The sequence below is a fragment of the Schistocerca americana genome, chromosome 9 (assembly GCF_021461395.2).
Source record: "Schistocerca americana isolate TAMUIC-IGC-003095 chromosome 9, iqSchAmer2.1, whole genome shotgun sequence".
NCBI lineage: Eukaryota > Metazoa > Arthropoda > Insecta > Orthoptera > Acrididae > Schistocerca > Schistocerca americana.
The window spans coordinates 195,407,171-195,695,528 of NC_060127.1; the positions used below are offsets into that span (position 1 = coordinate 195,407,171).

The following is a 288,358-nucleotide window of genomic DNA, read 5'->3' on the forward strand; positions in this document are numbered from 1 at the left end:
CCATGCAGCTTCCTGTGCCCTCATTGGTCAGAAGCCAAGGAACCTGCGGGGTGGCATGGAAATTTCCAGTGCATGGCCTGGTGACCATTGCATAGATGGCGTTACTTCATAAGTGCACAAGAGAAGTGCATGATTGAGACGATTGCTGACTTGCTGTTGCCAGACCGTGGGATGAGAAAATTACAGGTAGCCGACACTGCCAGCTGAGGCTTGGCCATAATGAGAAAAATAACGTTACCTCTTGAAAGAGGATACAAAGTAAAATAAAGTCCCCTGCTATCGGGCAACTATCTGGCTCATCCTTACGGAAGGTTTTAGATTGGTTATAAGATGGTAAGGCAGAGATTTTGGAGCCAGATTTTAAATTGCAAGACACTGACAGGGGCAATTTGGACTCTGGCCACAGTTTACTGGTTAAAACTGAAAAAATAGCAAAAAAGTGGGAAATTAAGGAAAAGGGCCTGGATAAGTTGATAGAACCAGAGGTTGTTGAAAGTTTCAGAGGGAGCATTAGGCAATGGTTGACTAGAACATGGGAAAGGAATACAGAAGAAGATGAATGGGTAACTTTAAGAGGTGAAATAGTGAAGGAAGCGGGGATCAAATAGGTAAAAATACATGGCCTAAAAATACATACCCTCCAATAATATAGGAGATACTGAATTTAAGTGATGAAAGGAGAAAATGCAAAAATTCAGCAAATTAGACAGGTGAAAGGAAACACAAACATCTAAAAAAATGAGATTGATAGGAAGTGCAATACTGCTAGGCAGAAATAGTTAAAGGACAAATGTAAGAATTTAGGAACATGTTTCACCAGGGGAAAGAGAGATACCACCCACAGAAAAATTAAAGGTCTTTGGAGGAAAGAGAGGCTGCTCAGATACACGGTGTACCACTCGAAACAGGCCCCACAAATATGTGCAGTAATTCCGCTGAAATTGCATCATGTAATTTGTGATGTTTGATGTGGCAACACTGTACTCTGCAACATCATTTGATGCAACAGTGTGTTTTCGCACATAGCTGTAGCTGGAGTTCAGTGTTCAGTGTTTAGTGACTATGTATCACCATGCTCTTGAAGAGCACATGTTTCTTGTGAAACGATATTGGGTTACTGGTTCCACTGCAACACATCAGCAAATATTGGTTGAACAGTTTGGTGATCAGCATATACCATCTAAATGCTGAATACAAAAGTTAGTGAACAAGATGGAGAGCAATGGAATTGTGCTGAATCTTCACGGTGATGTAATGCTGCCATTATCGAAAGAAAAAATGACTAATGTGAAACAACAATTGTTGGCCTCTCCTGCAAAATCTGTTCAACGTTTATCTCAGGAATTTGGAATGCAGAGCACATGTCACAGAGCTGCTACGAAAGCCAGCATGTATCCATACAGATTTACAGTTATTCAGGAACTGAACATTAATGACAAAGAAAAACACATTATATTTTACCATCATTCAGAAGCCAAGAATATTGTAGTACACAAGGTTCAGTAATGAGACATGGATTCACCTCTCTGATTATGTAAACTCTCAGAATACACATTCATAGTGAAATAAAAATCCACATGCACTGGGATGGCTCTGCATGCCACATGTCTCAAGTGACTGTGGTTGAGGTCAAATCATTTTTCCCTGGCAGAGTGATTTCGAAAGGACTGTGACCCCTAAGGCACCTATTTGAGCAGCACCTCATGTTTTCTTCTGGGGTGGCCTAAAAGGCAAGGTCTACAGGACAACACAGCACAGCTTGGAAGACCTAAGAGAGAACATCATCTGTGAAATCCAGGCAGTGACACCAGAGGTTGTGGCAACAACATTCAAGAATCTGTAGTGTCGTGTTCAACTGTGTTTACAAGTTGAGGACAGTCACTTCCAGTACCTTTTTGTGATTCACCTTTATTTTGCCATGTACAAGTTATGGCATGTTCATTTCATTTCTTTCCTAATTTTTATGCAAAGTCTTTAAATGCAATTTAAGCAAATGTGGGGCCTCTTTCAAGTGGGCACCCTTTATAAAACCAGTCCTAAGCAGAGAAGGGAAAACCAAAAGGTGGAAGATGTACTTGAAGTCAATACTATAGAAGATCAAGAGGACATAGATGATGATGAGATGAAGATATGATACTGCAAGAAGAATTTAAGTGAGCAATGAAAGACCTACGTTGAAACAATGCCCTGGGAATATATGACATTCTGTCAGGAGTAGTAGCCCAGATAGCCCTGGCAGAGCTAACCATGACAAAACTCTTCCATTTGGTGTGCAAGATGAATGAGACAGATGAAATACTCCAGACTTAAAGAAAAATGAAATAATTTCAATTCCAAAGAAAGAAGGTGCTGACAGTTATGAATATTACTGCAATTTAATAAGTCATGGTAGCAAGATAGTAAAATGAACTCTTTACAGAAGAATGGAAAACTGCTATAAGCTGATCTTGGGGAATATCAATTTAGATTTTGGGGAAACATAGGAACATGTGGGACAAGACTAATGCTGCAACTTATCTTAGGAGGTAGGTTAAGAAAAGGCAAACCTATGTTTACAGTATTCATAGATGTAGAGAAAGCTTTTGACAGTCTTGACTGGAAGACTGCCTTTGATTTTCTTAAGTTAGCAGGGTAAAATAAAGGGAGCAGAGTATATTTATAACTTGTACAGAAACCAGATGGCACTTATAAGAGTTAAGGGGCATGAAAGGGAAGCAATGGTTGAGAACTGAGTGAGACAGATCAGTAGTCTATCCCTGATGTTATTCAATTTGTACACTGAACAGCAATACTACAAACAAAAGAAAAATTTGAAGTAAGAATTAAAGTTCAGGGAGAAGAAATAAAAACTTTGAGGTTTATCTATGACATTTTAATTCTGTCAGAAGCAGTAAAGGAGTTGGAGGAACAGTTGGACAGAGTGGACAGTGTCTTGAAAGGAGGACATAAGATGAACTTGAACAGAAGCAAAACAAGCATAATGGAATGTAATTGAATTAAATCAGGTGATGCTGAGGGAATTAGATTAAGAAAGAAACACTTAAAGTAATAGATGACTTTTGTATTTGGGCATCAAAGCAACTGATGATGGCTGAAGTAGAGAGTACATAAAATACAGACAGGCAATGGCATAAAAGCATTTCTGAAGAAGAGAAATTTGTTAAGATCAGATATAGACCTAAGCATTAGGAAGTCTTTTCTGAAGGCATTTGTTTGGAGTGCTGCTATGTATGGAAGTGAAATGTTGACAATAAACAGCTTAGACAAGAAATGAATAGAAGATTTTGAAATATGGTGCTACAGAAAAATGCTGAAGGTTAGATGGGTAGATCGTGTAACTGATGAGGCAGCTTTGAATATAACTGGGGACACAAAAAATTTTTGGCACAACTTGACTAAAAGAAGAGATCATTTGACAGGACACATTCTGAGACATCAAGGAATCCCCAACTTAGTATTGGACGGAAGTGTGAAAGGCAAAAATCATGGAACAAGGTCACAAGATAAATAAAGTAAGCACATTCAGAAGGATCTAGGTTGCAGCAGGTATTCAGAGATGAAGAGGCTTGCACAGGATAGAGTAGCAGGGAGAGCTGCACAAAAACAGTCTTTAAGCTGAAGATCACAACAACAACATTCATACTATATATATACCAACATGAAGCTATTTAATGTTTGTGTTTTGTTATCAATTACGATGTTTACATGAGCTTGTCCATGGCAACACATTGCTCAGTGTCTAGATGAACTCTTGTCACCTGATGCCTGTGTGCAATCTGACCATCTGATATTCAGGTGAATGCTCTTCCAGTTTTCAGTATAACCAATGTATAGTTATTACTCCTTATGGGGTTGCAACTGCTCTTAACCTGATCTCATCATCTAGCATTACCAGCTCATTATATATGCTAGAACAAATATGTTTATATGATATTCACCCTGTACAACTAATGTCAAAAACATTATCATGCTACATTTTGTGCTCAGTTTAAGAGTGAGTGCAGTTCCATAGGGTGTAATAACTGTACATTGGTTATATGAAACTCTGAGTGATCAGATTGCACAATCTCTTCATCATCTGCAGAACTAGTTGGCATATAAACTTATACTGCTGTGGCAGGCGGGGGCTTCATACCTATCTTGGCTACTATAATGTATTTGCTTTACTCTTCATAGTAGCTTGCCTGCATTTGTATTTTGTTATTCATTATTAAACCTGTTGTTGTTGTTGTGGTCTTCAGTCCTGAGACTGGTTTGATGCAGCTCTCCATGCTACTCTATTCTGTGCAAGCTTCTTCATCTCCCAGTACCTACTGCAGCCTACATCCTTCTGAATCTGCTTAGTGTATTCATCTCTTGGTCTCCCTCTATGATTTTTACCCTACACGCTGCTCTCTAGTACTAAATTGGTGATCCCTTGATGCCTCAGAACATGTCCTACCAAACGATCCATTCTTCTAGTCAAGTTGTGCCACAAACTCCACTTCTCCCCAATTCTATTTAATTCTTCCTCATTAGTTATGTGATCTACCCATCTAATCTTCATCATTCTTCTGTAGCACCACACTTCGAAAGCTTCTATTCTCTTCTTGTCTAAACTATTTATCATCCATGTTTCACTTCCATACATGGCTACACTCCATACAATCAGTTTCAGAAACAACTTCCTGACACTTAAATCTATACTCAATGTTAACAAATTTCTCTTCTTCAGAAACGCTTTCCTTGCCATTGTCAGTCTACATTTTATATCCTCTCTACTCCGACCATCATCAGTTATTTTGCTCCCCAAATAGCAAAACTCCTTTACTACTTTAAGTGTGTCATTTCCTAATCTAATTCCCTCAGCATCACCTGACTTAATTAGACTACATTCCACTATCCTTGTTTTGCTTTTGTTGATGTTCATCTTATATCCTCCTTTCAAGACACTGTCCATTCTGTTCAACTGCTCTTCCAAGTCCTTTGCTGTCTCTGACAGAATTACCATGTCATCGGCGAACCTCAAAGTTTTTATTTCTTGTCCATGGATTGTAATACCTACTCCAAATTTTTCTTTTGTTTCCTTTACTGCTTGCTCAATATTCAGATTGAATAGCATCAGGGAGAGGCTACAACCCTGTCTCACTCCCTTCCCAACCACTGCTTCCCTTTCATGTCCCTCGACTCTTATAACTGCCATCTGCTTTCTGTACAAATTGTAAATAGCTTTTCACTCCCTGTATTTTACCCCTGCCGCTTTCAGAATTTGAAAGAGAGTATTCCAGTCAACATTGTCAAAAGCTTTCTCTGAGTCCACAAATGCTAGAAATGTAGGTTTGCCTTTCCTTAATCTTTCTTCTAAGATAAGTTGTAGGGGCAGTTATTGCCTCACGTGTTCCAACATTTCTATGGAATCCAAACTGATCTTCCCCGAGGTCAGCTTCTACCAGTTTTTCCATTTGTCTGTAAAGAATTCGCATTAGTATTTTGCAGCTGTGCCTTATTAAACTGATAGTTCGGTAATTTTCACATCTGTCAACACCTACTTTCTTTGGGATTGGAATTATTATATTCTTCTTGCAGTCTGAGGCTATTTCGCCTGTCTCATACATCTTGCTCACCAGATGGTAGAGTTTTGTCAGGACTGGCTCTCCCAAGGCTGTCAGTAGTTCTAAAGGAATGTCGTCTACTCCCGGGGCCTAGTTTCGACTTAGGTCTTTCAGTTCTTTGTCAAACTCTTCACGCAGTATCATATCTCCCATTTCATCTTCATCTACCTCCTCTTCCATTACCATAATATTGTCCTCAAGAACATTGCCCCTTTATAGACCCTCTATATAATCTTTCCACCTTTCTGCTTTCCCTTCTTTGCTTAGAAATGGGTTTCCATCTGAGCTCTTGTTTCGACTTAGGTCTTTCAGTTCTTTGTCAAACTCTTCACGCAGTATCATATCTCCCATTTCATCTTCATCTACCTCCTCTTCCATTACCATAATATTGTCCTCAAGAACATTGCCCCTTTATAGACCCTCTATATACTCTTTCCACCTTTCTGCTTTCCCTTCTTTGCTTAGAAATGGGTTTCCATCTGAGCTCTTGTTTCGACTTAGGTCTTTCAGTTCCTTGTCAAACTCTTCACGCAGTATCATATCTCCCATTTCATCTTCATCTACCTCCTCTTCCATTACCATAATATTGTCCTCAAGAACATTGCCCCTTTATAGACCCTCTATATACTCTTTCCACCTTTCTGCTTTCCCTTCTTTGCTTAGAAATGGGTTTCCATCTGAGCTCTTGATATTCATGCAAGTGGTTCTCTTTTCTCCAAAGGTCTCTTTAATTTTCCTGTAGGCAGTATCTATCTTACCCCTCCTGAGATAAGCCTCTACATCCTTACATTTGTCCTATTCCTGAATAATTTTGTGTTTGTAACCCTGTATTTTTCAGCTGAACAGAAGTCCTGTTCCCCCTGCCACCAAACTTCACTAGTTCCCACTATATCTACCTTCAAACCATCCATTTCCCTCTTTAAATTTTCTAGCCTACCTGTGCTTTTAAGAGGTCTAACATTCCATGCCTTGATCCATAGAAAACAACTTTTGTTTCTCCTGAAGACATACTTCTCAGCAGTCCCCACCAGAGATCCAAATGAGGGAATATTTAATCTCTGGAGTGTTTTACCTAAAAGGATGCCATCATCATTTAACCACACAGTATAGCTGCATGCAAGCCTGCAACTACTGAAAAGGCTGCTGCCTCTCTTGGGGAATCACACATTTGTCTGGACTCTCAACAGATCCCCTCTGTTATGGCTGCACCTGCATTATGGCTATCTGTACTGCTGAGACATGCAAGCCACCCCATTGATGGGAAGGTCCATATTTCATGTGGGGAGACTTTGAATGTATTCTTGATGAAATATCATATCTTGCCTATACATACTGAGCTATTCCTAGTGTATTAAAATCTACCTACATATAATACCATTAGCTGTACATAGAGAGCTTTCAAGTAGTTATAGGTTGGCATATTGTTTGTGATTTTGTAAAAAAGAAACATTTGGTGAAGAATTATTAAGAATTCCTTTCAGAGCTGTTAGTGGTAGCAGTCATGTGCGCATGAGGTGTGCTTTCATGTGCGAATGTATGAGGGTTGGAACATTAATAGTGGCAACTGTTTATTTACAGCTCGTACAAAATAGATACACGTTTCAAAATTTTACTCACCTTCAAAGAAGTCACCAGCATTGTGTATAACCTGTTGCCAGTGATGTGGAAGTCGTACGATACTGTTAGCAGTGACATTTGTGTTGGAAGATCGAGTGGCGCAGCCTATTGCCCAACAAATTTGTAGCATTTCTGAAGCGAATGCCGTGAAGTATTTCCTTCAGTTTAGAAATTGAGTTCAACTCATGAGAGCTTAAGTCAGGGAAGTGCAGTATGTGATATAGCACTTAGCAGCCCCATCAGTCAAACAAATCAGTAACAGCTTGCACCGTACGAGCTTGAGCATTGTCCTGCAAAATGATGGTAAGGTCCAGCAGAAAGTGTCATCACTTCTGTCGCTAAGCTGGTCATAGGTTGTGTACAGAGACAGAAGTGATGACACTTTCTGCAAGACCTGAGCATCATTTTGTAGGAGAATGCTCAAGCTTGTACGGTGCAAGCTGTTACTAATTTGTTTGACTGATGCGGCTGCTAAGAGCTATACCACCTACTAACCTACTGCTCTCCTCTGACTTAAGCCCTCGTGACTCCAACTCGATTTCTAAACCGAAGGAAACACACTGTTACATGATAAATCAGTCTAATCTAAAAGCCGTAAATTCAACTAAATACCTAGGTATTACAGTTACAAACAACTTAAATTGGAAGGAACATGTAGAAAATGTTGAGGCGAAGGCTAACCAGAGACTGTGTTTTATTGGTAGGACACTTAGAAAATGTAACAGACTTACTAAGAAGACTGCTTACACTATGCTTGTCTGTCCTCTTTTAGAATACTGCTGCACATTGTGGGATCCTTACCAGATGGGACTGATGGAGTACATCGAAAAAGTTCAAAGAAAAGCAGCACGTATTGTATTATCGTGAAGTATGGGAGAGAGTGTCACTGAAATGATACAGGATTTGGGCTGGTCATCATTAAAAGAAAGGCGTTTTTTGTTGCAACAGAATCTTCTCACGAAATTCCCATCACCAACTTTTGTTTCCGAATGTGAAAATACACTCCTGGAAATGGAAAAAAGAACACATTGACACCGGTGTGTCAGACCCATCATACTTGCTCCGGACACTGCGAGAGGGCTGTACAAGCAATGATCACACGCACGGCACAGCGGACACACCAGGAACCGCGGTGTTGGCCGTCGAATGGCGCTAGCTGCGCAGCATTTGTGCACCGCCGCCGTCAGTGTCAGCCAGTTTGCCGTGGCATACGGAGCTCCATCGCAGTCTTTAACACTGGTAGCATGCCGCAACAGCGTGGACGTGAACCGTATGTGCAGTTGACGGACTTTGAGCGAGGGCGTATAGTGGGCATGCGGGAGGCCGGGTGGACGTACCGCCGAATTGCTCAACACGTGGGGCGTGAGGTCTCCACAGTACATCGATGTTGTCGCCAGTGGTTGGCGGAAGGTGCACGTGCCCGTCGACCTGGGACCGGACCGCAGCGATGCACGGATGCACGCCAAGACCGTAGGATCCTACGCAGTGCCGTAGGGGACCGCACCGCCACTTCCCAGCAAATTAGGGACACTGTTGCTCCTGGGGTATCGGCGAGGACCATTCGCAACCGTCTCCATGAAGCTGGGCTACGGTCCCGCACACCGTTAGGCCGTCTTCCGCTCATGCCCCAACATCGTGCAGCCTGCCTCCAGTGGTGTCGCGACAGGCGTGAATGGAGGGACGATTGGAGACGAGTCGTCTTCAGCGATGAGAGTCGCTTCTGCCTTGGTGCCAATGATGGTCGTATGCGTGTTTGGCGCCGTGCAGGTGAGCGCCACAATCAGGACTGCATACGACCGAGGCACACAGGGCCAACACCCGGCATCATGGTGTGGGGAGCGATCTCCTACACTGGCCGTACATCACTGGTGATCGTCGAGGGGACACTGAATAGTGCTTGGTACATCCAAACCGTCATCGAATCCATCGTTCTACCATTCCTAGACCGGCAAGGGAACTTGCTGTTCCAACAGGACAATGCACGTCCGCATGTATCCCGTGCCACCCAACGTGCTCTAGAAGGTGTAAGTCAACTACCCTGGCCAGCAAGATCTCCGGATCTGTCCCCCATTGAGTATGTTTGGGACTGGATGAAGCGTCGTCTCACGCGGTCTGCACGTCCATCACGAACGCTGGTCCAACTGAGGCGCCAGGTGGAAATGGCATGGCAAGCCGTTCCACAGGACTACATCCAGCATCTCTACGATCGTCTCCATGGGAGAATAGCAGCCTGCATTGCTGCGAAAGGTGGATATACACTGTACTAGTGGCGACATTGTGCATGCTCTGTTGCCTGTGTCTATGTGCCTGTGGTTCTGTCAGTGTGATCATGTGATGTATCTGACCCCAGGAATGTGTCAATAAAGTTTCCCCTTCCTGGGACAATGAATTCACGGTGTTCTTATTTCAATTTCCAGGAGTGTATTTTGTTGACACCAACCTACATAGGGAGGAACGATCACCGCGATAAAATAAGGGAAATCAGAGCTGGTACGGAAAGATATAGGTGTTCATTCTTTCTGTGTACTATATGAGATTGGAATAATAGAGAATTGTGAAGGTGGTTTAATGAACCCTCTGCCAGGCACTTAAATGTGATTTGCAGTGTATCCATGTTGATGTAGATGTACTTTTGGTCCCATGTTTTCACAGATCTGAAGATGGTAACAGGGAACTGCTAAACCAATAATCTATATGAATAAATGATTTTAGAGATATTTGCAGTTGACAATTTATAATTTATTCAGTGTTCACTTACACATCAGTTCACTGACATGACTTGTGCCATGACAGTGGTGGAGGGTCACATGACTGCCTGGTAGCAGCTCTACACCCTGTATTCATACAAAACTGATACATTTTCTGAATTATATTTTTATTGTAAAATGATCCCACCCCTTTCTACAAAGGATCAGACATCTGCCTAGCTCTGGAAGACATTGTTGGTGTTGCTAATGGCACTACAACACAACAACAAGCAAAACTGTTGTGACATTGAGGCATGTGAGATAACCAGCTGCTCACCCCTCCATCACTTTAGCTGACCTGCGCAGTGACACATAAACTCAGGTTGTGTTCTGCCCCATACTTCCTTGTTGCTGCTGTTGTTCACCAATGTGCAAAGTCTTTTCTGAAGATTTGAAAGGAGTAAGATTACAATAAACTTTTTATTTTACTTATCTTTCCTTGTAGAGTTGGCTCCATTTTTTCCAGTGCAGGGGTCTGATTCTTGCATTGATCTAAATAATTATGAAGATTGTCACTGTAGAATTTTTGTTTTTACATTAATTTATTTTGTCTCACTTTAATGTATCACACAGTCTTTAGAATTTTCACATTAACAAAGCCAGAATTACATTGTTCACCCAAAATAAATACATCCCATCATATCAGAGGCATGCTTACTACTACTTCAGTCTGCAGTAATAACAATATTCGAAGTGGTTTGCAATTTTTCTTGTTGTTGTTGTTGTTGTTGTGGTCTTCAGCCCTGAGACTGGTTTGATGCAGCTCTCCATGCCAATCTATCCTGTGCAAGCTTTTTCATCTCCCAGTACCTACTGCAACCTACATCCTTCTGAATCTGCTTAGTGTATTCATCTCTTGGTCTCCCTCTACGATTTTTACCCTCCACGCTGCCCTCCAATACTAAATTGGTGATCCCTTGATGCCTCAGAACATGTCCTACCAACCGATCCCTTCTTCTGGTCAAGTTGTGCCACAAACTTCTCTTCTCCCCAATCCTATTCAAAACTTCCTCATTAGTTATGTGATCTACCCATCTAATCTTCAGCATTCTTCTGTAGCACCACATTTCGAAAGCTTCTATTCTCTTCTTGTCCAAACTATTTATCGTCCATGTTTCACTTCCATACATGGCTACACTCCATACGAATACTTTCAGAAATGACTTCCTGACACTTAAATCTATACTCGATGTTAACAAATTTCTCTTCTTCAGAAACGCTTTCCTTGCCATTGCCAGCCTACATTTTATATCCTCTCTACTTCGACCATCATCAGTTATTTTGCTCCCCAAATAGCAAAACTCCTTTACTACTTTAAGTGCCTCATTTCCTAATCTAATTCCCTCAGCATCACCCGACTTAATTAGACTACATTCCATTATCCTTGTTTTGCTTTTGTTGATGTTCATCTTATATCCTCCTTTCAAGACACTGTCCATTCCATTCAACTGCTCTTCCAAGTCCTTTGCTGTCTCTGAGAGAATTACAATGTCATCAGCGAACCTCAAAGTTTTTATTTCTTCTCCATGGATTTTAATACCTACTCCGAATTTTTCTTTTGTTTCCTTTACTGCTTGCTCAATATACAGATTGAACAACATCGGGGAGAGGCTACAACCCTGTCTTACTCCCTTCCCAACCACTGCTTCCCTTTCATGTCCCTCGACTCTTATAACTGCCATCTGGTTTCTGTACAAATTGTAAATAGCCTTTCGCTCCCTGTATTTTACCCCTGCCACCTTTAGAATTTGAAAGAGAGTATTCCAGTCAACATTGTCAAAAACTTTCTCTAAGTCTACAAATGCTAGAAACGTAGGTTTGCCTTTCCTTAATCTTTCTTCTAAGATAAGTCGTAAGGTCAGTATTGCCTCACGTGTTCCAGTGTTTCTACGGAATCCAAACTGATCTTCCCCGAGGTTGGCTTCTACTAGTTTTTCCATTCGTCTGTAAAGAATTCGTGTTAGTATTTTGCAGCTGTGACTTATTAAACTGATAGTTCGGTAATTTTCACATCTGTCAACACCTGCTTTCTTTGGGATTGGAATTATTATATTCTTCTTGAAGTCTGAGGGTATTTCGCCTGTTTCATACATCTTGCTCACCAGATGGTAGAGTTTTGTCAGGACTGGCTCTCCCACGGCCGTCAGTAGTTCCAATGGAATATTGTCTACTCCGGGGGCCTTGTTTCGACTCAGGTCTTTCAGTGCTCTGTCAAACTCTTCACGCAGTATCATATCTCCCATTTCATCTTCATCTACATCCTCTTCCATTTCCATAATATTGTCCTCAAGTACATCGCCCTTGTATAGACCCTCTATATACTCCTTCCACCTTTCTGCTTTCCCTTCTTTGCTTAGAACTGGGTTTCCATCTGAGCTCTTGATATTCATACAAGTCGTTCTCTTATCTCCAAAGGTCTCTTTAATTTTCCTGTAGGCGGTATCTATCTTACCCCTAGTGAGATAGACCTCTACATCCTTACATTTGTCCTCTAGCCATCCCTGCTTAGCCATTTTGCACTTCCTGTCGATCTCATTTTTGAGACGTTTGTATTCCTTTTTGCCTGTTTCACTTACTGCATTTTTATATTTTCTCCTTTCATCAATTAAATTCAATATTTCTTCTGTTACCCAAGGATTTCTACTAGCCCTCGTCTTTTTACCTACTTGATCCTCTGCTGCCTTCACTACTTCATCCCTCAAAGCTACCCATTCTTCTTCTACTGTATTTATTTCCCCCATTCCTGTCAATTGCTCCCTTATGCTCTCCCTGAATCTCTGTACAACCTCTGGTTCTTTTAGTTTATCCAGGTCCCATCTCCTTAAATTCCCACCTTTTTGCAGTTTCTTCAGTTTTAATCTACAGGTCATAACCAATAGATTGTGGTCAGAGTCCACATCTGCCCCTGGAAATGTCTTACAATTTAAAACCTGGTTCCTAAATCTCTGTCTTACCATTATATAATCTATCTGATACCTTTTAGTATCTCCAGGGTTCTTCCATGTATACAACCTTCTTTCATGATTCTTAAACCAAGTGTTAGTTATGATTATGTTGTGCTCTGTGCAAAATTCTACCAGGCGGCTTCCTCTTTCATTTCTGTCCCCCAATCCATATTCACCTACTATGTTTCCTTCTCTCCCTTTTCCTACACTCGAATTCCAGTCACCCATGACTATTAAATTTTCGTCTCCCTTCACAATCTGAATAATTTCTTTTATTTCATCATACATTTCTTCAATTTCTTCGTCATCTGCAGAGCTAGTTGGCATATAAACTTCTACTACTGTAGTAGGTGTGGGCTTCGTATCTATCTTGGCCACAATAATGCGTTCACTATGCTGTTTGTAGTAGTTTACCCGCATTCCTATTTTCCTATTCATTATTAAACCTACTCCTGCATTACCCCTATTTGATTTTGTGTTTATAACCCTGTAGTCCCCTGACCAGAAGTCTTGTTCCTCCTGCCACCGAACTTCACTAATTCCCACTATATCTAACTTCAACCTATCCATTTCCCTTTTTAAATTTTCTAACCTACCTGCCCGATTAAGGGATCTGACATTCCACGCTCCGATCCGTAGAACGCCAGTTTTCTTTCTCCTGATAACGACATCCTCTTGAGTAGTCCCCGCCCGGAGATCCGAATGGGGGACTATTTTACCTCCGGAATATTTTACCCGAGAGGACGCCATCATCATGTAATCATACAGTAAAGCTGCATGCCCTCGGGAAAAATTACGGCTGTAGTTTCCCCTTGCTTTCAGCCGTTCGCAGTACCAGCACAGCAAGGCCGTTTTGGTTATTGTTACAAGGCCAGATCAGTCAATCATCCAGACTGTTGCCCTTACAACTACTGAAAAGGCTGCTGCCCCTCTTCAGGAACCACACGTTTGTCTGGCCTCTCAACAGATACCCCTCCGTTGTGGTTGCACCTACGGTACGGCCATCTGTATCGCTGAGGCACGCAAGCCTCCCCACCAACGGCAAGGTCCATGGTTCATTTTTCTTGACAAATGAATTTCTATTAGTTTCAATTATTTTTCATAAATGAATCTAGAAATAAACATAATAAACAGTACTAGATTACATAATTAACAATAGAAATTTTAAGTGTGCCAAATAATTCATTATTTCAATTATTTCAAATGTTTCTAAAAAAATAATGTCAACTGTACATTCAGAGCCGATATGCATCGATTGTTAACTACTACTGTTGAGGAAAAGTAATGCTAGAGGAGGATGTCCCATTACAAGGTGCAGACAATAGTAAAATTGCAACAGTGCCTGCTTGCATTGTCCATTAAGCTCACAGAGTCTTAATGATCAATGTCTTGTAGAATAGCTGTAAAGTGATTTCTGGGAACTGTGCAAATGATGTTAGTTGTTTCCACATATATTACCACCTGAAACACTATAATGACCAGATTTAGCTGCACATGAAACGTTTTTACACATGTAGACATGTGCACTCTGCTAATTTACAGTACCACAGTGGCAAATACAATTATTGTCTCAAGTTACATTCTCTTTTAGATACTATATTTGCAGAACACAGTCATGGCAAACCATATGAACAGAGCTCAAACACAAGGCTTGACACTGTAACTGAGATGATTGAACATTAAGTACACAACATTATACCAGCCCGAAGGAAACCACATTCATCAGTTGAAATGGCTTAACATAGCCACTACTTCATACATCAAATAATCCACCCACATATGCTGATTTTATATACTTCACTGAATGGTTTTCATAGAAATGTTAAATGTGAACTTGATGAGTACTAGATAGTTGTATGAGCTTCAACATGGTAAATCATCAACTCTGTATAGAAGGAACAAAAAAGACAAAAATTGACTTTAAGGAAAACTCAGGCCAGCCACAGTTGCTCAGAATTTCACGTAGGTGTTGCGCAAGTGCTAGCTCGTCCCAGACCTTCTCAATTTAGGTGTTGCTCATTTACTCGGTTGATGAGGACTGTTTATTTTGGGGGTGGGAGTTCACCTTATAAAGACTGGAGTACGAATATTTTGTGATTTCAGATACTACATAATTATTTGAAGAATGGATAGGTTAGATTTTGCTACTTGGAACCAATTACAAGTATTAACAGTAATTTTGTTTATGAAATACGTGGTGGCCCAGGAAATTAGAAAAGTTTATGAAACCATTTTATACATACACATTGCGAAAACCATTCTGTAAATACAAGTGTGATATTGAAAGTTACACTAAATTATACAAAAATGTTAACTAATGGTTATATCAATTAGTGAAGGATGTCATCTTGGGTATAAAAATGAGGTTAACAAAAGTGCAGTGGTAAACATTGGAACCTAACAAGCCCAGAGGCAAAATCTGCAGTGGAAAATGTCGCTACTTCTGAAATTTAATCTCAGTTATTAAGCAAATTAATTAGTTCCACATAAACTGAAATATGTTACCAATATCAGCAATGTAAGAAAAGGCAGGTTCCTTCTTACCACAAAGAAGACATGTTAAGTTGCAGACAGCCTTTGGCCACAGCCTTCATCAGCATCAGCAAAAGAGAAACACACTGTTCATACAAACACGCAAACACACCTCATGCACATGGGACCACCATCTCCAGTGTCTTGGGCCTGAGGAGTTGGAGTTGGCTGCCATGTATGTGTGAGGTGTCCTTGCTTGTTTGTATGAATGGTGTGTGTTTCTCTTTTGCTGATGCTGATGAAGGCTGTGGCCAAAGGCTTTATGTAAGTGTCTTTTAATTGTGCCTGTCTGCAACTTAACATGTCTCCTTTATAGTAAGTAGTCATCTCTCTTTTCCTACATGGTTGATATTCTTACCTAGCATTTCCATTGTTTGATACATTACTGATAAGTTGAAATTCCAGTTTTTCTGGTAAATGAAGTCACTACATCCATAAATACATACTAGATCACATGAAAATAAAAAAGTCATACTATAGGGAAAAGTTCAGCTAGTGACAACTTTTGATTAACGGATTTTCCAGTAGAGCTAAATGCATCACTGGAATCAGCATATTGAAAATAAGGACTTGAATAATAGTTTTAAGTAGGGAAAAACCTAGTGTTTAATATGTGTATCACTTAGAAAATACACAAAAATGAAAAAAATAGTAAATAAAATAATTATTTGCAGAGGTGCAATAAGAGCAGATGTAGATTACAAGTTGCCCTCATGTTAGATTGTTGATCCTGCAGAAAATTATGAAGAATGCAGCTCCCATCCAGGCAAGAGTGGCCGAGTTTGTGCCAACTTCTTCTTCCTACTGAGACACGCAGTGGCAGTGTACCTGGTGTAAACAATTTTTCAGTCTTCATATTTTATTGAGCACTGAAGACTCATACAATGCACCACACAAACTATTTTACCTTCTTAATATAAAAATTGAATAATACTCTTTAGTCTTATTCTCTCTTAGCTTCAGATCAATTTCATCTTTATTGTGGTGGTCATGAATTTTTCTTCCGTATATCTGTTTCATGGAATTTTGATTACTTATTAACATTTTCTCAAGTTCATTTGTAGTAAAATCATTTTCACTTTATATTGTTGGCTGTTTCTTGCTTTCTTATTTCGTGAATACACAGGGTGGTCTATTTTTCTTGCATTCACATTTTCTATTTTTCTTCATGTCTCGTTTGCTTCAGTATATAATGCTGTAGATAGCAGAAGTAGGAACCAATTTCACCGCTGCCACATGTAAGGGCTCAATGGATTGGTTAAACCAGGTCCATTTTAGACCAATTTTGATTAATTAATTTCTTGTATATATTTCTTTCATATTTAGCTGTGCAGTTACTACTGTATTTCTGTGTTGGAGTCACTGTTAGTGACAATACTGTACCTCCGCAAATCTAGTTAGCTAATATTCAACTTGAAGATTATACGTTACCCTTGACTCTGATGGAATGGCAACAAGCTACACTTATCGGTGAGAATGTGATGTACACAGAAATGATGCTCAAGACAACAGATGAATTACTGAAAAATTAAATTAATTTGGAAAAGGCAATAATAGATGTTCACGATAGCATTTGTAGCATGGAACTCCACCCCTATTGCAATATTCCTCGGATATTTTTTGCTGAATCCATCCACCCTCCACTTGCACGGAGGCTAGTATTGTACAGCAATACCGTCAGATCATGAGAGCTTTTACAGAATGTTCAGTATGATTTCTGACCATTCTAGACACTAAGTACCATACACTCGTTATTAATTTCTGTGGTGTATAACTGACCATCCAAGTCACTCATTTTGTATAACTTTGAACTGTGACTGAATCACGCTTTCATTTTTCTGCCATTTCATCTGTATTTAACACATGTTGTTATGTAGTACTCTGGCAATCAAACATGTGCTGTATACAATAATCAATTTTTGAAAATATAATGTAATTTGATAGACAAAAAACTCTACTCACCAAGTGGCAGCGGCAGAAAATACATAAAAAGATACTGAATTTTGAAGCTTTCAGAGCCAGTAGTTCCTTCTTATGGCAGAAGGTTGTAGGAGAAGGAAGAGGGGTGAAGGAAAAAGAATGGTGAGATGAAGGAAATGGGGAGAATTTGGATAAGTCACTGAACACCAAAGACTTAGTGAAGGGGATGAGAAGGAAAGATTGATTGTTGAGGACTGCACCGGATGAGATTTGAAAACCTGAGAGCTTAAAGGTGGAAGATACGGTAATATGCAAAACAGAGATTGCAGATAAAACATCAAGCATGAGTTAATAAAAGCAGAAAGCTAAGTGCATTGTACGTGATTGAGGAGGGGAGGAGGAGTAAGGGGGAAATAGATGGGTAAGAAAATAGAAAATGTAGAAAACAAAAAGGAAATGAAGAAAGGAATAGTTACTGTGAAGAAATGCTGTGACTGAATATATAAACATAAATTAAGGCCAAGTGGATGATGAGAACCAAGAACATGTTGTAATGCCAGTTTCCACCAGTAGAGTTCTGAGAAATTGATGTTGGGGGAAAAGAATCCAGATGGCAAATGTGATGAAACAGGCACCAAGGACACAGCTGTTTTGTGATATGTTAAGAGAAAACTACCATTGTCTCTCAAGCTGAAAAAATTTGAGTCTTTGTAAATACAGGGTGATCAAAAAGGATCATCTGATTTAAAAAGTCTGAACTATTATGTTATTTGAGATATGTGTGTGAATAGTGCACTGTAGGAAAGAGCGAACTCTCGAGTTTTACATGGTTCCCACTAGGTAGCAGCAGTGTGCACCCACTTCAGTTCTAGTAAAAACAGTCTCGGGACAACAGAAAGTGTTTTGTGTCCTACATTTTGTGCAGTGAGTGTCACTTAATAACTGTTCAGCATGGCTTTCATACTAAGTATGGTGTGGATCCTCCTCTAGCACAGAGCATTAGATGATGGCATGTACAATTGCAAGAAACAGGTTATTTGTATAAACGCAAATCGCCAGGCTGTCCCCATGTCTGACATAGACACTGAATGCATCCGCCATATTTTCATAAAGAGTCCCCAGAAATCTGTTCGCCTTGCAGCTCGGCAGCTTAACATGCCCCTGATGTCCATCTGGCATGTGTTGCATTGATGTTTACACATGAAACTGTACAAAATTCAGCTACTGCAAGCTCTTTGTGAAGGTGACAAACAACAATCTGTGGTATTCTGTAATTTCATTCTTGGCAATATGGAGGACAACAGTTTTCTTCAACACTTAGTGTTTAGTGACGAGGCAACATTCAATTTAAATGGAAAGGTGAACCATCGTAATGTGAGAATATGGGGTATGGAACAACCACATGAAGTTGTACAACATGAGAAAGACTTTTCAAAATTTAACGTGTTTTGTGCAGTTTCACAGGAAAAGATGTATGGTCCATTTTTCTTTGCTGAGGACACTGTTGCAGGAAGCACTTATCTCAATATGCTTGACAACTTTCTTTTCCCACAGCTGGAGATTGATTTGACCTACTTCATTTACCAGCAGGATAGGGCACCACCACATTGGCATCTGGAAATGCAGGAATTTTTAAATCAAAGGATTACTGAGTGATGGATCAGTTGTACTGGACCAAATGATTCAGTCTTACATTACTGTCCTCCAAGGGCACCAGACCTGACTGTGATTATTTCTTGTGGGGCTTACAAAAGACTCTGTTTATATGCCTCCGTTACCAACAACATAGAATGGACTGAGACATCACGTAACAGCAGGTGTGAAGCTGTAGCTCAAGACATGCTCGCTGCAGTGTGGGAACAATTTGAATACTGCATTGACATATGCCGTACATCTCGAGATGGGCATATTGAACACCTATGAAAACAAACTTTTTGAGTTCCAAGTCCATCAAAAAACAAAATTGACTATGTACCTTTATTAGTTTCAGAAATATAGATGTGGCAAATCGGGTGATTCTTTCTGATGCATCTTGTATGTTCAAATAGTACTGAAGAGCTACAGAAAATGAACATCACACATGCCTATCCTGTTAAAACTGTGTGGTACAGCTTGCATAAATGACTTTTTCTTGCAAAATAAAAGCACCAAGCTGTTAAAAGTCATTGTTTTATTACTCTGCAGGTGATGAGCATTAAGTCAAAAATAGTTAGAAAGTAATAAAACAAAATACTTTACTAGCTTAGTTTGGTTATTTTACAAGAAAATGAAGCATGTCTGTGATTGTCATCATTGTTTCTGAGGGAAATATGATTGGACTATTTAGGGACAGTTTTATTACTGATGGCAGTTTTCTTCACAGGAATCAACTGTGCTCTTTGCCAGCAGCCTGATTGTTTGCATGTTATTTTTACCTAGGTGAGAAATGGTGAGTATACATGCTCCTCTGCTGTCAGTTTCTATCTATAATTTATTGAATGTGAGGAAAAAAAAAAGAATAGTTGTAGAGGACTTGCTTGCTCCAATTTCAAAATTTTTCTGACAAAAATCGAAAATGTTTTAGCCTTTGTTTACAAGAGAAAATACAGATAATATAATTTCATATATGAGTAGCAATGTTCTACTAGAACATTGACTGCCTGCTTAGCTGAGTGGTAACATGTTTGCCTACCATGCAGCGGGCCTGGGTTTGATTACCAGCCGGATTGGAGATTTTCTCTGCTCGTGGACTGGACATTGTGTTGTCCTCATCATCATCTCATCATCACCGACACGCAAGTCACCCAATGTGGCATCATTTAAAATAAGACTTGCACCTGGCAGCCAAACTCCCCTGGAGGGTTCATTTCATTAGAACACTGAATAATAAGAAAGAGAATTGACTTAAATTTGTAAATCTGCATCTACATCTGCCCTCTACAAACCTCTGTGAAATGCATGGCAGAGGGTATGTCCCACTGTATCAGTCATTACGGTTTTTTTCCCTGTTCCATTCACATATGGAGTGTTGGGGGGAATGATTGCTTAAATGCATCTCTGTAATTAGTCTAATCTTGTCCTCACAATCCCTAGGAGTGATATGTAGGGCGTGTAATGTATCCCCTGTCAAGTCCTATGTAGTGTGGGTCCCATAGACTCAAACAATATTGCAGGATGGGTCACAAGTTTTTTGTGTATAGCCACCTTTGTAGACTGATTGCATTTCCCTAGTATTCTAAGTGTGAATCGCAGTCTGCCAACTGCATGTCCTGGCAGAAATATCAGAATCAGAATCTTTCATTGCCATTGACCACATACAGTAGAATAGGCTTTCTCAATAATATCAAGTAATATCTTAATAACGTCAAGTCACAGCACACTTAAATTATTACAGTTAACATTTGCAGTTCATGTACAGATTAACTATCTTGTATACAGCTATAATTTAAATATTAATGTCAATATTGTTCATATCATACAGCTCTTTCATAGTATGTAATGGGTTTTTTGTCAGCCAGTCATACAATTTTGTTTTGAATTTTTTGAATGATGGGGATTGAGCAGTGAGAGGCCACTTGTTAAAAACTTTGAGGGCATTTACTTTAAGGGAATTTCCTGTTACAGTTAGCCTGTGCCTTGGAATGTCAATGTTGCCCTTATTTCTAGTGTCATGTTTGTGTACTGTTTCCGTAAAAACACATAGCTTAATGCTGTTCTTGACAGAGAGCACAGACTGATAGCTGTACACGTCCACAACTATAAGTAGAGTAAGTCTGATAAAAAGAGGGTGACCGTGCTCTTCAGGACCATCTTGCATAATATGCAGACAAATTTTTTTGGACTTTTAAAATATTGCTGATATGAGGAGAATGTGCCCATATGAGAAGGACACATGAGATGTGTGACTGAAAGAGACCAAAATAGGCCATGCAGAGATAGTTATTACTGACCATATCTCTCAGTTTCCATACAAGGTAGGACTCTCGTGAGATCTTTTGACAGACTTGACTGATGTTCTTCCCAATCAAGTTTTGTACCAACACGTATTCCTAAAAGTTTGACACATTAATTTTCTATCTCCTTAGTCAATCTTAACATAAGCTTTTGAGTTTTGTCTGGATTACAGACAAGTTTATTGCTGCAAGCCAGTTCAGTGCAGAGTCAAGAGTTTCTCGCAAGATCTTATTAAGGCTTGGGATGTCTTGACATGAAGAAAATAAAGTTGGATCATCAGCATAGTAGATTAGAAACTGTGATACACACTGGGGCAGGTCACTGATAACCACTATGGAAACGAAGGAGCCAAGGACCGAGGCCTGTGATATGCCTGTGCCAATTTCTACTAAGGGGGAATGTCTATTTATAATTGAGACAAACTGTCTCCTGTTGGTCAGGTAGGAAGAGATTACTGGCAATGCAGATTTCTGCAGGTGATAATACTCCAATTTTATTACCAATATGTTAAAAGGAATGCAACTGAAAGCTTTACTTAAATCACATAGTACAAGTGACACCATCTTCTTATCTTCAAAACAATTTCTAGAACAGCTGCAGTGGTATTTTTACCTGGCCAAAATCCATACTGATTGTTGCATGAATAGGCATGTTTTCCAAAGTAATTATTTAACTGAATGTAAATCAGTGATTCAAATATTTTTGAGAGTATTAGCACAATAGAAACTGGTCAATAGTTCTGGGGGAGTAGTTTACCACCTTTTGAGATTTTGAACGTATCCAGAAAAAACTCCATGCTCTAAACATTTATTAAAAATAAAACTTTGTGGCTCAGTTATCAAATCATATCTTCTTTTAACAACATAACTGGACATCTAGTAGGAGTCTATACTTTTGGAATTGGACTATTTGGAAACAGTTTTACAGATCTCATCAGGTATGGTTTTGTCTCAGAAAAATAAAGGTCCTTCAGGCAGTTGGGGACCAAGTAGATCCTTTGCAGAAGTATCTTAGGTCTTAATTTGATCTCCCAGTTCTCTGACTGACATGACAAAATAGTCATTCAGATCTCGTGGATCAAGCAGAGTTTTACAAAGCTGGTTGGAAGAATTATCTTATCTAATAACTTCTGATCCTGCACTGCACTTATTTGGAGTGCCTTCTATGTACCTTTCACATGCTGCTTTTTTGGCCTGTCAGAGCTTGTCTTTGTGATGCATTTTACCCCTAAGATATTCACTGTAAACTCTACTCCTCTCCTCCTCACCTCAATTATTCTCATTTTTGTGCATTCGTTTCAGTACAAGCATGTACCCTCTAATTTCCGCCTTTCTTTTAATACCTGTTGATTTTTGTGTTTTTACAAGTAGGTATACCTGGGGAACTAACTTTTATTAATGGGGAACATAAATACCATTAGTCTCTGTATTTTTTAAAGAGGTCATCAAAACCATTTTCAACTCCAGCTTTTCCTGTTTGACACACATATGTAGAGTCCCAGTTTGTGTTCTTTAACTTGTCAATAAACAACTTAATGAGCTCCTCTCTCTCACCTCTCACCCATGGCACATTAGATTTATTTTAATAAGTTGGATGCAAAGGATCATCAACTGCAAAGACTCCATTAGCGAGGCTAGTCACATATTCCTTTCTGTGTAAATTAACTATAATATTGCCTGCACAGGCATCATTAGGATTATGAGATGTGTTTGTGCAATGCAGGTTTAAGGATCATAAAATATTTAATAATGTCGTAGAGTCTTGTTACTTTGAGTCTCCCATTTCATTTATTATATTTTTTATGTTTAAGGAGTTTCATAACCATTGAGTCAGACTGTTCAAAAAATACATTTATAACTTCATTTGGAGACCTATACAGGTTAACACCCCCCACCCGCCCCCTACCTCCCATGAATTATGGACCTTGCCGTTGATGAGGAGGCTTGCTTGTCTCAGCAATACAGATAGCTGTACCATAGGTGCAACCACAACGGCGGGGTCTCTGTTGTGAGGCCAGATAAATGTGTGGTTCCTGAAGAGGGGCAGCAGCCTTTTCAGTAGATGCAGGAGCAACAGTCTCTATGATTCACCAACCTGGCCTTGTAACATCAACCAAAGCAGCCTTGCTGTACTGGCACTCTGAATGGCTGGAAGAAGGGAAAACAACAGCTGTAATTTTCCCAAGGTCATGCAGCTTTACTGCATGGTAAAATGATGATGGAATCCTCTTGGGTAAAATATTCCGGAGGTAAAATAGTCTCCCATTCAGATCTCTGGGTGGGGACTACCTGGGAGGACATCATTATCAGTAGAAACAAAACTGGTGTTCTATGGATCTGAGCGTGAATGTCAGATCCCTTAATCGGACAGGTAGGGTAGAAAATCTAAAAAGGGAAATTGATAGGATAAAGTTAGATATAGTGGGAATGAGTGAAGTTTGGTGGCAGGAGGAACAAGACTTCTGGTCAGGTGAATACTGGGTTATAAATACAAAATCAAATATGGGTAATGCAGGAGAAGGTTTAGTAATGGATAAAAAACAGGAATATAGATAAGCTACTATGAACAGTATAGTAAATGCATTATTGTAGTCACACCTACCACAGTAGTACAAGTTTATATGCCAACTGGCTCCACAGATGATGAAGAGATAGAAGAAACGTATGATGCAATAAAAGGAATTGTTCATATAGTAAAGGGAGATGAAAATTAACTAATCATGGGGGACTGCAATTTGATAGTAGGAAAAGAAAAAGAAAGAAAAGCAGTAGGTGAGTATGGACTGGGGGAAGGATGAAAGAGGAAACCATCTGGTAAAATTTTGCACAGAGCATAATTTAATCATAACTGACACTTGCTTTAAGGATCGTGAAAGTATGTTGTATATGTGAAAGAGGCCTGGAGACACTGGAAAGTTTCAGATACATTCTATAATGACAAAGATTTAGGAACCAGGTTTTAAATTGTAAGACATTTCCAGAAGCAGATTTGGACTCTGACTACAATTTGTTGCTTATGAATTGTAGATTAAAACTGAAGAAATTGCAAAGAGGTAAGAATTTAAGGAGATGGGGCCTGGATAGACTGAAATAACCAGAGATTGTAGAGAGTTTTAGACAGAGCATTAGGGAACAACTGACAACACGAGGGGACGGAAATACAGTAGAAGAAGAGTGGGCAGCTTCGAGAGGTGAAATAGTGAAGGCAGCAGACGATCAAGTAGGTAAAAAGATGAGGGCTAGTAGAAGTACTTGGTTAACACAAGAGATATTGAATATAATTGATGAAAGAAGAAAATATAAAAATGCAGTAAATGAAGCAGGCAAAAAATAATACAAATGTCTCAAAAATGAGATCAACATGAAGTGAAAAATGGCTAAGCAGGGATGGCTAGAGGATAAATGTAAGGATGTAGAAGCATATATCACTAGGGGTAAGATAGATACTGCCTACAGGAAAATTAAAGAGACCTTTGAAGAAAAGAGAACCACCTGTATGAATATCAAGAGCTTAGATGGAAACCCAGTTCTAAGCAAAGAAGGGAAAGCAGAAAGGTGGAAGGAGTATATAGAGAGTCTATACAAGTGTGATGTACTTGAGGACAGTATTATGGAAATGGAAGAGGACATAGAGGAAGATGGAATGGGAGATATGATACTGTGTGAAGAGTTTGACAGAGTACTGAAAGACCTAAGTCGAAACAAGGTCCTGGGAGTAGAAAACATTCCATTAGATATACTGATAGCCTTGGGAGAGCCAGCCCTGACAAAGCTCTATCATATGGTGAGCAATATGTATGAGACAGGTGAAATACCCTCAGACTTCAAGAAGAATATAATAATTCCAATCCCAAAGAAACTAGCTGTTGACAGATGTGAAAATTACCAAACTATCAGTTTAATAATTCACGGTTGCAAAATACTAAGATGAATTTATTACAGATGAATGGAAAAACTGGTAGAAGCCAGCCTTGGGGAAGATCAATTTGGATTCCACAGAAACGTTGGCACATGTGAGGCAATACTGACTCTACACCTTACCTTAGAAGACAGGTTAAGGAAAGGCAAACCTACATTTCTAGCATTTGTAGAGGTAGAGAAAGCTTTTGAAAATGTTGACTGGAATACTCTCTTTCAGATACTGAGGGTTTCAGGGATAAAATACAGGGAGCAAAAGGCTATTTACTATTTGTACAGAAATCAGATGGCAGTTATAAGAGTCGGGGGGATGAAAGGGAATCTTTGAGGTATGCCAGCAACATTCTAATTCTGTCAGAGACAGCAAAGGACCTTGAAGAGCAGTTGAATGGAATGGTCAGTGTCTTGAAAAGAGGATATAAGATGAACATCAATAAAAGCAAAATGAGGATAATGGAATGTAGTGAAATTAAATAAGGTGATGCTGAGTGAACTAGATTAGGAAATGAGACAAAGTAGTAATGAGTTTTGCTATTTGGAAAGCAAAATAACGGATTGCAGTTGAAGTAGAGAGGACATAAAATGTAGACTGCCAATGACAAGGAAAGCATTTCTGGAGAAGAGAAATTTGTTAACATTGAGTATAGATTTAAGTGTTAGGAAGTCGTTTCTGAAGTATTTGTATGGAGTGTAGCCATGTATGAAAGTAAAACATGGATGATGAGTAGTTTACACAAGAAGAGAATATAAGCTTTTGAAATGTAGTGCTATGGCAGAATGCTGAAGATTATATGGTAGATCACATAGCTAATGAGGAGGTACCAAGTAGAATTGGGGAGAAGATGAATTTGTGGAATAATTTGACTAGAGAAGGGATTGTTGGTAGGACGCATTCTGAGGCATCGAGGGATCACCAATTTATTACTGGAGGGTAAAAATCATGGAGGGAGGCCATAACATGACTACGCTAAGCAGATTCAGAATGGTGAAGGTTGCAGTAGTTACTCAGAGTTGAAGAGGCTTGCACAGGATAGAGTAGCATGGAGAGCTGCATCAAACCAGTCTCTGCACTGAAGACCATAACAACAACAGACTAACAATTATTACAATTTCTTCTGTTAGTCTTACACAACCAAATTCAGCATTTGTTTCTGAACAATATGGTATCACATCTAATTTTGAAAATTTTAGCCCATTCTTGATGTAAATCCCGGCATACCATTTTTTCCCTTTTTCCTACACATTATGTCAGCTACTACATATCCTTGAGGTATGGAGGGATCGAACTGTCACTTTCATTTTCTGTGAGCCAATGCACACACATCACATCTACATTCTTAATGCTACAAAAATGTTCCAATTCTAATAGTTTATTTCTAATACAACAGATATTGATCTGCAGCAACACAAATGTTTTATCACTGCTTTCTTTCTCAGTAATACAGTCACATGATATGTGTGAATTATTAGCACTGTAGCTGTATACATAGGTATAGATGGAATAATGCAGATAATAAGATTAAAACCATACAAGACATTCTCAAATGGTAGACAGAACAGCTAGTCATTGTACAAGATTCCATAGCAATTAAACTAAATGACAATATTGTGACTCGTAATTCAGAAGTTACAAGTTATTTTAATATTCTTTTTCTAAACATAGCAGCAAATATAGAATTTAATGATTCAGGTGAAGAAACAAGAGAATATACTAAAAACGCCATTCCACAAAACGTTAAGCAACTGGAAGTAGGTGAGACACCCTTTGCTGAGATTAATGCAATGATAAAAATTCTAAAACACAAAAGCCTTTGGGGGTGGGGATTGATGGTATTCCAAACAGAATTCTGAAAAGTTGTTCCAATGTAATAAATAAAGTCCTTAATGATGTATGCAATGCAACACTGGCACAGGTTAAAATATACAGTCGCTAAGCCACATTATATGAAAGGTGACAAGTCAGACATACAATTATCATCCAACTTCCTTACTGACATATTTTCCCAAAATATTTGAAAAGTAATGTACCCATGGGTAGTCACACACTTAAGAGGAAACAATTTATCTAGCTTATCAAAGTTTGGATCCCAGAACAGTTGCTAGACTGAGAATGCTATTTGTACATGTACTCATGAAAAAGCATAAGCTTAAAATAATAATATATTGCCTCTTGGTATTTTTTTGTGATTTCTCCTAGGCCTTTGATTGTGTAGATCATGATACTCTCTTAGAAAAACTCATGCTTTATGTAACTCATGGCTTTTCACACAACTAGTTTGAACCCTACTTGACAAACAGAATGCAAAATTTTGTGTGGAATGATTCAGACAATGTCAGAAAAGCAGAAAATTTTAGTGAGTGGAGCAAAATCACAAAAGGGAGTTCAACATGGTTCAATTCTGGGTCCCCTCCTGCTCATTGTATGTGTGTATGTCCTTCAATTTAACATTCAACAAAATATTTGGTACTTTTTGCAGATTATACTAGTGTTATAATTAATTCCTTAGAGAGAAAGCAGTAGAAGAGTTAGTAAATGACATTTTGTAAAGAATTGTTAAGTGGTTCCTTGAAAATGGACTCTCCCTAAATTTTGAAAAAGCACTCCATATGCAGTTCTCTACAACAAATAGAATCACATCAACAATTGATGTAGCACATGAGCAGCAGTCAGTAAGCAGGTTAGAATAGTCTTAATTCTTGGGTGTATATACTGGTGAGAACTTGAACTGGAAGAAGCATTCTACAGAGACTCTGAAACAGTTAAGTTCAGTTACTTTTGCTCTTTATATGACTGCTGGTCTTGGAAACAAATGTATTAACCTCCTGATATATTTTGCATACTACCACTCAATAATTTTGTACAGAACAATCACATAGAAAGAAAGTAATGATTGCACAAAAGCCAAGCAGCAAGGCATTTTGACTGTACTGCCACAAAAGCTATTTTCACTAATGAAATTCATCAGAAATAATCTGTCACAATTTGAGAATAACAGTGATGTACATACCTACATAGGGGGAAATAATCTTTATTACCCATTATTAAAACTGTCAGTGGCTCAGAGAGGAGTTCAGTGTGTAGCAATAAAAATTTTTGATCCATTTTTTATCCCATTAACATAAAAAATCTGACAGGTAGCAAAGCATGGTGTAAATATAACTTACAATCGTTTCTCTTCAACAACTCCTATTCCATTCATGAATTCCTAGTTAAAAACTAGTAGGAAAAGAATAGCAATAAAAATAATGCTTTCATAAATGTTAACACTAATCGTATACACATATCCTGTAAATTGACTTGTTCCACATCAGCTAGATGAAAGAATGATTCAAATGATCTATAGAACATGTACCTAAATAACCTGGTTTACCTGCAAATGAGACTATGTGATCCTTCCAGTTTCTGTTTCTACAAATTGTGATATCCTGTTATTTGTATGAATTGATTGATTTCAGTTGCAACTCATTGACATTATAAAAACAGGATGCTTCATTTCTTTTATTTTTTTTTACATATATGAATATTTAAAGCAGGTTATTAGTGTTTGCACCACTTTGAAATCTTGTCAAGATATGACTGAATATATCCTACAGTACTTCATACAGATAACTGCATCATCTGTGAGAAGTCTAAAGTAACGGTTAATATTGTCTGCGAGCTCATTAATATACAACATGGACAACAAGGATCCAACATAAATCCCTGTGACACACCTGAAGGTGGTTTATTAGGGGTAGGGGACCTAACAGTGAGGTAATCAGTCCCATCAGGTTAGGGAAGAATGGGGAAGGAAATCAGCTGTGCCCTTTCAAAGTAACCATCCTGGCATTTGCCTGAAGTGATTTAGGGAAATCACAGAAAGCCTAAATCAGGATGGCTGGATGTAGGTTTGAACCATTGTCCTCCCAAATGTGAGTCCAGTGTGTTAACCACTGCACCACCTCACTCAGTGATAATCAATGTTTTTGGAATCCATGCTGGTTGGCATGAAGGAGGTCATTCTGTCTGAGATTCTTCATTACATTTGAGCTCAGAATATGTTCTAAGATTCTATGGCAAATGGATATTGTGGATTATGAAGGGTAGTTTACTGGACCACTTCTGCTGTCATTCTCAAAGATGAGTGTGACCTGTGCTTTATTCTAACTACTGGGCACTGTTTTATCTTTTTTAGAGATCTATGGTAGTTCAATGAGAAACTAACTCATGAGCAAATTCGGTATAATCGGACAGGGCTTCCATCAGACCTGGAGCTTTCTTCAGTTTTAAAGATTCCAACTGTTTTTCTTTGTAAGGAAAAATTGAGGTTAGCATTTCTGTTTTGCTTTGCTACCTGCAGCTGCAGGTCCTGTCTCACTCATGAATGTCTGGTCACTAACTTTGGTACTGCTAACAGTGTTAACAGATGACAAGAATTTCTTTCAGTTTTGTAATAGATATTTTGACAGTAGAGGGCATCACACATTGCTCTCTTCATACCCAAATGTGTTTCATTCAGCATCTCTCTATCTGTAGCCCTCACGCAGCAGCCTGTTTCTTTAGAAGTTTCTTTACAGTGACTGTACACCAGGGGTGGTCCTTCCCATAATGTACTGCTTTACTGAATACTTAACTGACCAGTGCTTAGTCAATTATTCTTTTCAATTTGAGCTGCAGTTCATGTACATGCCCCTGTCCTGGGCTAAAAGTATCAAGTTCCCAATTGAGATATGACACTGTTACTTTTTTGTCTAGTTTACTGAACTAAATCTGTCTACTTGTTTTAGTTGCCCTTTGTATTTTGGCATTTACTATAGCTATGAATGCCTCATGGTCACTGACATCCTCAGAGCAGTCAGGTCTGTTTCTTGCCATTAGTGAGTGGTGTCCAAAACTATCTGTTCTACATAGTTTTCACAAAAGGCATTTAGAAATGTTTCACATGATGTCTTGGCTTGCCCTCCACTATGAAAATGGCAATTATTGCATTGACTGAAACTTTCTGGCAGATTAAAATTGTGTACTAGACTGAGACTCAAACTCAGGACTTCTGCCTTTCAGTGGCAAGTGCTCTACCAACTGAGCTACCCAAGTGCAATTCACAACCTCTCCTCACAGCTTTACTTCTGCCAGTACCTTATCTTCTACCTTCCAAACTTCACAGAAGTTCTCCTGTGTATTGTGGCTAAGCAATATCCTTTCTTTCAGGAGTTCTAGTCTCACAAGTTTTGCAGCAGAGCTTCTATGAAGCTTGGAAGTTAGGAGCTGATGTACTGGCAGAAGTAAAGCTATGAGGATGGGTCATGAATTGTGGTTGACTAGCTCAGTTAGTAGAGCACTTGCCCCTGTAAAAGGCAAAGATCCAGAGTTCGAGTCTTGGTCCAGCACACAGTTTTAATCTGCCAGGAAATCTCATTTTAGCATGCATTCCACTGCAGAGTGAAAATATCATTCTGGATCCCAACTGATTTTCAGAGAATTAAAGTTACCTCCAATGTTTACAGTATGATTGGGAAACTCACAAGTATGTTCTTGCTGCTTTGGATGACCAATAAAGAATGTAATGAATCACCAACAGGCCTTAAGATAACTGGGTACAGATTTTAACACTGCTAAAAATAAAAACCAACCTGAAAGCAGGATGTGTGTGTGTGTGTGTGTGTGTGTGTGTGTGTGTGTGTGTGTGTGAGAGAGAGAGAGAGAGAGAGAGAGAGAGAGAGAGAGAGAGAGAGAGATGAAAGCTGTCAGCTTTTTTTATGCAGCTGAATGATTGATAAAATTTGTGGAGATTATGACCATCAGGAAATTTATTAAAGAGATATTTGCATCTACACGTACTCTACAAGTTGCCTTATGTTGTGCGATGGAGGGCATTTTGTGCATCACTTTTTTCACAATTCCTTGTAAAATCTTGATCCACTTCCTGATCCAACAACTTTTTAAACATGATGGTGGTCTTTTTGTGTAAATGCCTTTGTACAAACTGAGCAACTGGATGCACATTTGTGAAGGGCCAGTTTCAAGTTTTCATTCAGGATGGTTCTTTACATACGGGCACAACCAATTCCTTTCCTAGCTTTCTTCAATGGCATGACAGCTTCATCACTAATAACATGTATCTTAAAAACTAACTTTCCTTTCTTGCAGATGTGTATCTGATCTCCTTTTGTTTTTCTTTGTCTTTCTTCATACACTGTGAATACACATTTATTTTCTGATGTACTTTTCTGCTTTCCCACTGTTTTGAAACTTAAAAGCATAATGAAGGTGATGGTAGTGCAATGACATAATGGAGAATGTGACACCTCAAACCAGAGCTCTGCCATTTTTTTCAGTTTGCAAACAACAGTACGTACTGCAGAGATTGGGCTGACAAGTAATTACTGACACCCAAATATCATCCCTTTTTTGTCAGACTTCATCTCATATCTGCAGGTAAAGATAGAAAAGCTGTCACCTGCAGGATCTTCAGTACTGCCATCTTCTGGGCAAGCCACTTAAACCGCATCATCAGGTATACTGAACTGGTAGTACCACTAATAATACTAGATGCACTGCCACCGATCTCAAAACAGTGATTTGTATTGTCATCATTGTCGTCGTCATTACTGTTACTATAATAAACCACTCTGATGGACAGGGATGTAGAATCAGTGTCTCAGATGAAATGTGGGCCTTCAAATGTCACAGCTAACAAATATATCATGTGGTGTTCATTACTGTCAGCATCACCTTGTCAAGTAATATACAGATGGCTGTCAGCCCACTCCAAACAGTCACATATTTGTATGAAGTTGTATTCAGCATATCTACATTTGTATCTCAGTATTGTCTTTTAACTAAATAGTGGAAACCTTTTTCTATGAACTTTTCTTTTGAATTTGCTATTTCCATGCTTCTTGTATTCCTAGATGGTGTCTACCTTCTCTTGGAGATTTGGTAAATTCTATAAAACATTGTTGAATACTCTGAAACTCCATTTGTTAGTTTCATGAGGTTACACTACTTTGGGGGGGGGGGGGGGTAATTTCAGAATCAGAGCACTACTTTCAGTGGGATTAGCCAATGCTGTAGAGTGTGTACAAGCATTTTCCTTCATTTCACCATGTGGAATGTGAATATCAAATATCTGGAAGTGATGTTACATGAAGAGATGTTGTGGATGCAGTTCTGGCTGTAGGTGCCAATACAAAACATATGCTGTAAGCTCTCTGCAGTATGTGAACTGATCATGCTGACAGTAATATTATTTGAGGTGTGCTAGTAAATTATAAACAGCCTTTCTATCAGAGTAATTAGTTCTCCAAATTATCATCATTATTCATGCAAATAGTGGTACAATCTTCCCACAAATGGTGGAGCCTGCTGAGGTGGGACGGCTTGCATGCCTCAACAATACAGGTAGCCACACAATGGAGAGCAGGTAGCTGTGAAGAGGGCAGACTAAGCTGTGGTTTCTGAAGAGGGCAGCAGCTTTTCAATAGGTGCAGGGACAATGTCATGGATGACTGATCTATCATTGTAACTGTACTGGTACTGTGTATGGCTGAAAGCTGGGGGACACTATGGCTGTTATTTTATCCCCAATGGAATGCAGCTCTACTGTATGTCTTAATGATAGTGGTGTTCTCTTCAGTAAAATATTCTGGAGATAAAATAGTCTCCAATTTGGACCTCTGGATCAGGACTACTAAGGAGGATGCCATCATTAGGAAACATTAAACTGGCATTCTACACATTGAAGCATGGCATGTTAAATCCCTTTTGTAGGTAGGCCACAATAGTCTCCAATTTGGACCTCTGGATCAGGACTACTAAGGAGGATGTCATCATTAGGAAACATTAAACTGGCATTCTACACATTGAAGCATGGCATGTTAAATCCCTTTTGTAGGTAGGTCACAAAGTTTGAAAAGGGAGATGTATTTGTTAAAGCTGGAAGTAATGAGAATTAATGAAGTGCACTGGCAGGAAGAACAGGACTTCAGGTCAGGTGAGTGCAGGGTTATTGACACAAAATCAAATAAGGGTAATGCAGGAGTAGGCCTAATGACAAATAAGACAATGAGGATGTGGGTAAGCTACACTGAACGGCATAGTGAATGCATTATCACAGTGAAGATAGCCATGAAGCCAACATCCACCACAGTAATAAAAGTTGATATGTCACCTTGCTCCACGGATGACAATGAAATTTAAAGAATGAGTGGTGGAATAAAGAAAATTATTCAGATAATTAAGGGAGATCAAAATTTAAATATGATAAGTGACTGGAATTCAGTAGTAGAAAAAGGAAGAGAAGGAAAATAGAAGGAGAACATGGATTTGGGGAGGGGGAATGAATGAGGAAGCTGCCTGGTAGAATTTTGCACAAAACATAATTTAATCATCACTAAAGCTTGGTATAAAAATCATGAAAGATGCGTGTATTCATGGAAAAGACTTGGGATCACGGTAAGATTTAAGATTGATTATATCACTGTAAGACATATATTTTCAAACCAAATTTTAAATTGTAAGACATATTTTGAGGGCAGATGTTTACTTTAATCATAATTTAGGATTTTGGTTATGACATGTACACAAAAACTGAAGAAATTACAAAGACAGAAAATTAAGGAGATGGGACCTTGATAAACTGAAGGAGCCAGAAGTTGTTCAGAGATTCGGTCAATGTAGGAGTGAAACAGGGGGAAGGGGCACTATAAGAGACAAGTGAGTATCTTTGAGAGGTAAAATAGAGAAGGCAGTAGAGGATCGTATAAATAAAAAGACCAGGCCCAGTAGAAATTTCTGGATAATACAGGAGGTACCGAATTGAATGAACAGAGGAGAAAAAATAAAATCTAGCAAATGAACCAAGCAAAAGAGAAAACAGATGTTTAAAAACTGAGATTGACAGAAGTTGCAAAATGACAAAGCAGAAATGGTTAAAAGACAAATGCACACTTAACTAAGAAAATTGTAGGTGCTATAATTTATTTTATTTTATTATTATTTATTTTATGGGCTTCATTGGACCACTGTAGTCAAAAATACAAAGTTCTAAACAAGTTGTTACACATGGATACAATTTGGTTCGACAATAACTTAATATATTTAGGTAATATAATTATTAGAGGCTATTCTTATATGAAAGGTGTTTTGCTCTTCTGTCTGCCCAATATTTCTTCATTCTTTCAGATATTTTCTTTCTTTCTTCATTTGAGACAACTCTTCCTGTACTCCTTTTATTGATTTTCATTTGTAGTCTGGTTTGCGGGTTTTGCAGTATTCTGGTTTTCTCTGTCTTGTTGTTTAGGTCATCTACTGTAATTTGAAGTTCTTTTATATCTTCCTTAATTTCTGTGATCCATTTAATGTTGCTCTTGCTATTCCACAATTTTTGTATTATTTTTTTACTAATTCTGTTTTCTGGAGTTCTCATCAGATGTCCAAAGAATGAGATGCGTTTCTTCCTGATTGTGCTCATGACTGGTTCTATTTTCTTATATACTGTTTCATTTGATGCTATTCTCCAATGTCCATTTATTTTATACTGTTTATTTATACATGTCCTAATTATTCTTCTTTCTATTTTTAGTATTCTGTCAATTTCTGCTGTATTAGTTGTTTTGAAGATAGTTTCAGCTGCATACGTTATTTCTGGTACATCATGTAAATGATATACAGGAAGATCATAAAATGAAATTAAAATGAAATAACTGTTTTATAGTGTTTTAATTTTGCGCCTATAGATAGGCTTTTTTTGTTGTATGTAGTTTTGGTAATGTAAGTTGCATAGTTCAGTTTTTTTATTCTATTTTGCCATGATGGCTTCTCATTTAGATTGTATGTTATTATTTCGCCTAAATATTTAAATTTATCAACAATTTTGATTTCCTGTTCTTCTATTGTAATTTTGTTTGCAAGTGGTGGATCAGTTAGCATAATCTCCGTTTTTTCAAATGATATTCTAAGGCCTACTTTCTCTGCTATTTCTTGTAGTGATTTCACTTGCCTGGCTTCTTGAACGGTGTTGGCTAGGAGAGCAAGATCATCAGCGAATCCCAAGCAGTTTAAGCTAATATCATCTTTTGCACTTCCAATTCTTATCCTCTTTGGATTGTCCTTGTACCATTCTCTCATTATGTATTCCAGTGCACAGTTGAAAAGTAATGGTGATAGGCAGTCACCTTGTCTTAAGCCTGTTTTTATGAGGAATGGTTCCGAAATTTCTCCTCTAAACTTCACTTTTGATTTGGTGTTAGTTAGAGTGAGTTGTATTATTTTAATTAGTTGTGGATGGAGTCCTAGAGTTCTTAAAATTTTTAATACTGAAGGTCTGTGGAGACAGTCATACGCCTTCTTAAAATCTACAAATGTTATTGCCAGAGGTTTGTTCCGTTTCTTGTAGTATGCCATAATCAATTTTAAACTAATTATCTGCTCTGCACAGCTTCTCCATGGTCTGAAACCTCCCTGATATTCCCCTAACTCCTGTTCTAATTGCTCCTTGATTCTTTCATATAGGATCTTGGATAGAATTTTATATGTGCAATGTAGGAGAGAGATTCCTCTGTAGTTTTCTGGGTTGCTCTTATCTCCCTTTTTGTGTAGTGGGTGGATGATAGCTGTGGTCCAGTTACCCAAATTTTTGTTAGAGCCATATGTAAGGAGGTCTTGACTGTGTCACTTGCATATTTCCACATTTCAACAAAAACCTGATCTTCTCCACATGCCTTATAATTTTTTTGTTCTTTAAGAATTTCTTCTACTTCTCGGAAAGTTGGAGGGTCTAGTTTGTTAGGTTTGGTTTTTATTGGGGTATTTATGTTGTAAGGGTTATGTTGATTTGTAAGGGTTCTTTGGGTTCCTCGCAATTCAGAAGTTTGTAAAATGCTTTTGCCATGATTTCTGCATTTTCCTTGTTACTGTGTGTCATTCTTCCATCTTCATCTTTCAGTATTAGTGTAGGGGTCTCATATTGTTGTAGTTGTTTCCGAAAGATTTTGTAGTAGTTCCTGGAGTTGGTTTTATGATAATTACCTTCTATAGACTTTATAGTATCTTTATGAAATCCTCTCTTGATTCTTCTAATATTTTGAGTGAATTTTTTTCTTTCATTTTTTAGGTTGATGGCATTTTCTTCAGTTTTATGTGTTTGAAACTTTAACCATGCTTGGTGTCTATCTTCATGGAATTTGTCACATTCTGATGTCCACCATGCATGTTTCCTTCGTGGGTTGAAGGGAGCTAGATTCTCTGCTTCTTTTTTTAAGATTAGGCACTAGTTGTTCTAGATCATCTGTTAATTTGATGGTTTGTGTTATTTGTTGGTACTTATTATTTTTAATTAGCTGATGTGGGTCAAACCTCCTTTTTATTTTATTAGTTTTTCCGGTCCTCTTCTTTAACGGTGTGAATTTGATTTTAATTTTAACCATATAATGGTCTGAGCCTGTGTCTACTCCTCTCAGTACTTTAACATTGTGGATCTCCTTATGAAAATTTTTGTCCATACAGACATGGTCTAGCTGCCACTCGCCCTTTCTCCAGTCTGGATGTTTCCATGTTTTAAGTTTACTTGGCTTCCTCTTAAAGTATGTTGATTTAGATATAAGGTTGTGTTCTCTGCAGAGTTCTACAAGTCTTTGACCATTTTTGTTTGTAAATTTATGTGGACTCCGTTTTCCAATTATATCTTTATATTTCCTTTCTTTTCCCAACTGAGCATTGAAATCTCCCAATAAGATTTTTACATTCTTTTTATTTACTCTGTTCACAGTTTGTTCTAGAAGGTCCCCAAAATTTATCTACCTCTTCCTTTGTTTTTGTTAGACAATTTTTTTCATTTGTTGGGGCATGAGCATTTATTATTGTATAGGTTTTGTTCATTGTTTCAAAGCTTAGAGTTGCAATTCTTGGTGATACTGCTTGGAAATCTGTTATTGAATCTATTATTTTTATGTTTACTAAAAACCCTGTTCCAAAATGAGGACATTGTTTCATTGCCCTCGGTCCTGGTTTCCCATTATAAATTCTGTATCCTTGTGATTCGAATGGGTCCTCTGTGGTGTTTCTCATTTCTTGGATCCCTGTTATTAAAATTTTTTGTTTATTTAGTTCATCTGTGAGCTCCTTGAGTTTTCCGGTCTGAAGTAGTGAGTTTATGTTGTGTGTTGCTATATAATTTATTTGCTCATGTTTAATCTTCTTTTTGTGTTTTAGTGTGCATTTGGATGGTTGCAAACACTCCGATTCGTTGCTGTCTTCTAGTTGACTACCCACCGAATCCGATGTAGCCTTTTCCTGGCTTTTTGAGCAGGACGGTGGAATTTTTTTCCTAAAAGACCTTTCCATTTTTGACTGTCGAATGTTGTCAACCTTAGTTGGAGCAAGCTCCGATTTACAACTATGGTTGTTAACCACAGAGGGTGTGTTTGGTCCATGAGAGCTATTTTATTTCACTCAAGTCCGCCAGTAAACCAGTGAGGACTTCCCTATCTGCCACCTGGGATGCGCCACGTAGGAGTATCACCTCTCCTCCTACTATGACAGCATAGTAGGTTCGTGGAGGTGCTATAAATAATAAAATTAAAGGGGGCTTTAGGTAGAAGAGAGGGGGCTGTGTGAATACCAACAGCTCAAATGGAAAACCAGTACTAATCAAAGAAGGGTAAGCTGAAAGTTGGAAGGAGTATATAGAGGGGCTATACAGTGGAGAAGAGCTTGAAGGCAAGGATGTAGATGAAGATGAGATGGGAGATACGGCACGGAAAGAAAAAAAATTGAATACAGGAAAGACCAAAGTAGAAACACGGCAACTGTAATAGGTGACTTACTGAGATCCTTGGAAGAACCATCCATGACAAAGGTGTTCTACCAGATGTACAAGATGTCTATGATAAGACTTCAGGAAGAACATAATAATTCCACTTATGAAAAAAGACAGAGCTGACCAATCTCTTTACTAAACCATGGTTGCTCAGTGAAAATCAATTTGGGTTCTGGAGAGATATAGGAAAATTTGTGGCAGTAATGACCTTACAACTTATCCCATTAGATATGTTGAAGAAAGGCAAACTTATATTTATAGCATTTTTATATTTAGTGTAATTTTTGATGGTGTTGAATGGACTACACTATTTGAAATGATGGAGGTAGCAAGGATAAAATACAGCTTGTACAGAAACTAGGGTGCAGTCGTAAGATTCAGTTGGCATGAAATGGGAGCAATGGTTGAGAAGAGAGTGAGGCAGGGTTGTAGCCTATCCCTGACATTACTTAATCTCTACACTGAGGAAGCTGTGAAGGAAATTAAAGCAAAATTTGGAAAGAAAGTTCAGGGAGAACAAAATAAGATCTTTGAGGTGTGCTGATGATATTGTAATTCTGTCGGAGACAGAAAATGACTTGGAAGAGGGGCTGAGTGGAATGGATAGTGTCTTCAAAGAAATTATAAGATGAACATTTGCAAAAGTAAAATAAGAGTAATGAAATATAGCCAAATAGCCTGATAAAATCAGGCAATGTCGAGGGAATCAGATTACCAAAAGAAACACTAAAAGTAGTAAATATGTGCTGGTATGTGGGCAGTAAAATAACTAATGAGGCCAGAGTTGCAATAGCAAGAAAAGCATTGCTGAAAAAGAGGGCTTTGTTAACATCTTGTATCAGTGTAAGTGTTAGAAAGTCTTATGAAGAGGGGAGGGAGGGAGGGAGGAGATTAGTGATTAATGTGCCATTGACAATGATGTGATTAGAGACAGAGGACAAGCTCAGATTAGGGAAGTATGGAGAAGGAAAGCAGCCACACCCTTTTGAAGGAACTATCCTAGTGTTTGCCTTAAGGAATTTAGGGAAATTAAGAAAAACCTAAATCAGGATGGCCAGATGTGGGTTTTAACTGTCGTTTTCCTGAATGTGAGTTCAGAGTGCAAATTATCTGGAGTTATTTGGTTATAGTGTAGCCATTTGTGGAAGTGAAACATGGTTGTAAGCAGTTCAGACAAGAAGAGAAGAGAAACATTTAAAATGTCATGCTACAGAAGAAGGTTGGAGGTTAGTTGGATAGGTAGAGTAACACATGTGAAAGTACTGAGCTCTGAACACATTGTTTCAGTTGTCAGTCAGTTGTCCCACTATTTTGCTGCACATGAATTGAAACATTGCCTACTAAAATTAGATTGAAACACCAATTTTTCCTGTATGTGTCTTTTACAAAATCTACATTGAAATCTCCATAAACTACTAACTATTTCTTCTTGTCTGGCGGATAGCTCAATACTGCATCTAGATTTCTTGTAATTGGCTGAAAATTTCCTAGATGGCGTTCTGTAGACTGTTACAATTATCAGAGAAGTATTCTGCAACAACAGCTCGCAAGCACATGCTTGTAGGTTCTGATCATCACAAAAACTAGTAGATGCACTAATAGTGTATTTGCTGAGGAAACCCTCGTTGGAAGTTCTACAGGTACTGATGTATCTGACAACTGGAAAACACTAGGCAGTATTCCGTTCCATGGACAGTATTAACAGCAGTAATTAAGAGCAACCACTCTTACAAAATATACTGCAGTATGTTGCACTAAACTGAGTATTCTGCATTACACAGTGCATTAGGGGTTATATGGTTTTTAGTTTCGGCTGGAAGATCAGTTTGAATTTTACTCTGTGTGACTTTAAATTTTCAGGTAAATGCCTGTAAACAGCACGAAGGTTTCTCAATAGATGAGTAGTCACATTTGAACAGAGTATTGTTGTATCATACTTCAGTTAGTGTTTCCACTTTGTTGGTCAGGTTGATAAGACTTCTGATGTCTGCAAGAAGGAGATGTGATCCCAACACAGCGCTGTCAGAACTGTATGACTGTGAATTATATTTCAGTGCTGGGTATTGAACTCCATGTGTCTAAGTTTACACTACGGCAAATGCTGGATTTGTGCCACGAACAGTTTTGTCATGTCAAGGATCTGGAGGAAATTATGATCAGGTATATACTTTACAAATATGGAGAACTATGACTAATTTTATATGCTTCTGCCATGAATTTATCACAGTTGTTGGTAAAAAAATTTAATTACAGAATACTAATTATGACAGATCTGTTACCTCTACTAAAATACGTAGTCAAGCCAGGATGGTTTTGAATTATGCTTTGCTCAAGTTACAAAGATCTGGAATGTCAGGTACTGACACAACAGTTTCCATAACATTTTTCATGCATTTTCAATTCTACTTCAGCCACAGTCCACATAAAAATGTTAGTGGTCGAAAGTTCAAAGTAAAGACTACAAATCTTTTATTCCCGCCAAGAAATTATCTTTTATGCATAGCATGCATTTGTGACCTCCCCTTTCTTCCTTTTCTTCTCTCTCTTCTCCTCTTCCTTCTTCACCGCTGTGTCTCAGGGTTTTCAACATAAAAAGGGAGGGAGAAAGGGGAATCACGATGGCGTAGTGTGTCACCCTTATCTCCGCTTTGAGAAGATTGATGACTGAAGCAGGAAAGGAAAATGGCAAGTGCACTCGTTTTGAAAAAAAAAAAAAAAAAAAAGGTAAATGGTAGTGTAGACTATAATGTCTATCGTTCTGCCAAACTGAAGGAACACGACACAGTTTGTAAAGTTTCAACTACGGATTAAGTTCATTGATCCCAAGGAGCTGAAACAAAACTCATCCGGTCCAAATGTCATTCGCAACGAGAGTAGTTAGTTTTATGGTGTGTGTGTAGTGGTCACTAATGACTGAAATGATCGTTCTGGTAATTCTATCACAATCTGTTTATGGGTTGCTAAGCAACGTATCAACTAGCTGACTATTCCGTGATTAATATCTGCCGTATTCAAACAGTAAATAAACTCACACTTCTTTTAAGCATCAAGAACACCTACTATCCCTTCCAATAATTCTTTGATAATGATTATTATGTTAATGTCAATAAATCACGGTCAGTGTCACTAAATCCTTCACGCAACAATAACGCGCGATAGCCTACTGCATATCTCAAACTTCGCGCCGATATTTCGAAGTCCGTGCACGATTTGTTTGTAACAAATTTTGGCCGTGGCTCCCTAGAATATTTTCTAAACCAACTCCGGGTTGTGAATTATCAGTTCTATGTCCATCCATAAAAATTGCAGAGGACCCGCACTCGATTACAACTTGTCCGCGGACTCGAGCAACTCAGAAGGTATCATCCTACTCAAAGAGAAAAAATATCAAGCATAACGCAGCATTTTGATCTGCTATGTCAATTCTCAAAGAGAAAAAAATATCATGCATAATGCAGCATTGTGATCTGCTCTGTTAAAACACATTTATATATATATCTCATAAGGACTCATTACCTATTAATCCTAAAACATATTGTACTTAATTAAATTCTTGACTCCATAAATAACTAATAAAATTTAGAAATGATTTACATGTATACTGTGTCAATCACTCAGCAAAGATTTCACAACAAAAAAATCTCGACTTGAGATGGCGTCATGGGTTACTTACCTGTTTTGGCTCTCCTACTGTCACATAACACAAGGTATATACGACTGTAATGGCAATCTGTACAAGATTATTTCTACGGACGATTACCCGTGTAATGCTACACTTTCCATGGGAGAACTGTAACGTACTCATTGTCAAATCCCAAACTACAGTGACCCTACAGTAACCTCGAACGTGTCGCATATTATAACACAAAATAACTTTTAAATACTTGAATAAAACTGAAAATACACAAATTTCCATTAGCAATGTATAACAGAATTAGGACTAAAAATATGTCGGTTTCTTTCTTCAGTATATGTTCTAGTACAAGCAATGGAAAATGAAGGAAAAGACCTTTTGGCTGAAATCTCAAGATGTATGACAGTCTTTATGTTGTGTCTATCTATTACTCATCATCTCTTCTATATGGTGAGTGGCAATCTTTCCATTTCATGATATTTTCTTCTAGTTCAGTTTGTGGTGACTGGCAGTACTGAACATGTAGTTATAATCTTTGACAAGAACTATTGTGTTTTATGATTTGATGATCTTGGAGTCAGCTCAGTATCATTGTATGGTGTTCATATTAATAAAGTGCCTCATTTTTGTATATGATTGTGTTTTAGTCATCTCCTCTGCGCAACAGTTCGCCATGAGAATCTGAACTGCCGCAAGTATCTTTAAATCTGAGTTCCCTAAGATTTGATGTGGCAGGATTCTAACTTACCTAAATTCATTTTTATGACAGTTGTCATCCTTCAGTCTTTTTCATGATATTTACACACACACACACACACACACACACACACACACACACAAACACTCACACACATATATGAGTAGTGTGAATCACCTAAAAGTTGCACCGCAAATGTTGCAGAAATAGAAACTGGTATTGATGTATGGTTTTCACAGAATGGATTGGTAGTCAGGGGTTTGTACTGTTTGCCAATCAACACTTAGAAAGTATATTTTTTTGTGCAAACGTACTCTTTTTAAATGGAATAATGCCTATTGGCATTAACAAAGCAAGGTAAATTATAGTGTCAGTGGTACTCATTTACAAGATATTGTATTTTGGAAAGTTTCCACACTGACACTTGGTACCTATGGTACCACAAACTAAGGACTAACACAAGCGCATACACTCGTTATGTGGATTTTACCAGTAATGAGAGCATCACGGGTTGTGTTCAAAATGACGACCGGCAGTGGCATTAAACTCTCCAGTCTGGTATGAAATGACTACTGCACATGTGCTACCATTCAGCATAACGTCCACTGATATGTCACTGCATATATCGGGTGTACTTGCTATGTCTTTGTAGGCAGTGTCTTTCAGCTATCTCCACTCTACAAGCATCAAATCCGCTCAAGGTACAGGTCCTCTGTATCCAGTCCAATGAGATAGAAACAATTTGTGAAGACATGGCCGTAGTACTTCGCGCACTATGGGCTGGAGAACCATCACGTTGGTGCCACAAGTTCCTCCTAGTATGCAGAGGAACATCTCCTAGCATCAACTGAAGATAGGAAGCTGCAATACTTGTGTGAGTTCAGGGGCATCTACCTGCTTCTACTCACATACAGTAGCTTGAGCCAAATCGGTGATTCCCATCCTATGCCCTCTCATAGGTAGATTTAAATTTGGAGTAGGTCTGTCTCTATCTGTCTCTCTAAATGGATACTCTGCAAATCACACTTAAGTGCCTCGTTAGAGGGTTCGTCGAACCACCTTCACAATAAATCTCTACTATTCCAGTCTCGAACAGCTCGCGAAATCATACCAGATTCAAAGAAGCGCAATCTCCAAACCTGGCGACAATCAACAGAAGCTCGAAACTTAGTGTGAGATGGTTTTAATAGTTTCCACTACGTAACCTTTTCTCGAAATGCGGTAGAGAACCCGAAAAGATTCTGGTTATGTATAGAGTGTGGCGGCGGAAAGGCGCGCTCAGAACCGTCGCTGCGTGATGCAGTGATAAAGTTATCGACGACAGCGTCACTATAGCAGAATTAGTAAACATGGCTTTCCATAATTACTTCTCCAAAGAAGATGCAGTAAGTTCTCCAAAATTCGAATCTACAACAGTTGCCAACGCGAATAAGTAGATACCATTCGTGTATTGATGCGATGTTGATCACTTAATAAGGAAAGTCGTCCAGGCCAGATTGTGTACCAGATAGGTTCTGTTAACGTCATGCTAGTGCAATAGCTCCGTTCTAGTCACAACTGATATCTGCTCGCTTGATGAAGCAACTGTGCCTAAAGATTGGAAACTTGGGCGTGTTGCGTCAATACACAAGGAAAAAAAATGTAACACTCTCAATTATAAACCCATATCACCGACAGCGATTTGTAATAGAAGTTTTGAACATACACTATCTACTGACACGTAACAGCACAGATTCAGAAAATATCATTCCTTTGGAACATAGCTGGCTCTTCATTCGCACAAATTAATGAGTGCTATCGACAGGGAATCTTACGTTGATTCCATATTTCTAGATTTCCAGAAAAACGGCTTCTAACCAGATTGCATGCCTATGCAGTATCACGTCACCTGTGCGACTGCATTCGTCGTTTCCTGCCGCGAAAGTCACAAGCCGTAGCAGCTGCATCTCGCTCTGTCCGAGGAAGTTTGCAGGCCTTCTGCTGTTCTCCGGCACTATACACGATTAAGCGAAAACCTATTACATTGTTTCTCGGTGATGCTGTCCAGATGATGCTGATCGTATATGAAAGTCAAGAGGACATTGAAACGAAGTCAGACAAAATATGTGGCAAGTGCCAGTTGATCCTGAACAATGAAATGTGTGAGGTCCTTTCACTTACACAATAAAACTCACAGACGTAAGGGCTGCCGATTCCACTAAAAACCTATGGATTACAATTACGAACAACTTAAACTGAAACAATCATATAGAAAATGTTACCTGTAAGGCGAACTAAAGAATCGTTTTGTTGGCAGACCTCTCAGAAGGTGCAAAGGATCGTCTGTAGGACTGCCTGCAACACTTCGCTCGTCCCTCTTCTTCTGGTGTAACGCAGAGCATCGATTATCCGCACTTCCATTAACCGAAACGTCGGTTAGCTGGAAGGCTTCCTGCCAGGAAATTTAAATTTGCGCGCCGTACACTCCCTATACAGTGCGTACGGCGAGAGAAGAGCTCTGACAATTGACGCAGCCTTGGCGCGCGTGCTTCCCGCAACCACGGCGGCCAATCAGATCGTGAGCTTTTGCTTACATTACCGTGGCAACGCCTCAGTGTTGCCGTAGTGCTGGGCGACGCTCCTGGCTCGCTGCCCGTGCTCGTCCAGTGTTGCCGGCGCGGACGACGCTCGGCGTGGGCGTGTTCGGCCAGGGGTTGCTCGCCCTCTGTAATACAAAAAACTGAGTAAAGGGATCAACGATCAACTTGAACGGATGTCTTATGGCGTCCGCCCAGACCAAACGCAACGAAGTAAACCGAACAAAAAAAAAAAAAAAAAAAAAAAAAAAAAAAAATACTGGCAACTGCGCTGCCAGCTGTCGGAGCTCTGCTCTTTCATTTAACATTTCTGCAGCTCTTTCGCTTCCCAAGCCAAAAATGAGCAATAACGTGCTTGACTCCGAGCCTAGTGTTGCCAAATCAGCTTTTCTTAGCTGGCAAATGAGTGATTTAGCTACCGTACGAAAGTATGGCTTCTTCACAATTATTTGGTGTTTTTTCTGGCTTTCAAAATTATTTGCATTGATCTAAGAGTTCAAAACAGGCAGTAATATCCCATGAAAGTGAATTATTAGAGTGAATTAAAAACTACGAAAAAGAAAACTAAACCTGTGTAGGTGTGTGTTACGGGCCCGTCAGAATTCACATACACAAGGACAAAAACGTATACAAAATATAAGCAGTTTGTAAGGGGTACGTAGGCCCTTATTATAACTTTGCACTCGGCACAGGTCGATAGCGAGAACAATCGATTGTGACGTGTTGCGAGAGCGAGTGTCGAGATGCGCCAGAGTGGTTGGCGGGAATGGTGTGTGTGTGGAGGCCATTATTGGAATACTGGGTTTTTAACCGAGAAGGGTGTCACCATCGCCGTGGTTAGACACCTAAATAATAAATGAATAGCGGGAAAGTGATGAAGTATCTTTTTAAAAGTGATCAGTGACATTACTAGTGCCGATATTTGGTTTCCCATCCACCGTGCCGGCCTAACCTTGGATTGCAGTGTTGGATGCAGTCATGGATTAGCGTGTGACGATAATGCAAAATGAAGAAAGCCTGTGCTGAGATTAGCCGTAATTAGATATGTATGACGAGGGCAGTGGCTGTCTCCTTTTTGTGTCTTGAGAAGAATATAAGTTCGTAATTACTAAAACTGTGTTGGTGTTACTTATTACCATACATTCAGTATTATAATATTGAACAGGACGAACTGGAAAGTAACAAATTCCGTAGCAGTCAATTCCGATTACCAGCCCCATTAGGTTCGCGGTCATGTTAATAATAAATATTGGACTGCTATTTGATCAGATCAGGTCGGGATAAAAACGGAGGTGTTACAAGTAGAGAGCATACCAGAATCGTCATTTCTGCATAGTAGATATCAGCAAAGTATTGCAACTTCATAATAATTGAGGAAGCTGTTGTAAGCAAGCCAGTCTTTGATTTACGCAGAATGAATCACAAGTCGAACATTTCACAGTTACAGTAAACAATGGACTAGCGACTGAAATAAGAAGAGGAAGAGTGAACTATTCAGTGTAGTGGTTTGCTAAGGTGTGAAACTGTATTGCACAGACGATTTGGATGAGGGAATACTAAATTTCTTATTTGCTTCGAGTGCATTTCACAAATCAAAGGGCTGCTTATTAGTGGTCCTTGGCTACATACATGGAACAAAAATGTGTAAACTGTAACATCTAAATCTAAGTTTACTGCCATTTTCAACTTGATCCACAAGCATCGTTCTTCAGTTTTTCTGTTATTTTAAGTTGGTTTGAAGCACTGAACAGCGCGTTTACATTTATTCGTGAGTCACACACGAAGGCTCCCACTTCGCTGACGAATGTTACAAACACTCCAAAACGAAATAAGCTAAATGTGTCCAGAAACAGATGCAAGGAAAAAGGTGAAATAAAGGAAAGTATATTACTGTGCAGTTTTATTTTTGTAGTTATCATACTGTGTAATAGTTCCTAAATAAGGAAGTCACTGGTTATTTTTAAATGCCAGAATACATAAAAACAAAATTTTACATCTAAAATGGCTACATAGCTTCTCAAGAGTTAGAGAGAAACAAGAATTAATTTGTATTTATTTTCTTAATTTGGAATCTGCTGTACATTACAGTAACGCAAACAATTAACTGCGAAAGTATAACATAATTCGATAATACAGAAGCAACTGACCTGTATTTTTCAAAGTTTAATATGGATGATATGCAACACTATACATCTTACTTCACACATTAATTTGCATCCATGAAACCTATGGAGGAAGTAATACTGCTTTTAAAGCGACTACCGTCTGGCTTTTTGAAATCTAGGCATGGAATTAGACATTCAAGGTGAAAAACGGTTGGCTGGTACTGAAGCAGCTCAACACTTTAAAGACTCTTTTAATAAATCGATTGATAAGGAGAGCTACAAAAAAATCGATGTCTACAATGCGAGCGAAACCAGTTTGCATTGGAAGCAAATGCCAACGAAATCCCTAGTTTCCAAGAAAGAAATGTCAGCACATGGTTATAAGGCAAGTAAATCTCGGATCACAGGTGTGGTACCTTTAAATGGAGATACAAAATGATGCGTTTATAGATTTTTTTATTTTTTTCCTCCGAATGTTCCTGCAGTCCTTCAGCTGGTGGATCAGGTGGTCACTGAAGGCTTCAAACTCGGGAAGTTACAATGAAATTAACTTGAACGACGCTGTGTACATGGCAGCTTCTGTGAAGGACAGTATCCTAGCGTAAGGTTGCAATAACTTACCTCTGCATGTGAAGACTCACTATTCAGTCAGTTTGCATCACAACTGGCTGGGCTCATTAAACAATCTGAATACTTTGACCTGGGAAATATTAAAGACTAGCTGGAAAGTAACGCCGATGACCCTGGTTATCAATTACTGACGGATGATGAAGTCATTGCTGGTGTCATCGACAACAAAGTCAACTTGCGACAACGATGAAGAGCCGAACGACAACCGTACAGAAAAGGAACCGTCCAGTGAGGAAGCTTTCCACTGCCTTGAGACGGCTGTTACGTGGTTTCAAAAATAAGAAGAGTATTATGTTCTCCGGTTACTGTCTTTAAGACGTGTGCGAGGTTTAGCAACAAAAAAACTTCTCATCTCTGAAGCGAAAGTCAATTTTGGGGTTCTTTTCTTAAGCCGTAGGATGGCTTTAATAGTAAATGGCTTCTTTACGTAAGGTTTGTACACGATTTTTGATACACATTAAATAGTTTAGAGAATAAGATAACAGAAGCTTTCGAAATGTGGTGCTACAGAAGAAAGCTAAAGATTAGGGGCAGATCACATAACTAATGAGGAGATACTGAACACCCCAATTGGGAAGAAGAGGAATTTGACTAGAAGATGGGATCGGTTGGTAGGACATGTTCTAAGACATCAAGGGATCACCAAGTTATTATTGGAGGTCAGCGTGGAGGATAAAAGTCGTAGAGGGAGATCAAGAGATGAATACACTAAGCAGATTCAGAAGGATGTAGCGTGCAGTAGGTACTTGAAAATGAAGAAGCTTGCACAGAATAGAGTAGCATGGAGGGCTGCATCAAACCAGTCTCTGGACTGAAGACCACAACAACAACAACAATATTGCTGTGTGGTTGGGATCCTTAGGACTGGCGGAGGACATCGAAAATGTTCAAAGAAGTGCAAGCTCCTTTTGTATGATCCTGAAACATAGGAAAGACTTTTTTTACAGAGTGGGATGGTGCAGTAGTTAGCACACTGGACTCGCATTAGGGAGTAGACGGTTCAAACGCGCGACCAGCCATCCTGATTTAGGATTCCCGTGATTTTCCTAACTTGCTTCAGGGAAATGCCGGTATGGTTCGTTTGACAGGACACGGCCGATTTCCTTCCGCATCCTTCCCCACTCCGAGATTGTATTCCACCTCTAATGACCTCGTCGCCGACTGATCTCCTGCACCTCCTCCAGGAAAGAGGTGGACGGGTATAACAAGTGAGTTATGCTGGCAATCCAAACTAGTTGGAGCTAAACTAGTTCAAGTAAGTTAGATCACCAACTTTCACCTCCGAATGGCAAAACATTTCATTGACGCGCGCCTACAAAGGGAGGAATGATCCTCGTGATAGAATGAAAGAAAGCAGAGCTCTCACGAATACGTTTAGGTGTTCATGATTCCCGCGCTGCTCGAGAACGATGGAGGAATAGTCTGAAAGTGATTCTACACACTCTCTGCCAAATACAGACGTGTCTGCCGCCATTTACTCAATGTCCCTCCAGGACATTATCGTGTTTGTTATATGACTTTGTGACTGCTGTAAAACATCGCTCTGACGTTTTCATAACTGTTATACATATCCTTGTTGCTGTGTTAAGTATATGAGTGGTGGAACAATTGTTGAAAGCGACCAGGCTCTCTGCGTACAGACGTTCACTACCTCATTGTCGCTATGCCTGTGATTGTTTAGCCTCTATCTTGACCAGCTGTCGTTTAGCGATATAATGTGTACTGTGTCGGCTGCTGGAGGAGTCAGCACGGACACCAACAAGGAATTCCTGTGCCTCCTACATGCAATTACATTACTCGCTATTACCACTCACAGAACGAAGGGTAAGAATCGTCTTCTTAATACACGGTACCGATGCTCTCGAAGGCTGTGACCGAACAGGGCCGACCAGCGATGGGTGCTGGTGAAGCCAGCGTTGACAGGGGGCGCTGAACCCGTCTTCCTGGAGGTGTGGCGCTGCCCGACCTTCCGATGACGCTTCAGGGCGCTTCGCTGGTCGGTGTGCTGTCGAAGCTGTATATAAATGTGTGTGTGTGTGTGTGTGTGCTGTCTTTTTTATTGTTGTTTCTACTACCTGATATAAGATTTACAATCTGGAATTGTTTACTAATATGGTGCTCTGCAGTATCTAGTTGATTAAAATGTATCGCAATAGTCCGATAGGCTATCGCGCCCCAGTGGTGGAGGCAGAGATATAGTCCAATACAGTAATCGTTAATGTGTTGAAATTCGTTGAATTAAACATAATGTAATAAAGTTCCTTGAGATGTAAAAGGTTCTACCCACAAATCAGAACGGATTTAGAAAGCCTTGCTCGTACTACACTCAGCTTACCATTATCTACGCGATGTCCCGTGAAATGCTTCAAATGGCTCTGAGCACTATGGGACTTAACATCTGAGGTCAGCAGTCCCCTAGAACTTAGAACTAATTAAACCTAACTAACCTAAGGACTTCACACACATCCATGCCCGAGGCAGGATTCGAACCTGCGACCGTAGTGATCGCGCGGTTGCAGACTGAAGCGCCTAGAACCGCTCGGCCACCAGCGGCCGGCGATGTCCCGTGAATCATGGATGAATGTGTACAGGCCGGTTCCATATTGCTAGATTTCTGCCAAACGTTTGACATGGTGCTCCACTGCACACTGTCATTGGAAGTCTGAGCATACGGAATAGGTTCCCAGATACGTACAATATGTGATCAAAAGTAACCGGACACCTCCAAAAACATACGTTTTTCATGTTAGGTGCATTGTGCTGGCATCTATTGCTAGGTAGTCTATATCAGTGACGTCAGTAGTCATTAGACAACGTGAGAGAGCAGAATGGGGCGCTCCGCGGAACTCATGGGCTTGGAATGGGGTCATGTGATTGGGTTGGGTGTCATTTGTGTCGTACGTCTGTATGTGAGATTTCCACACTCCTAAACATTCCTAGGTCCACTGTTTCCGATGTGATAGAGAAGTGGAAACGTGAAGGGACAAGTGCAGCACAAAAGCGTACAGGCCGACCTCGTCTGTTGACTGAGACGGCCGACAGTTGAAGCAGGTCATAATGTGTAACAGGCAGACATCTATCCAGACCATCACACAGGAATTACAAACTGTATCAGGATCCACTGCAAGTACTATGACAGTTAGGCAAGTACTATGTGAGAAAACTTGGATTTCATGGTCGAGCGGCTGCTCATAAGCCACTCACCACGCCAGTTAGTGTCAAACGACGCCTCACTTGGTGTAAGAAGCGTAAACATTGGACGTTTGAACATTGCAAAAATGTAGTGTATAGTGACCAATCAGGTCACACAATGTGGCGATTCGATGGCAGGGTGTGGGTATGGCGAATGCCTGGTGAACGTCATCTGCCAGCGTGTGTAGTGCCAACAGTAAAATTCGGAGGCTGTGGTGTTGTGGTGTGGTCGTCTTTTCCACGGAGGGGGCTTGCAACCGTTGTTGTTTTGCGTGGAACTATCACAGCACAGACCCACATTGATTTTGCTTCCCACTGTTGAAGAGCAATTCGGGGATGGCGGTTCCATCTTTCAACACGATCGAGTACTCGTTCATAATGCACGGCCTGTGGTGGAATGGTTACACAACAATAACATCCCTGTAATGGGCTGGCCTGCACAGACTCCTGACCTGAATCCTGAAGTACACCTTGGAGATGGTTTGGAACGCCGACTTCGTGCCAGGCCTCACCGACCGACATCGATACCTCTCCTCAGTACAGCACTCCGTGAACAATTGGCTGCCATTCACCAAGGAACCTTCCAGTATCTGATTGAACGTATGCCTGCGAGAGTGGAAGCTGTCATCAAGGGTAAGGGTGGGCCAACACGATACTGATTTCCAGCATTACCGATGGAGTACGCCACGAACTTCATCAACGGCGAATGGCCATTAGAGACAAGACTATCGCCGGGGATGTGTTGGAGGACTGCTGTTGTTCTCTGTAGATACAAAACATTTGATGGACGGGCTGAGAAGCAAACTGCAGTTGCTTCTGATGATGCTGTTCACATGGCAAAAATTTTAAAGGTGGTGAGAAAGGCAGAATTAGGCAGCCGGGATCTCACTTTCAGGAACAGTTTTTTTAAACAGGAGAATGTTCGCCTTTTTAGTGCTCCCAATAGGAGCAGTTTTCATGTGGTTCCCTTCTTTTCCCTACCACAGCAGCGCGTGTGACTCATACGGAAAAGACTTTATGGACCAGAGAAAATTTTGATATTTTTTTAAGTGAAACTAAAATAAAGCAAAACTAATTTTATACCTCAGACCAGACTGTATGAGCACAAAAATCTTGCATGTGCTTCAGTACTGCAACATGCGGTTTCTAGAACCGTTCTGATGTGTAAATGAGGCACTTTACAGCATATTTCTCAGTGCTACGTCACTTTATAAACTACTTTCCTGCCTCACACAGGATTTTACGTGCATATTTTACGTGTACGTGTAGAGTAACTTTAAACCTCTGTACCACGGAAACTGATAAAGACATCAAGAAAATTTCAACGTTGTTCGAGATCGGTATCTTACCATTATATCATAAAAATTACATCCAGTTCCTGTGCGTAGGGAGTGGCCGAGCGGTTCTAGACACTAGAGTCTGGAACCGCGCGACCGCTACGGTCGCGGGTTCGAATCCTGCCTCGGGCATGGATGTGTGTGATGTCCTTATGTTAGTTAGGTTTAAGTAGTTCTACGTTCTAGGGGACTGATGACATCAGCAGTTAAGTCCCATAGTGCTCAGAGCCATTTGAACCTGTGCGAAGCCGTCTTGGTCTATTACTCCATTGTTACGAAAAAATGGTAAAAAATCTTTTTTGCGGTTTTATAAGGAACCGCCCATGAACTGATGGTGCCCCCTTAAGGCCCACCGTGGACCACTTTAAATGCAAAAAGAACCACCCGATGTGTTCCATTTGCTTGAGCAGGAAGAAGTGTGCGATGTTGACACTTCGACCCTGTACTGATGGTTGATGACATTAAGACCATCGTTCTGTTGAGAATGCAAACGGTTCCTAGTCAAGAGCCACCCGAAACACTTGAGCCCATCTTCCTATCACCAACAGAACCCGTGGAAAGAGCTACGGAAGAATACTGTTTTTATGCGCGGCGTTTTGGAACGTATTAGGTAGCGCATGCTACCACATGCGTACCGACTGTATAGGAGGTAATTATTTTTATCAATTTTATATTGTCGTGCCTGAAGTTAAAGAACTTGGAAAACTAAGCACTTCTTGCCTTCTTTTGTTTATGCATGCGCCCTCAATTTGTTGTTTTTTGTTAATCAATCAACGCACTTGGTTTCGTGCTTATACAAACCCCAGTAAAATTGCTCTCCAACTGAGATTCTGCGCCACGGCACCCTCTGCCTTGCATTCCACAGAGGTCTAAACAATATAGACGCAGATGCGTAAGGATGAAATTTTAATCAACGTAGCCCAGTAGCGTGCAAATACTGAAGACGCAGTTCGTAGCGTTCGGCCCAGGCGTTCGTGGTGTAACATTATGCTTTTCAGACAGTGTAGCAGTAAAGGGTCTAGATAGACTGTGCAATCGCGTTAATGTGACCACATGTCTAAAACGGGAATAACCAGATTTTGCAGCTTGGACTGTTGCGAGACGTGCAGAAAGTGAGTCACTGTTGTCGTGGAGGGAAGCGACAGGGGTGTGGAGTACCGTGGCCAGCCGCGCCGGATTCCTCCGCTGAGGACGCGCTTCGTGGACAGCCCTGTCGAGGTGGTCCCGCAGGTTCTTGGCTGGGTCTAAATAGAGGGAGTCTGGTAGGCAGAGGGGTGCGGTAAACCGATCACGGTGCTCTTCCAATGAATCACGTGCACTGCGAGCCTTGTGACAAGTTGCATTGTCCTCGTGGTAGGTGCCATCGTGCCGAGGAGAAACAAACTGCACGCAAGTGTGAACATGCCCCCAAGAATAGGTGCGTACTTGTGTCGATGCACTGTGCCTTTCAGAATGACGAAATCAGCCAGGGAATGCCACGAAACTATTACCCAGACCATACCTGTTGCACGCTGTTTGACTCCAGACAATTCACGCAGTACACGCCAACGGCCGCCTGGACGATGGAGCATAAAACGTGATTCATCTGAGAAGGCCAGCTGTCGCCACTCGGCGGACGTGCGGATCCCAGCCCTCGTCGCCGGTGAACGGCAGCCAGCACGGACGCCCGGACCAGGTGCCTGCTGCAGGGGACCACACGCAGCAGCGGCACTTTGAAGAGACACTGTTTGTAGCCCCTAGGTGCGTCTAGGCAGTCATTTACTCAACAGCTGCACATCTGTTCGCGCGCACTCTTCTCCGCAGCCGGCCGAAGTGGCCGTGCGGTTAAAGGCGCTGCAGTCTGGAACCGCAAGACCGCTACGGTCGCAGGTTCGAATCCTGCCTCGGGCATGGATGTTTGTGATGTCCTTAGGTTAGTTAGGTTTAACTAGTTCTAAGTTCTAGGGGACTAATGACCTCAGCAGTTGAGTCCCATAGTGCTCAGAGCCATTTGAACCATTTTTTTCTTCTCCGCAGCCGTCGTTAAGCCGTCATCTGTGGGCCGTGGTGCACCACAACTGACTCGGCACCGGTTTCGGATGGCGCCATTTTGCCGTCCACGGTATACTTTAACCACGGTGGCACGCGAAAAGATTGCAAACCTACCCGTTTCGGAAATGCTTCCACCTTCAGCTCGAAAGCCAATCATTGTGCCCTTTTGATAATCAGCATTACGATAACGACTGCACTGTTTACACACTGAAGTCATGGGATAGCGGTATGAACGTAAACAGATGGCGGTAGTATCGCGTACACCGGGTATAGAAAGGCAGTGCATTGCCGGAGGTGTCATTCGTACTCAGGTGCTTCACGCGAAAAGCTTCCCGACGAGATTGTAGTCGCACGGTGGGAATTAGCAGATTTTTAACGCCGAATGGTAGTTGAAGATAGACGCATCGGACATTCCATTACGAAAATTGTTAAGGGACTCAATAGTCCGAAACCCACAGTACCGAGAATATCAGACTTCAGCCATTATTTCTCACCACGGACAACGGCGTGGCGGACGGCCTTCATTTAACGACCGTCGGCGTAGAGTTGTCACTGCTAACACAGATGCAATATTGCGCGGAATAACCTCAGAAATCAATGTAGGACGTACGGCGAAAGTATTCGTTACGGCAGTGCGGCGAAATGTGGCGTTAATGGCCTGTGGCCGCAGACGACTTGCTAACAGCACCACATCGCCTGCAACGAATTCTCTGGGCTTGTGCCCGTATCGGTCGGACCAAAGACGACTGGAAAACCGTCACCTGGGCAGACGAGCCCCGATTTCACTTCGTAAGAGCTGACTGTGGGGTGAGAGAGTGGCGCCCCCCACACCCCACGAAGCCGACTGACTATTTGCAGCCACTCAGGGGCTGACGTTCCCAAACATAGATGAAATTTTTATGGATGACACTGTGCCATGTTAGCATGATACAACTGTTCCCAATTGGTTTTAAGAACATTCTGGACAATTACAGCAAGTGATTTTGCCACCAAAATCCACCAACATGAATTCCATATTTACGCGACCTAATCGAGGGGTCAGTTCGTGCACAAAATCCAGCACCGGCAAGACTTTCGCGGTTATGCACAACTTGGCTCAATATTTCTGCTGTGTATTTTCAACATCTAGTGCAGACGCCGAGTTGCTGCACTACGCAACAGGAAGTCCGACACGATGTTGGGAAGTGTCCCGTGACTTTTGCCACCTCAGCGGAAGCAGATAAGCAGGCTACAGCGATGAATGAAAATTCGTACCAAGACCACGATTTTAACTTGTGTCTGCTACTCGCTAGGTAAAGGTTCAAATGGCTCTGAGCACTATGGGACTTAACATCTGAGGTCATCAGTCCCCTGGAACTTAGAACTAGTTAAACCTAACTAACCTAAGGACATCACACACATCCATGCCCGAGGCAGGATTCGAACCTGCGACCGTAGCAGTCGTGCGACTCCAGACTGAAGTGCCTAGAGCCGCTCGGCCACTCCGCTCGGCTACTCACTAGGTAGATGTGCTAACCACTATGCCACCCTGGTACAGTGACTTTGTGTAACTGCATGGACTACTCTAGAGAGGCTCCCTCCTTATTTCAAATTCCCCTGTTCGATTACAGCTGGTGACCCTCTGCAGAGCTATTCGAGTTTAGGGGGGGGGGGGGGGGGGGTACAGCAAGTGGGCAGAGAGGTGAGTGGGGTTCTGGATGAGGGAGAGAAGCGTGTGCTAGGGTAGTCCGTGCAATTACGCAAAGCCACTCTACCACGGTAGCGAAGCGGTTAACGTGTCTACCTAGTAATCAGGCGACCTGGGTTCGAATCCGGACCTCGATATATGTGTTTATTTGTCGCTTCAGTTGATGTTGGAGACTTGAAAAGGTCTCTGGAACCATATAGCTTCATTTGGCCGACTGCAATGTTTTTCGCGTTCCCCCGACGCACTTTGTGTACTCTCCACTGCTTGTGGTGCCATATGCCGTTTGCGAGTAGTCTCTGGACGCCGGTGGTCACGTTAATGTGACTGGACCGTGTGTCTAGTAGGGACGAACTTTATTCAGGAGGCACCGGCACGAGAAAGTCGCGGTACTTCGTGCAGCGGGCAGTTAGTCCTTTATGGTTTACGCTCGCGAGAGACGCGCAAATAGCCGAAGGCGTCGAGCTCAAGTTAACGAGGCAGGCGTGAGAGGTGCGAGGTCCCTGCTAACAGGCTCAGAGGCGCCGCGCTTTAGCACCGCCTGTCAGGCGCTCGTGAAATACCGGCTCTTCCGTGTAACGCAGACCGGCTCTCGCTTCGTAACGACTCCGGTCGACAGGGGCTCTGAAACGCCGGACAAACGTTACTCTGTGCAATATCAGTTATCACGGCTGCAGATGTGCTGCCGAACGGCGTGCGCAACTAACCGGTGCAAGTTTCTGTGGTATCGATAGCTACGATGCCACGGCGTAGGTACAAGTTGTTAGGTTGGCACTACGACACCGACACCGACGACAGCGGCCTCTAGCCGGCGCTGTGCAGCTCTACGAGCGCCGCTCCACATTCTACCCTTTTGATTCCGAGCCGACGACCGAGCACCTTAGCTTCTAGTTCTTAGTGAGCGAACTACTACATATCTTGCCTGCGTAACTTTTCTGAACTTTGATACATAAGGCTTCGCACCTACGTGCTCCTCAGTGCAAAGTTACGTCTATGTCTTTGACTAATATTCTCTATTAAATGCACTGTTACGTAAATAGTTGTAGCGAGAGATGTTTACCTCACCTGCTCCTACTCGCTTCCTACATTCGGCCTAGCCTTCAGTTTACAGAAGCAGACACACGCGCCAGCTACCATGCGGGATACAAAAGTTTCCAGTCCGTCTTACCGCTTCCACTCCTGGGTTGGGTTGATTCGGGGAGGGGTGGGGGGGTGGGGGGGGGGGGGGGGGAGACCAAACTGCGAGGTCACCGGTCTCATCGGATTAGGGAAGGGTGGGAAAGGAAATCGGCCGTACCTTTCAGAGGAACTATCCCGGCATTCGCCTGAAGCGATTTAGGGAAATCACAGAAAACCTAAACCAGGATGCCGGACGGGGGATTGAACCGTCGTCCTCCCAAATGCGAGTCCAATGTGCTAACTACTACGCCACCTTGCTTGGTGCAGTTGTAAGGATACGGATGTCGATAATGTACCTGAGAGATCGAATCCACCATTATTCTCTTGATCGAGTGGAATAATATCGATCCCGCGGGGATGTCCCGCACTTATAGCAAGGCGAGGGTTGGCGCCTTTCGACTTTCTGCGCTAGATTACTAGTTCTACTTCAGTTCTACTTTGCCGACTGTCTGCGCTAGATTACTAATCAGTTCTACTTTGTCGACAGTCTGCGCTAGATTACTAATCAGTTCTACTTTGCCGACTGCCTGCGCTAGATTAATAATCAGTTCTACTTTGCCGACTGTCTGCGCTAGATTACTAATCAGTTCTACATTGCCGACTGTCTGCGCTAGATTACTAATCAGTTCTTCTTTGCCGACTGTCTGCGCTAGATTACTAATCAGGTCTACTTTGCCGACTGCCTGCGCTAGATTAATAATCAGTTCTACTTTGCCGACTGTCTGCGCTAGATTACTAATCAGTTCTACGTTGCCGACTGTCTGCGCTAGATTACTAATCAGTTCTACTTTGCCGACTGTCTGCGCTAGATTACTAATCAGTTCTACTTTGCCGACTGTCTGCGCTAGATTACTAATCAGTTCTACTTACTTTGCCGACTGTCTGCGCTAGATTACTAATCAGTTCTACTTTGCCGACTGTCTGCGCTAGATTACTAATCAGTTCTACTTTGCTGACTGTCTGCGCTAGATTACTAATCAGTTCTACTTTGCCGACTGTCTGCGCTAGATTAATAATCAGTTCTACTTTGCCGACTGCCTGCGCTAGATTACTAATCAGTTCTACTTTGCTGACTGTCTGCGCTAGATTACTAATCAGTTCTACTTACTTTGCCGACTGTCTGCGCTAGATTACTAATCAGTTCTACTTTGCCGACTGTCTGCGCTAGATTACTAATCAGTTCTACTTACTTTGCCGACTGTCTGCGCTAGATTACTAATCAGTTCTACTTTGCCGACTGTCTGCGCTAGATTACTAATCAGTTCTACTTTGCTGACTGTCTGCGCTAGATTACTAATCAGTTCTACTTTGCCGACTGTCTGCGCTAGATTAATAATCAGTTCTACTTTGCCGACTGCCTGCGCTAGATTACTAATCAGTTCTACTTTGCCGACTGTCTGCGCTAGATTACTAATCAGTTCTACGTTGTCGACTGTCTGCGCTAGATTACTAATCAGTTCTTCTTTGCCGACTGTCTGCGCTAGATTACTAATCAGTTCTACTTTGCCGACTGCCTGCGCTAGATTAATAATCAGTTCTACTTTGCCGACTGTCTGCGCTAGATTACTAATCAGTTCTACATTGCCGACTGTCTGCGCTAGATTACTAATCAGTTCTTCTTTGCCGACTGTCTGCGCTAGATTACTAATCAGTTCTACTTTGTCGACTGTCTGCGCTAGATTACTAATCAGTTCTACTTTGCCGACTGTCTGCGCTAGATTACTAATCAGTTCTACTTTGCCGACTGTCTGCGCTAGATTACTAATCAGTTCTACGTTGCCGACTGTCTGCGCTAGATTACTAATCAGTTCTACTTTGCCGACTGTCTGCGCTAGATTACTAATCAGTTCTACTTTGCCGACTGTCTGCGCTAGATTACTAATCAGTTCTACTTACTTTGCCGACTGTCTGCGCTAGATTACTAATCAGTTCTACTTTGCCGACTGTCTGCGCTAGATTACTAATCAGTTCTACTTTGCTGACTGTCTGCGCTAGATTAATAATCAGTTCTACTTTGCCGACTGTCTGCGCTAGATTACTAATCAGTTCTACGTTGCCGACTGTCTGCGCTAGATTACTAATCAGTTCTACTTTGCCGACTGTCTGCGCTAGATTACTAATCAGTTCTACTTTGCCGACTGTCTGCGCTAGATTACTAATCAGTTCTACTTACTTTGCCGACTGTCTGCGCTAGATTACTAATCAGTTCTACTTTGCCGACTGTCTGCGCTAGATTACTAATCAGTTCTACTTTGCTGACTGTCTGCGCTAGATTACTAATCAGTTCTACTTTGCCGACTGTCTGCGCTAGATTAATAATCAGTTCTACTTTGCCGACTGCCTGCGCTAGATTACTAATCAGTTCTACTTTGCTGACTGTCTGCGCTAGATTACTAATCAGTTCTACTTACTTTGCCGACTGTCTGCGCTAGATTACTAATCAGTTCTACTTTGCCGACTGTCTGCGCTAGATTACTAATCAGTTCTACTTACTTTGCCGACTGTCTGCGCTAGATTACTAATCAGTTCTACTTTGCCGACTGTCTGCGCTAGATTACTAATCAGTTCTACTTTGCTGACTGTCTGCGCTAGATTACTAATCAGTTCTACTTTGCCGACTGTCTGCGCTAGATTAATAATCAGTTCTACTTTGCCGACTGCCTGCGCTAGATTACTAATCAGTTCTACTTTGCCGACTGTCTGCGCTAGATTACTAATCAGTTCTACGTTGTCGACTGTCTGCGCTAGATTACTAATCAGTTCTTCTTTGCCGACTGTCTGCGCTAGATTACTAATCAGTTCTACTTTGCCGACTGCCTGCGCTAGATTAATAATCAGTTCTACTTTGCCGACTGTCTGCGCTAGATTACTAATCAGTTCTACATTGCCGACTGTCTGCGCTAGATTACTAATCAGTTCTTCTTTGCCGACTGTCTGCGCTAGATTACTAATCAGTTCTACTTTGTCGACTGTCTGCGCTAGATTACTAATCAGTTCTACTTTGCCGACTGTCTGCGCTAGATTACTAATCAGTTCTACTTTGCCGACTGTCTGCGCTAGATTACTAATCAGTTCTACTTTGCCGACTGTCTGCGCTAGATTACTAATCAGTTCTCCTTTGCCGACTGTCTGCACTAGATTACTAATCAGTTCTACTTTGCCGACTGTCTGCGCTAGATTACTAATCAGTTCTACTTTGCCGACTGTCTGCACTAGATTACTAATCAGTTCTACTTTGCCCACTGTCTGCGCTAGATTACTAATCAGTTCTACTTTGCCGACTGTCTGCACTAGATTACTAATCAGTTCTACTTTGCCGACTGTCTACGCTAGATTACTAATCAGTTCTACTTTGCCCGCTATGGCAATCTCGTCGCTTGAGCGGGAGATATGACAAAATCGCGCATAAAATTGCATTTCTGGGAGAACAGGTTTAATTTCGTATATGATGCAAGTACAGCTGATGCAAAGGCGACCGTCAAATACCTGACATGAGTGAAAACCTCAAATATAACTTAGATAACAGAGTGAATGTGATTGTAGAAGGAATGTAATTAGACCTCATAGGGACATCGTTCATTCGCTTAAATAACAACACACTGATGGGAAGAAAATCGCAGCACCAAACAGGAGCTGTGCGATATAAGCAAAACTTGGTAGGCGTCTTTCAAAATCTGAAAAAATATGTCAATTACAGTTTCGCGTCAGTCGCATAAGAGTGGCGCTAGCAGCACTACTATAAGGATGTAAATCAGTTTTGCTTTAAATACATGTTGCAATGTTGGTATGCGTGAGTTACTTTTGAGTTGGTGTTAGTGAAGAATGCTTTTAAGGCGACAAAGGTGCCATCACGAACACCCCACTGAGTTTGAAAGAGGTGGTGCAATAGGCTGTGAGAAGCTGGATGTTCTTCTGCGATACTGCAGGAAAATTTGAGAGAAATGTGGCCACTGTGCATGAGTGCTGGCAGCGGTGGTCGCTTGAACGTTAAGGTCGCAAGAAGAATGAGCTGAGGAAGGCCACGTGGTGCTTTCGACAGGAAAGACCACCGTGCCGTGTTCGGCGTGTGGCTCCGGCGCGTCGTGCTGCTCTGCACCTGCAGCAGCAGTCTGAGCAGCGGTTGACACCAGAGTGGCCCAGTGAACTTTTACAAATCAGTTACTTCAAGGACAGCTCCGGGCCACATTCTCTTCTCATTCTTGGACAAAGTATTCCATGTTACTAGCTGAAATTTATTACAGAACTCAATTAGTCTTTTTTCTCTTTCATTCCTTGTCAAAAATGGTTCAAATGGCTCTGAGCACTATGCGACTTAACTTCTGAGGTCATCAGTCGCCTAGAACTTAGAATTAATTAAACCTAACTAACCTAAGGACATCACACACATCCATGCCCGAGGCAGGATACGAACCTGCGACCGTAGCGGTCGCACGGCGGCCGGCCATTCCTTGTCCCAAGCCTCTATTCTCCTGTAACCTATTGTTCTGCTCCTTCCTCTGCAACTGCATTCCAGTCCCCCATGCCTATTAGATTTTCATCTCCCTTTACGTACTGCATTACCCTTTCAATATCCTTATATGTCTGCAGCGGATAGGCACTTGGTGCAGGGAGTGGCAACTGACCCTTAACATAGACAAATGTAATGTATTGCGTGTACATAGAAAGAAGTATCCTTTATTGTATGATTATATGATAGTGGAACAAACACTGGTAGCAGTTGCTTCTGTAAAATATCTGGGAGTATGCGTACGGAACGATTTGAAGCGGAATGATCGTATAAAACTAATTGTCGCTAAGGCGGGTGCCAGGTTGAGATTCATTGGAAGAGTCCTTACGAAACGTAGTCCTTCAACAGAGGAGGTGGCTTACAAAACACTGGTTCGACCTATACTTGAGTATTGCTCATCAGCGTGGGATCCGTACCAGATCGGGTTGACAGAGGATATAGAGAAGATCCAAAGAAGAGCGGCGCGTTTCGTCACAGGGTTATTTGGTAAGCGTGACAGCGTTACGGAGATGTTTAGCAAACTCAAGTGGCAGACTCTGCAAGAGCGGCGCTCTGCATCGCGGTGTAGCTTGCTGTTCAGGTTCCGAGAGGGTGCGTTTCTGGATGAGGTATCGAATATATTGCTTCCACCTGCTTATACCTCCCGAGGAGATCACGATTGTAAAATTAAAGAGATTCGAGCGCGCACGGAGGCTTTTCGGCAGTCGTTCTTCCCGCGAGCCATATGCGACTGGAACAGGAAAGGGAGGTAATGACAGTGGCACGTAAAGTGCCCTCCGCCACACACCGTTGGGTGGCTTGCGGAGTATAAATGTAGATGTAGATGTAGATACTTTCTCTATCTCTTCCTCTTCAACTTGCGATGTCGGCATGTTTACGTGAACTATCGATATCGGTGGTGGTTTTTCTGTCGATTCTGATAAGGATAACCCTGTCACTGAACTGTTCACAGTAACATACTTTCTCCCCTACCTTCCTATTCATAATGAATCCTATTTCTGTTATAACATTTTCTGCTGCTGTTGATATCTAACCACAAACCCCTGTCTTCTTTCCATTTCACTTCACCGACGCCTACTATATATACATCGAGCCTTTGTATCTCCCTTTTCTAGCCCCTTCATGTTCAAATTTCTGACATTCCACGCCCCGACTCATAGAACGTTATCCTTTCGTTGGTTATTCAGTCTTTTTCTCATGGTCACCTCACCTTTGGCAGTTCCCTCCCTGACATCAGAAAGGGGGTCTATTCGGGAATCTTTTGTCAATGGATAGATCATCATCACACTTTTCAGCTACAGGCCACACGTCCTGGAGCAGTTTCCCACCCCAAGGACAAGAGAGTGACCCTAACCTCTGTCCGCTCCTCCGCCCTCTTTGACAAGGCCGTTGGCAGAATGAGGGAGACTTCTTACGCCGGAAGTCTTCGGCCGCCAGTGCTGATTATTAATCAAATTTAAGAGGTGGTGTGTTTTGATTACTAACTCTAGACCACGGGTGCCCCTCCTATGGGCTCAGGTTCTACTAGGTCGACGCCTAGAACTTTCGACAGCCAAAGTAGGTCAAAACAATTTTTTAACTGAAAGGAGGTGCGGTTTACACGCTCCCGTTTGGCGTTCTTACAACTGAACTATCTGATCCCACATATTCGGACACCCGCATTAATTCGCAATTGACCACTAAGTGTCACGATAGGATCCAGCAGTATAAAAGCAGACAGGATGAACGTCCTGTTGGCGGCAGAGAGGCAGTAACAGCAGAACGGCTCAGTGATCGCCTGAGTAACAGCCGCATTAAGGACACTCAACCCTCCTAAAACTGCCCACCTCGGCTCTTGGTGATTGCTTTGTGTGAGGTGGAAATTCGTAGGAACGATCAAGACCGGGCAGACCCCGTGTACTGACGGCACGGACCGGCGGGCGCAGCTCAGAGTGCCTGCAGAAACCGCGTGACGTCAGTGGGAAGAATGGATCGTGAGTACCAAAATGCTATCAGCAGTCCAGCTATTAAGTGACTATGCGTACGTAGTTTGTTTTGAGTCATCAGTCTTCTGACTGGTTTTGTGCGGCCCGCCACGAATTCCTCTCCTGAGCCCACCTCTTCATCACAGAGTAGTAATTCCAACCTACGTCGTCCTCAAGTATTTGCTGAATGTATTTCAACCGCTGTCTTCCTCTACAGTTTTACGTTTCTACCCTCTACAGCACCCTCTCGTACCATAGAAGTCAATCCCTGATGTCCTAACAGATGTCCTGCCATCCTGTCGCTTCTTCTTGTCGGTGGCTTCCACATATTCCTTTCCCTGCCGATTCTGCGGAGAACCTCCTCATTCCCTGCCTTATCGGTTCGCCTAATATTCAACATTCTTCTGTAGCACCACATCTCGAATGCTTCGATTCTCTTCTGTCCAGGTTTTCCCACAGAACATGTTTCACTACCATACGGTGGTGTGCTCCAAACAAACAGTCTCTGAAATTTCTTCCTCAAATTAAGGCCTACGCTTGATATCAGTAGACTTTTCTTGGCCAGGAATAGCCTTTTTGCCAGTGCTATTTTCCTTTTGATGTCCTCCTTGCTCCGTCCATCACGGATTATTTTGCTCTCTGTGGATCAGAATTTCTTAACTTCGTCTACTTCGTGATACCCAATTCTGCTGTTGAGTCTTTCGCTGTTATCATTTCTGCAACTTTACATTATTTTCGTCTTTTTGGATTTACTCTCAGTCCATATTCTATACTCCTTAGACTTTTCATTGCATTCAACACACCCTTCTTCCCTCTCACCGAGCATAGCAATGTCGTCAGTGAATTTTATCATTATTATCCTTTCACACCTTATTTTATTCCAACTGTTGAACTTTTCTGTTATTTCCGTCACTACTTCTTCGATGTACAGATCGAATAGTAGGGGCGAAACACTTCGTCCCTGTCCTGTTGTTCTTGTCGTTGTTGTTGTTGTCGTCTCCAATCCGAAGACTGGTTTGATGCAGCGCTCCGTATTACTCTGTATTGTGCAAGCCTTTTTATCTGCTAATTACTGCTGCAACCTACATCCTTCTGATTCTGGTTGCTGTTTTCATCTCTTCATCTTCCTCCATAATTTTTACCCCACACACTCCCCTCCAGTACTAAATTGGTGATTTCTCGATGGTTCAGAATGTGCCTATCAACCGAGCCGTTCGCCTAGTCAGGTTGCTCCTCAAATTTCTTTCCTTCCCACTTCCAGTCTGTACCTCCTCATTAGCTGCGTGATCTACCCACATTATCTTCAGCATTCTCCTGTTGCGCCATGTTTCAAAAGCGTCAATTCTTTTCTTCTTTAAACTATCCATGTTTCACTTTAATACATGGCTACACTCCGTACAAAAATTTTCAAAAAACATCTTCCTGACACTTAAATCACTACTCGATGCTAGCAAATTTCTCTTCTTCAAAAACGCTTTCCTTGTCATTGCCAATCTTCCTCTTATATCCTCTCTACTTCGACCATCATCAGTTAAAATGCTCCCCGGATAGCAAAACTCATCTACTACTTTAAGTGTCTCATTTCCTAATCCAGTTCCCTCAGCGTCACCTGATTTAATTACATTCCATTATCCTTGTTTTGCTTTTGTTGATGTTCATCTTATAATCCTCCTTTCAAGACACTGTCCATTCCGTTCAACTGTCCTTTCACGTCCTTCGCTGTCTCTGACAGAATTACAATGTCCTCGACAAACCTCAGAGATTTTATTTCGAATCTATGGGTTTTAATTCCTACTTCATATTTTTCTTTGGTTTCTTTACTGTTTGCTCAGTGTGCATGGGGGATAGGCTACATCCCTGCTTCACTTCATTCTCAACCACTGCTTCACTTTCATGCCACTAGACTCTGTGTCTGGTTTTTGAGCAAGTTGTAAACAGTCTTTCGCTCTCCTTATTTTACTCGTGCTACCTTTGGAATTTGAAAGAAAGTATTCCAGTCAACATTGCCAAAAGTTTTGTCTGATTTACAATTGCTGTAAAGGTAGGTTTTCCTTTCCTTAACCTGTCTTATAAGAGAAGTCGTTGCCAGTGTTGCCCCGCGTGTTCCTAAATTTCTCCTTAATCCAAACTGATCTTCCCAGAGGTCGGCTGCTATCAGATTTTCCATTCTTGTGTAAAGAGTTCCTGTTTGTATTTTGCTCACACTGCTTATTAAACTGATAGTTCGGTAATAATTACAATTCTCAGCATCTGATTTCTTTGGAACTGGGATTATTATATTCTTCTTGCAGTATGAGCGTATATCATCTGTCTCATACATCTTGTACACCAGATGGTAGAGTTTTGGCATGCCTTGTTCTCCCAAGACTATCAGCAGTTTTGACGGAACTTCGTCTACTCCCTGGGCCTTGTTTCGACTTAGGTCTCTCAGTACTCCGTCAAATTCTTTCGCAGTCGTATCTCCCATCTCGTCTTCATCTTCGTCTTCTTCTATTTCTGTAACATTTCCTTCAAAGCTACCTTCTGTACATCGTCTATATCCTCGTTCCACCTTTCAGCTTTGCCTTCTTTACTGAGGACTGGTTATCCATCTGAGATGTTGATATGCATACACCAGCGGCTTCTCTTTTCTCCAAAGGCCTCTATAATTTTCCCGTAGGAGGTATCTTTCCCCTAGTAACATATGTTTCTAAATCCCTACATATGTCAGCTGCCTACATTTGTACTGTAGCTATTCCTGCTTAGCCATTTTGTACTTCCTGTGAGTCTCATTTTTTAGGCGTTTGCATTCACTTTCGCCTATTTCACTTACTGCATTTTTAAATTTTCTCCTTTTAACAGTTAAATTCAATATCTCTTGTGTTACCCAAGGAGCCGGCCGAGGTGGCCGAGTGGTTCTAGGCGCTTCAGTCTGGAACCGCGCGACCACTACGGTCGCAGGTTCGAATCCTGCCTCGGGCATGGATGTGTGTGATGTCCTTAGGTTAGTTAGGTTTAAGTAGTTCTAAGTTCTAGGGGACTGATGACCTCAGATGTTAAGTCCCATAGTGCTCAGAGCCATTTGAACCATTTGTTACCCAAGGATTGCTACTGGTCCACGTCTTTTTGTCTTCTTGATCCTCTGCTGCCTTCACTACTTAATCTCTCAAAGCTATCCATTCATCTTCTACTGTATTCCTTTCCCGTGTTCTTGGTAATCTTTGCCTAATGCTCCCCCTGAAACTTTCAAAAACCTCAGCTTCTTTGAATTTACCCGAGCACCTTAAAAAAGTGTGACCACCATATCCGGAATTCAGAGGACTTGATAGGACGCCTGAAGACACGTAAGCGACAAGCGTCGGATATTTTGGTTAGCTTTGACTCTGTATCTCTATTTACGAAAGTGCCCCTGCGACACTCGTTAGAGCTTATCAGCAGCCAGGTTGAGAAAGGTATTGTGTCATTATTTAAACGTGTGCTTACCTCAACTTATTTTTTATTAAGTGACCAATATTTTGAATAAGTGGACGGTGTCGCCATAGTGGCCAACTATTTTATGGAAGACTTTGAGGAAAAAGCACTGCAGTCGGCAAGTCTCAAACCTTCCTCCTTCTGGCGGGTATATAGACGAAACATTTATGATGTGGCCCCACGGAATAGAGACATGACCTGTGTTTCTCCGGCGTCTGAACTCGATCCATCCCAACATACAGTTCACAGTAGAAGTGGAAAAAGATGGCATTTCACCATTCCTGGACGTCATAGTCAGAAGAAATCTGTTGGTAGACTGGGACGTAGTGTGTATCGCAAACCACCTCACACGGTGCTACATTTGCAGGCCACAAGTTGTCATCACCCGGCCCAACGTGGCAGTGTCTTACGTTCTGTGGTACACAGAGCGCGTGTGGTCTCAGGTGCCGACCGTCTGCCTGGTGAGCTACAGCACCTAAGAACGGTACTCCAACAGAATGACTGTTCTGATGGACAGATACACCACGCATTCCGTTCTAAGCAAATTCAAAGCAGGGATGTAAACGACGATGCAGAGGCACCCACTGCAACAGCGTTCTTGCCCTATTTCGGCGGCATGTCTTCAAGAATAGGAAGAATCCTCAAAAGGCACGATATCAAGTGTGGTTTTCGGCCACTAGCAAAATTGAGGACTTAATTATGCTCGATCGAAGACGACCTTGGGCTTAGGAAACGTGTATAAAATCCAGTGCCAATGTGGAAAATCGTATATTGGGCAGACGCGCCGAACCGTGCAAGAGCGTTGCGTCGAACACCATTGTCATACACGCCTGGGGCAACCTGATAAATCTGCAGTATCGGAGCATTGCGTGGACGCGGGACATCGTCTGTTTTACGAAAAGACCGAAATTTTATCCCCAGCGTCATCTTTCTGTGACTGTGTTGTTAAGGAGGCCATACATATTCGTATGACGGATAATCTTAGCAACGGGGTTGGAGGTTTTCAGCTAAGCGCCGCCTGGAATGCACTAGCTGCCATTGAATAAAAACAGGGAAAACAAGAACCTCCGATTCACCACGCGACGCAACGCACTGCTGAGGTTTAATTCAGCCTTTAACCAGAGGAGCGCTCGCGCGGATGGCCTTTCTGCGCCACCAGGAGCGCCGCTTTCCTCCAACTACGAGCGTCTTCCCGCGCACGTGTATTGGCTGCTCCCGGCATGATGCGTCACGCGATTATCATCAGTTGCGCTTTGCAGCAGTGACAGCAGCTTGCAAGCCCTACCTGTTTTTATTGCCCTATTATTGTGAGCTGACATCTTACTCAATCTGTGTTGTAGTTAACTGAAATTGTGTTTGCCAACAACCTACCTGTTTCAGGGGTTTACATGTCAATAAGCCAACGTCACCAACTCCCACTATATGTAACTTTAACCTATTCGTTTCCCTTTTTAAATTTTCTAAACTGTCTCCGTGAGCAATGGATCTAACATTCCATGCTCCGATCCGTAGAACAACAGTTTTATTTCTCCTGTTGACGACATGCTTCTGACAAGGGAACCTCCCCATCGCACCCCCCTCAGATTTAGTTATAATTTGGCACAGTGGATAGGCCTTGAAAAACTGAACACAGACGAATCGAGAAAACAGGAAGAAGTTGTGTGGAACTATGAAAAAATAAGCAAAATATACAAACTGAGTAGTCCATCGGCAACATAGGTAATATAAAGCAGGATGTAAGCGGACGGTCGCCGTGGTCCCGTGGTCAGTGTGAGCAGCTGCGGTGCGAGAGGTCCTCGGTTCAAGTCTTCACTCTAGCGAAAATTTTACTTTCTTTATTTTTGCAAAGTTGTGATCTGTCCGTTCGTTCATTGACGTCTCTGTTCACTGTAATAAGTTTAGTGTCTGTGTTTTGCGACCGCACCGCAAAACCGTGCGATTAGTAGAAGAATAGACGTGCCTCTGCAATGGGAACCGAAAACATTTGATCCAGTAAAACACGTCTTATATATTCCATACGACACTGGTGACGGCATGTGCGTCACATGACAGAAATACGTTGTGGACCCACCTAACTTGCACACTTGGCGAATGGGTAAAAAGATTCTTCTACCTTGCCCGCTTTAGGTTTTCTTGTGGATGTGATAATCACTCCCAAAAAAGTGATGAAAACATAAGAGTTTGTGACATAAAATGCAACAAATGAATGCAACAGTTTCACAGTCGCACAGTTTCCTCTGCGCTCTCTCAAAACATATGTTTTTAGCGTTTTCAAATTTTTCCGTGTGTAGACCTGTATATGTCCAAGGAAATCTGAACATGTCCTGGAATTTTGGAGAGCGAAGTTGATTATGTCTGAGTGCCTGAACTCTGATAATTGCCTGAAAATAAAAATTTTCAGTTGATGGAAGACTTGAACCAAGGACCTCTCGATCCGCAGCTGCTCACGCTAGCCACGGGACCACGGCGCTACTGAGCTCGCATTATTCAAAAAGTTTTATATCTCGCACGTGGACTACTCAGTTTGTATATTTTGATTATTTTTTCATAGTTACACACAACTTCTTCCTGTTTTCTCGACTGATCTGTGTTCAGTTTTTCAAGGTCTATCCACTGTGCTAACTTATAACCAAATCTGAGGTGGGTGCGATGGGGAGGTTCCCTTGTGAGTAGGATCCGCCCCGGATGGGGGACAAATTTACCTTTGGAATATTTTACTCATGAAGACGCCATCAGTTGCAGTTTCTTCTTGCTTTCAGCCGTTCGCAGTACCAGCACAGCAAGGCTGTTTAGGTTTGTGTTACAAGGGCAGATCAGTCAATCATCCAGACTGTTGATCCTGCAACGTCTGATAAGGCTGCTGCCCCTGTTCGGGAACCACGAAACCGTCTGGGTGCCCCTCTTCAGGAACCAATCAATTGTCTGTCCTCTCAACAGATACCCCTCCGTTGTGGTTGCGCCTATGGTAAGGCTATCTGTGTCCCTGAGGTACGCAAACCGCCGCACTAACGGCGAAGTCTAGAGTCTTACACTCTTTTTAATGGGAGCAGTTGATTCTGTTTAGATTCCTCTTGGTTGTTGTACATGTGGTGTATTAGTCGTGTTTCCCTATAGCTTACCTTTATTTTTCTCAGAATTTCGAACATCTTGCACCATTTTACGTTGTCTAACGGTTTTTGCAGATCAATAAATCTTGTGAACGTGTCTTGATTTTTCGTTAGTCTTGCTTCCATTATCAACCACAACGTCACAATTTCCTTTCCTGATCGCATCCTCAACTTTCCTTTCAATTCTTTTACGTTTTATTCTTGTTGCCAATTTGGATGTATGAGCTGTTAAGCTGATTGTACGATAATCCTCGCACTTGTCGACTCTCCCCATCTTCGGAATTGTGTGGATAATTTTTCCAAAAGTCTAATGATACATACATTCTACACACCAACACGAATAATCGTTTTGTTGCCACTCCCCCCCCCCCCCCCCCCCCTTATTTTAGAAATTCCGATGGAATGTTATCCGTCCCTTCTGCCTTGTTTGATCTTAAGTCTTCTAAAGATCTTTTAAACTCTGATTCTAATACTGTATCCCTTACCTCTTCAATGTCGACTTCACTTTCTTCTTCTACCAATGTAATCAGTGTACTGTTTCCACTTATCCGCTCTTTCATCTTAATTAACCAGTTGAATTCCCATTGCGCCCTTGCTTTTAATTTCTCCGAATGTTGTTTTGAATTTTCTATACGTTGATTCAGTCCTCCTGACAATCATTCCTTTTCGATTTGTTCACATTTTTCCTGCAGAAATTTCGCCATCACTTCGCCTCACTTTCGATTTATTTCTCTACATTATTTCTTTATTCCTCTGTTTTCCTGAACATTTTTATACTTCCTTCTTTCGTCGATGAACTGAAGTGTTTCTTGTGCAACCCACTGTTTCTTCGCAGTTAACTTCTTTGTACCTCTGTTTCCTTTTCACCTTCACAAACTGCCCATTTCACAGGTGTCCAATCCTCTTCAACTGAACTGCATACTGAACTATTCCTTATTCGGTATCTATAGCCTCAAAGAACTTGAACCGTCTGTTTTCATTTCTTAGTACTTCTGTGTCCTACTACTTAGCACACTGACTCTTCCAGATCAGCTTACTCTTCATCACCACTACAATATGATCTGGCTCTATATCTGCAGCTGTATACACCTTACAATTCAGTATCTGATTTCGGAATTTCTGCCTGACCATGATATAATCTACCTCGAATATTCTGGTATCTTCCGTTCCGACCTTTTCCAAGAACGATTCTTGAACTGAGTATTTGCTGTTATTATCTGAAACTTATTTCAGAACTCAATTAGTCTTTTCCCTTTCTCGGTCCTACAACCAAGCCCATATTCGGCCGTAACTCTTTCTTCTACTCCTCGTAAGCCACATGTTTCCGTAGCCAGTGCTGGGCGACTCTGGAGGTGGGTGAGTGGAAGCGTGTGATTTGCAGTTGCGGATCTCGCTGTACCCTGTGGCAGTAACAAGTGAGTGATCGGGTTTCTCCAAATGCCTGCCATCATGTGTAGTGCCGTAAGTGAAGTGCAGAGGAGGTCGTGTTACGTTACGGGAGCGGTTTTCGTGATTAGGATGTGGTTCGGAATGATACGAACACATTTTACAACACTGTGTACTCCGTACAGTAGAGGAACAGTTCGGAGGCCATGACTGACTTTACCAGCATGACAATGCACCGTGTCACAAGGCAGCATCTGTACGGCCATCGTTTGTGGACAGCAATATTGATGAAGTGGACCAACTTGCTCAGTCCCGGCCTGAACCCATCGAAACGCCTTTGGGTTGAGGTAGAGCGTCGACTTCATTCGAGACCCTTGGGACTAACATCAACCATCTCTGATCTCCGCTGTTGAGGACGAATGGGCTGCCATTATTCCGCAGACATTGAAACATTTCACTGAAAGGGTCTCGAAAGTTCAAACCACCAAAATATCAATGTCCGCCAACGAGTCCAAATACTTCTGATCTGATAGCGAACGCCTATACTGCACCTCCACCTCTGACGATATGTGTCGGCGGTGGGGGGGGGCTCTTGTGGCGCTACTCTCATTGTCTACCTTATCCGTTCCATTCACGAATGGCGCACGGAAAGAAAAACTCTCGGTAAACCTCCAGAAGAAATTCATTTTCTCTAGACACCTCATCGTGATCATAAAACGAGATGTTATCCAAACAGTGCACTAAGCACAGTGTAAAGGAACACAAAGAGAAATGTGAAACGAGAATCACCACCCAGGAAGAGAAAATTAAAATTTGGTTTGCCGCTAGTGACACGGCCGTGTCTAAGGCGACTGTCGGAGCATGAGAACCATCCGTGCCTCCAAGTGAAATCCGTAGCCGAATGAAAGCTGTCTACCGGTGACGACTGTATCGACATCAGTCATGCACGAGCACTGGCTTGTTCGTGCTCGTAATGAAGGGACCGGTGGTGCTAAGCTCAACGTGTGTGAGAGAGCTCGGAACGGACGACGGTATATGACAACCAACGAGACTCATCGGAATTGGATTGATGAAATCATCAGAGAAAGTTGTCAATCAGCAGAGACATATCTCTCAGGGACATGCAGCACATCACGATAGCGATTACAGCCCATCATTGCAGAACTACGGTACAGAAAACTTTGTGCGCGGTGGCTGCCTAGAATTAGGACTACTGATATTTTTAAAAATTTCGGGAATCCAATATATCGATATTTACAAAACATCAGTATCGGCTCTCGACATATCGAGGTACCGACGGAAGATATATCGACGTACCGGCCTATAAAAATATCGGCTGCACATTGTACGTATACTGCCGGTCTTAGAGCTGTATAATTAGATTTTCTGTACATCAACAAGCTAGCAAAAAATGGTTCAAATGGTTCCAAGCACTATGGAACTTAACATCTGAGGTCATCAGTCCCTTAGACTTAGAACTAGTTAAACCTAACCAACCCAAGGGCATCACGCACATTCATGTCCGAGGCAGAATTCGAGCCTGAGACAGTAGCAGCAGCGCGGTTCCGGGCTGAAGCGCCTAGAACCGCGCGGCCACAACGGCCGGCAACAAGCTAGCGGCCTGCTTATCCCCCTTAGAGCAACACCTGCAAGGAAGACGGTGCACGTTCACCCTCGCTGATAAGCACTTTCCTAACAACGTAACTGCATATACAGGCTGATAATTACTGAAACATAAATTGGTTAAAAACTACGGCGTATAGTCACTTTATTCTACATGTAAACGTCACTACAGATATTCGGAGTTAGGTTATGACTTGTTCAATACGCCTGCCATCCTCGCTATGATGTGGCGCAGACGAATGGCGAAATTCTGCATAACCCACTGAAGTGTCGGAACGTCGATGCTGTTGGTGACCTCTTGAATGTCTGTTTTCAGCTCAGCCGTGGTTTGGGGGTTGTTGCTGTACACCTCGTCTTCATCGTAGCCCCACAAAAAGGAGTAGCATGTGTGCTGGTGTAAGCTGTCGCCAGCAAACCGGTGGGCAAAGATAAAGCAAAGGTCGACAGTAGGAGCTGGAGCAAGCGGGCCCATCCAGTGCGACCTGGAAGCGAGGCCACTGCACTGCGTGTGTGACGTCTGCCTAAGAGTCATACAACTACGCTGCGAGTCGAGAGAGACTTGTAGCTGCAAGTGTATATTGGACTTTACGTTTATCAAATAACTCATTTATCTACAATAAAAAGAAATTCTAATACTTTAAATAATGTTTCCTTATTTTTTTACGATGAACTTGTTTTCCTAAAATCACCTTTAAACTTAAGTAATTTGAAGTTAAGTGAAATCATGAATTATCTGCATAAATATCTGTTTACCGAAATCAAGGAAAAGTTTGGGAATTCAATAAGCAGTGAATTAATATTTATGTTTACACAGTTACCGTATTTGTCTATTATCTAAAAGCACAAGAAAAGAAACAGAGCCAAATTTTCAGTCCATTTTTCTCATTCTCTTGAGGGTTGTACTACTATTTGTATTTACAATGTCATTGACCCTCTTTGTATAATTATTCAAAAGAATATTGACAGCAGCACCAAGTATATTGTCAATGATTTCATGTACAGAGTGATTTGCAGTGCAAGCAAACCCAACAAATATGTCATCAGGCAAGTTGCTATGACATACACAAAACAATACATTTCTTTGACACTTTTCCCGAAGAAATAACTCTTCTTTTTCTGTAAGCAGTTTCTGTGCAGTAACATATACACATGCTACACATGTTATAACATCCTGACTAGGATAGTAGAGACAACCTCTATTGGTCACAGTTGTTAAATGATTTCTGTCATCTTTCACATTCTCGTCATCTCCTGTTAGATACATTTTACAATAATCACATTTAAGTTTCTGAATGACTGCATATGAGCAGTAACCATTTATGTAGTGAAGTACAGGCCACACATCCTCATCTAATTCCTGTATATCAATATCTTCCACAACTACATTTAACCCTTCATTATATGTCACTTTTGGAAGGTCATTTATGTCTGTCTCATTAGATTAGATTAGATTTACTTTCATTCCAATTGATCCATAGTGAGGAGGTCCTCCAGGATGTAGAACATGTCAGAAAAACAACAATACATGACAAATATTTACAACTAAAACAAATAAGCTAATGTACCATTCCACAGGTCCCAAGTGGAATGATCTTCATTTTTTAACGAACACTATATGAAACAGTCATTTTACAAATACTAATGCACTGAATTTAAAATAAAAGAGTTTATTTATTTATTTATAAGGTAATAAACGTGTAATACAACTACTATAATACAGTGAACACATTACTGCACAGAAATGGTGCAGAAGTTAGATTGTTCACACACACACACACACACACACACACATTTACAATGAACACATTACTGCACTGAAATTGTGCATAAGTTATATTATATGGTTTTACTGAGAAATTCATCAATGGAGTAGAAGCAGCTGGCCACCAATAAATCTTCTCTTAAACATTGGTTGTTAAGCTTTTTATGGTTGCTGATAACTTATTGAAAATGTGTGTCCCTGAATAATGCACACCTTTTTGTACAAGACTAAGTGACTTTAAATCCTTGTGAAGATTATTCTTATTTCTAGTATTGATTCCATGAATTGAGCTGTTGGTTTGAAAAAGTGATATATTTTTAATGACAAATTTCATTAAGGAATAAATATATTGGGAAGCAGTAGTTAGTATCCCTAGTTCCCTAACAGGCTTCTGCAGGATGTTCTTGAGTTCACACCACATATAACTCTTACTACACGTTTTTGTCCCCTTAAAACTTTAGCTTGGCTTGATGAATTACCCCAAAAACTAATACCATGTGACATTATGGAATGAAGGTAAGCATAGTATGGTATATGAGCAGGGCTGCCGCTGGACTCGCACTGCCTGCTGCTAAGAAGGTGATTGTTTTTGCTGATATGACTTGCAATAACGACTGCGCGAAACGCCGCTATCTCGTTCGGGATGCTACGGCAGACACCCTCTAGAGCACCCCAAAGACTTCTTGAGCCCTCGGCTGTAATGGGTTTCAGGCTGTCAAAAGAACTATGGTGTGTGCATGCGCGCACGTTTTTATATTCATTTTTATATCCCCTATGTCTGACATAAATAGAGATTTGCTAAGATGTTTCAGCAGTTCTGTGGTGTGCTCCTCCCAGTTGAATTTGTTATCAAGCTGTAATCCCAAGAATTTAACGCTCTCCACTTCTTCTATCTGCTTGTCATCGTATGTTAGGCATATACTCGTGGGACACCCCTTACGAGTTCTGAACTGCATGTAATGTGTTTTTTCAAAGTTTAGTGACAAAGAATTGGCTAGGAACCAGTGATAAATGTCCACAAATATTTTATTAGCTGATCTTTCTACGACTACACTTGATTTGCTATTTATTCCATTGTTTGTATCATCAGCAAACAAAACAAACTTGGCATCTGGTAATGCTACTGATGAAAGGTCATTGATAAACGCAAGAAAAAATAATGGCCCCAAAAATGGAACCTTGTGAGGCCCCACATGTAATTAGTTCCCAGTTGGATGATGCCTGATAGCTTGATACATGTCTCTTTCCTAATAACACCCTTTGTTTCCTGCTAGAGATATAAGATTTGAACCATTTTCCAGCATTTCCTGTTACACTATAATATTCTAATTTATTTAAAGGGATATTGTGATTTACACAGTCAAATCCCTTTGACAGATCACTAAATATACCAGTAGCCTGCAATTTTTTGTCTAATGAATTAAGCACATTTTCGCTGTAAGTGTAGATAGCCTTCTCAATATCAGAGCCCTGTAGAAATCCAAACTGTGACTTTGACAGAATGTTATTTGAGATAAGATGGTTATAAAGCCGATTGTACATTCCTTTTTCTAAAAATTTTGAGAATGCTGGCAACAGTGAAATTGGACGAAAATTTTATGCTGTTTGTTTATCTCAAACAGTGGCTTAACTTCAGCATATTTCAACCATTCAGGAAATATTCCACTGATAAACGACTGGTTACACAGATAGCTTAATATCTTACTTAGCTCAGAATCACATTCTTTACTTAACTTTGTTGATATTTCATCATATCCACTAGCTGTTTTTAAAGATTTTATGATGGACATTATTTCTGCTGGGGTAGTGAGGGTCAAATTCATATTATGGAAGTTACTTGAAATGTCTGGTCTGAGGTATTCCATAGCAGCATCTACTGAACCTGACAACACCATCTTTTCAGTAACAGTTACAAAATGTTTGTTAAAAGGTTCTGCAACACTATACACATCTGTCACCAATGTATCATTTACTCTTTATCCTATTTGTTCCTCTTCATGTCTGGTTCTACTGCTCTCCTTCTTCACTATATCCCATATTGTCTTTATTTTGTTATCTAATCTGACTTTCTTTTCCTTGTAATATATTTGCTTTGTTGTCCATATTACAGTCTTTAATATTTTGCAGTATTTCTTGAAATGTGCTATAGCATCAATATTGGAACTGTTTCGGACTGACAGATACAGTTTTCTTTTTGTTTTACAAGATACCCCTATTCCTTAAGTAATCCATGGCTTCTTTGTAGACTTTGCTCTGACCTTGGTAAGTTTTGGGGGAAAAGAGTGTGCAGATAAGGTAAGCACTTTATTAGCAAAAGCGTTATATTTTTCATTCATGCCATGAGCGCTGTAAACATCAGTCCAGTGAATGTCTCTGAGTAGTGTCCTAAAATAATCAATTTTTGGCTTATTGATTATCCTCTTGAGCTCAGATTTAACAGATTTTATATCCTGTTCAGTATTAACATTTAACAAAAGGAACTGCATGTCATGGTCTGAGAGGCCATTGACTATTGGTTTTGTAATGTAATTTTGTTCATTGGACTTTTCTATAAAGATATTATCAATGGCTGTTTGTGAGCAATTACAGTGGGTATTAAGTTGAATGATGGTGTTACTAACTCAAATAAGTTTTTATTGGGAGACTCTTTAGGGAAATCTACATTGAAATCACCAGCAACCACTATTTCTTTGTTTTTGGTTGTTAAAAGGGCCAGTACAGCTTCAAGGTGGTTTACGAACAGATTAAAGTTACCTGCAGGTGCTTGACATACACTTAATATTATGAAAGATTTTTTGTGAAATTCTATTTCTGTTGCACATGCTTCCATATGCTGTTCTAGGCAAAATTTATGAATGTCTATGTTCTTAAATTTATGACAGTTCCTGGTGAATGTGGCAACTCCTTCTTTCTCCATTTCTGATCTACAAAAGCTAAACCCTGTAACACTTAAATGTTCTATACCAGTGGTCACATGATGTTCAGAGACGTAGATTATGTCAGCTGGGTTTGAAGACACTAATTCATCTATGCAGATAGTTAATTCATTAATTTTATTTCTCAGTCCTCGAACTTTTTGATGATTTTGAAGAAATTCATCCTTGGCAATTCCAACATCACACATTCTTTGGGACTTTAATATTAATGATACGTAGCTTTGTACCCTCAGTTTACTTTCTCTCTCAAAAATCTGTCTAATTGACACATGGTAAGTACCACCACTCATCTGACGAAATTTACGAAACTTGCTTTCCAGGTCACCAGTTTGAACCTTGCCTGTTAGAAAGTATTCCCTCTTTTTCTCATTGAGCCAATACTTAGCCAGATCCACCAAAGCAAGAGTGGTATGCCTAAGAGCTAAATGTGTTTGTCTGCTAAGACCAATTAAACACTGAGAATTTTCCTTTAGTAACCAATTTGCAAACTGATGTAGGAACTCTAGTATATGCTGAGAATTCCTGGTTATTGGCTCTTGAAACCTATTTAATAGCCTTTGACCTCTTAACAGTGTTTTTACATTAAAAAAATGGTTCAAATGGCTCTGAGCTCTATGGGACTTAACATCTGAGGTCATCAGTCCCCTAGAACTTAGAACTACTTAAACCTAACTAATCTAAGGACATCACACACTTCCATGCCCGAGGCAGGATTCGAACCTGCGACCATAGCAGTCGCGCGATTCCGGACTGAGCGCCTAGAACCGCTAGACCACCGCGACCGGCTGCGTTTTTACATTAACTGCATCCCACCACTTGCAAATGATCCCAATGAAAGTTGCAGTATCATTGCAGTATTCAAAATTGTGTTTAGACCCTAATTCCCTGAGAGCAATAGCTGTTGTATGGTCAAAAATATGGAGAGCAAGGTTTACATTCTGCCTTTGTATGATTGAGGGGTATAGTGATTTAAGACATAGCTTGTTTGCAAATTTCAATAATATTGCCTTTCAGGCAAATGAAGAGATTTCAAACTATTGAAAGACGCAAAACCACCATCCAGCTCATTATTAAAATCCGGAACCTCTGTAATCTCTTCTTTCTGATACAGCCAGTTGTTACATATGCATTTTAACAGGTGCACACTATCAAATAGAAAATAAAAAGACCTACTTCCAGCACCTGGAGAAGGGTGTCGGTATTTAATTTTAAGTTCGGGTGGATCACTGAAGTAAGATACAGCTTTCTTATTGATTGCATTATCATCAGATACAATACCAACAACTTCAAACCCTATGCTTTCTAACTTCAATAAAATATCTTTAAGGAAGGTGAAAAGAGCAGGGGCCTGCATGGCTTTGACCGGCAGAATATGAGCTACATCGCTGAACTGTGTATCCAAACTATGCACCATGAATATGCAGGCTCCAGATGCACATTCACTACTATTATAGGCCTGAGCAACTATGTTTCCCCCTTTGTAGTCCATTTGTGACTTTAAATGGATTTCATCCATCAAGAGGACAACTGTCCGGTCTTCTTCAGCTAAAAATTTCAGTTTCTCAGTTAAATATCTGCAGGAAATTGTTCAAGAGCAGGATTATTAGCAAATCCACCACATATTCTAGTCAGAGTAGCAGGGCTAGGCATAGTTATTATACCACTGCTTCTTAAAAACTTGTAACAGTGAGGAGAAATAGAATGAACTAATGACCACAAGACTAAAATATCCCTTGAATATCTTGCACTATTCTTCTTTCATTTTAGCAATTAAATCTGCTCTTTCATAAAGTTTATAATTTCATGTTTATCTGGAAACTTTTCAGATAAATTATTCAAAATAGCGGTTATGAAATCAATAATCTCATAAGTTTCCTGACCTTCTCTGTTGCTAAATTTTAATTTGACAATATTAAGAATATTAGTTAGCTGTGATGTGGTGCTTACAGTTACTAGAAACTTTGTGTTCCCTGTTTGACCTAGCTGTAAATCATTGACATGCACAATGAAAGTAAGGTTTGCGTTAATTGTAACATAACACAGAACTTTCAAAAATGGCACTTCACTAATTAAAAGAAAATACACACTGTGCAACTTTTTGACACAGGTCCACCCATTCAAATCACTACTGTTAATTTTATCACATAATTCCTTCAACGAAGAGAGTGATATTGCCTTCTTATGGTCTTCATGAGTAATCAAACTTTCTTTCAGCACAGATCTGACGATAGCATTTTTCTAACGCTGTCTTCGATCTTCAGGATGTTCTCCTTTCTTTAGACGTGGACGGTCAAGAGGCGCTGTAATTAATCTTCAAGTCTTAGCATCATATGCTGATGTAGTTCTTTCTATATCGTGTGCATGGAAATGCAGCTCACAAACCTGTTAAAAATGATGGATTACGTTATGTTAGTATGAGAAAAGTTTGACCTATGTGTGGTGTCACTGCCAGACACCACACTTGCTAGGTGGTAGCCTTTAAATCGGCCGCGGTCCGTTAGTATACGTCGGACCCGCGTGTCGCCACTGTCAGTGATTGCAGACCGAGCGCCGCCACACGGCAGGTCTAGTCTAGAGAAACTCCCTAGCACTCGCTCCAGTTGTACAGCCGACTTTGCTAGCGATGGTTCACTGCCTACTTACGTTCTCATTTGCCGAGACGATAGTTTAGCATAGCCTTCAGCTACGTCATTTGCTACGACCTAGCAAGGCGCCATATTCAGTTATTATTGATATTGTGAATCATGCACCGTCAAGAGCGACGTTCATCACTAATGGATTAAAGTTAAGTATTCCACCAGCTACGTCCATTTTTCTAAATTCTAATTTCCTTGTCCTGTCCCAGGCCTTACGCCAGCCTGCGTGAGATAAAACGCGTGCATTTCGGCCTCCTCTAGTAACACGGTGTTGGCTCTCCTGCCAACCGCAACACTATGTATACACGCTATGTTTATAAATTACAGTTAACACTCAGGCTAAACAGAACCATTTCATATGTTTATTTACTAAAGCTGCTACTTACCAGAGAGTGATCTGAAGGGGTAAAATTATCACGGTGAACAGCTCTTATCCATTCCCTCCTTGCATCTTCATCACGAGGGAAATGGAATGTACTGACTCTTTCCTGAACAGTATAACTGCCCTCTACAAGAAGGTATACAGCATCTAGTGGCATTTTGTATGTTGAAGTAGTATGAACAGTATTACACCAGCATTTCAATTCACAATCATGTAACGGCTACACAGGCTAAACAACCAAGACAGCACATGTGGCTTTGTGTTTGTTATGACCGGTAGTGCTTACGTCACGAGCGATTCCAGAGACAGTGTAGCGGCCTTGTTGCTAGGTGGCACTGGCCTATCACGGCAGAGAGACACCGACAAGCGACACTCCGCCAGCGCCCTCTCGACCGCATCAGAGGGCCTCACTGACTCACTCTTCCAACTGGCGCCAGTCATTCACTCGCAGAGCAGAGCGGGCTCAGTTCACGTAACAGTCTGTGGTAGTACCTGGCGACCAAGTTAGTGGCGATAGTGTGACTAGCACTGAGAATAAAGTTTATAATGGCAAGATTATCGATATCGGCTGCAAGAGGACTATTACTGTTGAGGTTGTACCATCTGGACTCTGTTCAGTAAATGTATTAATACAAGTCTGCATTTGTGTTTTACAAAGAGGATACCGGCCGCCCATAAATATATCCTCTCCCTTGCTTCCTTGATACAAGACTCTACAAGACGTGTTCAACTCCGGAGAATATGGCGGTAAACCGAGGTCTGTGCCAGTGGCCTCTGGGTACTCCAGAGACAGAATGCAGTCCCCAAAGTGCTCCTCCAGGATATCAAACGTTCTCCTGCCACTATGTTGTCGAACTCCGTCTTGCGTGAACCACATATCGTCAAAATCAAGGTCACTTTGGATAATGGGGATGAAATCATCTTTCATAACCTTCAGGTATCGTTCTGTAGTGACTGTGCCATCGAGGAATATCGCACCTATTATTCCGTGACTGGACACTGCACACCATACTGTCACCCGTGAGAGTGAAGAGACTTCTCGATCGAAAAATTCTTAGTCCTCCAAATGCGCCAATTTTACTCATTGACAACCCCATCCAAATGAAAGTGGACTTCATCGCTAAAGCAAACCATAGAAATTCCCATCATTACCCCTGGCAAACTATGCAGTTTGAACGTCCTAACGCAAACGATGTAGAAGTTATGACGATTTTATTTCATATAGTTTAATAATTGTGATCCTGTAAGTAGCACAACAAAAACTATCCGATGGGTTCGTCGTTCGGTTTCGTCACATATGGAATTTGTCGTGAACACTTCATGTCGACTTGCCTTTTTTTTCGTTTCTGCAAACGCCAGCGACCTAGCAGATACAGTGTCAAAATTGCGTGGTGGAGTGAAACGTTGCAGGTTCTGTTGGAAGCGCCGAACGCCGATTACGTTAGCATTTCGCCTCACACATCTCCGCACACCGCAATGACCAGTATTGTAATTAAGCTTTTTGTTCATCATTTCAGCAACTATTTTCGAAGAATGCGGATCTCAAGAGATGGAACACTAGTTGCATTAAAAATTGTTTTTCGAAACAGATGTTGTGCTATTTCTTCACATCAGAAATGTTGTTACTCCATTCACAACGTCACCTCCCGTGCAATCAGACCTTCTTCTTTGTGCCACCTGCACTTGCTTCACGCAGTCCAAGAGAAAGACTGGCTCAAGGTGATGAAAGTTGAAAACGTAGTAACACTTATTCACACAATGAAAGTAAAATGTCAGAAGAACAATTTAAAATATTTATCAAAAGTTGGATATAAAACAAAATAAAAATATCGGCACTCGATACTGCCATTTCGATATCGATATATCGGTTGAAAAATGTCAAAATACATATCCATATTATTTTAAAAAATTAACGATATATACGTACATCGATATTTTATCAACAGTATTACCTCGAATGCGCTCTCCTGACACGAAAAAGTGAAACGTCAACAATTTGTTTAGGATTTTGGGCGTTGTGGTGATGGGTTACTTTACAGCACTGCGATAGATGCTGTAAGCTAGGATCATCATTCTGACCGCGAGGACAAGAGAGCATCAATGTAGTTCTACCGTAGAGGACCATCGACGCCAAAAATGTTCGAGACGATGCCATCAGCAGGCAAAGTCACGGTCACAGTGTTCTGAGGTCTTCAACGTATGCTGCATTTGGAACGCATACCTAACGGCATGACCGTAAACTGTGCAAGGTACTAAGGGACCCCTCAGAAAACTAAAAGTACGAATTCGAATAGTGGGTCCAGACACGGAGCACCCTCTCGTCCAGCATCACAGCGCCAGGCCACACACAAGCTCTGCAGCTACTCGACGCGGATCATCCTCCATACAGCCCCGACTTGGCCTACTTGTACCCATCCCACGTCCGTCTGTTTCCTTAACTTTAAGAACACTTTTGAGACCTTCAGTTTGATAGTGATGAAGTGGTGCAAGCAGGGGTGAGGCTGTGGCACCGTCAGCAAAGCCACACATTCTCCAGTGTCAGTATCGATAAACTTGTCTCTCGTTGGGAGAAATGTGTTCGTTTGGAAGAAGGCTGGGCGCTGCTGCGTGAAGACGTCCGCAACTGCCGGCTGCACACGCAAGTCCGACAGGAATCGCCGAACCTTTAACGCCTTTTTTGAGGGACCGCACGGGGAAAGGTCGGCATTATAGGGCAGGTGCTCCAGTGAGTGTCCCCACTCGGGTTGCCCTGCCCTGTGCGTCGCCAGCATCTGCTGTGTGTTTACGTGCGTTGTCATCACGCAACAGCACTCGTTGGCCACGATGGTGGTTTGTGACAGACGTGCTGCCCTGTACGCATACTTAATTCTGCGATGTATATCTACTGCTGTTTGTCTTTCGGCAGCCGAGGAAACAATGACAGCACGTTACCCTGTTTGGACGCATTTGGTAATAACGTCGCTGTAGTTCAAGTTTCAGCGTTGCTCAGACGTACGTCGGAAACACACGAGTGCCACACTGAAACCTTGTCCACGTGTCAGTCCTTGTACACCCGTATCGGAGTCGCGCTACGTCGCAGTACGCCGCAGCAAATCCCTCAAACGGAAACTTTTTCACCGCCCCTTAATAATAATGCAGTGCAATGTTCGTAGCCTTCTCACTGCTAGTCTTCCGAGATTTGGGACCGCGGAAGTGTACATTCGCGTGCAGCGGGTGGAAGCGAAGACTGCGTAGTCTCGTGGCGTCTGCAGCGCTACCCGTGGGAGTGCGGCGGGCCCTGCAGGAGGCAGCGGGCCGCCTCAGAGCCGCGCCTTCTGCGGAGGTGTGGACGGTGCGTGGCGCGCCCTCTGCGGCCGGCGTACGCACCTCCGACACCCCTGGCAGTTTTACGGTTTTGCCATTTTAATCGTTCTGTTGGGAAGATAGTATTTTCAGGACGAACCTTCGGGTCTACAGCTGAGTAAGCACTATTTCTTGTGGGTTATCCCCTTGAGTCTTGCGCGTACCTTGCACACAACCACTGGATAAGTGACATGACTTGTACGAGTAGTGGCAGCGGTCATCCGCCATACCGATATCTCGGACGTAGCGTCACCGAGAACAACAGGTCTCCTGTTTAATTTGCGCAACGGGATCAATATTGTGTCCAACTGTCGTCCAGACCCAGCCTCTCACACGACATCACGACATCACCGATTCATACCATACGTGTATGTGGTTCTATTTACCTACTAATTCAAACACTCACTCTCTCAACGCTAGTATTCATGCTCTGAAATAATCTCATTCTTACCGAATGCCTAACAAGAAAAGTATACTTACGTATCTTGCATGCAAAGTTCTTCTGAAGAAAATTTAACCAAATGGAAATTAACCTGAAAATATTTATTTCGCTGCTATGGTCTCACCAAAATATTGAATTATCCATCTGTACTGTTTCTCCTCAACTTATTTTAATGCCGGTACCCGTGTTACTAGTGACCATGGCAACTTATTAATGCACCTTATCCCTGGATGTCATTTTGTATACGTTTATTTCTACTCACCACAATATTCTCCCTGACAAAGATAATTTTATTCTCTGGAGCGACAATGTGCAGTTCCCAGTGCAATGCGGCCCTCACGGAGTCTCTGGACAAATGCCTAATGAACTCACTCTTGTTGTTGTCGCAGAGTACAAGATCATAAGCTACACACGATATTACTTACCTACATTGACTTCACCACATCAATTTGCCTACTCAGGGAACTGGCATGGCTGCTGTCCGTGCTGAACTATCAAGCGCATTCTGAAGACAAAACTCATTTTTAATCTCGTTGTATCAAAATATTTGATTTACTGAACATGATATGGGAAATTAATTTCACGCACGCACGCACGCTGGCACACACACACACACACACACACACGCACACACACACACACACACACACACACACACACACACACACACACACACACACAATGGCTCAAATGGCTCTGACCATTATGGGACTTAACTGCTGAGGTCATCAGTCCCCTAGAACTTAGAACTACTTAAAGCTAACTAACCTAAGGACATCACACACAGTCATGCCCGAGGCAGGATTCGAACCTGCGACCGCAGCGGTCTCGCAGTTCCAGACTGTAGCGCCTAGAATCGCTCGGCCACTCCGGCCGGCACACACACACACACACACACACACACACACACACACACACACAAACACACACGCACACACACAGACAGACACACACACACACACACACACACACACACACACCAACCGTAAAGAAGTGACAAAACAGTGGAAATGAGGATAAATTGGGATAGGGTGTGCACATTCAAATCATAGAACGCACATTATCATTCTTTTCTACTTCCACCACCGGTAAGCAAGTAATAAATAAATATGGCATAAACTGCTGATGAATGGCGTCGCGTTGTTTTCAACCATGAACCGCGGTTCTGAACCTCCCCAGGTGACTACGATCGACGAATACGTCGGCTACCTGGGAAGAGGTCTCGAGCCCAGCAGCGTCATTCGTGGCGTCGTAGTGTGGGGAACGACCGGGTATAACCCCACGTCGTGGCTGGTGTTGATTGAGGGAACTGTGACAGCGCGGTGCTTGCCACGGACATCCTGCGTCCTCATGTCTTACCATCTCCTGCGAGACTATCACCGTGCTATTTTTCAGCAGGATAATGCACATCCACAAATGGCACGCGTCTGTGTGAACTGTCTGCATGATGTTGAGATACTCCCAGGGCCAGCAAGCTCAGCAAATCTGTCTCCGGCAGAACACGTGTGGGACCACCTCGGGTGTCGACTCCGTCCCAGTGCCGCTATCCGCGGAGTCAGCGACGAGTTGCAGCAGCCTGTCTCAAGCCGTCCTCACACGGGACGAGGCAGTAAACGCTGACGTCGACGCGGGCAGGACATTGGACCACACGGCAGGTAGAGCCGTCGGCACGCGTGACGAGCTGCTCAACGTGACCTGCCAGCGGCCACCGTCGGCTTTGTTTGACTCGCAGACCACAACAGTCTCTCTACGAAACCGAACCCATGTCAAGTAGTCGCGTTAGCTCTGTTGGCTGTTGTCGAAGAAGAGAGGGGGGGGGGGGGGGGGGGGGAAATCGCGGAAAGATGGTGACTCGTCGATGGCGTGGACAGCGAGCTGCTGGTACAGGAACACTGCCTACTGCTGCACGATGATGTCAGACACACACTAGTGCAAGTTATTCGTCAACTCAACTGAATCTTCATCCCTTTTTGGTTTTAAATTGAATATATTTAACCTATAGGGTCCAAGTCACTTTGTGTGTGCACAGTGGTGTAACCCTCCAGGAAGCAAAGAATGCACCCCCTTATCAATACAGAGAGATTGATATTTTCTCTTGTCCCAAGAAAATGTGAAGGCGTTTCTTGGCAAATATATATATGCATTATTGTTAATTTACAGAAATTTAAGACAGAACTAAACTAATTTACAGCTCAGAGTCAAAGGTGTTATGAAGGATTAAGAAACAGAAACACTCATTTAAATACAAAAACTCGTTATATTTTACAAAGTCTATTTCAAAATACACTGAGATGCTTGGAATACCTATATCAAATTTAACTTAACGCTGTTATTAAGCTCAGTTAATCTACTTAAATGCTACTTTCCTAGCTTTGATTTTCGCAAAATTATCAATTAATTTCTCTAAGATAAGTTTCACTACCTCTTCATGTTCAATCGATAAAATAGCTAAATTTGACAAACGTTCCTATCCCATGGATGATCTTAAATAATTCTTGATGAGCTTTATTTTACTGAAGCTTCGCTCACAAGAGGCCACCTTAACAGGAAGTGTTAGTAAATTCTATTTGGATATGCGGATATATATCTTCTAAAGAAAGCTCTTGAATCTTTTTAAGAATGTCAAGTGGTGTTGCTTTTTCAACATCATTAATGAGTTCTTTAGCTTGCATTCGAAAAGTTTCCAATTCTTGTGACAGCTCAACTACATATACATCATGTGAATATTTAATCCCAAAATCTGCAGCATGTTTAAGAAGAACATCAATTGGCTCTTTTTTTAGAGCTTCTCCCGTTAGAAAATAAAATTCTGAAGATATTGAAGCCATTGCCGCATGCCTCTTAGTGAGTTCTGCCAGGATTTGATCATAAACCAAATTTATTTCCCTCTGAAACTCCTGTTCTGAGTCGAGATAGTCATCATGCATTTGTTTGAATCAGAAAGACGTCGGCTTATGATCATCCGTCTTTTTTCAGCAAAATTATCATCGACACCGATTTCTTGCGCTTGCTTTGTTGCATAGTCGATTGCTGGACCAATACCTTCATCTCGGATTTGCTGAATCATATTTCACAATCCCTTTATCATTTTGCTAGCCTTGTCGACTGCAACAGTCTCTTTCTGAAGTGACTTGCTGATTTTATCAGTCGAGACCAGAATCCTTTCCGACAGATGCAAAAGACATTTGCTTGATGAGTCCTTGAGCCCCCACTGACGTTTCCAGGTTCCATTTGTCTTGGTTAATATCTGCCATTTCCTCCAAACTTGCATACAGTTCGTTCAGTGTTCTTTTTAAAGCTATGAGGGCTCTTCGTTTGGTTGACCACCTAGTGTCACAATGAACCTTCAACGTAATGTCGAAGTTACTCAACACAGTTTGCCACCTTCCTGAAGAGCCACTGAAGAAAGTAAATATCTTTTGAACTGTTCCAAAAAAAGTAATCATTAGAGGCGGAACAGCGGCAGCATGCGATCCGATAAGGTTTAAACTATGTACAGCACGTGGAAAAAACCGAGCACTATCATTTTGTTTGAGATTTTTAGCTTGCACACCGATATATTTTCCAGCCATATTGCTGCCATTATCATAAACCTGACCTATGCAATTATCAATACTTAGCCCATCTTCTTTAAGTTTTTTAAGAATGTCCACTGAAATGCCTTCACCTGTTTTTTCATTAGTGTTGATAAAGTCAATGAAACTTTCTTTAACTTGACACTTCCCATCTGACAAGTCAACAGATCTAATAACTTGGCTCATTTGCTCAATGTGAGCACTGTCTGGTGTGCAGTCAAAGATGATCGTAAAGTATTTTCCATTTTTTATTTGATTCAAGATTTTATGCCACATGTTACTTTCAATTAAAGTTATGAGCTCATTTTGGACTTTAGGGGAAAAATAACTGAGTGCCATTTTATTTGATTTAACGTATGTCGTATGCTCTGCTAGTTTAGGATGATAGTGACTTATTAGTTCTAATGTGCTTAAAAAAACTCCGCTACATGACTCGCCAATGATTTCTTTCTTTGCTGTTTCTCGAACCGGTGGATTATTCTTAGCATAAAATATGAATACGTCTATGACTACTTTCAGTATGTTCCTACACTTCTCTACCTCCTTCTGAATACTTTCTTGAATTTCATCAACTACAGGTTTCTTTTGTTTTAGTCGATTTTGCAAATCTTTCCACTGCATGCAACACAACCTGTGGCTGGACGATTGTGATTGTAAATGAGAGGGTGTAAGTGTTTCCAGTCACTGAAGCCTTTGTTAAAATTCTGAAAATGAATATGACTTTCCACGACGATCCCAAAGAGGAGACAGGGAAAACAAAATAGAGAATCTTCCGACTGGCTATAAAGTAACCATTGTCTCCACACATGTTCGCCATTTGTGAGATTTTTTGTAAAACCACTTGCCATCGAAACGTCCATCTCCATCCGACACGGGAAACTTGAAGGTAGATACGTCAACTATTTGAGGGCCACGTTCAACCAGCACAATTCGAATACTATCAGTAATCAATGGATAGCTAGGCCACTTTTTTGGATCATTAAAGACTATTTCACCTATTTCTGGTGAACAGTCTTCTTCTAGCGGAGGTAAATCATGACAACCAATGCTGATCCTTCCTCATCTAAAGAACTATGTGTGGAAGATTCGTACTCTTCGTAGTTGTTTTCTGAAACTGGTGGGGCTATATGATGGGAAGTTGATGGTTGTGGTTGGTTGTCATCATTTGTATGTGGATGTGTTTCCGTATCATCAGATTCAATATCGGCATTACTCTCATCTTGATCTGTTGCAGTGCTACACGTGTCCACCTCCTTGTTGGGTTTTAGCCTATTTTTCAAGTCTCCTGAAAGGAGAACTGCAGTTCTTTCCTTTTCTTTTCTTAGGTTTTCAAATGCACTTCCAGATAGTGTTTTGGGTCCCATCTCTTTGTTGCATGAAAGGAAATGTTTTAACCTCGAATGAAATATAAATTAAAATAAAATGACCCTATACACATAATAATAACAATAACATATGAATAATTTATAATGGGCCCCACACAAAAGAACTCTCTGGGCTCCAGTACCACCAATTGGCTCAAATACTCTCCCCAGGTCACGCCGAATCTAGACGAGATAATCAGACTTGTCATGTCGAAACTTGCCTTGATTTCTACCACTTGTAGTTGACGTCACTTAAACCCGCACGCCAAATTTCAACTGCTGAGACACAGTGGTAGTTACCTAAAAGAAATCACGAAAGCATTTATTTAGTGTGTTGGCGCTTACAAGGAAAGTCCGCTCCACACGTTACGATTTGTCTGCACAAATATCTGCGCAAATGTGTGTGCATGCAGAAGATCGCCGCAAATCAGATATTAGATTGTAGAGCATACCCAGGAGCCGATATAGACTCAGATCACAATTTAGTAATGATGAAGAGCAGGCTTAAGTTTAAGAGAACCGTCCGAAAGAACCAGTCGGAAATTAAATGGGATGAGAAAGCTCTGAGGAATGATGTGACGCGTTTGAAGGTCGCGAAGGCTGTTGATACTGCAGAGTAGGAAGTTCAAGTGAAGAAGAGTGGACATGTCTGAAAACAGCAATCACAGATGTTGGGATGATAAACATAGGAACAAGGAAGGTAAATACGAAGAAGCCATGGGTAACAGAGGAAATACTTCATCTGATCGACGAAAGAAGGAAGGAGACTGGCAACCTACCATCAGACTTTCGGAAAAATATCATGCACACAATACCGAAGATAGCAAATGCAGATAGATTTGAGAACTACCGGACAATTAGATTAACATCTCATGGATCGAAGATACTGACGAGAATAATACATATAAGAATGGAAAAGAAAATTGAGGGTCTGTTAAGCGACGATCAGTTTGGCTCTAAGGAAGGTAAAGGCACCGGACAGGCAGTCACGACGCTGCGACTGATAATGGACGCAAGGCTGAAGAAACATCAAGGGACTTTCATAGGATTTGTCTCGTCGACCTAGAAATTGCGTTCGACAACGTAAAATGGTGCGAGATGTCCGAAATTCTGAAAAGAACAGGAGTAAGCTATAGAGAAAGCTTATCCATCGACTCTTTCATTTGGTATGAATGTCAAATATCAAGGTGAAAAACGAAGGCAGGAAAACAATGTAGAAGTATATCAGAAATAACGTTGACAATAAATGCGTGACTTTTTAATATTTCTTTGAATTCAAACAAATTTTATTGGCCGAGAAACCACATTGCTTACACGACGTTGCTTTAGAGTAGACAATACTAACGATGTAAGAGCTAGAGAATTTGGAGTTAGCCTATTTGTTTCAAAAAAATTTCCCACAGAAAGATACAATATGTATCGAGAAACATATCGCAACCAGGTATGACTGAAACTGAAGTGCTCAGAGCTTGTCTTACGAATGCAAATTGACTAGTGCGGTATCGTCAGTTTTTGTGAACCTTGAATGCACAATGCACGCAGATCTGATGTTAAAAAGGGAATGAGCGTTAGAAGAACACTTTCAATCAAAGGTGAAAAATACTGAGGCGACTTTGCATTCAACGTCTGCTATTGACACTTTTTTACACAATAATGTCCGTTATTAATCTGGATGGTTCATTGTTACCTGTGTGAATGGACCTGAAACTTTGGTTCACGTCTGACAATACCAGCTTTACGTACTGAAAAAATTGTGAAGTGATCATCGATGTCTGGAGGAAGAAAAAAAAACGCTTTGAGAAATGCAGGAAAATTCTGTTGGATTTCATTAACCCGGAGAGTGTCAGTGGACTGCACGGAGGGACACTTCGTGCCTCATGTGGCAAAACAGCAGATAGTAGTCACTTTGATATTTATCGGATGTGGTGACATTTAGGATAAAACAACTGATTTCATCTTCAATACTTTTAAATCTTATGTGTAATTTTAACTGGTACGTCTGTTATAAACAACATGACAAACAGCCAAATCCCATTAGATAGCACATCAAATGTTACTGCAATAAACAATAAAGGTGCTACAGTTATCAGACACGAGTATGTTCATATTTATTAATTTTAGTAAATGAAATGTAGTTATGAGAAAGAAAAATTGTATGACTGGCATTGTAGATGAATGAGTTCATATTTTTTTTTGAATAATCAAAAATTAAATTCTGGTTTATGTTCTCGTTAACAACAAGACTGATAATTTTAGTATCTTCCCTTGGGACGCTTTTGGCAACACCTATGTCGATTGAAACTTATAGTGACATATACAAGGCTTTCTACAGATTTTGATATGTATATATTGTTATTATGTAGTTTTACTTGCTGCTACGAATTTCGAATAAAAAAATTGACTGCAAAAAAAAATCTAGTCCATAAATTAAGAAATAATACGTAAGAAGCGTCAAATCATAAATAGTACAATTCTACTACGAGAAAAATGGGGAATATGTTTAACTGCCTGATAAAACAAAATAAGAGTTTCATTCAAACATGAATGAATCGTAGCTGCTTATGGACCACGAACATGAGCGCAGGAAACATATTGCTATTACCGAACACATGACGCACCTTCCTTGATGTACGACGGAGCGCTTCCCCTTGCTACACAGCCACAAATGAACTGCAGGGCCGTTTAACTGTGGATGGAGCTTCGGCGAGCCTCACGGTCCACAGGATTAGTGTCGGCACCGAGGTCCTTCTGCGAATTGGCGACAGACAACACGGGGGTGCGTGTCCGGTCTGGGTTACTTCCGCTCGCCAGCTAACACAAACACCTACCACTACGAAGGAGGGTGGCGATTTTGAAACCTGATGCAAAGCCGACCACGATGGGGAGGTAGGCGAGCCGTTACAGCCAATGAACTTTTAAGTGCTAAATTATTTCTCAGTATGATGACCAGGTAATGCCGAAAGTGTACGTGGTGCGTTCAGCATGACTTGTTCTACGTCGCTCTCGTAAGGCCTCGTGCTTCAAAATCCTCACCCCCAAACGTTTGGGCAAGTCGTAATTGCCCTGACCTAGCGAGAGTACAATTAGGCCGAAGGGATCTATGTTCCTTCAAAACCTCAAATGTGCTAATAAATTGTCGACTCAGCGGAGATAAAAGAATAAGGTAAAAAGATTTGATATGGCAATTACCATACCAAAATTAATGAGACCAGTAATATTAACAACGAACCTTGTTTATACGCTACTTGCCATTAAAATTGCTACACCACGAAGATGACGTGCTACAGACGCGAAATTTAACCGACAGGAAGAAGATGCTGTGATATGCAAATGATTAGCTTTTCAGAGCATTCACACAAGGTAGGCGCCAGTGGCGGCACCTACAACGTGCTGACATGATGAAAGCTCCCAACTGATTTCTCATACACAAACAGCAGTTGACCGGCGTTGTATGGTGAAACGTTGTTGTGATGCCTCGTGTAAGGAGGAGAAATGCGTACCATCACGTTTCCGACTTTGATAAAGGTCGGATTGTAGCCAATAGCGATTTCGGTTTATCGTATGGCGACATTGCTACTCGTGTTGGTCGAGATCTAATGACTGTTAGCAGAATATGGAATCGGTGGGTTCAGGAGGGTAATACGGAACGCCGTGCTGGATACCAACGACCTCGTATCGGTAGCAGTCGAGATGACAGGCATCTTATCCGCATGGCTGTAACGGATCGTGCAGCCACGTCTCGATCACTGAGTCAACAGATGGGGACGTTTGCAAGGCAACAACCATCTGCACGAACAGTTCGACGACGTTTGCAGCAGCATGGACTATCAGCTCGAAGACCATGGCTGCGGTTACCCTTGACGCTGCATCACAGACAGGAGCGCTTGTGATGGTGTACTCAACGACGAACCTGGGTGCACGAATGGCAAAACGTCATTTTTTCGGATGAATCCAGATTCTGTTTACAGCATCGCGATGGTCGCATCCGTGTTTGGCGACATAGCGGTGAACGCACATTGGAACCAACCTCTTGTTAGCATTGACGGCACTTTGAACAGTGGACGTTACATTTCAGATGTGGCTCTACCCTTCATTCGATTCCTGCGAAACCCCTACATTTCAGCACGATAATGCACGACAGCATATTGCAGGTCCTGTACGGGTCTTTCGGGATACAGAAAATGTTCGACTGCTGCCTTGGCCAGCACGTTCTCCAGATCTCTCACCAACTGAAAACGTCTGGTCAATGACGGCCGAGCAACTGGCTCGTCACAATACGCCAGTCACTAATGAACTGCGGTGTCGTGTTGAAGCTGCATGGGAAGCTGTACCTGTACATGCCACCCAAGCTCTGTTTGACTCAATGCCGAGGCGTATCAAGGCCGTTATTACGGCCAGAGGTGGTTGTTCTGGATACTGATTTCTCAGGATCTATGCACCCAAAAATTGCTTGAAAATGTAATCACATGTCAGTTCTAGTATAATATATTTGTCCAATGAATACCCGTTTATCATCTGCATTTATTCCTGGTGTAGCACTTTTAATGGCCAATAGTATAGGTGTATGTGATAATTGTTATTAAATAGGTCTGGTATGACTTTCTGAGTACTTTGTTAAGGTAATATTTTGCAACTGTTGCCATAAGCTAATATAACAAGTAAATAATATTTACTTACCGTGAATATAGAGTATACGTTTACTTTCCCAATTAAACAAGAAATATGTAAACTGGATCTGACCACTATCGCACTTTATGCATTTGCAGGAAGATGAAGATGTCAAAACTGTTTTGCAAGGTTTTGTGCTCTCGTGCTCTGATAAAAAAGTTCATAAAGTAAGGAGGTTCATCTTGGGTAATATATATTAGCTGAGCACTGCCAAAAAATCAAGAATTAATTAGTAGTAGTAGTAGTAGTATTTTTCAAAAGTTTATCTAAAAAGATAATAGCGGCCGCGGCGCGCATTCTGTTTCGAGCACACTGAGCATCTAAGCCATAGTCTGCGTTTCTTGGACTGGTCACTTGGAGTGACATGACGAAAGTGCCTCCCAGTAAAGCGAAGAGGATTCTCGTCATCATAGAGTCTTCGTTTACTATCTCTTCTCCGTTCTGTAGCAAATTTTTCCACAACTTCTCGCACCAGAGTGGCGGCGGCGCAGCGTTATTTTTTGAGAGGGCGGCAGTCTTTGGAGCTTGCACCCCCCTTGCTGTTGCGCCCTTGGCGGGGGCCACTCCTGCCAACCCCTAGGTACACCTCTGTGTGTGCATGTTATCCATATTCTAGATGCTGTATTTATTGACTACCAACGTTCTGAAACAACTTACTTCGTCACATAGATTTCAAGATCGAAATTCATTTCGCAATTCTGTTTGAATGGAACAGGGGATTTCTTTCGAAGCTGCTCACCGTCATCCAAACAGATATTTAATGGCAAGACACAACTTGAGCCAGTACATAAATCCAGAGGTAGTTATATATTTTACAGAAAGTTTCATAATAGCAAAAATCTCCTGTGTGTAGCTCCTGTTGACTTTCAGACATAGACCGGCAGTCAAGATAAGATTTCTGGCCGGTAGGGAAATATTCCGGTCGTTGGCCTTCGCAACAAGAACAGAAGAAAATAAATTATTTGTAATGAACAACATCGACTTTTGGGATAATACTTGTATTAAATTAAAAGGAAGACCCAGAATATATTAGAAAAGGAAAGTGAAAGAAGTTTTTTTGGAAGAAGGTGGACACGAACCTGCTACTTTGCTTCACACAAATCAGGGCCCGCGACTGTCAACTGCGCTACGGGTTCGGCATCGTAATCTCATCTCCGTATATGATCTACAATCTGTCCAGACTGTATCTACAAATGTCATTGATATTTAGTAAGTACATTGTACCAGAAGGACGCGCATTTGATAGTTTATCATTGCGAAGTAGCCTTGAAACGGTATATCTTCGTAGCATACGAGTTAAAACACAAAAAACATGAATCATAGGAAGCCGTTACCTACCGAAGTATAGTTTCCTGTCATTTTATTGTAACAAAGCGTAGGTAAAACGAATCGTTTTCGAGAGATCCTCAATTTGCTGGTTCTCTGAAACAGATTACATACATACCAGATGCTCTGTGAGAAAGAAAACACATCAAACACGATGTTTTACGCCTACAACATGGCGACTCCTATGTGGTCGATATTACTGTCGACTGTTTGATGCAACAACTACGAAAATTACGTCAGATGTAGTTGTTTTTGTTTTTTAGCTGAGAATTCTGACATAAATATGGCGAGAGGTGGAAATGGACCCTGCAGAGGTCTCTGGTGCTGTGACTGCTGAAGATCAGAGGTCGTACAGCGAGATCGAAACTTCAGCGGGGAAAACCCGACAGAACTCCACAGTGCTTTAAGTAAAGTTTATGGCCAGTTTACAGCTAATTGTAGTACAGTTTCACTTTGGGTTAATCGCTTTCGTGGTGGTCGTGTGAGCATAAACGATTATCCAAAACACTGAAGACCAAAAAGTCAACAGACGAACGAAGTGAGAAACTTGCGTCAGGTTCTCCTGAAGATCGTAGTGCGACTTGTGAGATAGGCTCTGAAGCCGCTGCCCAACATCAGCACTCCGAATTCTAAGAAATGTGATGAAGAGAAAAATTTATGCGAGATGGGTCCCAAACTATTTGACTGCTGAAGGGAAGCAGAAACTCCTGGACATTGCAACCTCGCTCAAACACCGATTAGACCGTGAAGGTAAATGATTCTTGTGTCGAATTGTCGCTATTGGTGAAACGTAGATTAGAGACTTTGAACCGGAGCTGAAATCACAGTCCAGTAAGTGAAGACCTTCAGATTCTCCACTTCCAGAACAACAAAATTCCACGCGCTCAATCAAAGTTCAAGGAAATTACGGTTTCTGCTTATGATCACCAGTGAATCATCATGACACGTAGTGTGTCGTGTGGAACGAGCGTGTCGTCGGTGTACTGTCGTAACTTCGCGTAGAACCTGAGCAGAAAAATCCACAAGGCCCGATTAGTTGCTCGAGGACGTGCTATTCATTCTCCACAACAGTCACCCACATGTCGACACTGTTGTTGCCCAAAAGCTGCGCGAATGCGAATGGGCAGTGTTGCCGCATCCACCCTTAGCCCAGACTTCGACTTGTTTCCCGTTAACCGAGCCATTCGACAGATGAACAGAAGTGGTGTCCTGGGTAGAGTAACAGGGCTTCCGAGACGATGGGATTCAGTCACAGGGATTCAGGGAGACTGTACTGAAGGATAAATAAAAATATTCTTTTCTATCTATCTAACGGATTTTTCGATGTGAAAGTTAAGCGGTGGCCAGATGCCCTTCCTGCCGCCACCCCGTACCCCCCCCCCCTCCCCCCCTCCTTCCGGGACGGAACAAGGCTAGGCGCAAATTGAGACGCGTATAGCGCGTGTGGCGCGACGCAGCGCAGCGCGTGTTTTTGTAACATCACAGGTTCAAATGGGACCGCGCAAATTGCGACGCGACGCGACTGGGACGCGACACACGCTTTGCGCCAGGTCGCGCGGCGTTGTGGTTGCGGCACAGTTTCTCGCGCCGCGCGTCGCGCTTGCCTCGCTAGCACCGTGGGAAATTTGAGGCGGGGAGCCTAAAAGTAGCTCGGCCATATGCTCACATCGGAACGGCGCATATGAGCAGTGGTAATATTGCCCATACGATAAATTTTGCCTTACTGTGTACTGAATTTTATTGCCTTTGGGTAGTATTTCGTTTTTCGCCATTTAAACGCTCCAGCTTTCTTCGTTAGCGCGTTATACTTTTCTGTTACTTATATGTGCATAGTTTTGTTTTGTTTTTCTTCTGTCAAGAAAAATGTATACTTCAGTAACTGATGAGCCATTGGCCACTGGAACTGCACCATATTGCCTCCACGATGTTTTCAGATCGCAAGAAGGGACAGAGGGTAGTGAATAAGGAAGCAAGGAATATTATAAAATCATGTGATTAAGAATCAAGGCAGGAAAGTAAAGCAAGGTTATCTTCTCGCTGCCTAGTAAGCTAGCGTATCTGTACGATCTGTTACAAAAATCTAGAAAGGGATAATCTCCACAGGTGTGATCCCTTTGTGCATCTGGTAAAAGCGTCCAAAATCTGAAGTATAGAAGTTTCACTGTGATTACTCTGATATGGATGTAATAATGTAATACGACACACTGTACTACATGCATGTGAGCAACATATTTCCACTGCAAGCTAGAAACAGTCGAAAAACAGTCACAAATAACAATGTTTTAATTGGTTCGCCGTGATGAGAAAAAGCATTTCAATTATTGCATGGACATTATCAGCATTAATAAACTAATTATACAACAACAGGCTACACAAATGAAAAAAATGGTCGGTATTATTACGAAAGTAGGAATATCCTAAAATATTGTTATGATTAGATATAATTTGTTGAAATGTGCTGCTGAGAAAGGCAGATCTACTTTCATGACAATGTTTTTCGAACTCCATCTCACAAGGCACACTTGGCTAGCTTGTGCATTCCTGTCGCGCGCATTATCCTTCGCTGCTGACAATACACTCACCATTGTGTTGTGCGACAGATCAATTGTTTATGTTCCTCAGTAACAACTATTTTATTCGCGATCACGCATTGTCAGTTTGGCAAGTCCTGGGTGAGTAAACAGTATCTGGCATGTGCCTATCATTCCGCCTGAAGGAACGCTCGTCACTATTTTAATACTGCTCAGATCAAGAGAAGGAATAAATTCCTTTGGTAAGTTTCCATTCCAGTCGCTCAGTGTTAAAAATACGATGGGTTACGGGGATTCCACCAAAATTCCAATAGAATTGCCAATCTGTTTTTGTGTGAATTGTTAACTTTTTCTCATTCGAAGAAGCATCACCATTTATGAGTATAGGCCACATTTCTCTTGGTGACTGGTTTAATTGTATTTCCTTTGTCACAATGTAATTTGCCAAACTCATCTCACATCAGCTATTGAGACACAATTCCGAAACGGAGGGCCTCATTAAACAAGTAATTGGCAATCACAGAGCTCAATAGCTTACGAAAAACCTCGTAGTATCGGTTTTCAGTAACATAAAAGAAGAAATTTTATGTTTATTTTCATACTAGGAAGCTCTTGTTTCGCTAGCTGTCGATAACTCTTAAAAAATTACAGTCACTGGAGTGAAATAAATAAAAAAAGAAGTCTAAGTAGTGATATATCGCCGCAGATAAGAAAGTTCCGTGTGTTCAATAATTGGCAAAATACTCTCCTCCCTGTGTGCTACCATTCGCCAAACTTTCGTTTCGATGTCTCGAGCGGTTTAGGAGATATGAGAAATGTTGCGAGTATTTCATTCTCGTGGGCGTGAGATCGGAAGTGAGCGCGCTACGTGGGATCCATTTTCTCGAGATCGGAGGCAGATAGAGATCTCCTCCCAAGTCTAAACAAAAATTCAGCATGTTAGCTGAATTTCATACGCAGCAACATATGGTGTAACACGCACCAAACGCAAAATCATAGCGACCCCTAATTTTCGTTGCAAACTTTTTGAGTTTTGCGTAGTGTCTCACTAAAATGTGTACATCACAATAAGAATGGTCATTAGCGAGGTGATGGGCACTTCGTCACGAAGCTGACATATAAACGCTACAAGTAAGGCAAAAATCATATATTTTCAGAGAATAGTTTCTGTAAAGTCGTTTGAGAAAGATAAGAGGTTGCGCGCGCTTCGGTTCAGTCAGCGCAGAGCGTCGCCAGTCGGCGCGTGCGACGTACGGTGTACGCGTCGCAATATGCGCTGCACCCGCGCGACCCGTGCGGCACGTGCGTGTCGCGCTGTAGTCTAGTGTCACGTCACACGTGCTATGCGCTACTCAATTTGCGCCTAGCCCAAGTGTATCCCAGCTGTCTGCATCTAGTGTAGTCCATGGAAGAGTGTGAACACGTTAAGATGCCTGCGAGTCGTGTAACTGGGGTGGGACGTGGGGACCAGCCCGGAATTCACCTAGGGGATGTGGAAAACCGCCTGAAAACCACATCCAGGCTGGCTGGCACACCGGCCTGCGTCGTTAGTCCGCTGGGCGGATTCGATCAGGGGCCAGCGCGCCTACCCGAGTCCAGAAAGCAGAGCATTAGCGTTCCCGGCTAACCTGGCGGGTCACTGTAAACAAAAATATTCGTGTGCATTATTTATGTAATGTCCCGTGTATGTTCTGTTATGTCGCATCTCACTGGTCACGTTTTTCAGCACGAGGCACATTCCTCACTTCACGCTCCGCAGTGTGGTGGAATGAGGAAGTCGACGCTATGACGTCATTGGCAACTCGTCCACTTCCGTTTTCACTTCCCGTGAGGGGACGGCTGTAGTAGAGGGTACAACGACTTTCTGACACCCTTCCCAGCAGAATCAGTGTATTCAGTCTGGTCGATGGGCTACCATATTACACTCATAAGGAGGCTCACACCGTCAGGTTCTTTCTAAATTTGACTCGTTTTTATGATCACCGAAATACCACACATCCTCTCAACCTCTGAACTTTCATTTAGTTTCCTCCTACCCTTCTAGATGCTTCAGTTTTATACTTAACAGTAATTTGGCGTTTACATCTTTTCTGGATTTTTCATTTCGAATCATGATTCATTACAATCGAAACTGTTAGCTGAGAAATCCACCACTTGCAGCCAGTACATTTGTGAGTAAAAGAAAAGAAAAAGTGAACAGAATGAGTAAATAAACAACGATAGGGTGCGAGTGTCGCCTGTGAGGACGGCCCCGGAGGAGATCGTATGGCAGGAGCTTAATTAAGGCCAAGGCGGCAGGCGGCGATTACGTATGCATGAACAAAGGGGCCAGAGAGAGGGGGCGGAGGCAATCAGTCAGGGATCTCCAGACGTCAGCACAGGTGTCAAAGGGCGGAGATCATCACGAGGGGGGCGGGGGTGGTATTTCTGAAACAATCCAGCGTCTCTTAACTGCAAACTGCCTTTCCGCTGCTCACGTTTTAGACCAGGGTCCACTTGCCTCAAAACCTCGTAGATGATTAGTAAGTTACGTGCTCCATAATACAACATTTGAACGATTTCTGTACAAATAATATTGATAAAATTGGGTTCTTTAACACTTGCAGATTGAACAATAAGAACTCAGGTTTGCCTGTTATGGAGACAACTGTTACTATTTATGTCCAAACACATTTCTGCGTCCTAAAACGTTAAAATCTGTATATCATTATGTAATGAATTATTTTCGTGGTGCCTGTTATCCTCACGCCAATGCATTGTAGAAGCACAAACTGGAACGATAGAAACAGAATACATGCTTTTACTGACCGACGTGAGCAAGTTAAAACTTGTGGCGTCTTTCATCTACATCTACGTACATACTACGAAAGCCACTGTATGGTGCGTGGGAGAGGCTACACTGTACCGCTACCAGTAATTTCCATTACCGCTCCACTCGCAAGTAGAGCGAGGGAAAAACGACAAATCGCAATTTCCTACAGCAGTCCTGGCGGTACAAGCTACTTGACTCCCAAGAGAAGTTCCATACGGTGACTGTAGTCACGTTAGGCGCTCGGAGAGAGGTCGGCATGGAGTCTGTAGTGTTAAATTGCAACGCAAATACTGTGTTGCATAGTTAATGCGAGGGTGGGAGGCTTACAGTAAACTGGCAGCGATGCATCGGTAACAAGTGACTTGAATACCAGGAGAAGATCCATACGGCGACCGAAGTTGCGTTAGCTGCTTGGAGAGAAGTTATCACGGAACCGCCGGTATTCATACATGACACAATTTGTGTGTTGCGTCGTCAATATGAGGGGGCGAGGGTTATAGTAAACTGGCTGCTTTCCGTCGGTAACAGGATACTTGACTCCTAGGAGAAGTTTCATTCGGTGACCATGTCCGTGTTAGTCTCTTGTAGAGGAGTCGGCATGGGGCCTGTAGTATTCAATTGCGACGCAAACACTGTGTTGCATCGTTAATGTGGGGGCAGAGGGTTACAGTAATTTGCTCTGTGATGCATCGGAAATTAGCAATTTGACTCTCAGGAAAGTTCCATACGGTGACCGTAGCCACATTAGTCGCTTGGAGAGAAGTCGCCATGGGTCTATAGTATTCAAACGGACGCAATTTGTGTGGTGCATCCTCAGTGTGAGGGGGCGAGGGTTACAGTAAACTGGCAGTGGTGCATCGGAAACCAGATACTGGACTCCCAGGAGATGGTCCATGTGGTGACCGCAGTTGCGTTAGTCGCTTGAAGGGAAGCCGACATACAGCCTGTAGTATTCAATAGCGACTCAATTTGTGTGGTGCATTGTCACCGTGAATGTGCGATTATTACATATAACTGACAGTGGAGCATTTGAAACAAGCTACTTGACTCCCACGATATGTTAGCTGTTTGGAGAGACGTTTTCATGGAACCGGTAGTATGCAATCGCGACGCAATTTGTGTGTTGCATCGTCAGTATGAGGGGCCGAGGGTTACAGTCAACTGGCTATTTTCCATCGGAAACAAACTACTTTACTCCCAGGAGAAGTTCCATGTGGTGAGCGTAGCCACATTAGTCGCTGGCAGAAAAGTCGGCATGGATCCCGTGTTATTCAATCGCAACGGAATTTCTGTGTTGCATCCTCTATGTGAGGAGTTGAGGGTTAAAGAAAACTGGTTTTGATGCATCGGAAACAAAGTACTTGACTCCCAGGTGAAGTTCCCTACGCTAACCGTAGCCAGGTAGTCGCTTGCAGAAAAATCGGCACGAAGACTGTAGTATTCACTCACGACGCAATCTGTTTGTTGCATCGCGAATGTGAGGGTTCCAGGGCTACAGTGACCTTTTTGTGGTACATCAGAAACAAAATACTTGACTCCCAGGAGAAGTTCCAGACAGTGACGGTAGCTGCGTTAGTCACTTGGAGAGGAGTCGGCATGGGTCCTGTGGTATTCAATCGCGACGCAATTTGTGTGTTGCATCGTCAGTGTGACGGCGCGATGTTCATTGAAAACTGTCTGTGGTGCATCACAATGGATGCACCACAGACCGCGTTAGCTACTTGGAGAGAAGTTCTCATGGAACCGGTAGTATTCAAACGCAACGCAATTTGTGTTGCATCGTCAATGTGAGGGGACGAGGGTTAGAGTAAAGTTGATGTTTTCCCTCGGTAACAAGATACTTGACTCCCAGGGGAAGTTTCATACCGTGACCGTATCCGTGTTAGTCAGTTGGAGAGAAATCAGCATGGAGCACGAAGTACTGAATTGCGACTCAATTACTGTGTTGCATCGTTAATGTGGGGTGTGAGAGTTACAGTAATTTGGCTATGGTGCATCCGAAAAATGCTATTTTACTCCAAGGAAAGTTCCATATGGTGACCGTAGCCACGATAGACGCTTGGAGAGAAGTCGGCATATGCCTGTAGTATTGAAACGCGCTGCAATTTGTTTGGTGCATCCTCAATGTGAGGGGGCGAGGGGTACTGTAAACTGCATGTGGTGCATCGGAAACAAGCCTCTTGACACCTATAAGAAATTCCATAAGGTGAAGTAGCCGCATTAGCCGCTTGGAGATAATTCCACATGGAGCATGTAGTATTCAATTGCGACACAATATGTGTGTTGTATCCTCAATATGAGGGAACGAGGGTTACGGTAAACTGGCAGTGGTGCATCGGAAACCAGCAACTTGACTCCCAGGAGATGTTCCATACACTGACCGTAGCAGTGTTAGCTACTTGGAGAGAAGTTGTCATGGAACCGGTAGTATTCAATAGTGACGCAATTTGTGTGTTGTGTTTCATTAATATGAGGGGGAGAGCTTCACAGTAAACTGTCTGTTATCCTTAGCAAACAAGTTGCTCTATTCCCAGGAGAAGCACCATACGGTGACTATACTCGGGTTAGTCGCTTCGAGAGAAGTCAGCATGGATACTGTTTTATTCAATCGCGACGGCAATTGTGTGTTGCATCGTCTATGTGAGGGGTTGGTGCATCGGAATCACGCTACTTGACTGCCAGGAGAAGTTCCATACAGTGACCGTAGATACGATAATCGCTCAGAGAAGTCGGCGTGGAGCCTTAGTTTTCAATCGCCACGCAATATTTGTGTTACGTAGTCAAAGTAATTGTGCGAGAATTTCAGTAAATTATCAGTGGTTCATCGGAAACTAGTTTTGGACTCCCAGGGGAAGTTCCATACGGTGATAGCAGCCGTATTAGCTGTTTGGAGAGAAATTGTAATGGAACCGGTAATATTCAAATGCGACGCAGTGTGTGTGTTGGTTCGTCAATGAGAGGCTGCAACAACTACAGTAAGCTGGACGTGGTGTGTGCGAAACAAGCTACTCGACTCCCAGGAGAAGTTCATGCGGTTAATGTAGCCGCTTTAGTCGCTTAGAGAGAAGTCGGCGTGGATCTTGTCTTAATCAAACTTGACGCAATGTGACGGGTCAAGGTTAATTAAACACTCGCTGCGGTGCATTGGAAACAAGAAACATCATTCCCAGGTGAAGTTCCGTACAGTGACGGTAGCTGCGTTAGTCGCTTGGAGAAAAGTGGGCATGGATCCTCTGTTGTTGCATCCTCTAGGGGAGGCAATGAGGGCTACAGAAAACTGGCTGCGGTGCATCGGAAACAAGCTACCTGACTCCCAGGGGATGTTCCACACGGTGTCCCTTGCCGCAATAGCCGCTTGCAGAGAAGTCGGCTTGTAGTGTGTAGCAAATGGTTCAAATGGCTCTGAGCACTATGGGACTCAACATCTTAGGTCATAAGTCCCCTAGAACTTAGAACTACTTAAACCTAACTAACCTAAGGACATCACACACACCCATGTCCGAGGCAGGATTCGAACCTGCGACCGTAGCAGCCCCGCGGTTCCGGACTGCAGCGCCAGAACCGCACGGCCACCGCGGCCGGCGTAGTGTGTAGCATTCAATTAATCAATTGTGTGTTGCATTGCGAATGTGAGGGTTGAAGGGCTACAGTAACCTGGCAATGGTGCATCAGAAACCAGCTACTTGATTCCCAGAAGTTGTATACAGTGATCGTAGCCGCATTACTCATTTGGAGAGAAGGAGGCATGAAACCTGTGTTGTTGGATGGTGACGCAATTTGTCTGTTTCATCGTCAATTTGAGGGGGCAACGGTTACAGTAACCTGTCAATGTTAATTCTGAAATAAGCTACTTCATTCCCAGGAAAAATTCCTTATGGTGACTGTAAACACGTATGTCGTTTGGAGAGAAGTCAGCATGGAGCCTGTAGTGTTCATTCGGGAAGCAACTGGTGTGTTGCATCGTCAATATGAGGAGACCAGGGTTGCAGTAAACTGGCTCTTTTCCATCGGAAACAAACTACTTGACTCCCAGGAGAAGTTACATAGGATGGCCGTAGCCGCATTAGTCACTTGGAGATAAGTCGGCATGAAACCTGTGGTGTTCAATGGCGACGCAATTTGTGTGTTTCACCGTCAATTTGAGAGGGCAATGGTTACTGTAAACCGTCAGTGTTACTTCGGAAATAAGCTACTTCATTCCCAGGAAAAGTTCAATATGGTGACCTTGACCGTGTATGTCGCTTGGAGAGAAGTCGAAATGGAGCCTGTAGTATTACATCAGGAAGCAACTAGTCTTTTGCATCGTGAATATGAGGAGACTCGGGTTGCAGTAAACTGGCTGTTTTCTATCGGAAAAAAACTAATTGACTCTCACGAGAAGTTACTTAGGTTGACCGTACCCTCGTGAGTCGCTTGGAGCGAAGTCGGAATGAAACCTGTGGTGTTCAATGGCGACGGAATTTGTGTGTTTCATCGTCAATGTGAGGGGCAACTGAGCCGGGGTAAAAACTGCTGTTTTGAAGAGCGCGCCGTAGTGCGTAGTGTGAAGCAGTCGCCCTCCGTTTCTGGCGGTGGCGCCGCTGTGGCAGTCGCAGCTTTGGTGTCTCCTCTGGTGGGAAAGGGGAACGGTTGCCTGTTCACGTGCATTTAAGGGGCGCTATGAGCTCGCTAGGGGGTCCGCCCCAACGCTCCTATTCCCTTCGACTTCCTCTCCCACGTCGATCGTACCTTTTCCTCCTACGTGATCGCCGCCGACCTCAACATCCATAGTCGTTCCGCTGCCCAGTTACGGCGGTGGCATCGGTTCCTCTCCACCCTTCAAGGCGACCTCGTCCCCATCCCCCAGCATACCCGTCCCGAATCCAACTCCACTCCTGATGTTATCCTCTCCTCCCCCAACCTCCTTGGCCGCATAACGGTGGATGTCCTGGAACCTATTGGTAGCGACCATCTCCCTGTCCTCCTCACCATTTCAGACGGTCGTCGCCCTCGCCCCGATCCTCGTACTGATCCTCCCCCTAAGTATGTCCATGACTATTCCCGAGCCGACTGGAATGCCTACCGGGATACCCTTTCCACCCAGGTCGATAGCCACCCTCTCACCTACCACCACCCTGACGATGTCACCCATGCCGCCTCCTTTCTCCAGCAGACCTTGTCTGAGGCCGTGGAGGCCCACGTCCCTACTGTCGCCATCCACCCCCACCGTCCTACCTTACCCCCACAGGCCGTCCTCCTCCTCCGTGAATCCCGTCGTCTCTACCGTGCCTTCCTCCGCACGCGTGACCCGGACACACTACGACGCCACCGGCAACTCCAGCGACACATTCGTAATTTGCTCGCGGCTAAGACACGCCGGGACTGGCGACAGACATGCACCCGTTTAAATGCAACCCTACCAATCGACTCGTCCAAGTTCCGGTCGGCCTTCTGTCGCCTTACCGGAACTAAACCCTCCCCCTACTATCCTCTTCTCCACGATCATCACCCCTTCCCTGACACCCTTAGTAAGGCCAATCACTTTGCCTCCTACCTCTCCGATGTTTTCTCCATCCCCGATGATCCCCAGTTCGATTACTCCCTCTTCCCGGATATCCGCGATCGAACTGACACCTCTGTCCCTCCCCTCGCTCCTGGTTTCCAGTACTTGGACAACATTACACACACGGAACTCAATGCCCCTATCACTACCCAGGATCTCATTGATACCCTCCGCACCAAACGCAACACCGCTCCTGGTCACGATCGTGCCACCTACCGTCACCTTCGTGAAGCTCCTGTCTCTTTCCTCTCCACCCTGGCCAGGCTCTACAATGTAGTCCTGTCCACCGGTTACTACCCCGACCTATGGAAAACCTCCCGTATCCTCATGTTCCTTAAACCTGGCAAACCGCCGTCCGCCGTCTCCTCCTACCGTCCCATCAGCCTTACCTCGGTCTTCAGCAAGGTCCTAGAATCTATCCTCACCCGCCGCATCCACCAGCATCTCCGCCAGCACCGCCTCCTTCCCGTCACCCAGTGTGGCTTTCGGCCATCCTTCTCTTCCGACGATCTTCTCCTTCACCTCACTCATCTCCTTTCCGAACAGCTTAATTCCCGTCGCTCCGCAATCTTCCTCTCCCTTGACCTCGAACGCGCTTATGACCGTGTGTGGAATTCCGGTCTCCTCTTCAAGCTCCAAACCTTCGCCCTTCCCATTAACTACGTCCGTCTGATCGGCTCCTTTCTCTCCCGCCGTCCTTCCTATGTCACCATCCATAACACGGATTCCTACACCTTTTTCCCCTCCGCCGGTGTGCCCCAAGGCTCCGTCCTCTCCCCCCTCCTGTATCTTCTGTACACGGCGGACATGCCGCCGCCGTCACCCCTCGTCCACCTTCTCCAGTTTGCCGATGACACCGCCTTCCTTGCCCTTGCCCCCACCCTGCAACGCTCCCAACGCCTTCTCCAATCCCATCTTGACCGATTCACCGCTTGGTGTAACCAGTGGTTGCTCAAGGTCAATCCTTCGAAAACCCAGGCGATCATTGTAGGCAAAACCACCCCTTCCTTCCGCCTCCTTGATTTCTATCTCACCGTTTATGGCCGTCCCATCGCCCTCACTCCCACCCTTAAGTACCTTGGCGTCACCCTCGACCGTCGCCTCTCCTGGACTCCCCATCTCCGTATAATCCAAGCCAAGGCACGTTCCCGAATCCGTCTCCTCAAGCTCCTTTCCGGCCGTACGTGGGGTCTGGACCCTTACACAATCCTCCACACCTATAAATCCCTCATCCGCCCTATCCTTTGTTATGCCCACCCAGCCTGGATCTCCGCCCCCCCTACCTTTTATAAATCCCTCCAAATCCTTGAACACCATGCTCTCCGCCTCGCCTATCGCATCCGTCTCCCCTCCCCCACGCGGATCCTGTATGATCTCATCCCCTTCCCCCACCTCCTCCTTTTCCTTGAAAGGATATGGATCCTGTACACCTCCCGTAAACTCGATCCTCCTCACCCGCTCGTCTCCCCAATCCTCTCCCATCCCCGCCCGCTGCCGCGCCTGTATTCCCACGTCCCGCCGTGGTCTCCATCTCTCCACCCTCCTTACTCTCTCCCAAAGTGGCTTCCGCCAGCTCCCCCTCCCTGGTGATGTCCTCCTCCCCTTCATCTACCCCTCCTATCAACTTTGACCCTGCCCCACCACCCACTTTCCTTTAGGCGCCCTCCCTCCCTCCCTTCTCTTCCCTTCCCTCCCCTTCTCTTTCCTTTTCCCCCGTCCCCTCTCTCCACCACTCTTCCCCCCGGGCTTCCCCTCCCCCTTCCTCCCTCCTCCCCTTTCTCCCCTGCCCGTGGCATCTCTGCTCTCCCCTCTCCCACTCCCCTTCCTCCTCCTCCTCTCTTGGTCCCCGGACTCGCACACGCATAGTGAACATTCGCGCGCCGGAGATCATCGCCATCAGTGTCTAGTGTGTGCCGTCGTGTTTAGTGTTCAGTGTTCACCGTCACACTCCCTCGTTCACCAGTGCCATCGTCATCTTCAGTGTTTGTGCGTCGTCTCATCAGTTCGCAGTGTGGATTATCGACGAGTGTGAACGGCTCCGTGTTTGTCTCTATGTGTCTCCTGTTTTATTGCCCACATTCTGTAACTTATGTGTCTTCTCCTGTTTTTTCTGCTTGTATATTCTATGGCTGAAGAGCAGCGTAGTGTGCTGCTGACAGCCTGCCTGTTGTACAGGCTTTAAAATAACAATAAAGTAAAAAAAAAAAAAAAAACTCGCTAGGGGGAGTCTGGAGTCAGTCTGGGTCAGTCGCTCGTCCCGAGCTTGCTAGTCTGTCTCCCGTCCGCATTTGTCAGGCAGTTAGTGTCTGTCTGTCGTCCGGAGTGCTAGTATGTCTTTCGTTCGGATCAACCTTTAACGCCAGCAAAATGAGAGTCTTTTCACTCCGCCAGTAAGAGAACTCAGCGAGTGGTCGCCCGGTCGGGTCTTAGTTCCTGCATCTGAGTCTGCGCGTTAGGCCGCCTGTCTGCTCAAGTTTGCCCAGGCAATGGTCATTGGCGGTTGGATCGATCGGTTGGTCGGTCGCGCACTGGGACACAAGATGACTTGTCCGCCTTGAGAGTCGGCGCGTGTGAGGTCCCCACGTGAGTCCAGCAGGCCGCGCCGTATAGAAAGGGGTAGTGGCTTGGTGGTCGACACGAGAGCAACAGGAGTCAACCCACGACATCGGTCTGGCCGGTGCGAGCTGCGACGCCGTGAGACGGGAGATCGGCGCGCCTTCCTGCGTCCGTTGAAGCGGCTGGCAGCGGACGGTTCGGGAGAGCGATTTGGGGGTGCTGCGCCAGGTCTTCTCCAGAAATCGCAGTTTATTAGAAGGTAAGTGATTGGTGATATGTTATGTAATTTACTCTTGTTAAATTCTACTTGTTTTCTTGGTCAGTCTCTCGTCCCCAGCATGCTCGTCTGTCTCTCGTCCGCATTTGTTAGGCAGCTAGTGTCTGTCTGTCGTTCGGAGCTGCCTCTGTCATGTTTGTCGGATTTGGTGTGTTAACGAATTTATTGCTTGGAGTGTAATGGCCTAATGCCTGAAATATGTTTTGATCTTGCATCTTGAGAGGCGGTATCTGTATACTGTAGATAATCTTAAATCGTTTGGCCAACCTTGTAGAATTTCATATAAGACCGCATTTCATGGGCTTTTATTTAAATGATCATTTTAGTATATAAAGTTGCCACCCTTTCACCGTAAGACTTTCCTTAGAAGTTAAAATCAAGTTGCACCTTCGGTGGCAAAGTTAACATTTTAATTGTTAGTGTTTTGTATCATTTCCATCCTCTTACGGGGGTGCATAGTTTGTGTGCTTGTGTAGATTGTTAAAACTTTCACTTTAAAGTAATCTGGTGTGTTGCAGATTTGCACCAGTGTAGCCTTTCAGAGGCTGTTATGAGCGGACGTAACTACGGCCGTGTAGAAAGGGAACGGCAAGGTTCTATGCCCGAAAGCTCATACAGTCAAAACTTGTTTCTTTCTGCCTCTGGAGCCGGCCGAAGTGGCCGTGCGGTTCTGGGCGCTGCAGTCTGGAACCGAGCGACCGCTACGGTCGCAGGTTCGAATCCTGCCTCGGGCTTGGATGTGTGTTATGTCCTTACGTTAGTTAGGTTTAATTAGTTCTAAGTTATAGGTGACTGATGACCTCAGAAGTTAAGTCGCATAGTGCTCAGAGCCATTTGAACCATTTCTGCCTCTGAATAAATTGTAACTTTGAAATTTAGAGGGTGCTTTCTGATCATAATTTTGAATCTGTTTCTTTTAAAAAATGCTTTTAGGCACTATTAAAGTGAATAAAATTCCCATTTGTTAAAAGGAATTTGGTTATGATTTCATCAGTTACTCCTGACAACTACTTCCACGCTTACATAGTGTGATTAAATGTGTTAATGTTTTTGATGAATCACTAGCAAATAAAATAAATTCTTAAGAATATTCTTTGATAATAAATCACGATTCAGCAACGGTTACAGTAAACTGTCATTGTTACATCGGGAATAAGCTACTTCAATCCCAGGAAAAGTTCCATCTGTTGACCGTAACCGCATATGTCGCTTGGAGAGAAGTTGGTATGCAGCTTGTAGTGTTCATTCGGTAAGTAATTTGTGTGTTGCATCGTCAATATGAGGAGACCAGAGTTGGAGTAAACTGGCCCTTTTCTATCGGAAACAAACTACTTGACTCCCAGGAGAAGTTACATAGGGTGACGTAGCAACGTTAGCCGCTTGGAGACAAGTCGGATGAAACCTGTGGCGTTCAATGGCGACGGAATTTGTGTGTTTCTTCGTTAATGTGAGGGGGCAATGGTTACACCAAACTGTCAGTATTGCTTCGGAAATAATCTACTTCATTCCCAAGTAAAAGCTCCATATAGTGACCGTAACTGTGTATTTCGCTTAGTAGCAAGGGATACAGTAAATTGTCAGTGTTTCTTCGGAAATAAGCTACTACAGTCCCAAGGAAAACTTCCATATGGAGACAATAGCCACGTTGTCACTTGGAGAGGTGTCGGCTTGGAGCCTGTAGTATTCAATGGGGAAGCACTTTGTGTGTTGCATCGTTTATCTGAGGCGACGAGGGTTACAGTAAATTGGCTCTTTTTTATCGAAAACATACAACTTGCCTCACAGGAGTAGTTACTTAGGGTGACCGTAGCTTGGGGAAAAGTCGGCACTAAACCTGTGATATTCAGTGGCGACGCAATTTGTGTGTTTCATCGTGAATGTGAGGGGGCAGTGGTTATAGTAAACAGTAAGTGTTACTTCGGTTCAAAAATGGTTCAAATGGCTCTGAGCACTATGCGACTTAACTTCTGAGGTCATCAGTCGCCTAGAACTTAGAACTAATTAAACCTAACTAACCTAAGGACATCACACACATCCATACCCGAGGCAGGATTCGAACCTGCGACCGGAGCGGTCGCTCGGCTGTTACTTCGGAAATAGGCTGCTTTATTCCCCGGAAAAGTTCCATATGTTGACCGTAAACGCGTATGTAGCTTGGAGAGAAGTCGGCATTTAGAGTGTAGTATTCAATCGGAATTCAGTTTGTGTGTTGCATCGTCAGTATCAGGGGCAAGGGTGGAAGTACACCAGCTGTTTTGCATCGCAAAAAAGCTGCTTGACTAACAGGGGAAGTTCCACACAGTGACCGTAGCCACCTAGTCGCTTGGAGAGAGGTCGGGATGAAGTCTGTGGTACTGAATGGCGAAGTTTTTTTGCGATGGAGAACGTCCAGTCTACTATAGCCCTTGCCCCTCATACTGACGATGCAACACACAAAATGCGTCGCGACTCAATACCACAGGCTCACTGCCTAACTCTCTACAAGAGACTAACATGTCTACAGTCACCATATGGAACTTCTACTGACAGTAAAGTAGGTTTTCCGTGATGGAAGAAATTCCAGTCTACTGTAACCCTTGTCAATCATATTGACGATGAACAGACAAATTTGGTCGCGATTGAATACTACAGGCTGCATGCCAACTTCTATCCACCCGAATAACGCAGATATTATCACCGTATGGAAATTCGGCTGAGAGTCTAGTAGCTGGTTTCCGATACAAAAAAGCCAGTTAACTGTAACACTCGGCCGTGCATACTGACGACTGACCACACAAAAACGCGTCTGCGGTCACGATATGGAACTTCTCATGGGAGTCGAGTACCTTGTTGCCGATACAAAACGACCAGTTAGCTGTAACACTCGTCCGCGCATACTGACTATGCAGAAGACGAAATACGTCGTGATTCAGGGCCACAGGCTCCCTGCCGACCTCTCTACAAGGGACTAACGTGTCTAAGGTAACCGTATGGAACTTCTCCTGGAAGTCAGGTAGTTTCTTTGCGATGGAGAACGGCAAGTCTACTGTTACCCTCGCCCCTCATACTGACTATGCAACACAGAAATTGCGTCGCGATTCAGTACTACAGACTCACTGCCGACCTCTAAAAATGGTTCAAATGGCTCTGAGCACTATGGGACTCAACTGCTGTGGTCATCAGTCCCCTAGAACTTAGAACTACTTAAACCTAACTAACCTAAGGACAGCACACAACACCCAGCCATCACGAGGCAGAGAAAATCCCTGACCCCGCCGGGAATCGAAGCCGGGAACCCGGGCGTGGGAAGCGAGAACGCTACCGCACGACCACGAGATGCGGGCGCCGACCTCTCTACAAGAGACTAACTCGTCTAAGGTCATCGTATGGAACTTCTCCTGGGAGACCTTAAGCACGTTAGTCCCTTGTAGAGAGGTCGGCAGGTAGCCTGCGGCCCTGCTCACGACGTAGTTTGTCTATTGATCGTTAGTATGTGCGAACAAGTGTTACAGTTAACTAGCTGTTTTGTATCGGCAGCAAGGTACTTGACTTCCATGAGAAGTTCCATACCGTGACCGTAGACGAGTTAGTCGCTTGTAGAGAGGTCGGCAGGGAGCCTGTGGTACTCAATCGCGACGCAATTTGTGTGTTGCATCGTCAGTATGAGCGGACGGGTGTTACAGTTAACTGGCTGTTTTGTATAGGAAACAAACTACTAGTCTCCCAGCCAAATTTCCTTACGGTGATACTATCTGCGTTATTCGCATGGAGAGAATCTGGCATGCAGCCTGTAGTATTCAATCGCGACCCAGTTTGTTTGTGCATCGTCAATATGAGTGGGCAGGGTTACAGTAGACTGACCTTTTTTCCATCGCAGAAAACCTACTTTACTGTCAGTAGAAGTTCCATACCGTGACCATAGACGTGTTAGTCTCTTGTAGAGAGGTTGGCAGTGAGCCTGTGGTACCGAATCGCGACGCAATTTGTGTGTTGCATCGTCAGTATGAGGGCAAGGGTTACAGTAGACTTGCCGTTCTCCATCGCAAATAAACTACTTGACTGCCCGGAGAAGTTCCTTATGGTGACCTCAGACGCGTTAGTCTCTTGTAGAGAGGTTGGCAGTGAGTCTGTGGTACTGAATCGGGACGCAATTTTTGCGTCGCTTCGTCAATATGAACGGACGGGGGTTACAGTAACATGACTGTTTTCCATCGGAAACAAGCTACTAGAATCCGAGCAATAGTTCCAAATGGTGACAATAGCTGCGTCAGTCGCTTCGGGAGAGGTGGAGATGGAGCCTGAAGTATTCAATAACAACGGAATTTGTGTGTTATGGCGTCAGTATGAGGGGCAAGGGTTACAGTAGACTGACTTTTTTCCATACGGTGACCGTAGACGTGTTAGTCGCTTGTAGAGAGGTCGGCAGCTAGCCTGTGGTATTGAATGCGACTTAATTTATTTGTTGCATCGTCAATATGAGGCGCAAGGTTTAGAGTAGACTGGCTGTTTCCATCGCAAAAAGCCTACTTTTTTTTAAAAAAAATTCTCTATTTCAATAGCAATAATAAATCTACAACATAACCCACTTCTTTATATGGTTAGTGGGTCCTAATTTTTTAAACATCAAATGCAGCTAATTATAATTTGATTAATTTGTGAGCTACAGCTACAGCTGTAAGTAATGACAATGGGCAGCTAAATTCCTACTAGTATTGTCAGTATTTAGTGTATAATCTCTTAGCTAGAAACTCTACTGCCTGCAGCGTCACAGTTGTGTCAGAGATATACACAGACCTACTTTATTGTCTTGCCCTTCGAGCTAATCCCGATGGGCGTGCCCCTGACACTGGGCAGGTCAAGATGTTATTCGCTGCAGTTTCCTAATAACTAATTTCCTAATCTAAGTCCTACTAACCGGTTCTATCCTAAGTCAAATCCGGTGCTTTGTCTAGTTGGTGATATTGTTCCTCACTCCCCCTAGTTGTGTACGTGGCGGATTCCAGACTACGAGAATGTCGGTCTATCCACGCGCAGGCGGTATAGGAGTAGCGCGTGTATTCAGTATTTAGTAGTCTCAATTTTTTAATTAATTTGTCCCTCAGGGATTCCTTTAGCACTTTTCGTGATACCTCATCTGCTAGTTTACTGTGAGTTTGAAAAGTGTCTTGTCTTATTGGTTGGTATGTGTCACAGTCAGGTAATTGGTCACGTAATGTGGTAGAAACATCATTGAAAAGGGGGCACTCGTAGATCACATGATCAGTGGTACCCTCTGGTTCACCACATTCACACGTGGCTGTAGCTCTTTTCCCAAACCGACATAAGTATGTCGGGTATGGCCCATGTCCAGTGAGAAAATGAATCAGTCCTCTAGTGGGTTCAAAGTATCTCATTTTCAATCGTTCCCTAATGTTTGGAAGAAATTCAACTGTTCTACACCCTGTTTCATCCGCCTCCCATAGTTCTTGCCACAATTGTTCGCCCCTTTACCGAATCTCACCCTTATCCCTAGCCTCAGTTCCTAGTATCTCTTCTGTTTTCGTGACGTTCCCTTTCTCAACCCAGAACCGCGCAGCCTGCTCTCTAATTTTGATGTCCAGGGGGCAGAGCCCCATTATGACTAATAGGACTTCCCCTGGTGATGTTCTATAGGCCCCCACAGATCTCAGTATCATATTCCTCTGAACCCTTCTCACTGTCATGGCGGGCACAACCCTCGTGAGCCTGTGTGCTCAGACTCCCGAGCCGCAACCCACTATTGATGTTAAGATACTGTTATGGTATAATTTTATGAGATGAGGGGGAGATGAAATCTTTTGTGTCCGATGGAGATGTTTAGTGTTTGAAGGGCTTTCTGGGTCACGGTGGCAATGTGTTCCACCTTTCGCCAGTGATGATTCCAGAGGTACCGTGTTTCACGTCGCCGAAGAGCCGACGAGCGCTCGATTCGTACAGTAGGGTTTCTGATTAATTGTCCTTTTAATAACAGGTAAGTAGACTTACTTGGTGATACTTTTATTTTAGTGTTTTGGCACCATAGTTGCAGTTTGTTCAGGGCACTTTTCTATGACCTCGCGGCTACGGCCGCCGACCAACAGGAGGAGGTCATATGCATAGGCAGTCACCTCTAGCACCTCTTCACTTTGCTGTAAAGTATCTAATAGCGGCTCCATGTGGATGTACCAGAACAGAGGACCTAGCTCGGAACCCTGGGGGCAACCCTTAGTTATTGATTCTCCAATTCTCCCGCTAGGGGATGATAGCCAGACCTCCTGCTCCTCGCAATAGCGACCCTGGACACTCTTTCTCCCGCAAGCAGGAGGAGAGCAAAGGCCACCACAGGTTGTCGAAGACGGCACTGATGTCCACCATGATGCCCACTATGTACTTGGGCAGAGCCACAGACCTCATCCGTCACGGCGATTGCATCAGATGCCGATCGCCCAGGCCTGAAGCCGAACTGCCTGCTGCTCATCCCACACGGCACTCCGTGTGCGCCCAGTCTCTCAGCTAGTAGTTTTTCTAGTATCTTCCCGAGTATATCCAGCAAGCACATTGGTCTGTATGACTTCGTGTTTGTTGGGTCTTTATCTAGTCCTTTTCGAATGATTACAACGTTCGCTGTCTTCGATATCTAGGGAAATTTTTGTTGTCTCAGGCACTCATTGTACAAGTGAGTGAGTGGTGCAGTTAGCTGGGGAGCTAGTAATTGCACCACCTCGGGGCTACAATGCCGTCTGGCCCCGGAGCTTTACCACTCTTAAGTGATTTTATGTGGGCAGCCACCTCTTCCTCTGAGAAAGGGTAGACTGCCGTGTTATTATTATATTCATTAAGGTCATCAAGTCTTAGTTGTTGTTGCTGTTGTTCAGATTCCCCATCCGCGCTATCATCAGGCAGCAGGGACTGGAGGAGGGCCTCGGCAGTCTCCTGCCAGGATTCTGTCATCCTGTCCCCATGCCTGACTGTTGGTCCAACGCCAATTGGTTCTGGACGAAGCTCTCCCAGCTTCGTGTTCTGACGGCTTTCAGTTCCTTCTGGAACCTGAGTTTAGCCTCCTGATATTGCAGCAGCCATCTTTGCCGTTCCGGCCAGACGACACTGCGCTGGTAGTGCCTCCTCAACCTTCTGACAGACCGGCGCATATCCTCAAGTTCAGGCGACCATGGTGACGGAGAGGCTGCCATGGCCTTCCTCCTGGTTGGTACGGCTGCTTTCACTGCACTGGTTATTGCGCTCACCAGTTCCTCTGCTCTGTCATTTATGCCTATATCCAGGTTTGTCACCTTCTGGCAAGGCAGGGATGTCGCACTCCATCGCTAGGCGTTCCCAATCAGCCCTTTTGTAGTTGAATTGCGTTTCCCACCCCATGGCCCAATGAGACACTCTGTCTCCTATGGTGAATGTTATAAGATTGTGGTCGCTAGTGGTGGCATTTTCTTCGACCTTCCATTGTTGTATGATGCTAATTGCATTAGGTGTGGCTAAAGTTACGTCGATGTTTGTGCCTGTTCCTCCTCCCCCAGCGTAGGTTGGAGGGTTACCAGGCTTGTTTGCCACCACTAGTTGCGTGGCCATGATGAAGTCTTCGACTTTCTCCCCGTTTGTGTCCCTTGTACCGCCGTACCACAGGGGGGCTTTAGCATTGATATCTGCAGTAATTATCATTCTTCGTCCTTGCAATGCCGTCGTTACTATGGCCAGATGTTCAAGATGGGTTTCAATATTGTCACTGCACTGGACGTACATGAATCAATATTATTGCTCTGACGGGAGATAGCAGCTCCACGACATTGCGGTGACTATTCGTGTATTGCGATAATATCGTTGCTCTCAGGGCTTTATTTGTAATTATTAAATCCGCTTTCGGATTTTCCCCTCAGCTGATAACGTGCCAGGTCGCGGCTACAAATGCTATTTTTCCAGCTTGGGAGTACGGCTCCTGTAGGCAGAGCACATCCAGCCAACTATCCTCCACCTCCTTGTGCAGCTCTCGCATCACAAGTCGACTGTTACGTGTATTAGGTTGGCCGATGGTAAGTTTGGTCATTTAATGAAAATAAGTGTGTATATGGTCGTTTGGTCATATCTTGCTCCAGTCAAACGTAATGCGTCCATTTGCCAAAACAGATAGTTCGTAGATGTCATCGAGGTCGAATTTCTCTTCTCGTCTCTCAAAAACTTTTTTTAGTAAGTCCCGCAGGGCTCCGAAGTCGGTGGGGAGATTCACTGACTTGCGCTGTATCCTGTCTACAGCCTCCATTACCGAGAAGGTGACTTTTCTTCCGTTTTCGTGTTCCACACGAACCACATGTCGTAAGGCAGTGGCCCGGGTAGCCGCCTGCTCAAGTCTCGCCAGTTGCAGTGTGTGTTGAATGTTTGGGTATACCTGAACCGGGTCTACTGGCGGTAGCCTTACTACTGGGGTATCTTGAGAGCTCGTTATTGTGCTTTCTTGTACGGGCTTTTGTTCTTTGTGGTTACTTCCGTCTTTTAGGGTTTCCTCAGACACAGGATGCCCTTGCCGTTGCTGGTGTTTAATCAGCTTCGTTCCCCGGCTGAGGGAGGAGGGAGTTGTGACCACGAGGGTAGGCTCTGTTTGAATACTTTTGTCCATTTTTGGGAGGTCAGTTTGGACACCTTTATCAACTGTCTCAATTTTCGAGTCTCTCGAATGAGACTTTAAGAATTCTTTGAACCTGTTTGCCCTGATGGCATCCCTCCTCCTTTTGCTCGGGGATTTCTGCTTTGGCATCCTGTTCTGTTTGACATACTCAGCCATAGACTATTCTGAAAATCAATCTCTGTTCCAGCATACTGTATGTAGGGAAATTTCGTCCTGTGGCTCCACAAGATTTCTTTCCGCGCCTATTGCAAGGTATGCAGACACTTGCAGTTTTACAGTCTTTCTGGGTGTGACCATCTTCGCCGCACCTGAAGCACGCCGACCCCCTGGTGCAGTGCCTCAGAACGTGGTCCAAGTCTCCGCAGTTGTGGCAGCGAGGTACCACGAGATAGTCCCTGACATTTATGGCATGGAAGCCAGCATATAGTCTGCCCATTGTTATTATTTTCTTCCACATTAGTGCAGTGACCTCGGCAACATGGTGTACAACATCCCGATCCCGAGGCACCGTTTTGAATTTGAGCTTAAGAGTCTTTAAATTCATCATTATTCATTTGGTCAAAGTTCTGTTCTTTAATGGTTTCATACAGTTTCTCATTTGTCAGTGTTGTAGGAACGTCATATAGAATGACCAGTGGGTTCCTTTTTCTCGGCGGTTCGCACTTGACCATCGAGTCCAACTTAGGGTTGTTTAGAGGTTTTTCTTTGTCTTCCTCAGTGGCAACCTCTACGATCACCTAGTTCCTGCTGGGTTTGACTTTATTTATTTTAATTTTGTCCTTTACTGTCTCAATGGTTGTGGTCAACAATTCCTGTATCTTTTTTACACTTGTGTCTTGGCCAGCTAAAGCTCTAAGAAAGACCGCCGTGTCTGACCGCTTGATCACCTTGGCGATCGTTTCTTTCGTAGGTTGTGACTTGGGTGGCGCATGCGCGACCACTCCCACCCAGGTCTTGCTTGTTTGTCTTCTCTGGCATGGGGGGGGGGGGGAGGGGGGGAAAGGAAGGGAGCTCAACCACCGGCCTCGCCCCAAGGCTAAGGGAACTCTCGAGCTGCAGGGTTCAGCGCGCCGTTGCCAGCGCACTGGTCCCTGTCGGTGACTCCGTCATCGACGATTTCACCCGACGCTCCTCGGTAAGTGCACCCCGCAGTCTGGAGGGGCGGATGAACCTCTCGCCCTTCGCCGCCTACGTGCCCGAGCTTCCACCTCTCGGCCAAGGACCCACTCCTACTCAGGTGGTGGGCCGGTCACCCAGTCGTTCAGCGGTCTGGACCCAGCTGACCTGGCCCAGGCGATGTCACAACCTCCTGGGTTTGCCAGAACACGCCCCAGTTACCCAGGGGCGCGGCGAAGCACCCTTGCCGACTCGCGCCGCGATCCAACGCCGACAAACAAAGTCGCCGGCATGCAGAGCACCTGCTGGTCTGTGCCCTGCGAACAGAAAGGATGTTTGGTCCCTCGACACAGCTCCCTCTGTGCCACGCACCCTTCGCTTTCGCATCGGATTGGGTCGCAGTTCTCCCTTTTGTCGCAAGGCAGAAATGTCGGCCTTAACGTCTGGCACCGCGGGAAGGCGGAAAGAGCCACCTGGGAAGGAGAGGCCATGAGAAACGTGTGGTGTCACCGTCAGACACCACACTTGCTAGGTGGTAGCCTTTAAATCAGCCGCGGTCCGCTAGTATACGTCGGACCCGCGTGTCGCCACTATCAGTGATTGCAGACCGAGCGCCGCCACACGGCAGGTCTAGAGAGACGTCCTAGCACTCGCCCCAGTTGTACAGCCGACTTTGCTAGCGATGGTTCACTGACAAATTGCGCTCTCATTTGCCGAGACGATAGTTAGCATAGCCTTCAGCTACGTCATTTGCTATGATCTAGCAAGGCGCCATTATCATTTGCTATTTATCTTGTGATGCATGTACCGTCAGACCGATGTTCACCAATTATGGATTAAAGTTAAGTATTCCAACAGCTACGTACTTTATTTGCTAGACTCAAATCCTTTAACTGTTCCAGACCTCACGCCAGCCTGCGTGAGCTTAAACGCGTGCCTTTCGGCTACCTCCTAGTGGCTTGGCTGTCTTGCCAAGTCACAACAAAACGAATCACTTCCCCTTGTGAGGACTGCCGCGGCACGCCCGACTAGAAGCGATACGCCCCAGTGAGAGCCTAAATGCAATACGGCGCGCCGGCAACGGGGAGGGCCGCGCAGAACGCACAGTCAAGCGACCGACTTCACGCCAGTAAAACCTACTTTACTGTCAGAAGAAGTTCCATGCGGTGAACGTAGACGTGTTAATCTCTTGTAGAGAGGTCGGCAGGGAGCCTGTGCTACTGAATCGCGACGCAATTTGAGTGTTGCATCGTCAGTATGCGCGGAAGAGTACTCGCATCCGTCGGCCGTCGTAATTTAATTCATGATTTACTACAGAAATTAATATCGCCACGTAATGGCGTCGCTGGCTACATCGGCTGCTGCGATTGTTGCACTGTAAATTACTCGAATGCAAGTTAATTCAAGGAAGGCGGACATGAAATCGGGGTCACCTCTTACAAATTAAAAGTGCACAATAATATTAAATCAATTTATTTATTTATTTAACCTGATCAGATTAGGGCCATCAGGCCCTTTCTTACATCGGACTAGTGTTTCACACATGCAGCATTTCACACATCAGAGTTACATCATGACAATAGTTTAAATAAGAAAATTCGATTACTCTAGTGACAATATGAATAAAGAGTAATGACTAAGACTTAATAAAGTAAATTCTGGCAGTATTTTACAACAGGAGCTATACATACAAATTATGATAAAAGCAATAATAATAACAGTAAAAAAATCAAATAACAATGATAAATATGAGAAAAATTGGCAATAGTAATGAAGATATGTGCAGATGTACATTAATATCTTGGTGTGTAAAGTAGATGTTTACTAGTATAGTGAGTTTTGGGGGAGGGAGATTTAGGGAGGGGGAAAGAGGGAAGGAATGAGGTGAAGTACATTCATGTACAGAGGAAGGCATTACTGTTGGTTAAGCAGATACGTCATTAACTGTTTTTTGAAGCCAGACATGTTTTTAAGTTCTCTAACGTAACGAGGGAGGTTATTCCAGAGTCGGGTTCCCGCTACTGTAAAGGACTTCGAGAAGGTGACTGAGCGATGCAGTGGAGCAGAGAGGATTTTATTATGATGGGAACGTGTGTTATTGTCATCTTGTTCCGACATAAGCGTTAAGGATGAGGAGAAGTATGAGGGACAGTGTACATTTATAAGGCAGTAGATGAGACAGAGTGTATGGAAATCTCTGCGTTTGTCTCCACGCAGCCAGGACAATTTTGCATATGCTGGTGAAATGTGATCAAAAAGTCGAACTTCGCAGATGTATCGGACGCAGGCATTCATAACCAGTTCCAGACGCCACGAATTTTCCTGAGAGGCCTTCTAGGATAATATCGCTGTAGTCAATGATTGGGAGTATAAGCGTTTGTACTAATTTCTTTTTCAGATCGAAAGGGAAGAGTTTTTTATATTTTTGTAGGGCATGAAGGGATGTTGATGCTTTTTTGCACACTGCAGTTACGTGCTCTGTCCAATTTAGATTTTCATCTATTATTACTCCCAAACTCTTTGCTGAGGGAGAGAAATTAATATTTGTTCCATTTAGGATAAGGGATGGTACGGATTCCCGATGTTTTGGGCTAATGAGCTTTAGAGTGACCAACAAGTACCGCTTGGGTTTCAGATGGGTTTAGTTTTAGTCCTATGTCCTGTGCCCATTTTGACAGTGCATCGAAGTCAGTACTGAAATTTTCAATAGCTTTCTTAAGATTTCTTGGTTTCGGACTTAGATACAACTGAAGGTCATCAGCATACATATGATATTGCAATAGATCAGAACCGATGACACATCATTGACACACAGAGAGACGAGTATAGGACCTAATACTGAGCCTTGGGGAACGCCTGACACTACCTGCCGCCATTGTGATTTTATATTCCCGGACAGGACGCGTTGCTGACGAGACGTCATGTATGAGCGAAACCATTGCACTGCACTTGGTGAGAAATTTAGACCGCTAAGTTTGGCTAGTAAGATGTCGAAGTCGACAGTATCAAATGCTTTGCTGAAATCTAAGAAGCGAATGACAGTTGCTTCTTGTCTGTCCATGGCAAGTTTCAGGTCATCTGTCGCCTTTATCAGTGCGGATGTTGTGCTTCGATGTTTACGGAAACCTGATTGGTGTTCGTCTAGTAGGTTGTTAGTAGTTAGGTAGTTGGTGAGCTGGTCATGAACTATATATTCTAAGGCCTTTGATAGTGCAGGAAGAAGGCAGATGGGGCGGTAGTCAGAGGGTGCTGTGGCGATGTACTTTTTAGGCGTGGCTTAATTTGTCCCAGTTTCCAGGCCCCAGGGAAAACACTTGTGATTAATGAATCGTTGAAAATGTCTGTTATAGAGGGCAGTAGTTGATCAATAATAAGTTTTACCATCTGGATAGTGATGCCATCATGTCCAGTAGATGCTGATCTAATCCGCATTATGGCTTTCTTGACAGTATTGCAAGTGACGTGCTGTAGATAGAATTTTTCTTTGCTACAGTCGTTCATCCCTATGAAGTAAACAATGATTCTCTGTTTTTTTTTTGCGGTTCAATTGTGGTTGTAGGTAATGTGAAGAATCGGTTTAGTTCTTCAGCTCGGACCATGGGATTTTCCACAACTTTTATTTTGCCTAAACCGAGACTACGGAGATTTTTCCACAGGATAGCTGGTCTACATCTATTGTCAGCTAACGTACGGGCATGCCTGAGCTTAGCGATTCTCACTGCTTGACTGACTATGTTTCGTTTCTGCTTGTATACAGTATGATTTTCAGGTGTAGGGTGTATCTTGTATGCTCGATGTGCAGCGTCTCTGAGATTCATGAGCTGTTTTAGTTCATCAGTCAGCCAAGGTGCAGGTTTCCTTTTGACTTTTCTGGTCTTTATCTGCTTAATTAGTACAAATATGCTTACATTTGCCAGCACGCGCAACCAAGACAAGAGACGAAATTAGGACGACTATAAAATTAACAAAAGAGCGTATCTTGTCGTCTCTTTAGATCATTTAGTTGTATTTATATGCCCCCGAAACTTACACAGAGAAATTATTATAATACGGAGAAAAATATATGTTCGCCTGGGCGGCTAGTGTCCACTTATTATTTAAATTTTAAATGTCCTTTATAAATACTGTTTTTGAAGCCTTCTCTTATTATTTCACTGGGGACGCTACAGAGTGTTAGAGTTAACTGGCTGTTTTGTATCGGAAACAAGGTACTTGACTCCCAGGAGAAGTTCCATACCGTGCGTCGGTATGAGTGTACGAGTGTCACAGTAAACTACCTGTTTTCCATCGGAAAGAAGCTACACGACTCCCAGGAGAAACTGCATACGGTGACCGTAGCATCATTAGCCAAAAGGAGGGAGCCTGTGGTACTGAATGGCGACGCAATTTTCGTGTTGTATCGCAATTTGAAGGTGACAAGGGTTAAAGTAGACAGGATGTTTTCCATCGCAAAAAAGCTACTTGGCTCCTAGGAGACATTAATACGGTGTCGGTAGCAACTTTAGTCACTTGTAGGGAGGTCGGTAGCAAGCTTGTGGTACTGAATCGCGACGCAATTTGTGTGTTGCATCGACAATATGAGGGGACGAGAGTTACAGTAAACTGGCGGCTTTCCTTCGGAAACAAGCTCCTAGACTTCAAGCAAAAGTTCAATACGGTGACAGTTTCTGTGTTATTCGCTTGGAGAGAAGTCGGCATGGAGCCTGTAGTGTGTTGCATCGTCAATATGAGGGGAGGGCAGTTGCAGTAAACTGGCTGTTTTCCATCGGAATCAAGCTACTAGACACCCAGCAAAAATTCCATACAGGGACAGTATCTGCGTTATTCGCTTGGAGAGAGGTCGGCATGCAGGCTGTATATTCAATCGCAACGCAATTTGTGTGATGCATCGTCAATATGAGGGTATGAGGGTCACAGTAAACAAGCTGTTTTCCATCGGAAACAAGCTACTTGATACCCAGGAGAAACTCCATACAGTGAAAGTAGCTTCGTTAGACACTTGGAGAGGGGGCGGCATGTAGCCTGAAGTATTCAATCGCGATTCAGTTTGTATGTTGTATCGTCAAAATGAGGAGACGAGGGTTACAGTAACCTGGCTTCTTCCCATCGAAAACAAACTACTAGAATCCGAGCAAAAGTTCCATACGGTGACAGTAGCCGTGTTATTCGCTTGGAGAGAAGACAGGATGGAGCCTGTAGTATTCAATCGCGACGCAATTTGAGTGTTGCATCTTCAATATGAGGATACGAAGGCAAACTAGCTGTTTCCCAACGGAAACAAGCCACTTGACTCCTGGGAGAAACTCCATACGGTGACCGTAGCCTCGTAGGTAGCTTGGTGAGAGGTAGGCATGGATCCTGAAGTATTCAATCGCGACGCAAATTGTGTGTTGCATCGTCAATGTGAGAGGACGAGGATACAGTAATCTTGCTGTTTTCCACCGCAGTCAAGCTACCAGGCTCCCAGCAAAAGTTCCATACGGTTGTCGCTTGCAGAAAAGTCGGCATGGAGCCTGTGGTATACAAACCCGACGCAATTTGTGAGTTGCATCGCGAATATTAGATGACGAGGGTTACAAAAAACTGGCGGTTTTTCTTCGGACACTAGCTAGTAGACTCCCAGAAAAAGTTGTGTACGGTGACAGTGTCGGCGTTATTCGCTTGGAGAGAAGTCGGCATGGGGACTGTGGTATTGAATCACGACGCGATTTGTATGTTGGATCGTCAATATAAGGGGACGAGAGTTACAGTAATATGGCTGTTTTCCATCGGAAAGAAGCTACTAGTCCAAGCAAAACTTCCATACGGTGACAGTAGCTGCGTTAGTCGAGAGAGGTCTCCATGGAGCCTGAAGTATTCAATCACAACGCAATTTGTGTGTTGCATCGTCAATGTGAGGGGACGAAGGTTACAGTAAACTGGCTGCTTTCCATCGGAACCAGCTACTAGCCTCCCAGCAAAAGTTCCACACGGTGACGGTATATGCGTTATTTTCTAGGAGAGAAGTTGGCATAGAGTCGGTAGTATTAAATCGCGCCGCAATTTGTGTGTTACATCGTCATTATGAGGGGACGAGAGTAACAATAAACTGGCTGTTTTCCATCGGAAACAAGCTACTAGACTCCCGGCAATAGTTACATACGATGAGAGTATCTGCGTTATTCGTTGGAGAGAAATCGGCATGCAGTATATAGTATTCAATCGCGACGGAATTTGTGTGTTGCATCGTCAGTCTGAGGAGAAAGTGTTACAGTAGACTGGCTGTTTTCCATCGCTAATAAAGCTACTTGACTGGCAGGGGAAGTTCCATACCTTGACCGTAGCCACATTAATCGCTTTTAGAGAGGCAGGCAGCGAGCCTGTGGCACTGAATCACGACGCAATTAGTGTGTTGCATCGTTGATACGTTGGATCGTCAATATAAGGGGACGAGGGTTACAGTAATTTGGCTGTTTTCCTTCGGAACCAGCTACTAGACTCCCAGCAATAGTTACACACATGATGACGTAGAATCTTTCTCGAATGAAAAAAAATCTGTGTTCCTCAACAATTGAGGTTTGAGTTCTATGAGGGATGTAAAAACAAGATTGTGCTCGGTAATCGACGATGAATTTATCACTACCTGTCGGCAGGTTGTTGTGACGTAGTGCTCCTTGGCCCGAGGCAAGGCAAAGAGATTCAGACGGACGGCTGCGTAACAGTTTTCAGCTGATTACCCTGAGTGATGGCTCGCACGTATATGGGCAACTGTTGGAGGCCAGCTGGCAGTAACAGATGATCTCTCGATGCCATCCTGTTGAGTCGCATAAAACGCTAGCCTGTGGTCGACGCGCATAGGAAGCAGCGTCGTGACTGGCAACTTGCCGAGGATCGCTTTATTGTGCAACAACGTCCACTTTACGCTGCATTTCGATTTTACGCAAGGACAGCTGGCGTATCAGTCGAAGGACATAAGGAACTGAGTCGCTCTATTAGCAACACTTTTCTCAGGCAACATCCACATATGCCGCTGAATGTACCCACAGAAATACACCATTGTACGACCAGTAGTTCATCAGATATGACGCCGGAGAGTGAGAAGCGCGAAAAAAGGCCGCGTCATGCATGGCGTTTTGCACTCACTCTATCCGCAACACGTTTCACAGTCGGTGTCCACATGTGCCGCAGAGTGTGCTGCACAATTATGTCATTGTACCACACATAGTTCAGCAGATTCAACGCCATGAACATATATCTGTGTGAAAATGAAACTGCAGGGTGAAATTCTCTAGACATACCGGTGAAATAAGTGTAGAAATAAGCGTGAAATACGTTAAACACAGGGTTATTCACGAAGATATACGAATATTTTAATATGATATTCTAGAAGTAGAACTAAAGAAAAAAGTTCATATAAACATAGTTCCGCAAATAGTTACGGAGTTATGGCTAGTAGACGTTTTTGCCTGAAATTTAGCAACTTCGCTAATATGAAACCATCGCAAAACTGTACGAGGTTAAAGTAAAGCATGATTTCCATTTATTTTGTTGTTATTGGTCTGGTGAATCGAATAAAACATGTCCCAGACAAGTATCTGCAGTAGTTTCTCAGAACATCCAGAGAAACAAAGATTATTATACAAGTAAATTTCTTTACTTTCCATTAAGAATGTAGAAAGTTCGTCAGTGTTGGCAACCGATAGTGAGACAATTTTGAACATTTACTGTGAATGTATTGTGAAATTGTATGTACACTATACTACTTCCTTAACACTGAGCTTCGTTTTTTCCGGTGTAACATGAATTCACTTGTGCTATGTTATTAATAAAATTAGATTATCCGACACATTCATAGTTTCAGTTAACATTATTACCATCAACTTTCCAAAATTAAGTTCTCTACAACTTCTGATGAAAGTTTTGTGCAATTGTCTGGAATTTAAAAAGCAAATTGTGGCACGTAGTTAATAAATTAATAATTAAAAGTAATTAAATAATTTAAAATTTTAAGAAATGACTTCTTTGTTTCTCTGGATCTTGTGGGAAAATACTGCAGATACACGTCTGGGACATGTTTTATTAGTCACCACATCAACAACAACAAAATCGTGCTTTACTTTAACCTCATAAAGTTTTGAAATGGCTTCATATCAGCGAAGTTGCTACATTTCAGGAAAAACTTTTATTAACCGTAACTAAACATTTGCGAACCTATGTTTGTATGAACTTTTTTCTTTAGTTTTACTTGTACAATAACATATTAAAATATTTGCATATCTTAGTGAATAGCCCTGTATGTTTAAAATGTTACAATGTGCGAATATGAGCAAGTCCACAGATAAAAAGCTCACCATAGACACCTGGAACGATTTAAATCAAATTTGGTAGACATATTAGTTACAATCAGAAAAGATACTTTAGGGGTAAATATTGCCAGCCTCCTATTGGGGTGAGTGTGAGAAAATGAAGTGGCAGCACGAAAAGATGGACAGAAAGCGAAGGGAAAGGAGGATGGATGTAGGCACAGATAGGACATGGACTGAGATAAGGGGAGGGGGAAATAGAGAGAGGGGAGGGGAGGAGATGATTAGGGAAAAGAAAGAGAAGATGATGGACACAGACAAGGGGGAAGGAAGAGATGGGCAGACAGATGAGGGAGGAGGACACAAACAGATAGAGGAGAAGGACTAGAGCAAGGGATGGACAGAGAGACGGAGGGTGAACAGGGAGAGATGGAGAAGGAGACTAGCAAAGAGAGGGGAAGGAGGACACAGATAGAGGAGAACGACTAAATGGGCAGAGCAACGGATGGACAGAGAGACGGAGGATGAACAGAGAGAGATGGAGAAGGAGACTGGCAAAGAGAGGGGAAGGAGGAGATGGAATTAGAGGGGGGAGAGGAGGCGGTCAGGATGTGAAGGAGCAGATAGAAGGGGGAGCGGTAGATTGACAGAGAGAGGGGGGTGGAAGAGATGGACAGTGAGAGGGGCAGGAGGAGAGAGTTGGAGAGTGAGGCGTGAAGGAAGTGGACGGAGCAGGGGTTTGCGGAGATTGACAGAGGCAGGGAGGTTTGGAGGTGATGGACAGAGAGGATGGTTAGAGGGAGGAGGGAAGAGTGGAGTATAAAGGGAGAGGAAATGGGCAGAGAGATGGGGGAGGTGGGGGTGGATAGAGAGAGGGGGAAAGAGGAGACGGACAGAGAGTGGAGAACGAGGATATGGACAGAGAGAGGAGCAGGTGGATTAGTCGAAGACTGGAATAAATAAATGAATACCCAGAGAACGCCGGAGTTCTCAGCTGTAATAAGTACTAGGTAACTCGATTATTTGCGCCTTGCAGTTATGTAAACGGCTCTTGCCTAGTTGATGTGGTCTGTTCTCTGTGACAACTGAATATCTCTCAGAATTTACTGTTGAGACCCCAAATTAATTTCGACAAATATGTTTATTAAGCCAGAAGGTATTCCGCTGTTATAAAGAGGATCTGTCGTAATATGAATTTTCAATGATGAGATGACTATAATGTTAGAAGTAGATACCTTCAGTTACCTAGTTGTAATACTTCAGTAGTGTACAATATTGGGATATTTATGTGGTCCGCCGGCCGAAGTGGCCGTGCGGTTAAAGGCGCTGCAGTCTGGAACCGCAAGACCGCTACGGTCGCAGGTTCGAATCCTGCCTCGGGCATGGATGTTTGTGATGTCCTTAGGTTAGTTAGGTTTAACTAGTTCTAAGTTCTAGGGGACTAATGACCTCAGCAGTTGAGTCCCATAGTGCTCAGAGCCATTTGAACCATTTTTTTATGTGGTCCCTGCGTCAATAACACTCTCTACATTGTCAAAGACGTTATTTCCTCCATTCATCATGTGTTTATGCCGTAAAGAATGAAAAAAATCAGGTGCGTATGCTTGATTTCTAAATTCTCGTGTAGCGTTAGTTTGGTGGCTATGAGTTCCAGAGGGAGAAGAAGAGTGGAACTGTTCTACGGCATTTAGAGTTCGATGCTGGTATGTATTACAATATTCTTCTTAAGTACCTTGGTTTTGAAACACGTTGGATTCCTTTATGTCTCTCTTCTGTTTTCTGTATACACTAAATAATAACATTAAAAATAATCATTCTAGTTTTTTGATATGCTTGTTAAATTAAATAGTGAGGAATATTTTAATTATAAAATAGGCAATTTTATAAAACATGTAGCTGTCGTTCTGTAGGTAGCATTGATCCTTTGTATGTCCTGGACCAGAAGCAGCCACTTTACCTTCTGCTTTGCGTGCCTGTGATGACAATCTTAATTCAGATTCGTCATCTGATATCTCTCCTGCTATTTACGAGTACCAACCATCATACGAGTATGATGAACCAGATGAAGACCCTCAAAAGTAGGCGGGTGTTTCATTTTTAAGCATTTAAAGCCAGCTGATGCTAACAAAGTTAAACAGGAGTCCATGGAGAGAGCCCTTTAAATGATATAATTGGGAAGACTTGTAAGAAATTCTTTGAAGAATAAGCAACTCTAGGGAAAAACTGGAATATCCAGAACAATGGGGGAAAAGGTTTCCAACATAACACAGCAGTGGAAAGAATCCTACGTTTCATCCAGTGAAGTGCATGCTCCAGGAGCATGAAAGAGTCTTGTCGAGACAAATGTTCAAATGCGTGTGTCTTCTTGTGGGACCAAACTAGTGAGGTCATCGGTCAGTAGATTTACACACTAATTAAACTAACTTACGCTAAGAACAACATACATACCCATGCCCGAGGGAGGACTCGAACCTCCGGCGGTAGGGGCTGCGCAAACCGTAACAAGGCGCCTCAAACCGCTCGGCCACTGCGCGCTGCCCTTGTCGACACAGCTGCAGAAGGAAGTGTTATATAAAGGTAACACATTCATGGTGAGCATTTGTGAAAGGTATTATAGAGACTTAAGAGAGATAAAGGAACTTTATTCAAAGTAACACAGACGAGATCTTTAGAAAATGGAAATGAGGGTGTGACATCGTTGGCTGGGAAGCCCCTTCCGGGGAAGTTCGGCCCTCAAGAGCAAGTTTTTATTTCAGTCGACGCCACAGTAGGCGACTTGCGCGCCGGTGACGAGGATGAAATAATGACGACGACAACACAACACCCAGTCCCTAAGCGGAGAAAATCTCCAACACGGCCGGGAATCGAAACCGGACCCGCTTGCATGGGAGGCGTGCGCGTACCACCCGGCTAAAGAGGCGGACGAGATCTTTAGAAAGACTCGAATACTAGTGGATTGAAAAAGAAGTGTTTCATTCTTACCTCCTTCTTGCCAAAGAGAATGAATCCGAGTTTGTAAGAACATGTTTTTAATGTATTTGGATTCCTTAAGGTGGTGTGGATACAGCGATGAAGAAACTAACATTCGAAAACACTAGTGAAGAAGTGGATGGTGTGAGGAATTACCCTGAATGTTTTCCAGTTGTAGAATCGCACAACTGTCGCTCTAGTACGACATGAAATTCCTAACTTCTTAACATGATATCACACTCATGTACTTCCCGTACAAATCTGCGTGTACAAACTTCAAATCTCTGTACACATCCATCCGGCATCCAACAACAGGTAGAGTGATTTGATATCCCTCTGCAAGTCAGTGCTTTACTCAATACGATTGAAGTATCGCCCATGTTACATCCTACTACATCAGGGAGATGCAGAAGGATGTGAATCATCGTCTGCAGAGGCTATGAATGAGTTCTGACCATGTCAGCTGTTTTTTCAAATTTTGTGGTATGTAGAAGCGCATGAATAACAGTGTATATTCTGGAGATCTGACATTGTAATGTACACTCCTGGAAATGGAAAAAAGAACACATTGACACCGGTGTGTCAGACCCACCATACTTGCTCCGGACACTGCGAGAGGGCTGTACAAGCAATGATCACACGCACGGCACAGCGGACACACCAGGAACCGCGGTGTTGGCCGTCGAATGGCGCTAGCTGCGTAGCATTTGTGCACCGCCGCCATCAGTGTCAGCCAGTTTGCCGTGGCATACGGAGCTCCATCGCAGTCTTTAACACTGGTAGCATGCCGTGACAGCGTGGACGTGAACTGTATGTGCAGTTGACGGACTTTCAGCGAGGGCGTATAGTGGGCATGCGGGAGGCCGGGTGGACGTACCGCCGAATTGCTCAACACGTGGGGCGTGAGGTCTCCACAGTACATCGATGTTGTCGCCAGTGGTCGGCGGAAGGTGCACGTGCCCGTCGACCTGGGACCGGACCGCAACGACGCACGGATGCACGCCAAGACCGTAGGATCCTACGCAGTGCCGTAGGGGACCGCACCGCCACTTCCCAGCAAATTAGGGACACTGTTGCTCCTGGGGTATCGGCGAGGACCATTCGCAACCGTCTCCATGAAGCTGGGCTACGGTCCCGCACACCGTTAGGCCGTCTTCCGCTCACGCCCCAACATCGTGCAGCCCGCCTTCAGTGGTGTCGCGACAGGCGTGAATGGAGGGACGAATGGAGACGTGTCGTCTTCAGCGATGAGAGTCGCTTCTGCCTTGGTGCCAATGATGGTCGTATGCGTGTTTGGCGCCGTGCAGGTGAGCGCCACAATCAGGACTGCATACGACCGAGGCACACAGGGCCAACACCCGGCATCATGGTGTGGGGAGCGATCTCCTACACTGGCCGTACACCACTGGTGATCGTCGAGGGGACACTGAATAGTGCACGGTACATCCAAACCGTCATCGAACCCATCGTTCTACCATTCCTAGACCGGCAAGGGAACTTGCTGTTCCAACAGGACAATGCACGTCCGCATGTATCCCGTGCCACCCAACGTGCTCTAGAAGGTGTAAGTCTACTACCCTGGCCAGCAAGATCTCCGGATCTGTCCCCCATTGAGCATGTTTGGGACTGGATGAAGCGTCGTCTCACGCGGTCTGCACGTCCAGCACGAACGCTGGTCCAACTGAGGCGCCAGGTGGAAATGGCATGGCAAGCCGTTCCACAGGACTACATCCAGCGTCTCTACGATCGTCTCCATGGGAGAATAGCAGCCTGCATTGCTGCGAAAGGTGGATATACACTGTACTAGTGCCGACATTGTGCATGCTCTGTTGCCTGTGTCTATGTGCCTGTGGTTCTGTCAGTGTGATCATGTGATGTATCTGACCCCAGGAATGTGTCAATAAAGTTTCCCCTTCCTGGGACAATGAATTCACGGTGTTCTTATTTCAGTTTCCAGGAGTGTATTATAAAAACATTTCTTGCCTCGTTCAACATTACTATACATTTCTTTGCAAATAAATATGTTTATTATAGCACGTGTTTTATTTGGGAAATCATCAGCAGGTAACTCGTCATCTAGACCACTGCAACAAGTAGATATCTCCTTTTTTAGTGAAAAGAAATAAATTTTGAAAGGACCTTCAGCCTAAAAGTACTGACCTTTTCAAACTAAATGAGCACACCAGATCGAAAACCCGCTACTGCCTAGTGATTACCGACCAATTAGTATACTGCCTGTTGTTTCCAAAGCACTTGAATATATCGTTCATGATCAAATTACTGGACACCTGCATGAATTCAGCCTATATAACAAATTTCAATCCGGTTTCCCTAAACATCATAGCACAAACACTGCTCTAATTAATGTAACTGATGACCTGAAGTATGCCATCCACAGTCGAAAAGCAACAATATTGACGCTACTAGATTTCAGCAAAGCTTTTGATACTGTTAACTTTGGCATATTACTCAGAAAATTGCATCAGCTTAATTTCTCAGATAGTGCAATGAGATGGTTTGAAAGCTACTTAAAATACAGACAGCATTGTGTTGTCTGCGTAAATGAAAAATCTTCCTGGAAACATGTCTCCTCGGGAGTGCCACAAGGATCAGTCTTAAGACCACTTTCGTTTTCTTTATATGTCAACGATATTTCGTCGGTTCTGTCCTCTTGTAAATATCATTCCTATGCGGACGACCTCCAGCTCTACCTAAGCGTCAGACCTGAAGATATACACACTGCAATCGCTCAGATGAATGATGATCTGTCCTTAGTAGCGGCCGGACGCAGTGGCCGTGCGGTTCTGGGCGCTACAGTCTGGAGCCGAACGACTGCTCCGGTCGCAGGTTCGAATCCTGCCTCGGGCATGGATGTGTATGATGTCCTTAGGTTAGTTAGGTTTAAGTAGTTCTAAGTTCTAGGCGACTGATGACCTCAGAAGTTAAGTCGCATAGTGCTCAGAGCCTTTTGAACCTTAGTAGTGACATGGGCGAAAAACCTGGGGCTTAAACTAAATGTAAAAGACGCAAGTAATCTTAATAGCGCATCAGAGATTAATAAGTTCAGATTTCCGCGAACGACTGCCTCCTATTCTGCTCGACGGTATTCCAATGCCATATCAGAAAACAGTTAAGAACTTGGGTGTAACTTTGGATGAGCATCCCAACTGGGCGGAGAATACAGTCGCAGTGTGCTGGAAGACGTCCGCTTGTCTCGATGCTCTCAAAAAGGTTCGGAACGTATTTCAAATGAAATGACTCTGAGCACTATGGGACTCAACTGCTGAGGTCATTAGTCCCCTAGAACTTAGAACTAGTTAAACCCAAATAACCTAAGGACATCACAAACATCCATGCCCGAGGCAGGATTCGAACCTGCGACCGTAGCGGTCTTGCGGTTCCAGACTGCAGCGCCTTTAACCGCACGGAACGTATTTCCACAGGACTTAAAACGCCAGCTCGTGCAAGAACTCGTTCTACCGAACATCCACTATTGTGATATAATTCAACAAGGCACGAGTAGTGAAAACAACCGACGGCTAGAACTAACTATGAATGCTACATACGCCGATATGACCATGTTAGTGCTTCATACTCCCAGCTAGGGTGGCTGCGGCCGGACAAATTGCTTGACTACCACACTCTGTCTACTTCACCGACTCCTCGTCGCGCAAGCACCCCAGTATCTTGCATCAGAGATTAAACACCTTTCATGCCATCATAATCGAAAAACGAGGTCACTCTTACTTGGTATCCTAACTGTGCCCACTCACAAATCAAAAACTTTTGCAAACTCCTTCTCAGTTGCCGCTGTCTGCCTCTGGAACAAACTACCCATTACCTTGCGCAAAATTCAATCTCCTGCTGGTTTTAAGAAGAAGTTGAAGCATTTCCTACTATCGTCCTCATAAGGTTTTTCACAAAATTAATGTACAAGGCCAATCCTCTCCTCTGTCAAATAGCAAAACTAGTGTCTCCTATCTTGCTCCTTTCTCTTCTTCCTCTTCATCTACCTCTATTAACCACGCAATCTTCTTTTCCTTTATATTTCCTTAATTATGTTACATCATGTCTCTATGCTTCTCCTCCCTTCACCATCAGTCTCCCTTATACTCCCTGCTGCTAGCACTCCTATCTAAAATCTGTCTCTTCCATAATGTCTAACTATAACAGTACTTATCATCTACGAATATAAACTCTATATCTATGCATTTTCCAAGTGTGCCTTTGTAATTGTTTATTTCACTTTTTGTACTAGATGTAGTTTAACATGCATACTAAAACATATGAATGTAAAATAAGTAGAATGCCTGGTTAGATGTAAGAGAGGGCCTGATGGCCCTAATCTTGCCAGGTTAAATAAATCAATAATAAATAAATAATTAAATAGAGTGGTAAGATGCGATCATACAGGGCCCCCAGACAGGTCACGTGACGCTGTCGCTTCGAACGGAGGTTAAGTTGCAAAGCAGGTTTTTGTAGCCGAAAGAGTGAATAATAATACGGAGTATTGTAATCCTGAGTAAAAACAAGCTGCTTTCACAAACAAAATGTCTTGCATTAGTTATTCAGCGGTCCTCGTATTTAAAACACTTTGTGTACAGTGAAGGCTTGGGTCTGCGTTGTTATGTATGGGTGACAGGGAGGGGGTCACACCCGCTCCTCCGGAACAGCGCCGAGGCGGCCACCGAGCTTAACGTCCCCATCCGAAGGGGCGGATCGTCATCAGCAGAGCCAGTCGCTCTCACTTGATGAGAGGCTGCCGAGAGGTTTGGAATTTCACTCAGGAAGTTGGCCCAGGTCTGGTGATCGAGAACTTCTCACCACCACGTGCCCGCCATTCGCCAGCTAAATACTGCCAGTGAAAATTTTCATCCACCGCTAGGGTTCGAACCCGCTTAATTCCGAGTGTAGCGGCACTGCACAGGCATGCACCGGTAACATCGGCTACGGAGCAAGCTGTAAAGGAAATCAGGTGGAGATATGGGAAAGGAACTAAAGTTCACGGAGAAAGAAAATGAAAAGCTTTGAGGTTAGGCGATGATGAAATTCTGTCAGAGACGGCGAAGATCTTAACAGAGCGATTAACGGTCTTGAAGAAAGATTACAGGAGGAATATTGTCAAAAGTAAAACATGTGTAATTGAGTGTACTCGAATCAAGTGAAGCAATGCTGCTGGAATAAGGTTAGAGGACGTCAAAACTAGTAGCTGCCACGGTAATGTGAAGTTACGGAATTTAGACACCATTTTGTGAGAGAATACATACTGCCTTCGCTATTAGAAGGTACGACATGATTCCAGTCATCTGCTGACGTTCATGCATAAAACGGCCATCGCCAGTGCGAAATCTACGACTGACTCCTCAGACTATACGTCTTTGGCTAAATTCACCCGTTACTGCAGTTAAATTTCTACTGCATATCCGGCCGGTGTGGCCGAGCTGTTCTAAGCGCTTCAGTCTGGAACCGCGCGACCGCTACGGTCGCAGGTTCGAATCCTGCCTCGGGCACGGATGTGTGTGATGTCCTTAGGTTAGTTAGGTTTAATTAGTTCTAAGTTCTAGGGGACTGATGACCTCAGATGTTAAGTCCCATAGCGCACAGAGCCATTTGAACCATTTTTTGAGTTGGAACTCCGCCGGGACTAGCCACACAGTCCACGACTGCAGTGCCCTAGACCGCTCGGCTAATCTCACGCGGCAGTAAAGAAGAAACAACGTGAAGAATACAGAACGTAATCAGTACACATAACAGTAGACAGATGTCTTCGTTTTTTTTTCCCAACTTAACGGATTTCTGCACACATTCTGACAACTGGTTAATGTGCTCAGTATGGGGTGTGACTACCTTTGGTACAAAACAGGCCTGACAACGACGGTAGACGCTTGGAATGATGTCATCATTCTGATGTTGACGTAATAACGCCCATTTATGCCGCAGAGCTGCTCGAAAGTCTTGGGAAGTAGTTGGGAAGTAGTTGGTGGACGCTGAAGTGATGGAAACCGTCTCCGCTGTCCATCTCAGACATGCTCTATGGGATTCAAATCCGAAGAGCGAGCTGGCCCCGCCATGCGTGCAATATCTTTCGCTCCCAGAGAAACATCGACCACCCATGCTCTTTGAGGTCGAACACTATCGTCCATCAATACGACGTCTGGGTCCACAGCACTTCGCAACAGCCGCGCGCGAGATCCCAAGGTCTCCTCACGGTACGTGACAGCAGTCAAACCTTGCTGATTCACCAGTACAGTTTCACGGAGGGGTGTTCATGTTGGCAACTTAGTACCTACCCACACCGATGTCGGTCGCTCTTCACAATGTTTGGGTTCCGAAATAGTGTTCCACGTGTCCTCCAAATGCGGATCCGTGGAGAATCACTCTCCAGATCAAATCGGAATTCGGTGAAAAGAACACTGGCCCACTCCTCGACCGTCCGGCCGCCACGTCGGCGGCTCCACTTCTGTGAGGTAAACATATAGAAACCAACAGCACTGGTCACTCTTCCGCACGCCGTTTGCCTCGGTACAACGAGGTCACGGGGTGCTGCGAGGTCAGGTGCCAGTTGCCGTGCAGTACTGAGGCGGTACCGTCGTGCCCTAACAGCCAAATAACGGCCCATTCTTTCTGATGTCACACGTGGTCGGCCCTGCCTTGGTCTCCAGGATACAGTTTCGGTCTCTATAAACTGTCACCTCATCCGAGAAACAACAGAACGATTCACATTAAGCCATCGGGCCTCGTCAGTTTGCGACTCTTCCGCTTCCATTCTTCCTATGGCCTCCGGAGAGACTGTAGGGGTCCTATCTGTGCCATACTCCACCGTCCGAGACTGTGTACACAGTGATTGGGGGTGGCCTGCACGGTGGTGCGGGGTGGGGTGGCCTGCACGGTGGTGCGGGGTGGGGTGGCCTGCACGGTGGTGCGGGGTGGGGTGGCCTGCACGGTGGTGCGGGGTGGGGTGGCCTGCACGGTGGTGCGGGGTGGGGTGGCCTGCACGGTGGTGCGGGGTGGGGTGGCCTGCACGGTGGTGCGGGGTGGGGTGGCCTGCACGGTGGTGCGGGGTGGGGTGGCCTGCACGGTGGTGCGGGGTGGGGTGGCCTGCACGGTGGTGCGGGGTGGGGTGGCCTGCACGGTGGTGCGGGGTGGGGTGGCCTGCACGGTGGTGCGGGGTGGGGTGGCCTGCACGGTGGTGCGGGGTGGGGTGGCCTGCACGGTGGTGCGGGGTGGGGTGGCCTGCACGGTGGTGCGGGGTGGGGTGGCCTGCACGGTGGTGCGGGGTGGGGTGGCCTGCACGGTGGTGCGGGGTGGGGTGGCCTGCACGGTGGTGCGGGGTGGGGTGGCCTGCACGGTGGTGCGGGGTGGGGTGGCCTGCACGGTGGTGCGGGGTGGGGTGGCCTGCACGGTGGTGCGGGGTGGGGTGGCCTGCACGGTGGTGCGGGGTGGGGTGGCCTGCACGGTGGTGCGGGGTGGGGTGGCCTGCACGGTGGTGCGGGGTGGGGTGGCCTGCACGGTGGTGCGGGGTGGGGTGGCCTGCACGGTGGTGCGGGGTGGGGTGGCCTGCACGGTGGTGCGGGGTGGGGTGGCCTGCACGGTGGTGCGGGGTGGGGTGGCCTGCACGGTGGTGCGGGGTGGGGTGGCCTGCACGGTGGTGCGGGGTGGGGTGGCCTGCACGGTGGTGCGGGGTGGGGTGGCCTGCACGGTGGTGCGGGGTGGGGTGGCCTGCACGGTGGTGCGGGGTGGGGTGGCCTGCACGGTGGTGCGGGGTGGGGTGGCCTGCACGGTGGTGCGGGGTGGGGTGGCCTGCACGGTGGTGCGGGGTGGGGTGGCCTGCACGGTGGTGCGGGGTGGGGTGGCCTGCACGGTGGTGCGGGGTGGGGTGGCCTGCACGGTGGTGCGGGGTGGGGTGGCCTGCACGGTGGTGCGGGGTGGGGTGGCCTGCACGGTGGTGCGGGGTGGGGTGGCCTGCACGGTGGTGCGGGGTGGGGTGGCCTGCACGGTGGTGCGGGGTGGGGTGGCCTGCACGGTGGTGCGGGGTGGGGTGGCCTGCACGGTGGTGCGGGGTGGGGTGGCCTGCACGGTGGTGCGGGGTGGGGTGGCCTGCACGGTGGTGCGGGGTGGGGTGGCCTGCACGGTGGTGCGGGGTGGGGTGGCCTGCACGGTGGTGCGGGGTGGGGTGGCCTGCACGGTGGTGCGGGGTGGGGTGGCCTGCACGGTGGTGCGGGGTGGGGTGGCCTGCACGGTGGTGCGGGGTGGGGTGGCCTGCACGGTGGTGCGGGGTGGGGTGGCCTGCACGGTGGTGCGGGGCGGGGTGGCCTGCACGGTGGTGCGGGGCGGGGTGGCCTGCACGGTGGTGGGGGGCGGGGTGGCCGGCACGGTGGTGGGGGGCGGGGTGGCCGGCACGGAGGTGGGGGGCGGGGTGGCCCGCACGGCGGTGCGGGGGCGGGGTGGCCCGCACGGCGGTGCGGGGTGGGGTGGCCCTCACCACACAGTGTAGAGTGCTCCACAGAGTGTGTATGCAGATGCAGAGTAGGCCACAAATGCCTCTCTTGTGCCAACCGCTTTACCTCAGAGCAGCATTTTCAACCTGTATTCTTAAATATTTGCTCGATGTATCTCAATGTCTGTCTTCCTGTATAGTTCTTATCGTCTACACCTCCGTCTTGTACCATGGAAGTTATTTCGCGATGTCTTAACAGATACCCTACCATCTTGTCCCATCTTGTCAGAGTTTTCCATATATTCCTTTCCTCACCAAGTCTCCGAAGAACCTCCTGATTCCTTACCTTATCAGTCCACCTAATTTTCAACATTCGTCTGTAGCACCACATCTCAAATGTTTCGATTCTCTTCTGTTCTGGTTTTCCCACAGTCCATACAATGCTGTGCTCCAAATGTACATTCTCTGAAATTTCCTCCTCAAATTAAAGCCAATGTTGGACACCAGTAGACTTCTCTCGACCAGAAATGCCGTTTTGGCCGGCGCTAGTCTGCTTTTGACGTCCTGCTTGCCCCGTCTGTCATTGGTTATTCTGCAGCCTATGCAGCAGAATTCCTTAACTTCGTCTACTTGGTGACCATCAAACCTTAACTTAAGCATCTTGCTGTTCTCATTTCCGCTACTACTCATTACTTAAGTCTTTCTTCGATTTACTTTCAATCTATATTCTATACTCATTAGACTGTTCATTCCATTCAGCAGATCATGCAATTCTTCCTCACTTTCACTCAGGATAGCAATGTCATCAGCGAATCATTTCGCCTTGAATTTTAATGCAACTGCTGAACCTTTATTTCCATCATTGCTTCCTCGATGTTCAGATTGAACAGTAGGGGCGAAAGGCTACATCCTTGTCTTACAACATTTTTAGTCCGAGCATTTCGATCTTGGTATTATTATTCCGTATTGGGTCTTGTACATGTTGTATATTATCCGTTTCTCCCTGCAGCTTACCGCTATTTTCCTCAGAATTTCAAAAATATTGCACCATTTGACAGTGTCGTACGCTTTCTCCAGCTCGACAAATCCTATTAACGTGTCTTGATTTTTCTTTAGTCTTGCTTTCATTATCAACCAGAACGTTGGAACTGCCACTCTGGTGCCTTTAGCTTTCCTAAGGCCAAGCTGATTGTCGTCTAGCACATCCTCAGTTTTCTCTTCCATTCTTCTGTATACTATCCTTGTCAGTGACTTGGATGCATGAGTGTGAACCTGATTGTGCTATAATTTTCGCGCTTCTCACCTCTTGCTATCTTCGGAATGGTGTGGATGATGTTTTCTCGGAAATCAGATGGTATATCGCTAGTCTCATACATCCTAAACATCAACATGAATAGTTTTGTTGCCAGTTCCCCCAAGGATTTTAGAAATTGTAATGGAATGTTATCTATCCCTTCTACCTTATTTGATATTGAGTCTTCAAAAGCTCTGGAGACCCTATTTATTCCGTATCACATGGTATCGCGTCATGATGTAAAAATCTGTACTGGAGAAACCAGTTAGAGTCGCAAGACTACAGTACCCGTGGCCGAAACCTTGGTTTTTCGAGTACAGTTTCTGACATTCTGGCGGGGTACCACGTTCAGAAGACTTCCATGTCACTTGATACGCGATTTTCATCCCTGCCAAGCAGTATTTTCAGCTACTCTGCACCTGAGCGTTCCTGCACTCGCCCTGTTTACTACATATATTCCACCATATGCCTAACAACAGGCTGGGTCAGTAAAGATATCGTAGCTTGCGCTCTTAGTATTCACTGCAGTATTACTGAGAGCGCGAAACATAACCCTGAGAAGACTCGAAATATATATTTATGCATTTATTTCATCCGGAAATATTTGGGATTTCAGGCCTCTCTTACACTTAAACACACATCCGCAGTGGGGTCGACATTGCAATATGCATAGTACGTGACCAACATCTACACAAATTATAAAAAAGGATGTATGTACATATGTATGTATGTTCCACATCTCCTAAACTACTGGAATGCTTTCAAACAAACTTGGTGCACGTATCACTTAGTCTGGAGAGAGTCAGTGGTGCTAAGAACGACCCACCTGTCAAAGGGGTGGGCTAGGGGTGAAAAACCTGTGTAGCCTTCCACGTGGAAAGACCAGTAGTTCAGTTAAACAGTATTGGACAGTGAGAGCATTTAGAGAATTGCAACGAACTTCACACATCATTTCAAACCTTTACGAAATTTTTTCTCGCCGACAACCAACGTTTTCGCTACTCATGCAGTAAAACTGCCACATGAAGCGTGAAGTTTCGATTTATTATTTCTTCACTACTCACTGTATTCGTGACACGTTTTGCAGACGATGTTCACATATATCACTGAATCAGAAATATTACATCATTGAACGCAAGTAGTCCAGGAAATATTACGCCAAAAGCACTGAGATGGATGTGTAAGGTGACAGAATAAATGAAGATCAGATCCGTCCCTTACATGGGATCTTTACACACCGCAACGGGAATCTAAACATGACACGTAACTTACTTTGGTGGTTATGAGCAAATTTTCCTATCAGTATGTAATGCAAAAAGGGATGACACTCTATCGACGGTAATTAACACACTGTTACTATATGATGCATGTCTGTGGGCATAAGGTGCAACAAGCTGCGAGAGGCGCTTTAGTTTCGAATTCAGAGGGGCGAGAGCAGAGGCAAGGCTGGGCCGTGGGATACACAACGGAAATCAAAGAGGCGTCCTAAGCCATGTCAACGATCGACCAGGTGACTTAGATTATAATATGCACGCTGCTCCAGTCATGCGCATGTATATAGCCGTATTCTAAGACTAGGGATGAGTACAGGTTTTCTCGCATAACGAGAAACATAGGGACAGTTTATGCTGAAAAACTATACCTTCAATGAATGTTAATTTTTTTGTAAAACATTTATGAGCCGAGATAACATATAGGAAAATAGGTAACTAATTTCGATCGTTTCCCATCATGTTCAGTTCAGTTCAGGTAAGAGGACACTATTGTCAATGGGTGACATTGGGTAATAAAGATTTTACAAGAATCAGAATTTATTGAAATAATAGATCGCTGTTTCTCCAGTAAGACTTAGCCAACACTGATGGCTCATGCGACCCACAGGTGACTCATTGACATCTGCAGTATTATTATTACGCTTGTCAGGAGATCCCGCTTCTTTTGTGTCACACTGTGTTAGACCTAGTGTTATGAAAATCTTCTTCAAGCATTAGACGAAGTGGTTCGTTGAGACTTCTTGACGCATCCATCTTCTTTTGGGTGACGCATCCATCTTCTTTTGGATCTACCAATGTTTCTTGTTCCCTTACGGATGTATTGTACCAGTTATTTTGGAACACATTCATGCTCATTCTCTTTACATGTTATTTCCATTATTTTCTGTGTTCGTTACAAATGAAAAACACAATATTCTGTATGTTCTACAGGATTAATTTATTTAGTTAACCGGTTTTTCGCTTACAAGGCCATCATCAGCAGGCTAACGTGACTGTCATCGCGAAAAAAGTGATAATATTAGTTAACAACATTGGAAAAGATATTACTCATGTAGACTGAGGTATGAACACTCAGTAAATGTCAGCTTTGGCAATGTATTGGAAATTCGTTTAAAAAGGTAAAAAACTGAACAATGAATAAAGGGAGCAAACTAAGGAAAACAACACTAAACTCGAAAAACAGCGCCTGTGTAAAAATTAAAATGAATTAATAATCCCAGTAAAATAGAAGTAGTACTTGGCAGTAGTACTAAAGGACCACTTAAAGAGGTATTGCGCATCGAAAATGACACATAAACAAAAAGATAGGACTGACTTGTAACAACAGAATATGTGGAGTAAATAGGCAGACACAAAAAATGAATAAATGCAGGAAAATGGAGGAATAGGAAAATAGACAGTGTGAGAAGCATTTGAAAACTGAGGATCAAATGAATATTACAAGAGGGGAAGTTTTGAACAATATTTTTGTCATTTAATACTAAATAAGGACTATGGGCTAGGTATCTGTTGCTTTTCAAGGCTTCCAGTAGGTTGTGTTTTTGGCCTCGGTTTGCCAAGTGGAGGAAAGTGGACTGTGGCTGCTAACTTTGGCCGTCACTCAGCGCGTGCTCAACAAATGTGGAGCCATAATACAGCAACTCCCTGGACACCGAGTCGACGCCTTCTTCGAGCTCTTCGGTCGAGGAAAGAGCCCGCTTCCGCTTCCCTATGTTCTCCACAGACTTCTCTCCAGTGCCTGCTGTTGGTTGTGTTAGAAGCAGCTTGGCGCTGGCCTTCTGCTCGATTTTTCAAATTGTGCTGCGTTCCCCAATTTTCCATTTAATGCTGTTTTGAAAGGATTTGTGGCACTTGCTCAAATTTCTCCCCTGCGGATATTGGTTTACGCCTGGAGAAAATGTTTGAAAACATTATTTTGGAGGGGATCTGATGTTAAGTATAGGTTTGACTGTTGTTTGGGTGATTCACGTCTAAGCCCTAGAGGCCTGTGTCCAATTCTAACTCACATTCTATCACCATGTTAGTTTTAAGAAAAGACTAAAGCTGTGAACACGGCTGCGTTCTCAGCGACCGTTGCAAGGTAAAATTAAAACAATTGCAGCCCTCGGTCGCGAAAATGAAGTCTTTTTGACCTAGGTTCACTTTCGCGACTGACGGGTGCAATTTTTTTTAATTTTAAGAAAAGAGATGAGCTTTATTTAGTGGCACTGTCTTTTTTTCTTGCTGTCAATAAGTTTTTTTTCCCCCCATTACATATCACTACGACTTTCAGGAGAAGTTTAGTGGAACTGTTAAAACAGGTATTAGTATTGCCTTCCTTTGGTACTTTCCTTTGCTACCAGCAATGATTTAAAAAATCTGAAAACCTCTACTTAGCTTCTTCCGGTAAGTATTTAAAATGTATCTATGTAATTTGACCGTTCCAGGAGCTTTCACGTTTTTGCATCCCTGTAAGCACTCTTGTAGTTCTTGGTTTCTCTTAGCAGTACGTATTCTATATGGACAACGGCATGTCTATTGCAGGTGCTTTACCTACTACGCCGTGCTACCGTAATGGCTCTCATTTTTTATGAGATAACTCTGAAAGGTTTTTAAATAAAAGAAACGTAATTAACATTCTACAGCTCCACTCTTCATGTCTACGTATTTGTTTCTCAACATAGTCACCCTGGCGATGAATCATTTCTCCCAAAGAGAGAGACAAGTATGTTGATATCATCAATGTAGAATGTCTGACCCTGTTGAAGGAACCACAACCTCACCTCTGCTTCTACAGATTCATGACTATCAAAGTGACGTCCTCGGAGGTATTCTGTAACATTTGGAAACAGACGAAAATCGGTTGGGACCAAGTCGGCAGCATATGGAAGATGATCGACGACAATGAACCGAAGGTCTCTCTGTATGTCCGTCGACGCTGTTTTGATCAGAACCGAGGCGGTATCTTCCTTCATGTCGGTCAGGGGCCTGAAGATAGCATAGTAAACGGTCAAACTGGTAGCCAAATAAAATAAGTTTGAAAACTAGACGGCTGAAAGGTGTTTAATTCGACGCTATGAAGCGAAGGCGTCAGATTGTTACAGACGTCGCAGCGCTCGTGTGACGTGCTGAAGGAGAGCAGAGTGCTCCACGCGCGGATCACAGCACGCTGCTTCTCGCGCACAGGCCTAACTCTGTCACACACCGCCGTGTTACACGCTACAGTCCGAAGCCCTCTAGCGGCACAGGGCCTCTTCTGATATACCAGTCGTTTGTCATTTAACGTTGGGGATATCTTTAACACCATATCAGTCCGGTTGCGAGACTAATCTGAAGTTACTTTACTTGAAGGATGACGGCCGCAGTTTGTGCGCCGTTCGTCTTCAAATACAAGATTACTCACCCACGGAGTGACGGAAGAATCGATTACTGTGCAAGTTGATTAGGCGGCCTTCAGCTCCGCCTCTGCCGCCAGGTGGCCTTTGAGCGCCGGAGGCCGGATGTCGTCACAGCGCGCGCCGGCGCCGCCCGTCGCGACCTCGGCGTAAGGCCCCAGTAGACGGCAGGCGTCGGCCTGCCATTGGGCGCCCGGGCGCCAGCCGCGGCCAATAACAGCGCCGCGGCCTTTGGCCACTTGGCGACTTCTTTGGCTCCGCCCAGTTCATTGTTTAATCGTATCTCGAGTACAGCTGTCCTCAGTTCGAAGGTCGGTTTAGGTGCCGTAGTCCTTCCAAACAGACATGATGCCCAGGGGGACACAGATATAATTAGCACCACGAGTGATGAAGAAGAAACAGACACAGACCAGGACACCAACACAGATATTGAAGCGTCCAGCGCGGATGATCCATAGTGTCAACCAAGTCCACTTCAAAGAACAGTCTGGAACAACCGAAAAGAGGTGCACAAGTCACACACAATCCTAAAAACAGGTTGCACCTTCTACGTAAATAGTTAACGGTACCTCCATGTCTAATAAGAGCTTAAAGCTAGGTACCTCTTCAAAGGACCTACGCCCTCCGTTAAGAGGCAGCGCACAGTCTGGATGGAAGGGTTCCCTCTCTTTTGAGCCCAACCCGACGGATACCTATGGTAGATCGGGGAAAACCACCATTCAGGTCGTGTTGTCGGAGGGACCAGGAGGTGCCTGCGCCTGATGTATCTACTAGGAGCCTTGTAGGCTCCACACAAACCGTTAGCGTCATTACCTTTATTACTATTACCACAAGAACCCTTTCATCAGCAACTTTGAGCCAAGCACAAAATCAGTTACCTCTCGATTGTATATCGTAAATAGTTTAGCAGGCTGGGCATGGAGGTCTTAGTCTTAGTTTCTAGCTTTAACGTACCCTAATCTCTTCTAGTTAAGTTAGTTTTTAGGATGGTAGATGTTAAAGGCATCGTGAGCGATGGCCAGCGTCTTGAGGGTCATTCCAAGACCCGGGCCGCCGCCCACAACCAGGTGACGGGCAATATTATACCTATCTCTTTTCTATTCAATTCTCTCCCTTCCTTCTTTCTAAATATTTAATTCCGTTTTGTATTAGTTATAACTTTCTCTAATACTGCACATTTAAAAAGATATCAATCAAATGGATCTAAACAAATAGAGCCCGCCTCCACGTGGCGGGACACGGGCAACGGTGTGAGTGGGGACGGGAGCCGGCGTGGTGTCACTTCCAGACACCCCGGACCCAGCCACAGCGGCTAAGTGGCAACATACGAGCCACCATAAGAAATTAGACAGTGGGTCATAAAAAATAAGCAGCTAGTGAAAAAAAAGTCCTTCCTACTCATAGACCTATCGCAAGTGGTACATCGTGTCCTTCCTCAACCTTTAAACTCACTCACCCTACAGTATAACATGGACTCCGATGTGCAAACTATCTTGGTATTTTTCTGATACAGGGTGAACGCTAACCGTACCTACAAAATTTCGCAGATTCTTCAGGGATATTTTCTGAGTGTTTTGACATTAAGTCTCTGTCGAAATCGTGATAAATTCGGTAACATATTGCTGGTGGGTCTTCCGGGTTGTACGGCCGTGGTCGAAGAAACTTTTCGGTTCTTGACGTTTCGCCCAGAGCCGCGTCGGTCATCTTCGGAGGTGGTCCTGGCGACGCTGAGTTTTGCCGACTCGCCGTGCAAAGGCAGGTTCGTTTGTGTTTCGTCCTACAGAAATCAGGTCCACTCACCTTTCGATGATTTCATCTTCTTCGGTCCGGGCTACACGCCTTCCCTGTTAAAAACGAATGATGTTCCTCTCCTTGGAAAGTTGTAGTAGAACCAGTAGCATTAGACGAATCCATCGGGTGTAACAAATGTTTTTCAGTATCAAGTCAGCTGAGCCATTAATTGAAAGGTAATTTGCGAGTAAAAACTTCGATATATTGTAACTTATTTGATACAAACACTGCCGTGCACGTGGTAATCTTAAGTTACAGTTTCGTCATTCAGATGCAATCACACTCAGTCGAAGCAGCCAGCTTATGGCAATTAACCAAGTCCGTTACTAAAAGGATTAACAAACAGATTTCTGTGACAGAAGGGTCGCTCAAATATTACAGAGCTTGACCACAACGAATGTTCAGTTTGCGATCACACCGAGTATAACACGCCACACGGATTTTGGTTATTCAAAAGTCACAGTTTACGTATTAAAATCGAAATTTCACGTGTTCGTCTTTTTCACACGTTTGTGTCCACTTTGCGGCATTTCACGGTCTAACTGCAATCATTATCCCGTAAAATTTTAATATCTACTCAGAGTTCCTCATGTTCACGTCCGAACATGGTGACAGCTGGGACCCGAACTGCACTTGGGCTTCACGAAACAGTCCTCTTAGTCGACAAAATACGCGCGAACGTACTGTCCTCTGATCCAATCCAATTCAAAAGATGGTTCAAATGGCTCTGAGCACTATGGGCTGAACTTCTGAGGTCATCAGTCCCCTAGAACTTAGAACTACTTAAACCTAACTAACCTAAGGACATTACACACATCCATGCCCGAGGCAGGATTCGAACCTGCGACCGTAGCGGTCGCGTGGTTCCAGACAATAGAGCCTAGAACCGCTCGGCCACACGGGCCGGCCAATCCAATTCAGTATTAGAATTAAACCGCGCGATCCCGCGTGTTTTACATTTGACCCATCAAAAGAAGAAATTTATAAAGTCCACGAATATCAAAATAGGTCCCTCTCAAAATAACGTAACTACCGTAAAATGTTTCTGGTTTTCCCAGTCCCATAAACTAGGTAGTTGCATTACAATTTCACCTGAGAGTGATTCACTCTCTCAGTACACAGTTCCCACGCTAACGTGTACTCAGTTAACAGACCTAACAATATTCATGTATTACATACTTTGCACTCACATCATCATTCACAATAATAATTAAACAAATTAGTAATAATCAGTGAAAGTCACATTAATTGCAATAATTACAGTTTTGTTTCCCAAATATATAGTTTTAACTGCTTGATAATTCCATATTCGTTAAAATGCCACAGCCGAAACTGCTTCCAGGTAGCTACTGGACCAGAGCGCATTTGTCACGCGATAGCCGTGACTCATTACACGAAGACGTCCGACCGCTACTTACGTGGGCGCCATGCAAGGCGCTACTCCCCAGTCGGCAGTACCTCCGAAGATGTGCGACGCAGCTCAGGACGAAACGTCAGGAACCGAAAAGTGTCTTCTACCACGGCCGTACAACATGGCAGACTCATCAGCAACTACGACATCTGGTTGTATTAATTTGGCAACGGACCTATCTCTTACATAGAGGAAGCGTTCATCACAGACAGAAGAAACATTGTTAATTTACAGGTTGTTTGTTTTAACTTGGAAAGACTAAAAATGTCGATGGATACGCATCGTACGATAAAAAAGTTCCAGATGAAAAATTAACATTTTCGAGGGGAAAACCTATCTGTTCTAAAACTGGCGGCACCCTAATCCGCCTCCATCCATCCCATGAAAGGGGATTAGCTTTTTATTTTCAATTGGGACCCATCCCAATTTTATTTCTACGCCAAAAAATACCAAGAATTTACCGAAAACATTTGTTTTTCCATTCATGCTAGATGGCGCTATTATCGATAGAATTAATTATTTCCAGTTTTTGTATTTAACAACCGACTCATTTAATTTTACCTTTCAATTTCGATAGTAAACTTTTTTTTGCTCGAAGCTGTTTATAGTATTGTCAAAATTAATTTAGTTTTGCAAATCTGATTGCTCGTTACAACTTTTATGTCCAGACATTTAAAACATCTGGCTAATTAACTGCTTATAAGGTAACGTAGTTTTCTGTTGTATTTGGGTTTGATTTCAGTGAGTATGTTTGATTTTGGAGTCCCATCGAATCCCACTATCAGGGTGACTAATTTAGGCGTGTTCTTCTGTCCAACTGCCGTAACTCTCGCATCGATTGCACCGCCACCTATCATGAATGGAGAAAATGGTTTCGAATGAAACCCTAGGTGTGTTTTGGCGTGGAGTACGAATCTGCAGTAAGAAAAGGGGTTTTCCATTCCAAAAAAAAAGCTGACACCTCCTCTTCTCTCACCCTCCCCCCCCCCCCCCTCCAGTGGGTGAAGGAGTGAACCGGGTTTGAGGAAAGGGGCGGGAGAGGGGTTAGGGTGTGGCTAGTTTTAGCACACACATATGTTCCCTTTGAAAATATTAACTTTGCCCATGGAACATTTTCTGCATACGATGGGTGTTTTCCGAATCATGTAGTTGTTCCCAGTAAAAATAAACACCCGAGGGCGAGACTCCATCGTGTAATAATGCCCCAGTAGCAATTCATGCCCGCGAACTTACAAATCAAAGAAAATAAAGAACTTAGAATGTTATTTATACTAGTTCACCCGTGCAAACAATTGGCACCCCGCTCTTATACGTCATAATTAGGTAATTCAGTAGAGGAGAAATAGGTAAATGCAAGTATTTACTAGCAAGAGGTATATATTTTGAATAGTAGTAACAAGTATTCATCTTATTATAAAAAATCGATATCATTATCTACAAAATGATTAACTGAAAAATATTAAGAGCAGATATTGTCTTTGTTAGATCAATTGTATTTATTAATACTTACTTATTTAGGAAACGTCTTTGAAAAGAATGTTAGCAGTTATAATGTGATCATCGTTGTCTGTGTCTTCAGCACAAACATAAATATCACTGAATGTGCGAATTAATGAAAAAGCCGTATATAATTGCCCTTGCGAAAAAGCAGGATCCGATAAATGCAATTCTCCTCTCCGAAGCATCTGACCTTCTGATTTATTATTGGTCATAACGAAGCTACTTTTGTAGGGGATTGCTCTCTCATTATTTGGAAAGCCCTGATTCGTTCAGAAGGTACTGCGGAGTTTAAGCGCAGGACCTTTATATTTAAATGTAAATTTTAAAGAATAACAAATCTTCAAATGAACTATTGACTTATTTCTGTTCTTACGTTAACACGATCTGGAATATTAGTAAGAGTACATTCTGTTTATTTTAGCTAAAGGTAATATGTATAAGGGTTATAGTGTTTGTAATAGACTAAAGCTGTTTGTATGACCGTACACTTTATATTTCAAACCCACTAACAAAAGTTCAAGTGAACTTCAAGTGGCTCTGAGCACTATGGGACTTAACATCTATGGTCATCAGTCCCTTAGAACTTAGAACTACTTAAACCTAACTAACCTAAGGACAGTACACAAAACCCAGTCATCACGAGGCAGAGAAAATCCCTGACCCCGCCGGGAATCGAACCCGGGAACCCGGGCGTGGGAAGCGAGGACGCTACCGCACGACCACGAGCTGCGGACTTCAAGTGAACGGTTGGCTTATTTTCGTTCTTACATTAACGTGACCTGGAATATTGGTAAAGGCAGCTTGTGGTTGTTACAGCTAATATGTATAAAACTACTGATTTATGTTAACAGTAAATTTAAAGGGTCCTAGTCATACAAACAGTCGTATCTTGTTACAAATGCAATAACTCTGTGTTATTGATTCCTGAGCATTCATGTTAATGCCACTCTTGATTACAAGATTTGCTGACTGTGTTATACGTTAATATACGAACAGAAATAAGACATCGGGTCACTTGAAGTTTGTTCTTGTAGTAACGTATTTATTTATTTAGTGCTCTCATCGCCAGTCTGATTAAAATTTTTGCCTTATATCGACTTCAATACGTGTAAAAAGGAACAAATTACATCTCTGTGCAAAGCAGGCCTATGCCATATCTTTTTGTCAAGATCTTTGTTACAAGAAACAGTTGCATAGCACATGCTGGGTGCTGGCGAAGTTTCGCTGTCAGAGTGTAAATTAATATAGACTGTGTAATTGTGTATGAAGTGATGTACCAATTGGCGATACATTAAAGCGTGTTCCATCTTCTTGTTACATAGTCAGCATCCATCATTACGTAAGAAATAATGCTGTAACTTCCAGAAACCATCTGAGTATGAACCTGAAAAGGTTCGAAAACCGGTTCATGGAATAAAACACAATTATTCAAAAAAGTGACTTGTTGCAGTTTTATGTAACTTATTTACATTCAGTTAGCAGTCACGGATTCTAAAATATCCGTAATGGATAAGCATAATCGTATTGAGGTCAGAAGAAGTGTAACGCAACGTTGCAAACGCTGTAAAGTAATGACGAATTATAAGAAAGAATAAATAAAATTATAGATGAAGAGCTACAAAAGTAAACGGTACTTACTGAGATGATGAACATCGATGTGATTCTCTTCATTCACGAAGCACAAACGCTTGCCTAAAACTCCAATCCCTGTTGTGCATAATAGTAAAATTAGATTATCAGTAGATGGCCAAATGCCGCCTTATAAATTCCTTACATCGACGTGTATCGCCGACTTTACATGACTACGCTTGCGTAAAGGATCTAAACAGCTGCAACAGTTGTCGAGCATGTTAGCTAATCAAATTGTCAGTATATGACACCATCTACATTGGCTTTATGAAAATGTTATCAAAATGAAGTTCTTTTACAAACGCAATAACTTTAAACTAATTGTGTATTTTTCGTCTCTGGAGGTGAACGAAATCTTGAAAATGGTGATTCAGTAATTAATTTGGTAATGAAATGTGGGAGATGTAATATACGACAAAAAAAAAAGAAAAAATACACTCAGTAATTAAAACTTCCGGGCTAAGAGGCCGTGGTCCAATAGTAGAAATACTTCTCCCTGACGTTTCGTTGCCAGCTGCGGGCAACATCATCTGAGGTGAGTCGAAGTTTTAATTACTGAAGACGCCGGCCGTGAAAGCCTACACGCTAAAAAAATACACTGTTGAGAAGTAATATATATGATTATTTTAGAATATTGATTCTTAAGTCATTCCCTTCCATTACAAAATACTTCTAATGAAAGAGAAAAAGAAAAAAAATCTACAGGTAACGCCATAAAAAGTAATGCAAGAACAGTCAGACATATGAAGAAGTACCGCGACGTGGTCGCCGTCGCTGAGGGCGGCGTCCTTGGTGCAGTCCCTCAGATCTGGCAACGGAGACAGAAAGAACATCTACAGTCTGTGCTCTACAACTTCTCGAGATGTTCACAACGCACTGCACCCTGTTTCCCCACCAGCGGTTGCTGAAGAGACACGAGAAGAAACGCAAAAGGTTGCACATTCGCTCTATGTTGGGCCGATATCTGTGCCAAAATCAGCACAATTCTCCTCAGACATAACATTAAAAGTGTGTTCCATCCACCCACCAAGATTAAGGCTCTGCTAGGGAGTGTGAAGGATGACCTGCGCCTACAGATACCGGGCGTTTACCACGTACCGTGTGGATGTGGGATGGCATACATCGGCCACACGGCCAGGACCGTTGACGACAGGTGCAAAGAGCACCGAAGGCACACCAGGCTGAGACAGGTGACCAGGTCAGCGATTCCCGAGAACTCAATCATTCTGTGAAGTATAATGATGCCGAGACTTAAACACAAATATCGAGATACTGGGACAGCATCATCGAAGAATCCATTGAGATTAAGGTCGCGGAGAATCTCATTAGCCGGGACACCGGTTTCCAGCTGAGCTCGGCTTGGAACCCGGTACTCGATCTTCTGAAGACGCAACGTAGGCAACTTCCAGACCCAAAGGGACACAAGTATAAAGATGGAAGTAGAGATAACCGGCCAGTACATGCTACAGCACCTGAGACAACAGACACAATACGTGACGACGTTCTTCCGAGTCTCGAGCGACAATTTGAGCACAATCAGGCTGAAAATAACAATGCAGCCGCTCCTGGGTGGGGGAAGGGGGGAGGGGGGGGGGGGAAGGGGAGCAAGAACTTCGGACCGAACGCCTAACACAGCACACCACGGTAACAGAACGTCCTAATTCACAGAACGACTCAAATGACGACAATCGGAAGATACAACGTCTAGAACTTAATTCAACTGTATTGACAACGGATAGTAACCACAAAGTTCGTGCACAGCGTTCAGAGCAGCCGCGGCTAGAAGAAAACGCTACAGCCGTTGCTATTGGTCGGCGCACACCTCGGACAGGGCGCCAGGCGTTTGCAGAGGGAACGCCTGTCACGACGTAGGCATAAATACCAGACTCGTTACACACTGGAATCAGTATCGGGCAGCACCTGAAAAAGACTGCGAGTCACGCAGTTGATATATCGCGCAGGAAAGACGCGAATTACCGGCAGGAGCCCGATTAATCATCGTGACAATGCCTCGCCTGGAAAGCCTGAAGAATTACGTTTTGCCCTTGCTCATTCTTTTGTACCTTGTATGTCGCGAGAACTATCTTGGCGCTGTGAGACCTTAGGCTGGGTGGCTTTAAGTGGGAGAAACAGTGCCCCCACGCGACTCTTTAAAACGCCTAGATTCCGCATTTTGGCGGAGTCTCAGACGATCTGGGCGCCGAATCCGCGTCCGTCGACTCCAGCCTAGATCCAGCTCCACGTAAGTCTGCTCTCTCACTTGGAGTGCCTCAGCGAACAGTGTCACATTCAGTATATTTTGTTTATCAACCATGTTGTTGCCTTAAGATGCTGCTAGTGTTTGCTACTGTGGTTAGCATCCACTCCTGGGACTTCTGCACTGGCTTCTGTTGCAACACTTATGTTTTTTCTAACCCTAGAACTAGCCTCCAGTGTATTAGTTAGTCCCTTTGAATAAACAACTACATTCCTCGAAATTGAAATAAGAACACAGTGAATTCATTGTCCCAGGAAGGGGAAACTTTATTGACACATTCCTGGGGTCAGATACATCACATGATCACACTGACAGAACCACAGGCACATAGACACAGGCAACAGAGCATGCACAATGTCGGCACTAGTACAGTGTATATCCACCTTTCGCAGCAATGCAGGCTGCTATTCTCCCATGGAGACGATCGCAGAGATGCTGGATGTAGTCCTGTGGAACGGCTTGCCATGCCATTTCCACCTGGCGCCTCAGTTGGACCAGCGTTCGTGCTGGACGTGCAGACCGCGTGAGACGACGCTTCATCCAGTCCCAAACATGCTCAATGGGGGACAGATCCGGAGATCTTGCTGGCCAGGGTAGTTGACTTACACCTTCTAGAGCACGTTGGGTGGCACGGGATACATGCGGACGTGCATTGTCCTGTTGGAACAGCAAGTTCCCTTGCCGGCCTAGGAATGGTAGAACGATGGGTTCGATGACGGTTTGGATGTACCGTGCACTATTCAGTGTCCCCTCGACGATCACCAGTGGTGTACGGCCAGTGTAGGAGATCGCTCCCCACACCATGATGCCGGGTGTTGGCCCTGTGTGCCTCGGTCGTATGCAGTCCTGATTGTGGCGCTCACCTGCACGGCGCCAAACACGCGTACGACCATCATTGGCACCAAGGCAGAAGCGACTCTCATCGCTGAAGACGACACGTCTCCATTCGTCCCTCCATTCACGCCTGTCGCGACACCACTGGAGGCGGGCTGCACGATGTTGGGGCGTGAGCGGAAGACGGCCTAACGGTGTGCGGGACCGTAGCCCAGCTTCATGGAGACGGTTGCGAATGGTCCTCGCCGATACCCCAGGAGCAACAGTGTCCCTAATTTGCTGGGAAGTGGCGGTGCGGTCCCCTACGGCACTGCGTAGGATCCTACGGTCTTGGCGTGCATCCGTGCGTCGCTGCGGTCCGGTCCCAGGTCGACGGGCACGTGCACCTTCCGCCGACCACTGGCGACAACATCGATGTACTGTGGAGACCTCACGCCCCACGTGTTGAGCAATTCGGCGGTACGTCCACCCGGCCTCCCGCATGCCCACTATACGCCCTCGCTCAAAGTCCGTCAACTGCACATACGGTTCACGTCCACGCTGTCGCGGCATGCTACCAGTGTTAAAGACTGCGATGGAGCTCCGTATGCCACGGCAAACTGGCTGACACTGACGGCGGCGGTGCACAAATGCTGCGCAGCTAGCACCATTCGACGGCCAACACCGCGGTTCCTGGTGTGTCCGCTGTGCCGTGCGTGTGATCATTGCTTGTACAGCCCTCTCGCAGTGTCCGGAGCAAGTATGGTGGGTCTGACACACCGGTGTCAATGTGTTCTTTTTTCCATTTCCAGGAGTGTATTTCAGAGCCCTATTTGTCCAAGTGTCTCCACAACGAGTTGCCTACCAAGTCTCACCACCTACATTTCTAGTAAATGCCTGCACCAGTGTTGGCTCAGATAGAAGAAAACAATCAAATGCCTTCACTGTGAGTTCTTGTTCTGCCTTCTGCTGTGCACCGCTCGGGAGCGCAGACTGCCTAGAAACCCCTCTCTCCCTAGCCCACCCTCGTCAGGAAATAACAATACAACTGAATCGTTAATATCCCTACTTAATGTAATATGATTTTATATACCGGCTGCGAGTATCAGCGATGATGCGCTTCCATAACCGCGACGACAACACTCTTTGCTGTGACGACAACGCCCTTTGCTGTAAAAAAAAATAGTATCTAGTTTTTTGTGCAGTTGTTGGAGAGAAGGAATGCCGATTGGATATTGTGCTTTTGAGGTCAGATAATTTTGCAGATGAAAATAATTTTGAAGTGCAAAGGAGATAGAACTTGTAATCGGAATTATCAAGAATAAAAAATTTAATTAGTGAAAAAGGTGAATATCATTTACGAACTTTTATTCCATGTTGGATCCTCTGACCTTCATAATGCGATTACTGTGTTTAGCAATACGGTGCATAGTGATTTCTTCGCAAATCAACAATACTGGGCGGATCTGCTACTATCACGGTCCGAACGACGAGCAATATTTCACCGCCAGCTTGTGTGTTCACGATTTTCCCTTAGCGACCAGTTTGTTATCCGAAGATATCATACTGCCACTATTGTTCAACGTTCTCATTCTGAAAGTGTTTCCAGAAAACCTAAGAGCGACTGTCAGTATTTCAGCTGCCACGAGAGACGGAGTCTTCATCGAGAGTTACAGCAGTTTTGTCCGACTTTGCCTGGCGTTCTCTGAGAACCGGAGGAAAAGAAATCTCCGGCCGCTAACTCACCCTGTACCTAACCCGATCTATCAAACAGCAGCCACGAAGAAAACATATTCATCTATAGTCAAATTTTTTCACAGTTTTTTGTATGAGACAGGTAAAAATTTTAAAATGTAGATATCTAGGCAAAAAATCAAAAGAGAGTTTTAAATGCAGTACCCGTCTTATCTGTGTCAAAGTCAAGGGTCAGGTTACTTGTTATTTCTTTCTTCACGGCATAGTAGGTCAAACTGAAGGATAAAAATTACTTACTGTGACGTTATTGTCTGTAGTGTAGTCCTTGACACAAAAAAAAGTTTCTTAAAATACCATTAACACAAACGTCGTGCATAAACTCGCTATACTGTAATTTCGGCATGAGACGAATACCTAACCTCCTTCAATGAATCAAATATTTGTCAAGTGAGTGTTTCCTGGCGTGTTTGCTATGGTATGTGGGTGATTTTGCGCCATAAAGATATGTTTCGTGTCTGTATGGCTCAACAAGAATTACTATAGCTTCCTTACACCATTCCATTGTCACAAAGTGCGCTACCGACAGGAAAAAGAAGCAGACACATGGTCTCAAATGGCAATATAACTTCGTTGGGTTGCATGCCATTTAGTAACAATGCGATGGCACGCCACGTGATGGCACGCAAGGTAACTGTTCACAGGAGGCAGTTTACTCGCTACGCTAGTCGTGACGCAAGAAATGTCTCCGCCTGTACAGGGCTTTAAGCGCGCCAGATGGTACACTGCGTGACTCACACAGTCTGTTAGCAGCAGGCGCTGAGGAGAAGCTGCGGCGAGCAGCCGTAGGAAGTCGTCACTCTGGAGTCATTCCGTGACAACGAATCTGCGAAAAACTTTTCTGCCATTCACAATCCTGGCTTAAAAGAAAACGAATTAGTGCGACTGATAGGAATCCACAAAGATTAAAACGTATATGAAGTAAAGTTGATGACGTCAGGGAAGATTGGGAAGACTGTTCGGATGAAGACGAACTAAAGCTTACGGAAATTATCTGGCTGCTAATGAAGATAAGCAAGAGGAACTCGTTACAATTGAACGAATTCAAAAGAGCATAAACTATGAGACTAGTAAAGACCTAGAATTTTCAAAGAAATTATCACGAGGGTTTCATGTCGGAACCCGACAGTGATATTGAAGACGCCGACTTAAGTGAAAACGAAGATATCATTCGGTGAAGTGACTCAGCATCAGAAGAAATGAAGCTTACTGAAAAACTCTCTCTTGTAGAAACAGTAATGCCAGAAAATGAGAATATTCCGTGCGAAAAGTTGCCGGAACGAGGTATCAAACATGAAGAAGAAGTTCTTCAACAAGAAAGAAAAACGCTGGAATATGAGCCATACAAGGAAGGAATAATTTCAATACGGGATCCAGAAGATGTAATGGAGCCAAAGAAAAGCGAACGACCGGACGAAATGTTTAGTAACACACAGCAACTGCCGATCGTGAAACAATCTGCGATCACAAAGAAGAAAGGACCATCTGACACAGGATTCAAAGATATGAACGTCACTGCATGGGAAGATGCATTGCTAGATCAAGGCTTACTGCGGGAAGAACCAGAGGATACGGAGATTAAAGTAACTAAGCAAACCGTAATCCCGATGGTTACAAAATTAGATCGTTACTGGACACTGGCTCTCAAATTAGTATTTTTCACACGATTTACTGGTGATCTCAGAACTAAACACGGGAGAAATGATGGGCATGGAACTTGGGGCAGATTTATTCCAAAATTTGAAATCATGAATTCATTACAACGTGAATCCAATGGCTTCATTGCTGAAGAAATTGTGCTAGGTTACAAAAGTGAGAGTTTAACAGAGCAAATATTAGAATATCCACCTAGCAAAGAGATAGGTTTGGTTAGAAAGAAATGAATTGGCAAGGGAGTTTGGTTAGAAAGAAATGAGTTGGTAAGGCAGTTAAGTAGAAGAAAAACAGAAGTTAGATCCAAATGGCACGGTGAAAAATTGAAATTCACAAAATTTAATATTGGTGAACGAATCCTTGTGAAAGCTCACGAAAAATCCAGTGAGGTAAATCATGAGATATCCAAATTTAAATACATCTATTATGCTCCTTTCGAAATTCAATGAATACCATACCCAAATGCATATTCTAAGTTCAGAAAACGACTAGGAGTCAGAAACACAGTTGATCTAAAGAAATATGTAGCTAGATAAGTGTAAAAACTCCAACAACTGTTATAATGATGACAAATCTGTATGTTGAATGTAATATTGTCATGTTTCAGGATATATATATATATATATATATATATATATATATATATATATATATAATGTGTGTGTGTGTGTGTGTGTGTGTGTGAGTGATATCGAATAAATAAAACAAATTCGTCACTTAGAGGACTGTTAAGTGAAGTACTGCAGCCTGAGGAGCATAGCAAATATATAGTTTCGACACCAAAGAACTGATCAAACATGTCAAAGTAAAAAGGTAGCCTAACAAACAAACTTATCCATAGTGTAATTAAGTAAAGTGGAAAATGGACTGCTTACAATCTCATTAAGAGAGAGCCAACAATATGTGCAGTTTATGCAACCAGAAGGACCGCCACAGTACCCATATTGGGTGCAGCAAGCTTGTAAGTAGCGTGGATAAAAGGACGCTATGTGCAAGAAGCATGAAGCGCCCTTTGAATGTATCCTGATAGCTAAAAGAGCCACGCGCACTTTGAATAAGAAAATGCTACTTGACACTGAAATCAATATAAAAGATAGGGTCGCCACCAACTCTAGCCACACGACAAAGAATAAGTAGCACTGAGTCGGAAAATTACTTAATTTATTAATAAGAAAAACTCACAAAAGAACATTCACTGTAAAGTCATTGATAAAGAATGGGATGTAGTTATTAATATGGTCCAGGCATTCTTCCCGTGAATCAAATATTGAGTAAAGTAAATAGGTCGTGAACACCATGCGTAAGTGCAGCCTGCAGCAAGATTCGTGAAAACACGATCTATTCCAGAGCATTTGTTTCAGATAAAAAAGGGACACTAATCACTACACCTGTGCACATGGAAACGCTATAAGTGGGCCAACAAGGAAAATTACAAGGTAAATGGCGAAGGTAACGGCGACGTAACATCGGTACACAAGATAAGATTGAAGGCAAAATTATTTATTCCTTAAAACATTGATGTAGTGCATCTATAGACTGCTGTTGCATGCTAACTATGTACAATTGCTTGTGAAATACTATACGTTTCATAACAGACTCGCGTGCCCACTCGGTCCGCGGAGACAACTTCTATGGACCGTGGCCAAATTTTAATCACATGAGACAAAGAAAATCCACAAATACACAAAAATTACCAAGATCCGGAAAAGATTAGAAGCATACACACACAGTTGTGGGCACATAAACATTCACACTGAACCGAGGGCACTTCAACATATGCAACTCCTTTGTGCTGTGTTCCTCTCACGGATCAAAGTCAAGACTGCATTGGGAATCTAACTGAAAGTCTACAAAAGCCTTGCATTCCCTGCTGCAACCCAGCAAGTAAATCTTTATAAGACGAAATTCGAGACCAAAAGCTAAAAGCTCCCCTCTCTATGTGACAACGCGCCACGCGGTCAGTCCAACTCACCCTTCTTCGACTGGAGCACAGCTGTGTACGCTTCCCGTACCGGCGGCAGACTGCCTCCCGCTTCTCCAGCCTCTTCCACGCTCCGCGTGGACCGGAAAACCCCAGGATGCCATTTCCGCCACCAACCTAACGCAGGTGGATTTCTCACAAGTAGCGGAAACCTCTTTGCCGACTTGACCACTACGAGAGTTGGCAATGAAAGGTGGCTACAGGACCCTTTCATCACCCCAAACGTCCCGGAGAAGACTGTGCCGCGAATTTTCTCGCCATGCTAGGAGATTCGCCAACAGTCTTCGAAACAAACATACCCTAACGAGTAACAATTGCAACAGTAAACAGCAGCACAAAGGAGTTGATTAATCTCTTATATCCAAGTGAGCTTTATCTGACCTTAGTCAATAATTGTGACCTCATGCGGTCCGCAAAGCAAACAGAACAAATTAAATTAAGAGTGATATACTACGCTAACATCATGTCATCTGACCTACTACGACCACAACCATGAGATATTATTCTAAAATTCCTTTAACCAACTATCAAAAGTTAACATAGAGACATAGGTGAACAGGTACATAATATATATAAATATATAAACAAATACAATGATGCAAAATCATTATCACGAACCAAAGCAGTATCGTCTAGTGCTGACATATATAAAAACATGCAAGTGAAAGTGCAAAATACAATATTCACAACAACTACAGTGATACAAAATCATTAATGAACCCAGTGGTATGACAGCTGGTAAATAATCACCTATGGAAAATAAGACATGAGTACAAAAACACATCCAGAAATCAACTCGTTGACACGCTGTCATTTTTCAGTTTCGCCACATGGTTGTTTCACTGGGTATTCTCTTTAGGTGCTGGGGTGGGCGTCTCTTCTAAAGGCGACTTGGAGGATAAGCTACTAGGGGACCACAACACTGAACTGGGGAGTTCGCAGCGGCGTTGATTGTAACGTCCGTTGTAACCCAGGTTGTTCATCCTAGACAGCACCCCGCGACGTTGGCTCGTGCCCGTTTCCACCCTCTGCGTCCATACTGTGGGATGGTTCGGCGTTGCAGATTTGCAGGACATCGCCACTTGTGGGCCCTGCCTCATCATCGAGAAGGCGGCTTGGCGGTCCTCGTCCGTGTGTTGTGGAGGAATGTGTTTTACCGACACACGTCCCCGTCTCCTGTCGTGTCAATGGGGAGACACGCGCTCTTCTGCGTCGCATCGAGGTCGACGTAAACTCGTGCGGGTGTCGGGCTTGAGACCCGCTTATCACCTCTTTGCACCGTCTCAGCTGATGTGTCAGTGGTGGGACCCGCGTCCCTCCGGGCAGTGGGCGTTACCTCACCGCAGCAGCCGTCTGGACTAGCGGCGCTCAGGGATCGGCGGCCTCGCCTGGTGTGTTTCATACTTTCGCTTGTCAGATGACTAGCGCATGGGGTGGAACGCCGGCCATCAGCTGGCGCTGCCGTGGTGACACGCCTGCGGGCTCCGGTGTGAGCCTGCGCCTGGGGGAAGACCAGCATCCCCTCCCCTCTGACGGAGAAACAGCTGTGACCGCTCGCCGCATCACTGCTTCGCCGTTGATACCATGGTTCGGCAACGCCTGCCGGTGGACCAAGCTCTGTGCTTTCTGATGCGGAGGCTCCCTAGGCGGCCTTGCACCCACTTAAGAACTGCGCTCACAGGGATCGTTACAAAATATCATGTGTACAGATTACCACAAAATCTTGGGAGTTTCTCACTCCTGATCAATACATGGAATAGTGCCCAAAATTAACTTGACAAAAGGGCCTTCTTAACATTACTAATAAAAAAAACAATGAGGAAAATTAAATAACCAGTATTCAAACAAACAAAAAAATCCTTTTTATAAAATATAGATCCAGCATTACATCGGCTGTCAATCATTCAGGGTAGATCTTGTACAAGGTTTGGTCAGGATTTGGATAGGATTTGGCGCCGCTGCTAGCTACAGACACAAAACTCTACCTGCTCCTAACTACGCTCTCACACACAATCTACACAGCTCGTACTAGTCACCATCACCATATAGCCCGACTACAATTCCCACATATAAACAAAATATTCCTTTCAACACCAATACCCATATCGTTGTTCATTGACTGCTCCTCCAAGGTTTGCAGAACATGTTTGCTGACCTGTGAAAAATTTCCGAGACTTCTTTCCTATGGACATTGCATAATAAAAGTTATGATTAATGAGACACAGAAGGTTCATTCAAGTCACATCTGGAATGGTAAATGTTTCAACATCTATTCATCAGACTAATGCAAAAGGTCACTGGGCATAAAAATGAAAATAAAAATCATCCTATCCTATTAGCAACACATAAACACTTCGTCCTATAAGTACCTAAAAAAAATACTGTCAAAAGAAATCCATTGTCCAGGGCCATGAGTACCCAACTTACTGCTATCATAAGATACTCATAATGATTACACACTTACTCACCACATGTCCCCAGGGGTCCTCACCTACCGTCATGTTATTTTAGCTTGGAGGTAGTCGCATTGATTCTCTATTAAATATCAAGCTGCTTGAGGTTATAAGCTGTTTCCATATACATCTTCTGGGGTTTCACACCCTGGTGTCCTCAACCGTACCTAGTCGTATGTGACGGCAAGTTACACTTTCCAAATATCTTATAAGATGGCAACTCTGAAAATCAAACACTATTAATCTCCCTTCATACACAAGTCCTTCACCTACAAGTCACCAAGTTGCTTCATTAACATCGCAGTACATTTGAAAAATCTCACTGAATCATGTTCACCTAAGGGGAATAATAACACTACAACTGTAATTTCTTAACAAGAATTACCTTACGACCATTGACTCGCCACGCCAACACATCCGATACCTTTTTAGTCATCAAAAAACGAAAGCCATCTTACCGTAACAGGAAACACTTCATATAAGCCTCATGATCATTCACATTCAGACGTTTTGAAGCTGCACAACACTACTCCTTTCTGCTGAGAAGAAGAAATAACTACACACATATTGGGGGACCCTTTACAATTCATAGAAAATATTAACTTTAATTTCAATCACACCAGAGTGAATCAAAACATTGGAAAATATACACTGTAATTTTACGAAACAGAGGCGACTGGGTTTACCGCGGGCACACCAATACTGTGGCCCTCTCTCAACAAATCTTCCCTAATATCGTCTTCCTTTATTCAAATGCACATCAATATCATCAATAGCACGGGTCCTCATTAAGTTTGACGCCAACCGAGCCAGCCAACAGTCATTGATCCCTTTGATTAGAGGCATTTGTCGGATTGTGCCGCGGGTTTGCGGGACGAATTTCAACACCCAATGGCGGACCACCCGTACTGTTCACAGCACCCTTGCTGTTGCTTGTTCGATAATTATTCTGTGGTCGGTCACGACTACCGTTCCTAGGTCCGCTATAATTACTCCAATATCTCTGCTCATTACCATATCTTCTAAACTCCCGGGGGTGTCTTTGATTTACTCTCGGCGAATGATGACGATTGGCATCGTTCGTTCTGCCCGCGTTCCGTGAGGAATCGCGACGCTGCCAACGCTCGCGCGCCCTGTAACTCTGAGGCGAGCCGTTACGTCTGGAGTGCCACCTGTCTCTACGGCTGCGGCTTCGCTCGCGCGGCCGCTGCTCGTAGGCGCTCTGACCGTAATTCTGCGTGGTGCCATTCGCATCGCACTCAAGCTCTAAAAGGAAATTGCGAAATCCCTCTACGTCATCCTTACATCGTCCTGCAAGGATAACGTGCCGCAACTGCATTGGAAACTTTCCCAGGCAAATACGAATAATTTCTGCAGGTCCATAAGGATCGTCAAGATGTTCATTCGCCTGCAGCATGTGCTCGAACATCTGCACAGGGCTGGAGAATTTTGACCTGTTTAACTCTGGTAGCATAATGAGTCCGTGTTTTACACGACTTTGCGCTGCCACTGACCAATATATCGACAGGAAGTGTTGACGAAACTCCCCAACAGTGTAGCAATTGCGTGCAATTGACCTCATCCGCGCCGCTGGCTCACCCTCGAGGTAGCCGCACATATACTCTATTTTGTGCGCACTGGGCCACGTAGGAGGGAGGGAGAACTCGAACTGCTGTAACCAGGCCCGCGGGTGAATCCCCGTAGCCGAGTTACGGAAGACTTCAAACTTCCTCACCGTCAGAAAATGTTTAAAGTCAAAAAAGTGAGTTTCCCTTGGCGAACGTTCCTGAGGGGATCCTCGCCGTTCCCACCTGGTACGAGATCCGTGATCATGACGATGATCAAATTCGCCATCGTTCCCGGAATCATCGTCGGAATAATGGCCCTTTCGTTCATTTCTTTCAACTTCATGGGCCTTTAACCCTTTTAGGTGAAGTTCTAAACGGGCCATGCGCTCACATATTCCCTCGGTAACCCCTCTTTGTTGTATTTTTATTTCACACTGTCCACGCGGACATTTCGTTATCGACCGTATTTCGTCTGCATCCGCTGATGACGAGGTAATCGTTTCCCTATTATTGTCAGACTTACGCGCCACTGCTTCTGAGATCCTGGCTATTTCTTCTCGCATCTCTCGGTGGGCCGTGTCTTGTTTTGTTTGCGTAAGCCCTTGCTCTCGCTCGAGAGCTATTATCGCCTGGCTGAGGGTTTCTACCTGCGCGCTAAGGTGGACCGGGCACTTAGCCGCAGTGTCCTCTATTCGGGACACAAGAGCCGCGTGGTCACTCTGGCATTGTTCTGCTAACGCGCGGAGATCCCTGGCGGAATTTCGTCCTACTCGGGACTCAAGAGCCGCTTGTTCACTCTGGCATTGTTCTGCTAGTATACGTATATTCCCAGCGAACCTTTCTTCTTGCTCCATCACTTGCTTGCTAATGACTTGGTACCCCTCTTCTAAGGCGGAGATGCGTTGGTCAATGATCGCCAGTTTCTCCCCAACACCCTGTACTATTTCACTAGTCAATCTTTTATTCGCTTCCTCGATATGCCTCCTATTTTCTTCTGCTTGTTTTTTATTCACTTCCTCGATATGTCTCCTATTTTCTTCTGCTTGTTTTTTATTCACTTCCTCGATATGGCTCCTATTACTGTCTAGTAATTGTCGTAGCATAGCCTGTAATGAATTTGCATCTATCGAATGATTCGAAATCACTACGGCGGGCTCAGGATGGACAACACTTGTACTTGTGTTTTCCGTGTTTCGTTCCTGGTCGGACTCGACGTTTTGACCTCGTCCTTGTTCAGGGTTATTGTCTGGCAGGTTTTTCCGATCGCGGCTCCCTGAACAGCTACGCGTCTCCATCATAAGGATAGTTACTCCGTGCTCCAAAATACAACAAGAATAATGCCAAAGTCTCCTAATGGACTCACCGTCCCCACAAAGCACCCAAGATTTACTATATGACACCGATACACGCCACAGGACAAGAGTCAACCCACACTTGTAACACAATTGAATACTAAATCACAATATCTATACAGTAATACATATACAAGATAAAACATGTAAGAAAATGCACACCTATATCTAAATTCACGTAAATTCTGTATCAATATACCAATTAGCACATCCAACCGAAAATAACTAATCCTCACTGCGCATCAGAAGATCTCTGGTTTACCGAAATCCGTGAGCAGGGTAAGCCATGTGTAAGTAGCGTGGATAAAAGGACGCTATGTGCAAGAAGCATGAAGCGCCCTTTGAATGTATCCTGATAGCTAAAAGAGCCACGCGCACTTTGAATAAGAAAATGCTACTTGACACTGAAATCAATATAAAAGATAGGGTCGCCACCAACTCTAGCCACACGACAAAGAATAAGTAGCACTGAGTCGGAAAATTACTTAATTTATTAATAAGAAAAACTCACAAAAGAACATTCACTGTAAAGTCATTGATAAAGAATGGGATGTAGTTATTAATATGGTCCAGGCATTCTTCCCGTGAATCAAATATTGAGTAAAGTAAATAGGTCGTGAACACCATGCGTAAGTGCAGCCTGCAGCAAGATTCGTGAAAACACGATCTATTCCAGAGCATTTGTTTCAGATAAAAAAGGGACACTAATCACTACACCTGTGCACATGGAAACGCTATAAGTGGGCCAACAAGGAAAATTACAAGGTAAATGGCGAAGGTAACGGCGACGTAACATCGGTACACAAGATAAGATTGAAGGCAAAATTATTTATTCCTTAAAACATTGATGTAGTGCATCTATAGACTGCTGTTGCATGCTAACTATGTACAATTGCTTGTGAAATACTATACGTTTCATAACAGACTCGCGTGCCCACTCGGTCCGCGGAGACAACTTCTATGGACCGTGGCCAAATTTTAATCACATGAGACAAAGAAAATCCACAAATACACAAAAATTACCAAGATCCGGAAAAGATTAGAAGCATACACACACAGTTGTGGGCACATAAACATTCACACTGAACCGAGGGCACTTCAACATATGCAACTCCTTTGTGCTGTGTTCCTCTCACGGATCAAAGTCAAGACTGCATTGGGAATCTAACTGAAAGTCTACAAAAGCCTTGCATTCCCTGCTGCAACCCAGCAAGTAAATCTTTATAAGACGAAATTCGAGACCAAAAGCTAAAAGCTCCCCTCTCTATGTGACAACGCGCCACGCGGTCAGTCCAACTCACCCTTCTTCGACTGGAGCACAGCTGTGTACGCTTCCCGTACCGGCGGCAGACTGCCTCCCGCTTCTCCAGCCTCTTCCACGCTCCGCGTGGACCGGAAAACCCCAGGATGCCATTTCCGCCACCAACCTAACGCAGGTGGATTTCTCACAAGTAGCGGAAACCTCTTTGCCGACTTGACCACTACGAGAGTTGGCAATGAAAGGTGGCTACAGGACCCTTTCAAGCTTTTTCAGTAATACGTAACATTTTGTATGATTTATGTAAAAGTGTTTTTTAGGTAGAATGTAATTATGTGATAAATTTTGTAATGGAATTTCAGTTATAAGAGTTAGAAAATGTTCCATGATAATAATGCTTGAAAGTAGATGAACTGATGAACAAAAGTTTTTTTGTATATTTCAATTATGCTTCCTTGTTAGGACAAACATTTGAATCATGGGCATATACCGAGCGAGGTGGCGCAGTGGGTAGACATTGGACTCACATTCGGGAGGACGACGGTTCAATCCCGCGTCCGGCCATCCTGATTTAGGTTTTCCGTGGTTTCCCTAAATCGCTCCAGGCAAATGCCGGGATGGTTCCTTTCAAAGGGCACGGCCGACTTCCTTCCCCGTCCTTCCCTAATCCGATGAGACCGATGACCTCGCTGTCTGGTCTCCTTCCCCGAAACAACCAACCAACCATGGGCATATACAACACTTCATCTACTTAATAAAAATTTTGGATCCTTTAAATTTTATCGCAACATAAATGTGATATGCAAGGACTATTTTCAAAGTGTGATTTATGCGATGTTAGTGTGCTTTGCTAATTTATATTTGTAACTTATGTGCAAGTTGTCATTTGTATAAAATGGTACACTCTTAGGGACAATGTACAGGATATATGTTATGTCAAAGATGGAGTGCTTTTGACTGTACGGAAGTCAACGTGGGAAGCGTAAAAAGCGGCTTGGGTTTCTGTCGCACTGTCTGTACAGCGGGCAGGGTCGAGGGCGCAGTGTGTAGGCAGCAGGGAGAGAGGGAACACTCGCTCGGAGCAGGCGGTGCCTTGGCTGGAAGATGTGGCACACTACCCTCGGATGGCGACTGCTGAATTATTACGGCTTTGGTACGAGTTGTCGGGCTAGGTAATGGGCGACAATAAGAATTCAAGAAACTCGTACGCCGTACCATGGGCAGTGTAGCCGCCCTTACTATCCGCCATATCTAGCGCCTACAGCCAAAGTTTACTAACAGCATTATTAGTATTGTACAAGCGTGAACCATAAATTGAAAATAAATTTTTTTTTGAATAAGTATTGTGTTCAAACATAAAATTTGGTTCACAGTGTTATTTATTCCTAATCATTCACCTGTATATGGTCCTTTTCTGATGTTTGATTATTCCGAGTAAATCTGTTTTAAAAACATTTGAAGTACTATATTGAGTATCTACATGCACTAATTTTCATCTTTGAACAAATGTCTGAAAATAATTGTTGTGAACTAATTTTTTAAAGTGAAGTGTGTAAAGTTTTGAGTAAAGAATAGACAAAATTCTGTCAGTTATAAATGAAATTCAGTAATGTGGCTCAGTAACGCTGGTTGCATATAATTACTGAATGACAAAGTAAAACGAGTAATGAATAGAACATTGGTAATACAGAATGCAAACATAGGAGTCCCACTGGCAATTTTTTTTTTTTTTTTTTTTTTTTTTTTTTTTTTTTTTTTTTTTTTTTTTTTTTTTTTTTGGAAATAGTAATGGTTAAAAAATTCTGATCTTTCCAGATCAAAATTATGTATATGTGTGGTTGTGGTAACTAAGACATTCCTGTGTCTTTCTCAGAACTGTATCCTCAAAGCTATATTTGTGAAGTTGTATTAGGAAACAGAAGGAAGGTAGGCCAAATTTACCTGTTCTGTTTTTTTGAAACTTAACCATTTCTTTGGCTAGTCAGGCTGGCGACCGTAAATCCATCAGACAAACCACTAAATGAACTTTGTACAGAATGGCCTTGGATTCAGTATTATTCCATTTTTACTGCGTTTCTTTCTAAACCTGGAGAACTCTTAAGAAAAAAAACTAATATTCTGATTCCCATATCCATTTGTCATATTTCACGGTCAGATCCTGTAAAAGGGGTAACATTGTACAATATGCACAATTCCCCTTGTAACAGCGTTGTACGTGGCTGTTCCACTAGCAGGACTATTTTTCTGTTGAAGTGTAACGTTATAAAGTGCCTTTCAAGGCTGTTGTTCGACCGATTCTTGAGTATTACTCACTAATCTGTGATCCTTGCGAGGTAAGAGTGCTAGAAGATAGAGAGAAGATCCTACGAAGAGCGGCGCGTTTCGTCACGGGTTCCTTCAGGCGGCGCAAAAACGTTACTAAAATGCTCGAGAAAGTGCAGCGGCAGACGTTAGAGGGCAGACACTGTGCATCACGGAACATTCGAGTGAGCAGTTTCCGGGAAGAGTCGCACACCCCGCTGCACAGACTGACCAGCCACAACATTGCGACCACCGCCCACTGTGACGGTGGACGCCAGCTGGTGGCGTTGCGTGCACCGGCCGCGGTCACGGAGCTACGCGAGGTGAGCAGACAGGGACCGGGGGTCACCTTAACGAAGAGATGGGTTGCAAACGGGGAAATCCATTGAGATAAGCGACTCTGACATAGGGCAGGTCGTTGTTAGGCAGAATTCGCGAACGAGTATCTCGGAAACGGCCAAGCTGGTCGAATGTTCGCGTGCTACTGTCGTGAGCATCTACGGATGAGGTAGGAGGAGAGTGAAACTACCAGTAGGCGCCAAATGGCTGGACGACCACGACTCTTCACAGAACGTGGGGTCCAGAGGCTCGTCTGCTCTGTAAAGTAGGATGGATGGTGATCTGCGCCATCTCTGCCGAAGGAGCGCAGTGCTGGCGCACGCACGAGTGTGTCGGAGCACACCGTTCGAGGGACATTGCTGAACACGGAGCTCCGCCGCACACCACCCCTGCGTGTTCATTTGTTGACCCAACGGTATCGTTAATTACGATTGCAATCGGTTCGGGGTCATCGGGATTCGACGGTCCGTGAATACAAACGTGTTGGGTCTTCTACACTAGGTCGACGGTCGTCTCCACAAACGCCGGCATCGAGGTGAACGGCGGCTCGAAACGTGCAGCGCGCCACGGGCGCAGGCTGGTGGGGGCAGCACCATGCTACGGGAGACACTCCCCTGCCCTTGCGTGTGACACGTGCCAGTAATCGTAGACACTCCGACAGCTGCGAACCACCTGCATCCCTTCATGCATGATGTCCTCCCCAACGGCGATGTCATCTTTCAGCAGTACATTTGTCCGTTTCTCTAAGCCAGAACCGCGCATTTTCGTGAACTCACGTTGGTCTCTCGGCGACAAAATTCTGTGTAAATCCTGTGCAACACATCTCGGTCGCTAAAGGGCCGCATAACCGCGTACGGAAATCAGGAGCCCGCTCTTTACGCGAAGTAAATGGGCTGTCTGCAGACATCTAATGCCGTATGTCTCCAAAAAACCCAACGACACACTGTCGGATCTCTGATATGCAGAATCAGTGATTTATTTTGTTCCAAAGACGGACAAACAAACTGTTAAGCAGCTGGTCATAATGTTTTGTCTCATCAATGTACATCGCACGAAGTGATTACGACGAGAAAATTTGATAAAATAGAGGTAATACACGGGCTTATTCACAGTCATTCTTCTCACGCGCCGTTGACGAGTGAAACAGGGAAAGGAGGATCAATTAGTGGTACCAGAAATACCTTCCGCCTCACGCACTTAGGTGGCTTGTGGATTGTGATGTAGATGTACTGCAGATATCCCAAACCGTATTACGCTACAAATCTCACGCTTGCCGGGGTCGAAGATATTGTCTCGATTATAAAAATCGCACATATGTATAATAAACGACCTTTGTTGCTAGCACCAACCGTTAGGGAAGGCTATGAGACGGCGACGCGGATTTGGGAAGACATGCGAGACCCATCAGATCAAAACGTTTACTTTTAGAATGATTCTTGAATATGTATGGTGTATGCGTCGGGAGACCTTTCTCCCTTTTATACAGTAAAAATTGGATCGAGTGTGCTTACTTATAGGCTGAAAATTTCCGGAGCAGTGTGGGCAGTCCAGGCATTCTGATGGAATTAACAGTAAAGATGTTGAACGGTGTTCGGTTCATTATTCTGACCATTTCCCTGGCAGTGCTGCGCGTGGCGTAACAACAGGTCAAGCAACACGATGCTCTGAGATGTCATTTTCTCTGCACACATCTCACTGTTTAGATGCCTCCATGCGGCAAACCTCGTCATTAGTAGGTAACGTTCGGATCATTAATTTGTATCAAGTGGCTTTCATATCTGCTCACACGGAGTGAGCCGTGGGGACTGAAACACCCACACCCAACAAACACAAACAAACGTAAATCGTTTTGGGTTTGTGGATTCCTGTCCTTTAAAAATCCAACACCACGGAGACGGCACGGAACAAACTTCAGTTTGGTGTGATGTGCTACAAGTCACAATATCCAAATGATTAGCGTTTCAGAGCGACCTCACAAAATAAGTACCGGTAATGCCGTGGACGACAATCGTTCAGTAAGTAGGTTGGTTTTATTCAAGATTCCAATACACCATATTATTCTCTACTCTTTTGGCTACAAGACCACGTTTTTCAACATAATCTGCGTTCAATGCGACCACCTTCCTGGGATGGCTTGTAAGGCCTCGACTGATTGAGTGAGGTTGGAGCCAGTCACCCTCGCACTGCTTCCCGCGAAGCGCGTCGTCAGTAGGGCCGAAGAGGTGAAAGGCGGGATCCGGGCAACACACTTGCGTGAGGCCCTCCGTTGTCACGGCGGAGGAGAAGTTCGTTTGCATTTTTGTGACGACGGACCCGCTGGAATCGCTTCCTCATTTCAGTTGAGGGTCGATCGTTGCACCACGAGGGCTGACGTCAAACAGAATCGGCCCTCCAGAACCCCAGACTGCTGTCGCCGTCACTTTACCGGCTGAGGGTGCAGCTTTGAACTTTTTATTTGGGGAAGAGGTGGCATTTTGGCGTTTTGTTCCGGTTCAAAGAGATGCTCATGTTTCATCGCCTGTGACGACGTTCGACAAAAATGATCACGATCAGCTTCGTAACGCGCAAGCGATTTCACACAAATTGTCCTTCGTTGCTCTGTAAGGTGTGTTAGGCGACGAGGAACACACCTGTGAATACCCTAGCTGGTGACGAATGTCTCAGTACCACCAGCGGAAATGTCCAGTTGAGCGGAGAGGTGTTTGACTGTCACCTCCAGTGAGAGTGTGCTCACGTTCCCACACTGCTAGAGCCACAGCTGTGTACGGCCGGCCGGCACGCGGGATGTCGGACATGTTTGCGTGATCTTGCTGCAGTTACGAAAGGCGCACCGTGCTTTTGTTCACTGCCAGGTCTCCGAAGGCATTCTGCGAACCCCTATGAATATCAGCGATGCTCTGGTTTTCCGCCAAAGAAACTCGATGTCATACGCCATTTTGAAGGCTATGCACAGCGCTGAGAGCTATTGGAAATTCATGAAACTATGTGGATTGAAGCGGAAATATTCCACGGTGCATTCCTTCAACCAAAATTGGCTGAGACAAAAAATGTGTTGCTTTACTTATTGCATGACCCCGCATTTCCGATAAATCACTGGATACATAGGAGTAGCGACCTAAAGTGTAATGACGATGTAAAACGATCCATAAACCTGACTCGGCTCCTTAAACGTCCTCCTTAGCTAGGTTACGTCAACGGCCTTGCCGCATTGGTAACACCGGTTCCCGTCAGATCACCGAAATTAAGCTCTGTGGGGATGCGTTAGCACTTGGATGGGGGACCGTCCGGTCTGTCGAGCGCTGTTGGCAAGTGGGGTGCACTCGGCCGCTGTGAGGCAAATTGAAGAGCTACTCGACTGAGAAGTGGCGGCTCCAGTCTCGGAAACTGACATATGGCCGGGAGAGCGGTGTGCTGACCACATGCCCCTCCATATCCGCATCTAAGGGCTGAGGATGACACGGTGGCCGGTCGGTACCGCTGGCCCTTCGTGGCCTGTTCGGGAGGAGTTTAGTTTTTTAGTTTTAGCTAGGCAACAACGGGAAAGCAAATACTCGCATGACGTTAAAGGAGCCACGTGTGGGTAGTGGGGATGCGAGCAGCCGAGCGCCGGGCGTGGAGCAGTGGCAGGTTCCGGGAGACGTTTCGGGCTGCTGCCGGCTCCTGAGGCGGCGGCGGGGTGCCCGTCGCGCTGAGTGGCGTTAATTGGCAGCGATCCGGCGGCGGAGAACGGGCAGCGAGAGCTCCGTCAGTGGGCCTCGGTAGCCACCAAAACGAACAACAGCTGGAACGGGCCGGCTGGAGCTGGAAGCTGTTGCGTCAGCGTGACACGTCAGCCAAGGATCCCGGGGCGGCGGTGTGCAACCAGCCAAGCTGCCGTCCCTGCGTCCCCCCCCCCCCCCCCCCCCCCCGCTCTCACTCGCATACACGGTGTTAGGGGAATAAACGCAGATACTGTGATCATTGCTCTCTTAAGGGGGGAAACCACATTAGGAGGTTTATTGTATAAATCGTTACCTTAACTATCCAAGAATATGCTGTCAAGATTTCTAAGCGAAATTCGCATTGGTTTAGATTTTATGAGCATAGAACCGAGTGCACATCGGGTACAGGCTCGAAATTCTTCCAATATGTGAAGATTTATCAGGGAATGAATTGCAGAGGAGATGATTTGGTGGCCACACACAAAATGCGAATGATAGTTTTAATTCCACTATTTGGCGATTAGCTGCTAAACACATGCGCTCCGGGCTAAAAGTCGTTGACTCGGCATCGTATTTAGCAGCAGGCTCATTCAATGAAGGAAATTCGTCCCTTCTGATGGTCATGAATGAGGCACGAATTACAGTAGGCACCATAACTTCAATCATGCCGAATAAATGTATAACCAGCGCATGAACCGGCAGAATCGACGTACTTCATTGGAATCGAAGGAAGGTCGAAAAGCTCGGAAAGCACTGCTGCAAGCGCAAAACAAAGCCTATGAGGAAGAAGAAGGATAACTATACGGTGCTGGAATCGCAGATTAAAAGGTAAGCATTTTACATTATTGATAACTTACTCGAATTTCTAGTTTCCGAGAATTTATTTTTCAAACGCGTTTATCTCGAAATGACTTTTTTCGCATTTGCTTGCAGTCTAACTCAAAAAGTATAGAACCGATCATTATTAAAACTGAGAGTATGATTCTTTATAAAATTACGAATTATATGAACCATCTTGTGAGATGATATCATGATTTTAATGGAACTTTTCTTTGCATAATCAGAGAAAAAAATCGTGAATGGAAGTAAGTTGTTCCAGCGCCTGCAAAATTTTTAATTTTCACTATCTTCACCTGCATGGAGGTTCATATTCTTAGCGAATAAGTTATTAATGTAAAATTCGGAATGGCTACACTGCACACAATTGGAGAACTATACTCACAACCGTCAGCGGACCTCACAGCATGTTATTTTTGTCTGAAATTAGTCAAAAAAATTCGCAATAACTGTTCCAAATATGAATGAAATGATGTCAAAATTTGATTAAATTCTAATTAATTGTTTCCACCCAAAAAATCCAAAAAAATCAGTATCAAACAGCCTCCTAAAGTGGTTTCTCCCCTTAATATGTACCCATATAATGCTTGAGGAATTGCAAGTTATTTATAATAAAAGAAAATGTGCGTCAAATTTGTGTTACTGGTTAGCCTCTGCGTCTAACAGTCTTCCCACAAACATATGACATAATTTACTACCTGATGTTTCCTGCACTGTCGTAACTGATCCACTGAGTGGACTACTCCCGTCGGTATTAACTAATCGTCCTGTGTCCACGTGTTCGCACTTGAACACCTGACCAGCTGCTCAGCGAAAAATAAGCATTAAACGCTTGCTCTTCCCTCATGTACTTGGTGGTTCATTGAACCCTCTGCCAGGCACTTTATTGTGAATAGCAGAGTAATCACGTAGATGTAGATGTAGGTACTAACCAACCTAAAACACACTTAACATTAAAAGTCTGCACTTGTATCCCTGACACGCTATACAGAGTGGTCGACTTGTATGTTTCGACGCAAATATCTCTGGATGAACAGCATAAATTGAGAAACGTCTTCCACGTGTATGAATGTAACGCAGTGGCTCACGAAAGACATTCTAAAACTTAAGCAGTTATTATTTTCATAGCAAACTTGTGTTTCTTTTTTAAATAGACACCCCACGTTATTTCTTACGCAATCAATAACATGAAAAATCATAAAAAGTACGCCGTTGGTTGCATCACAATACACTAGTTAAATCCCGAGAAATTGCAAAGTGAAGTTGACACTTGAAATAAACGAAACGCGCCGCTACTGCACACCCCGAGGTGCAAGCGTGCACCCCGAGCTTCTCTTAATCGCCAGGCGAAGAAAATGGTTCAAATGGCTCTGAGCACTATGGGACTTAACTTCTAAGGTCATCAGTCCCCTACAACTTAGAACTACTTAAACCTAACTAACCTAAGGACATCACACACATCCATGCCCGAGGCAGGATTCGAACCTGCGACCGCAGCGGCCTCGCGGTTCCAGACTGTAGCGCCTTTAACCGCTCGGCCACATCGGCCGGCAATCGCCAGGTGAGTGACGTACTGCGATGCGTCAAACGCTCGTATTAAGTAGACTGGAAACAATACAGATGTTCAGTCACACAACTATGTACAACTGTCATTTACCTCCTGGTTAGATCCTTGGGCAGCCATTAATTATGTTTATCCTGGCCAGTGGTATTCAGATTTTCGTTACTGTTATGTCCATTCTAGTACTGTAGCAAAGATTAATACAACACGAACAATCAAACCATTTTTTTTGTAGGGAGCATATTGTGCTCATGTGGGAGCGATCTAGATGCGTGTAAAACAATAAACTGGTAGCCAAGATCGCAGGAAGTACCTAGCTTGCGCTTGTATGTGATGGAGACACTTAGCATTTATAATGTCATCTCTCTTGGACGCCTATGTGCTGCTTACGGCAATTTTGTAAGGCCTGCGTGTTACAGGCAACTATTGATATCACCATTGTTTGCCTTGATGTTGTAACCTGTATGTGTCCGAAGATCCGATGATGGCGGCTTTAGCTTCGCCGAAAGCGGTAATCGTGGAATAAGAAGAATTCCTGCTATCTTTGCTACAAGTTTATTGTTTTGCAATCACACCATTTCCTTATTTTTCAGTGTGCGTGACTGAACATCTGCATTGTTCCCAGCTCCCTGTGTCTGTTGTACGTCAGTCACATCGCGGCTATGAGCGACGTGGGGTTCACGCTTCCATCTCAGAGTGTGCAATAGCGGCCGCGTTTCGTTCAAGCAGATGTCAGGGGGACAGCAATCAGCATGACTGCCTTCGTTGTAGCTTTGTTTTGTACAGAGATATGAACAGTGGCATGACTTTTTTAAATGGCACCCTGTATATTTTATTCGCTAATTCATTTCCTCTCCTAAAGACCGATTCAAAAATTTATCACAGTGCACCATTCACTGAAACACAACGTTATTAATTACATAGCGCAACATTGACGTAGACGCACCCAGCGCTTTTTGCAGGCACTGGGGGTAACTGAACACATCCACGTGCTGACGTTGACAGAGGACAAATGTAAACATAAGTGAAATGCACACACGTCATTCCGTCAACCATCGTCATTTTAAGAGTTGTGTGAGTAGAATGTACACCAACGAAGAGAAGGTAGAAATGCTACTCATCTGTGGGGAATTTAAGTTAGCAGAACAGCAGTTGTAGGCATACAGTAAAGGCTATCCTTCCTACAAACTGCATCGACATAAAGTTTCTTTTATTGTTGTTGTTGTTGTTGTTGTTGTTGTTGTTGTTGAAAGCAGGCGAAATGCTACGCAGGCAGGGGAACTGTACAGAGAGCGATATCCTGACAAGAACCCACCTTCCCGACGGATGTTTTCTCGTCTTGTTGCGACGTTTCAGGAAACGGGAAGTTTCAACCCCCGACAACGCAATGGTCGTAGCACTCGCACAGACGAGGCTGCCAAAGTTAATGTTCTCGCTTCCGTTGCTGTGAATCCACATGTGGGCACACGACACCTTGAACACGAGACTGCCATTCCTAAAACCAGTGTGCATCGTATTCTTACACGTCACCGGTTCCATCCTGCACACGCGCCAGAATCGTGTACAGTTCTGTTAGTAGACACAGCAGCAAATCCTGGCCAACCCGAACTTCTTCTCCAATGTTCTATTTACCGATGAATGTTCCTTCTCAAACAGGGGACAGGTAAATACAAGGAACATGCATTATTGGTCCAGCGACAACCCACGATGGCTTAGACAGGTGGAAGATGAGCGTCAGTGGAGGGTTAACGTCTGGTGTGGGGTGCTTGGTACTACAATTATTGGCCCCTATTTCATGAATGGCAGTCTAAATGCCACAGCGTATGCCAACTTCCGAAGACGAATTTTTCCTCCTCTTCTCGATGAAGTGCCGCTAAGAACCAGAATGGTTATGTGGTATCAACACGATGGATGTCCAGCACGTAATGCACTGCGTGCACGTCGTGTTCTGAACCGAAGCTGTCCTGACATATGGATTGGTCGAGGAACAACAGTTACTTGGCCTGCTACGTCTCCTGGTTTAAATCGTCTGGACTTTTTTCTTAGGCGATGCATTAAAGACGTTGTCTATCGCGATATTCTAGCATCTCCAGAGGACATACGGGAACGTATCGTGCTTGCTTGTAAGTGTCTTCAGCTGGCAACACTCGAAGCAGTAAAAAATTCTTTCATTGAACGAGTGCACCGGTCTATCCGTGTCCAGGGTCGCCTCTTTGATCGCCTTTGAATGTTCTGTTCCTGGCCAATTGTTGTGTACATAGTTCCGCGTAGTCAGCGCGTACACGACTTTCCCACTAGAGCGCGCCCCGCTAAACACAACAGCGCAGGCGCAGCGCTCGTCCGTCTCCGCTCTACGAGATGGCGCTGTCTTAGAGACGGACCAAATTCTGCTTCCGCCGATCCGCGTATTAATGTGTAACGCAGCCAATGAGATTGCTACTGATTAGTCAGTCTGCATTAGTCTGCATTTGTCTGTACCAGTCTACAGTCAAGTTTCAGTCTGCGCGTAATAAGATTATGATATTCCTGTACATAGCCATGAAGATAAATGAATAGACACTTTGTCAAGTATCAGAGATATGTGAGAATAAGATTAATGTACCAAGACCAAAGGAACTTCAGATTGTCAGTTGTAAACAGCATCCAGAATCAAGTTACGTCGTATCTATGCTTTTTATTATTTTAATAAATATGTGTGAAAATTAATCAAGTTCTGTTTAAAGTTGGTCACCGTCAATCTGCTACTCTAAAGCATGCAAGTGGAATTTCTATCGTCTGACCCAACGGCAGAAGATAAACACGCCACCATAAGACCGCGAGACATATTGCTGACACTCGTCTACTTTGCTAGAGTGGCAAGTCAAATAATCTGATGGTGTGTGTACCGAAGGTCTTACAGTACGCACACCACACCAATAGTACAGGAGAGTCAAAGTCAACTTTGTGTTATGTTTTTTCTTGGTTTTCATTTGTTTTCTGACAACTCCAGCAAGTGGACAAGTTTGTGATCCCGGGCTCAAAGTCATTGTTGTGTTATCTAATTAATAACGTTGTGTTTCAGTGAATGGTACACTGTGATACATTTTTGAATAGGTCTTTAGGAGAGGAAATGAATTACAGAATAAAAAATACAGGATTCCATGTTTAAAAAATCATACCGCTGTTCATATCTTTGTAAAAAACAAAGCTACAAGGAAGGAATTCGTGGTGATTGATGTCACCATGACGGCTAAAAAGTGGCTCTGACCACTATGGGACTTAACATCTGAGGTCATCAGTCCCCTAGAAGTTAGTACTACTTAAACCTAACTAACCTAAGGACATCACACACATCCATGCCCGAGGCAGGATTCGAACCTGCGACCGTAGCGGTCGCGCGGTTCCAGACTGTAGTGCCTAGAACCGCTCGGCCAAACTGACGGCTAACATTTTCTTGAAACATTTTGTAATTTACATTTGGACAAACAGTTATTTAAGGTGGTCAAGGTAAATGGGATATATATATATATATTTGACACAACTAAATATGTCGAAAATGACGAATCGCACGACAAAAAATTTTTATGGTGAAAAGTTTATTGGGTGATTTTTGTGGTTGCTAACATGTAGTGATCTGATGGTAAACTAGTGGCCTTAATCTGTATTTATGGTAAAAATAGGCAGAAGTGTGACAGTTATCCGTTAATGACTGATTCACTTTGTGCTTTTAGCACATCCACTGAAGACGTTGTTGTACGCCGTGAGTGCAATGGCCTCACTGTGGTCACCTACAGTAGGAGAAATTTCTGCTCTGAAAACGTGTAAAAGAATTTCTTTGACTGAGGGCAACGAAACGAGCAGCAGAGTATGGCCTTATGGAAACAAATGCAGTGTTTAACCTAACTCATATATTTCTAACTTCGTTTTTTGTTGGATCTGAGAATGACATGGTGGGGCTCGAAGTAAAAGATGCAATTCAAACCGTTGGATTTACTAACAGTTTCTTTTACACGAAAGAAATCTGAACTGCGTAGCAAGCAATGTTCTTAAATGATGCTGTCCTTTACGAAATGAAGACCTGACAAAAGGAGTCGCAATGATCAGCGTTAGCGGTGCTTTCGTGTAAACGAGGGAAAGGATTTTATAAGCATGTTCGTAATCCAGCATACTGCTACAGAGGCAAGCGTCCATGAGCGCAAAGAGAAAGAGAAAGAGAAAAAGTTACTCTTACTCGTTCTTACAGTTTCGTTAGCCAATTCGTACAGGATAAGAACACACTGAGAGAAGAATGGATGTGAGTTGCAGTTATTGAAGCAAGAGATTAAAAATACTAGTCAGCCTAAAAAAGGGCAGTGTAAAGAATGTAGCTTACGACACACGTGACAAAGATTTTAGCAGTTGGGAAAGATTTTAGTGCAAAGAACTGTGACTAGGAACGAGGTGTGATCGCGAGCTGACTTCTGAGCAGTGGACCGGCTGGCAACTGGAGCGCAGCCCGTCGCCCGTGGCCCGTGGCCCTGCGCGGCTGGTGGGAGGGTGGGAGGGAGGGCTGCACTGTGCGGCGCGGCGCGGCGCCCCCAGCACAGCACGTGCAGAGCGCGGGTCGGCCCCGGTCGCCCCTCTGCAGCCCTTTCTTGGCCCACATTCCGGCAACCGCGGGCCTAGCTGCCGGGAGCAACACGACGGACCAATCGGTTCGCGTCAAAAAGCGCACTCAGAGAATCCCTTGTTGGTCCGTTTTAACTGAAAGATTTTCTAGAAATAACTCGAAGCTTCTACCGCGAACTTCTAGCAACCAAACGAAGAACCTGACCACGAATTCGGTAAGAAAGATCATTCCACCTACACGTCCCAAGACAGAGAAGGCTGGTGTCACTCCTCTCCTTGTTCTTCAATTCTTCGACCTGTAACAACAATGACGCTGTACTATTGTACATATAAATAATATTTTTCCTTCAGATTTTTCGATAAACTTGTGTAATTGATGTTCTGATTTCATTTATTTTTTGTTTCATGTCATTATGTTAAGAAAACTGTAAATAAGTTTCAATGTAAATATTAATGTTTATGTCAAATGTCAAGCAATATACACTCCTGGAAATGGAAAAAAGAACACATTGACACCGGTGTGTCAGACCCACCATACTTGCTCCGGACACTGCGAGAGGGCTGTACAAGCAATGATCACACGCACGGCACAGCGGACACACCAGGAACCGCGGTGTTGGCCGTCGAATGGCGCTAGCTGCGCAGCATTTGTGCACCGCCGCCGTCAGTGTCAGCCAGTTTGCCGTGGCATACGGAGCTCCATCGCAGTCTTTAACACTGGTAGCATGCCGCGACAGCGTGGACGTGAACCGTATGTGCAGTTGACGGACTTTGAGCGAGGGCGTATAGTGGGCATGCGGGAGGCCGGGTGGACGTACCGCCGAATTGCTCAACACGTGGGGCGTGAGGTCTCCACAGTACATCGATGTTGTCGCCAGTGGTCGGCGGAAGGTGCACGTGCCCGTCGACCTGGGACCGGACCGCAGCGACGCACGGATGCACGCCAAGACCGTAGGATCCTACGCAGTGCCGTAGGGGACCGCACCGCCACTTCCCAGCAAATTAGGGACACTGTTGCTCCTGGGGTATCGGCGAGGACCATTCGCAACCGTCTCCATGAAGCTGGGCTACGGTCCCGCACACCGTTAGGCCGTCTTCCGCTCACGCCCCAACATCGTGCAGCCCGCCTCCAGTGGTGTCGCGACAGGCGTGAATGGAGGGACGAATGGAGACGTGTCGTCTTCAACGATGAGAGTTGCTTCTGCCTTGGTGCCAATGATGGTCGTATGCGTGTTTGGCGCCGTGCAGGTGAGCGCCACAATCAGGACTGCATACGACCGAGGCACACAGGGCCAACACCCGGCATCATGGTGTGGGGAGCGATCTCCTACACTGGCCGTACACCACTGGTGATCGTCGAGGGGACACTGAATAGTGCACGGTACATCCAAACCGTCATCGAACCCATCGTTCTACCATTCCTAGACCGGCAAGGGAACTTGCTGTTCCAACAGGACAATGCACGTCCGCATGTATCCCGTGCCACCCAACGTGCTCTAGAAGGTGTAAGTCAACTACCCTGGCCAGCAAGATCTCCAGATCTGCCCCCCATTGAGCATGTTTGGGACTGGATGAAGCGTCGTCTCACGCGGTCTGCACGTCCAGCACGAACGCTGGTCCAACTGAGGCGCCAGGTGGAAATGGCATGGCAAGCCGTTCCACAGGACTACATCCAGCATCTCTACGATCGTCTCCATGGGAGAATAGCAGCCTGCATTGCTGCGAAAGGTGGATATACACTGTACTAGTGCCGACATTGTGCATGCTCTGTTGCCTGTGTCTATGTGCCTGTGGTTCTGTCAGTGTGATCATGTGATGTATCTGACCCCAGGAATGTGTCAATAAAGTTTCCCCTTCCTGGGACAATGAATTCACGGTGTTCTTATTTCAATTTCCAGGAGTGTAGTAATAGAATTGACATGTAACATATGTTGAAACTGTTGTAAGATCTCTAAAATTGTAACTGTCCGTCTGGTCGATACGTAGGCAATATGTTAGGATATGTAGAATGCAAAACCTCGGGTGAATACCCTATCTGCAAGGGAGCGGTAAAAGGTGGATGGCAGACGAGCGCGGGAAGATGCGCGCGGGCCCTGCACGGCACAACGGGCTCAGTAGTAGCAGTTGTTGGAGTTTGGCATTGGTTTGAGCAATACCTGGAGCGAGGAGGTTCTCCTGGAAGACATAGCTTCACTGAGCCTCGGGTATCCCGTTCCAGCGCCCACACAGTATGGCAAAATTCCGTAGGCACTAAATGGAAAAGTATTGCGGCGCAAAGAAGAATTAAAGTGCCGATACGTCAAGAGCCATAGCTGTGGTTGTATGTGTGCTCTGTGCCTCGTCATCTCGCCGCCCGCCAACCGCCGCATCGATACGAGCAGGTTGAAATTTTTAGTACTGTATTCGTATGGATCAGAGTGTGAACTGTGCAATAATAACCTAAATTTTACCAGAACTTTCCCATCATTTAATTATCCTCACAACTAACCTAGACACGGTCCTTTCCAAATGTTGTGTCCCAAATGAAAATTAAAATTTGTGTTAATAATAATTATTTGCAGAACTAGCTATGTTATAATGGTGTTTAAAGAAATGTTTTGTTAATGAACCAGTAAATTAATAACGAAGGTCTAACGAAGTTGAAAGATAACTTTAATATTGATATGGTAATGAAGATTATGATTTCGAGACAGATATAAAGGTATTCAAATGAGCAGTAAATAAGGTGAAAAGAGTAGTAACTTATATACTGGAAATCTTGAACGCATAATAAACTCAGTAATCAATTTTTTAATACAGCGATCATAACAGTTTCACGCCCCCCCCCCCCCCCTTTAATTCACGTACAAGCGGTCGATATCTATACGAAAATCCTTTCTTATAAGGTGAACCCCGCTCACTTACCATAGTACAGGCTTTAAAGAGTACTGTGGCACGCGGAGGTAACAACCCCATCCCCCTCCCTCCCCTCCTGCTACTGCCTTGTGAATCATTACAACGGTTCACACGGAGAGAGCAGGAAATTCGCCATACCCCACAGCCAAGCGAACAGAATTGATTTCATGCAAGACGCGAGAAGTTCATGAAATACAGGCTCCTGATCATAAAGAGAAAGTTATGGTTTAATGAGACACGTACTAGACAGATAATTTCCTACAGCCATTGGTCCGAGTAGAATATGATCGAGATGGGATATAAAAATAATAAAAGAGCGTACCTCATTCATAAGATAAACTCTAACGATAGATGAACTCAAATTAACGTACGTCTTACAAGTTAGTATCAGTAAATGGGGCGTCTGTCTGTGCTATGAATAGCCACCTCGAACCACCCCTCTTCCGTGAGAACCCCCCGCGGGTCCGGGGTAAGAATAGGCCCGAGGTATTCCTGCCTGTCGTAAGAGGCGGCTAAAAGGAGTTTCAACCGTTTCGGCCTTCCATGTGATGGTCCCCCTTGCGGTTTGACCTCCATTTTTCAAAATTCCACAGAAGTACGAGCCTTTTGGGGAAGGACACCTTACGTGGTGTATCACTGGTCCTCCGTGCACTAAGACCTTGGCACTCAGCATTGTAACGGCGTTGTAACCACACCCACTATTCATCAAACTGGGCCTAAACGCCTGATGGGTTGTAAAAGTTACGCCCTTAGTGCGTCCCCATCTGCACCTACGATCATGATGGACTTTCCATGGCACCCGAAATCCAGCACGGTAGCCAGCCCGTTGTGGTGGGGTCGTCATGTACCCTCTAGGTTGTAGCCTCCTGACAACACAGGGATCGTACTGCCGGTACCTGAGCTGCACCCTCCCCACGTCGGCCAAGGAGTAGATGCCCGTCTCCTTGGGCCGGTTGTAGCGTTGTCCCCTCGAAACCTGGCCCTTCGCAGCCGTCGAGGTGACCAGCTCTTCCCCCATCTCATTCCCCCTCTTCTTTGACTAGCGATGGCCTTTTTACATTGGAACATAAGAGGTATTCGATCTAATTGGGAGGAATTACAACTGCTCCTCCGCCTGCACTGTCCGCTCGTCCTTGGTCTCCAGGAAACGAAGTTGTGCCCGACTGACCGTATTGCCTTTACCCACTATACCTCGGAGCGGTATGACCTCACCTCTGTGGATGGTATCCCAGCTCATGGTGGGGTCATGTTGCTCGTTCGGGACGATGTCTATTACCGTCCCATCCCACTGACCACCCCACTCCAAGCAATAGCTGTCCGTATTACTCTTTCTGCTTTTACTATTTCAGTTTGTACCATCTACACTCCATCATCATCCGCAGTTAGTCGGGCTGACATGATGCACCTGATTGTTCAGCTTCCTCCGCCGTTTTTATTGTTTGGCGACTTCAATGCCCATCATCCCCTTTGGGGCTCTCCTGCATCCTGTCAAAGAGGCTGACTCTTGGCGGATGGCTTCAACCATCTCAATCTTGTCTGCCTCAATACTGGCGCCCCGGCTTTCCTCTCGGACTCTACTCATACCTACTCCCACTTGGACCTCTCGATCTGTTCTGCCACTCTTGCCAGTCGATTCGAGTGGTATGTTCTTTCTGACACCTATTCGAGCGACCACTTCCCCTGTGTCATTCGTCTCCTGCACCACACCCCATCCCCACGTCCTTCAAGCTGGAACATACCGAAAGCTGACTGGGGACTTTACTCCTCCCTGGTGACCTTTCCGGACCACGATTTTCTCAGTTGTGACAGTCAGGTCGAATACCTCACGGCTGTTATCGTCAATGCTGCCGAACGTTCCATTCCTCGTACTACCTCTTCTTCGCGTCGCGTTTCCGTCCCCTGGTGGAATGAGGCTTGTAGAGACGCTATCCGTGCTCGACGATGTGCTTTACCCACCTTTCGCCGCCATCCTACGTTGGCGAATTGTATTGGATACAAACGACTCCGAGCGCAATGCCGTAGAGTCATCAAAGACAGCAAAAAAGCTTGTTGGGCATCTTTCACCAGCTCCTTTAACAGTTTTACTCCCTGTTCTGTCGCTTGGGGTGGCTTGCGCCGGCTGTCGGGCATTAAGGCCCACTCCTCGGTACCTGGCCTGACCTCAGGTAATGAGGTCCTTGTTGATCCTGTGGCTGTTTTCAACGCCTTCGGCCGGCTTTTCGCGGAGGTTTCAAGCTCCGCCCATTACCACCCTGCCTTCCTTCCCAGGAAAGAGGCAGAAGAGGCTCGGCGACCTTCCTTCCACTCGCTGAATCTGGAAACTTATAATGCCCCCTTTACTATGCGGGAACTCGAACGTGCGCTTGCACTGTCCCGGTCCTCTGCTCCGGGGCCAGATGCCATTCACGTTCAGATGCTGGCACACCTTTCTCCGGCGGGCAAAAGCTTCCTTCTTCGTACCTACAATTGCGTCTGGACCGAAGGTCAGGTCCCCATGCGTTGGCGTGACGCCGTCGTTGTTCCTATACCCAAACCCGGGAAGGATAGACACCTTCCTTCTAGTTACCGCCCCATTTCTCTTACCAGCTATGTCTGTAAGGTGATGGAGCGCATGGTTAGTGCTCAGTTAGTCTGGATTCTTGAATCTCGACAGCTACTTACCAATGTCCAATGCGGCTTTCGTCGCCGCCGCTCCGCTGTTGACCACCTTGTGACCTTGTCGACATTCATCATGAACAACTTTTTGCGAAGGCGCCAAACGGTAGCCGTGTTCTTCGATTTGGAGAAGGCTTATGATAGCTGTTGGAGAGGAGGTATCCTCCGCACTATGCACAGGTGGGGCCTACGCGGTCGCCTACCCCTTTTTATTGATTCCTTTTTAACGGATCGAAAGTTTAGGGTACGTGTGGGTTCCGTATTGTCCGACGTCTTTCTCCAGGAGAACGGAGTGCCTCAGGGATCCGCCTTGAACGTAGCCCTTTTTGCCATCGCGATCAATCCAATTATGGATTGCATTCCACCTAATGTCTCAGACTCTCTCTTTGTCGATGACTTCGCGATCTACTGCAGTGCCCAGAGAACATGCCTCCTGGAGCGCTGCCTTCAGCGTTGTCTAGACAGCCTATACTCATGGAGTGTGGCAAATGGCTTCCGGTTCTCTGAAGAGAAGACGGTTTGTATCAACTTTTGGCGATATAAAGCGTTCCTTCCGCCATCCTTACATCTCGGTCCCGTTGTTCTCCCATTTGTGGAAACCACTAAGTTTCTAGGGCTCACATTGGACAGGAAACTTTGTTGGTCTCCGCATGTCTCTTATTTGGCGGCCCATTGTACACGTTCCCTTAATGTCCTCAGAGTTCTTAGTGGTTCATCTTGGGGAGCGGATCGCACTGTCCTGCTTCGCTTGTATCGGTCCATAGTCCAATCGAAGCTGGATTATGGGAGCTTCGTCTACTCGTCTGCTCGGCCATCCCTCTTATGCCGTCTCAACTCCATCCACCATCGGGGGTTACGTCTTGCGACCGGAGCCTTCTACACTAGGCCTGTCGAGAGTCTTTATGCTGAAGCTGCCGAATTACCATTAACCTACCGGCGCGACGTACTGCTGTGTTGGTGTGCCTGCCGGCTGTTGTCAATGCCTGACCACCCCTCTTATCAGTCCTTCATCGCCGATTCTCTCGACCATCAGTATGGGTTGTATGTGTCTGCCCTGCTGCCTCCTGGAGTCTGCTTCTGTCGCCTGCTTCGACAATTGGATTTTGCCCTCCCTACCACCTTCAGAGAGTGAGAACCCGACACCACCTTGGCTCCAGGCTCCGGTTCATATTTATCTCGACCTCAGCTCACTCCCGAAGGAGGGTACTCCGGCTGCAGTGCATTGATCGCGGTTTGTCGAACTTCGTGCTCGACTTGCCGGTCACACCTTCATTTACACCGATGACTCCAAAACTGAGGTTGGTGTCGGCTGGGCCTTTCTCGTCGGGGCCGCCACCTTTAAATACCGGCTCCTCGACCAATGTTCCAGCTTTACGGCCGAGCTTTTTGCTCTCCATCAGGCCGTTCAGTATGCCCGCCGCCACCGCCATTCATCGAATATACTCTGCTCTGATTACCTCAGTGCTCTTCAGAGCCTTGGAGCTCCCTATCCGGTCCATCCCTTGGTGCAACGGATTCAGCAGTCCCTCCATTCTTTCGCTGATAATGGTTCTCCTGTCAGCTTTCTGTGGGTTCCCGGACATGTAGGAGTGCCTGGGAATGAGGCTGCTGATGCTGCAGCCAAGGCTGCAGTCCTCCTGCCTCGGCCAGCCTCCCAATGTGTCCCGTCATCTGACGTTCGTGGGGTTGTTTGTAAGAGGCTTGTGTCGTTGTGGTGGGATGCTTGGTCATCCCTCCAAGGAAACAAGCTCCGGGCAATAAAACCGCTCCCAACTGCTTGGACAACCTCCTCCCGACCATCTCGGCGAGAAGAGGTCCTTCTGACCAGGTTGCGAATTGGGCATTGCCGGTTTAGCCACCGCTACCTGCTCTCCGGTGACCCAGCCCCGCAGTGCCCTTGTGGTCAGGCATTAACAGTGCGCCATGTTTTATTGTAGTGTCCCCGCTTTAGTTAATCTCGTGTTGTCCTGTCCCTGCCATCTACTTTACCGGATATTTTAGCTGATGACGCTCGAGCAGCTGCTCGTGTTCTGCGTTTTATAACTTTGACTGGCTTGTCCAAAGACATCTAACCTTTTTACTTATTTTATCTGCATCTTTGTCAGGACTTTCTGGTGTCCCCCCCGCCCATTGAGTTTTACTAGATTCCATGTGCTCTAACAACAGTGACTGGGCGCTAATGACCTCAGTAGTTGAGCGCCCTTAAACCCCACCAAAAAAAAAAAAAAAAAAAAAAAAACTCTTCCGTGAGACACGTCAACTTTGTATTTTCAAATGGGAATCCCTCCATTTTTATTGTATATTCAGATTCTACGCTATAAAATGGTTTAGCAAAAACTATTGTTTTTCATTCGCGATAGATGGCGCTGTAATCGACAAATATCAGGTGTGCCTGTTTCTGCAATTAATAACCGACGAATTTGATTCTACATTTCATTTACGAGGCAAGAGTAAACATTTGTGTTCTAGCGGTCGATACTTGTGTACGAAATTTACTTTAGTGTCGTACTTTTAATTACACAGTACAGTACGGTTAGCCGCTGCAAGGTGTGCTTACAAGCCACATTCGGCGTGATCCAGGAACGGCGACGTGCGTGTAACAGTTTCCCGTTCCCACGGGATGCTCGACATCACTGAGGCCCGTTGCCGTGCTTGACCCCGGTGAGTCCCCTTGCGTCGCACCATTGGGTTGCTCGGTTCCCATGAGAACCCATGACAGATGCGCCTGTAACTCACCACCACTTCACAACGTTTCACTTAATTGCGACGGCTGTGCTTTGTCTTCCGCCGGTAGCTGCGTAGCCATCAGCGCGACGGTTACAGCGCTTGGGTGGAAAGACACGACGAAATTAGTCACGTTGGCGGCGAGGTACCCGGGCGGCCGTTTTAACATCGGTATCAACGAGTACAAAAAGGTTTACATTTTCATTGTAAATCAAATGAAGAATCAGTCTTAGTTGCAAAAACAGGCACACTTGATATCTTTCGACTACAGCGCCATCTAACACGAATGAAAACAATGGTTTGAGTGAAGCGTACGTATTTTTCGGCGTAGAATCCGAATTCGCATTAAAATAGGATCGGGGTGAGGAGGGGGGGGGGGGGGGGGGGGGGGAGGGGGTGTCCCATGTGAAAATTCCTTCACTAATATTAACTTTTCACCAAGAACATATTTTTAGGGATATTTAGCTGTCTCAAGATGAAACACACATCCTATACATATAGTGTAAACAGCGTCTGAACTTGAGTAGTCATGATTTTTTTCCTTGTTCCTTTCTTTCTTCCCAAACTGTCCGTACGCTCTTGCGTTCTTCCTTAAAATATTTTCCACTCCATTGGCTGGCTGGTAGTACAGTAACCGTTACGAATTGTTTGAAAAAGGAAACAGTCTTGGTTGCAAAATAATGATTATCTTATAACGCATTTTACTCTTTTGTGGCAGCATCAGATATGTAGTATTCTGCAAATAAGCACTCGTGGAAAAACATCCGAGGTAGGACGTGAACCGTAAACACACCACACTACGTCTGTGGTTGGTGATGTGTTTGATGTCGATGCCCTATCTTGCTCGTTTTCTTCACATATGCTTATCTGAGGAATATTAAATAATTTTATGATGCCCAAAAAGGGGCATAATTTTGCAACGACGACTGTCTTCTTCATGGAATTGATTTCCTTTTCTCTTTTCCCTGTATTTGAAATGTAGACTATGGTTTTTATGATGTATTGAATTTTTTATTGCTTTAGTTACCTTAGGCTATTGCTACTGGCCTACGGTCTTATTCTGTATCAGTGGTACGTTTTATCTCGCTCTTGCTATTGTTTCCCATGTCCACGATTTGCCTTGTCGCTGTGGTCTTGTTCATCCTGTGGCTATCTCCATAACATGTGATCTCTCTTTTTGCAAAGGTGTCCGTTACTTTTTCTGTCTGTAGATCTCTCTCGATGGGCATTTTATCTAGATTCCTTCACGAAAAACTGGTTGGAAAATTTTGCTGAGAATTTTCCTTTCCTGATTTACTATCTCCTTTATTTTTGTTTGACCACGAATCATCGTACTTACTACTACGTAGAGTGCTTCAGGTAGAGCTAGTTTGTTGTAATGCCCTAGTTTCGCTATGATAGAGGTAGATATTTTAATTGTATTCACTCCACGCAAGCTTATTCGCTTTTTGTAATTCGTACACTGGAATATCCAGGATGGAATGTACCAGTATTAGAGAAGGGAAGTTGCTACTTACCATATAGTGGAGGTGCTGAGTCGCGACAGGCACAACAAAAAGATTCACACAGTTATAGCTTTCGGCCATTAAGGCCTTTGTCAGCAATAGACACACATACACACACGCACACACACACACACACACCCACGCAAACGTAACGTCCACTGTCGTTTCACTTGTCTGAGACTCCAGACGTGTGTGCACGCTGCGTTTGCGTGAGTGTGTGTGTGTGCGTGTGTGTATGTGTGTCTATTGCTGACAAAGCCTTAATGGCCGAAAGCTATAATTGTGTGAATCTTTTTGTTGTGCCTGTCGCGACTCAGCACCTCCGCTATATGGTGAGTAGCAACTTTCCTTCTCTAATTTTGTAATTCTGAGAACCTTTCCTGATTGGATATTGTGTTCATTCGTAATGTATGGATGATCTCTCCTAGATATTTAAAGTACGTAGATCGTGACACTCGTCAGTACTGAGTTATAAGGAAGACAATATCTGTATGCTTCCTTTCCACGTATTGAGATTTATCGTAGCTGGTTTGTATGCCAGTTTTCTGTGACTTTCTTGTTGCTTCTACAGGACAAGTTAGGCTTGTCCTTTACTGTTTGTTAGAAGAGCGAGATACTCTGCTCACCTTTTGCAGACGACCTGCCGATTCTATGTCAGGACATAGAAACAGCGTGAAAACAAAGAGAAATTCTTAAAGAAACAGCAGAAAGGCTAGCGATTTAATAACTTTAGAAAAATAAATTACGTGTCTGGTAGCCAACTACCACCATCCAAAATTATAAAAACCGAATACAGTACAATCTAGAGAGCTTCTCATTTCAAATATTTAGGTGAAACCGATCAAAAAAGTGACTTGCTGCCACAAAATGGAAATGAGCTTTTTAAGCTCACAAAAGACGACTATAACAAAAGAGGCATCTCGAAATACACCAAACTGAGACAGAACAACACAGCCACGTAACCAGAGTGTTTTTATTTGACTGAAAAAATCATTTTAGACAGAAAGAGGGACATTGGAGACATTTAAAAGAAAATTTTAGGTCCAAATTATACTGAAGACGGAATACACAGCTTAAGGGAAAATAAAGAAACTGAAAATTTATTTTATTCATAGTTCAAAAAATGGTTCAAATGGCTCTGAGCACTATGGGACTTAACTGCTCAGCTCATCAGTCCCCTAGAACTTAGAACTACTTAAACCTAACTAACCTAAGGACATCACACACATCCATGCCCGAGGCAGGATTCGAACGTGCGACCGTAGCGGTCGCGCGGCTCCAGACTGTAGCGCCTAGAACCGCTCGGTCACTCTGGCCGGCCTATTCATAGTTGTTGTTTTTTCAGCAAATGTAGTATACACTTCAGAATTAAATTCAGTCGTTAGTTGCACAGACATTTTTATTTCACTTTACCGATTTCAACAAATTAATTTGTCATCTTCAGAAGCCTACAAAATTAGGAATAGTATAAATCACTAGACGCTATGTATTAGACATTTACGTAAATTATAAGAAGTGTACTGTAGAAAGTTACTTAGTACTGGCTTAGCGGATTTCAGTATCTTATTCACAGAAGCACAGTGTCATGCCATGTCGACAACTGACTGTACGTCATTACTGTAAACACAGACTGGGTGATTGGTAATTTACAGTAAATGAATCACAGCTATGTACTTGTCAAGCTGTTGTGTCAGCAGCAAAGAACATATATAAAAGGAGATAAAAAGTAAAACTACAGTATAGAAGACGTTATATATGTAATACGTTTGAAAAACATGGCACGTAATTTTAATATCTACAAGGAATGGACTAATTTTCACATTTTGCAAGAGATGGTATACAAACAAAGTAGAGTTTATTTTTCAGTGCGACCTATTCATTCAACAAATCTTTGAATTCAAGTAGGAATGTTCAAATATCTTACTCTGCTGTGGTGTCACCGCCAGACACCACACTTGCTAGGTGGTAGCCTTTAAATCGGCCGCGGTCCGTTAGTATACGTCGCACCCGCGTGTCGGCACTATCAGTGATTGTAGACCGAGCGCCGCCACGCGGCAGGTCTAGAGAGACTTCCTAGCACGCGCCCCAGTTGTACAACCGACTTTGCTAGCGATGGTTCACTGACAAAATACGCTCTCATTTGCCGAGGCGATAGTTAGCATAGCCTTCAGCTACGTCATTTGCTACGACCTAGCAAGGCGCCATTATCAGTTGCTATTGATCTTGTTAATCATGTACCGTCAGACCGACGTTCACCTTTAACGGATTAAAGTTAAGTATTCCACCAGCTACGTCCGTTTTTCTATATTCTAATTTCCTTGTCCTGTTCCAGACCTCACGCCAGCCTGCGTGAGCTAAAACGCGTGCCTTTCGGCTTCCTCTAGTATTCCTGAGTTGGCTCTCCTGCCAGCCCACAACATCTTCTAAAAGGTTCATTTTGTAGCCCTTGTCAACTATATGCCAAATTTCCATGTTAACCAAGGACGGAGGAGGAAGAGTGTGGTTCTCTATTTTGAGAAGTTCCGCAAAAGGTCACTTATATGAGTTGGCACCGTCTTTCTTGAGCAAGTGCTCGCTAAAATGGGTCTTAAATGACCTCCCTGTCTGTCGAACATAAAAAGCTGGAGATGTGTTACCACAGACTTGAGAACTTTGTCAACTGGAGGTTTCTCATTGTGTAGAAACAGCAACTTGGTGACATTATTGTTGGTAAAGGACACAGTGATGTCATATTTTTTAAACAAATTAAGTATACTTTACGAAATGTCACCTAGAAATTTGATTGAAGTGTATTTCTTAGCAGTAAGGCCATTTTTATCGACAACAGAGGATATATTCTTGTTGGTTGTACTTTTATAAGGTTCTGATACAACGCTTACTTGATATCCGTTCTTGACTGCTTGGTGCTGCCACAAGAGCTTGCCATGTACGTAGATGTCATTCATTTACTGGCAACTGCCAATCTGTCAGTCTGTGTTGAGAATAATTACATACAAAATGTGTAGTTGCCGACATATCATGGCATATTCTTCTCTGAAGAAGGTATTGACGTCTGCTAAGCAAATACTGAGTAACGTCTTCAACTTTTGTAGTCGTGTCTTCCTCAGTTGCGTAGAACACTACGGCATATTGATGATTTTTACTTTTGGATGTCTAAATACAATCTTCAGTGGCCTGGAATTTGTACATACTTTCACTATTTAGTTCACATTTTGGGGCAATGTACCTATAGGTTATAAACAGTTCTGGTGTTTCGTTTTTTCTATGACGTAGTAATATTTTAAAGTTTACTTATAGGTTGCGTGGAAGATTTTCGGTCCCATTTTTGGTAATGTTCCTCTTCTTATAATTGCGACTTGGGGATTTTGTTTTCCACATTTCAGATGACTGGGAACTGAACACTTGTTCTGATGCAAAATTCTCTGTTTGTGTGTGTGTGTGTGTGTGTGTGTGTGTGTGTGTGTGTGTGTGTGTGTGCGAAATATTATTTGTATTGGTGAGCTTTTTTATTACTAATTTTTTTTCCCGCACACGCACACACTCACAAATGACCATAATTTTGTAGGCTTCTGAAAGTGACAAATGTTGAAAGCAGCAAAGCGAAATAAAAATGTCTGTGCAACTGACGACTGAATTTTGTTCTGAAATTGGAAAATAGACCAACATTCATCAGGATATGAAAAAATGCAGCTGCGTGTAAAGTAAGGGCAGTCAAATGAAACCGAGATAGAGGGGAAAAAGTAAGTAAAAACTTTATTATTTTGAAAGTAATCATCATGCATGTTAATACAAGTATCCGACTGTGAGACAATACAATCAATGCCATCATGACAAGATGTTTAAGGTTACCTACGAAACTATGGTAGTAGGCAGACGGGCACCTCTTCGACCCAAGCAAACGGATGGTCACAAATTTCTTTCTTCAGGCCTGAAAAATATGGAAATCGCACCGGGAGAGATTGGGACTTTATGGACGATATGTAAGGGCTTCCCAGCGAAACGTCTCTGACGTAGTTGAAACAACTTTGGAAACATGTGGGCGTTTTTATTTAGCTGTCCTTAATAATCTGCCTTAATATGACCACATGTCAAAATCCTGAATAACCAAGTGTTGCAGCGGAGACCACTGCGTGACGTAGAGGTAGAGGTCAGCAGGGTTCTGGAAGGTAGCGACACGGCTGTGGATCCACGCCGACCCCAGTACCGCCGACCCCAGCCGCTCTGGGGTTTTCGGCTGAGGATCCTCGGCGCGTACAGCCGTACAGATTTGCTCTCGCTGGTTCTGTACTGGGTTTGAATCCTGATGCTCTTCGAACCACCGACGTACGCTGCAAGCTGCGTGACAGGTTTCATTCATTTGCTGGTAGAGGCCATCGTGTTGAGGAAAAACAAACTGCATCGTGCCCAAGGATGGATGCATACTTGCGTTGATCCATTGTGCCTGCCAGAATGACGAGGTCGCCCATGGGTGATACGAAAACATTCCCGAGTGTGTGTGTGTGTGTGTGTGTGTGTGTGTGTGTGTGTGTGTGTGCATCGACTCCCGATTTGTCTTCATGCGTGCTTAGTTAATGTGGAGTGTCGTTCAAGTCTTCGTGCGAGTTTTTTTTTTTTTTAAATCTTTATTGCAGTACATAAGAACTATACAATATAACCCACCACCTTAGTGATTAGTGGGTCCTAAATGATACAATGCTGTATGTTATTTGCAGCTATTACACTTATTACAGCTAATTTGTAAACTACAGACACTGTACACAGTGCAGGTTAATGGGGAAAATTACGATTTTGTTAAACTATACACTACTACCTACTTTTTAGTAATCCTAACTGCCTGCCGCGTTACAGGTGTGTCAGTATGGATATAAACCTACTACAAGGCCCTGCTCATCGAGCTAATCCCGATGAGCGTGCCCCTGACACTGGGAAGGCCAAAACTACTAGTCGCTGCAGGTTCCTATTTTAGTACCTACTTCTAATCCTACGTCACATCCGGTGCTGTCATAATCGTGAAGTTGGTGTACCGCAGTCCCCATAGCCGTGCAAGTGGCGGATTCCAACTAACGAGTCGGCCTGTCCACGCACAGGCGGTACAGGATTAGGGTAATAGGGCGCGTTCAGTAGTTGGTTTTAGTCGCGAATGTCCCTCAGGTATGCAGTCAGAACTTTACGTCATACCTCATTTGCCAGGTTATTCAGAGTTTCGAAAGTCTCTTCGTGTCTTAGTAGGTCATATGTAGTATTGTTTGGTAGTTGTTGTCTTAATGTAACTGCTAGATCATCGAAAAGGGGGCACTCGTAAACCACATGGTCGGGAGTGCCCTCCAAAGGTCACACTCGGGTGTAGCCCTTTTCCCAAACCGGCATAGATATGTCGGCTAAGGCCCATGACCAGTGAGAAATTGGACCCCGGGTTGGCTCGAAGTACCTCCTGCCTAACCTTTCTTTAGCATTTGGCAAGATACTGAAGGTTCTTCTGCCAGATTCATCCATTTCCCATGATTCCTGCCATAAATCCTCATCCGTTCTTGTTATCTCTCCCTTGTCCGTAGCCTGAACTCCCACAATATTTTCTATTTTCATATTGTTCCCTTTCTTAGCCCAGTACCATGCTGCTTGCTCTCGAATTTTAATGTCCAGAGCCCCATTATCACTAATAGTGCACCACCTGGGGGTGTTCTATAAGCCCCCCCCCCCCCCCCCCCCCCCAGGTCTTAGCAGCACGTTCCTCTGTACTCTTCTCACTGTCGTGACAGCCACCACCCTTGTGAGCCTGTGTGCCCAGACTCCCGAGCCGTAACCGACTATTGAAGTTAGTGTACTGTTATGGTACAATTTCATTAGGTGGGGGTGGGGAGGAGGTGAAATCTTTTGTGTCTTATGGAGATGAGGTTATTGAGTACTTGTAATGCTCTTTGGGTTACGGATTCAATGTGCTTCCCGAAGTTCCACCTTTCATCGATGATAAGTCCCAAGCAGCGAGTCTCATGTCGCCTGAGAACTGGTGAACCCCCAATTCTCACTGTGGGGTTTCTTACTAGCTGTCCTTTCAGCAATAGGTATGTTGATTTGGTTGATGAAATAGACATTTTAGTATTACTGCACCATAGTTGCAATTTCGCCATGGCCCTTTCTATTTTTGGTTCTATGTCTTCGCGGCTCCGGCCGCTAACCAGCAGAAGGAGGTCATCTGCGTAGGCTATCACCTCTTCACTCTGTTGTAAATTGTCTAGAAGTGGTTCCATGTGGATATCCCAAAATAGGGGACCTAAAACGGAACCCAGGAAACTCTTTCTCTCGCATGCAGGAGAAGAGTGAACGCCACCACAGGTTGTCAAAGGCGCCGCTGATGTCAACCATGAAGCCGACAACGTACTTGTACGGGGTAGAGCCACAGACCTCGGCCGCCAGAGCGATTGCATCAGATGCCGATCGCCCCAGCCTGAAGCCGAACTGCCTGCTGCTCATCCAACACAGCACTCGGTGTGTAGTCGGTCTGCAAGCTAGCAATTTGTCAAATAATTTTCCAAGAATGTCTAATAGGCAAATTGGTCTGTAAGACTTAGTTTCAGCTGGGTCTTTATCAGGTCCTTTTTTGCTAATTACTACATTGGCTACCTTCCAGATCTTAGGGAATTTTTCTTGTCTAAGGCATTCATCGAATAAGTGGGTAAGTGGGGCTACCAGTTGGGGCGGTAGGAACTGCACAACCTCCGCCACAATGCCTTCTGGCCCGGGGGCTTTCCCTCTTTTCAGTGATTTACTGTAGGCAGCCACCTCCTCTTCGGAAAAGGGGTAGACTGCCCTATCGTTTACAAGTCTGTCAAGATCCTCATTTCGTAGTTGATACTGATCTTCGGTATCTCCAATCACATCGTCATCAGGCAACAGGGACCGGAGAAGGACCTCGGCAGTCTCCTGCTGGGATTCCGTCATCCCGTCCCTATGCCCGATCGTTGATATCATCATTGGGGAGCGGATCTTTTCCCTAACTAGTTTATAGGGTACACCCCATGGGTCCAATGCTAATTTATTTAATACAACTCTGTATTCTAACTGCCCGAAGTTTTTGAAATTTCTCTTTTGCCTCCCGGTATTGCAATAGCCATCTTTGCTTTTCCCACCAGACGACACTGCGCTGGTAGTGCCTCCGCAGCCTTCTGACAGACTGACGCAATGCCTCTAGCTCAGCTGATCATGGTGTCAGGGAGGCCGCCATGGCCCTCCTCCTGGTTGGCACGACTGCCTTCACCGCTCTGGTTACTGTACTGACCAGTTCTTCAGCCCTCTCGTCTACGTCCAGGTCCTGTTGGACGTCACCTTCTGGCAGTGGAGGGATGTCGCCCTCTCTCGCTAGTCGCTCCCAATCTCCTCTTCTGTAATTCAGTTGCAGCTCCCACCCCATGGCCCAGTGGCACTCTCTGTCTCCTAAAGTAAAGGTAATAAGATTATGATCGCTTGTTGTGGCAGCGTTCGGTGTGACTAGTGTCACATCGATGTTGGTACCTTGGCCCCCTCCCGCCACGTAGGTGGGAAGATTGCCAGGTTTATTAGCCACCACAAGTTGTAAAGCCAAGATCATCTCCTCCACTTTACCACCAGTTTCATCTCTTGTGCCACTGTACCATAGGGAGATTTTGAATTTACGTAGGCTGTTATAACCATTTATCGCCCCCGCAGCGCCGTGGCTACTCTAGTTAAGTGGTCTAGGTGTTGCTCAATGTTGTCTCCATACTGAGTTGAGATTGGGTTGTTTGGGGGAGGAGACCAAACTCATCGGATTAGGGAAGGACGGGGAAGGAAGTCGGCCGTGCCCTTTCAAAGAAACCATTCCGGAATTTGCCTGGAGAGATTTAGGGAAATCACGGAAAATCAGGATGGCTGGACGCGTCCATACTGGAAATACATGTTTATGATAGTTATAACTCCCGCAGGAGATTGTATCTCCACGGCGTTGCAGTGACTGTTGGAGTGTTGCGAGAGTGTTGTTACCCGTAGGGTTTGGTTTGTGACGACTATTGTCGCTCTGGGGGCATCGGCACTGCTAGCTATCTGCCATGTAGCGGTTGCAAAGGATAGTTTCCCGACTTGATAGTACGGCTCCTGTAGGCAGAGCACATCAAACCTCCTCTCCTCCACCTCCCTTCGAAGCTCCTGCATCACAAGTCTGCTGTTATGTGCGTTCAGTTGTCCGATAGTTAATTTGGTCATTACGGGAAGTAAGTATGTATTCTGTCGTCAGGCCAGGTCTTGCTCCAATCAAAGGCGATACGACCGTTGGCTAGATGTCATTGAGATCAAATTTCTCGCCACGTCTTTCAAAAACTTTCTGAAGTAAATCTCGCAGGGCTCCGAAGTCGATGGGAAGGTTCACTGCCTTTAGCTGTAATCTGTCTACAGCCTCCATTACCGAAAAGGTGACCTTTCTGCCGATGTCCCACCCGGACCACATGTCGTAAGGCACTGGTCCATCATAGGCACTCACTGTTTGAATTCCTTTCTCTGTTGTTTTCACTTGAGCGACCTTATAAATTCTTTAAATCTGTTTGCCCTCATGGCATCCCTCCTCCTTCTACTTGGGGAATTACGCACAGGCACCGTGTTTACTGAGCCCTCCTCAGTCACAGCCGATTCTTGAAATTAGCCGTTGTTTGAGCATCCGGTAGGTGGGGCAACTCCGTCCCGTGGCACCACAGGATTTCTTGCCGCGACTTTTACAAGGAATGCAAACTCCTGCTGCTCTGCATTCTTTCCGAGTGTGACCACTCTCACCACACTTGGAGCATGCCGACCCCCTGGTGCAGTGCCCCAGAATGTGATCCAGGTCGCCACAGTTGTGGCAACGAGGTACCACGATATAATCCCTCGTGTTTACCGCGTGGAAGCCTACATATAATCTGCCCATTGACCTGATTCTTTTCCACATTTGTGCAGAGATCTCGGCGACGTGGTGTACTACATCTCGGTCCCGAGGCCCCGTTTTAAATCTCAGCTTGAAAGAATTCTTTAATTCGTCTTCATCTGTTTCATCAAAGTTTTGCGTCCTCATTGTCTCATATAGCTCCTCATTTGTCATTGCTGTCGATACATCGTACAGAATGACTAATTGATTCCTTTTACTAGGTGGTTCACCGAATTCAGCTTTTGATTGTTTAGTAGTATCTCTTTATCTTCTTCAGTGGCGACTTCTACGATTACCGAATTCCTACTTGGTTTAACTCTTTTAATTTTGTTTTTATCTTTGACGGGATCGATTATGGTAGTTAATAATTCCTGAATTTCTTAACACTAGTGTCTTGGCCAGGCAGAGTCCTGAGAAAGACTGCCGTGTCTGGCCGTTTGGCAACTCTATCAGTGGTGTCTTTAGTTGTTTGCGGCTTGGTTGGCGTTTGCGCAGCCACAGCCGCCCAGGTGTTAAAGGGTTGCTTCCTCTATCTGTCATTTTCTTTTTCTAATTCTATGAAGTGGCCTTCAAGTTTTGCATTGGCTGTAGCCCATGCAGATAATTCGTTTTTAATTACAGACATAGCCGCTTGACTTATTTTGCCATTTTTGATGTTTTGCTCCAAGAGCATTGTGATCCTCACGTGTCACTGTGTAACTGTTTCATCCTCTGCCTGTCCCTCCTCGTCATGTGGAGCGGGAGCAGACACCGTAGATGCCCGTTTATGCGCACTCGAATCACTCGCTTCGATTTCAGCCATCATAGGTCACGGTTAATAGACCCGTGGTCTAGGGGTAGCGTCTTTGATTCATGATCAAAACGTCTTCGGTTATGGGTTCGATCCCCGCCACTGCCTAAATTTTGATAAATCAGCATTGGCGCCCGAGGACTTCCGGCATAAGAAGTCAGCCTCATTCTGCCAACGGCCTTGTCAAAGAGGGCGGAGGAGCGGATAGAGGATCCGGGCACTCTCTTGTCCTAGGGGTGGGAAATTGCCACTAAAGGCGGAAGAATCAGCAATGATCAACGACATGAGGATGCAGAAGGCAGTGGAAACCACTGCATTAAAGACACGTAACGTGCATCCACAGGACAAGTGGTCTGTAATTGAAGAAGTGTCATGATGATCTCTCCATTGGCAAAAGATTCCGGAATAATCCCCCATTCGGATCTCAGGGAGGGGACTGCCAAGGGGGAGGTTACCATGAGAAAAACATTGAATAATCTACGAAAGGATAACGTTCTACGAGTCGGGGCGTGGAATGTCAGAAGCTTGAACGTGGTAGGGAAACTAGAAAATCTGAAAAGGGAAATGCAAAGGCTCAATCTAGATATAGTAGGGGTCAGTGAAGTGAAGTGGAAGGAAGACAAGGATTTCTGGTCAGATGAGTATCGGGTAATATCAACAGCAGCAAAAAATGGTGTAGGATTCGTTATGAATAGGAAGGTAGGGCAGAGGGTGTGTTACTGTGAACAGTTTAGTGACCGGGTTGTTCTAATCAAAATCGACAGCAGACCAACACCGACAACGATAGTTCAGGTATACATGCCGACGTCACAAGCTGAAGATGAACAGATAGAGAAAGTGTATGAGGATATTGAAAGGGTAATGCAGTATGTAAAGGGGGACGAAAATCTAATAGTCATGGGCGACTGGAATGCAGTTGTAGGGGAAGTAGTAGAAGAAAAGGTTACAGGAGAATATGGGCTTGGGACAAGGAATGAAAGAGGAGAAAGACTAATTGAGTTCTGTAACAAGTTTCAGCTAGTAATAGCGAATACCCTGTTCAAGAATCACAAGAGGATGAAGTATACTTGGAAAAGGCCGGGAGATACGGGAAGATTTCAGTTAGATTACATCATAGTCAGACAGAGATTCCGAAATCAGATACTGGACTGTAAGGCGTACCCAGGAGCAGATATAGACTCAGATCACAATATAGTAGTGATGAAGAGTAGGCTGAAGTTCAAGACATTAGTCAGGAAGAATCAATACGCAAAGAAGTGGGATACGGAAGTACTAAGGAATGACGAGATACGTTTGAAGTTCTCTAACGCTATAGATACAGCAATAAGGAATAGCGCAGTAGGCAGTACAGTTGAAGAGGAATGGACATCTCTAAAAAGGGCCATCACAGAAGTTGGGAAGGAAAACATAGGTACAAAGAAGGTAGCTGCGAAGAAACCACGGGTAACAGAAGAAATACTTCAGTTGATTGATGAAAGGAGGAAGTACAAACATGTTCCGGGAAAATCAGGAATACAGAAATACAAGTCGATGAGGAATGAAATAAATAGGAAGTGCAGGGAAGCTAAGACGAAATGGCTGCAGGAAAAATGTTAAGACATCGAAAAAGATATGATTGTCGGAAGGACAGACTCAGCATATGGGAAAGTCAAAACAACCATTGGTGACATTAAAAGCAACGGTGGTAACATTAAGAGTGCAACGGGAATTACACTGTTAAATGCAGAGGAGAGAGTAGATATGTGGAAAGAGTACATTCAAAGCCTCTATGAGGGTGAAGATTTGTCTGATGTGATAGAAGAAGAAACAGAAGTCGATTTAGAAGAGGTAGGGGATCCAGTATTAGAATCGGAATTTAAAAGAGCTTTGAAGGACTTACGGTCAAATAAGGCAGAAGGGATAGATAACATTCCATCAGAATTTCTAAAATCATTGGAGGAAGTGGCAACAAAACGACTATTCACGTTGGTGTGTAGAATATATGAGTCTGGCGATATACCATCTGACTTTCGGAAAAGCATCATCCACACAATTCCGAAGACGGCAAGAGCTGACAAGTGCGAGAATTATCGCACAATCAGCTTAACAGCTCATGCATCGAAGCTGCTTACAAGAATAATATACAGAAGAATGGAGCTGTTCGGGATTCTGAAAAAAGTAGGGGTAAGCTATAGGGAGAGACCGGTCATATACAATATGTACAACAAACAAGAGGGAATAATAAGAGTGGACGATCAAGAACGAAGTGCTCGTATTAAGAAGGGTGTAAGACAAGGCTGTAGCCTTTCGCCCCTACTCTTCCATCTGTACATCGAGGAAGCAATGATGGATATGAAAGAAAGATTCAGGAGTGGAATTAAAATACAAGGTGAAAGGATATCAATGATACGATTCGCTGATGACATTGCTATCCTGAGTGAAAGTGAAGAAGAATTAAATGATATGCTGAACGGAATGAACAGTCTAATGAGTACACAGTATGGTTTGAGAGTAAATCAGAGAAAGATGAAGGTAATGAGAAGTAGTAGAAATGAGAACAGCGAGAAACTTAACATCAGGATTGATGGTCACGAAGTCAATGAAGTTAAGGAATTCTGCTACCTAGGCAGTAAAATAACCAATGACGGACGGAGCAAGGAGGATATCAAAAGCAGACTCGCTATGGCAAAAAAGGCATTTCTGGCCAAGAGAAGTCTACTAATATCAAATACCGGCCTTAATTTGAGGAAGAAATTTCTGAGGATGTACGTCTGGAGTACAGCATTGTATGGTAGTGAAACATGGACTGTGGGAAAACCGGAACAGAAGAGAATCGAAGCATTTCAGATGTGGTGCTATAGACGAATGTTGAAAATTAGGTGGACTGATAAGGTAAGGAATGAGGAGGTTCTACGCAGAATTGAAGAGGAAAGGAATATGTGGAAAACACTGATAAGGAGACGGGACAGGATGATAGGACATCTGCTAAGACATGAGGGAATGACTTCCATAGTACTAGAGGAAGCGGTAGAGGGCAAAAACTGTAGAGGAAGACAGGGATTGTTATACGTCAAGCAAATAATTGAGGATGTAGGTTGCAAGTGCTACTCTGAGATGAAGAAGTTAGCACAATAAAGGAATTCGTGGCAGGCCGCATCAAACCAGTTACTAGACTGATGACCAAAAAAAAAAAAACGTAACGAGTGATAAAAAGGTGGGAGCCCGTCTCTTGCCCCGGACCGTCTCCTTTGGCTTTGGGGGGGGGGGGGGGGGAGGGGGAGACAGAGAACGCAGCTCGCCCACCGGCCTTGCCCCAAGGCCAAGGGGAATCTCGAACTGCTGGGTTCAGTGCGCCGTCGCCAGCGCACTGGTCCCCATCGGTGGCCCCGTCATCGACGATTTCACGTGGCTCTCCTCGGCAACTGCACCCCGCACTCTGGAGAGGCGGATGCACCTCTCGCCCTTCGCCGCTTACTAGCCCGAGCTTCCACCTCTCGGCCAAGGACCGACTCCTACTCAGGTGGTGGGCCGGTCACCCAGTCGTTCAGCGGTCTGGACCCAGCTGACCTGGCCCAAGCGATGTCACCACCTCCTGGGTTTGGCAGAACACGCCCCGGTTACCCAGGGGCGCCGCGATCCCACGCCGACCAACGAGGTAGCCGGCATGCAGAGCACCTGCTGGCCTGTGCCCTTCGAAAAGAGAGAGGCACGCCCGACTAGAAGCGATACGCTCTAGTGCGAGGCTCCGTACCTTACGGCGCGCTGGCAACGGGCAGGGCCGCACCGAAAGCACCGTCAAGCGACCGACCTCACGCCAGAGGTGCAAGAAGTGCAAGTGTTTGTCAAACTGCGTGTGTACTTGCTGTCATTTCAACTGACAACTTGTAAGTGTTGTCGGCGTACTGGCAATGGATCGGAACGCGCGAGGAGGGGACTGCACGGCGGCAGCTCGGGTCGTGAGTTGGGCCCTGGCGGTCAGTTGCAACGTGTCTGGAGCGCAGCCCGGGCCAGCCATTCGCCGGCTTGCAGCAGCAGTGAGCCCAGCGTGGACATCGCCCGCCCCACCGTTGCCGCCACGCATCACTTAAGCCGGACCTGACTTTTTGTGGACTGTTGGTCGGTCGGTTGTTCCGAGGATATTTCCGTGCGGCTTGGTCGACTGAGCCGCTAGCGGTCTCTGCGCAGTGTCGGAGTCTGTCTGAAGCTGAACGATCGGTACGAGCATCGTAGCTCGCCGACCCCGGACGTGAAGGTTGAGTGGTTTTGAGCATTACGTTGTTGGTTTTGGCGTTACTATTTTGGAGGTTTTCCTGTGAGCAAGAACGAGTGAAGTGTTCTAGACAACCGCCGTCAGGTGCAACTAATTAAATTAATTTATCCATAGTTAAGTGCACCAGCGGAATTTTCAGGCTTGTGGCCGTTAGTTTCTGGTTACCTACCCTGTCCGCTAACGTAGTTTTTAGGCAGTGTCTTTTCAAAAAAATGGTTCAAATGGCTCTCAACTCTCAATGGGACTCAACTGCTGAGGTCATTAGTCCCCTAGAACTTAGAACTAGTTAAACCTAAGGACATCACAAACATCCATGCCCGAGGCAGGATTCGAACCTGCGACCGTAACGGTCTTGCGGTTCCAGACTGCAGCGCCTTTAACCGCACTGCCACTTCGGCCGGCAGTGTCTTTTCCTCACCTGCCCAACATAGTGTGTAGTTTTGGCATCGTAGTTCACATACGCGTTTATTTGGTGATAGTGCTACATGTAACTTTTTGTGGGGGCCTTGAATTCTCATGTACTCCGTCGTGGCTAGCAAGCGGTTGGTCGGTCGGTCCGTGACTGTCCCTTGGTTGGGTTCGCATTAATTAAGTGTAGTTGGACTCACCACCTGTCCCGCCTAAGTGAACGAGGGCAGGCCGACCCACTGGAGACTCCTGAGTGCCGTTCCCTTAATCGTCCTTTTGGCAGTCTTAATGTTGTTGTAATTTAACTGTATTCTATATTTTTAATTTGGCAAGGTTAGTTGTGGACCTGAAGCCCTGGAAACATGTTCTCAGAGTTTCCTTCAAGTCCAAACATTATCGCCTTCTGCTCTTGGAAGGTAATTGTAATTTCCTCTGAAAGATTTTTCAAGTTATTGTGCGCCTTCTGCCGTTTGTGTTGCAAAAAGGAAATTTTTAAACTTAATGTACTGTTTTACCAATTGTTGCAACATATATTTCCTTAATTTGCAGAATTTAACCTTGCGGCCTTCAGTCATCTTATTGCGTTTGTTTATCTCTTTCTGTGCACCTTGTGGGCCATCAGACCTTTTAACATCTTAAAACACTGTAGCCTTCTGCCTTCAGTAATCATCATAGTATATTTGGAATTTTGAAGATTTAATCCGGCGGCCTTCAGCCGCTCCGCATGCTGATCTCTTATATGTATACGATTTATCTTACACCTAAATTTAACTGTGTGTCATGTCTTTTCAAAATTGAACTTATTCTAAAGCATCTGTTTGGAGGCCTTCAGCTGCGAGGCAAATTTAATTCATTCAAAAGCGTATTTGTGAACTAAATGATAGCCCGCATCTCGTGGTCGTGCGGTAGCGTTCTCGCTTCCCACGCCCGGGTTTCCGGGTTCGATTCGCGGTGGGGTCAGGGATTTTCTCTGCCTCGTGATGGCTGGGTGTTGTGTGATGTCCTTAGGTTAGTTAGGTTTAAGTAGTTCTAAGTTCTAGGGGACTGATGACCATCGATGTTAAGTCCCATAGTGCTCAGAGCTATTTGAACCATTTGAACCAACTAAATGATAATAAATTACAGTTGTGAATTCCTTGGCCCTTCCCGCAACCCTAATTACCTGTTAGCCCTGCGTGATTTAGCGGGCGTCTCACGCTCTTTTTTACATTTTACAACTGTTCTGCTTCCTCTGGTAAACCTTCCGGGATGTAAGGTCGTGGTCCATGAACCTTACATCCCGGAAGGTTTACCAGTAGATATGTCATCCGGTCGTGAAAGCCTTCATACTATGATCAGAAGACTCTACAGGGAACAATTCTCAAAATCAGTCAGACGCCTGGAAATTTTACGTAAGAAGAGAGCGCATTTAATTTGTACTTTCACTTTCTTGTTGCGTTGTAGGAATTCGTATACCATACCGAATTTTCTAAAGTTGAAGAGGATGTTCCAGACATCCCGTGTTCATCGGATATTTGATTATACAGAAGCAGCACTACTTCGAGAGAGGATACATTATACAAGACGAGAGATGGATTCTGTTGACCGTAAGTTACTGCAGCTAGTAAGATACAGATAGACCTATGGAATAAAATAGATTGCCTTACGTTTCGATCTATGGAAACCATGATGGAAACGACTACTAGAAGGCATAAGAAGAAGTTCGAAAAGTTACAAACTTATGCAGAATCTACAAATAATACAGTGATGTCCGAAACTGTTATTAACAAGTCAGACAGAGTTTTATCTCAAGACGAAATTTCAGTTCTTGCAAAAGGAGGAAACTACGCTATAACACCTCCGAAAGTTCCTGTTGAGGATATTATTGCAAATGTAGAAGCAGGTATACGTACTCTCCCCAAAGAAACTGCAAATGCAATCCGGATCGAAACCACCAGAGTATTACGCCGCAGTAAACCTCTGGAAAGAAATTTAACCAATGGCGAAAGAAAGGCTCTGAGAGATTTAAATGCAGATGAAGACATAGTGATTGTTCCTGCTGATAAAGGGAATGCTACTGTCGTTTTAAATGCAGAAGATTGTCAAAGCAAAATTTTGAATCTTTTAACGTCAGGACAATACAAAAAACTTAAGACAGATCCTACAGCCAGCGTACTACGGAAAACAAATAATCTGATAAAATCGGCCACTTCTATTCAAAAAGAAGAAGAAAGAGCTTTATTGAAGACTGAAGCTATGTGTCCTAGACTCTATGGCCTACTCAAGGTACATAAGAGGGACCTTCCTCTGAGACCGATTGTTAGTGCTATCAATTCTCCTACGTATGAAATAGCAAGGTATCTAGCAACATATATTGGAAAAACTGACTCATATATAAAGGAATCACGTCATTTTATAGAGAAAATTGAAGGTTTAGTTCTGACTCCTGAAGATATTTTAGTAAGTTTTGATGTAGTGTCTTTATTTACTATGATTCCAGTTAACGAAGTTATGGATTTTATAACGGATATTTTTCCAGAAGATCTGACAGCTCTTTCCAGACATTGTCTTACTTCCAGTCAGTTCCAGTGGAATAATGAATTTTATGAGCAACTTAATGGCGTAGCAATGGGTAACCCATTGGGTGCTGCAGTAGCTAATTTCTACATGGAGAAATTCGAACAGTCAGCCTTGGAAAAAGCAGATAAGAAACCATCTCGCTGGTATCGGTATGTAGACGATACATTTGTGGTCTGGCCACATGGTAGAGAAGCCTTAGACGAATTTTTTGATTACTTTAATAATATAAATCCAAGAATCCAGTTTACCATGGAGAGAGAGAATGACAACAAAATACCGTTTTTGGATGTTTTAGTTATGAGACAGACAGATGGAAGATTGAAACAACAGATTTTTAGAAAAATAACGCACACAGACAGATAATTACATAAAAATTCTAACCACCATCCACAACAAAAGAGAGGTGTGATTAAAGTCTCGTTGACAGAGCCAGACGGATTTGCACGCCGGATTATCTAGACGCCGAATTAAAACATCTGAAGCACGCTTTTGAGAAAAATGGCTACTCAAAGAAAGAAGTAAGCAGAATTCTGCACCCAAACAACAAAAAGGCTAAGGACAAGCCCGAAAAACGATGGAAGAATACAGTCTCTCTCCCTTTTATAAAGAAAGTAACGGATCAGATTGGAAAGATTTTAAGTACACATGATATGAGACCTGTTTTTAGACCAACGAAGAAAATTTGTCATGTTCTCCGGTCTGTAAAAGATAAACGCGCTCCTCTATCAGCCAGTGGCGTATATAAAATTCCGTGTACATGTGGTAAAGTCTATATTGGAACAACGAAAAGAAGCGTAAATACACGGTTAAAAGAACACAGAAGTCTTTGCCGATTAGGGAAAACAGATAAATCGGCTGTAGCAGAACACGCTTTTCAGTCACGAAATCATCAAGTGAAGTTTTCCGAAACAAAATTTTTATCTACGACGACAAACTATTACCCACGGCTTTGTAGAGAAGCAATTGACATATATACACTCCTGGAAATGGAAAAAAGAACACATTGACACCGGTGTGTCAGACCCACCATACTTGCTCCGGACACTGCGAGAGGACTGTACAAGGAATGATCACACGCACGGCACAGCAGACACACCAGGAACCGCGGTGTTGGCCGTCGAATGGCGCTAGCTGCGCAGCATTTGTGCACCGCCGCCGTCAGTGTCAGCCAGTTTGCCGTGGCATACGGAGCTCCATCGCAGTCTTTAACACTGGTAGCATGCCGCGACAGCGTGGACGTGAACCGTATGTGCAGTTGACGGACTTTGAGCGAGGGCGTATAGTGGGCATGCGGGAGGCCGGGTGGACGTACCGCCGAATTGCTCAACACGTGGGGCGAGAGGTCTCCACAGTACATCGATGTTGTCGCCAGTGGTCGGCGGAAGGTGCACGTGCCCGTCGACCTGGGACCGGACCGCAGCGACGCACGCCAAGACCGTAGGATCCTACGCAGTGCCGTAGGGGACCGCACCGCCACTTCCCAGCAAATTGGGGACACTGTTGCTCCTGGGGTATCGGCGAAGACCATTCGCAACCGTCTCCATGAAGCTGGGCTACGGTCCCGCACACCGTTAGGCCGTCTTCCACTCACGCCCCAACATCGTGCAGCCCGCCTCCAGTGGTGTCGCGACAGGCGTGAATGGAGGGACGAATGGAGACGTGTCGTCTTCAGCGATGAGAGTCGCTTCTGCCTTGGTGCCAATGATGGTCGTATGCGTGTTTGGCGCCGTGCAGGTGAGCGCCACAATCAGGACTGCATACGACCGAGGCACACAGGGCAACACCCGGCATCATGGTGTGGGGAGCGATCTCCTACACTGGCCGTACACCACTGGTGATCGTCGAGGGGACACTGAATAGTGCACGGTACATCCAAGCCGTCATCGAACCCATCGTTCTACCATTCCTAGACCGGCAAGGGAACTTGCTGTTCCAACAGGACAATGCACGTCCGCATGTATCCCGTGCCACCCAACGTGCTCTAGAAGGTGTAAGTCAACTACCCTGGCCAGCAAGATCTCCGGATCTGTCCCCCATTGAGCATGTTTGGGACTGGATGAAGCGTCGTCTCACGCGGTCTGCACGTCCAGCACGAACGCTGGTCCAACTGGGGCGCCAGGTGGAAATGGCATGGCAAGCCGTTCCACAGGACTACATCCAGCATCTCTACGATCGTCTCCATGGGAGAATAGCAGCCTGCATTGCTGCGAAAGGTGGATATACACTGTACTAGTGCCGACATTGTGCATGCTCTGTTGCCTGTGTCTATGTGCCTGTGGATCTGTCAGTGTGATCATGTGATGTATCTGACCCCAGGAATGTGTCAATAAAGTTTCCCCTTCCTGGGACAATGAATTCACGGTGTTCTTATTTCAAATTCCAGGAGTGTAAACATAGGGATAATTTTAATCGGAAAGAAGAGACCATGAAACTTAGTGATATTTGGGCAGTAGCACTACAGAATTGCTAGACAGTTTTATCCGTGACGAGATTACGATTGATAGTTAAGTTTTATCTCTGACAAAGATTATCTCTACATATCACGTGTAATTCTGGCCACGCCCACTTTCTACGATATATATTAGTCGCTCTCAGACGTCCGACCCGTCAGTCGGCAAGACTCACCGGAGAAGAAACACCCCTCTGAAGATGTCCAGCGCAGCTCTGGACGAAACGTTAGGGCTGAAGAGTTTCATGGACCACGACCTTATATCCCGGAAGGTTTACCAGAAGATATGTCATCCGGTCGTGAAAGCCTTCATACTATGTTCTGCTTCCTACCACACGAAGTTTCCAAAGGTCGATAATGACGGTATCTTCAAGAGGATGGAATATATCGTCGAAACAAAATACCGGGTGAGCATAAGGCATTTCCCTGATTACAAAAATTTATTTCGATGGAATTACGCCAGATATAGCTATACAGTTTGTTGCAAATGGAACCATTTTTGTAAATACATTACCACATATCCGTGCGGTGATTTGCGAAGGGTGGCTTCACTCATGAAGTTCTGTGGATGCACTTCTTCGTGAGCACAGACACCTCTCTCTGTCTGTCTGTCTGTCTGTGTCTTGGCCTCTCTCTCGCTCTCTCTTTCTCTTGTTACAGGTAGCGTAATCTAAGAGTGTTGACGTCACGACGGCATCTGTGCCGCAGAAAGGGCGATGTGTCTCTTATTAGAGTGCAGCGACAGTTTCGAAATGCCCGAGGCTGTAATCCACCAGATGTCGAGACTGGCAGCGCTGGATACAGGGCAAGAGGCGCTGGCCCTGCAGTCAGTCAGGACACTGTTGGTACGTACAGGCTTTCAACACATTTCGCTGAACCGAAGCGTTTTGCTTCTAGAGAAACTCGCCTTTTCTATGCATGCGAACTGCAACTCCTGAAAACTTTACAGCCAGATGACAGGCCCGGACGGGAGCAGTTTACAAGGAACTTGCTGGAACAAATCGATGCAGTAAATTTATTTTTTCCATAATGAGACTATTCACATCTTCGACACAGTAAATAGGCACAATGTCCGGATCTGAGAGTTGTAAGTTGCACACGTCGCGGTACAGAAGAAATGGCGCAGCTCGAAAGTGAACGTATGGTGCGGCTTGATGCACAACGCAGTCATACGGCCGTTCTCTTTCACTAGGTCTGCCATTACGGCAGCAGTTTAACTTTACGTTACACTTCAGGTACAGGAATTTCAACAAGATGCTGAACCCCCACACTGGGTGTATTTGTTCGCTAGTTGTTGGATGAAACCTTTCCCGACTATCGCGACCGCCTCGTCCACCAGACATATTACCACTTGACATTTCTGAGTTTTTTAGGCATCAGTCTTCTGTCTGGCCAGAAGGAGCTTTTCGCTCTGCAGCGGAGTGTGCGCCGATATAAAACTTCCAGGCAGATTAAAACTGTGGGACTCGAATTCGGGACCTTTGCCTTTCGCGGACAAGTGCTCTACTGACTCACGACCCGTCCTCCCAGTTTCAATTCAGCCAGTACCTCATATCCTCCCTTTCAAACTTCACAGAAGCTCTTCTGCGGACCTTGCAGAACTAGCACTCCCAGAGGAAAGGATATTGAGGAGACATGGCTTAGCTACAGCCTGGGGGATGTTTCCAGAATGAAATTTGCGCTCTGACTGGTTTTATATGCTCCGCCACGAATTCCTCTCCAGTGCCAACCAATTCAGAGTAGCACCTGCAAACTACGTCCTGAATTACTTGCTGGATGTATTACAATCTCTGTTTTCCTCTACAGTTTTTGCACTCTACAGCTCCCTCTAGTACCATGGAAGTCAATTCCCCGTGTCCAAACAGATGTATCATCCTGTCCCTTCTCCTTATCCGTGCCTTCCACATATTCATTTCCTCTCCGATTCTGCGCAGAATATCCTCATTTCTTATCAGTCCACCTAATTTTCAACATTCGCCTGTGGCACCACATCTCAAATGATTCGATTCTTTTTTGCTCCGGTTTTCCCACAGTCCATATTTCACTACCATACAATCCTGAGCTCCAAATGTACATTCTCAGAAATTTCTTTCTCAAGTCAAGGCCGATATTTGATATTAGTAGACTTCTCTTGGCCAGAAATGCCATTTTTGCCATTCCTAGTCTGCTTATGATGTCCTCCTTGCTCCCTCCGTCATTGGTTATTATACTGCCTAGGTACCAGAATTCGTTAACTTCATCTACTTCGTGACCATCAATCCTGATGCTAAGTTCCTCGCTGTTCTCATTTCTGCTACTTTTCATTACCTTCGTCTTTCTTCGATTTACTATCAATCCATATTCTGTACTCATTTGACTATTCATTCCATTCAGCAGATCCTGCAATTATTCTTCAGTTCCACGCAGAATAGCAATGTCATCAGCGAATCGTAGCTTTGATGTCCTTTCACCTTGAATTTTAATGCCGCTTCTTAACATTTCTTTTATTTCCATTATTGCTATTTCGATATACAGACTGAACAGTAAGGGTGAAAGTTTACATCCCTATTTTACACCCTTTTTAATCCAAGCACTTTGTTCTTGGTCGTCCACTCTTACTATTCCCTCTTGGCTCTGGTACATATTGTACCCATATACGTCTGTCTCTACAACTTAACCCTATTTTTCTAATTATTTCGAAAATCTTGCACCGTTTTACACTGTCGAAGGCTTTTTCCAGGTCGACAAATCCTATGGACGTGTCTAGATTTTTCTTTAGTCTGGCTACCATTATTGACCGCAACGTCAGAATTGCCTCTCTGGTGCCTTTACCTTTCCTAAAGCCAAACTGATCGTCATCTAACACTTCCTCAATGTTCTTTTCCATTCTTCTGTATATTATTCTTGTCAGCAATTTGGATGCATGGGATGTTAAGCTGAATGTGCGATAGTTCTTCACTTGATCACTTGTCAGCCTTTGCAGTCTTCGGCATTGTATGGATGGTACTTTTCCGAAAGTCAGATGGCATGTCGATAGACTCATACATTCTACACACCAACATGAATAGTCGTTTAGTTACCACTTTCCCCAATGATTTTAGAGATTCTGATGGAATGTTATCTACCCCATCTGCCTTATTTGATCGGAAGTTCTCCAAAGCTCTTTTAAATTCTGATTCTAATGCTTGATCCCTCATCTAAATCGACTCCTGTTTCTCCTTCTATCACATCAGACAAATCTTCCCTCTCACAGAGGCTTTCAATGTATTCGTTCCACCTATCTGCTCTCTCCTCTCCACTTAACAGTGGAAATCCCGTTGCGCTCCTGATGTTATTGTTTTGACTGTTCTGTATGCCTAGTCAGTCCTTCCGATAATCTTTTTTTTTATTTCTTCTCATTTTTCATGCAGCCGTTTCGTCTTAGCTTCCCTGGTCCTCCTATTTATTTCATTACTCAGCGTATTGTATTTCTTTATTCCTGTATTTTCCTGAGCGTTGTATAAGTATATCGTAATTAATGTAAGAATGATTGCCTTTGTATATGCCGAACGAAATAAATCCCTGAACGTTTTTGTGCTTCCTTCTTTCGTCGATCAGCTGAAGTGTTTCTTCTGTTACCCATGGCTCCGTCGCAGTTACCTTCTTTTTACCTATGTTTTTCTTTCCAACTTCTGTGATTGCCCTTTTTAAAGATTTCCATTCCTCATCAACTATACTGTCTACAGAGCTATTGCTGTATCTATAGCCTTAGAAAAGCTAAAGTATATCTCGTCATTCCTTAGTATCTCTGAAAAGAAGAACCCTATCACTTTGCTGTTCACTGTAACACACTCTCTGCCCTACATTCCCATTCATCACCAATCCTGCTCCCGTTATACCATTTTCTGTTGCTATACTCATCTGTCCAGAAAGCCTCGTCTTCCGTCCATTTCACTTTACTGACCCCTACCTTATCTAGATTGCGCCTTTTAATTTCCCTTTTCAGATTTTATAGCTTCGCTACCACGTTAAAGCTTCTAATATTCCACACCCCGACTCGTAGAACGTTATCCTTTCGTTGATTATTCAATCTCTTTCTCGTGGTCACCCCCTCCCCCTTGGCAGTCCCCTCCCGGAGATTCGAATGGGGGATTATTCCGTCTTTTGTCAATGGAGAGATCATCATGACACTTTTCCAATTACAAGCCACATGTGCTGTATATACACGTTAGTGTCTTTAATACAGTGGTTTCTATTGCCTCCTGCATCCTCATGCTGTTGATCATTGCTGATTCTTGCGCCTCTAGGGGCAGTTCCCCAAGGACAAGAGTGTCCCTGAACCTCTGTCCGCGCCACCTCCCTCTTGGACGGGGCCTTTCGCAGGATGAGGGTGACTTCTTATGCTCTAAGTTTTCGGCCGCCAATGATGATTAATGATTAAGATGTGGCGGATTTTGAATTGGGGACCGATGCCTTTTTGTTAGTAATCAAAGACACTATCCCTAGACTAGGGTAAAGTGTTGAGTTCACCAATTCCCAATGTGCAAGTCCTACGGCTCGACGAATACGATATGCGGTAGGGACGATGACGGAAGACACGTTGACAAAGAGAGAAACTATGTAACGCCTAGACATTCTTCCGCCAACAACAAAGGAAGCACATGTGCAAGAGTATCCATAAAATTTTTTGTGAATTACGCCACCACTTCTGACAGTCCGCATGGGTTCAGGCAGAATAGTTCCTTAGAATAAATTTGTGTAATGAGGGAAATACTTTACATAGTATAGAGGGTAGGTTGTACTTAATGTTTCAATTTCTCACGCTGTAAAAAATGGAAAATGAACCAATGCTCAGAATGAGCATTGGAACGGAATATTGTCTAAAAAGGGGAAACATTACGGAAACACAAACATTTAGCGAATATATTGCCATTAGATGCCGCTGCAGGCGGCAGAGTTGGCAAATTAAAAGACGCGGGCCGCACGGTGTCCCTCAGTTTGCGTCTGAGACGCTCGGCACTGCAGGATAGCGCGATGCTCGTAAAACGCTTTACAAGAGCGGTGGCTGCGCTAGCAGGTCGTTTCACACTGCACAGGTAGCTGTGTGAGGCACGTTGACGTCACAGTTTGGAATAGGACCGTATTTTTACTAGGATATGGGTCCGGCGCATCCTGTTACCTGCACCGTCAATGGTAGAGCTATGAGGGTCTTTTGTGCGCCATCGTCACGTGTGGGCGGGATTATTTTTGTGCAAGATGTCGCTCTTCCGCACATCGCACATCCAGTGAAGCGGCTGCTGCAGAAGCGTTTCGGCAGTACCAGAATTATCAGCCGCCATTTCCCTGCAGCCTGCCCTTCCCGACTTACGGCTGTGGGGTTATCGGAAAGATGCTGTGTTCAGCACTCCGAATGCAAACGTAGCTCAACTGATGGCACACACTGCGCAACGCGTACTGGACGTGACTCCTGAAACACTCCGATTTCAACTAGTAGCAGAAACGGTGGATAGCATATCAGACATGTCTTGCGCCAGTCTCACAAAACATAAAAACTGCTATCATTGTAGCTTTCTATGCGGTTTTTGGTCTCAGGACAATTAAAACCAGATTTTTCGGTAGGATGTGGTACGACCTTGCTTACCTAACTAACAGAGGCACAACTGTCGAATGCCGAACTGGAACAGTCAGGCAAATTGCAAAGTACGGTTGGTTTAATGCGCAGCTCACACCAAACCATCATATTGCCATTCATCTGTCACTTGTAGCCTAAACCGTTTAGGTTACAGCGCCATATTGCGGGAAAACTTTCGTTAATTTTTTTTTTTGCAAAAAAAATTTCCGCTTCTTCGATAGCATTGTGTGCAAATTTGACGTCAATCCTGGCAGTGAATATTTTGTACAGAGTTCTGAAAATGGAATTTTTTCTATACTCACACCGTACATACGAGGGCTGTTCAAAAAGTGTCCGACCTTATGGTTTATTGTTGAAGCCATCAATGGTTCCGGGCCCGTGTGCTCTCTATATTTGTAGGCACACGTAGTGCATATGGCTAAGCTTTTGCACGTCTGCGGGAACAACCAGTCGCTGGCTAGCCGTTGACAAGTAAGCACATGTAGCTGACAGTCGCCGCATTTTGTGTTGTACGGAAAGTGACAGAAAAAATGGAACAAAGTTGATGCAGCAAATTTTGTTTTAAGCTTGGCATTTCTCATGTCGAAACAATTCTTAAAATTCAGCAAGTGTTTGGGACGAAGCAGTAGGTGCTACACAGATACAACAGATACACAGAGACTGGTACAACCGCTTGGACGTTGTAATTGATCACGTAAGTTTCCTGGTCATGAAGGGCAGGCGAACCACGATCAGAGAACTTGCAGAAGAGGTCAAAAGTAGTACTGCATCCATTCATTCCATTTTAATGGAACATTTCGACTTCAGGAGGATCTTAGCAAAGTTTGTGCCAAAGATGCTGACAACTGAGCAGAAGTAACATCGTACAGACATCGCACGGGGCTTTCTGAATACTGTGAACAGTAACACCACCTTTCTTAAGACAGTGATCACTGGTGATGAGTCCCGGGCTCATGTGTATGAGCCAGAAACAAATTTCTAATCATCGCAATGGAAGCATCCGTCACACCAGAAAACCAAGAAAAGCGGGCAGGTCTGTAGCACTGTGAAAGTCATGCTGACCATGTTTTTTGACTGCAATGGGGTGGTCCTCCACCAGTACTCCCCAGAAGGTACTAATGTAAATAAGGGGTACAGCAAAAGTTCTGCGTCGCCGTCGTGAAGCAGCGAGGCGCAAACGGCCGAAATTGTGGCCAGCGGGCCAATGGCACCCTCACCGCAAAAACGCACCCGCCCATCGTTCTTAGTTAATTTAGAGTCTTTTGGTCAAAGCCACATACAACACTGGTGTGGTTTTTCAGCCTACCTATTCCTCTGACCAACCAACGAATCACTTCTGGCTTTTCCCTGAAAGAGACCAAATTTCAGAACAGGGAAGACATAATGCAGAATTCGATGGAGCAGCTGTGCATCGTACCAAAAGGGGCTTTCCAGAGATGCCTCCGGCGGTGCCAGCAGCACTGCGAGAGATGTGGAAGTCGACTGGTGTCTAACAATATTATCTGAATAAAGACTAATTTTGTAAATAAATGTCGGATACTTTTTAAACAGCCCTCGTATAAGGTGTTTCGGGAGGAATAACAAATACTGTAGAAGCTGCTATCATTGACTAATTCGAATAAAACTTTCGATATAACACTTGTCCAGTTTACTTGACAATGTAGTAAAATTCACATTTTACCCACCAATTTCTTTTTGTTCCTACTGTTGTTATAGCCTTGTAGGACTGTAAGTGTAGGTGTAGACAAAACTGCTGCCCGCTCAGCCGGCCCACTGCGCTTGTTGCATACACAGCAGGCGTGACCCGTGTCCCGCCTTGGCCAGCTGTGTGCGTCGCCAGAGGGAGGGACAGGGGGGGGGGGGGACGCTACTCGGCTCCGCTGGCTGGCGTCAGCGCTAAAAATACTGGCCCGGCGGCAGTTTGCTGCGCCGGCCGGCCAGCTGAATGACTGACGCGGCGGCGGCAGCAGCAGGGGACGCACGTGCTGCCCGCCCAGCGCCGGGGCTGCGACGGACAGCTCAATGGGTTACGTCAGCGGCGCGGCGGCGTGCTGGGGTCCCTGCAGGCGGAACTCAGCCCGCCGGCCTCGCGAATACAAAGTGCGCGGGCCGCCGCGTCTGCATCCACATTTATCCTCTGCAAACCACGTGACGATGTGTGGCGGACCGCGCACCGCGGACGAAGCAACGAGGATACAACCGTTAACTCACGGGGTGACTTCTCTGTAACGTATACTACGAGGTGTGGTCAGCGATGCCCAAATTGAGATATAAGCAATAAATAATTCCAAATTTTTCTCTTATGTTATATAACATCTCTTTCCATGATTTATCACAAAAGCTGTCAGGGGACTGAATTTTACATTCCGAAAAATTATAGTATCTCAGTAGCATGTAAACCTTCACATAAAACTAGACTTCTAGGTTAAAAACTGCACTCGATAGGACAAAAAGTAAGTCTGCAAATCTGACGTTCACCGATGGTTTCTACATTTTCCTTTACCACCACTCAGAGCACACCTGATATTAACCAGCACTTTAAGTATTTCATCGGAGAAACAGGAAAAGTTCTTCCTCTGAATGATACTCTTGTTCACCAGTAGAAATGTGATCACTGCTATTGTAAACTCGTCGTCTTTTTCGTCTTCAGACTTCGGATAAAATTGACTCATTCCTGCGAACACGTTTCATGCTGTACTATGAAAACACGCACGTAGTTCAGAAGGCGCGGTCTAGGAGATCTCAATACGTGTCGACAACACATGTCGTCAGCAAAAAAAGATGACCATAATGCAACCGACATCGAAACATTATAGACTTGGTGATTTGCGGAGAGTGGGTGGGGTATAGAAACACTCCACCAGAATTTACCATGCAGAGCGAGTTCGAAAAAGCTCTCGCGGTCTCAGAGGCCACATCTCCTTACTTAAGGAATAAGAAGGACTCTAGCATAGGCAAAAAGTGCATTCTACGCTAAATTGGGTTTACTAGTATCGCACACAGATTTTTAGGAAGAAATTTCTGAGAAATGTAAAGAGAATTGAGGATCTGTTGAATGACGCTCGGTTTAGCTTCAGAAGAGATAAAGGCACCAGAGGTGCACTTCATGATAATCGACGCTAGAGTCAAGCAAAATCAAGAGACCTTCCTAGGATCTTCGACAATGTAATATGGACAAAGATGTCCGAAATTCTCAGGAAAACAGGTGTAAGCTACAGGGAAAGATGGATAACATGCAATGCTAGCGAACCCGACAATGCTCCAAGTTGATAAACGTGTGTGGAAATTGGGTATACATTCTAAACCCCTTCTCTTCCTCTTTCTCTGCCCATGTCTTCCTGCCCCCCTTTGTCTAACTTCTCCTTCCCCCCTTCTCCTCCTCTCTCTGTCCGTATCACTATTTCCTCCCCCCCCCCCCCACCCCCTACCCCATCCTCTCTGTCCTCTTAGTCTCTGACTTTGAGCCGTACTTAATGTTACAGCTGCTGGATCTGACACAATAGTGGCTTCAATGACTGTATTCGTCATAGTTTTAATATGCGAATGGTAGAATTGCAAAGTTTAGGACGATTCGGATTTCGTAGTAGTATTCTAATCATAAGCTGTTAAGCCATAAATACTGATGTGTTGGCAGAAGAGCCAACACCGTGTGGCTAGAGGAGGCCGAAATGCACGCGTTTAAGCTCACGCATACTGGCGTGAGGTCTGGAACAAGGTAAAGTAATTATAGTAGCCAAAAATAGTACATAGCTTCGGGAATACTTAACTTTAATCCATAATTGGAGAACATCGCTCTTGATTATACATGAATTACAATCTCAATATAAACTGGTAATGGCGCCTTGCTAGGTTGTAGCAAATGTCGTAGCTGAAGGCTATGCTAACTATCGTCTCGGGAAATGAGAGCGTATTTGTCAGTGATCCATCTCTGGCAAAGTCTGCTGTACAACTGGGGCGAGTGCTAGGACGTCTCTCTAGACCTGCCGTGTGGCGGCGCTCGGTCTGCAATAACTGACAGTGGCGACACGCGGGTCCGACGTATACTACCGGACCGCGGCCGTTTTAAAGGCTACCACCTAGCAAGTGTGGTGTCTGGCGGTGACACCACAAATACAAGTTTCCTGTTTTCTGTAAAACCGACGGCGAGGAAGAAAACATAACAGCACAATGTTGTGTATAATTATATATAAGATGAGGGAATATATGGCATAGGAGAAACAATTTGTCTAATGGTTTACGAGAACTGCTTTCATAGTTAAAGCTGAATGCGAAAAAGAAAAGGAAACCGCACATTTTCACAGCACAGCAGTTTCTAGGTTTAGCAGAAAACCTGCACATTATGATTAAAAGAAATGTAAGAGAGTCATGTAGATACGTCTAGATACGACTCCGACAGGTGACACGTACGTAAGCATCCTGTCTGATCACCTACATCCAGTCTTGCCCATTGTCCATTCCGAAGGACTTGGGCAGTTCCAGCAGGACAATGCGACATCCCAGACGTCCAGAGCCGCTCCAGAAGCACTCTTTTGCGTTTAAACACTTCCGCTGGCTTCCAAACTCCGCAGACATCAACATTATTGAGCATATCTGGGAAGCCTTGCAACGTGCTGTTCACAAGAGATCCCCACCTCCTCGTACTCTTACGTTTTTATGGACATCCCTGGCGTCAGTTCCCCCCCCAGCACTACTTCAGGCATTAGTCGAGTCCATCCCACGTTGTATTGCGACACCTCTGCGAGCTCGTGGGGGCCCTGCACGATATTAGTTTCTTTGGCTCTTCAGTGTATTATGTATATTAAGAATATATACCCGTGTCCTCCCGAATGTCCATCAGAGCATCATGAAAAAATTTGAAGTAAACCTGTCCGGAACTTTTCTAGATTTTTGGTAACAACGTTTCCCCTTTATATATGCCATACACAGAGTGAGTTACGTAAGACGTAAAGAGTCTTGTCTCTTGTATCGATCTAAATTTTGAAGGAAATGTGATTTTTGAAATAGAAGGATATATTTTTAATGGTATCCGAAAGCGCTTGAACAGACGAGTTAATGTTGAGGTTGAAAATAATCTCAGAGTAATCCGAGAGATATTCTAAAACTGAACGGCAAGTCGGCCGGAATCTGCGATTGCGTTGTAAAAACACGCATCCCAGGCTACGTCGCTGTACGAGTCCTTTACGTTGTTTACCTGGCTGCACTGGAGAACTAGCAGGAGCTGTGTCGCCTATCGACAGGTCACTTCTGCTTCAACATTCCTTCCAAGTGGACTTGTACATCAAGGAGTAGAATTTATACATGCCACATTTATACGGTGGATGGTGGCAAGAGACGTGTTACCAATGAATGTGGGATCATCCAGAGGAGCGTTATTCGCGTCTTGCACGGACATAAATTCCACACTCATTCCTTTTCACTACTTCAGGCACTCGGAGGACGTGATTTCGAAAATCTTAGAATTTTGTTGCTTGTTTTGCATCGCTTGGGAGTCGACACTTTGTTTTTCCAACGATTCCTGTTACCAACGAAACAACGCCTTCAAAACACGGTAATGTAAATTCACATGACATGCACTACACGGCAGCTGAAAATCCGCTCTGGCTTCGTCAGGTACAACAACAACGACCGTGAAACGTAAACCTAGGGTGTGACATCGTTGAAAATTCCATAGTGGGACCTTACTTCTACCAGGGGTGTTAAATGGGAATACGGATGCACAGTTTCTTAGACCATTGTTATTCCAGAGGAGGTACTGCTGGATAAGTGACAGTGTGTGTGGTTCCAGCACGTTGGCTGTCCAGCTCACTATACTGAATGAAAAGCTTCCTGACGGTTGAATAGGACGGAATGTTGCAGTACAATGGGTTGCCAGGTTTCTCGGTTTGACTCCTCTTGAGTTCTGGGAACGGATAGCAATGAAAGATGCAACCTATCGTGCAATCCCAACTAGCCAGAAGATGTGTGCAGTCGAGTCGCCACAGCCTCCAACGCCATAGCACCGAATGTACTTCCGTCTGTTCATCTGTCTCTCGAGCGGCGTCTGCTAATGAGCCTTCCAGTCGATTCTGTACAATCTGAGCACATAGTTAACTAACGTGTAAAAGTATGTTTTGTTAAGTAAAATATTTATTTTGTGGGTGACATGACGTTGGTCTTTCTGAATAAATTGTTTTATCGGTTTAATGTGTTTTCCGTCCAGTTACAGTTTCGAGTAGTATTCACAGACACATTTGTCCGACAGCAGGTGGTTTACTTTAAGAAGCATTCAGCCGTCCCCAGGCAAAGACAGGTCAGGTGTTCTGTTTTCATTTTATTTTTTCCAAATCTAACAATGTTAATACAGTACTTTCCATTTTCCTTTGAATAAGGCTGTTTATCATTCTGTAGTAATAATGACCGACGTTGGCTTTGACAAGTAAACAGCAGCAGGGAGGGTTTAAATGAAAAAATGCCTAACGAAACTGTAGCTGTTTCCAAGAAATACCTGGAAACGTACACATTTGAAACAGTGTTCCTGCGCTCCGTCTAAAGCTCCAGAAGATACCACATGCCGTATAGAAAGATCGCAGTTGACCCTGTACGTGTGTCGCACAGGAGTCGAGGTTTTACCTTCGTACCGTAGCCCCGCCTCGCTGCGTATAACGACGGGGCCCGGCGTGAGAGCTCTGCTCGGCCGTGTATACACCGCAACAGCTGACGCCCGATGCATTGCTTTCCACTTCCGTTTGCGAAGAGTTTCAATCTCAACTTCAACAAGCACTGCATCACTGTGCTCGCTTTTTCAAGCGCTTTCGGATACCGCGAAAAAAGTACATCATTCTGTTTAAAAAATCATTCTTGCTTCAGTATCACGATCGATGGAGGAGTTACGGATTCTTTAACACAGATCGAAGCAAGGCCTTTTAGCGTACTATCTTTTGCCGAAAACCTCGTTTTGATACCTGGAGCCGTCCACGATATAAAAGGGCTGTTATGTCTTACGTGACTCACGCTGTGCATAAGCGTTAAAAAATATGTATGTCAGGGCGAATGTTCATTAGTGTATCATGTAAAAATCGAAAGCAAATTGGTCTAGCACTTTTTGAGATTTTTTGGTAACAGTTGTCTTGGTACAAGAAACGAAGATGAAAAATAAGACTGGGAGACCCAGAACGCAATGCTCGAATTAGTAAGGGTGTATGAGAGACATGAAATCTTTCAACCCTGTGGTTTAATTTATAGACCGGCGAAGCAATTCAGGAAATAAAAGATAGGTTCAAGTTTAGGATTAAAATTAAGGATGAAAGGATATCAATTATAAGATTCATTGACGGCATTAGTATCGTCAGAGGAAATGAGGGATAACTGCAGGATCTGTTGAACGGAATGAACAGTCTAATGAGCACACAGTATGTATAGAGAGTAGCAGAAACGAGATTTGAGATATACTTAACCACAAAAAACGAGGGCTACGAAGTGAAGGGATTGCGACACCCTGGAAGCGAAGTTACTCACGACGGATGATTCAGGGAGAGTACGAGGAGAAGAAGCAGATATATCCCAGTCGCAGAGGGCGTTCTTAGCCAAAATAAGTTTAGCAGATTCGAACATAGACCTTAATTTGAGAAAAAAGTCTGACATTATACGTTTGGAGCACAGCATTGTATGGCAGTGAAACATGGACTGTGGGAAAGCCGGAACAGAGGAGAATCGAAGCGTTTGAGGTGCGGTGCTAAAGAAACGTGTCGAAAAGCAGGTGGACTCGAAAGGTAAGGAATGAGGAGGTTCTCCGGAGAATCGGCGAGGAAAGGAATACACGGAAAACAGTAACAAGAAGAAGAGACAGCCGGCCGGGTGACCGAGCGGTTCGAGGCGCTACAGTCTGGAACCGCGCGACCGCTACTGTCGCAGCTTCGAATCCTGCCTCGGGCGTGGATGTGTGTGATGTCCTTAGTTAGGTTTAAGTTCTAGGGCACTGATGACCTCAGAAGTCTCATAGTGCTCAGAGCCATCTGAATCAAGAAGAAGGGACTTAACATCTGATGTCATCAGTCCCCTAGACTTAGAACTACTTCAACCTAACTAACTTAAGGACATCACACACATCCATGCCCGAGTCAGGATTCGAACCTGCCACCGTAGCAGCAGCGCGGTTCGAGACTTAAGCGCCAAGAATCGCTCGGCCACAACGGCCGGCTAGCAAATAATTGGAGTTTGCAATCGCTTCTCTGAGATAAGAATGTTGGCGCAGAAGAGGAATTCGTGGCGGGCTGCACCAAACGAGACGCGACACTGAGAAATAATGTCGGCGAAAAAAGGAAAATCAAACCAAAAAGTAAGGAGTGCTTAGTACTTGTTCTATTGTTCTGATAGTAACTGCCTCGTTAGTAATACACCCTTTAGGGATACCCACGGTAGCTTTTTGAGAGGAGTAGAAGTTTTTATAAACTTTCACAGTCACACGAAATGGACAGAGTTTGTTTTTTCAATTGTTGCAGACCTCGCTAGTGAAGTACTGTTGTACAGCTATCGACGCTAGAACGGGAACCTCCGCCGTAGTTAAAGCTAGGGTAAAAATGTTTTGTTCTATCTCGTATGTGGTGCACGAAAATAATTGAGGGTTCACGTCTCAGTCTTCATTACATAAATCGTAAAACAGATTCTTTCAAGCCTATTCGGAAAAGATGGGTTCGACATTTGCCATGATTCAAGCGCATGTGCGTAACCATTGTCATGAATCGACTGTTTGTATTCCACTTCGTAAAGGTAACTACAATGTGCTAGAAGGCATCAGCATATCTCCATGCCCTATAAAAAAGAAATCTGTACAACCAGTTATACTTTCCAATATTGATTACAGCGATGTTATCCCGCGGGGTCTTTCTCAGGAAAGAACTGGTTGTGAATGCCTGTGTTCGACATATCTTTGATGTTCGACTCCTTGGTCATATTTCACCATCGTATGCACAGCTATACTGGCTACGTGCAGGCAAGCGCTAAGATTTTCACGCCCTCTGACTTCTTTGTCTCACCGTCGAAGACTGTGTCTCACCTCTCTCTTCGACCTTAACCCCCTTACGTGAACAACCGGACAGAGACACCCGTTCCCATCAGAGCAAAATCCTTTCTGTCCGTTCCATCATTGAACACCCCCTCTCTCGAAGTCCCCCTCAGTAGGAGCAACCCGACTCTGCAATAACCTCCCGTATTATATTAGAGAACTGAATAACATCTCCAGCACCAGAAGAAGGGTAATGACGTGTCTACTAATGTAACAATAAGGATTACCATTGTCTCTGTGCACTCGCTACCATTGTATATAATTCTTCCCAGCCAGACCTTTCTCATTTCCCTTTACATGCAGCTGGTGCAGTCTCCTCAAATTTCCTTTTCCGCAGAAATAGCTGCATCAGAAAACTTGTACCTTGTATACCTACAAATACTTTTCATATCAGCTATTATCATTATTACTATAATGGGGTTCGGCCCTGGTAGCTGAGTGGTCAGCGCGACGGCATGTCATAACTAACGGCCCGGGTTCGATTCCCGGCTGGATCGGAGATTTTCTCCGCTCAGTGACTGGGTGTTGTGTAGTCCTTATCATCATAATTTCATCCCCATCGACACACAAGTCGTCGAAGTGACGTCAACTCGAAAGACTTGCATCAGGCGAACGGTCTGCCCGACGGGAGGCCCTAGCCACACGCCATTTACTGTAACTGTCATTCTCGTTATTATTATTATAATTATAAAATAAAATGGTTCAAATGGCTCTGAGCACTGTGGGACTTAACATCTGTGGCCATCAGTCCCCTAGAACGTAGAACTACTTAAACCTAACTAACCTAAGAACATCGCACACATCCATGCCCGAGGCAGGATTCGAACCTGCGACCGTAGCGGTCACGCGGTTCCAGACTGAAGCGCCTAGAACCGCACGGCCACACCGACCGGCGTAGTATTATTATTATCGTTATTAGTATTAATGGCAGTAGCCGCAGTAGAACAGGTAGTCGGTATTATTTATTCACATTGCCACTTCAGATACTCAAATCATTGTAATACTAGTTTTCAAATTAATATTATTGTTAGTTGAGAAAGTAGGAACCATAAAGTTACTGTACATGTGAAACCATTGTCCGAAGTAAGAGAAGGCCTGATGATCCTGGTCGGACCAGATTGAATAAGTAAATAAATAAAATAAAAATAAACCAGAGAGATAGTACTATAGGTTGTAACCATCCACAATGCGCTGCTTTCGAGATCTTTATCGAATTCGGTTGCGTCTGCCAGTCTTTTCTGACGTTTTCCATTGATTAAGCTCAGTATTTCTTGGTAAGGAAGTTTATGAATTAGGATATCGCCTAAGTTCATTGCCCTACAGTTTCATTATGGACGACACTGTGACCCCCCCCCCCCCCCCCCCCCACTGGCCACCCAAAAAAGAATTGTTTTTACCGCTGCTTGTTTATTTGTAGCCACTTAATTAATAATATCTATCATGGTAGGTGACACATTATTACTATATTTTAATTTTTTGGGACTTTTCAGCACACTTAGAGAATCGGTTAATAACACCAAACTGTTCCGTGTGCAAGATCTGCTGCATCTTACTGCTTGCCTAATTGCGACTGCTTTCACACTGTGGACTGATGTCTCCTGTAACTACGGAGGTTAAACAGCTGGCTAACCTTCTGCGGGGTTGTACTCGGTCCGGTATACTTTAACTACGGCGGCACGCGAATTGTTTACAGACTTAGCCGTTTCGGAAATGCTTCCACCCTTCCTCCTCTTGGAGGTCAGATAAATCACTCCGTTTCCGCGTCACGACAACGACGGCACTGTTTCCCACGTCTTCTGACACACTTAATGTTCCCTCCACTGCTAGTGCTGCCGTCTGACGTCGCACTTTGGCTGCCCTCACATTAATGTGCGTATTGTGCGGCCTGGTTTGTTTCTGTCTTCGGTCTTCGATGGATCTGTATAAATTGTCACCGAATTCAGGAAGACGGTACAACAAGACGTTGATTTCAGCCTTCAAGTAGGGAGAATCTTCGCCTAATCTAGAACAGCTGTTAACGAAGGTTTGCCTCTCTTCGCTTTAAGTTTACTCATATGTTCAGTATTGCCTCACGTGTCGTTACATTTCTCCGCAACTCAATCTAATCTTCCCCATCGTCAGCTACTGTCAGTTTTTGCATTCTTCCGTAGTAAACTTCTGGCATCGTCAGTCTGAGGGCGGTCTTCAGTATTAATAACACTGGATACATTTTAACTGTCAAGACCGCTGAAACCATACACATAGATTACCGGTTTCGTCATTTCTCTATTGCCATCTTCGGATCTGTGTTGGTGTTGTTGTGGTCTTCAGTCCTGAGACTGGTTTGATGCAGCTCTCCATGCTACTCTATCCTGTGCAAGCTTCTTCATCTCCCAGTACCTACTGCAACCTACATCCTTCTGAATCTGCTTGGTCTGGTTTGATGCAGCTCTCCATGCTACTCTATCCTGTGCAAGCTTCTTCATCTCCCAGTACCTACTGCAACCTACATCCTTCTGAATCTGCTTGGTGTATTTATCTCTTGGTCTCCCTCTACTATTTCTACCCTCCACGCTGCCCTCCAATACTAAATTGGTGATCCCTTGATGCCTCAGAACATGTCCTACCAACCGATCCCTTCTTCTGGTCAAGTTGTGCAACAAACTTCTCTTCTCCCCAGTCCTATTCAACACCTCCTCATTAGTTATGTGATCCTCCCATATAATCTTCAGCATTCTTCTGTAACACCACATTTCGAAAGCTTCTATTCACTTCTTGTCTAATCTATTTATCGTCCATGTTTCACTTCCATACATGGATGCCTACACTCCCTACAAATACTTTCAGAAACGACTTCCTGACACTTGAATCTATACTCGATGTTAACAAATTTCTCTTCTTCAGAAACGCTTTCCTTCCCATTGCCAGTCTACATTTTATATCCTCTCTACTTCGACCATCATCAGTTATTTTGCTCCCCAAATAGCAAAACTCCTTTACTACTTTAAGTGTCTCATTTCCCAATCTAATTCCCTCAGCGTCACCCGACTTAATTCGACTACATGCCATTATCCTCGTTTTGCTTTTGTTGATGTTCATTTTATATCCTCCTTTCAAGACACCATCCATTCCGTTCAACTGCTCTTTCAAGTCCTTTGCTGTCTCTGACAGAATTACAATGTCATCGGCGAACCTCAAAGTTTTTATTTCTTCTCCATGGATTTTAATACCTATTCCGAATTTTCCTTTTGTTTTCTTCACTGCTTGCTCAATACACAGATTGAACAACATCGGTGAGAGGCTACAACCCTGTCTCACTCCCTTCCCAACCACTGCTTCTCTTTCATGCCCTTCAACTCTTATAACTGCCATTTGGTTTCTATACAAATTATAAATAGCCTTTTGCTCCCTATATTTTACCCCTGTCACCTTCAGAATTTGAAAGAGAGTATTCCAGTGAACATTGTCAAAAGCTTTCTCTAAGTCTACAAATGCTAGAAACGTAGGTTTGCCTTTCCTTAATCTAGCTTCTAAGATAAGCCGTAGGGTCAGTATTGCCTCACGTGTTCCAATATTTCTACGGAATCCAAACTGATCTTCCCCGAGGTCGGCTTCTACTAATTTTTCCATTCGTCTGTAAAGAATTCGCGTTATTATTTTGCAGCCGTGACTTATTAAACTGATAGTTCGGTAATTTTCACATCTGTCAACACCTGCTTTCTTTGGGATTGGGATTATTACATTCTTCTTGAAGTCTGAGGGTATTTCGCCTGTCTCATACATCTTGCTCACCAGATGGTAGAGTTTTGTCAGGACTGGCTCTCCCAAAGCCGTCAGTAGTTCTAATGGAATGTTGTCTACTCCCGGGACCCTGTTTCGACTCAGGTCTTTCAGTGCTCTGTCAAACTCTTCACGCAGTATCATATCTCCCATTTCATCTTCATGTACACCATCTTCCATTTCCATAATATTGTCCTCAAGTACATCGCCCTTGTATAGACGCTCTATATACTCCTTCCACCTTTCTTCTTTCCCTTCTTTGCTTAGAACTGGGTTTCCATTTCAGCTCTTGATATTCATACAAGTGGTTCTCTTTTGTCCAAAGGTCTCATTAATTTTCCTGTAGGCAGTATCTATCTTACCCCTAGTGAGATAAGCCTCTGCATCCTTACATTTGTCCTCTAGCCATCCCTGGTTAGCCATTTTGGACTTCCTGTCAATCTCATTTTTGAGACGTTTGTATTCCTTTTTGCCTGCTTCATTTACTGCATTTTTATATTTTCTCCTTTCATCAATTAAATTCAATATTTCTTCTGTTACCCAAGTATTTCTACTAGCCCTCGTCTTTTTACCGACTTGATCCTCTGCTGCCTTCACGACTTCATCCCTCAAAGCTACCCATTCTTCTTCTACTGTATTTCTTTCCCCCATTCCTGCCATTTGTGTGTGTGTTTACATCATTAAAAAGTCTTCTCCTACGGTACAACAGGTGGTGCTATGCAACGTACACGTTGGCAACAATTTCTAGTACAGCTCACTATACGAAAATGGACATACATTGTATACCACCAATTACTGAACTGAGGGTTTAAAGATGTAAACATAGATCCGAAGACGGCAACAGAGAAGTGCCGAAAACGATAATGTATATGAGTAAATGATTTTAGCTATCTTTGAAGTTGAAAATTTATTCAGTGTGCATTCTTCTGTAAATAATTCCTGTCAGTATTTTGAAAGCATTATTCACATTGAGTGACGAAAAAAGTGGTGAAGCTCCCAGTAGAAACGTAAGCTGCGAATGCGACTACGTACATGTACACACCATTGGCGGGTATGTAAACTATCACAGGTAGAACGGCCACCAGATTGGTGTTGGTGTTTAGTGCTGTTAGGCAGGTATGGCAGCGTACATGCGGGCCGCGAGCTGCATGAGACGTTGGGTGACCAGAGTCAGAGACAGGGCGACACACACATTTATCGCCACCTGAAGCGGTTGGGAAGTGGACTCGTTGTAGCTCTCCATTTGGTCGACCAGCAGAATCGTGCAGCAGCCAGACTTGGACTACAGTGTAAAGTGAGAGCAGCATCCTGTCGATCATACCTGACCACCACAATAGAGGATCGCCGTATTGTACCCTAAGCACGTCGTAGCCCTTCACTTCTGCGCCTGCCGGTCGAGAACGACTGATGGACTCCCTGCCTCATGAAGTGTCGGAGATCAGAGGCAACTGGACGAGGGAGCTTCACAGCGGTCCTGCATTACTCCGGATGACCATCGATGGCTAGCGTGACGGCGACCTCTGGACAGGTCCCTTTCTTCCACTGTTTAGCACAGGCGCAATGGTGTTACTCCTCGCATCACGGTTTGGGGAGGCACTGGGTATGACTGCAGGTCACGGCTGTTCGCGGCTGAGGGAACTGTGTCGGCAAAACGGTACCTAACCAACATCCGGCGTCCGTATGTGTTACCTTCTATTCTACAGTATCGGTGGTGTCATTTTTCAACAGCACAATGCTTGTCCGCACACGGCACGTGCTTTCACGATCTGTCCGCCTGGTGCTGAGGTATTCCCGTGGTCAGCGAGGTCCCTGGTAGAACGTGTGTGGGGGTAGTAGCGCGGGCGTGTGCTCCATCCCAGTGCCGGTGTCAGGGTTGTCGAGGACCGACGTGGAGCAGCTTACCTCTGGAGAGGAAGCAGCCAGGCCACAGGGCGTGCAGCGTCACGCCGATAACCGGGCTCACACAGGCAACTTCTTTGTTAATTTGAGACGATGTTGCAATCACTCAGTAACATCACATACCCTCTCGACCCGTAAAGTTTCATTTCGTTTCCTCCTCTACTTCTGGGTGTTTCTCTTTTTTTTCCAGGCAGTGTATTTAACTCGTGGTTAAATAACGTTCACAACGTAGTGTTTGAAACATTGGTCCTGAGAGGTGTCTGAGACGATGTTTGGATAAAAAATATTTTTTTCTTCGTCTGCAATATTTCTTTATTTTCACTCCTTGCAACACCATCAGTTCATCATTTTCTCAACTGTCACCGCTTTCTGTCGTTGGAATAGGAAATACCTCGATCGCGAAATGCAGATTCTCTGTCCCCTAAACGAGCCAGTTTTGCTTATTGACGAAACGATCCAAACGAAATGGGTTTCGTCGCTAAACCAAACCATATTCATATCAAAGTCCTGTTCGTCAATTCTGTGGACAACAGTGTCGGCGAAACACAACCGCTATTCCACGACCGTGGGGCTTGGTGGCTGATTAGTGTGAATTTTGCACGGGAAGAGATGCACGTCTTCAACAACAATTTGTCGCAATGTCTCCTGGTTGATTCCCACTAGTTGTGCATGTGGTGTCACCGCCAGACACCACACTTGCTAGGTGGTAGCCTTTAAAACGGCCGCGGTCCGGTAGTATACGTCGGACCCGCGTGTCGCCACTGTCAGTGATTGCAGACCGGGCGCCGCCACACGGCAGGTCTAGAGAGACGTCCTGGCACTCGCCCCAGTTGTACAGACGACTTTGCTAGCGATGCTACACTGACAAATACGCTCTCATTTGCCGAAACGACAGTTTAGCATAGCCTTCAGCTACGTCATTTGCTACGACCTAGCAAGGCGCTATTACCAGTTTATATTGAGATTCTAATTAATGTATTAACAAGAGCGATGTTCTCCAATTATGGATTAAAGTTAAGTATTCCAGAAGCTATGTACTATTTTTGGCTACTATAATTCCTCGTCATTTTCCAGGCCTCACGCCAGCCTGCATGAGCTTAAACGCGTGCCTTTCGGCTTCCTCCAAACTCCGTGAATTGGCTCCTGCCAATTCACAACAGTGCAGCTCGTCTGATGGATTTGCTGGGGCTGATTTGAAATTCAGCGCGTGTCTTGTCGATGGTTTCAGGCGTTTTCACCCTTTCTGGACGACCGACATTGCCAGCACTACCCGTTCTCTCGAACTTGCAAATCAAATTCTTTATTGTTAGCGCACTTGGACCGGTTGTTTCGAACTCGGTCGCAGACTTGGTTTGAGCCGCAGTTGGGCCGTTATTGCTTGCACGGTAGGGCTTCACAAGCGCTATACGTGACAATTTGACGTGCAAACGGCCGACAACAACAAGGCGCGTGCGCATGCGCCTACTAATTCCCATCATGCCCTGCGGCCAACCGCGCAATTTGAACGTCCCAACACAAACAGTTCAGAAGTTACGAGGATTTTATTTCGTACAGTTTGTTATCAGTAGTGTCACATGGGATCACGGGCGCTTTTATTTGCGATGAGCCATCATGTCTTGGATATAATTACACTGAAGATGACTACAGAATAGCTGAAATCAGTGTGCAATAAAAAAAGATTAAAAATTTGTGACCGCTGCTGCCCTTCCTCCTATCTTGGATCTCGTTAATACAACCGTGCAGCACATTGTTCCTGACGGAAACAGACGTGAAGGATTTTCATAAAATTCTTGGGAAGGAAAAGCACGATTTCGGATTGCAAATAAACTACCAGAAATAGATTATATGGCCCACACGAGAACTTCTTATATGAAATTACACACTGTCATTATTTGTTAATGATATTCGTCATAAAAACAGGGCAGGCAAATGTTGTGAACCTCCATTTTTAACAATTACGATGTTGTTTTAATCTATGCAAAAATAAAGTTTGTTTACATTCATAAACGCTTCTCTCTCTTTGCTTTGGCAACAAACACGAGTACTGAATTCTGCTAAAAGTTGGCGATGATAGCTAATGATGTGCAGTGAAATTTATTTTGATGCAGTCTTTTGATCAAATTCTTTACCTGACGTTAAAAATAGACATTGCACTAGCAGAGTGCATTTGGACCGAATGTCTTTAATAGTGCGCCATGTCAGTGGTCCTTGTTGAAAGCTCTTGTCGTTTTTTTGTCCCCGCCAGCCAGGTAACGGAATAAACTTGTTCTGCTGCGCTTACGGCACCGTCACATCAGTTAAATGGCTCAAATGGCTCTGAGCACTATGCGACTTAACTTCTGAGGTCATCAGTTCCCTAGACTGAGAACTACTTAAACCTAACTAACCTAAGGACATCACACACATCCATGCCCGAGGCAGGTTCGAACTTGCGACGGTAGCGGTCACGCGGTTCCAGACTGAAGCGCCTAGAACCGCTCGGCCACTCCGGCCGGCACACGTCAGTTAAAAAAATTTTGCTTACGGCTGTTGTAAGTTTCCCAAATTTTGATGAAGTGGTGACGACTTTCCTGCACTTTACCGCGTGGGCTCTACTCATCCAACGTTTTTGAGTTCTCAATCCAAAATTTTCCTTTGCCTTCCTTTTTCATTCTGTTTATGGAAATAGCAATAAACGTAGTGTACTGAAAATGAAGTAAGTAACTTAAAAATTCAAAATAAAAATTTTGCAATGTGGGTACTCAACCCCACGAACCTCTGATTCCCGTTTTGCAGTCTTTATGCTGCGCCATCCGCTGCCTGGCAACGACGCTGCCATAGACCGCTGATGCCTCGCCCGACTCTCGTAACAAATGTTATTTCATTCTAAACGCCTGCAAATCTGGAGCTGCCACTTCCGTCACTTTCATTCTCGCCAAATCCTGTGTATACGACAAATCTGGACGGAAGCGATGGTTATGAATAGACACAGTCCCCCTGTAAGAGTGCACACGCTTCGTCCCGCCACGGCACCCTGCTGCAGCTGCTGTGTGTGTGTGTGTGTGTGTGTGTGTGTGTGTGTGTGTGGGGTGGGGGGGGGGGGTCTATTACGGTTCCATCAGGCCGGTGCGCGTCCCAGCGTTTCGCAAAACCTGGCGTCCGTCCCATTAGCTAGCCCGGTGACTCAATTGTAGCTACTCAGCCGTGGCCCGTCTTACGTCACGCCGCACAGCCCTGCCTCCTGCCAGAGGCCCGTGTCTACAGCCTGAGATGTTTCACCGTTCACAGCCGAACTGATGTTAACAGTTTCGGCAGCTTAGCTTGCTATCTTCCCGCTTTGTTCCAAACGCAGATCTCGACTGTTCACTGTTTGGGATACAACGCAATTGCGAATTTGACTAAGTGTCACCACGATGCATTCCGCAAACTTCGGCCACGCGAAAACGAACTCGTGCTTTTCATGCATTCTCGTAGCCATGGATCGAGGCGTGGTACAGTATTCGTTGACTTGTGTAGCTCCTTAGTGACCGGAAGGGGAACGTTTCAGTTGCTTTCTGATGTAAACGAAAGACTTCAACTAGCACGTGTTGAGCCAAGTAGGGGACTGGCCCACTACCGTTACGCGCGTGGGCCATGTCGCGCATATCCGAGTGGAAGTAGTGCGAGGGCGAGGGCGAGGCGTGAGTGTGGGACACTAGATCGCCTGCTGTTGGAATATCCCCTAGTTCGAGATACAGCAAGGACTGGTGAGCAAGCTTTAATCTGTAAATTGTTTACCGAGTACTATATCCCAAGACTGGCCAAGTTTTACAGAAGGCCAAAACTAAGAGCGCTCTTGAATGCGTACCGCTTTTATTAGTTTCCACAACGAAACTCTGTCCCGAAATCTGGTCGTGTGTAAAGCACACCTGCGGTAAGAAGCGTTCAACACCTTGACTGCACGATACCAACACTGACCTTGCTGATGGCACTACTACTAAAGCAGAGTTACTCAACACGGTTTTCACAAATTTCTCCACCAAGCAAGACGATGTAAATATTCCAGAATTCGAATCAGGAACAACTCCAGATTAGAGAAACTTAGAAGTTGATTTCCTCGCTGTAGCGAAGCAGCTTAAATCATCTAAAGAAGGCAAGGTCTCCGGTCCAATGACGTTTCCTTCGGGGTTTACAATAGCTCCATATTTACTATACAACCGCTAACTCGTCGAAAGACTAGTACCTAAAGACTAGAAAACTACACAATTTACTCCAGTATCCAAGAAAGGAAATAGGAGTAATTCCCTGAATTACAGATCCGTATCACTAACGTCGACCTGCAGTAGATTTTGGAACATATACTGTGTTTGAACATTCGTCGAAAAAAAATTATTAACAAATAGCCAACACGTATTCAGAAACTGTCGTTCTTGTAAAAAAACAGCTAGCTTTTTATTGTCACAAAATAATGGGTGCTATCGACAGGGGCTATAAGATTGATTCCATATTTTTAGATTTCCAGAAGACTTTTGATACAAATTTCCCGCCTATAGGGTATCGTCCATGTTGTGCGACTAGATTCGTGGTTTCATGTCAGAAAGGTCGCAGTTCGTAGTAATTGACCAAAAGTCACCGAGTAAAACAGTAATATCTGGAACTCCACGGGAGTGTGTTAGAGGCTCTCTGCAGCTCCTGACCCACATAAACGATTTGGGAGACAATCTGAGCAGCACTCTTAGTTGTTTCCGTATGACGCTGTCATTTACCGCCGTGTAAAGTCTTCATATAGTCAAACCCTATTGCAAAATGATTTAGAGAAGATATCCGTATGGTGTGAAAAGTGCCAGTTGACTCTAAATAATGAAAAGTGTGAATTTATCTACATAAGTACTAAAGGGAAACCAATAATCTCTTGCTTAAGCGACACATCTCACAAATCTAAAGACGATCGATACAACTAAATACAGGTACGACTAAACACACTTACCACTACTAATAACTTAAACTGAAACGCTCGCATAGATAATGTTGTGCGGAGTGCAAACCAAAGGCTGCGATTTATTGGCGGAGTGCTCAGAAAACGTAACACGTCTGCTAAAGAGACTGCTTGCACAACGCTTATCCAACTTTTCCTGGAGTATTTCTGTGCGGTGTCAGATCCGCAAGATAGGATTGATGGAGGACGTCGAATCAGTTCAAAGAAGGGCAGCTCGTTTTGTATAATCGCGAAATAGGGGAGAGACACCGCCACTGACGTCGTACGCGAGATGGGCTGGCAATAATCACAACGATCACTTTTTTCGTTGCGGCAGAATCGTCTCATGAAATTTCAACCACCAGTTTTCTCCACAGAGTATGAAAAGATTTTGTTGACAACAGACTAAACAGGGAGAAATGATTATCATAATAAAGTAAGAGAAATTACAGCTCCAAAGGAAAAATTGAAGTGTTCGTTTTTACCACGCGGTGTTCTGGAGTGGAACGGTAGAGAAATAGCTTGAAGATGGTTCGATGAACCCTCTGCCAGACAATTAATTGTGAATTGCAAAGTAATCATATAGCTGTAGATTTAGATCTTGTAGCTGACGTCTTCTCAGAGAAAGCAAACTATATCCATCAGACACCCACAGCAAAGATGATAAACCCCGAGTACGATCGCATGCACCAATAACAGAAGAGTGAATACAGGTGGCCACAAACGAACGTAAGATGAACGAGCAGAATGAGTGAAAGCTAAGTAATGTGCTCTGATCCGTCACCTTTTTTCTCTGGAACCAACAAGATACTGCTGGACCCGACATTGTGATGGATCTGGTGCAGACCCTACAGAGAATCCAGACACGTTTCGATAGCAGTAAGTAGTACGTGAGACAGAGAGAGAGCGAGAGAGAGGGAGAGAGACACAAGGATAGAGAGAGAATGTATGAGAGAGAAGGTTGTTGTTGTTGTTTGTTTGGAGGGAAGAGACTAAACAGCGAGGTTATCGGTCTCATCGGATGAGGGAAGGATGGGGAAGGAAGTCCGCCGTGCCCTTTCAAAGGTACCATCCCAGCATTTGCTTGGATCGATTTAGGAAAATCACGGAAAACCTAAATCAGGATGGCCGGACGCGGGATTGAACCGTCGTCCTCCCGAATGCGAGTCCAGTGTGCTAACCACTGCGCCACCTCGCTCGGTAGAGAGAAGGTTCCATCTCATGTTATAGGGGAGGGAAACTATAAAAAGCCAAGCAACACGTCATCCCATCTAATCTCTTTCTGAGGGACGTAACATTATCATATGTTGTCGTAGCAGACGTATTAGTATTAACGTCACCGTAAGCAACATAAGTTTCAGCAGTAGCGGTTACCGTAGAAAAACACCGTGTTGGTAGTAGCAATAGAGCCTTATGTTTGTGATATTTGTGTAGAAGTTGTTGTGGTCGTAGCATTAATAGAAGCAGGTGAAACTTCCTGGAAGATTAAAACAGTTTGCCGGTCTGAGACTCGAACTCGGAGTGTCGTGAGTCGTGGTTGGGTAGCTTAGTCGGTAGAGCACTTGCTCGCGAAAGGCAAAGGTCCCGACTTTTAACCTCGACTCGGCACATTGTTTTAATCTACGAGGAGGTTTCATATCAGCGTGCACTCGACTGCAGAGTGGAAATCCATTCAGTTGATAAAGATAACTGTGGAATGACGAAAACCTGTAGTTCCTTTTCCATCGCAGTGCATCGATATTGGAAAAAGTTATCTCCGGAAAACAACCTGTAGAGTAGCATACAGGTAACCGTCTAGATGTTAGAGCGGTGGAGATAAGGAAAAACAGTATAACAGACACTGTAAACTTAGCTCAGTATTCAGAACAGAAAGAAATAAGAAACAGATTACCATAAAGATTGACATCAGTATACGTTTATTAGTAACTTCCGAATGATGTCATCAAGAAAGTGGACTTCAATAAAGAAATAAACTTCCGAAAGGCATTTGACTAGGAAGCACAATAACACTAACTGATAAAAATGCGAGTATCTGGGTGTCAAATGAAATTTGTAAGTGGACTGAGGAGTTGTTGTTGGGGAGGAGGCAGCATATTGTCGCGGATGAACCGTGGCCTACAGATGCAGGAGCAACATAAGGTTAAGTGTGTTGGGACGTTTGCTAGGAATACACCGCAGACCCTGTGGGGCTTGCAAAGACATGAGCTTTTACTCTTAAGGCGAACCCTTTAGTCACAGCGAAATGACTCAACCTTAAAATGAAAAACTCTAAGATATTATGGCCTTTCTTCTTTCTTTTCTTTAGAGAAACACTCCTATATCTCATTATTTCATGATGCACAGTCGTCCATTACCGATGTGATCAATAGATAATTGAAAAATGAGCCCTTTTCTTCGTTAGGTATAGGTTCCGCAAATGCATATTTTCCTATAAATCGAGGAAACAAACTGTTACTATTGCCGCTTGGTTATCCATTTGGTTCAGTAGGTACGTCCTTGTGAAACGTGGGTTTTGGATTTTCCACAGAGTAAAGGTAGTGACAGTATCAGGTGAACAGGACCCCTTCATCCAGTTCAGCGATCTGAAAACAACGGCAAAGACAAGCTGTAGTAAGTCGTGCACTATGCATCTCTGATTTTCTTTATGGTCTGATTCTGCATAATTTTATGTGACTCAGTGCTTCGGTTGAGTTTCATTGCAATAAACACGTCTGAATATGAAATAGTACAATTTGGAAATCAATCATATGAATTAAATTCGTCAAATAAAACAGCAAAATTGACTATAGAGTATAATAACGACTGTTGATTTGTAGAATGATACCACGTGCAATACTTGTATTAGAGTCGTGAAAAAATATTTACACTCAAATTTATTCTTGTTTCACGTTGTTACTGTCTGAGCGTTGTTTCACCAGCTGAAAAATGCGTCTATCGGAGCAAGAAAACGACTAATATGCGACGGCCGCTCTGGTCGAGCGGTTCTAGACGCTTCAGTCCGGAACCACGCGGATGCTACGGTCGCAGGTTCGAATCTTGCCTTGGGCATTGATGTGTGTGATGTCCTTAGGTTAGTTAGGTTTAAGTAGTTCTAAGTTCTAGGCGACTGATGACCTCAGATGTTAAGTCCCATAGTGCTTAGAGCCAATTGATCCATTTGATTAATAACCCGTTTCAGAAGACTGTCGGGAAAGTGGGGTACCAGCTGCCTCATTCAGCCTTCCTCAGCACCTTCAAACTTTATCCCAAAAATTTTAGCATGCGAACATATTAGCGTTCTTTTTAACATGCAACTCACGTCTCACGCCCGCAAGCTCCGCTAACTGTAACTCGTTCACATCGAGTAGACCATCGCTGTAAGTCGCCCATACCATCCACTCGACGTGGCCGTTTCTCACTCACTCATTCAGGCCAACTCATTGTCATTATCTCCTTGTGTCTCCCTGCCACTGTCTCCTGTGTCACAGCCGCAGTGCCCTCCGTTATGTCCCACCACTGCTGCCGCCTCTCACTGTCGCTGTCTCTCCCTTGCTCTGTCTTACTCCCATTCCTTCCTCCCTACTGCTGCTGCTTCTTCTTTTCATTATCTCTCTCTTCCTCGTTGTCATTGGCGTATACTGTCTCTCATTATCGCTGGCTCCCACCGCCACTGCCTCTTCACTGTTTTCGTTGCGGAGTTCCGGCACTGTCAACTATGTTCCACTGCCATCGTGTCCCTGTCTTTCTTTCACAACGCCATTGTCTCCTTCGCTCTTTCTACAACTCAACCACCATCTACTGTCTTCCAGTATTTATTACTTTTTCCGTCCCCTTCGCACTGCCGCTGTCTCCTTCTATTTCAGCATAAAAAACACGAATATTTTCGCAGTCCAAAATCTTTGGAAAATTTTTTAAGGGTGTTGGACAAAGTAGAATGAGGTACAGTCTTTTAAGCAGGAGTATATTAGCCATTTTTGTGCGCTAGTTCCCTTCTTTACCCTGCTATATCAGGGCGTGTCCCTCATATGAAAAGAGTTTTGTGACTCAGTAAAATTTTGATAGTTTACTTATGTGATACTGAAATAACAGAAAGCTAACTTTTGACCTGAGCCCGGATTTTACGCGCACAGAAAGTTTTCACGTGATTCAGTACCACAATATGTCGCTCCCATGTTGTCGTTGTGTTGATGTTGTTTCCATTCAGATGACTGATCTGATGCATTTTCCACGCTTTTCTGTCGAGTGCAAGTCTCTTATTCTCCGCACAACTGCCGCATACTACTCGTACATCCATTGCGACCTCCTTACTTGTAGTCAAGTGCATGTCTCCCTCTCGAATGTTTACCTTCCACACTTCTCTCCAATACGAAACTCACGATTGCTTAATGCCTCACACTCTGTCACTTCAACCGATCCCTTCTTTTAGTCTGCTTGGACCAATAATTTATTTTCTCCACAAATCGATTCAGTACTTTCTCATCAGTTACCCAAGCTATGCATCTGATCTTCAACAATCTTCTTGTGAGTTTCCTCGTGTTTCGGTATGTATTTTATTTTCTAAATATTGCATTTACCAGGACATCACAGTAGTAACCGGGACTGCGCTAGTTAAGCTAACCTATTCGTCGAGTATCTTACCTATTGGCGCGTAGGATTTCCTCCTACCTGTTTTCTGTGAATCTCTCGTAGATGTTATCCTTCGAAGCAGCTCTTGTACGTATTGGATTCTTCAGAAGATGCGGGCAGGCTACTTGTGATTACAATGGACAAGCGGGTCCTACTCGAAGTAAGTATCAGGATGCCATTATGCTGTGTCCATCGGCCAACATCGTCGAGCAGCAACAACTAAACAAAATATAAGACCGTGATAAGAGACCGTCCATCACGCAAGAGTAGACTGCGAGTTCATCCTATCGCCAACTAGTGAGACTGCTGCATGGCCGATGTCTCTTGCTTACGTCTTAAAACTTCGTAGCTCTTCATACTTCTTCGGTAATTTAACAATATCAACTTGTCTACTGCTTTAGTTGTTTTACTGCTTAGCGATGTTATGGTATTAAAGCCCTGACGACCAGTAGGCGCCTCCTAGAATTTGGTGTGTCAAAGGTGGACTTTAATAACCAATGTTTAACAAATAGCATTGAGAGTTTGACGCCACAACACTTGTGGTTGCCGTATGTACTGACTACATAGCAAGCAAGATTCGCTCTCAGTGCTCACCTTCTGCACCCCACTCCCATGAGTCCCCTCGGCGCCGCTACCTTCGTTGGAACCAGCTCCACACACGCACTGCCGTCGTGTTCAGGGGACGTACGGAGACCTACCAGGTTTTAGGATGCAAGCAAGAGATGTCGGCCGTGTACCAGTCTCGCTAGTCGGCGATAGGACGTACTCCCGGTTTGTTCTTACTGAAATTCGTTCTTTTCATACTCTTGAATTTTATTAAACTGTTATGTTTTACTACATTATCTGATAAACACATCGTAATGGTTGCCCAGGACTTACTTCAAGTAAATTAGCTACCTCCTTGTCCATTATATTCACAGATAGCCTGCCTGCATGTTCTGAAGAATCCAATACGCTACAAGAGCTTCTTCGAAGGACAACAGCTACGAGAGATTCACAGAAAAAAGGCAGGAGGAAATCCTACGCGCCAATCATTAAGATACTCGACGAATAGGTTAGCTTAACTAGCGCAGTCCCGGTTACTACTGCGGTGTTCTGGTAAACGTAATATTTAGAAAATAAAATACACACCGAAACACGAGGAACCTCGCAAGAAGAATGTTGAAGATCTGATGCATAGCTTGGGTAACTAATGAGAAAGTACTGAATCGATTTGTGGAGAAAATAAATTGTTGGTCGAAGCAGACTGAAAGAAGGGATCGGTTGAAGTTACAGATTGTGAGGCATCAAGAAAACGTGAGTTTCGTACTGGAGAGGTGTGGAAGGTAAACATTTGAGAGGGAGACATCGGCTTGACTACAAGTAAGGAGGTTGCAATGGATGTACGAGTAGTTTGCGGCAGTTGTGCGGAGAATAAGAGATTTGCACACGACAGAAAAGCGTGGAGAAATGCATCAGATCTGAATGGAAACAACAACAGCAACAGCAACGACAACATGAGAGCGAAGTTGATTGGATTGACTCTTGACGCGAGGTTGAATGCACACATCATGCAGACATCATCTAGACAAGGTGTCAAAGAAGACCTCTTTCCGAATGTAGGGCGCAGCATGCCCGTTAGTCAAGCAAAATTCGTCACTGGCCACTGACAGTCAGGGCCTCTAGGCCACTGGATGCGGCTTGCTGACAGACAGGGCTTCTATCCAGCTTACAGCGTATGCCTGAAGGCTGAAGTGCGGTAAGGAATACCATTAAGAAACTGCGACGAGTTGGAAACCGAACACTGTTCAAAATGGTTCAAATGGCTCTAACCGCTATAGGACTTGACATCTGAGATCATGAATCCCCAGGACTCAGAACTACTTAAACCTAATTAACCTAAGGACATCACACACATCCATGCCCGAGGCAGGATTCGAACCTGCGATCGTAGGACCGGAGCGGTTCCAGACTGAAGCGCCTGGAACCGCTCGGCCACAGCGGCCGCCTCCGAACACTGTGACACACATTCGCCATACCGATAATTTCCCACCCAGCCTTCTTCATGAAGCGACTCTGGAAGAACCGTCTATATCAGGTTGCAGGAATGCGGCCGATGACTTTAGTGTGAAGCCACGATCACACATAATTCCTGAACATGCCACTTCAGGGAGAAGAGAGAAGAAACCGGCTGCTACGACGGACAATTCGCTCCTCTGGACCGGTAATAAGGTCACGAGATGCGGGGAACGGTGACTTTAAAAAACCGCCATCTAACAGGAAGTATCATTGAAATAGGAAGCACCGATGAAATACAGAGAGCAGAAGATTATCTACAACTTGTACAGAAACCAGACGATAGATACAAGAAAACGATGGCCTGAAACGGAAATAGTATTTGTGAAGTGAGTGGGATGGGTCTGCATCCTATCCAGTATTTTATTGAATCTGTACATTGAGCAAGTTGTGAAGGAAACCAAGGAGACATTTGTGAAATGTGTTTAAGCTCCATAGGAGAAATAAAAATTTTAAAATTTTGCAGATGACTTAGTAATTCTATCAGACACCGCAAAGGACGTGGAAGAGCAGTTGAATGAAAATAATAGTTCATCGAGAGGATGTTATGAGATCATCAACAGAAGTGACACAGTGATAAGGAAATCTAGCAGAAATAAGTAAGATGACTGAGGGAGCTAGATTACGAAACGAGAGAGACTGGCAGTAGTCAAATGGTTCAAATGGCCGTAAGCACTATGGGACTCGACATCTGTCATCAGTCCCCTAGAACTTAGAGCTACTTAAACCTAATTAACCTAAGGACATCACACACATCCATGCCCGAGGCAGGATTCGAACCTGCGACCGTAGCCGTCGCGCGGTTCCGGACTGAAGCGCCTAGAACCGCTCGGCCACACCGGCCGGCTGGCAGTAGTCAGAAAAGAATTCGTTCTCATCAAATATAAATTGAACTGTTAAGAAGTATTTGCCTGGAGTGTAGCCTAGAACAGAAGTGAAACGGAGAAGATAAACAGTTTAGACAAGAATATAAGCTTCAGAAATGTGGTGCTATAGAAGAAGGTCGAAGATTAGATCGGTGGGTCTAATAATTAACGAGGAGGTATTGGAATGTATGGGGCAGGAAAAGATTTTATGGCACAAGTTGAATAGAAGGGTTTAATAGACATGAAAAATTCTAAGGCATCAAGTTCATTTGAAAATGGAGAAAAGAGTGTGTGCCTCTGTGTTAGTTGCGGGGGGGCGGGGGGGGGGGGCGGGAGGGGAGCCTAGCGAGTGGCGAGTAAGAGGGGAGCAAGGGGGTTGTTCGGAGGGGGTAGCTGTAGACGGAAACAGAGTTTGACTACAGTCAATACAAGAACAATAAGAACATGAAGAGAAGCAAATTATAAATTTTTAAATCTCGAAGCACAACGTAACATCAGCTTAGGAAGAAAAGTCAGAAGCTGAATGGCAATGAACTGCATCAAACCAGCTAACTGAAGACCCGGCCTCAGCGTGCTGCATCTTGGTTACGTGACTAGGAAGTTGAAAATAGGGCGCGTTGCTATCTCTCAGTTCAAACACGGAAAGTGGTCGTGGAATACGATTACTGTTAACATTATTAAAATTATCGACGGTTGGGAGAAGTAAATGACTATTCTTATGGGAAAGGTTGCAGAACGTTCAAGAAAAATATTAAAATTCAGTTAATAGATGGTCCGCGAGTTGCATCAGGAGGACACGATGCTGAGCGGTATCTAGAGCACCTAAAAGCAAAGGGCAGACGGTCTTCTGACAATTCAGATAAATCAGTTATCAGACGTAATTATCTGCTGTATTATTATTATTATGTGCGATTGGACCCATACGGATCACGCAAAGCTTTTCCGATTCAATTTTTTAATTCTCCAAACTTCTCTCATTCTTTCCCCATGAATTCTCTTTCTTTCCTCTGTCCATTTTGTCCCCTGTCTCTTGCAAACTTCATTCTCGGGTTGTACTTTCCAACTATTGATTTTTTGCCTGTGTACATTTTTGTTTATAACTTCTGAAGAATTTATTTGTGCATTTGCTAGATCTGTTTTGGTTTCTTTTATCCAGGGTATGGTTTTCAATTTTTCAATGTATATTAAAATTTTGTGGGAGAGTCTGGGTGTTGGGAGTCTGTGGATATGACCGTAAAATTTTAGTCTTCTTTTCCGTATGTCTGCTGTATTATGAACAGTACAAACAAATTACCGAATTCGCCTAAACTTCGCAGATTTTTGGTGTAAATCTGGACTTTAAAGCTGCCAAGGAAACTCTGACACAAATGATTCTGTCTAGGGGAACTGATTTTGAAACGTGCCAGAAACATAAGCTGTCATATGTTGTGAACTAGACGAAATAGTTTAAAATGTCATACTACATCAAATTTTCACTAAGAAATTAATCACCAGACTTAAATCAACCGGTGGTTTATTCTGAATCGTTACTTCGCGAATATTGGTGGGGTGCGAAGCATATTGTCTAACAAAACTCGCGGTCATTGTTTAATCGATGTGCTATGCGGGGTATCGGCATACAGGTATGTTCAGTGTGATAGCACTTCAATCGTACGAACACGTGTATACACTAGTACTACTTCCACTTCCTTTTTCCCAGATGGCCTGTGCCATCAGCAAAATCACAGTGTTCGGATAATCCTCCCAGGACCCTCGTACATAATTTATCAAGACCAGGAGTGGTCCAGGCACTGAATCTTGTAGGACTCTGAATCAATGTTTACCAACTCTCAATTTAGTAACAGTACTTTAGAGTCACCAATAGGTTTTAAGCTACGATCGCAGCCTTACACACAAGGGGCATTCAATTGAATGGAAGACAGATGGAAAAAAGTGGATATACGGTTTATTACTTCAAAAGTAATTCCCATAACTGTTGATACAATTATCCCACTGTGACACATGACGGCCAGTTCCTTCATGCAAAGATGTTTGCGCTTGCCTGCAGTACCGTGATTGTACCCAGACATGCACGTCTCCGTCAGAAGCAAATGGTCGGCCACGAATCGCTTTCTTAAGGACTCCAAAAATATACAAATAGGTCGACTCTATGCGGAGGACGTGTAAGGGTTTCCTAGCGAAACTCCTTCAGTGTAGCGAAAACAACCGTAGCAATGTGTGGCCTCGCCATCAAGACTTTGTTGGCCGTCGATATGCTTCAGACGAAGAGGTGCAGATGTGGGCGCAACCACGGATCCGTGGGCAGCCCCGAACACTTTGTGACGAAGGCATCGACTGTCTTGTCCCCCAGCGCGATAAATGTGTCAAGAGTTACGGCTATTATTTTTGAAATAATAAACACTTTACTTACATTCTTTCCATCCATCTCGTTTTTTTTGTCTGCCCCTTACATACATCAACACCTGTTTTTGGACATTTATAAGCGCAAACCTACGTTTCTAGCATTTGTAGACTTAGAGAAAGCTTTTGACAATGTTGACTGGAATACTCTCTTTCAAATTCTAAAGGTGGCAGGGATAAAATACAGGGAGCGAAAGGCTATTTACAATTTGTACAGAAACCAGATGGCAGTTATAAGAGTCGAGGGACATGAAAGGGAAGCAGTGGTTGGGAAGGGAGTAAGACAGGGTTGTAGCCTCTCCCCGATGTTGTTCAATCTGTATATTGAGCAAGCAGTAAAGGAAACAAAAGAAAAATTAGGAGTAGGTATTAAAATTCATGGAGAAGAAATAAAAACTTTGAGGTTCGCCGATGACATTGTAATTCTGTCAGAGACAGCAAAGGACTTGGAAGAGCAGTTGAATGGAATGGACAGTGTCTTGAAAGGAGGATATAAGATGAACATCAACAAAAGCAAAACAAGGATAATGGAATGTAGTCTAATTAAGTCGGGTGATGCTGAGGGAATTAGATTAGGAAAATAGGCACTTAAAGTAGTAAAGGAGTTTTGCTATTTGGGGAGCAAAATAACTGATGATGGTCCAAGTAGAGAGGATATAAAATGTAGGCTGGCAATGGCAAGGAAAGCGTTTCTGAAGAAGAGAAATTTGTTAACATCCAGTATTGATTTAAGTGTCAGGAAGTCATTTCTGAAAGTATTCGTATGGAGTGTAGCCATGTATGGAAGTGAAACATGGACGATAAATAGTTTGGACAAGAATAGAATAGAAGCTTTCGAAATGTGGTGCTACAGAAGAATGCTGAAGATTAGATGGGTAGATCGCATAACTAATGACGAGGTATTGAATAGAATTGGGGAGAAGAGAAATTTGTGGCACAACTTGACTAGAAGAAGGGATCGGTTGGTAGGACATGTTCTGGGGCATCAAGGGATCACCAATTTAGTATTGGAGGGCAGCGTGGAGGGTAAAAATCGTAGAGGGAGACCAAGAGATGAATACACTAAGCAGATTCTGAAGGATGTAAGTTGCAGTAGGTACTGGGAGATGAAAAAGCTTGCACAGGATAGAGTAGCATGGAGAGCTGCATCAAACCAGTCTCAGGACTGAAGACCACAACAACAACAACAAGCGCTATAGCAATTCTCTCCCGCCCATATGACCACTCGGTCTCCGCTGGGGGCACTTTAAATGAGGTGTCTGGATGTATGCGGAGGAGTGGCAAACCTGTTCTTCCTCAAGAGCCGAAGCCAGACAAGATAGCGATGTTGCACGCGGCGCTCTGGAGAGACGTTGACTTTCTAATCGTCACAAAGTGTTCCACCTGGCTGATGACGTGGCTCAAGGCTGGTCAGTCAGTTTCAGAAACCTTACTGTGCACGAGCCATTGCGTCACAGATGATGCTGTATGGTGGGATGCATTGTTATGCTGTGAGCTCGGCGCTGGCTGTAGAAAACTGCGGCTTAGCACAAGCTGCTCCACCACTGCACCTCAACTTCTTTTAACTTCCTACGCAAACCGCGCTAACTGGACTGGTGGTAGTACTTCGGAATGCAAGAGCGATTCTTTCCGCAGATTTCGTGGGATTTCTTACAACAACCCTCCGCAGTGCTCGATGGACCCTGTACTTCGGTACGTGAGCTCTGTTTGGTATTTGTTTTTTCCGTGTTTCCACTTCACCACGTCGACTACTCAGCTGGCACAGCTCACGGGATAGAGGCGTGCATGTACACACACGGCGGCAGTACCGCGTACCCAAGGTACTGCGTAAGAGGGCTGCACACGGGCGGAGCTGTCATTTGTACTCGGGTGGTTCAGCTCGAAACGTCCCCTTAGAAAAATTATGAATTACTGTGCTGATAAACCTCTTACATTATTTGATATTCAAACAGCTGAGCAGAACTGAACGTACTCAGACATTTCGCTCTTTACCTATTCTGACCAACACTAAACTGACACACAATATTTTTAGCGCAACGCAATCTGACTTTCAATAATCGCTACAAAAGAATGGCCCTGACTAACATTAACCTATACCTTTCATGAATCACTTACCTCACAAAAATCTTCATTACTCCAACTACTGCAATACAGCGAGCGCCAATACTGCCAGCTAAATAAAAGATTCTAACTACTGAAGTCACTAACTACTGATAGGCATAGTAAACAAATGAAAGATTTTGATAGAGAACAAACAATGTATTTACCTTGATAGTGTTCAAACGTCATAATATATATAACAGTTCATGACATCCACTCTTACAAATTTACTCTCTCTGATGGACACACGTCCAGATCATCCGCTCTCAAAACTCCGCCATCTCTCTCCCCACATCCACCACTGCTGGCGGCTCACCTCCAACTGCGCAACGCTACGCGCTGTTAACATCCAACTGCCCAACACTACAATAGGAAATATTCCAACAATGTCCGAGACTGCACACAGCACAGTCAGTGATTTTCATATAGAGCGCTACAAGGCGATACCAACATAAGAACCTAAACAGCCTACTTACAAGCTTTCCTAAGTGATTATGGCCGCACCAGGGGAAATAATGGATTTCGAATGCCGAATCGTTGCTTCACTTAAACTCTTGGAACTTTTCATTCCACAGATCGTTAGGGAATCCAGTATTCCGAGATCCACAGTGAGAAGTATGAGCCGAAAATACCAAATTTCGGGCGTTACCTCTCACCACGATCAACGCAGAGGCCGAAGGCCTTCACTTAACGACCGAGAGCAGTTTGCATAGAGTTTTCAGTGCTAACAGACAAGCAACACTGCGTGAAATAACTGCAGAAATCAATGTGGGCCGCATATGACGAACGTTTGCGTCAGGACAGAGAGGCGAAATTTGGCGTTAACGGGCTAGCCAGCAGACGACCGACGTGCGTGCCTCTGTTAACTGCACAACATCTCCTGGGCTCGCGAGTATATCGGTTGGATCCTAGAGGACAGGTGGACCGTAATCTGATCAGACGAGTCCCGAATTCAGTTGGTAAGAGCTGACGGTAGGATTCGAGAGTGGCGCACTTCCCACGAACCCGTGGACCCGAGGACAGGGTAAAGTGTTAGCAGGTGGGGGCTCCATAATGATGTGGGCTGCACTTACTGGTCCTGTTCTCCATCTGAACCGTTCATTGACTGGAAATGTTTATGTTCGACTGGAAGACCATTTCAGCATTTATGGACTTCAAATACCCACCGAGCGAGGTGGCGCAGTGGCTAGCACACTGGACTCGCATTCGGCAGGACGACGGTTCGATCGCGCGTCCGGCCATCCTGATTTAGGTTTTCCGTGATTTCCCTAAATCACTCCAGGCAAATGCCGGGATGGTTCCTTTAAAAGGGCGCGCCCGACTTCCTTCCCCGTCCTTCCCTAATCCAACGAGACCGATGACCTCGCTGTTTGGTTTCTTCCCGCAAACAATTCAAATTCAAATACCCAAACAACAGTGGAATTTTTGTGGGTGATGATGCACCATTTCCCAAGTTTGAAGAACATTCTGTCTGAACTATTCGAGCAAATGATCTGGCGACTCAGATCACTCGACATGAATCCCATCGAACATTTCCGGGACATAAGGGAGAAGTCAGTTCGTGCACAAAACCCCGTATCGGAAAGACATTCACAACTGTGGACGGCTACAGAGGCAGTTAAATACTTCTGCAGGGGACGTCTAAGCACTTGTTGAGTCCTTGCCGTGTCGCTACATTTCGCCAGGCAAGAGGATGTCCAACTTTAGTCACCTCAGTTCAAATGGTTCAAATGGCTCTGAGCACTATGGGACTTAACATCTATGGTCATCAGTCCCCTAGAACTTAGAACTACTTAAACCTAACTAACCTAAGGACAGCACACAACACCCAGCCATCACGAGGCAGAGAAAATCCCTGACCCCGCCGGGAATCGAACCCGGGAACCCGGGCGTGGGAAGCGAGAACGCTACCGCACGACCACGAGATGCGGGCTAGTCACCTCAGTGAAGAACAGTCGGAATGCTGCTGACGGGTCCGCGTCTCGTGACGCGTGGTGCCCAGTACCGCATTACACAGCGACGTCCGAATGCTCGCCATTAGAGACTGCATGCAGAGATCAGGTTCGCTGTTGCTGCTTCTCCTCGCTGCTCCTCGGGCATAAACAAGATGGTGCCGTAGCCCCGGCTACGTATTCAGTTCGTTTTGCAGTGTTCGGACGACTCTATAAAGCGCAGTCCTGTGTTTACTCGGATAGGAGATGCGCGGCAGAGCACTCGCTTCCGTGTGTGGAGCGTTGTTATCGCCGCGGCCGCACCCCACACGTCTTGCAAGTGACGGAGTGGCCTTTGTCTCCAGCAGGTTAGGTTCGAGCCGAGCGGCTTTCGCAGAAGCGATGAATATGCAGAGCGTCCGTCGGCTGGGCCCGCGTTCCTGCTGCGGGCGACACAGATCCGTCAGTGAGACACTGTGTCTAACGCATCTGAGGTGCTGCCTGCCTGTCCTAAACTCTCCTCACGAACAAACCACACAACAGTCTCCAGGAACATCAGGCTACAATTGGGAGGGCCAAAGGCGTGTACCGGAAATGCACTGGCGACCATTAAAATGGCAGCCGCATAAAGGGGGCACACATCACACTTGAGACTGGGACGAAGTGTTCTACATGCTTCGATATGAAAGTGACTGGCACTTCAGCGGAACAAAGCAGGTACGTGAAACGCCATCTACATCCTACGAATCACTACTAAATAACTTCCTCTGAAATCTACTTGCCGGTCGGTGTGGCCGAGCGGTTCTAGGCGCTACAGTCTAGAACTGCGCGACTGCTACGGTCGCAGGTTCGAATCCTGCCTCGGGCATGGATGTGCGTGACGTCCTTAGGTTAATTAGGTTTAAGTAGTTCTAAGTTCTAGGGGACTGATGACCTCAGAAGTTAAGTCCCATAGTGCTCAGAGCAACTTGAACCATTTTGAAATCTACTTAGAAGAGATCTTTCGAGAGCCCAATCGTGGTGAAAATGTATTAACAGCAATAAACAGAGCTGACATGGTCGAGGAATTTCACTTTTAAAATGGCATCGGTGACCATTGGCCAGTTTTACCAACAATTATTACTGAAGTAAACAATTATTACTGAAGTAAAAAGGGCAGTTACAGCCTGCAGGGAGATCTGGATACTTTTGCTAAATTATATAGGCAGTCGTGTCACATCTCAAAGAGGAACTCAAAGCATATTCCTGTGGCCAGGAGCATTTTGAACAACTACGGTTCCACTTTAAGGTAATAGTTACACACACACTCGATTGATATAGGGTGTGGACAAAAAGACGGAAGCGCCGTAACTACAACACATTACCATTTCTAATACGGCGCAGTAAGCCAATTTGTATCTGTTAACAGCTTCAAGTCGTCTCTAAATGGATAAATACAGGTCCCGTATGGTTTTCAAGGAAATCGTGTACCACTCTCCCAGAAAGACTGTGGCAAGTCCAGGTAACCATGACTGAGGTGGACAGTTCTCTCCAAAGCAGACTACAAAGGCCCAGTAATAATGAGATCTGGTGACTCCGGTGACCAGGGAAGATACGAAGATTTATCCTCGTGCTCACAAAACCGGTCCTGGACATGCGACCTGTTTGAACAGGTGCCCTGTCGTGCTGGAACGCAGCATGACCACAGGGGAACAAACACTGTACCAAGGGACGGATCTAATCAGCCAAAATGGTGACATAAACTTTGCTGAGTAACCGTAGGGCTCTTGAAATACCACGATATGGCTGCCCAAATCACCATTGAACCAGTGTCATTTTTTATGTTTGGAACGTTAACTCGTCGAAAGGTTGCGAACAATGTGAAGAAAGAGTCATCCGACCAAATGGCATTCTTGCATTGACACCTAGCCCACTTTTTAAGGCTTCAGCACCGCCTTTCGCTGCTACGAATATCTGAATCATCGTTGAGTGGTTTTGGAATTTCATCTCGGTCTGCAATTCCCGTCTCACGGAGCTCCCTTCGTGTTGCTTTTGGTGTTGAGAGGGTTCGCGAGTGCGGCATTCACTTCTGCGGTGAATTTTGCAGCTGTCGTCCTCTTAATTTTTGTCACAATCCTATTCGATCACAGTGCGTAACGATACTTTATCGCACACTTCCCCTGTAAGCGGTACAAATACGACGCCTGCTGAAACACCAAACTCTTCGGCCCCCTTGGTTAAGGAAGCACCCACCTACCCGCTTTCGAATGCACTCAGCTCCTACCTAGTGCATTCGCAACTCCACAGATCACTGTCTTGACCACGACTGACTCGTGCAGCGTGTTGAGAGTTTTGCACAGGCGCCGTTCCTGATCAAAAACAACAGCGCGATCCGCAGACTCTACTAGCGTCTGCATTTATGTCCGAGCACGCGCTTCCCGCAATTTTTCCATATCTGTGTACAGCTCCTGTACGTACTTGGTACAGCAGTGAATGATGGGAGGCACCCTCGATGATACACAGTCACTATAAAGAAATTTCTAAGCGTACCGAGGCTGCCGCATTATAGCTCTAAACCAAAGACACAGGACTGCGTATGGAGAGTTACTGAATGCAACATCGTGTGGCTGTCAAGAGAGCAGTAGGTGAAGCCGTGTACAACTACCACAGTGGAGTATTCCGGAAAAAAAAATAAATTATCGTCATACGTAAAGCCTGTCAGCGGCACAAAGTTAGTGCTCAGTCATGGATGACACAGGAACTGAAATTGAGGACAGCAAAGCAAAATCACAAGTGGTGACTTTGCTTCCTATTACCCCACTGTGATTCCCACACCACTGACAAGATGGGTATTATACGTATTATGGTCAGTGTGGCTGAGAAACGGGGCTGAGAAATAACTAAAACAAGCCTCGACGGCCTGATGGAATCCCTGTCCTACACACCATTTGCAGGCGAGTCAGCTTTAATTTTAACCAGAATCTACCGTAAGCCCATTCACGAAAAATTTACCCTGACAGTGACAGAAAAACGCAGATCACATCTATCTGTGCGAAGGACAACAGAAGTGATTCGCTAAACAACCGTACAGCGTCGTTAACGTCCAAGTGTTGCAGATTTCTGGATCATATTCTGAGGTCAAACACAACGAGGCATCTCGAACGGAATGATTTCTCTGCCAACAAGCATGCCTTCCGAAATCTCCCATCAGGCGAAGTTCGCGGTGTTTGTCACATGGCATAGCGAGAGCCGTGGCTCAAGGAAATCCGGTGGCTGTAGTACTTCTTGACTGCCTAAACGCATTTGACTTGTTAACAACTGAAATTATCGTCTTATGGAGAATGGAACGAACTTTTGTCACTGGGTTGAGAATTCCTTAGTAGGAAGGACGCACTTTCTGATGTTAGATGGAGTACCATCGCCAAATGTAACAGGAACTTCAGTTACAACCCATACAAGTACGAGTATGTTGAGACGTTTCTTGCTGATGATGTATATTAATGAACCCGAGGCATAATAAGTAATCTCAGGCTTTACGCAGATACTGAATTACTGACCAAAAAAATTTGTAAACATATTGAATGAAATCTAGATAGGAATTCAAAGTAGTGGAAAGACCGAAAGATGGCTCAAATGTACACAGATATAAATTAATGCTCTCCAAAAACGAAAAAAACCTAATTCCCTGTGACTACGATAGCAATAACTCACAATCTGTATCGGTAAGCTCATACAAATACTTACAAGGGAACCTCCCCATCGCACCCCCCTCAGATTTTGTTATAAATTGGCTCAGTGAATAGGCCTTGAAAAACTGAACATAGATCAATCGAGAAAACAGGAAGAAGTTGTGTGGAACTATGAAAAAAATAAGCAAAATATACGAACTGAGTAGTCCATGCGTAAGATAAGCAACATTAAGGACAATGTAAGCTCATGAGCGCCGTGGTCCCGTGGCTAGCGTGAGCAGCTTCGGAATAAGAGGTCCATGGTTCAAATCTTCCCCAGAGTGAAAAGTTTACTTACTTTATTTTCGCAAAGTTATGATCCGCCCGTTAGTTCATTGACGTCTCTGTTCACTGTAATAAGTTTAGTGTCTGTGTTTTGCGACCGCACCGTAAAACTGTGCGATTAGTAGACGAAAGGACGTGCCTCTCCAATGGGCACCGAAAACATTTGCTCGCAAGGTCATAGGTCAACCGATTCCCCCACAGGAAAACACGTCTGACACATTCTATACGACACTGGTGACTGCTTGTGCGTTACCTGACAGGAATAAGTTTTTGACCCATCTAACTTGTACACTTGGCGAATGGGTAAAAAGATTCTTCTACCTTGCCCGATTTAGGTTTTCTTGTGGATGTGATAATCACTCCCAAAAAAGTGATGAAAACATAAGAGTTTGTCACATAAACTGCAACAAGTGAATGCAACAGTTTCACAGTCGCACAGTTTTCCCTGTGCTCTGTCAAAACATATGTTTTTAACGTTATCAAATTTTTCCGTGTGTAGAACGTCAAATCCTGCATGTGTCCAAGCAAATCTGAACATGTCCTGGAATTTTGGAGAGCGAAGTTGATCATGTTTGAGTATATGAACATTGATAATTGTCTGAAAATAAAAAATTAAAACTTTTCGCTCGAGGGAGGACGTTTTTTTTTCTTGTAGCCAGCTATCCTAGCTACTTTTTTTCACAAAAAGGAAAAAGGATTTTGGAAGGTTTGTTTTTCTGCTTTTTTTATTTTTATTTTTTTTATATAAATGGATAAAAGGAAGGCCGTTCCTCTTCGGCTACATAAACAGAATAATAGGAAGTCGTCCCGTTACGACAAAGGATGCTCCATACTATAGCCCGCTGCGAATTTTTCGATGACTGTCTTCTCGTTTCTGTGTTGTTTCCGTTGTTTGTTCAATCTCATAATAAAAGGAACTGGGAAGAGGTGCTATAGTTATCTTCTCATGTCATCGATAATCCAGCTGCGAGGCGGATTATGGAATGCGCTCCAAAGAAAATTAGAAAAATATTGCCTACATTTAGGTTTCTTGACGATCGCACAATGTCGTTCGTTGAGGTAATACCAAAAATCGGGTACTGTCTTTTCGCCATTACCGAACAGGTAGTGAACAGCGTGGCCGCTGGTCCACGTCACAGAGTTCGTTTTTGCTCTTGGGAAATACATCTGATCGGGGAAAAGAAGTGATCGGGTAGTTATCCTGTTGGGAGTCGTGCGTATGAGAAAAGCCAACATCTGACGCACCAAATACCAAACGTCCTTTGCCGACCCGCATTCGAAACGATGTTCATCCGTGTCAATCACTTGGCATGTGGCACACAAGGGTGAGTCGGCGAGGTGGATGTGATGTAGGCGGGACTGGCACAACTGTTTCCCGTTAACAGTTACGTACCATGCAGATTGCACGTCAGTATCAAGGGTGGTGGCATTCACTGCCTGCCACACAGCGCGCCACTTTGTAGTGGGGTGTTTGCTTTCAATCACATTCGGCGTCCTGTTCATTTGCATGGCAGCATATGTCGCCCTCGTCATCACCAAGCGTGTGGGTAGTAGTGCGGTGCGGATGTAGCTTAATCCAAGGAAGAGTTGGCTAATGTAGAAGAAAGGTGCTGGGATGTCCGATCTCATCACAGGGGGTGCGAGTGAGATTGGTCGTAAGGCTTCCAGTAAGAGACTTGTGAGGCACGTCGGACTTCGTCGCCACAGTTGCAGGTGACAGCTGACGAACAGGGCCTTCGCTCTGTTCTGAACATGACAAAGGCCTAAACCCCCTCTGCTCCTCGGGAGGGTTAGGGACTCGTAACGAATCTTAAATAACATGCCCGTATTAACAAAGGATCCCAAAACCGCCAACATGCGGTGAGCCAGGGTAGGTGGTATGGGGAGTATCTGTGCAAAATGGGGGATACGTGACGCCAAATAGACGTTAGCATATCGTGTCCGTTGCAGGAGGTCTAGATGTCTCAGGCGGTGGTCACTTATTCCTGCTCTCATCTGATTCAATAAACGCCTGTAGTTAAGGGCTGTTGAACGCTTCATGTCAGATGCGAAATCAATGCCAAGACAGCGGATTGTGCCACTGATTCGTAGCGGTGCGACGCTCTCGTCGGGTAGGCCTCTGCCTATAGACAGGGCGTGTGATTTGTGGAGATTGAGTTTGCTCCCCGATGCCGCGCCGTAGGTCGCCACCCACGCCAGTGCTGCACGAACATCGTCATTGTTGCGAAGAAGGAGTACCAGATCATCCGCATAGGCAGTGCAGCAAAAAGTGTGTCCACCAAGGGACATCCCAGTCAGGCGTTGTCGGAGGCCGCAGAGGAGTGGTTCCAAGACGAGGGCGTACAATATCGCCGAAAGAGGGCAGCCTTGTCGCACCGATCGCTGGATCTGTATCGGCGGCGTAACACCTTGGACGTCTCGCCGCGTAGGAGACGCATCAGTACATTAACTATGTCGTCCGGATACCCCATGTGTCGCAGTACCTCCATCAAAAATGTGTGGTCGACTCTGTCAAAGGCCTGGCTAAAGTCGAGTGAGGCCAAAACTCCTGGCAGTTGGCGAGCTTTGGCGAGCGCGATCATATCTCTATATCGGCACAGTGCAGTGCGAATATTATGGTCACCACCTAACGATGCCTGGTCCTGCGACACAACACATCGTACTGATCGCTTTAGGCGTGCCGCCAGAAGCCGGGTGAAAATCTTCAAGTCACTGTTGAGTAAGGTCAAGGGCCGATAGTCACTGATCCTGGATCCGCCTCGTGGTTTGTGTATGGGCACAATCAGTCCTTCTAGGAAGGCCCCAGGTATCTGCGTCGTGGGAGACATGAGATCGCGGCAAATATCAGTCCATGCTGGTGCCAGCAATTGTTGATACGTCCGGTAAAATTCCAGAGGAAGGCCATCAGGTCCCGGGGACTTACGAGCAGCCCCAGCCTGTATTGCTTCAATGATTTCCTCTTCCGTTACATCTGCAGTCAAATCCGCCGCCGCTGTCGGAGAGATCGTGGCGTAAGTGAGTTGAGAGACTTCGGCGATCACCTCTGGGGGATGTCGATGTTCCGAGTACAGCCTAGTGTAGTGAGCATGAAGGGCGTTTCCTATGTCGCGCTGGGTATCAAGGCGTCGTCCGTCTTCCGTCGTAATAGCTTGGACCAGTGTCATGCGTCGGCGCCGTCGTTCTGCAATGACGTGGTACATGGACGGTTCCTCCTGGGCCACTCTGTCTTGAGTGCGCGCTCTGACGATCGCACCCTACAGGTGGTAGCGTGTTAATCTGATGATCTGTGCCTTGGCACGGTTCACCGTCACCTGCCGTGCACGTGACTACGGCACTGTTGTACATTCCCTTAAGATGCTGTAGTAAAAGTCTATGGTATGTCTCTTCCATGCTGCCAAATCTCGGCCGTAGTCTATCAAGGTCTTCCGGAGGGCTGGTTTGGCGCAGAGTAACCACCACGACAGTGTAGACCGGTAGGTGCCACGCCGGCGGCTACGAGAGTCCCACGTGTTCTCTATAAGGCGGCGGCATTCCTGAGAAGTGAGGTGGACGGCGTTCAACTTCCAAGGACCACGGCTGTGCCATACCTTCTGGCGGCCGAGGGTAATAGCGCAGATGTAGGCCTCGTGGTCAGAAAAAGCTGTGGGCCAAACTTCGGCAGCTCTTGTCCCCACAGCTATGGAGCGCGAGATGTAAATCCGGTCGATGCGGCTGGAGGAATGGCTGGTGTAGTGAGTAAATCCGGGCCGATCGCCACGAACATGTTCCCACGAGTCCACCAATTGAAGATTATTTATAAATGTCGTAAGTTCTGCGCAGGGAGAATGATGTGGTAACTGATCCTTAGGTGCTTGGCTAGTTGAAGTCCCCTCACATTATCAAGGCGTCCTGACGGCCTATAAAGAGGGGCGTGATTGTACGAGCGAAAAAGGTGGATCGTTCGCGACGCCGACCAGATCCTGACGGTGCATAGATGTTAATAAGTTTGACTTCTTGGATAGTAAGAGCCATGCCTCTGGCGTCAGGGAGATACTCGACGTCTGCTGCGGATATACCTTCGCGGAGGAGGATCGCCACACCACTGCCATTGGCAGACGCATGTGAGACCCAAGTCTTGTAGCCATAGGGTCCCTTGAAGTCTGCGACATACACCTCTTGAAGGAGCGCAATGTCGATGTCTGCTGCGTTGAGTAGATCCTGTAGCATCGCTAGTTTATGTCGGGCACGTATGTTGTTGATGTTAATCGTCGCTAGACGGTATGTTTGGTCAGCCAGGTCGGCAACTGGGTTGTGTAGGAGGCCAGGTGTGGGCGGCAGGGGCAGCCCCACAGAGGCTGACGATACAGCCGTAGTCACTGTTGTTGGCTGGTGCTGGGTACAGCCGAGGGAGCATTTCTGCCCTCGGCATCCTCGACATCATCCGCCCAAGAATCAGATGCAGCAATTGGTAACTGTTGATTAGTGCTGTCAGTAGAGCGCTTGCGCGCATGTTCAGTAGCAGAAGTGATGATGTCTGACCGAGGCTCAGAAATTGTATCCGCCGTAGCATCGTGATGGGAAGGGTGAGTTGTGATGGTAGAGTCCTGAGTGTCGTCCGACGCCGGATGTTCGTCCGGGTCACACATCCGAAGCAGGCGATCATCGGATGGCGTATGGCGCCGTTTCTTGCGTTTTCGAGGGGACCGTTGTTTCCGGACATGTTGTTCTGTGTCAGAGTGCGGGCGACAATCATCTGATGCAGTCTCCATTGGTAGGAAGGCAGAGGTCGGGACAATTTCATTTTCTACTTCCATCTTCTCTTTAGGCTCGTCTTGGTGGCACAATTGATCACCGTCTTGAGGCAAGTCTGCCGATGACGTCGTAGAGGGGGATATGCTGTCCTCCACACTGTCATCGACCACTGACTGCAGTATGGTGTTACGATCCTGGGCAGGAACAACTGTTGCGGTTGCAGCCGCTGCGTACGTGATGGGGAGTGAAGTAGGCGTCGCCGGGGATGGAACTTCACCAACCGGTGTCTGAGTCAGTCGGCGTTGAATGCAGGCCGATCGGACATGTCCTTCCTGGCCACAGCCGGCGCAAGTACGCGGTTGTCCGTCGTACATGACAATGGCTCTGCAGCCGCCAATTACTAAATAGGATGGCACATGCTTCGTCAGTTCAATCTTAATTTGTCGCACTCCTTTTAAGACGGGGTACGTCTCAAACGTTTGCCATTTTTCAGCCAAGTGGCTTAGCACGTTGCCGTACGGTTTGAAAGCTGTCATCACAACATCTGGCGGGACTTCGAATGGCAGCTCGAAGACCCTCAGAGTGCGAAGGCCTAATCCGGCGTGGTCGATCGTGACAGTTCCTATGTGACCATCAGAATGCTTGAATTTAAGTCCATGAGCGTGTCGGCACACAACATCAGTGCACGCCTTTTCATTGATCATTTTTATGTAGACGACACTTTGTGTTATAGAAAAGTGGATCCCAATGATGTCTTGAGGTGCAATATGAAGTTCTTCCCGGATGAAACGTTCAATGTCAAGTGCTCGAGGTCTTGCGTAGTCCGCTTGAAATGTGGTCTTAATTGTGGACTTGCGGTACGAGTGCGCCATGGCACTACCGAGACACGGACGCCTGACACTCGCCGCAGCGGACGGTAAACAGTAAACACTCGCGCGCGCGGTGCGCTAACAGGGGGACACAGGCACGACGACCTTGCCCCACCGCTGCTAACAGCGGACTGATGCGTCACCTGACAGGAATAAATTTTTGACCCATCTAACTTGTGCACTTGACGAATGGGTAAAAAGATTCTTCTACCTTGCCCGATTTAGGTTTTCTTGTGGATGTGAGAATCACTCCCAAAAAAGTGATGAAAACATAAGAGTTTGTCACATAAACTGCAACAAGTGAATGCAACAGTTTCACAGTCGCACAGTTTTCCCTGTTCTCTGTCGAAACATATGTTTTTAACGTTATCAAATTTTTTCCGTGTGTAGAACGTCAAATCCTGCATGTGTCCAAGCAAATCTAAACATGTCCTGGAATTTTGGAGAGCGAAGTTGATCATGTTTGAGTATATGAACTTTGATAATTGTCTGAAAATAAAAAATTAAAATTTTTCGCTCGAGGGAGGATTGAACCAAGGACCTTTCGTTCCGTAGCTGCTCACGCCAGCCACGGGACCACGGCACTCCGCAGTTCAGAGTTTCCTTGATGTTGCCTATCTTGCACAAGGACTCTTCAGTTTGTATAATTTGCTTATTTTTTTCATAGTTCCACACAACTTCTTCCTGTTTTCTCGATCGATCTGTGTTCAGTTTTTAAAGGGCTACCCACTGTGCCAGCTTATACTAAATCTGAGGGGGGGTGCGATGGGGAGGTTCCCTTGTTAGGTGTAACAGTTTGTAGTGTCGATCCTGACGTAAGTTGGCGCCACTCAGAGGTGAGGCCTAGGTTGAAGGCAGAATGAAAAACTTCCGTCGTTCGACGGGATTCGATCACGAAAGCTCTCGGTTTTCTAGGCGCGAACTTTATCACGAGACCACCTGGCCCGACCAACAACTTAGAAAAAGAGAAAATATTAAGCGGGAAAGGAAATGGAAAGCTAGCTTTGGTATCACGAATTTCTCATAGTTCAACTAATTTACGTTCCAGTTTTAAGAGCCTCCAATTTCTGTCATATTAGCGTACTGTATGTTAATCCGAAAGGACAAGGATAAACATTCCCATTGTTGCGGAGTGAATACAAAACATGCGTTTTTCATTGTGACGACCATAAGTAGCGTGTTCACGTGTTGGACAACAACGAAAGTGTTTCATCTTTCCACCAGGCAGCTAAATGCCAAATGTAGTTTATAAGAATATGGTTCTGTGACACACCACCCGTCACTTATCTGGTTGGTTGGTTGGTTGTTTGGGGAAGGAGAGCAGACAGCATGGTCATCGGTCTCATCGGATTAGGGAAGGATGTCGGCCGTGCCCTTTCAGAGGAACCATCCCGGCATTTGCCTGGAGTGATTTAGGGAAATCACACTTATCTGATTTTGGTGTGTGTTCACCCCAGGTAATTGACTAACAGATCAACAGAGAGTGCAAAACTGCTGCAATATCGGATAATGTAAAGAAAGTAATAAGGCCCTGTGACTCCTGATTGAACTGCGGTGGCAGCTTTGACATTAATTGATTCAGAATTGATCCCTTTTAATTAAAAAGGGGTGCACATTGATGTTATATTCACCTATTGAACACCAGATGCAAATGTTGAACATAAAATTAATTAAGAAAGTGACTTGGGATTTCAACTACTTGATTGAAAACAGATGCAGTCGATTAGCACAGATTTATTTTAACTCGTAACCTTCAATCATCACATTACATGACTCTCCTAATAGGCAGTGGTAATAAATTGCGTTTGCGTGGAGTAAAAGTAATTCCTATCGACTGACCCAGGCATAATGCGAAGTGCGAGAAGAATTCTACAATACACGGCCCATGAAACCCTCGTGGAAACTTTGCCGATGTGATCCAACAAATTAACCAGTGGCTGGAGCGGGCGCAATATCACCGAATTCAGCGTGTTGGAGCGGCGTCGTTGTGTGGACGTCGGCCAACCTCGTGGTGCTGCAAGGCTGCGCTCGTCTGTTCACTCCTAGCTATCTTGCTCAGTACATAGCTGAACCGAAACTTCCTATCTCCAAGCTCAATCGTTCCCTTTGCTAAGTCCTAAACTGCAGAGAAGCTCACTCTTTCCCAGGGAAGCTGAGTCAAGAACGCCACATCCACACTCTAGGCAAGCTGGGAATGGAATACCTCTATGGAGACTTCTGACAGTCCACTCTTCGCCTCGGTTTCCCCTCCAGCATAATCACTTACGCCAATTGCAGTGCAAGTCGCGTTAATTATGCGTCGCTTCCCAGTGCCGAGCAATGCCTGCTCTGGGAAGTGAACCAATTCCCACAAAATTTCCCTTTTTCTCAACTTCTGCTATATAGCTCCTCCCAGGCCATCCATCAAGGTTAGCATCTGCACAGACACCAAGTTTTCCGGAATTCTGACTCCCAGGAGAGTACTTCAAATTCCTTTGTCCTACGTTCCCATCGGAGGCTGGCGTATTTCATGCTGTCACTCTTCACCTGATTTACTTCAGGCTCTGTGGAGCGTGAATTCACCGTGAAGTTGCTATAGTCATGAACACGCATATTTTGACCTCTGTTGACCGCTCCACCGTAGCTTTGCGCAGCTTTCTCGCATGTTTCACAGAAAACGGGATGACGGACATTTATCAACAGGCGTAAAGTTCTCTGTCTGTTTCCCGGTACATCAGTATGGGGTCGGGGTCAACCACCTATCTTGTCACTCATCTTAAGGCGGCTGGAGGCCACACCGCGTTACCGCTTTCTCAGAGCTTGAACCGCCCTAAGCTGCCTATTGTCGCTTCCCTTTGCCATTCCCCACCCGGCCACGGTAAATTCTAAATACTTCCCTGGGGTAAACTAGCGTCCAGTAAATCGACTCGTTTTCACAAAGTTTTCATGTCGTGTGAATTACTTTAGAACCATCACCTGCATTAATTATTCCACTACGTCCATACTATACCCTCTACAAGACGCATTGTGCCTTGTCAGTCATTTTTGTTCAGCCCTACTGTTCGCTCAACGTGAGTTCGGTGATCTTTAATGACTTCATGTAAGGGGCATAGTTCTTGCCATCTTACAGTTTGTATAAAGTAGATGCTACTGTGGTGATACATGTAGCGTTGATTCTTCATTACGAATGATAATATTTTAACGTTCTTCGTCGACTGTGTTCAGCTACTTGTATACCACTACTTATTTCGTCTTATTCAGACAGAGAAAGGGCCCAAGCGTATCATGACTTGTTGGTAGAACTTCGTATTAAAGCCGTCGTAGTACGGTTGCTGATTGCTGTGTTGCTTAGTTAGCGATTATGTTTGACAGAGCTCTCATTCACAATCCTATTGCTTTTCAGTTTCTTATTCACAAAGACACAAATTTCAGATATTGTTTTTCATCGATGCTTACACAACAATACATATGACTCATTTATTGCCTTTTGTCTTGAGATCACTTAAATTCGGTTTACTAACACCAAATACGTAATGTACATACATACACAAGGTAAAAATTATTCAACTCTATGAAATAAAATCGTCATAACTTCTGGACGGTTTGCGATAGGACGTTCACATTGCGCGCTTGGCTGCGGCGTCTGATGGGAATTAATATGCGAATTGTGGTTTTTGTTTGGGAGTCAACCCGAATTTCGTTTGGTTGGGTTCGTCAATAAGTATAACTGGCGCATTTGGGGGACTGGGAATCCGCATTTCGCGACCGAGAAGTCTCTTCTCCCTCAACGGGTGAGTGTGTGGTGGTTCGTGCCCAGTCACTCAATAATCGGCGCGATATTCCGTGAGGGCACGGTGACTACTGACACATATGTGAAGGTTTCGGAAGATGATTTTATCCCCATTATCCAAAGTCACCCTTATTTCGACAGCGCTCTGGGGACCGTATTCTGGCTCTGGGGTACACAGAGGCCACTGGCATGGGCCATATTCTCCGGATGTGAACACATGCGACACCTTTTTGTGGGGTTATATTAAAGACAAGGTGTACAGCAATAACACCAAAAACATTGCTGAGCTGAAAATAGGCATTCAGGAGGTCCGACACTTCAGCGGGTCATGCAGAATTGCGTCTGCGCCACATCATCGCCAATGATGGTAGGCATATCGAATATGTCACAACCTAAATTCGAATATCTGTGCCGACGTTTACATATTGAATAAAGAGTGTGCACTTAGTAATGTGTAACTAATTTTTTTTATATAGTTCAATAATTGTCACACTGTATGTGTACTGCATCGTGACCACTCGCGCCATCCGATCGACCGGCTGAGCTACCTTCCGATCGACCGATTTCATGTACAGTCAGCGTACGTACTGCACACATCCCAACTGACTTTACTCAGTGATTAAAGCGTCCCCCTGTTCCTTTTACTGTTAAGTTTATTGACATTATGTTCCGCTTGTTTTTATACAGAAACAGAAAGTTGGATTTGACTTGGATGTTGTAGACTTTTTTGCAACCTCTGTCCTCCTCTACAGTTTATGCCCTCTACAGCTCCCTCCAGTACCACGGAAGTCATTCCCTCATGTCTTAACAGATTTCCTATAACCCCGTCCCGACTCCTTATCAGTGTTTTCCACATATTCCTTACCTCCCCGATTCTACGCAGAACCTTCTCATTCCTTACCTTATCAGTCCACCTAATTTTCAACGTTCGCCTGTAGCACCACATCTCAAATGCTTCGATTCTTTTCTGTTCCTGTTTTCCCACAGTCCATGTATCACTACCATAGAATGCTGAACTCCAGACGGACATTCTCAGAAATTTCTTTCTCAAGTTAAGGCCGATATTTGTTACTAGTAGACTGATCTTGGCCTGGAATGCCATTTTTGCCATTTCTAGTCTGTTTATGATGTCCTCCTTGCTCCGTCCGTCGTTGGTTATTATACTGCCTAGGTACCAGAATTCCTTAACTTCATCTACTTCGTGACCATCAATCCTGATGCTAAGTTCCTCGCTGCTCTCATTTCTGCTACTTTTCATTATTTTCGTCTTTCTTCGATTTTCTATCAATCCATATTCTGTACTCATTTGACTGTTCATTCCATTCAGCAGATCCTGCAATTCTTCTTCAGTTCCACGCAGAATACCAATGTCATCCTCGAATCGTAGCATTGATGTACTTTCACCCTGAATTTTAATGCCGCTTCTGAACATTTCTTTTATTTCTGTGGTGTCAACGCCAGACACCACAGTTGCTAGGCGGTAGCCTTAAATCGGCCGCGGTCCATTAGTACATGTCGGACCCGCGTGTCGCCACTGTCAGTGATCGCAGACCGAGCGCCACCACACGGCAGGTCTAGAGAGACGTACTAGCACTCGCCCAGTTGTACGGACGACTTTGCTAGCGACTACACTGACGAAGCCTCGCTCCTTTGCAGAGCAGATAGAATAGCCTTCAGCTAAGTCAATGGCTACGACCTAGCAAGGCGCCATAGCAATTGATAGTTATCGTATGAAGCATGTCTCATCAAGAACGATGTATAAAAATGATGGATTAAAGTTAAGTATTCCAGAAGCTACGTACTTTTCTTTATAGCATTCATTTATAGCACGCCAATCTGCGTGAGCTTAACGCGTGCCTTTCGGCTACTTCCGAGTGGCGTGGCTGTCTTGCTACGCCACTACAATTTCCATCATTGCTACCTCGATATAGAGACTGAACAGTAAGGGTGAAAGTTTTCATCCCTGTCTTACACCCTTTTTAATCCAAGCACTTTGTTCTTGGTCGTCCACTCTTAGTATTCCCTCTTGGCTCTAGTACATATTGTACCCATAAACGTCTGTCTCTACAACTTAACCCTTTTTTTCCATCAGTCTTCTGACTGGTTTGATGCGGCCCGCCACGAATTCCTTTCCTGTGCTAACCTCTTCCTCTCAGAGTAGCACTTGCAACCTACGTCCTCAATTATTTGCTTGACGTATTCCAATCTCTGTCTTCCTCTACAGTTTTTGCCCTCTACAGCCCTCTCTAGTACCATGGAAGTCATTCCCTCATGTCTTAGCAAATGTCCTATCATCCTGTCCCTTCTCCTTATCAGTGTTTTCCACATATTCCTTTCCTCTCCGATTCTGCGTAGAACCTCCTCATTCCTTACCTTATCAGTCCACCTAATTTTCAACATTCGTCTATAGCACCACATCTCAAATGCTTCGATTCTCTTCTGTTCCGGTTTTCCCACAGTCCATGTTTCACTACCATACAACGCCGTACTCTAGGCGTACATACTCAGAAATTTCTTCCTCAAGTTAAGGCCGGTATTTGATATTAGTAGACTTCTCTTGGCCAGAAATGCCTCATTATTTCGAAAATCTTGCACCGTTTTACATTGTCGAAGCTTTGTCAGGTCGACAAATCCTATGGACGAGTCTCGATTTTTCTGTAGTCTTCCGTTATCAATCGCAACGTCGAATTGTCTCTCTGATGCCTTTACCTTTCCTAAAGCGAAACTGATCGTCATCTAACACATCCTCAAGTTTCTTTTCCATTCTTCTGTATATTACTCTTCTCAGCAACTTGGATGCACGAGCTGTTAAGCTGAATGTGCGATAATTCTTCACTTGATCACTTGTCAGCCTTTGCAGTCTTCTGAATTGTGTGGATGGTACTTTTCCGAAAGTCAGATAGTATGTCGAAAGACTCATACATTCTACACACCAACATGAATAGTCGTTTGGTTGCCACTTCCCCCAATGATTGCAGCTTTCCACTTAGTGGTACACCATCTGATATCTGATTTCCACTGATGATTCTGTTGCAAAGTTAGATACACTAAAATTTATTGCCTCAACCAATGGCTACATTCCAGTACTGTCTGACCACGTCTTTCATAGGAAACAAAAACTGAAAATTATGCCCCTCCTCTATGCCCCATCTGGTGCCCCTTCCACTGCCCACAAGCAGGAGAGGTATCACAGATTGTAGCAGAAACACTGAAATCCTGCAAGTATAGTCGTTCCTACTATCTTAAGAACACCACCGCCCAGTGTATTTGCAATAGAAAGATAAGATCCCGTTATTCGCCAACAGTGGGGTATACGAAATTGCCTGTTGTGATTGTGACAAGTTTCAGTCTGGCAGAGACGTTGCAACTAGGCTGGCTGAACATGGATTCAGCCGGATGATGCAGAATTCTGACTTCACGTTTGCTGAGCATGTACTGAGTGAGGGTCACAACTACCAGCCAAATGTTTAAATGTGTGTGAATACCTAAGGGACCAAAGTTCTGAGGTCATCGGTCCCTAGACTTACACATTACTTAAATTAACTTACGCTAAGAACAACACACACACACCCATGCTCGAGGGAGGACTCGAACCTCCGGCGGGAGAGGCCACGCAATCCGTTACATGGAGCCTCAAACCGTGCGACCGCACCGCGCAGCCTTTCATTACTTCCCACACTGTCTGTTGCTACATATTCCACCATTTTCATATATTAAATGAGTTCTTTTACCTTATTGAAATTGTCTGTGCCATCAATGAACCATGAACCTTGCCGATACAGATAACCGTACCGCAGGTGCAACCACAACGGAGGGGTATCTGTTGTGGGGCCAGACAAACGTGTGGTTCCTGAAGATGGGCAGCAGCCTTTTCAGTAGTTGCAAGGGCAACAGTCTGGATGATTGACTGATCTGGCCTTGTAACACTAACCAAAACGGCCTTGCTGTGCTGGTACTGCGAACGGCTGCAAGCAAGGGGAAACTATAGCCGTAATTTTCCTGAGGGCATGCACGTTTACTGTATGGTTAAATGATGAAGGCGTCCTCTTGGGTAAAATATTCCGGAGGTAAAATAGTCCCTCATTCGGATCTCCGGGCGGGGACTATTCAGGAGGACGTCATTATCAGGAGAAAGAAAGCTAGCGTTCTACGGATCGGAGCGTGGAATGTTAGATCCCTTATCGGGCAGGTAGGTTATTTAAAAAGGGAAATGGATAGGTTAAAGTTAGATTAGTGAAGTTGGGAGGCAGGAGTAACAAGACTTCTGGTCGGGTGAGGACAGAGCTATTAAATACAAAACCAAATAGGCTTAATGCAGGAGTAGGTTTAATAATGAATAAAAAAATAGGAGTGCGGGTAAGCTACTACGAACTGCATTAATAGTCTTGGGTGAATGGAATTCGATAGTAGAGAAGGCAGAGAAGGAAACGTAGTAGATGAATATGGAATGAGGGTAAAGAATGAAACAGGAAGCCGCCTGGTAGAATTTTGCGCGGAGCATAACTTAATCATAGCTAACACTTGGTTCAAGAACCATGAAAAACGGTTGCCTACATGGTAGAGGCCTGGAGATACTGTAAGGTTTCACACAGATTATATAATGGTAAGATAGAGGTTTAAGAACCAGGTTTTAAATTGTAAGACATTTCCAGGGGCAGATGTGGACTATGATCACAATCTATTGGCTATGAACTGTTAATTAAAACTGAAGAAACTGCAAAAAGGTGGGAATTTAAGGAGATGGGACCTGGATAAACTGACAGAACCGGAGGTTGTAGAGAGTTTCAGGGAGAGCATTAGGGAACGATTGACAAGAATGGGATGAAGAATGGAAGGAAGAGATTAAATAGTGAAGGCAGTAGATAATCAAGTAGGTAAAAAGACGAGGGCTAGTAGAAATCCTTGGGTAACAGAAGAGATATTGAATTTAATTGTTGAAAGGAGAAAATACAAAAATGCAGTAAATGAAGCAGGCAAAAAGGCATACAAAAGTCTCAAAAATAAGATCGACAGGAAGTGTAAAATGGCTAAGCAGGGATTGCCAGAGGACAAATGTAACGATGTAGAGACGTAAATCACTAGGGGTAAGTAGATACTGCCTACAGGAAAATTGAAGATGCCTTTGGAGAAATGAGTACCACTTGTATGAATATCAACCCAGTTCTAAGCAAAGAAGGGAAAGCAGAAAGGTGGAAGGAGTATATAGAGGGTCTATACAGGGGCGATGTTCTTGAGGACAATATTATGGAAATGGAAGAGGAGGTAGATGAAGATGAACTGGGAGATATGATACTGTGTGGAGAGTTTGACAGAGCACTGGAATATCTAAGTCGAAACAAGGCCCCCGGGAGTTGACAACATTCTACTGAAACAACTGATAGCCTTGGGAGAGCCAGCCCTGACAAAACTCTACCATCAGATGAGAAAGATGGATGAGACAAGCGAAATACACTTAGACTTATAGAAGAATAAAATAATTCCAATTCCAAAGAAAGAAGGTGCCGACAGGTGTGAAAATTACCTGACTATCAGTTTAATAAGTCACGGCTGCAAAACACTAACACGATTTCTTTACAGACGAATGGAAAAACTGGTAGAAGGCGACCTAGGGGAAGATCAGTTTGGATTCCGTAGAAATGTCGGATCACGTGAGGCAATACTGACCCTACAATCTATCTTAGAAGATAGATTAAGGAAAGGCAAACCTACGTTTCTAGCATTTGTGGACTTAGAGAAAGATTTAGACAATGCTGACAATCCTACAAATTCTGAAGGTGGCTGGGGTGAAATACAGGGAGCAAAAGGCTATTTGCAATTTGTACAGAAATCAGATGGCAGTTATAAGAGTCGAGGGGCATAAAGGGAAGATAGTTGGGAAGGGAGTGAGACAGGGTTGTAGCCTCTCCTCGATGTTATTCAATCTGTATATTGAGCAAGCACAAAAGAAAAATTCGGAGTATGTACTAAAATCCACGGAGAAGAAATAAATACTTTGAGGTTCGCCGATGACATTGTAACTCTGTCAGAGACTGCAAAGGGCTGGGAAGAGCAGTTGAACGAAATGGACAGTGTCTTGAAAGGAGAATATAAGATGAATATCAACAAAAGCAAAACGGGGATAAAGGATTGTAGTAGAATTAAATCTGGTGATGGTGCGGGCATTAGATTAGGAATTGAGACGCTTAAAGTAGTAAACGATTTTTGCTATTTGGGGAGCAAAATAACTGATGATGGTCGAGGTATAGAGGATATAAAATGTAGACTGGTAATGGCAAGGAAAGCGTTTCTGAAGAAGTGGAATTTGTTAACATCGTGTATAGATTTAAGTGTCAGGAAGTCGTTTCTGAAAGTATTTGTATGGAGTGTAGCCATGTATGGAAGTGAGAGGTGGACGATAAATAGTTTAGACAAGAAGAGAATAGAAGCTTTGGAAATGTGGTCTACAGAAGAATGCTGAAGATTAGATGGGTAGACCACATAACTAATGAGGAGGTATTGACCAGAATTGGGGAGAAGAGAAATTTGTGGTACAACTTGACTAGAAGAAGGGATCGGTTGGCAGGACATGTTCTGAGGCATCAAGGGATCACCAGGGCAGCGTGGAGGGTAAAAATCGTGGAGGGAGACCAAGATATGAATACACTAAGCAGATTCAGAAGGATGTAGGTTGCAGTAGATGAAGATGAAGAACCTTGCACATGATAGAGTAGCATGGAGAGCTGCATCAAACCAGTCTCTGGACTGGAGACCACAAGAACAACAACAAAAACAACAACAACATGTCGTCAATATAGACTGTAGTTACAAGTGTCAAGCATTTCTTTTACTTGTTCTGGTATTACTTTCCACTGTTTAATGCCTCTTAGCATTGTCTAATCAAGTGCTGCTTCTATATTACTTCGTTTTGTAAGTAGGCTGTTTAGGTTTTTTATTGGTAACGCCACCTCTGTATGAAAATCACTGGCTGTGCTGTGTGCAGTCTGTGGCTGCTTTGCATTGTTGTAATACTCGCCATTGTAGTGTTAGGCAGCTGGCTGTGAACAGCGCGTAGCGTTGCGCAGTTGGAGGTGAGCCGCCAGCAGTGGTGGATGTGGGGAGAGAGATGGCGGAGTTTTGAAATTTGTCATGAACTGCTATATTTATACATGATGATATCAAGGTAAATACATTGTTTGTTCTCTATTAATATCTTTCATTTGCTAACTATCCCTATCAGTAGTTAGTGCCTTCCATAGTTTGAATCTTTTATTTAGCTGGCAGTAGTGGCGCTCGCTGTATTGCAGTAGCTTGAGCAGCGAAGATTTTTGTGAGGTAAGTGATTTGTGAAAGGTATAGTTTAATGTTAGTCAGGGCCATTCTTTTGTAGGGAATTTTGAAAGTCAGATTGCTTTGCGCTAAAAAAATATTGTGTGTCAGGATAAGCACAGTCCTGTACAATTTTTCAAAGGGGACGTTTCATATGTCGACCCTTGGCCTAGGATACCTCGCTGGAATCTTCTGATTTTTTTTTCTTGTAGTTTGTGTAATTAGTGTAGCCTTTGTTTATTGCTAGCGCGGAATTGTAGAGAAAATCTCCTTTGTAGTTGTAGCCTTTCATTGTTGTACAGTAAAACAGTTGTGGCATGCATATAGATTTGCACCAAGTATTTCGCAGCTACGCTTCCTATTAACTAGATATTATTTTCAGTGCTATGTTAACGTGTTCTCCTATTTTTGCACTTCAAATTGTGCTTTTCTGTGTTATTGTGTGAAATATTGTGACAACTATGGCGTGTGAAAAACGTAATACTAGGCTCCAAAGTAAACTGAGAAATGACAGTGAAGACGAAAGCAGTGTGTTAGCGCCGCAGAGTAATGAATTAACTAATGTTCAAAGTAGTAATTTGGTAATTGCGCATAGGGAAATGGAGCGGGCGGCAAACAATGGTGTAGACAGTGAAACAGGCAGTGAACAGGGAAGCATTATCGATCGATCGGTCGGCAACAGCTCGCCTCAGAAATCCGAAATGACAGGACACAATTTCGCAAATACTGTAGATTCAGGTTTTGGGTCATCACCGTTTTCTCAAATAAGTCAAGACACATTTTCTGCTTGTCAAAATGTGAATGTTGCCGGTGCAAATGCACTGCCGAAAAGCGTAGAGAAACAGATTCCAGACACTAATACATTATTATTGCAATTAATGCAACAAATGGAACAAAATCAGAGACAAATGGGACAAAATCTTAAAAAGTTAGACACAGTGGAACAAAATCTTAAAAAGTTAGACACAATGGAACAACATCAGAGACAAACACAGCAACAGTTAGACACAATGGAACAAAATCTTAAAAAGTTAGACTCATTGGAACAAACACTTGAACAAACACGTAAAGATTTAACTACTGAGTTACATAACATTGAATCGAAATGTCAAAAAGTCTGTAATGACGTAAAAACACAAATTTGTGAGCATTTTCAACCTATTTTTTCGCGGCATGAAAATGTATTACAGAATCACGAAGCAGCCATAAAAGAACTGCAAACCATTGTTCATGAAAATCACGACACCTTGCAAGCTAAAATTGACTCAGTTGCATCTACCGATTCAGTTACGCAACTTGCAAAAACTCTGGAAAACTTAAAGGACACAGTAGATACTCTGAAACTTGGTTCAGAAAAACATACAGAGGAAATAATTTCACTATCGGATAAAGTAGCCGAACTTTCAGATCAGTTCACTAACTTATCTACAAAGGTAGATGATGATCTGAATAACACAACACCTGTAGCCTTCACTGACACTGAAGAGTATGTAGAAATTAGAAAATTCAAACAAAATCAAAATCAAATCAATACACAGTACAAAAGAGAAATCCGGGAAGTGCAAGATCAGTTGGCACAAGTAGTACAAGAATTACGTATTTCAGAGGACACTCGCACCCCAATACGGGAAGAGGGACATAGAAATACGGAACAGCCACAAAATAATAACACAGGGCATTTAGGAAGTTATGAAAGAAATTGGCAATGTGCACCGAATTTTGATATGGAACGGCCGACACGACCTAACAATGACCGATATGCGACTCGCCGACATGATGATTTTGACTATAAGCTGTTCATTACTACACGTAAATTCAAAACATTTAAGAATTCTGGCAACGACATTCATCCACAAGCATGGCTCCATCAATTCTCTCATTGTTTTCCTCCCAACTGGTCGTTGGAACACAGATTAGAATTTATGTGTGGCTACTTAGAGAATGAACCAGCTGTAAGAATGCGATCGGTCATTCACGATTGCCACAGTGAAGGAGAATTTTACCATGCCTTCCTCTCAGCATATGGGTCTCAAGCCACACAAGACCGAGTAAAACATGGTATCATAATGATGAAACATTTCGAACAATCTGAATTCTCCAGTCTTGTGAAATATTTTGAAGACATGTTGCACAAGAATCAGTACCTGTCAAACCCATACAGCCCCTCAGAACTCATCCGCATTTGCTTACTCAAATTGCCTGAACATTTACGGCATATTATTTTTGCAGGACGTTGCAAAGACGACATTGAAGCTTTTCAGGGACTGTTACAAGAACTAGAAATTGATACTGATAATCGCGGAACGCGAAAACAAGGACACAGCAATTACAGGTCACATCCGTCACAATTCCGTGACGACAGAAACAATAACCGGATATGACTGGTCTATTCTTACAACGCAAATCGTGACCAAAATAGACACCACCCGTACGACAACCGTTGGCAGAGTAATAATAGTTACAGAGAAAGATCACATTTCCGTAGTAATGACTATCACAGAGACAATCAGAGAAACAGACAATATGGGAACCAAAACAAATATTATCAAGGGAGGCAGAATAACTTCAGACGCAACAGTTCGGCGCAGAGTTACGATTCAGGGACAAATTCTCCACCACATGACCGACAAACAAGAAACTATGTAAACTACCGACAAAACGACAGACGTGAATTTCATCAGAACTGGCGGGATTCTAACAGAGCTGGGCCCTCTCGGCAAGGCGAATTTGTAGAAGTTAGGTCTCCTAATCCCAATAACAACGCGCGCCAACAAAGAGACAGACAATGACTCGCGCCGCAGGCACCCACGTGCGCCGGCTGGCTCAGAGAAAAATAACACAGACGCTAACCTTGAGAAAAATTCCAGTATTCTTTGCCGACGTATATCGCATGACAATTGCATTCAAGTTCAAACTCTGAGTACTATGAAGAGTAAAGGTTTACACCAGGTTTCACATGTAAAACCGTTTATTGAAAGATAATCTGCTTTTTAACTTTGTCTTTGCCATAAAACTTTTCAATTGACGCTACTAGTACGCTTTGTCAGACTTAAGAAACTGTTAACATGCAACAATGTTTGAAGTTAAATATCCAGTCTAGAACCTCGGGAAGATTTTTAAACAGAAATTACGAATGCATTATTATAGTGAACAGACGACAAAGTGTTGTATTTGTACATTCTTGCTTGTTAGTTGCACGATTACGTAACGACTATCAGGCTTACATACTTAGGACACATACTGGTACTGCTAATGAGATTTTAATGCAACATTTTGGTTTACTTGAAAATACATTCTGGGTTTAATGTACTTTCTGTGAGATACCAGATGACACAGTGGTTAGTTTAAGTGACAACTACACGGTTTTATCACGACGCTACTAATGAGTGACAATTTACAATGTTGCTTTTGCGGTGTATCTGTTTTGTATCTGCACAGTTTTTCTGAATTCTTCTGGAAATCAAAACATGTTTTATTAGTAACTTTTGTGGTATAGCTACAAGGAGACAGCCTTTTCCATAGCACAACAATATGTTACAGCACAGTACTTTCTTCATCATGGCAATAAGCGTAATAACTAAGATATCTATACATAAAGCATTTCACTTTTGTTTATCATGAGGTAAGTACATTGACTTCTGCAGAACTTAGCTTTCGGAGGACGATAACTACGACACTTCCACAGAGATTATGTTGCAACAAGACACACATTTAGCGCTACAGGACACGCATTTCAGTGATTAATTTTGTACTTAAAACATTTATTTTTAAAGATTTTTGAATAACAAAGAAAGTTTTCCGTGATACATTTCATTCCATTGTTGTAATCTGTAACACCTGAGGGTATAATTACATTAATCCTCAGCGGGGTACACGCTTACTTTGTGTACCATGTGTGTGGCAACCACAAGGAACCCTAGCTAATATGGTATTTGCTTATACAACTTTACACATCGGTACCATATTTCTCTAACACATAAATTACACAGCTATCTGATCATTTAACTGAGAGATAAACATTTTTACTACATCAGTGACACATGTTTACGCAATACACAGTTGGGTAACTTCACACTTATGAAACTGTATTTTGTCTGTACTTTGTAAACTGTTCATATTTTTTCGGAATCATTGTGATACTATGAGAGCTTTGAATGATGTATTTGGTAAGGGAGCATGATTTTAAAGTACGTTTGAGGTAGATGACACTATTGCAGAGAATTTTTTTTAGGTTTTGAAATTATTGGAGGAAGCTACGACGATTTTGAGATTTGACTGAGGTGTTATGATGTTATTATTACGACGACGATGTGTACTATGCTGTTGAGATATGTTTATGATCAATAAGATGTTGCTACCGTATATGAGGAATAAGAAGTATGTTGGAAACCAAGAATCGTACTTTAAGAGTTATGAAATGTGCGTAAATGCGTGACTGTATCACAATGCTGACGATTATTTTTTTTTTTTTTTGGACACTTATATTTATAGGATTTTGTTTCTACAGATTTGCAACGCTAATTCTTGACCTGTGAAATATTTTTATGTGAGACTGTCACTGTAGCGGAAACTGCTGTCGTAAATATTTCCGTAAGAAAGTTAAGTGACCACCTGCACGTAATGCGTCGTGGGCACCCAGCTGTGTCGGACGCCTGGAGAGAGGGCCATTGGCGCGTGCCTTTCAGAGCACAGGAAGAAAAAAAAAAGGGAGTCCATTATCCTGGCCATTGTCATTCCTTTAGAGAAAGCATCGCAAATCCGACACGCTAATTACTTGGAAACATATCGTACTTTCTGATATTTACTGAAATGCCTAATGAAATGACAAGAAATAGTTTGTCTACACACCTGACTATGACTACTGTTTTTCTAGATGAGAGATTTTTTTACTACTTATGAAATGCCACATGACTATTGAACGATGTTCTTACGCTTTGCTTTGTACATAGTTGCTTATTTCATTTGATATCTAGTTTCTAGCTGCACTGCAGCATTGGTTAAAATAAAATTTTATAGATGTACTAATATAAATATTTTCTGTCTACAGATCGAGTATATAATAATTTTTTTCAAAAAAATGAGGGAGCACAAAGCGACATTTACCTTCACAGGAACTGCATTCATAATTTTCTTTTCAAGTACTTGGTAATTTCTTTTGTAGAATAAATTGTGATGCATCACTCTAGTGTTAAGATGTGACATAGGTATTAGACATGGCCATTTTTAGTGTAATATTTTTTTCTGCTTGAGCTATGTCATGTTTTGATATAAGTTATTACATTTGCTGCTGCTAGCTTTGCCAATCTGTATTTTTTGTCATTGCTGCTTGTGTTAATTGTTTTGTGCTGCTGCATTGCCTCATCCCTTAGTTTAGCATCTGAGCTCAGTAGATTTAAGTTAGCTTAAGAGGAGACTATATAAGAAACTAACTATTATAAATTTATAAGAAATGCATTGAGAAGCTATCAGAAAATGGTCTGGCAAAATAAAAAGGATACTGTACAGTGGAGAAAAACTATTATTGACAGAGGATGTGAACAGAATACAGAAAGCAGAGAGAAAAACTATTTTTGGCAGAGGATGTGAACGAAATACAGAAGGCAGGCTTAGATAGGACTTTTGGGAATAATGATGAATGAAGGGAGATCTCCAAAAAGCAAAGAAAGTTTTGTTTGCAAAATACTGCAATGAAACAAACCCTGTCCTTTCCTTTTGTGTTATCCCACTATGTGTTTGGGTACCCTTGTGTATATATGTTCTTCCTGTCTTTATATGTTTACCTCATCAGACTTTTGTTGTAGAATTTTTCTCATACTCAGCTACATGAACTATGATGAGGAATACTGTTATCCTCAAATATAATTTGCGTTAATAATATGTTATTTACTTTGTAATGATGTTAGACATTATTAATTCTGTTTTGTTTTAATGCTCATGTGTAAAGTTGATGTTTCAAAAGTTATTCTGATCTTTTATGTATTTACTTATGTCATAATTCCTGTAACACTGATGTATATGTTTATTTCTATTCTTTTGTAAAGCCCCTATTACTACAAATGTTATCTGTATTATTATGTTTTTAGTGATGTATTTTGTACCTTTGTAATTGTATTCTCATGTTATAAAATTGTAATTGACACCAGTTCACCTTATTATTAACTTGTAAGTTACATTTCACTGCACACGTTTCTGTTGGTCATAGTATATGGACAATATGTGAGAAGTAGGGACTGTTAGTCTTTGCACGTGTGTTAATAATTCAGCAAGGGACTGGATAACAGCATTGCTGGTTCTAAGGACAATTCCAAAAACTTTGTGAGTGCACAAGTGGTGGTTATGGACTTGCTATATTATCCGCAAGACTCTTCAACGGTGATTGTGCACCTGCACAGTCACAACAGATGGCTGCTGGCTATCTCTCCAAGGACTACAGTTGGTCTGCATCTATGATGACCCACCAGTACCATTATCTCTACAAGGACTACAGTGGGTCTGCATCTATGATGACCCACCATGCCCTTATTTCTACAAGGACTGCAGTGGGTCTGCACCTCTGGTGGCCCACCAATACCGTAATCTCTACCAGGACTACAGTGGGTCTGCTCTCTGATGACCTACCTACCAATACTCTTCAAAATTTCGACTGACTCTGCTGTGGGTTTGCTCTGTTGTGGCCCATTACCTGTCTGCATGTCGAGAGTCAGCACTGTCTTTCCATTGGAAGGACAACACTACTTCTTCAAGACTGCATGGAAATCCACTACTTCCGCGTGCATTTTCTTTTACTGCTCAGACTTTGAGAAAAACACTGCTATTCTCCTGTTATGTACGATTAGGACTGTCTTTATGGACTGTGAGACAATTTTAGCTTTTCACCAACATTGTATCAATAAGTGTGTGCATTTGATTTCTTTGTTATTGTAATTATGAAAAATTTTTTTTCAAATCTGTATTGGCCACTGCCCAATCCAATTTGTAAAAATTTTTTTGTGGGGAGCATGGGGGCTATGTAAGTAGGCTGTTTAGGTTTTTTTATTGGTAACGCCACCTCTGTATGAAAATCACTGGCTGTGCTGTGTGCAGTCTGTGGCTGCTTTGCATTGTTGTAATACTCGCCATTGTAGTGTTAGGCAGCTGGCTGTGAACAGCGCGTAGCGTTGCGCAGTTGGAGGTGAGCCGCCAGCAGTGGTGGATGTGGGGAGAGAGATGGCGGAGTTTTGAAATTTGTCATGAACTGCTATATTTATACATGATGATATCAAGGTAAATACATTGTTTGTTCTCTATTAATATCTTTCATTTGCTAACTATCCCTATCAGTAGTTAGTGCCTTCCATAGTTTGAATCTTTTATTTAGCTGGCAGTAGTGGCGCTCGCTGTATTGCAGTAGCTTGGGCAGCGAAGATTTTTGTGAGGTAAGTGATTTGTGAAAGGTATAGTTTAATGTTAGTCAGGGCCATTCTTTTGTAGGGAATTTTGAAAGTCAGATTGCGTTGCGCTAACTAAATATTGTGTGTCAGGTTAAGCACAGTCATGTAGAATTGTTTAAAGGGGACGTTTAAGTTTATTTATTTAATGGAAACTGCTACAGAGGCACAGTTTTGAGTATAGTGTTAATGCTTTTCCTGTTTGCTCCTTTTATATTTGTATATTGTTCAACTTTTTACTTCTTAAAATGCAGTACCACCACACTCTCGAAGATGGGTTTTACTGTATGTTTTCTCACATTCCTCCATGCTACTGCATTTATTCATTTGTCTTTATTTTATTGATACTGCTTAAGTTCCTTATTCCGTAGTTGCATTGATTATTGTTTCTTCTTTAAATTGGTTTGTGTATCACTCTCCATTTTTATGTCTCCTGAAGCAGCGTTGTCAAGTACTAATTCTATTTTATTTTACTGGTTTTGTTTATTAATATAAGCTGTCATGTAGGCCTGCTGTTCCAGTTGTGTATTATAGCTTTTTTTCCTGCTTAGTCCGTTTATATTTATAGATGTTCAACTCTTTACTTATTACATTGCGTTACCACCACACCGTAGAGGATGCACGTTTCTGCTTCAATCCAGATGTGTAACTTGTTTTCCAATGTCGTTTACAAACATCGTAACTTCTTTGGCGACTATAATCAGCAAATGTCTGAAGATAGCGTTGTAAGCCGAAAACCGATTAACACAGTAAAAGTAATGCTATAGAAGAAAAGCAAACTAGCGCTTTTCATTTATTATGGCGTTGCTCTACCAAGAACCGACGGAAGAGTCAGTTAACACGGAAAAATTATCTTATTAATATCGCTCATAATTCCCTTTCCTGGTTCATTGTTAGTCGAACGGCTTTCAGATGACTTGAGATTAGACTGCAGTGGACAAAATGGCAGTTAGCATAAAATATTTACATTGTCAAACCATACCGGAAATTTGAACAGCGAAGCTGCAGACGTATTTCTGGGTCATTTTGTTTCAAATCGTCATAATGTCGAAATATTCGAAGTACGCGGCAAAACTGAAATTAAATGTATTGTCTTACACCGATGCAAACGGAGTGGCAGCTGCAGGAAGACATTTCTCCGTTGATCGTAATTCAGTACAGTATTGGCGACACAAAAAAGACTGCAAACGCTAGCCCCACATCTTTCCGTGGGCCTAAACAGTCAGATATCCCAAAGTGATAATTGTGTAACTTCTTATGTCAATAAACTTCGGAATGGTGGTTCAAATAGCTCTGAGCACTATGGGACTTAACATCTGTGGTCATCAGTCCCCTAGAACTTAGAACTACTTAAACGTAACTAACCTAAGGACCTGCCCGAGGCAGGATTTGAACCTGCGACCGTAGCGGTCACGCGGTTCCAGACTGAATCGCCTAGAACCGCACGTCCACAGCGGCCGGCCGGAATGGTGGTCTTGCTGTCTCGTACGAAATGATTCAGATCAAAGTTCGCGAAATAGCTACCACGCTCAACATTGACAGAAAGGAAACATTGACTAATGCCAGTATATTGATCACCCCGTATCTGACAGACCTTTTTAATGAAGCCCTTCTACCAGGAAGAATCCTTACACTCTGGAAAATGGCTAATGCAGTCATTATTAAAAAGTCTGAAGATAGGGATCCACCTGACCCGACATCCTATAGACCTACCTGTCTCCTGAACACACTTGCAAAGGTGCAGGAGAGGCTCCTGTGTGATAGACTACAGGCACATTGGCGCCTTTTTGGTCTAACTCCCCACCAATTTGGATTTAGAGAACAAAAATCGATAGATGACGCTATAACCCGCGCCCTACAAATTGTGGGGAATACGACGGAGAAATATGCGGTCGCTGTACTCATTGATATCCCTGGAGCTTTTGATAATCCTTGGTGGCCGTCACTATTTGCCAGACTAGGGGAAATTCGACTACCTACTGCCCTGTATTCTAGTTTTATGGACTACTGTAGGGGAAGAATTGTAGAATGGAAATTAGGAACACAGAAGGTGATTAAGAGAGTAACCAAGGGATGTCCACAGGGATCAATCTGTGGTCCCATTTTTTGTCAAACCATACCGTAAATTTGAACAGCGAAGCTGCAGACATATTTCTGGGTCATTTTGTTTCAAATCGTCATAATGTCTGTCGCATGTTTTGAGCCACTATTGGACATCTTGGATAGGGACACACTTGTAGAAGGTGTTGTCGCTTACGCAGATGATCTTCTGGTTGTTCTTTCTGCACCATCTAGACTGCAATTGGAAAATAAATGTACGTTAACACTACAGATGATCAATTACTGGTGTAATCAGAAGAAATTCAAAATAGCAGGAAATAAAACAGTTTACTTATTGCTTAAGGGAATGCTTCAGCGAAATCCTAGCATAAAATTCAATAACATTAATATACAAAGGAAACAGGTAGCAAGATATTTAGGACTCCATCTAGATGAACGGCTCTCCTTCAAAGAACACATACAGCGCACTGTAGACAAAGCTGCTAAAATTATGCATAAACTTGCGAGATTAAACCCAGTGCAGTTTAGATTACCACTAATGACGATGCGGATGTATCACACGGCACTATTTGAGTCTATTGCATGTTTTGCAGCAAGTGCCTGGGCACATCGTCTATGTTTAGTAACTTATAAAACAATAGTCAGGAGAGGGCAAAGAAGTGTATTACTTAGGATGTCGGGAGCGTTTAGCACAACACCTGTTGAGGCCTTGTATGTGGTCCTAGGAACATGCCCAATAGACCTCACTATTCGCTGTAGAGCTGTCTCATATTGGTTGAAAAATGGTGGCTTCGAAACGGTTTTCCAAATAACAGGAGAAAACATACAAACCAAGCAACAGCTACATAAATGGAAGTTAGACACGTGGCAAAGAGAATGGGAGACATCAGACAAAGGGCGGCGTGTCTTTTCCTTTTTTCCATATGTATCTGAGAGGTTAAAACTAAAACATGTGGAGCCAAGTCGTGGCATGGTACACTACTTGACTGGGCACGGACCATACCCAACACATCTACACCGTATGGGAGTAAGGCAAACCGAGATTTGCACATGTGGCATTCTTGGAATGCCTGAACATGTTGTGCTAACGTGTAACCTACTCGACCATGCACGACCCGCAATAAGAGATGATGAGGTCAGTGTGGTTCTTCGGGACCCAGATAAATGGAACACCTTAAATAGTCTGGCTGACTCAGTGTCAACAACACTGCTTGACATATACAAAAATCAACATTCTACTGCCAGAACAAGAATACAGACAGTAACAGAACCTCAACACATTACTTGGGAAGATACAAGCTCTGACAGTGACGCAGACAATAGAACAGACAGTGATTAGTTCTGACAGAAGGTGTAGAAGGGCTGCGAAATAGATATTGATCAATACTATATGGATGTAGATGGGCCTAACTCACAATGATTGTGCCACACATACTGATGATGTACTTCATTCAACATACACTGTAGGCTCCCAGTTTTGTCTCACAGAGTATCAGAGATCTCATTGGACATTCATGCAGATTCCCCTTCCTGGCTCACAACCTAGTCACTTGTCTTGCTACATACACTGGATTTACTTGTATTAATTTAAGTAATTTTACACTTAAATTATCACAATTTAAACTTCTATGGAACTTATTTTTGATTTGTCTAATATAGTCTTCTAGCTTTTATGATATATTAACATTGTTTTTCTGTTTTTGTAATCTACTGCCCCAAATAAAACCCTGTATAGAGGAATTGATTATGTATAATTCTTCAGCTATCTGAATATTTCTGTAATTTCATTTGTGTTGGGGAAAATTTTGGTATCATTTATGATTAACAGTCTGCAAGATAAAATTGTATTGCTATATGTTAATATTCATATTGTTTTATTATTCACATGTAATTTGAAACCTCATTTTCAATGTCACATAGAGGAATCTAGTTATGTTCAGTCTACAGGCACATACATAGCCTCTACATTCAGGAATTGCATGTGAGAGAATCAGACACTTATTTCCTTTTACTCTAAGTATAATCATATTCTTTTTATTAATTATAGTAACTTTGGTAATCACTTATTTTTAATAATTGATGATTTGTATGTTATTTCATACTTTAATTTTATTTTTTAAATTTTGAATAGAGGAATCCTATTATCTTTATACATAGCTACTGAATACTTCCTGTATCTAAGATTGCCTATGCAAGCTATTTCAATATTCATTATGCTACTATGTTTCATGTGAAATTCTAATATCACTTACAATCTTACATAGAGAAATCTAGCCCAGTTCAAATTTTGGGCATATGTTTATATTGTACTCTAAAATTGCATTAACGAGAACTCGGTTCTCTGTAGACACCTTATAGTTTAGAATTCTTTTTCTTTGTTTTCTTTCGTGTATATTTCTTTTTTATATCTTTTATGTTTCATTTTATATTTAAATAATTTCATTAGTTTATATCAATTAGTTTGCAGATAAACGTCACTCACTGTATTAATTAGCGTACTAACACACAGAGCAACAGCCAGGGCAGAAACTTTAGAAAAGGTCCGCCTCCACGTGGCAGGGACGGTAACGGAATGGGGACTTGTCAAGCTGACATAACTTGCAAGCAGCCATTTCGGCTAAGAGACCAAACACTGCCTGGCTTGTTACTCGTTTTAAGTAGCACACGGCCCACCTTAGTAACCCAGGTGGTGGGCTACTCTGTAGTGTTTACATGTAATGTAAATGTAAAGGATTTTGAAGCACGCATTGGTTGAGTGATTCGTTTTATGAGGCGGCAAAATGTCAGTCTACGAAGGAGGGCATATCTGTGCCAGAGTGTACTACGCAGGTACGGTAACAGAGTCGCATCGTCACGTAACAGAAGTGCGACAGGGCGGCAGTGTGACAGCCTGCTCTGCGAGGCTGGTAACGCTGACCAGACGGCAGCGTTTCCTGGTGTACCGCACCACACCGCCGGCTTATGAAGCGTCCCTGTCTGTGTAGACGACTGGAGCGGAGAAACCGAGATGCACAGTGATGTTGTGCGTTACAGCACACGACAATAAACTTGCATCTGTCAAGGAAGATATTGCGAAAGGAGACCACTCCACACGAAGTACACTTACGAGTTCAGGAAAAGCGCTGGATGACAATTGATATGGTGGTGGATTGGTAGGAGAAAGTCTGGGTAAGACGAGCAGGGGATTTACTGCAAAACAAGTCCTTTATTGAGAATGAGATTTTCACTCTGCAGCCGAGTGTGCGCTGATATGAAACTTCCTGGCAGATTAAAACTGTTCGCAGGAGAGCTTCTGTAAAGTTTGGAAGGTAGGAGACGAGATACTGGCAGAACTAAAGCTGTGAGGACCGGGCGTGAGTCGTGCATCGGTAGCTCAGATGGTAGAGCACTTGTCCGCGAAAGGCAAAGGTCCCGAGTTCGAGTCTCGGTTGGGAACACAGTTTTAATCTGCCAGGAAGTTTCAAGTTCTTTATTGTCCTCGACAGTTTCCGGGGTCACCTTGTGGAAGGTGAAAATGGAACAGATGAAGTTCCATCTTGCCATCATCCCTGGAGGTTTAACGTCCATTCTTCAACCTTTAGATGTCAGCGACAACAAAAAATTTAAAGAACGTCTTCGACGCCTGTATTCAGAAAGGATGGCGGCGGGATCTCTTCAGCTGATTCCAGGAGGCAAGATATGAAAGCCATCAACACCGACGATGTGCGAATGGATAATCCGTGTGTGGGAGAAAATAAGTATCGATATTGTTAATAAGATCTATAAAAATACTGGAATGTCTTGTACAATTGACCGTTCCAAGGACGACATGTTGTGGAATAGTGTAAGTGAAGAAGATGATGTGTGATCTGAGCCTGAACATAGTGATGATAGTGATGAAAGCGAGGCCGCAGAATAGTTAGAGAAAAGAAAAAAAAAGAAACAATGCATTGATACTCTTCATTGTAGGCATAATGAAAGAGTATAAATCCAGTTCTTTTGTGCTAATTGAGAATAAATACCGGTATGGTCCCCTTTTTATCACAAATTACGTTAATATAACTTTTACCTACCTGATATATCGTTTCCTTTTCGATTTCCTAGAAGCACGGCTCTGCTACTGGCAAAGTTCCCTCCGTGGTATTTTCCAGAAAATTTTTCGAGAAAAAAAGGTGGAATTGCGCGATAAAATACAGTACTTTGTACACATACCTTCCTTTTATGGACTAAAATAATTAATTCTGAAATATTCACTGTTGTAATAAGTACACTGATAATTCAGTAAATTACTGAGCAAAAAACACTAATAATATTCGATTATACAGCTGTGTAATTAAGCAACAACTTCCGTGAATTATGGCGGTCACAAGGTGCTACGCCCTGCTACATTCATTTATTGATATTTTTACAGCGATGCACAACGGATGGGGGCGTTTGTGTATGATGTAACGATTAAGAATTCGGAGATTTGTACATGAGGCTTCCATTCGGGAAAAATATTTCTGTTGCAGCTAATGCACTCTAAAAATTAATGTACGCAAATGTAGCCAGAGGATCTGAAAGGGTTAAAGAGCCGGGAGCCGATGATTTTCATAATTATCTAAGAATGGATGCAAGACACTCATCGGAGCTGCTGAACACCATCAGGTCATTCTTGACGAAAACAGAACAGAGGGAGGCTGCAGGCTGTTGGCTACACTGCGGTTTCTGGCTATTGGCAGCAGGACCTCAAATTCAGAGCAGTTGTATCCCTGCAACTATTACCTAAAATGATTCCTGAGATCTGCGTAATGATTTATAGTTACCTGAGGAAATACACCGTGGTAAAGCAAAATAAATAAAACAAATGATGTTCACGTAAACTTAATTCATTTATATATGTAACATAAAGATCTCCCCTTGTAAGAGGTATGCGATGTATGCGCTGCCTGCAATAGGCAAGGCAGACGAGAGTCTCTGACCAGAGCGCAGTATGTAGTTAGTTGTTACTTGTCGCTAGTCGGCTTTAGTCGACACTAGTCTGTAGTAGTCTGCGCGAGTCGGCGGTAGTCTGCGCGTGTCTGCGAGTGTCTGCGGTCTGCTCTGGTCGGGACTCTGGAGGATGAGTATTATTGTAGAAGGTAAAGAAGCAGCCTTGCGCATATCTAGTAATGTATGTTAACTGTCATCCAATTTCTTTCAAAAAATGCCCCAATAATAATTTTTATAGTATAAAGTAATTTTTTTTTAAAAAAAGCATTCCTTTCAATTTAAAGATTTTATCCAATGAATAACTAATTCCTTTCACGAGTCACAAAGCATAGGCCAGCATTGCACGGAGCTGTGCCGAAAATTTTTTTAGGTAAGAGCAGATATATTCGCAGTTTTTATCGAGGTAAGAATTTTTGCTTTTTTATTCAGAGTACAGGGCCGTGGCGCAGCGTTGCTGTCGTCATAAAATTTACCAGGTTACTGAATTTTTTTATTATTTCCGGGTTTAGGAATTGAATTTTGTGGTTACATTAAATGTGAATGCATTTCTGCACGGAGACTACAAATGGGAACCAATTTTGTTCAGAGGTTACAATATTTAAAATTCATTTAATTCTTATTTCCGAGGGGAGGTTACACAAAAATTCATTTAATTTAATATTTCTGTGGGGAGGTTACACTTGGCGACATCCGGCCAGGATCGTATTTCTTTGTGAATCTTCTGATAAGTAGTCATAAATCTGCTCTTATTTACTTAAATGTAGTTTGCATCTGGCGCAACGCATTTACTAATTTGTCAATCTTTCTTTCACAGATCATCGGCAATTTGTTGCTCTTTGTTGTAATTTTTTGTTGCATTTTTGCATCGTCCTTGTTTCATTTGTGCTTAATTTTGATTAGTGAAAATGCCACGAAAAACTGTTAACAGTACATCGCGATGTGCAATGAGTGAAATAGCCGACTCGAATAATTTGACCGATAATATTTGCTACACTCAGCGTAATGATGACTATCCTCCATTTACAGACAATCAGTCCGTACTGATCACTAATATTGATTTTGATCCTAGTGATGAGCAAACAAATTCAATTGTGTCCTCTGTTAATTTAACGACAATTGATGACGCGGGACGTTCTGTTACAATAAACGCTGCCCAGTTTAACACACCCGAATTGCAAAATTTGAATTGTGAACAGATAAATTTTTCTAACGAAAATGATCAGTGTACTCAAAGTACGGCAGATTTATTTGATTCCGAGGTAGTGACTAACAGTGAACATCCGATTGGCAAACCTTTTCAAGAATCACGGAATAACCAAATGGTTACAGGAAACGTGACAAATGCAGACACACCATTACACAGTACAGAGGATAGAGCCGATAATTTTGGCTGGGATCAAGTTATGGCATTATTACGACAAATGAATGAAAAACAAGACAGCAATCACAAACAACTTAGTGAAAGCCTTGAACAGTCGAATGATAAGCAAGACAGCAATCACAAACAACTTAGTGAAAAACAAGACAACCTTAATGAAAAAATAAACAACGATTCCAAGCAGTTGAATGAAAAATTAGACAATTCCAGACAGCTTAGTGAACAGATTACAGCCGTTGCCGCGCAATGTCATGATACTGAAGAACAATTACGTGAGGAAATTAAGGCTTGTGCTAGGAAAAGTAGTGAAGAAATTAGATCTGTTGCTCAAGAATTAAATAATAGACATGCAGCTACAACTAAATTACTTAGAGACGAAATTAGTGCAGTCGGTAAACAATGCTCTGAAAACTTAACACAGTTACGCGACGAGTTTAAATTAATGTCACCAGAACTTTCACGCACACTGGATGCAAAAGTAGACGCGAAATTTGACCAACAGAACAGTCAAATTGCCGAACGTTTTAATCACCACCTACAAAACAGTGAAACGCGTTACCGTAAATTCATACAGGAACAAAATAAAGTAAAACGACAAGTCATGGAAACAATTACTGCACGGAGACAGGAAGATAAACGTAAATTGATTACGAAAGCAAAAACATACGTAGACAACAATATTGCTACAGTATCAGACGAAATTAATACTATCAAACAGTTGAACACCGAATTGCGTGATGAAATTTCCGATCTTAAATCAGAAACAGATACACACTCAGTAGACTTTCAGGCAGTGACCGACAGACTCGAACAATTAGAACTAATACAGCATCCTGATGCCATCAAAGCAGACGTTAAAAAATTGAACGAAACCACACGTAAAATACAAAAACAGGTTAATGCTTGTGACACTAAAAACGATGATCAGGTAAAGATACTGACTGAAAAATATGATGAATTGGCCAGTCGTATTGACGTTATTGAAAGTAATAATGACAGAAAATCAGACGATACTTCACCGATTTCGATTAATCAAACACCTGAAACCTCAGGGGATTCATTACGCTTCGATGAATATGTGCCGTAGCATGCACAGGGTCCCGAGCCATAGTAGTACTATTTCATCTTTAGTTTTCTGCACTGCTGCCTTCTCTTCTACTATTCTTTATATCTATCAAAACAGCTCTTCAACTATCGATCTATCTAGGATTAAGAATGAGTAAAGAAAACGCGAAAAGACAACTTTTACCGAAAGTGACAATTTTTCATTAGACGCTCCAGAAATGACAACCACCAGAACTTTAATAATAGACAAAATTTTAATTATCGGTATCATCAAAATTATCAGCAACTGGAATCACATTTTGGTAACAATAGAGTTTTTTCCCAACAACAGCAACAAAACCAACCAGTTAGCATACCTAACCAACAATGTAATGTACAAGGTCAACCAAGCTTTAATGTTTCGCCGCGTACGCGTATAGCGTCAGCCCCAACAAATAGTAATGCACAGCAACAAGGAAACCAATACGTTCAGAAAACACACCATTTCAATTCCTATCGCAATGCACCGTATAGAAATGACTATCATGACAGACGTAAAAGTAATGAGCACAATTTTCAGCGTACGTTTAATAACAGTCGGTCTTATCAGCAGCAAAATCATCCGCAACAACATATTATCATGAATGAACCAGACAGTAGATATCATCCGGAACGTAATACGTCAGAAAGAAATAACAGAACAGTTCAAATAGTGGAAATGCCACAGCATCCTCCGGAAATAATAGCACGTCAGATAGAATTTGACTAAATACAGTACAGGTTGCATCTTCCAGCAACGTAAGCAATACTTCAGATAAACAGAAACATGCTTTGTTGAATGCACCACTTTTATCACATCCAGATCTTACTAGAAATTTTTCCATTGCCACCGACAGTTCTAACACAGCTTTTTTTACTTTCCGCTAAATTTACACACGACAGATTAAGCAGATGGAAATTTTATTTGCAGGAATTTAATTTTACAATAGTTCACATTCCCGGTACACAAAATATTGTAGCAGACGCACTATCCCGTTCTCTCAGCAACAATCAGCAAGACATCGCAACCAACTTCTGCAAAGCAAATTTCAGCGTCATGTACATTCAACAAGTTGCATTTGAGAATTTCATTTCGTCGTCATTACAAGACATAGCACAAGAGCAGAGTAAAGACAACGTATGGAAAGAGATTAAACACCTTTGGCAAGATAGGAATAATATTACCATTAGAAACCATTACACCGTACGCAATAATATTCTGTTTCGCCGCTCTCACCCTGACAGCAACGATTGGTTATTATGCATTCCTGACGAGCTTGTTAACAAATTAATCTGGTATACTCATTTAAGTTACGCACATTACGGAGCCAGAAAATGTTTTCTTATACTGAGACAGAACTGTTATTTTACCAACATGGAGAAACGTATTCGATGAGTTTTAGAGTCATGTAAAATCTGCCAGAAAGCTAAGTCATATACGACTTCACATATTCCTCCATTACATCCAATTGTACCTGTTAAATTGAGACACATGGCCGCTGTAGACATTTTTGGTCCGATTCCCAGAACTAATAGAGGTTTTTGCTACATCTTTGTCGCTGTTGAACTCACTTCAAAATTTGTTACCTTCACTCCGTTACGTAAAGCTACTGCTAAAACTGTTTCGAAAGCATATGTAAAACATTTTCTATTTCATTTTGGGCATGTATTGAAAGTAATTTCCGACAATGGATCACAGTTTCGATATGCTATATGGACACGTATGTTACGAGCTAGAAACATTTCTCCGATCTATATATCCAGGTACCATGCTTCTTCGAACCCTTGCGAACGATTAATGAAAGAAATTGGTAAACTGTGCAGAATATACTGCCATCAAAAAAATATATTGATTGGGACACACACATACTCTCATTCCAGGATGCAATTAATTCCATACCAAATGAATCTACTATGCTATCTCCGTCTGTTATACTGAAAAATGTTGAAACACCTAACAAAATTAAAGAATTAGTAACCTTTCCTACATCTCGTCGACTACGACATCATGAAATAATTGACATTGCGCTGAACAACATCAAACGTGCCGCAGAGCGCCAGAGAAGACAGCAAAAGCAGGTTTGTACACGCCGTGATTTTCACATTGGACAGAAAAATACTGACTGAAAAATAGGATGAATTGGCCTGTCGTATTGACGCTATTGAAAGTAATAATGACAGCAAATCAAACGATACTTCACTGATTTCGTTTAATCAAACACCTGAATTCAAAAATTTACAGCAGACGATCAGTGAGATAAATTCGTCCAATAATACATTACGTAGAAAATTGTCAACTTTACAGCAACAAGTGACAGAGACGAAAAATGTTTCAGTCAATAACACGTCACAGCATACGGCACATTCCGAACATTTGTCACACTCGCACAGCCTGTATAATTTAGGTAATTTACAGAGTGTACGTGAGTTAGATTCTGAACAGTCACAGACAAACAGATTCTCATACAATCCTGAACCTGTTCAGACATACAGAGACGATAATTTTGATTACAAGCATTTTCTATCAGTGAGAAAATTTAAAGTATTTAAAAATGACAGAACACAGATTCACGCTTTGGACTGGATACGGCAATTTGCTTTTGTATTTTCATCAGCCTGGGCTGTAGTGCAGAAACCAGAATTGGCATGGATACAACAACAAATAGTATGCACACATTATTTATCTAATAGAAGATAAAGTAGATGTAGTAAATTTGAGCTTCTATATGCAGGTACATATCGAATTTGCAGCATTCCTCACCCCAATGTAGTACACGTCGAAACTCTGAGAACCAGAAAAACCAAGGGAATTACCATATCTCCAACATCAAACCCTTTATTGAATGAACATACTTTATGATTTATCACACTGTAATGCCATTTCCTGATTTTTTTATGACCACTTGTTGTTCTTGTGGTCTTCAGTCCTGAGACTGGTTTGATGCAGCTCTCCATGCTACTCTATCCTGTGCAAGCTTCTTCATCTCCCAGTACCTACTGCAACCTACATCCTTCTGAATCTGCTTAGTGTATTCATCTCTTGGTCTCCCTCTACGATTTTTACCCTCCATGCTGCCCTCCAATGCAAAATTTGTGAGCCCTTGATGCCTCAGAACATGTCCTATCAACCG

The 288,358-nt window shown here is 43.8% G+C and overlaps 1 protein-coding gene across 1 annotated transcript; it reads right to left on the minus strand.

Annotated features, from left to right (window-relative positions):
- Positions 1-10,273: 10,273 nt before the first annotated feature.
- LOC124550810 (putative uncharacterized protein ENSP00000383309) lies at positions 10,274-143,249 on the minus strand. The gene is made up of 4 exons (XM_047125537.1): positions 143,237-143,249; positions 137,065-138,702; positions 78,973-79,344; positions 10,274-10,338 (listed from the first exon to the last, which is right to left on the minus strand). Exons 1-4 carry the CDS (start codon positions 143,247-143,249, stop codon positions 10,274-10,276), a joined length of 2,088 nt encoding a protein of 695 aa, XP_046981493.1.
- Positions 143,250-288,358: the final 145,109 nt, after the last annotated feature.

Bases quoted from the DNA above. Each gene is read 5' to 3' on its own strand.
- LOC124550810 (XM_047125537.1), bottom strand. The intron at 79,345-137,064 runs GTGTACACAGTC...TGAAATTTTTAG, and splicing joins GCAGGCCACCCCCAATCACT to CTGAAGAAGACCGGACAGTT. The intron at 10,339-78,972 runs GTAGGTCTTTTT...TCAAATCTTCAG, and splicing joins CCCTTCTCCAGGTGCTGGAA to AAAAGACTTTGCACATTGGT.